Source organism: Scyliorhinus torazame, chromosome 19 (assembly GCF_047496885.1).
Source record: "Scyliorhinus torazame isolate Kashiwa2021f chromosome 19, sScyTor2.1, whole genome shotgun sequence".
NCBI classification, from domain to species: Eukaryota; Metazoa; Chordata; class Chondrichthyes; order Carcharhiniformes; family Scyliorhinidae; genus Scyliorhinus; species Scyliorhinus torazame.
Window position 1 is genome coordinate 84884897 of NC_092725.1, and position 288358 is coordinate 85173254.

The window sequence follows — 288358 nt, forward strand, 5'->3', positions numbered from 1 at the left end:
TTCGAGCGTGGCCCCTTCCAGCAATCGTTCTCGGATGCGGTCCGACGCAATCCCCGTCACGAAGGCATCGTGCATGAGGAGATTTGCGTGTTCGGCGGCATTGATGGCCTGGCAGTCACAGTCCCAGACGAGTGGAATTAGGGCCCGCCAGAAGTCTTCGATGGACTCACCAGGTAGTTGCGAGCGGGTGGCAAGTACATGCCTGGCGAAGAGCGTGTTCGCCTTCTGCGTGTAGTGTTCTTTGAGGAGTTCCATTGCTTTTGTGTAAGTCGTGGCGTCTTGGATCAACGGGAACACGCTGGAGCTCAGTCTGGAGTACAGGACGTTGATCCTCTGAGCCTCCGTTGGCTCGGGATCCGCAGCCTTGATGTAGCCTCGAAACATGCTAGCCAGTGAGTAAAGTCTTTCCTGGCGTCGGGCGAGTGAGGATCCAGCTGCAGGCGATCGGGCTTAATTCTGATATCCATTCTGTGGAAAATCTGACTGGAATAATTTGATGCACGATCAATTGCACAAAGACTAAAGTTGGGTACAACTGTGGCTTTATTACAGTCAGATGTGTGGCCTCCTGCTGCAGCTGGCGAAATGGCAGGGCACTGGAGGTCATACATATTTATACAGTTCTCCGTGGACGGAGCCAGCCGGCAGGAGCTACCGGCGAACCTGTAGTGCAGGTCCTACCTTACATCTCCTATTACAGTGGTTCACCACAGGCCATCCTTTAAAATCACACCATCGTGTGTGGTGATTGCATTTTTAAACTTGTCGTACGGGGCTGGGAAGGTTCCTTTTAAAACTTCCCTGAGTTTCTCGTCCTCTTTCTGGGCCTTCGCTAAATCCTGAATGTTGGTCTGTGAGACCTGAACTGCGTGTACTGGGGTGCTTTCGGGGGGGTTCCAGAAATAACTGTCATGATATTCAGGTAAACATCATAGCACTAACATACATACACACTGATGGACAGATCAATGGACCAATCAACACATACACAACACCACAGCCAATCACAGGCAAGAGCATACACAGCACAAAACAGGGAACACAACACTTCCTGGGCATTCCAGCAGGAGACAGCTCAGGGCACAGAGCTCATAGCAAGCCACTCAGACATCCACCATGTGCTGAGTGCCACTACAAGATAGTGTTAGGGATAGGTCCACAGATTCTAGGGTTATGATCGAACCTCAGTAACCAGTTTACCACTGTAAATAAATGTTAGTAATAAAACTGAGTTGTACCATTCACAACCGTGTTGGTTTGTCTGTGTAGCAGAGTACCCAACACATCATAGTACCAGGAGTAAGCCTGCCTTCGCTAGGGCGTCTGCTTTAACGTTACATGGGGGGGAAGAACGATGATGACTGCGAACCTTAATTATACCTTATTTCTTATCCTTCGCTGTCTCTAAGATATGGCGGAGTAATGGGGCTGAGAGTAGGGGTTTACCGTCCACGGAAACAAATCCTCTTGTTTCCCAGAGTGGTAGGAACTCTGTCAAACTATTGCAGGCATACCAGCTGTCTGAGTAGATGTCTGCTGGGGTCGGGAACGCGTCTGGGTGGTCTACAATATATGCAATCGCTGCCAGCTATGCTGCCTGCGAGCCTAAGTATCCTGGCAACTTCAAGGAAATTTCATTTAGGGCGCGTCCCTGCGTGCCCTCTACATATATACCGCAACCGGTAATTCTCTCTTTCTTTAACACTGTGGATGAGCCATCCACATATATCTTCAGGGGTGCGCACGTGTCTGTGGGCTGGGGTCTCTGGGGTGTACTAACTGTTTTCCTGGGGGGTGTTTTGGGAATAAATGGGCCTGTGTTCTGTTTAGTGGTGATGATCTCACATTCGTGAGGGGTGCCTGCATACTACAAATTATCGGCAAGGAAGGTGTGGGTTTCGGTTCTCTTTACTGTGATGTCCCGTCCCTGTAAAAGAAGGGTCCAACGGGCTGCGCGAATTTGGCTGACTGTGCCATCTTTAAGTCGGCCGTCTAACAATAGCCGTGTCGGTGTGTGTTCTGTGAGGATGGTGATGGGGTTGAGTCCTGAAATGTAGGCGAAGTATTGTACTGCCCAAAAAATTGCGAGAAGGTGCCTTTCACAGGCAGAAAATCCATGCTCTATGGGGACTAACATGCGTGAGGCGTATGCTATGGGGCGTAACTGGTCGTGGTGTTCATGGAGGAGCACAGCCGAAAGGATTTGGTCGGTGCTTGCTACCTCGATAGCGTACGGGGAATGAGGATCTGGGACCTGTAGTGCGGGGGCTATGCTGAGTGCTCTTTTTAAAGCATCCACGGCATCTGTATGCTGTGGAAGCCATTCCCAAGGTGCCTGCTTCTTGAGAAGTTCGGAAAGGGGCGCTGCTTTAGTGGCGAAACCGTCAATATGGTTTGGCAGTAACCAACCAGTCCTAAAAATGACCGGAGGGCTGAGACATTGTGGGGAAGGGGCAATTTGACGATCGAGTCAATTCTCTTGTGCTCGATCTCGCGTTTACCATGAGTAATCACTGTTCCCAAGTAAATCACTTTTTCTTTCAGAATCTGGGCCTTCTTGGGGTTGACTTTACAACCAATTTCTTTTAGGAGTGCTAGGAGCTCGGCGAGAAGCAAAATGTGCTCTCCCTTTGTGTCTGTCTGTAGTAACAAGTCGTCTACATACTGGACCAGACAATCGGGGCGGGAAAATTTTGCGAATGGGAAAATGGAGGGGGAGTTGTGGAAGCCTTGTGGAAGGCACGTCCACGTGTACTGTTGCCCTTGGAATGTAAAGGCAAATTTGTACTGGCACGCTTTAGCCAATGGAATGGACCAGGAGCCATTACTAATGTCCAAAACCGAATTTTTTTTTGACTGGACTCCCTGTTTGAGCATGGTCTCGGGACTCGTGGCCACAGTGGGGGCTGCTGCTGGGGTTACTTTGTTCAGTTCCCGGTAATCAATGGTCAGTCGCCATGATCCATCTGGTTTCCTGACGGGCCAAATCGGTGCGTTGTTTGTGGAGGCTACTGATCTGAGTACGCCTTGATCCAACAAACTCTCTATTACTTTGGAGATTTCTCCCTCTGCTTCCTGGGGAAATCCGTACTGCTTCTGGGGTTTAGGGTCGGGACCTGTAATGTTCACAAAGCCAGCCAAACTGCCACAGTCGTGCTTGTGCTGTGCAAATGCTGCTTTATGTTGCTGCAGGACTCCCCTAACCTGTTTGTCTGCACTAATGGCTCGAGGGTCAAACCAGAAGTCTCCTACTGAGCTAATCCTATTTACGTATTCTCCCACTGTGAGCGTGGAGGGGAGTCGTGCTGCCTTTGCCATTTTCCATACACACTTGTTAACTGGATCAAAAGAGAGGTTATGGGAGCTCATGAAATCGATCCCAAGGGTATGTTCTGCTGTCTGGGGCAGATCAAATAAAACTACGGGGTGCTTGGTTGCAATGTTCTCTATCTGTATTGCTATAGGGGCTGTGCTGTGTCCCTGTTGTAAATGGCCTGTAAAGCTGAGTGTAATGGTGTCTGTTGTGGGCCATCTGTCTCGCTGGAACATCGTGCAGGAATTGAGTGTGGTGCGGGACCCTCCTGTGTCCCAAAGAAATTCCACGGGTTGGCCCCGAACTTTGCCTGCTACTACCGGTCTACAAGGGTGTCGCAGACCCAGGTTGGGGAGCCCGAACACCGTCAGTCGGTGCCGTTCATGTCTGTACTCTCTGAACGGGCGCTAACGCTATGGATCGGCTTTGCCCTATTCTTGTTTAGGGTGCCAGTCTGTTGGTTTCTCTGCTGCTTCTGGGGTGCGTTGCACTCACGTGCAAAGTGTCCTAGCTGTCCACAATTATAACATTCTTGAGGTTTTGGCTGGGGTTGGCTGTCCCTGCCCTCATTTACCCATGCGGGGTTCTGGTGTGCTTTAACTGGGTTCATTTCTGCCTGCTCTTCATCGGGTGTTATAAATACGGTTTTGCCTGCAATTGATTGCTCCCAAGCGCGGGACCCAGTTTTCATTGTGGGCCTCATCTGAGGGGTCATAAAGTGCGCAAGCTTTTTGCCCTGCTTCTATGGCGTAGAAGACTACAATTCGGGTCCATTTGGCCATATGATCTTGGGACAAATGGGCACAGGCTAACTCTCCAAAAACTGTGGTAAAGTGAATCCACAAACGTCCAGCAAACGCTGTGGGGTGCTCTGTCTTCTTTTGCCTACACTTATTTAGGCCTTCTACGGGGTCTCCTCTGTTAAAGCCGGTTGCATCAAGGATCGCTGTGTGCATCCCTTGGAGCGTGCCTCCTTCTGTGGGTCAGGAAGGGCTGCTACGACTGAAGGGTCGAGGCTTAAAACTGTGAGCTTCATTTGCTCCTTTTTGTCCAGGCCGTACATGGTTGTCTGTTGTCTGACTTTTGCGTAAAATTGGTGGGGGTCTGAAGTGGGAAGGAACGGTGTAATTTTTCCACACGCGTCCCGTAATTGGGTCACGGTTAACGGGGTTGTGTAAAGGAAATCTGCTTCTCCTCCTGCGGCCCTGCGGTGTGTGGTCACAGGATTCATGGGGGTGTGTTCTGCCTGTTCGGTTGGGGGTTGGGGCGCTTTTCTTTTCTGGGGTTTTTCCTGCGTACATGTCCCATGTACGTATCTATGGGCAGTCTCGTTCAATTCCTGCCAATCGGGGCCGTTTTCTTGATCTAATTGGGGTCCGAATGTACTCTGAAATCCATTTTGCACGGACAGCAGAGATTGCAATTCTGCAATTTGCTTCCTGCACTTTGCATGGTCTACTGAGCTCGGCCTTTGTTCCGTCATGGAAGTATGGAGTTCTCGTAGGGCTGCTTTTAAATCATTGCACTGTTTCTGCAATTTCTCAACTTGCTGTTCTGTTTCTTGTCTTACCAAGACCACATGTTGCGTGTCCTGGTAGGCCTTATTGTATTGTGTCTGAAACTGTTCAAATGCGCGAGACAAGACTGATGTGCCCACTTGGCATCATCCACCTCTCTGTCCCTTGCTGCTAACTGCTCTTTCATATCTCGATTCTCTTTCTCTACCTCACTCACGTCTACCTCACTGGTTCTGTCCCTCTCTTCTATCTCTCTACGGAGCGTCCTAACGACCTCTTCTGTGCCTCGCAATTGTGCCAAACAGGACACGATTGCCCTCGGCTTGCAAGCTTTTCCCAAGCTCTTCTTGTGGATCTCTGACAGGTTCTCCAACCAAGTATGTCCTACACTCCCGGGTCCTGTTTCCTCATTATCACAGAATTCACTCGAAAGGGGCCATCCTTTCCCTTTGAGATATTTCCTGATCACATCTTCCCAAACGGGACACTGTCCTACTCTACTGCTGGTCGTTGCGACCTCGAATTCCTGGGGGTTCATAAGGCGTTCCATTGCCTTCATTGCCATTCTCTCTACTAGGATCTCTACCGAATTTGGAACAGGTGGTGATAAAGTGGTGATGTAAACATGGGTACGGCTTACGCTAATTTCCGGCCTACAAAACTCCCGACAGTTTTTCGCAACAAAATCTCTCAGGTTTACCTTATATCCCTGTTCGTACGCATGCATTAACACACTTCCGAATCTCAGAGGCTTGATCATTACTATTTTGACGCTTGTGATTTTTCTGTTCCCAATTGGATTCTCAATTCAAATTTTCGGTTCTCTCGGAGTGGTTAGGCCACTTCTAAATCGAGTCCCATCAGATGTCACCAGTAAATGTTGCTAACTTTTGGTTGGTTCTTAATTTGGCTCTATTTGATCACGTTTGCTCAAGAGTCACCAGGCATCTTTAGACACCGCCACAATGTTCAGAACCGAATACTGACCAATGACTCGATACACCAGTTAGTACGTTCAAAAGAAATGCTCATTTATTTACACACAGTCAAATCTACTCATGCATAAACTCTACAAACTAAACTGCCGCTATTACTGAAGCCTATACTTAGCTTCGGGCGCCCACTCAGTCAGAGGAACAATGGCCGTTGCTCGGTTCTGAGGCTGCTGGGTTGAGCTGTTTACAGGGTAGCAACTAGGAGCATCTATCTCGTAGCGTGCGTTGACTTGGGACTTACTTGGTCTGGTGCAGCTGCTAGGCTGGTCTCTCTCTTCGGTGAGAGCCAAAGCCAAAGGAGGAAGATTCTCCCTTGGGTGATACCTCTTATACTGCAAAGGGCTTCGCGCTCTTTTGGGCGGGCCTTGAATTTGGCCTCAAATAACTGGGTCTTTCCCAATCATCTGTATCGATTTTCCTGCAATAGAGCGGTGGTTCCCTGATCGCTGGGCATGTCCTGGTGACTGTCAGTCTGCTTTGTCTTAGCTTCTTCTGGCACCGGGGATCGGTCCTAACATTGTGATTCTAAATGTTTCCCTTTTGTCCCCGGAGATGGCTCATTAGTATGTAAATCGTTTGGTAGTTTCTGTCCTGTCTGAGCGTTTAAGGTTCTAATCAACAGACAGAGCTTGCACCTGCTTGTTTCTTAGTATTGTCCAATTTTCCCGGCATTCTTTGCAGGTGTCCATTTTGTAATCGGGACGTGGCTATCCCAGATGGCTACACCTGGCCAATCCCACAGGTGGAGCGAGGCTGATGGAGGGAGCTTCTGGTGCTCTTGGCAAGCTGTACATGGCTGCACCAATTGTTCAATGTCACCGTCGAGCCTTGGCCACCACACGTAACTCCTGGCGAGCATCTTCATTTCAGAAACCCCCCAGGCGTCCGCTATGCAAGTCCTGCAAACTGGTTCACTGACCTGACCGCAGACAACCACACAGGGTCCCCACAGGATGATGCTGTCCTCCACGCTGAGCTCTTGCTGTTTTTGCTGCATAGACCCGCAGTTCGCCTGGGAGTTTCCCCTACAATCGGCATGTAGGATGACGTGGTGTAGTTTTGCCAATGTAGGGTCCTTTTGGGTCCATAGGCAGATTTGTGCAGCTGTGACGGGTAATGTGTCCATGAAATTTAATGCCAAAACGACATTGCCTGCTACTGGTGGAGACGGGGGTGGGGGGGCTTACAAGCAGTGAGAGTCGGCTAAGGGCGCAATCTGTGCGCTTGGATGATTGTTGAATGTGTAGTTGTACGCTGCCAACGGCAAAGCCCACTATTGGATCCTGGCCAAAGCTAGGGGCGGTATCAATTTATCCGCCTTGAATAGGCCAAATACGGGCTTATAGTCCGTTATTACAGTAAGATGACACCCATACTGATGAAATTTTCTAACTGCCAAAACATGCCCAGACCTCCCTTTTTAATCTGCACACAGCGGTGCTCCGCATCATAAGAACAGAAGAACTAGGAGCAGGAGTAGGCCATCTGGCCCCTCGAGCCTGCTCCACCATTCAATGAGATCATGGCTGATCTTTTGTGGACTCAGCTCCACTTTCCGGCCCGAACACCATAACCCTTAATCCCTTTATTCTTCAAAAAACTATCTATCTTTATCTTAAAAACATTTAATGAAGGAGGCTTTCCTGCTTCACTGGGCAAGGAATTCCATAGATTCACAACCCTTTGGGTGAAGAAGTTCCTCCTAAACTCAGTCCTAAATCTACTTCCCCTTATTTTGAGGCTATGCCCCCTAGTTCTGCTTTCACCCGCCAGTGGAAACAACCTGCCCGCATCTATCCTATCTATTCCCTTCATAATCTTAAATGTTTCTATAAGATCCCCCCTCATCCTTCTCAATTCCAACGAGTATAGTCCCAGTCTACTCAACCTCTCCTCGTAATCCAACCCCTTCAGATCTGGGATTAACCTGGTGAATCTCCTCTGCACACCCTCCAGTGCCAGTACGTCCTTCCTCAAGTAAGGAGACCAAAACTGACCACAATACTCCAGGTGTGGCCTCACTAACACCTTATACAATTGCAGCATAACCTCCCTAGTCTTAAACTCCATCCCTCTAGCAATGAAGGACAAAATTCCATTTGCCTTCTTAATCACCTGTTGCACCTGTAAACCAACTTTTTGTGACTCATGCACTAGCACACCCAGGTCTCTCTGCACAGCAGCATGTTTTAATATTTTTTCATTTAAATAATAATCCCTTTTGCTGTTATTCCTACCAAAATGGATAACCTCACATTTGTCAACATTGTATTCAATCTGCCAGACCCTAGCCCATTCACTTAGCCTATCCAAATCCCGCTGCAGACTTCCAGTATCCTCTGCACTTTTTGCTTTACCACTTATCTTAGTGTTGTCTGCAAACTTGGACACATTGCCCTTGGTCCCCAACTCCAAATCATCTATGTAAATTGTGAATAGTTGTGGGCCCAACACTGATCCCTGAGGGACACCACTAGCTACTGATTGCCAACCAGAGAAACACCCATTAATCTCCACTCTTTGCTTTCTATTAATTTTTAAAAATATATATTTTATTGAAATTTTTTCTCCCTGAGCAACATTTTTCCCGCTTACAAAACAAACGAAACGATAACAATAACAGAACAGAAATTTTTAACTTTTTAACAATAATAATAATAATAATAATATACAAGTAACAAAACCTCGTACTCTATTGACCTATACTCAACTAAGCCTCCTCCCCCCCCCCCCCCCCCCCCCCCGGGTTGCTGCTGCTGGTCATCTGTCTTCCCTCTAACGTTCCCCTAGGTAGTCGAGAAATGGCTGCCACCGCCTGGTGAACCCTTGAGCCGATCCTCTCAGGGCAAACTTTATCTGCTCCAGTTTAATAAACCCCGCCATATCGTTTACCCAGGCCTCCAGTCCGGGGGGTTTCGCCTCCTTCCACATGAGTAGGATCCTGCGCCGGGCTACGAGGGACGCAAAGGCCACGACATCGGCCTCTTTCACCTCCTGCACTCCCGGCTCTTCCGCAACTCCAAATAGAGCTAACCCCCAGCCTGGTTTGACCCGGGCCTTCACCACCTGCGAAATCACTCCCGTCACTCCCTTCCAATACCCTTCCAGTGCCGGGCACGCCCAAAACATATGTGCGTGGTTTGCCGGGCTCCCGCCACACCTCCCACATTTGTCCTCCACTCCAAAGAACCTGCTCAATCTTGCCCCCGTTATGTGTGCTCTATGTAGCACCTTAAATTGAATCAGGCGAAGCCTGGCGCATGAGGAAGAGGAATTTACCCTGCTTAGGGCATCAGCCCACATACCCTCCTCTATCTCCTCCCCTAATTCTTCTTCCCACTTTCTTTTTAGTTCGCCCACCGACTCCTCCCCCTCTTCCCTCATCTCTCTATAAATCTCTGACACCTTGCCCTCTGTCCTGTATCCCCTGTGTCGGGAGCCGCGGAAATTCCCTCACCTGTTGTCTAGTAAACGCCCTCACCTGCATATATCTCAAGAAATTCCCCCGGGGTAACTTATACTTTTCCTCCAGTGCTCCCAAGCTCGCAAAAGTCCCATCTATGAATAAATCTCCCACCTTCCTAATTTCCAACTGGTACCAGCTCTGAAATCCTCCATCCATTCTTCCTGGGGCGAACCTATGGTTGTTCCTGATAGGGGACCCCACCAGGGCTCCCCGCACCCCTCTCTGTCGCCTCCACTGTCCCCATATGTTTAGTGTTGCCGCCACGACCGGGTTCGTGTTGTACTTTTTCGGTGAGAACGGTAGCGGCGCCGTCACCAGTGCCTCTAGACTCGTCCCTTTACAGGACCTTCTCTCCAGCCTTTTCCACGCCGCTCCCTCACCCTCCATCATCCATCTACGCATCGTTGCCACATTGGCGGCCCAATAATAATCCCCCAAGTTCGGTAGTGCCAGTCCTCCTCTGTCCCTACTGCGCTGAAGGAACCCCCCTCCTTACTCTCGGAACTTTCCCTGCCCACACAAAGCTCGTAATGCTTTTTATCTATTTTATTAAAAAAGGTCCTGGTGATTAAAATAGGGAGACATTGAAATACAAATAAGAACCTCGGGAGGACCATCATCGTAATTGCTTGCACCCTGCCCGCCAGCGATAAAGGCTGCATGTCCCACCTCTTAAAGTCCTCCTCCATTTGTTCTACCAGCCGTGTCAGATTAAGTTTGTGCAAGGTTCCCCAGCTCCTAGCGATCTGAATCCCCAAGTATCGGAAGTTTCTTTCCACTTTCCTTAGCGGTAAGCCTTCTATCTCTCTACTCTGGTCCCCTGGATGTATCACATATAATTCACTCTTCCCCATGTTTAACCTATACCCCGAAAATTCCCCGAACCTCCTCAAGATTCGCATAACCTCTATCATCCCCCCCGCTGGGTCCGACACGTATAGCAATAGGTCATCCGCGTATAACGAGACTCGGTGTTCTTCTCCCCCTCTAATCACCCCTCTCCATTTCCTGGAGTCTCTCAACGCCATGGCCTGAGGTTCAATTGCCAACGCAAACAACAATGGAAACAGCGGGCATCCCTGTCTTGTTCCCCTATATAATCGGAAATACTCCGATCTATGTCGACCTGTAACTACGCTTGCCGTTGGTGCCCCATAAAGTAGTCTAACCCAGCGAATAAACCCGTTCCCAAACCCAAACCTCCTTAACACTTCCCATAAATACTCCCACTGCACCCTATCAAATGCCTTCTCTGCATCCATTGCCGCCACTATTTCTGCCTCCCCCTCCACTGAGGGCATCATTATCACCCCTAATAGCCGTCGCACGTTAACATTCAATTGTCTCCCTTTTACGAACCCTGTCTGGTCTTCGTGCACCACCCCCGGGACACAGTCCTCTATCCTCGATGCCAGCACCTTTGCTAGCAGTTTGGCGTCCACGTTCAATAGTGAAATAGGTCTATAAGACCCACACTGCATCGGATCTTTGTCCCTCTTCAAAATTAGCGATATCGTCGCCTCCGCCATTGTCGGGGGTAGTGTCCCCCCTTCCCTGGCCTCATTGAACGTCCTTGCCAACAACGGGACCAACAAGTCCACATATTTTCTGTAGAATTCCACCGGGAACCCGTCCGGCCCCGGGGCCTTCCCTGCTTGCATGCGTCCCAGTCCCTTAATAACCTCGTCCACCTCAATCGGTGCCCCAAGGCCTGCCACCGCCTGCTCCTCCACTTTCGGGAACCTCAATTGGTCCAGGAACTGCCGCATCCCCTCCTCTCCCTCTGGGGGCTGAGACCTATACAGTTCTTCATAAAAGGTCTTAAACACCTCATTTATCTTTCCTGCCCTTCGCACAGTGTCTCCCCTTTCATCCCTAATTCCTCCTATCTCCCTCGCTGCTGCCCTCTTTCGCAGTTGGTGCGCCAACAGGCGACTAGCCTTTTCCCCGTATTCATACCTCCTCCCTGTGCCTTCCTCCACAGTACTTCCGCCTTTCTGGTGGTCAGAAGGTCAAACTCGGACTGGAGTCGTCTCCTCTCCCTGTACAGCTCCTCCTCCGGGGTCTCTGCAAATTCCCTGTCCACCCTTAAAATCTCCCCCAGTAATCTATCCCTTTCCTTGGCCTCTGTTTTCCTTTTGTGGGCCCCAATAGAAATCAGCTCTCCTCTGACCACCGCTTTTAGTGCTTCCCAGACCACTCCCACAGGGACCTCACCGTTGTCATTGACCTCCAGGTAGCTCTCGATACACCCCCTCACTCTTGCACACACTCCCTCATCCGCCATCAGTCCCACATCTAAATGCCAGAGTGTTCTCTGCTCCCTGTCCTCTCCTACTTCCAGGTCCACCCAATGTGGGGCATGATCCGAAACCGCTATGGCTGAGTATTCAGCTTCTTCCACCCTAGAGATCAACGACCTTCCTAAAACAAAAAAATCTATCCGGGAGCACACTTTATGGACGTGGGAGAAGAAGGAATACTCCCTAGCCCTGGGTCTAAGAAATCGCCATGGATCCACTCCCCCCATTTGGTCCATAAACCCCTTAAGTACCTTGGCCGCTGCCGGCCTTCTTCCAGTCCTTGAGCTGGATCTATCTAGCCCCGGGTCCAGCACCGTATTGAAGTCCCCTCCTAAAATCAAATTTCCTGCCTCCAGGTCCGGAATACGCCCCAGCATCCGTCTCATGAACCCCGCATCGTCCCAATTTGGGGCATACACATTAGCCAACACGACCTCCATTCCCTCCAGCCTACCACTCACCATTACATATCTACCTCCACTATCTGCTACGATGGTCTTTGCTTCAAATGCTACCTGTTTCCCCACCAAAATGGCCACCCCTCTGTTCTTTGGGTCCAGTCCTGAGTGGAACACCTGTCCCACCCATCCTTTCCTTAGCCTAACTTGGTCCGCCACCTTTAGGTGCGTCTCTTGGAGCATAACCACGTCTGCCCTTAGTCCTTTCAAATGCGCGAGCGCTCGGGCCCTTTTTATCGGTCCATTCAGGCCTCTCACGTTCCACGTGATCAGCCTCACTGGGGGGCTACCTGCCCCCCTCCCGTGTCGACTAGCCATTACCTTCTCTAGGCCAGTCCCATATCCCGCCTCCGCGCTCCCGCTCGCTCCCCCAGCGTCGCATTCCGCCCCCGACCACCCTCTCTTTAGCCATTTCCTTTTGGATTGCCGCAGCAGCAACCCAGTTGTCCCCCCCCCCCCCCCCCCTAGATCCCTATCTAGCTTGATTGCTCCCCCCATATCACTTCCGTAAGTCAGCTGACTTCAACTGACCCCGGCTACTCCTGCTCGCTCCTCGACCCCCCCCGGTGTGAGGGAACTCCCATCCGCCTTGCGCCTGTTTTCCCGCCTTATTCTTTCTGGCACGGGAACATCCCTTTACCTGACCCGCCTCTTATGGCGCAGCTCCCTTTCCCCTCCCCCTCTCCTTCCCCATTCTACGACTATGTCCCGCCTCTCCCCCCTCACCGGCGCCCACATTTCCCCAGTGTCCCCCCCTTCCCTGTTTACTTCTCGATTAACTTTCACCATCCCATTAACAAAAACAATAATAACAACAATAACAGTTCCCTGCAGCATCAGTCCCTCAGTTCCGGTCCAGTTTCTCTTCATTGATGAAGGACCATGCTTCCTCCGCCGTCTCGAAATAATAGTGTCTCTCCTGATGCGTGACCCATAGTCTTGCCGGCTGCAGCATCCCAAACTTCACCTTCCTTTTGTGCAAAACCTCTTTGGCTCGGTTGAAGCTCGCCCTCCTTCTCGCCACCTCCGCACTCCAATCCTGGTAGATCCTTACCACAGCATTCTCCCATCTGCTACTCCGCACCTTTTTAGCCCATCTCAGGACCTCGTCTCTGTCCTTGAGGCGGTAGAATCGCATGATTATCGCCCTCGGTGGTTCTCCCGCTTTTGGTCTTCTCGCCGGGATCCGATTTGCCCACTCCACCTCCATGGGGCCCGCAGGGGCCTCAGCACCCATCAGTGAGCTCAGCATCTTACTTGCGTACGCTCCACAGTCCACTCCTTCCACACCCTCCGGGAGACCTAGTATCCTAAGGTTCTTCCTTCGCGCTCCATTTTCAAGGGCCTCAATCCTGTCAGCACACTTTTTATGAAGTGCCTCATGCGTCTGAGTCTTGACCGCCAGGCCCAGGACCTCGTCCTCAATACCTGACACCTTCTGCTCCACCACGCGAAGTTCAGTCTCCTGGGTCTTTAAAGTCTCCTTAAGCCCCTCAATTGCCTGTAACAACGGGGTCATTACCTCCTTCTTCAGCAGGTCCACGCACCGTCTCACAACCTCGTCCTGCTCAGGCCCCCATGTCACCTGCGATCCCTCCGCCGCCATTTTGTTCCACTCCCTCTAACCTTCTGATTGCAGATTCTTCGGGCTGCAGCCGCCGGCGCCGGTTTTTCCCTCCGTCGTTCGGGGGGGACTCCCTTCCCTCGCGCCTCGCACTGGGTTTTTCGGCCGGCAAAGTCCCCGTTGGGGCTCTTAAAAGAGCCCGAAGTTCCGTCGGAGCTGGAGCCGCCGAAACGTGCGGCTAGCTCATCCCTGCCGCAACCGGAAGTCCGCTTTCTATTAATTGACCAATCCTCTATCCATGCTACTATTTTCCCCTTAATGCCATGTATCTTTATCTTATGCAGCAACCTTTTGTGTGGCACCTTGTCAAAGGCTTTCTGGAAATCCAGACATACCACATCCATTGACTCCCCGTTATCTACTGCACTGTTAATGCCCTCAAAAAATTCCACTAAATTAGTTAGGCACGACCTGCCCTTTATGAACCCATGCTGCGTCTGCCCAATGGGACAATTTCCGTCCAGATGCCTCGCTATTTCTTCCTTGATGATAGATTCCAGCATCTTCCCTACTACCGAAGTTAAGATCACTGGCCTATAATTACCCGCTTTCTGCCTACCTCCTTTTTTAAACAGTGGTGTCACATTTGCTAATTTCCAATCCGCCAGGACCACACCAGAGTCTAGTGAATTTTGGTAAATTATCACTAGTGCATTTGCAATTTCCCTAGCCATCTCTTTTAGCACTCTGGGATGCATTCCATCAGGTCCAGGAGACTTGTCTACCTTTAGCCCCATTAGCTTGCCCATCACTTCCTCCTTGGTGATAACAATCCTCTCAAGGTCCTCACCTGTCATAGCCTCATTTCCATCAGTCACTGGCATGTTATTTGTGTCTTCCACTGTGAAGACCGACCCAAAAAACCTGTTCAGTTCCTCAGCCATTTCCTCATCTCCCATTATTAAATCTCCCTTCTCATCCTCTAAAGGACCAATATTTACCTTAGCCACTCTTTTTGTTTTATATATTTGTAGAAACTTTTACTGTCTGTTTTTATATTCTGAGCAAGTTTACTCTCATAATCTATCTTACTCTTCTTTATAGCTTTTTTAGTAGCTTTCTGTTGCCCCCTAAAGATTTTCCAGTCCTCTAGTCTCCCACTGATCTTTGCTACTTTGTATGTTTTTTCCTTCAATTTGATACTCTCCCTTATTTCCTTAGATATCCACGGTCGATTTTCCCTCTTTTTACTGTCCTTCCTTTTTGTTGGTATAAACCTTTGCTGAGCACTGTGAAAAATCACTTGGAAGGTTCTCCATTGTTCCTCAACTGTTTCACCATAAAGTCTTTGCTCCCAGTCTACCTTAGCTAGTTCTTCTCTCATCCCATTGTAATCTCCTTTGTTTAAGCACAAAATACTAGTGCTTGATTTTACCTTCTCACCCTCCATCTGTATTTTAAATTCCACCATATTGTGATCGCTCCTTCCGAGAGGATCCCTAACTATGAGATCCTGAATCAATCCTGTCTCATTACACAGGACCTGATCTAGGACCGCTTGTTCCCTCGTAGGTTCCATTACATACTGTTCTAGGAAACTATCGCGGATACATTCTATAAACTCCTCCTCAAGGCTGCCTTGACCGACCTGGTTAAACCAATCGACATGTAGATCAAAGTCCCCCATGATAACTGCTGTACCATTTCTACATGCATCAGTTATTTCTTTATTTATTGCCTGCCCCACCATAATGTTATTATTTAACCTTTCTCCTAATTTTCCTTGTCATTGAACCCATATCTTCATGTAACAACCTGCCGCGTCGCTCACCATTAATGTTTTCACTTCCCGTTTTATTCCTTTTAGTATTCCTGGTCCTATTCACTGAGCTCCCCTCAGTCACTGTACCTTGTACTGTCGCCCTTTTTGATTTTTGACTATGGCTTCTCTGCCTTACACTTTCCCCCTTAATGCCTTTTGTTTCTGTCCCTGTTTTACTACCTTCCAACTTCCTGCATCGGTTCCCATCCCCCTGCCACATTAGTTTAAACTCCCCCCAACAGCTCAAGCAAACACCCTCCCTAGGACATCGGTTCCAGTCCTGCCCAGGTGCAGACCGTCCAGTTTGTACTGGTCCCACCTCCCCCAGAACCGGTTCCAATGTCCCAGGAATTTGAATCCCTCCCTCTTGCACCATCTCTCAAGCCACGCATTCATCCTCTCTATCCTGACATTCCTACTCTGACTAGCTCGTGGCACTGGTAGCAATCCTGAGATTACTACCTCTGAGGTGCTACTTTTTAGTTTAACTCCTAACTCCCTAAATTCAGCTTGTAGGACCTTGTCCCGTTTTTTACCTATATCGTTGGTATCTATGTGCACCGCGACAGCTGGCTGTTCACCCTTCCCCCCCAGAATGTCCTGCAGCCGCTCAGAGACATCCTTGACCCTTGCACCTGGGAGGCAACATACCATCCTGGAGTCTCGATTGCATCCGCAGAACCGCCTGTCTATTCCCCTTACAATTGAGTCCCCTATCATTATAGCCCTGCCATTCTTCTTCCTGCCCAGCTGTGCAGCAGAGCCAGCCATGGTGCCATGAACCTGGCTGCTGCTGCCTTCCCCTGGTGAGCCATCTCCCTCAACAGTATCCAAAGCGGTATATCTGTTTTGCAGGGAGATGACCGCAGAGGATACCTGCGCTGCCTTCCTACTCTTGCTCTGTCTTTTGGTCACCCATTTTCTATCTCCCTCAGTACCTTTCACCTGCGGTGTGACCAACTTGCTAAACGTGCTATCCACGATGTCCTCAGCATCGCGGATGCTCCAAAGTGAGTCCATCCGCAGCTCCAGAGCAGTCAAGCGGTCTAACAGGAGCTGCAACTGGACACTCTTCTTGCACGTGAAGGAGCCAGGGACAGTGGACGTGTCCCTGAGCTCCCACATCGCACACGAGGAGCATGACACGGGTCTGAGAACTCCTGCCATGTCTTAAACCTTTGGTTAACTTCAACAATTACAATTCCCCCCCCCCCCCCAAATTAAATAAATAAATAAACAACGAAGAAAAAAATAAATAAACATACGAATGAAAAGAAAAAGAAAAACAGAAACACTGCTTACCGGTCACTTACCAGGGATAAAAAGCACTTCCTCCCCACCCAGCTTCGAATTCCCACCTAGATTCAAATTCCCAAACTCACTCTTGGTTCTGTCTCACTCTGGCTGTGTCTTCTCTGGCTCACTGGGAAAACTCACTCAGCCAGACTCCTGGACGCGTAGTTTATTGGCCCTTCCGCCCCATTGTCCCACTGCTGGGACAACACTGCCCCAATGCCTATGCAAAGCTATATGAGGACAGGTAGCTTTGACGGGTCGTAATGTGTCAACTTGAGGTGCTCTCCACACCCATTTCTGGTTCCTTTTTAGGAGCGTTTGTAGAGGTTCAACAAGGTAGCCAGGTTTGGGATGGACTTCCCATGCTAGTTGGCGAGTCTTAGGAATGTCCTCAGCTCTGTCATATTCTCAGGTGTCGGAGTTCCTTTAATGGCCTGGATATTTTTATCCACCCGGTGCAACACGTCCTTGTCGACACGGTATCCCAGATATCTGACTTCTCTCAGGTGGACACCCGCATCAGGAAACCGTTTAAGGACATCTTCTAGGTTGCCCAGGTGTTCCTTCTTGATGGCTCCTGTAATAAGTACATTGACCAGGAAGACAATCCTGGGGAGCCCTTGGAGGATATTTTCCATCAGCCGCTGGAAAATTGTACACTCGTTGGGCTCATGTCCAGTTTCGTGAAGGATTGGTTCCCATGAATGGATACCTGTCCAGGCAGGAGGGCTTGTTGACAGTCATTTTATAGTTGCCACACAGGCGAACATACTTGTCTGGCTTCAGCACCAGGGCCACTGGCACTACGCACTCTGCAAACTGGACCGGGTGTATGATGCCCAGGTTCTCCAGCTGGCTCAGCTTGACATTCACCTTCAACAGCAGGATGTATGGCACTGGACTGACCCTATAATATTTGGGCTGGGCCTCTTTGTCTTTCCAAGGCCGTCCTAGAAAACATATGGATATTTTCCAAGGACTTTGTGCAAACTGCCAGTACCCATCTAGAAGATATATGCCAGTCCAAGCGGAGTCATTGTAGCAAGTCTTGGAAACATAGAAACAATGAAAATAGGTGCAGAAGCAGGCCATTTGGCCCTTTGAGCCTGTACCACCATTCAATATGATTATGGCTGATCATGCAAATTCAGTTTCCCACTCCCATTTTCTCTCCACACCCCTTGATCCCTTTAGCTGCACGGGCCATGTCCAGCTCCTTCTTGAATATATCCAACAAAGTGGCCCCAACAGCTTTCTGTGGTAGAGAATTCAACAAGATAGCAACTCTCTGAGAAAAGAGGTTCTTCCTCATCTCAGTCCTGAATGGCTTACCCCTTATCTTTATGCTGTGACCCTTAGTTCTGGACACCCCCAACATTGGGAACATCCTTTCTGCATCTAGCCTGCCCAGTTCCATCAGGATTTATATGTTTCTATGAGATCCCTCTTATTCTTCTAAACCCCAGTGAGTACAAACCCAGTTGATCCAGTCTTTCTTCAGATGTCAGTCCTGCCACCCCAGGAATTAGTCTGGTGAACCTTCGCTCGTCACCCTCAATAGCAAAAATGTCCTTCATCAAACTAGGAGACCAAAACTGCATACAATACTTGAGGTTTGGCCTCACGAACGCATCCCAACATCTATACTCAAATCCTCTCGCGATAAAGGCCAGCATATCATTAGCTTTCCTCTTTTAAAAAACATTTAGCGTACCCAATTATTTTTTTGTCCAATTAAGGGGCAATTTAGTGTGGCCAATCTACCTACCCTACACGTATTTCAGTTGTTGGGGTAAGACCCAAGGGCATGTCACCAGGGGCTTAGCAGTGTCTTGGGCACCAACAATGTGAGGCTCTTTCCTCAAATGTGGTGAAACATCGGAGCTCGTGTGTCACTCCAAATAGCTCCGCACGCTCACGCCTGTTATGGGTGAGTTTGTCCTGCAGAGAGACAGATGGGGACTGTATAGGCGGGTGTCCTGCCTGTTTAGATGGTCATGAGGAGTGGCATGCATGGGACTGAAGTGGGTGCAGGGATGTGAGGAGCAGAGTAGATACTCGAGGAGACCATGGGGTTGGGGGGGAGGGGGGGGTGAAAGAGGGCCTTGTGACAGGCAGTGGCATCCTGCAAGCTGGCTAAACAAGAAATCACCTTGGAGGTGTGAGGAATGTGTGACGGGGTATTGCGTGAAACTGGAGATGGCAGACTTACCCTGTTCATTTGAAGAAGACGCGGCACTGCTGCTCCACCCTCTTCTATAGTGAGCAGGCACTGACAAAGGTGGGGGTGGTCACCTTGCTGGATGGATGCTGGTGGGAATGCAGGCATAGGAGGTCCTACCTCTGCAGCACTCCATCCAGGTGTATGGTCAGGGCTCCCTCAGAGAAACAGGGTGCTGGCTTCCTGGCAGCCATCCGCTCAAATGGATCTGGAACAAATACTGGGGAGTCCTGGGAAGGTTTTATATGGAGCTCCCCACTAATTGCAGTGATTAAGTTGCCCCATGGCAAGAAAGCAGCGGGAAGCTCCCATGAGTGCAGCACAATTCATAGAATCAAAGAATCATAGAACCCCTACAGTGCAGAAGGAGGCCATTCGGTCCATCGAGTCTGTACTGACCATTTGAAAGACCACCCTTCACAGGCCCAATGCCCGCCCTATCCCTGTAACCTCACCTAACCTTATGGACACTAAAGGGCAATTGATCATGGCCAATCCAGCTAACCTTCACATCCTTGGAGGAAACCACAGCACCTGGGGGAAACCTAGGCAGACATGGAGGGAATGTGCAAACTCCACACAGACAGTCACCGAGGTCGGAATTGATGTCCCTGGTGCTGTGAGGCAGCAGTGCTAACCGCTGTGCCACCGTGCCAAATGGCGGATATGTGGGAAAAAATCTTTGTTTAAGAGGCTGAAAATTTCACGAAATTTCCCACCGCCGGCAATCACGGGATTTGCACCGTTTTTCTTATTGAAATTATCACTGTACCATTTTTTGGTAAAATTCCACCCAGTATTTTTAGTAATCAGTGTGGCTGAGTGTGGTAAGTATTATTAATACTCTGTGTGGTTGAGTGTGATTAGTATTTTTAGTACTCAGTGTGGCTGAGTATGATCAGTACTTTTAATACTCTGTGTGGTTGAGTGTGATCAGCATTTTTAGTACTCAGTGTGGCTGAGTATGATCAGTATTTTTAATACTCAGTGTGGTTCAGTGTGATCAGTATTTTTAGCACTCAGTGTGATCAGTATTTTTAATACTCAGCATGGTTTAGTGTGATCAGTATTTTTAGTACTCTGTGTTTGAGTGTGATCAGTGTTTTTAGTACTCAGTGTGGTTCAATGCAGTATTTTTAGTACTCAGTGTGGTTAAGCATTTGTAATACTCAGTGTGATTCAGTACTTTTAGTACTGTGTGATTCAGTTTGATCAATGTGGTTCAATGTGGTCAGTATTTTAATACTCATTGTGATTCAGTATTTTAGTAGAGAGTGTGGTTGAATATTTTTAATACTTAGTGTGGTTTTGAATTTGTGGTTGAGTATTTTTAGTACTCAGTTGTGGTTCAGTATTTTTTGGTACTCAGTATGGTTGGGTATTTTAATACTGTGTTGTTGCGTATGATCAGTGTGGTTCAATGTGATCAGTATTTTTAGTACTGTGTAGTTGAGTGTGATCAATGTGGTTCAGTGAGATCAGTATTTTACTACTGTGTGGTTGAGTGTGATCAATATTTTTAATACTGTGTGATTGAGTGTGATCAGTGTGGTTCAGTGTGATCTATATTTTTAATACTGTGTGGTTGAATGTGATCAGCATTTTTAGTACTGTGTGGTTAAGTATTTTTAGTACTCAGCACATTTGAGTATTGTAGTACTCTGTGTTTGAATATTTTTAGTACTCAGTGTGGTTGGGTATTTGTGGTTTAGTATTTTAGTACTCAGGGGGCGCGATTCTCCGCTCCCGCGCCGGTTGGGAGAATCGCCTGGGTCGCCAGAATTTCCCGCGACGCCAGTCCGACGTCCTCCCGCGATTCACGGAAGCGGCCAGATTGGCACAATCGCGTTTTGCGCGGCGCGTGAATCGCCCGAGACAGCCAAAATGGCGATTCACCTGTACCTCCACGATTCTCCGGCCCAGATGGGCCGAGCGGCCTGCCGAAAACAGCGGGTTCCCCACAGCGTCATCCACACCTGGTCGCTGCCGGTGGGAACAGCGCGGGAACGATGGGGGGGCGGCCTGCGGGGGGGCGAGGGGGGATCCTGCACCGGGAGGGGGGCCTGAAATGGGGTCTGACCCGCGATCGGTGCCCACCGATCGTCGGGCCGGCCTTTCTGAAGGAGGACCTCCTTTCTTCTGCAGCCCCGCAAGATCCGTCAGACATCTTCTTGCGGGGCGGACTCGGAGAGGACGGCAACCATGCATGCGCGGGTGACGCCAGTTATGCAGCGCCGGCCGCGTCATGTATGCGGCGCAGCCTTTACACGGAGCCAAGGCCCAGTGCGCGTAAATGACGCGGCGCCGCTCCTAGCCCATTATCAGGCCCTGAATCGGTCGGGATAGGGGCCGCTTCGCGCCGTCGTGAACCTCGCCGGCGTTCACGACGGCGCAACACTCTGCCTCCATTTCGGAGAATCCCGCCCAAGGTGTTTGAGTACTTTTAGTTCAGTGTGTTTGAGTATTTTAGTACTCAGTGTGTTTGAGTATTTTAGTACTCAGCATGTTTGAGTATTTTTAGCACTGTGTTTGAATATTTTTAGTACTCAGTGTGGTTGGGTGTTTGTGGTTTAGTATTTTTAGTACTCTGTGTATTTTAGTACTCCGTGTAGTTCGGTATTTGTGGTTTTGTATTTTAGTACTTGGTGTGGTTCAGTATTTTTAGTGTGGTTGGATATTTGAGTTTATATTTTTAATACTCAGTGTGTTTGAGTATTTTAGTATCGGTGTGGTTGGATATTTATGGTTAAGTATTTTTAGTACTCAGTGTATTTGAGTATTTCTAGTCGTCAGTGTGGTTGGGTATTTGGGGTTGAGTATTTTTAGTACTTGGTATGGTTCAGTAATTTAGTACTCAGTAGAGTAGGGTTTTTGTGGTTGAGTATTCTTTGTGCTTGGTCTGGTTCAGTCTGATTTAGACTCTGCTCCTCCCAACTGCTGCCTCTGCCCCGGAAGTGCTGAGGGCTCCAGCCGCTGCCACTTGTTCCTGTGTAAGATGTCGGAGCCAGGCAAGCAGGAGATCGGCTCCATCTTCAAGCGGCTGCGATCGGTCGCCAGCAACAAGGTGAGGCCCGACAGCGGGCGGCCGGAGGGTGCCGCGGGGCCGGGGGTTGCGGTGCCCTGCTGGAGACCGGCTATCGGCGGGCTGTGCGCTGCTTCGGACCGGGGCTGGAGTGACACGTCGCACAGCGGGGCTGGCTCGGGGCTTGCGGCCTGGCCACTGGGCAGTAGAGTGGGGGGGGACTGTGACTGGAATTAATTGAGATGAGAATCAGTAAGTGAGCAGTGCTGACTGACGGGCATTGACACCCAGTACGTGGCAAGGTTTAGTGTCGCTGATCCTCTGCTCTAGCAGCTGTTGTGAATTATGAAGGGGTGGTTGTGAAATTGAGGGAAAACCTGCACAAGCTACCGTGATAAACATTACTGATCATTCCTAAAGTCCCGGTTGTTACAATATGTGTGTGATACTTGGTTATTGGACTGAAATTTGTATTGTGTATTTTTATCGGTTAGAAAATAAACAAAAAATATGATACAGCAATTGTCCAGATGCTTTCGCTTAGTCTGTACAGACACCCCAACAAATGTTTTCTGAATTGCTTCTACTGTGTTGGCATTTACTCTTTCAAAGATATTTAATGCTTTATTTCCCTGGTGCTGTCTGATGGTAAAGGAATATTTTGCTGTATATTTTGAACTCAATTGCTGTATTTGTGATCTTAAAGTAGTGTGTCCTTGTTTGCGATTGGAAGCTCCATGTAGAAATCTACTTAATAAATACAATACAATCTTGATGAAAATCTGTTTAAATTTGTGTGTGTTGTAGTCGCAATATTGACAATTCCAATGGATATTGGGTCACCTGTTCCTCTAATCTTTTGGATACAACTGGATGGGACTGAGAAAAGGCATGTTTCCCATTGCATAACCTAGAAGCCATGAAAACTATGGAGAACCAAGTTTCCCTTCCAGTTAGGGCAATCCCTGAGGCTCCTGGTTCAGGGTGGGAAAGAAACCAGTTCACTGACTTTTAAAAATATTTTTTATTCTCCTCCTTTCTCACATTTTCTCCCAAATTTGCACCCAACAATAAACAATAATCAGTAACGAATGTAATGTCAATCCCCATATCAATAACAACGATCCCATCCTCCCACCAAACCCCAGACATTAGCCTGCATGTTAACATAAACAAATGACAAAAAGGAATCAGGAATCACCCATTAGTCGCCATTAACACATCAGTCCCTCTCCCTCCAAACCTTCTAGCCCCCCCCCCCCATAGTGTTTGATGTGATCCAATTCTCGAAAGTGCATAATGAATAACACCCATGAATTGTAGGACCCCCCCCCATCCTTCCCCTCAGTCCAAATTTGACCTTTTCAAGCATCAAGAATTCCAGCAGGTCCCCCCGCCACACCAGGGCCTAACAGCACCTGCCTTCGGGCGATCAACGAGGTGAAGGCTACAACATCTGCCTCCGCGCCTGTTTCTGCCTGGCTGATCCGACACCCCGAATATGGCCTCCCGAGGGCCCAGGTCCAGTTTCACGTGCACCACTTTCAAGATTACCCTAAACACATCCTTCCAGTAATCCTCCAGCTTTGGACAGGATCAAAACATATGAACGTAGTTTGCGGGACCCCCCCCCCGCAACGTTAGTTCACTAACTTCTAATGGAAAACGTCTGGTGGACATCAGGCACAAATAAACGTATGCGTATCCTTGATGCGTTCGTCTAATCAACATCTGCAAGCACAGTTTACTGTCGAAACTCTAATAAATACAAGGAATGGCTCATTTGGACAAAATAGTGGAGGATTGCCAGCACCTTGGAGTCATATGCCAACGTCTTTATTAGAAAGGAAATGGGTAAGTGTGGATGGGGATGAAGAAGTCTGGTTGTGTCTGTGAACGCAAGATTGATAAAAAATATGGATTTGTATCAGCTTGGATGTTTTAATGTATTACATTGAACGTATTACTAGAATATCAGGTTAATTTAATTGCCCCTCCGCGCCAATGAAATGTGAATTTCCCTAAATTATAATTTAAGTCAAATGAGTCTTTCTTGAACTTTAATTTCCATCAGTCAATCATGTGGAACAGAAATTTAAAAGCAGCGAGGAGCTGAATGCAAAACAGTCTGGGCTGGACAACCCTCATAATCAGTGGAACGAAAAAGGTTTGAAAGATGATTTGTTGAACAAAATGAGCTGCTTTCATGTTTGAAAATGTAAGCGTGAGAATGCGATTTTCTTTTTGAGGGCAGCCCCTGGCCTCAATCAGGAGGCACTTGAAAGCCAGTTGTTTTCTTCAGAATCTGGTGTTTTGGAATTAGGGTGGAGAATGTTGGATCTAAAGAGTAAAAATCTACATAAGGTCCAATGTGGGATTTAAAAAGTACCATTGTTTCAAGAATCAGTAGCGTGCAACAGTTTAACCTTCAAAAAGATAATCTCACGTTGCAATTTAAGTGTGTCAATTAAGTAAATTTCCATTCCCATATTTGTTGCCATGGACCAGGATCCGAAGAAGCCATTTTTGACTTGACGTTAACTCTGTTTCTCTCCAGAGATGCTGCCAGACCTGCTGAGCTTTCCCCAACATGTTCTGCTTTTATTTCCAATCTCCAGCATCCATAATATTTTGTTTTTATTTTGGATAAATACAGGTTTGATTTCCCCACTTTTGAGTTTCTGATCTTGGGTGTAGTCTCTCCATGGATTTGCCAGTCTATTGAGTATTTCCAGCATTTTCTGATTTCAAATTTTCACCATCTGTAAAATTTTGCTTTTGTTTTTATGTAATGCTTTTGTAGTTGCTGAGCAGAAGCTGAGTAGTTCCCTGAGGAAGGAGGGAGAGTCATTGGGCTATAACCACAGGCTTGGAAAATTCTGGCTCAGCTTGGCGAGCACTTGGTTTTTGATTGCATGTGGCTTGAAGAGAACAAAAAGAGAAACTTTTATCCAAATGAACAAGTTTGAGTACAAATTGCAAGGATTTAGTGTGATCACTATTTTCGAGTTATTCTGTAATATATTCCTACAGAGAAATTAGCTTGAGGTCTGTATAACATAGTTGCATGGCATATTTTTATATACCTATGTTGGGATGGTTATGAAGTTTTGATTCGAGATGCTACAAATGGCTTAAACAAATGAAGATGTCAGCAGAAGTGGGCAGTTGGAATTTGACCACTTTAGCTTTGTGCCACTGGGATGCCAATGAATGCATTTCAAACTTTATGACTGTTATCTTGCTGAACATGATAAAGGTGAACTGGTTTAGGTGAACAAACAACAAAGGTAGTGATGTTGGCAGTATGTGCCCCTTTTAACTATTTAAATTTGAGCTATAGGATTATTTGAGTTTATTAAGTATATTGAGAAATAATCGGTTGATTGCCAGTACCTTATGTCCAGTGTATGTTTATCACATTGAATCTAAAGTGTTTAAATATTTCCATGTATTTTGTAGTTTTGATATCTTAACTGGAGATCACCTTTGCAGCGGCACAGTGCTGCCTCACAGCCAGTGACCTGTGTTCAATTCCAGCCTTGGGTCAGTCTGTGTGGAGTTTGCACTTTCTCCCCGTGTCTATGTGGGTTTCCTACGGGTGCTCCGGTGGTTTCCTCCCACAGTCCAAAGATCGGCAAGTTAGGTGAATTGGCCATACTAAATTGCCCCTTAGTGTCCAGGGACATGCAGGTTAGGTTGCAGAGATAGGATGGGTTGGGCGGGGAAGTGGACCTGAGTAGAGTGCTTTTCCAGAGGATCGGGCAGACGTGATGGGCCAAATGGTCTCTTTCTGCACTGTAGGGATTGTATGTATGTATGAGTGCAATATGTTTTAAAAAATTTTATAACATTAGAGTACCCAATTCTTTTAATTTTTCCAATTAAGGGGCAATTTAGCATGGCCAACCTACCCACCCTGCACATTTTGTGGGTTGTGGGGGTGAGACCCACAGAAACATTTGGGAGAATGTGCAAACTTTACACGGTCAGTGACCTGGGGCCGGGATCGAACCAGGGTTCTTGGTGCCGAAAGACAGCAGTGCCAACCACTGCGCCACCGTGCTGCCCCTGCAATATCGTTTCTTAACATTGGCCAAGCCTCACTTTCCATGTTTAAAATCCCACAGAATATCAGTTGCAAAATTGGATTAGATTCAATTTATTGAGGCAATCGTTCGCGAACCACGCCGGCCGACGTTCGCGGCCCACGCCGGCCGACGTTCGCGGCCGACGTTCGCGACCCACGCCGGCCGACGTTCGCGGCCCACGCCGGCCGACGTTCGCGGCCCACGCCGGCCGACGTTCGCGGCCGACGTTCGCGACCCACGCCGGCCGACGTTCGCGGCCCACGCCGGCCGACGTTCGCGGCCCACGCCGGCCGACGTTCGCGGCCCACGCCGGCCGACGTTCGCGGCCCACGCCGGCCGACGTTCGCGGCCCACGCCGGCCGACGTTCGCGGCCCACGCCGGCCGACCTGCGCGGCCCACCATTTTCTCTTGCCTTGTTTGTTGCTGACAAAAATGGACAAAATGGTTTTGGGTCCCTTTGGCCCCAATGATCCCTTTGGTCCCTTTGGCCCCCCGAACTTGGAAAAAAAAAGGCTGCGACCATATAAAAAAAAATGTGGCTGCACTGCGCATGCACACCGATGATCAGGCATGCATGCGCAGTGCGGCCAAATTTTTAAAATCTGTTCCTGGCCATGCTGAAGGCCGCTCGCAGCCGGCATTATTAAAAGCCGGCTGTTGCGCGCGGATTTGCGCAATCGGGACCGCTGCGATGGACGGCTCCACGACCCTCCCGGGACCCACCTTCAGGTCGCGCCCCCGAGTTTGACAATACCTGTATTAGGGAATTTGGACATTCTAAATTCTCCCTCCGTGTACCCGAACAGGTGCCTCAATGTGGAGACTAGGGGCTTTTCACAGTAACTTCATTGCAGTGTTAATGTAAACTTACTTGTGACAATAAAGATTATTATCATGTAAAGAAAGTACGGGGGGGGGGGGGAGGGGCTGGCTCCTGCCCACTCAGCACTGTGTGTAGCACTTGTCCATGCTCTCTTGCCACCCTAAATTGGTTTCTCCCTTTCTAACAGAAACCATTTGTATTACCTAGATTTCTAAATTAATCATGAGCAATTTCTGTTCTGCATGCCTAATATTCAGTTTTCACTAGTGTATGCATTTAACTCAGTCCAAAGTTAGAAAGGAGGGAGCTTGATTGCATTGTACCCACCCACATACCTTTGGTTACAACAACAGCAACAACTCAGACTTGCGTAGTGCCTGTGACGTAATAAGATATTCCAAGCTACTTCACAGGAGCTTTTAAAGGACGGAATGGCACCCAACTTCATATTGCTACAGATAACCAAAAGCTTGGTCTACGAGATAGGTTTTAAGGGAAGTAAAAAAGGTCAAGAGGCGGGGAGGTGTAGGGAGGGTATTTCAGAAGTTGAGGCCTAGGCAGCTGAAGTCACAGCCACCAATGGGGCTCTGTGGTACATTTAAAATCAGGGGCTCCCAAGAGGCCAGAATTTAAGGAGTGCAGATATCTCAGTCAAGAGGGTTGTGCTACTGGGGAAGAAGGAGGTGGGAGGCCATGGAGGGATTTGAAACTAAGGACGAGAAAAATAAAGTAAGAAGTCTTTCAACATCAGGTTTGTTTTGAATCACTAGCTTTCGGAGCACTGCTCCTTCCTACGGTGAAATCATTTCACCAGAGGAAGGAGCAGTGCTCCGAAAGCTAGTGATTTTAAACAAACTTGTTGGACTTTAACCTGGTGTTGTAAGACTTCTTACTGTGCTCACCCCAGTCCAAAGCCGGCATCACCACATCGAGAAAAATAAAGGCATTGCTTGACTAGGGGCCAATGTAGGTCAACGAGCACAGGGATGATAGGGGAATAAGACTTGATGTAAGTTAAGACGCGGGCAGAGTTCTGGATGACTTCAAGTTTACGGAGGGTAAAATGTGGGGCACCAGCCAGTTTATGTCAAAATAGTCAAGTCTAGAAGTATCAATGGCATGATTGAGGATTACATAGAACATAGAAAATACAGCACAGAACAGGCCCTTCGGCCCACGATGTTGTGCCGAACCTTTGTCCTCGATTAATCAGAGATTATCATTGAATTTACAGTGATAATCTCTGATTAATCGAGGACAAAGGTTCGGCACAACATCGTGGGCCGATGACAGCAGCAGATGAACTGAGACGGGTGAAGTTCAGTGATGTTACGGAGGTGGAAATAGATGGTCTTAGTGATGGCACAAATCAGTGGTCGGAAAAGCGTCTCGGGGGCGATGTGCCACCAAGGTCAAGAACAGACTGCAGGGAGAGGGGTGGAGTCAGTGGCTAGGGAATGGAATTTGTAGCAGAGATCAAAAACAATGGCTTCAATCGTCCCAATACTTAATTGAAGGTAAGCCAGAAAGCAACATTGCAAGAGAATAAGTGGGAATAATTGCCCAAGACTAGAGAGATGACACATTCTTTTATTTGGTATACTTTAATTGGTGAAAGACAATCTTTAACTCCATAACTCAGTGTCAAAAAGAAAGATTAAATTCCTGATTTTATTAGTTATGTGGTTAACATTTCCTGGGGGTGTTAAATGTATGGAATGATCTGCATTATTGCACAAAGGACAAATTTTCAGTTAGTTACAAATATTGCACTGTGAATGCAGAAATGAGCTGGGACTCCATATTTGTTTTGGAATAACCATAATAATGAACTTGGTTCCACCTCTGGGTCTGTACATATGGCAGTCTACTGCCTTTTGCTGAGAATTGAGTCAGCTCACCTAACAAACTGGGTGATATTTAAAAGGCGTTCTGGCTAAACAATTTATATCATAGTCTTGTTTACATGTCTAAAAGATAATTACATCTGTTATATACCCTCCTTGTTTTTGTGACCAGTTTCTTTTAAAACTGGATACTGAAAGATGAGTTGAAGATGATGGTCATGTTGTGGAATAGCCACATGGTGATCGGATCACATGCTGCCCACAGGGTGAGAATCAGTATTGGCTTGTGCCATTCCAAAACACCAATGACAGAGACTACCCACTCAGCCAGAAATGTCACAAAGCAATTTAAGAAATGGGAAGGAGACAATACCATGGGGGGGGGGGGGAAAGAGTCTAGACTCAACAGTCTGGCCATTAATTCTCAGTGTCCTGTATTACATGTGATAGTATACAAGGTATCATGGTGAATGTTATTTAGATACAACAAGGCAGCTGCTCGAAATAGAGACCAGCAGCTGCTGAAAAGCACACCAGTATGTGATATATCATAGTTACCATTAAAATAGAATGTTACTACACCAGAAGGAGACTGTTTGGCTCGTTCCGTCATGTTAGCTCTCTGAACGAGCTGTCCACTTAGTCCAATTTCCGTGTATCCAGAAACAATTTTCTTTCTCAAACATTGGTCCACTATTTTCTCAAAATCTATTCTGCTTTCACTGCAACTTGCATTTATATAAGCACCTGTAACATAATAAACACTGCACAGGAACATTATGAAGCAAAGTTTGGCACCGAACCACATTAGACGATATTAGGGCAGATGGATAAAAGCCTGGTCAAAGAAGTTGATTTTAAAGTGTCTTAAATGGAGAAAGAGTGGTTTAGGGTGGAATTCCAGAGCTTGGGCAACCAAAGGCACGGCCACTAATGGTGGAGCAATTACATTTGGGGATGCTCAAGAGGCCAGAATTAGATGGGTGGAGGTATCTCTGGGCTTTGGGGCCAGAGGAGATTAAAGAGGAGAGATGAGGCCACAGAGGGATTTGGAAAAAAATATGCAAATTTCAAAATCTGAGACAATGGAAGCCACCGTAGGTCAGTGAGCACAGAGGTGATGGGTAAATGGAATTTGGGGCAAATAAGGCAATAGGCCCCAGAGTTTTGGATAACCAGTTTGCAGAGGGTAGAATATGGGACACCAGCCAGGAGAGCATTGGAATAGTAAAGTCTAGAGATAACAGAATGTATGGATGAGGGTTTCAATGGTCGAGACAGGGGTGGAGTCGGCCAGCCAGCCAATGTTACAAAGTGGGAACAGGCAGTCTTGGTAGAGAAATGTGCTGAGAAGACCATCTTGTTCTGATATAACACCAAGGTTGTGAACACTGGCTGCAATATTCTAACTGGTCTAACCAATGCTTAGATCCATTTAGGATTACTCCTTTTGGGTCCTTTGCCCCTTTTTATAAAGCCTAGGATCCCAAAGACTTTCTTTGAACAGCTTTTTAAAATTGCTTTCTTTTAAAGGTTTGTTAATCAGAACCTGTAAGTCTGTTAGCATCTTTACTCCTTTTATAATGTTATCATGTAGTATGCCTGCCCTCTTATTCTCCTTCTCAAAATGTATTTTCTCGTATTTCTTCACATTAAATTTCACCTCATATCCATCTGACCAATCTCCTAACCCCCCAGGTTTGGGCGTTTTTCTAACATAATATGCCTGTAAATACTTACATATACCAACCATAGTGGTGACAAAAGGGGTTCACTCCTACAGTTTTACTCAGAACAAAACCATAGACAATCAGTATAAGGTTTGAAAGAGAGGACTGAATTTGTCAGCTGTTCCCGCAGGTGGGATCTTCCAGTCTGCCAATGGAGACCCCCCCCCCCAATTGGTGGGTGCCCCAGTGGCACTGGAGTCAAACAATACGAAACACCATTAAATGCTAACATATTAAACTAAGCAACAAGGTAGCAGTGGAGAACTTGAAGGACTGCCTTCAGAGTCCTGGGTGTAGGGGGAGAGGAAGAGGACATGTCAATGCACTCCATTGGATTGTCACATTCCTTGACGGATGAGTGTTCAGCCAAACAATAGTCTTGATTTTCATAACTGTTTGCAAATACGACACATGAAGTCAGTGTTATGGGTGGATGGAAGCATTTTTGCATTGGCCTCACTTGTCCTGAAAGCATGGACTCTGATCTCAAATGTCAAAATCGCTTGTAAGCTTTTTCGATGGTCTGGTATCTAAGTTTGGGACATTCTGTGGTGTAGGTTCCTCCTACAGTTGGCTGTAGGTATGCAGGAACCCTGCATGCAAACACATAACTGACCCAGTGAGACTGAGCTCTGATGAACATGCTCTTGATGCCAGGTATGTAGCACTCTGCACGAACCTCGGTGTGGCGGATCTTTGGCCCACCACCTGAAATTGCAAATAGATGTCAGACAACAGAGCTGAAATGCCTCTAGTTGTTTTATGTGATGCCAGTAGTAAGTTTTCCAAGTCTCACACTCCTAAAGAAGTGATGTAATAACCACTGCCAGGTAGTTTTTGATCTTTGTTCTGAGATAAACTCCATACTGTTTCCGCCTGCCAAACACTGAACTTGCTTTTTCCAAACTATGGTTGACTTAATCACCCAGCACAGTGTTATTCGAGAGAATACTCCCAAGATAGCAAAACCTCTGTACAAAATGGGTGTGTGTGTTACTGATAGTGATGTCGAGCCTTGGAGCGTGGGACCAAGGGTGGTTTGATACAAAATCTCTGTTGTCTTATTGTCAGGCCAAAGTGTTACGAGGATATGCATAGGGCAAAGCAATAAACAAGCAGCTGTATGTCTTCTGGAATAGGTGCTAGGAGAGAGCAATCGTCCGCAAACAGGTTCATTCAGTAGTTGCTCAGTAACATTTGCCTTTGCAATTGAAGAGGTTGCCATCTCTCCTGATTTGAATGTGTTCTCCTGTGTTAAGATCTTTGCGTGCGTGGCTGAGAAGTAAGCTGAGCTGGAGCCAATAATTGGCCTTGCTTGGTGCTGTTGTGACAAGAAAGGCATCCGATGATCCACTTTGCATCACAATGGCCATCGTGGCATTGTAAAATGAGTGAATGACTGATTACCTTTTTAGGGTAGCCATATTTCTACTGTTTCTACATCACATTCCACAGGTTTCTCTATTTACTGTATCAAAAACTGGTCAGGTCCTTATTCTGTTCGTGGGACTTTTCTTGAATTTGACATACTACAGCGATCATGTCCGTCATTCCCTTTACTGAACAAAAGCCACACTGTGATTCTGTGTATACAGAGTCGATGCGATGAGTGACAATCCGATTAAGAATAACCTTTTGCAAGAGTATTTCCTTCTGTGGAATGAAGTGATACTCTACAATGATTGTCACAGATGGACTTGCTCCCTTTCCATTTGTAGAGATGAGTTACAGTAACATCCTTGTAGCCCTGGTTCCAGATAGGCAGAAGAGATTAGTGAGCTTCCTAACCATGTACTTGAATACTTCAAGGATGCCATCAGTTCTTGAAGACTTGTAACCTTCATGACTTCTGCTTGAGAAGGGTGGAGAGCAAGCTGTTCCAGAGGTGCTGTGAAAGTGACTCAATGGTATCATTCATTGCACATTGGATTGTTGGTTGAGGTGATTATTGGAAGTACTCTGCCCATTGAGAGAGAATCTTATGTCTATTAGGAGCTGATTGTCATCTGCTGAGAGGAGGAGTGACAGACTGTTGGGTTTTGGAGCCGTAGACTGATTGCACATTTTGTAGAGCCTTCAGATAGTTTTTATCAGCAGCTGCTTGAAGCGCAGCAGCCTTATTTTCCCACCATTGACTCTTCATCTCTTAGTTTTGTCTGCAACAGGCGATTATCACGATGGTATCGCATTATTTTACTGCTGATTTCTTGTCAGATACATAAGATCTGTGAGTATCGTGCACTTTGTCTAGAAGTCTTGGTACTTCAGTTTAACAAAATCTAGGACGTCTGAAGCCATGCTGCTGTGAGGGTCAAGTGGGGCTGGACCTGACCGCACTCTAGCCCAGAGTGTCATAACATTGCAAGAAACATACTTTAACTTTTCCCAAGGATCTTCAATTGCTATATTGTCCGCTGGGGTGTCAGGAATTCTTGTGGCTAGTTCCAATTCTTGTCTTTTGGCTCTATCTTTAAAACAGTTACTCCAAGCTTCCTTTGTGGCTTGACTCTGTGCTGAAGCACCTTGGATGTTATCTTGAAAGACATAATATTCCTGACAATCCACTGGTCAGACCAGCATTCTATGTCTCTTAAGGAAGTGAGTAGATTGCACATCCTTGCAATCTCCGTCATAAAATAATGGTAGCACAATGGTTAGCACTGGTGCTTCACAGCGCCAGGTTCGATTCCCGGCTTGGGTCACTATCTGTGCAGTCTGCAAGTTCTCTCCGTGTCTGCGTGGGTTTCCTCCGGGTGTTCTGGTTTCCTCCCACAAGTCTCGAAAGATGTGCTTGTTAGGTGAATCGGACATTCTGAATTCTCCCTCGGTGTACCCGAACAGGCGCTGGAGTGTGGCGACTAGGAGATTTTCACAGTAACTTCATTGGAGTGTTAATGTAAGCCTATTTGTGACATTAATAAAGATTATTATTATAAAATAATGTCCAACATGTGCCAGTATTTGGATCTGAGGGGCATTCATGTTGTTCTGAGTTTGTCTACTTGCTGGAAGATTATGTTTGTGATGATTAGGTCAAACTCACTGCACTTATGGAGCTGGCCATTGGGGTTTGCTCTGCCAATACCGTGGTATTCTCGCATTCCTCTGTATTGCAGTCTGTGCCCACTCAGGCATTGAAATCACCAAGAGTAATGAGTTTGCCCTGTGGATTACTCCTCTGATTATCTTGTTGAAGTCACCATGGAATAGTTGTTTAGCGGGACAGGATTTGAATATTGCTGAAAAAAAGAGTCATGCTTTTTAGGATTTTTGTCTAGCATTCCCCAGGAAAGATTGCAAGATTACCAAGAATAAAGAGAACAACCTATACTGCATGAGAAGAGAGTGCTGATCGTTTGGTAAGTGTACTCTTTGATAGCGGTTTTGCCATGGAGAATGCAGCAAGGAACAGTAAAAAGTCAAGATTAATGCTGAAATAGGGTACTTCAAAGGCATCCTGTGGGATAATAGCTACCCTGATCAGATCATTAACACTATATTGTGTAAACTCATGAATGGACCTAAGGTGTTTGGTCCTGAGCAGTGCCCAGCCTACCTCAGATTAGGTAAAGTGTCTCAGAAATTTTGAGCTACAGGAGAAACATCTGATACTATGCAGCAACAACATGAGTGGTATTCTCCACCAGCAGGATGCGGCTGTCAAGCCAAAATAAATTCTGATATAGATGATTTTTAAAAAAAAATCCAATTAAAGGGCAATTTAGCATGGCTAATCCACTTACCCTACACATCTTTGGGGTTGTGGAGGTGTCACCCACGCAGGCACGGGGAAAATGTGCAAACTCCACATGGACAGTGACCCATGGTCGGGATTGAACCTGAGACCTCGGAGCCGTGAGGCAGCAGTGCTAACCACTGCGCCACCCTGCCGCCCTACAAAGAAAATTCTGCCTATCAACAAATGACTGATGTGGTATATGAATTTCAGTGCCAGTGTGATGCCAGGTTTGTAGACCATAAGTCCCAAGAAGTGGCGAGTTGCATCAAACAGTATGTAGCTTTATCTGTTTGCAATAGACAAAGTACTGATTGTACTCAACCAGCCTGTGCTTGCAAAACTCAAAACATAGTGTCCAACCTTAGATGTAATTCTGTGATATTACAACATTAGCTAAACAATCTTGATTATACTAAGCATTACACTGAAAACCAACTTAAAATGATCATTTGGGCTCAAAGCATATCTCATTTATATATGCTGGAAGCCATGCATATTCACACACAGGCCTCTTCTTTGCAGGCAGAAAGAGAATGTCCACACATTGCAACTTTTTCAATGAAACCAAAAGCTCATGGGCAGCCATTCCCCGTGGCAATGCGTTAACGGATCAGAGTCGACCTTCCTGGTTTGAATTTGAACAACAGCTTGGCATTAAACTGCTCTCTGCTGCATTCTCCATGACAAATAAGAGCCCACTTGCCAACCAATCAGCACTCTCTTAGCAGTATAAATTGTTGTTTTCTTCACTGCTGGTAATCTTGCAATCTGTCTGATGTGTGCAAGACGAAAAGCTTAGAGAGTATGTCTCTTTTTCTTTTAAAATTTCTTTCCAATTAAGGGGCAGGTTAGTCTGGCCAGTCCACCTATCCTGCACATCTTTGTGTTGTGGGGGTGAGACCCACGCAGTAATGGGGAGAAAGTGCAAATTCCATATGGACAGTGACTCGGGGCCGGGATTGAACCCAGGTTCTCGGGGCCGGGATTGAACCCAGGTTCTCGGGGCCGGGATTGAACCCAGGTTCTCGGGGCCGGGATTGAACCCAGGTTCTCGGCGCCGTGAGACAGCAGTGCTAACCACTGCACCATCGTGCTGTCCTGCGCGTCTCTCTTTCAACATGGACTGTTTCTTTGATCTCATCTGTATGTGTCATTGTTAGAGCAAAGGTGCTATTGAGTGTTAGGTGCTGGTTACGGGCAAGACTTGAACAAAGAGTCATGGGCTGATCTCCAATCCCCAGAGGAAGTGAGTCAAGGTTGCGTGTTCAGATCAAAACCCATACCTGACTGTTGGGGCTGGCCCTTGGACTTGCCAATCCAGCAGAATGTGTAGCCTGCATCAACCACTTGAGACTCGTCAACAAACCCCTTGTTTTGCTTAGGTTGCCTATGTTGATGCTGTACATGTCCAGCATTCTGGCTATGAGGCTGTACTGTGCTCCGGTCTCGTTTGGTGGTCTGGAAGTATCTGACACTCCACGAACCGAGTGTCAAGAACTAGTCATCTTGTGCTTTTCATTTTGACTGCAGTAAATAATGACCAGCCAGGAGTAGTATCCCTCGCTCTCTGTCTCCCTGCCCTGTGGCCACAGGGCTGAGTAAGCCTGATGTTTTGGTTGATTACTTTTTGAGCAACCTGCACGTTGAGTATAGTTAAGTGGGTGGAGTTTGTGCAAAGCCCCTCCCATTCCCTCGTCCAAACAGCTGATAATACATTTAATGCAATGCATGCAACAAATATAGCAGCTGAAAAGGATACAGGTTTACTTTTGGAGTTGCCTTTCTCCTAGATGAGCCCTTGATATGGATGTCCAAGCCATTAGCATTATTTGGGATCGTCCACATTGTCAGCTGATATGTATTTTACTAGTTAATCCATAGCTGGGGACTTTGAAGTCAGAATTAACTTCTCTTAGGTAGCCTGCCAAGTAAGGGTACCAACCTGGAGCTGTCTGCTTTAGAGCTGCCGGACACTCGCCTTCATATCTCTACCCACAGTTCTATAAAGAGATTGGCACATGAAGCCAGGCAGTTGGACTTTGTGTATGAGAGGCTATTTGGGATATATGGGACTTTATGTGCATGAGGAGCATCTGAACTCTGTTCGCCATCCCAGTCCTTCCCAAGCTTTTGAACCGCGTTGATGCATACATAAAGGGAATAGACAGATACAGGAGACAGGATGGGAAAAGCTAATTCAGAATGGGATTTGTAATTGTTGCTGTAGGACCCATATTGGATTCAGAATTGCTGGTGGTGGAGGGATTGAATCTTTGTGGAAGGGGTAGCAATCAGGCGGGCTGCTTTGTTCTGGATGGTGTCGAGCATCTTGAGTGTTGTTGGAGCTGCACTCATCCAGGCACGTGGAGAGTATTCCATTACCTGCTGCAGGATTCCTAGCCTTTGACCTGCCCTTGTAGCTACATTATTTATATGGCTAGTCCAGTTCAGTCTCTGGTCAATGGTAGCTCCCCCTCCCACCCCCTCTCCAGGATGTTGATAATGGGGGATTCAGTGATGGTAATGCTGTTAAGGGGAGATGGTTAAATTCTTTATTGTTGGAGATGGTCGTTGTCTAGCACTTATGTGTTGCGAATGTTACTTGCCGCTTGCCAGCCCAAGTCTGGATATTGTCCAGATCTTGCTGCATTTGGACATGATTCCTCAGATACTGAAGCAGTTTGTGAATGGTTCTGAAGATGCACAGTCATCTGCGAACATCCCCACTTCTGATCTTATGATGGAAGGGAGGTCATTGATGAAGCAGCTAAAGATGGTTGGACCTAAGAGACTACCCTGAGGAACTCTTGCAGTGATAACCTGGAACTGAGATGTTTGACCTCCGATTACCACAACTATCTTTCTTTGCACCAGATATGACTCCAACCAGTGGAGAGCTTTCCCATTGATTCCAGTTTTGCTAGGGCTCCTTGATGCCATACTCTGTCAAATGCTGCCTTGATGTCAAGGGCAGCCATTCTCACCTCCCGTCTGAAGTTCAGCTCTTTTGTCCATGTTGACAACCTTAGTGTCAAACTGAATCTGGAGATCAGCTTCAAACCACATTATTGTGTCATCACGAAGACCACCTATTGCCACCCATTGTCCATGTTTGAATCAAGGTTGTGTCGCCACCTCTGCTGGGTCTGTACTGCCTGTGAGACAGGACACACTACAATACTACTGTGCCACCGCAATAATAAAGGATTCAATGTGGGTTTCAGCAGCAAATTAACTGAAACAGTGCAAAGTTGGGTGATGTAATGGGGGTGGCAATCGGTGGCCTTAGTGATGATACAATAATGTGGTTTGAAGCTCATCTCACGGTTCAGTGTGACACCAAGGTTGTGAACAGACTGGTTTAAACTCACTGTTTCCAGGCAGAGAGACTGAATCAATCGCTGGCTAGGGAACAAAATTTGGAGCAGGCAAAAAAAAATCTCAATATTTAATTGGAAGGAAATTTCTGCTAATCTAGTTTTGGATGTCAGATGAGCAGTCTGATCATTTATCAACAGTGGAGGAGCTGAGAGGAGGTGATGAGGTAATAAAAATATTAACCAGTTCACTCTCATTTTACCATCCCCCATTTCAATTTAGTTTGATTTGTAATTGTAATGTCAAACAAATCATTGCCACCCACTCCGGGTTCTCTTCAAAACATTCAGTAATCTCTGTAATACTATGTGTACAAGATAGTGGACGTCCTGGTAAAACAGGATATGTAGAGCAGGCCTGTTCCTGCTAGTTTCCTTTTGAAACACCCTTCTCATGTCGTGTGATGTGTCAAACCATATCAAAGGTGTTGGCAAAAGTGAATGTTTTTAATAACTGGGAAATGAAAATCCTGACTCAACTGCATTCTCTTCATTGCCTCTGATTTGTAAAGCTGCTTGGCCAACATCCATTACTGAATGAACAGAACTCCTCTCGAATTAACTAATGGGAAGAATAAAGCCATTGTTCATAGCTCTTTGACAACCCCATTCCCTTTGACACCAATTTCAGCCCCCTTACCTGGCTGTTGTCTGACACTGAATCCGGCTGTTTATTTATAACCATGGCATTCTATTTGAACCTGAGCTGCGCTTCCAAGACGCTTGTGGGAGACTCTAGGACCAGAGGGCATATCTCAGATTAAGGGGTCACCCATTTAAGACCGAGATTAGGAGGAATTTCTTCTCTGAGGGTAATGAATCTGTGGAATACTTTTCTGCAGATGCCTTGGAGGCTGGGTCATTAACTATGTTCAAGGCTGAGATAGACAGATTTTTTAATCAGTAAGGGAATCGAGGGTTATGGGGGTGAGGTGGGAATGTGTGGTTGAGGATTATCATATCAGATCAGTCATGATCTCATTGAATGGCAGAGCAGACTCAATAGGCTGAATGGCTGCCTTCTGCTCCTCCGTCTTATGGCCTTGTATCATCATCTTCACCAATACTGCCGACTTCCACTTGTCCTGAACCCCATCTCAGCACATCTGCTGCTGCAACCTTCATCCATGATTTTGTTACCTCCAGACTTGACTGGCTGGTCTTCCATCTTCCACCCTTTAAAATTCATCTGAAATTCCACTGCCCATACCCGAACTCGCACCAAGCCCTGTTCATCCACCCACCCCTTTGCTTTCTGACCTACATTTCCTGCCAGTCCAGCAGCGCCTGTAGGCACCTAAAGTGGCCAACTCCCGATTTAAAATGGCGAACGGCAAAGGCTGATGGGAAAGTCGGCCAACAAGACAAAAACCAGCAGCTGCAGGTTTGCTGTGTATTTATCTCTGCAAAAACCAGACAACATCGATACCAGCGGCCATCAGCATAACAAAGTGAACAGCCACCTGCATACTGATGAGCAATCCCCGCGAACAATAAGTAACATTTTGACACACAAAGCAAAGCCAGACTCTGCGCCAGCAGGAGCCAAAACAAAGGAGGTGAATGAGCACCTCAAGACCGCCCAGCAATCAGGGAACTGCTCCAGTATTGGAAAAAATCGAACCAAGCGATTGGGACAAAGTCCAATCAAGAACAAAGAACAAAGAAATGTACAGCACAGGAACAGGCCCTTCGGCCCTCCAAGCCCGTGCCGACCATGCTGCCCGACTAAACTACAATCTTCTACACTTCCTGGGTCCGTATCCCTCTATTCCCATCCTATTCATGTATTTGTCAAGATGCTCCTTAAATGTCACTATCGTCCCTGCTTCCACCACCTCCTCCGGTAGCGAGTTCCAGGCACCCACTACCCTCTGCGTAAAAAACTTGCCTCGTACATCTACTCTAAACCTTGTCCCTCTCACCTTAAACCTATGCCCCCTAGTAATTGACCCCTCTACCCCGGGGAAAAGCCTCTGACTATCCACTCTGTCTATGCCCCTCATAATTTTGTAGACCTCTATCAGGTCTCCCCTCAACCTCCTTCGTTCCAGTGAGAACAAACCGGGCTTATTCAACCGCTCCTCATAGCTAATGCCCTCCATACCAGGCAACATTCTGGTAAATCTCTTCTGCACCCTCTCTAAAGCCTCCACATCCTTCTGGTCGTGTGGCGACCAGAATTGAACACTATACTCCAAGTGTGGCCTAACTAAGTTTCTATACAGCTGCAACATGACTTGCCAATTCTTGTACTCAATGCCCCGGCCAATGAAGGCAAGCATGCCGTATGCCTTCTTGATTACCTTCTCCACCTGTGTTGCCCCTTTCAATGACCTGTGGACCTGTACTCCTAGATCTCTTTGACTTTCAATACTCTTGAGGACCAGGTACAGGGTCCACCCCGAAAGGCGGGAAGCCCCTGGGGACTATAAGAATTGAGCCCCAAGTTCAAATCGCTCTCTTCTTCACTCTTCTTCACTCTTCACTCTTCTTCACCTCTTCGCTCTCTTCACGCTCTTCTTCCTGCCCGGGTCACCAAGCAACAACGAACCAACATTGACCGTGACCGGTGCAGTGACTCCAGTGATCATCTAAATCGTATGTCTTATACTCAACGCTCGCTACGAGATAGGCGCTCCTAGCTACCAATCCGTACTGGGGCTGATTTAGCACACTTAGCTAAATCGCTGGCTTTTAAAGCAGACCAAGGCAGGCCAGCAGCACGGTTCAATTTCCGTACCAGCCTCCCCGAACAGACGCCGGAATGTGGCGACTAGGGGCTTTTCACAGTAACTTCATTGAAGCCTACTTGTGACAATAAGCGATTTTCAATTTTCAATTTCAACTTCGAATCCCGCAGACTCAGAACCCGAACGAAAGGCCATTTGTTCCCCTGACCTGGTGGGCCAGTCCGAAGTTAAGTATAGGCCTGTTAGTTGTAGAAGTAACTTAGACGTAGAATTTGTGCATGAGTAGCAATTACTATGTATAATAAATGTGCGTTGATTTAAATCTTACTAATCGGTGTATTGGATTATTGATCATTACTCGGACTTGAACCTCGTGGCGGTATCATAAAGATACCTGGCGACTCGAGAGCAAAGGTAATAAAACAGAGCAATTGAACCAAGGAGAAAATTAGCAACATGCCTCAAATTTGACATGCCATTCTTTGTATTCAGATCTCTACAGGACTTTGCCTCTTCTATCTCTTTAATCTCCTCAAGCCCTACAACCCTCAGTGAACTGTACTCCTTCAATTCTGGGCTCTTGTGCATCTCTGATTTCCATTACTCCAACTTTGGCCACTCCTTCAGCCGTCTAAACTCTAGCCTCTGGGACTTCCTCCCTAAATTACTCTGCCGTCATTCTTACCACCTCCTTCAAGGCATTCCTTGAAACTTAACCTCTTTCACTAAATTTTTCCTATCTGTCCTAATTTTGAAATCGGAAGAAACTCTGCATTCTTTGGGTAGAGAAATGTGAAATGTGCTAACACAGAGTGGGTGGAGCGAATATTTTTTAAGCTGGAATTAGGTTTAAAATTTGACCAGACTATGAACTCTGCAAGAACTCTGCAAGTGTGACAATTCTTTGCTCTCATTACTCAGTGAAGAATCTCTCAATAAATTGAAGGAAATTGCCAGCTGCTGTATGTAAGTTACAGAATAATCAGTTCAGCAGTGATTACAAAACAATCATCTCATCAAGGGCTTCATATTAAACTCCAATTGTGAAAGCAAAGCTTGAGCGTTGACTTTAAATTACAGTCAACTCCTGCTGTTCATGATCTCCTCTATCGCAACTTTGTTGTAAATGTGGTTAGAAACTTAGAAAGTAGGTGCATGAGTAGGCCATACGGCCCTTCTAGCCTGCACCACCATTCAATATGATCATGGCGGATCATGCAAATTCAGTATCCCACTCCTGCTTTCTCCCCATACCCCTTGATCCTTTTTTCCGTAAGGGGCACATCCAGCTTCCTCTTGATTATATCCAACAAACTGGCCCCAACAGCTTTCTGTGGTAGAAATTCCACAAGTTCACAACTCTCTCAGAGAAGAAGTTCTTCCTCATCTGAATCCTGAATGGCTTACCCCTTATTAAAGACCTGTGACCCCTATTCTGGACGTCCCCAACATTGGGAACATCTTTCCCGCATCTAGCCTGTCCAGTCCCATCAGGATTGTATATGTTTCTTTGAGATTCCCTCTCATTCTTCTAAACTCCAGTGAGTATAAGTCCAGTTGATCCAGTCTTTCTTCATATAACAGCCCTGCCATTCCGGGAATTAGTCTGGTGAACCTTCGATGGACACCATCAATAGCAACAATGTCCTTCGTCAAACTAGGAGACCAAAACTGCACACAATACTCGAGGTGTGGTGTCACCAAGACCCTGTGTAACTGCAGCAAGACATCCCTACTCCTATACTCAAACCATATAATCGTGGTTCACAGTCCCGAACCTTCAATCATCCGCGATTTAGAATGTTAAAGTTCCCATGTAGAAACGCGCACTGTGCATGTGCCGACTTGGTACATGTGCAAGTTCACCATTTGCGAGATTTCATGGGGATGAAACCCTAGCGGGAGTTGACGGGGCTCCACACACGGTTCTGGGTTCAAGTCCCATTCCAGGCCTTGAGCAAAAAATAAAGGTTTGACACTTCAGTGCCGTACTTGAGGGAATGTTGCCTCTTTGGGATGAGATGTTAAACTGAGGCACCATCTGCTTGCACGTGTGAATATAAAATATCCCTTGTCACTCTTTCAAAGAAGAACAGGGTAGTTATCCCTAATGTCCTGGCCAATATTTACCCTCAATCGGCATCATGAAACACAGATTATCTGGTCATTATCACGATGCTGGTTTTGGGAGTTTGCTAAGTATGCTTAGCTGCCGTGTTTGTTGCATAATAGTGGCTACTCTTCAAAAAGTCCTTAATTGGTTGTAAAGCGGTTTGTCACATTTGGTCATTCACTCTCCTCCCTCCACCTTCCTTTCGCCCTTGTAAAATTAGAGTTCCCGAAGGCTGAGCTTAATTCCGTTCTCTTGCGGTGTTATTTTGCTTTTTTTACTCGGCATGTAAAACTTACTTTGGTATTGTGGTGGCTTAATCTGTTTCCAAGCAAATATATTGTGTTGCGCAATGGTAAAATTCAGGTTTGTTGGTTTTCTCAAAAAGCAGGAGTACAAATAAATCTGCCATGTTCTTGTGAGCGTCCTCGAAGATTATTATAAAGTTGCACTGGCCTTGGAGGGGCTGATTAAAATAAATACTAATCTGATGAATCTAATGTTGAGTGTTTTAAATTTAATTTTGCAGGCTTGCTTTGACTGTTCAGCCAAGAACCCTAGCTGGGCCAGTATAACCTATGGCGTCTTTCTCTGTATTGACTGTTCAGGGACACATCGATCGCTTGGCGTTCACTTGAGTTTTATCAGGTATGGTACCTTTCAGGACTAGCATTGTGAAGGCTGGAAGAAATATAAAGAATGAACTTAACCTTGTAATGAATCTTCAAGTTGATTTTCTGCATTCACGCGAATATATTAATTACTTAACCAAATATTTCTTTAAAAGTCTGTTTTAGGATATGTTCAGTTAGCATAAAGTTGACAATCTCACTTTGAGATCAGGAGGACAGCTGTGCAAAGTGGAAATGTTATGCAGTTATAGACAATATACCTTTTGATTTTGGGATGGAGGCACATTGGAGTAAAGCTGTACCCAATGATTCTTTTACTGGTGCCCATCGACCCTGTGGGTCTGCAGAGACCTTCCAGCAGAGCTGGTCCATGGGTGGACAGCGTGGTCAAGTGTTAGCAATGAGTGGTAACTGGTGGTGTGCTCTGCTCCTGGCTTTTGCCGAGGATAAAACAGACTTTGCAGCGAGTAAGCAGGAACACCCACCTTGATAATGTTTGTAAGTAAATACATGTTTTCCTGAAATAAATGTTTTTTAAAAAGGTATTTTGTTCCCCCAGTTCACCTCAAATATAGTCATAAATGGTCTCCATCGTACCTTGAAGCCCTCCTCTGACCCACTCGGGACGAATTCGATTTTCTCCAACCTGAGAAACTCTTACAAGTTGCCTAACCATGCCATGTCCCCCAGTGGAGTGGCCGACCACCAATTCAAAAGTATCCATCACTGGGCAATCAGAGAGGAGAAGGCCATGACATCGGCTCCTTTCCCCTCCAGCAACCCCAGCACCTCCAACACCCCAAAGGTCGCCACCATAGGGTCCGGCTTCATCTACAATCCGCAGTAGGTTCCTAAATACCGCCTCCCAAAAGTTCTCCAATGCCTCACACCCTCAAAATATATGGACATGTTTCGCTGGCCCCCCTCCCACACCTCTCGCATCGGTCCACTACCTCCGTGGAAAAACCTACCTATCCGTGCCCGAGTCATGAGGATCCTCACATTAAACTGTATAAGATTCATCCTTGCGCAGGAGGAGGGTGAGTTCACTTGCATTACTTTGCACCAAAGTCCCCACCACCTCCTCCCAGTTCCGCTTGATCCTTTTCACCAAGGTTGTGCCATTCTCTTCCAGCCACCCATATATGTCCCCAATCCGTGCCACCAGAAAGGTTGGAAAAACCTTTTTTTGCTAAATCCTGCACCTGTATGTACCTGAAACCCTCCCCGCATGTGACATCAAACTTTAACCCCAACTCCTCCAAACTTGCAAGCCCCCCTTCCAAAAGCAAGTTCTTGATCTCCATCACTCCTCACTGTTCCCATCCCTCAAATCCATAGTTCCCTCGGATCAGCACCAACTTCAACCCCGTCCCCAACCTAAAGTGCTGCTGAAATTGCCTCCATATTCTCAGCATGGCCACTACCACTGGACTTCCCTGGGGCAAACGGGAGTGCCGCCATTGCCAGCGTCCGCAACCCCGACCGCTTGCAAGTGCCCGCCTCCACCCTCATCACAAAACCGCCATCTCCCTGCTCCAACCCCGCACCTTCATGTGCCCCAGTTTAAAGTGCCTCAGCTGGTTCCAGATTTTTATAGGCCAATAGTAATGCAGCAAATGTGGGAGCGCCAATTCCCCTTCCCGCCTCTGCCTTTGCAGCAGAGTCCTACTAAACCTTGGAATTTGTGGCAGGGAGGGGGCCCATCTACCTTCTGAAAAATGCCCTTGGGTCAGGAAATTGTGGGGTGGTGGGGGGGGTTACTGGGACTGGGACTGAAAAACAAACCGGAATCATGGCAGTATGTTCATCTTTACCACCTGTACCCTCCCCGCCAATGTCAAATGCAGAGTATCCCACCATTTAAGGCCCCCCTTAACCTCGTCCACCAACCCAGTTAGGCTCCACCTATGCCTTGTGGCCACTCGTGCGTTACCTGGATCCCCAAATACCGGAACCTATCCCTTGCCACCTTAAACAGCAGAGTACCCCCGGAAAGTTTGCGAACCAATGCTTTACTCAGTGTATAATGGAGATCGCTGGAGAGTCTCAACCCCCAAGTGGTAACAGAGTGAACTAGAGTTGGATGGTGGAGGAGGATGGTATTGAGGAGGTGAAAGAAAGTGTCCTGGAGTCAGATCAGGTGTGTTGGAAGAAGCAGTGTTTGTGGGCTACCAATGTGCCATGTCTCCTGGACCTCGAGATGAAGCCTGTATTTAAATTTGATTTCTTTAAAGAAGCAGGCTAAACTATTAAGTTCATAAACTTGTGTATTTTAAAATGCGCATCAATTTTATATTTTGTTTAAAATGAAAAATCTTTGAAATAGAGTGGGAATGAAGGTTTAAGAAGAGAACCGCATGAAATATTCGTACAATGATCTGGAATCTGTTTAAAAGAAAATCAGGAGATGTTTTGATGGTAATCGACCATTGAGGTGATTATGATGTGAAGAAGTGCAGAAGAAGTTAAAGAAACTGAGAATGTGGGGATAGTTGAGGTGGCAGATGGTAAATCAGATCCAAAATTGAAATGAAAGCTGGCCGAGAGAGGAAAAGGCAGCAGTACAAACTCCCCCACCATTACTCAGCAAGGTTATATCTGAAGCATTAACTTATCTGACCATAGGTGCTGCATGTCTCCAGCATTTTCTATTTTGTTTGCTTTCTATCATTTGTAATGTTTTGATTTTTACACGAGTGCTGAATTCTGTTTGATGTTTTATGATATTTGCGCTGATGTCTTTATAATATATAACCATACACTTCAGAATAGAATGTTTACAATCCGTATTCTAAATATTAAAAATGCAGTGATGGTGGTTGTTGATTTTAAGAAATCATAATGGGAAAGCCTCTTCTCAGCAATGTTGGCTGCCTTCCTTAATGCATATTTTATTTCCTTTGGGTTATTTGATTTTCCAGATCGACAGAACTGGATTCGAATTGGTCCTGGTTTCAGCTGAGATGTATGCAACTTGGTGGAAATGCAAATGCTGTAAGTACAAAGTCCTGTCAGCGCTTTCAAAATTTTGTGTTATAATTGGTCAACTACCAGTTAGTGAATGTATTGTGAATATTTCTATTCTGTGCTTTAGGAGGCTTGTGTTTTACAAACGTTAGCAGAAACCCATATAAAGATTGACTATTCTGCTGTAGTGAGGCTGTAGCAACCTTGTGTGAAATAAGGTATCTGAGGTATCTTGGCCAGAGCATTTCATACTACTATAATTAAATCAGTCCTCGAACCACCATGGAAACATTAAATCCAAAATTCTGATAGAGTAGATGGCAAAGATCTTACATTACATTTCTTTGGTCATGGCTTGTCATAGAGTCATACAGCACAGAAAAGGCCTTTCGGCCCATCGCGGCTGGACCGGCCAAAAAAACTTATTGTTCTAACCCCATTTTCAAGCACTTGGCCCATAGCCTTGTATGCCTTGGGTTTACAAGTGCACATCTAAATAAATGTTATGAGGGTCTCTGCCTCCACCATCGTTTCAGGCAGTGAGCACCAGACTCCCACCACCCTCTGGGTAAAAAAAGTGTTTTTCCTCACATCCCCTCTAAATCTCCTGCCCCTTCCCTGGCAATTGGTCCTTCCACCAAGGGGAAATGTTTCTTCCTGTCTACTCAATCTATGCTCCCATAATTTTAAACATCTCAATCATGTCACCTCTTAGTCTCCTCTGCTCCAAGGAAAATAATCCAAGTCTATCCAATCTCCCTTCATTAAACTCTCCAGTCCAGATTACATCCCAGTAAATCTCCTCCGCACCCTTTCCAGTGCTATCACAACCCTCCTATAATGTGGATTCCAGAACTGCACACAGTACTCTAGTTGTGGCCTAACTAATGTTTTATACAGTTCCAGCACACCCTCCCTGCTCTTAAACTCTAAGACTCAGCTAATAAAGGCAAGTATATCATATGCTTTCTTAATCACCGTATCCACCTACTATGCTACCTTACTGGACCTGTGTACATGCATGCCAAGGTCCCTCGGTACTTCTCAGGATCCTGACATTTATCATATATTCCCTTGCCTTGTTCGTCCTGTCCAAATGAATCACCTCACACTTATCGGGATTGAATTCTATTTGCCACTGATCAGCCCATCTGACCAGTCGTCTATATTCTCCTGTAATTTATGGCTATACTCACTATTTACCACCCCACCAATTTTCGTACCATCCACAAACTTCCTGATCAGCCCTCATACCTAAATCATATCTAAATTGTTTATATAAACCACAAACAGCTGATCTCTGTGGGACCCCACGGGGCACAGGCTTCCAGTCAGAAAAACACCCCTCGACCATCACCCTCTGCTTCCTGCCACTCAGGCACTTTTGGATCCAATTTGCCAAATTTCCTTGGATTCCATGGGTCTCCCATGTGGGACCTTATCACAAGCCTTGCTGAAGTCCAAGTAGACTACATCAAGTGCATTGACCTCATCTACACACCTGGTCACCTCATCGAAAATTCAATAAATTGGTCAGATGTGACACCCCCTAAACAAAACTATGCCGATTGTTCTTGATTTATCAATTCTCTCCAAATGCACATTAATTCTGTCTCTCAGAATTTCTTCCAATAGTTTCCCCATTACTGAGGTTAGACTGACTGGCCTGTAGTTTCCTGGTTTATCCCTTCCTCCCTTCTTGAATAATGGCACCAGATTGGCTATCCTCCAGAACTCCGGCACCTCTCCTGTGGCCAGAGAGGAATTGAATATTATTGCCAGCGCCCCTGCTATTTCCTCCCTTGCCTCACTCAACATCCTGGGATATGAGTCTGCACGTTCTTCCTGTGTCTGCGTGGGTTTCATCAGGGTGCTCTGGTTTCCTCCCATAAGTCCCGAGAGTCGTGCTGCTAGGTGAATTGGACACTCTGAATTCTCCCTCGGTGTACCCGATGTCGGAGTGTGGCGACCAGGGGCTTTTCACAGTAACTTCATTGCAGTGTTAATATAAGCCTACTTGTGACAATAAAGATTATTATTATATTATGTTTCATCTGGCCTTGGAGATTTGTCTACTTTTAAGCCTGCCAGACCACTCAGAACTTCCTCTCTATCTATGTTGATCTTTTTAATTTTATTACAGTCCTTCTCTTTGATTTCTATATCCACACTGTCCTTCTCACAAGTGAACACTGACACAAAGTATTCATTTAAAACTCTACCTACATCATCCGGCTCCACACACAAATGACTGTGGTCTTTAAAGGGCCTTACTCTTTCCCTAGTTATCCTTTTACCCTTAATATATTTGTAAAACAATTTAGGATTTTCCTTTAATTTACCAGTATCCTTTCAACCCCCTTTTCACCCTCCTAATTTCCTATTTAAGTTCCCTCTTGCACATTCTGTACAACTCTAGGGCTTCTGCTGTTTTGAGCCCTGAATATCTCCTGACCAATGCTGTATATCCCTCGATATCCAGGGTTCACTGGATTTGTAAAAAATTGGAACGGTTTTAAAAATAAATACAAATGTGTAGGTTATTCCATTTGATGATTTTCTGAAGACTGATTGATATGGAAGGTTAAAAAAAGTCAATATCGCATTGCGTACAATATTTACTTTCACAATTAACATTGTTGTCATGTAATTGTTTAATTTATTGCTACCAAAATGCTGTAGGGAGGGGAAAATTGATACTTGAGGCAATATGTTATATGGTTCTTGTGTGATGTTGCTAATTGAAAATGCTCTCTCTGCTATTGCTCATGACAGATTCCTAACCAACACTTGACCCAAGTGTTTTACAGCTGGAAATAATCTCTAGATGCAAATTAAGAAATAACAAAATCTTGGCCTTTCTACAGGATGTTTAATATGCAGATTTCACCCACCCTTCATTATACTCCAGTGAAATGCAAATGATAGCACTGTATTCTGCAATTGTGACTGTTGCTTGAACAAATAAATGGCAAAATCAATAGAAAAGTCAATGGTAGGGAATTAAAATATTGTGTTGTACTTAATCAGTAATTTTATAATGGAATCTTTTTCATAATCTGTGAACATTCTAATCACATCGTTCACTGAAAGGCCACCAGTCCTTAGTAAATGCAGTAAGCCTCTAGTTAGCTTGATACCACTGTGTCTTTACAAGCTTGGCATGTAATTTTTTCTTACTGGACAATGGTAGTGATATGTCCACAAGATGCACTGGAAAATAAAGTCCATGCTTTGCTTTACTTTGCTGCATCTTTATGTATAGTTCAAGAGCAGATAAAGGTAACTTTATTTTGATTTTTATAGAATGCTTTCTTCAGTCAACATGGTTGCAACACCAGCGACACTAATGCAAAATACAACAGCCGTGCGGCGCAGCTTTATAGGGAGAAGCTCCGATCACTGGCAGTTGCTGCGACTAGAAAATATGGGACTGAGGTAAGCATAATTTATTGCGAAAATGACCGACTAGAGTTCACTGCACAATGTACTTGAGTTTGGGAACATTCAGGGCTGACCAGGACTAGGGTGACCAGATTTTCAAAAGTCAAAGCTGGAACACATTGAAAAAGGCATTGGGAAGGTGGGGGGTTCCATGATGACTGAGATGTTGGGTGACCAATGGCAGGAGTCTGGTGGAGGGCCAATTGAAGGTAGGAGGTCATGTGATGACATCCCAGAATATATCCAACAGAGATGGGAGCCCTGTTCTGTAGATCTTGAATGACCGAGAATTGCTTTGTCAATTTAATTTTAACCCAATATCTCTTACCCTGCAACACACTTAAGACTTCAACAGACTATTTCAATACTATATCAGTGTGCTGTAATTTTACATATTGCATGCTACTCCTGTATAAACATCAATATGCAGTTAAATTATAGTAATTATGAATGAGTAACTCAGATCAGCATTGTCAGCAACACAACCCATTAGCTGAAGTTGAACACATGAGCAAACTGTGTTAGCATGTGACAGGAGGATTGTATTTATGAACATTTATCAATTCTAATTGAATATAATTTCTGCAAATATATATGCATTTGTACCTGGTACAGTAAGCCCTCTCGAGTTATCATTGCATTCTTGAAAATCACAATTTTAAGTGAATCATAGCTTCTTAGAGGAATCAGTGTTAAAGCCACACTGATTCGGACATTTCTCGCCCAATGAAAAACAATATAGGAGGTGAAATACCTGTATCATGTACATGCAGCACTGTGCATTTCTAGTTGAATTAACTTGCATACAAAAATGCATCACAAAATATAAAAGCAATGCAACATGGAATGCAGTTATTTTCTTTACAACTGTCCTCATCTCAGCTGGGCTACATCTAGTGGCAGAAGTTGTTTAGTTCAGGCAGCAGTTGGAAGTCCTGACTACCTGCACCAATCAACTTCTGCCACTTGATGGAGCCGAGGACTTGTGGCTTTGCTTCTGAATTTGCACTGGAGTGAAGCCAGCAGCAGGAGCCAGATGTTGGGAGCTGCTGAAGAAACGATCCTGAGGACTGACTAAAGAACAGGGCCGGGAGTCAGGGGGACCGGAAGAGGGACTGAGGGAAAGCATGGAAGCACTGGGAAAAGTGATATGAACTGACAGGCCACTGAAGAGGAAATCGCAAACGACGTTAAAGTGAAACTGGCATCGTTAAACGGATATACCAACACTATCTTCTTAAATATGTTAAAGTGAACGTGTTGCTCTGCCACTGTAGAAGCCAGACGGATCGGTGGGACAGGATCTTCCTACCTTTTGCCAAAAGTCATGACTTCACACTTGTGTGAGTTAGATTGTATCTAATATTTGTCTGCCCATTCTGCTTGTCTATACCTGCCCTTTTGTGTGAATTAGATTCCATCTAATATTTGTCTGCCCATTCTGCTTGTCTACACATGCTCTTTTGCAGCCGGTCGGTATCATCCTTACTGTTCTTTTTTGAAAAATATTTTTATTCTCCATTTTCACATTTTCTTCAGGATTTACCCCCCACCAACAAACAGTAAACGGTAACGAATACAATGTCAATCCCCCTACCAACAGCAATGATCCCATCCCCCCCCCCCCCCCCCCCCCCCAAACTAACCCTCCCAAGGAGGAAAAAAGAAAAAGGAATCGCCCCGGGCATGGTTAACATATATAGTCCACCTGCCCCCAAACCCCTCCTAATATTCGATGCCATCCAATCCCCGAAAGAGTACCGTGAATGGCAGCCATGAATTGTAGATACTCCCCCACCCCCCCTCCCAAACTCCTCCCCTCCACTTCCTCTTGTAAACTCCTCCCCCCAATCTCAGTTCCTTACCCCTACTTTTCACCCTGGCTAGACTCACCGAAACCTGTTCTTCCAGGCTCCGATGACCACAGCCCCTCCCCCACCTCACTCCTGTTCAACAGCCGGCTTAAACCGGCCAGCGTGGAGGCCCCCGTCCGGGTCTCCTTCGCCCTTGCCCGATCCCAGGAAAACCAAGAATTCTCCTTTAGCACACAACCTCCGCATACACACCCAAGCCCCAAAGAACCATCATTGCAAATGAAAGTTCCAACTCTTCCCTTGCCCAAATATGCAGCGTCAACTCATTTAGTGCATACACCAACATGCAGTGAAAAAATAAAGTTACATGAGGCTACATTGGTCCACGGCCCTTTCCCAGCCCCATTTCTCAATTCTGCCACAGTCCATCTGCCTTCGGAAACTCTTCCGCCGTCCCAAAATAAAAGTCCTTGGATTTGTAGGTCACCCTCAACTTAGCTGGATATACTATGCCACACTGCACCTTGCTGATGTACAGTGCCGCCTTCACCCGGCTGAAGGCAGCCCGCCTCCTCGCCAGCTCCACCGTAAAGTCCTGGTATATGCGTATACCAGCGCACTGCACTACTCGCTTCTGCTTTGCCCAGCACAGGACCTTCTCCTTCACGCTATACCTACGGAAATACACAGTTACTACTCTTGGCGGCTCACTCGCCTTTGGTATAGGTCTCCACGACCGATGAGCCCGATCCAGTTCGTATCAAGAGTGATCGTCCCCCTCCCCCAATAGCTCCGCCAACATCGTGGCAAAATACTCCGTCGGCCTCGGGCCTTCCACCCCTTCGGGCAGACCCACGATCCTCAGATTCTGCCACCTGGATTTGTTTTCCAGGTTTTCCATTTTGGCTCGCAGACTCTTGTTGGTCTCTTTCTCCTTCCGCAACTCCTTCCCCATCGAGGTGAGTTGATCACTGTGCTGCGATAATACCTTTTCCACTTCCTTCAGTGTCTCACCTTGCTCCCGCACCTCCGCCGCTGCGCTTTATACCGCCGCCCTCACCGGGGCAATTGCCTCCTCCACCAGCATTTTCAATACCGCCCCCATCACCTTCTTCATCGCTTCCATGTCTTTGTGAACTGTTTTTCATGTTCCACAACCATCACTTTGGTCATTTCTTCTGCTGTGAGCGATGCGGTTGGCCTCGAGTGGTTGGCCTCCAGTGTGCGGCTGCCTCTCTTCCCCCCCCCCCCCCCCCCCCCCCCCCCCCCCCCCCCCCCCCCCCCCCCCCCGCTGTCATTGACAAAGTTTGCTGTGTATTTCAATATCAAAGTCATTTTTACGCCAAATAAAGCAGTGGTCCTCACACTGACCCTTAAGGAATGCCATTGCTACTATCTTGCATTCTGAAAAAGAACCACTTACCACAGCTTGTTTTCTGTCTTGAAGCCAATTTAAAAAAAACCAGTCGACCTTTCTATGCCATGCCCTCAATTTTATTAATCAGCCTTTCGCGTCTCCTGAGATACTGAAGGAGGCAGTGTTCAAATGCAGCAAGACCGTGACAATATCCAGGCTGGGCTGGCAAGTGGTAAGTGACATTTGTGCCCCACAAGTGCCAGGCAATGTCCATCTCCAACAAGAGAGACTATCACCGCTTGACATTTGATGGAATTGCCATTGTTGACTCCCCCAGTATCAACATCCTGGGGTTACCATTGACCAGAAGCTGAACTGAACTGGCCGTATAAATTATGTGGCTACCAAAGAAGATCAGAGACTCTAACCCTGACTCCCCAAAACCCTTTCACTATCTATGTGACTCAAGTCAGGAGCATGATGGAATACTCTCCACTTGCCTGGATGAGTGCAGCTCCAAAACTCAAGAAGCTTGTAACCATCAAGGACAAGCAGCCCGGTTGATTGACACCCATCCACAAACAGTCATTCCCTCCACCACCAATACACTGTAGCAATTGTGTACCATCTACGAGATGCATTGCAGGAACTCACCAAGGCTCCCTAGGCAGCACCTCCCAAACCCACGACCACTAACGTCTAGAAGGAACACATGGGAATCTGGAAATTCCCCTTCAAGTCACTCACCATCCTGAGTTGGAAATGTATTGCCGTTCGTTCACTGGGTCAAATTCCTGGAACTCCCTCCCTAACAATACAATGGATGCACCTACACCACATGGACTCAAGCGGTTCAAGAAGGTAGCTCACCACCAGCTTCTCAAGGGCAATTATGGATGGGCAATAAATGCTAGCCTAGCCAGCGATGGCCGCATTCTATAAAAATTAATTTTTAAAAATGTAGTTCTTTTAACCATTCCAAACAATGGTGGTGATGCACATAGCTTGAAATTATTTGTAGAACAGCAGTTCTAAAGTAAAGTAAACTCTAAAAGCGGATGTTGGAATTTAATGAATTGGTGTTGTTCATGCTGGTGACGGGAGCATTCATATTGTCTCTTAACAAAAGAGCTGTGGCTGAAATGTGGATTCCTGACCGACTGAAGGTGTTTATATTGCTGACTCCTGCCAGACTGAAATGTAACTGTCCTCTTTATGTTCCCAAAAGTAAGAAAGTTAAATTAATAGAAAGTGGACATGGAGGATTTGTTTCTTAAGCATTTAAATTGCAAGGCCGGGGGCCAGGGAATTTTCATTCTTCTCACATGTCCATAAGGCTTATTCTCGAATCGACTTTTTCATTTTGAGTAGGGCGCTGATAGCGAGAGTAGAGGATACCGAGTATTTGGCAATAGCCATTTTGGACCACGCCCCGCATTAGGTGGACTTGGAGATGGGGGAGGAGAGGGACCAGCGCCCGCTGTGGCGCTTGGAGGTGGGGCTGTTGGCGGACGAGGAGGCGAGCGAGCGGGTCCGAGGAAGTATAGAGAGGTACTTGGAGACCAACGACAACGGGAAGGTCCGAGTGGGGATGGTATGGGAGGCACTGAAGGCGGTGGTGAGCGGAGAGCTGATCTCCATTAGGGCCCACAAGGAGCGGAGGGAGCGGGGGGAGAGGCTGGTGGGGGAGATGGTGAGGGTAGACAGGAGGTATGCGGAAGAGCCTGAGGAAGGATTGTTGAGGAAGAAGCGCAACCTCCAGGCCGAATTCGACCTGGTGACCACCAGGAAGGCGGAGGTGCAGTGGAGGAAGGCCCAGGGGACAGTCTACGAGTATGGGGAAAAGGCAAGCCGGATGCTGGCGCATCAGCTTCGGAAGCGAGACGCAGCTAGGGAGATCGGGGGAGTTAAGGACAGGGGAGGGAGCGTGGTGCAGAGTGGGGTTGGCATCAATGGGGTCTTCAGGGACTTCTACGAGGAATTGTACCGATCCGAGCCCCCACGGGAGGAGGGAGGGATGGGCCGTTTCCTGGACCAATTGAGGTTTCCAAAGGTGGAAGAGGGACTGGTGGCAGGACTGGGGGCTTCGATTGGGCTGGAGGAGCTGATCAAAGGGATAGGAAGCATGCAGGCGGGGAAGGCACTGGGGCCGGACGGTTTCCCGGTCGAATTCTATAAAAAATATTTGGACCTGTTGGGCCTGCTGTTAATTAGGACCTTTAATGAGGCAAGGGAGGGGAGGGCTTTGCCCCCGACGATGTCCCGGGCACTGATCTCCTTGATCCTGAAGTGGGACAAGGATCCCCTGCAATGTGGGTCTTACAGACCGATTTCCTTGCTAAATGTAGATGCCAAGGTGCTGGCGAAGGTCTTAGCCACGAGGATTGAGGATTGTGTGCCGTAGATCATCCATGAAGACCAGACGGGGTTTGTGAAGGGGAGAAAGTTGAACACTAATGTGCGGAGGCTTTTGAACGTTTTCATGATGCCGGCGAGGGATGGGGAGGCGGAGATAGTGGTGGCGATGGACGCTGAGAAAGCCTTCGATAGGGTAGAGTGGGGGTACCTGTGGGAGGTGCTGAAGAGATTTGGGTTTGCGGAGGGGTTTGTCAGGTGGGTTAGGCTGTTGTATGAGGTCCCGATCGCGAGTGTGGCCACAAATAGGAGGAGGTCCGAGTACTTTCGGTTGCACCGAGGGACGAGACAGGGGTGTCCCCTGTCCCCCCTGCTCTTCGCACTGGCGATTGAACCCCTGGCTATGGCACTGAGAGAGTCGAGGAACTGGAAGGGGTTGGTGCGGGGTGGGGAGGAGCATAGGGTGTCGCTTTATGCGGACGACCTGCTGCTGTATGTGGCGGACCCGGTGGGAGGAATGCCAGAGGTAATGAGGATCCTTAGGGAATTCGGGGACTTTTCGGGGTACAAGCTCAATATGGGGAAGAGCGAGCTGTTCGTAGTTCAGCTAGGGGATCAGGAGAGGGGGATTGGCGAGCTCCCACTAAAAAGGGCGGAGAGGAGCTTCAGATATTTGGGGGTCCAGGTGGCCAGGAGCTGGGGGGCCGCTGTCCTTGGCGGGTAGGGTGCAGTCAGTCAAAATGACGGTGCTCCCAAGGTTTTTGTGCCTGTTCCAGTGCCTCCCCGTGTTTATCCCGAAGGCTTTTTTCAGGCGGGTTAACAGGAGTATAATGGGGTTTGTGTGGGCGCGAGGGACTCCGCGTGTGTGAAGGGTGTTCCTGGAGCGGAGTAGAGATAGGGGGGGGGGGGCTGGCGCTGCCCAATCTCTGTGGGTACTACTGGGCCGCCAATGCGACATGGTGCGCAAGTGGGTGATGAAGGGGAGGGGGCTGCATGGAAGAGGCTGGAGATGGCGTCCTGTGTGGGTACGAATCTGGGGGCGCTGGCAACGGCGCCGCTGCCGCTCCCTCCAAGGAGGTATACCACAAGCCCGGTGGTGGTGGCGGACTTCAAAATCTGGGGGCAGTGGAGGGGGCATAAGGGGGAAGTTGGGGCCTCGGCGTGGACCCCATTACGGGTGAACCACCGGTTCGCCCCAGGAAGAACAGGTGGAGGGTTTTCGGGGTGGCACAGGGCAGGGATACGAATGTTGGGGGACCTGTTTGTGGACGGGAAGTTCTTGAGCTTGGCTGAGCTGGAGGAGAAGTACAGGCTCCCCCCGGGGAACACCTTCAGGTACTTACAGGTAAGGGCGTTTGCCAGACGGCAGGTGGTGGAATTCCCGCGGCTACTGCCACACACCGTACAGGACAGGGTGCTCTCGGGGGGGTGGGTGGGAGTGGGGAAGATCTCGGGAACTTACCAGGTGATGCAGGAGGAAGAGGAGGCCTCGGTGGTGGAGTTGAAAGGTAAGTGGGAGGAGGAGTTGGGAGAGGAGATCGAAGAGGGGACGTGGGCAGATGCCCTAGGGAGGGTGAATTCTTCCTCTTCGTGCGCGAGGCTCAGCCTCATGCAGTTTAAGGTGCTGCACAGGGCACACATGACTGGGACAAGGATGAGCCGGTTCTTTGGGGGTGAGGACAGGTGTGTTAGGTGCTCAGGGAGCCCAGCAAATCACACCCATATGTTCTGGGCATGCCCTGCGCTGGAGGAATTTTGGAAGGGCGTAGTGAGGACTGTGTCGAGGGTGGTAGGATCCAGGGTCAGACCGGGCTAGGGGCTTGCAATATTTGGGATGGCAGAGGAGCCGGGAGTGCAGGAGGCGAAAGGGGCCGGAATTCTGGCCTTTGCGTCCCTGGTAGCCCGGCGAAGGATTCTCCTTCAGTGGAAAGATACGAGGCCCCCAAGCGTGGAATCCTGGATCAGCGATATGGCGGGGTTTATTAAATTGGAGAGAGTGAAATTCGCCTTGAGAGGGTCAGTACAAGGGTTCTTTAGGCGGTGGCAACCGTTCTTAGACTTTCTGGCAGAACAATAGACATTGGTCAATGGCAGCAGCAGCTCGGGGTGGGGGGGGTTTACTTTATTTTTGTTTATGTTATTTACACTGGAGGGTCTGAGGGGGTGTATACACCTGTTGTGTTAAGTCGGGGTGTTAATGTTAATTTATTATTTATGTACAGCGGGGGAGGGGTTTGGGGGGTTGCTTTTTTAGGTTGTGTTTGTACTTAACCCTGTTGGGTTCTTTTTTCTTTCTCATTTTGTTATTGATATTTTATGAAAACCTTTAATAAAATTTTTTTTTTAAAAAAAGCATTTGAATTGAGATCAGGTAGTTTAGAAAGTGAGTTTCAGTGGATTCCTTGGGCACTTGGTAAACAAGACTTGGAAACACAGGATTTACACTCCCAGCGCGTCTCCACTTCACTCTGGGATCAGGCCCAACTCATGAATTACATTGGCCCTAAACTAACAGTGTAAATGTAACTTATGGAAATTAGGAATGCATCATCGTACTGATTTTCCATACCATTTGTTCTCTATTAATTAGCTTGCAGGTTATTTAATGTAAGTTGTTCTTTTGTGTACGTTTTTTTTACCCAAATGCTTGTTCCTTTTCCAGTCTTCAGTATTCATGAAGGATCAACATAAGGAATGCTGTAATTTTTCTTTTCCGTCACAATGGGTGTTCGCTTTCCAGAATTTTCTGTATTTATTTTTAAATTGATCACAGCTTTCTAAAGATTTCTGAAGAAGTGTGATACTGGACTCGAAACATTAACTCTTGTTTCTCCCTCCACAGATGCTGCCAGACCTGCTGAGTTTTTCCATCGTTTTCTGTTTCTAGTTTAGAGTTCAAACTGGAATGGAGAGAAACTCCAAACACGAATAAAAGCAAATGTTTGTCTTGAACATCAAAAGTAAAATTTGATGTGTTGCATGTTTTATTTTTAATTTTTTTTTAATATTGTTCAGCTGTGGGTCGATGATTCAGGAAATCCGCCCTTGTCACCTCAGAGTAAAGATGAAGACTTCTTTGCCTCACATACTACAGTAAGTGTTTAATTTGTTTCATAATTTATCAGAATGTGTTTTGTTGTTGAACGATTTCAGTTAGTTGAATGTACAAATTTGCTTTTCAGTATGAACCTAGGGGCTGGTTTGCTCTGGTGTGTGGTTTAAATCCTGTTCTGCTGTGAGGTAGGCTTGGGACTTGCCTCCTTTCCTGGCCCCTAGAATGTGTTTTGGTGGGCGCATCAAGGGAAATAATATTAAGATTCTTCAGGCTAAATGTTACATCCTCGAACTGCTACTACAAAGCTAGAAATCGGCTGATGAAAATGATTTTAGGGCATTTGACCAGCTGAACCTAGAAATGGATTAGAGGTTGATTAATCTGCTGAAAACAGTAGGCATTTGTTCGTAGAATTATGTTTGGGGTGGGAGAAAGTATTGAGTGGAGTGTCTTTGGGATTTGTTATTAAGTTTACTACAGAAACTACAGTTTCTAACATGTATTGAATTATTTGGATCCAAGAATTTAATCCAATTGATCAAATTCAGTTGACTAAGGGGGGTTAAACTCGACCCAAGGATCAGCTTGGAATCTACAGAAAGAGCTAGGCAACATATTTAATAGAAAATGAATGTATTATTAGTGCACAATAAACAAAAAATATGGAAGACACATGCACTCTATTGTATAAAGAAGACTGCAGAGACTCCTTGCTGATTGAATATATTGGATAATCAACAAAGCAGATGGAATAGTGAACGACATAACCAAAACAGTAGAGCACAGGTCAAAGCTGAGGCACCCAGGAGACATCTAAAGCATGAGAAGGAATGCAGGGAAGATTCACAACTCTGATCCATCGTGTCAAAGGCACAAACATGAACTTTTCATCCTTGCAAGCAGGTAACCTTGCAGAGGTCTGAAAGATGATGGAAGGTAAATCTGGAAAGCAGTTCAAACTAAATCCAATATCTTTCTTGGATGCTAGTTTTCTGGGACACAAGTCCATACTCATTCATGTGTGCTCTGCCTGATGGTGCTTCATCCAGTTGCTTACTGGTTAGTTTTTTGTCGGTGGTGGTTTGTCATTACCAGTCATTCACTTTCTAGGGGCTGGGAGAGGAGGCAGGTCCCAAGCCTACCTCACAGCAGAACAGGATTTAAACCTGTGCTGTTGCTGTTATCCTGAACCACACACACGAGAAAACCAGCCCCTAGGCTCATACTGAAAAGCAAATTTGTACATTCAACTAACTGAAATCATTCAACACATTTTAAGTGATGAATCCCCAAAATGACTGTTAGTACAGACACTATGGGTGGGAGAATCGGCGGGTCGCTGCGCGAGTCGCATCACGCCGCCCCGACACCTGCACACGATTCTCTCCCCCCCCCCCCCCCCCGACACCAGCGGCATGATCGCGCTGGGCCGCTCAGAGAATCGCCGCAAATGGCGAGCGGTGATTCTCCGGCCAGGATGGGCCGAGCGGCCGGCGAAAAAAATGACAGTCCCACCGGCGCCGTTCATCCCTGGTCGTTGCCGGCGGTAACTCTGCGGGAACGCTGGGGGGACAGCCTGTGGGGGGGTGGGGCCTCCGATGGGGTCTGGCCCGCGATCGGGGCCCACCGATCGGTGGGCTGCCCCCCCCCCCCCCCCCCACAGGCCTACTTCCTGGCGCGGCTGGCCCCTGAACACCGACCCCATGTTGGGCCAGGGACGGCGCGCGTAAGAAGTTTCCCGTGCATGCGCAGCATTGAGCTGCCCCAACTGCACATGCGCGGGTTGACGCGGCGCCCATTTGGCACCGCGTAAGGAGGCTGGATCAGCGTGAACCGCTTCAGCGCCGTGCTGGCCCAAATAGGTTGTGCCCGGGCCCTGTTCGCGCCGTCGTGAAACGCGACAGCGTTCACGACGGTGCGAACACTTGGCCTCAATATTGGAGAATCTCGTCCAGATAATCACCGTTTCTCCCCCCACAAATGTAATGTTAATTTTAGTTGAATGTACTTTTATGTTTGAAAAAGTTCCCCAAAAGCCTATCTCTGCTCTCCTTTCAGCTTTTAACATTTTGAAATGTATCTGTAGAATTTAAAATGCAATGTCAGAATATTGTTCCATACGATGATTAGTGATAGGTTTTTGTGCTGCATTCCTATATGAAGTGTTCCCACATTCAATAAAGTACACAGCACAGGCTCAGGTTTTTATAGGATTCATCGGACAAAAGTTAAGTCCTCTTGGGTGGGTTTGGCAGGGTGTTACTCGGCGGATGCAGCGCTGAGGTTCAGCCCACTATTCACCGGCATGTTGCTGGTTTTTTGGGTCTCGGGGAGTTTCTCCCCGCCGAGGCCACATCTGAGATTTCCTGCTGGTGAGGTGATCTTGTCAGCAGAAACAGCTCCTCGCAGATCAGAGTGTCATTTTTAACGGCAGCCCGAATGTCTCCACCTGCCCCCCTGCTTTCTGGACCACTCCCCTCCAATGGGCAAGTCCCCCGGGCCTGACCCCTGGCAGTGCCAACCCGGACCCAGGCAGTTCCACCCCAGCACCCTGGCAATTCCCAGGTGGCACTGCCAGGGTGCCCAGGCACCATGGTACCACCCTGCCCTGTCCCCAATCACCCAGGGGGTTTCTAAAGGTCTGCAAGACGGCCCGATGTGCCGTTATGCCTGATCCACGTTTGTAGAAACCAGTGCTAAACGGTGATATCTCGCAGGCACAACCGTTTACTCCTGGCGTCCATGTATTTAAATGAGGCTAATAGCTCATTTAAATATACATGTCTTCATCCAGCAAGTGCGAGATCCAGGTCGCAGCAAGCGGAGTGAGTCGGGGGACTTGATTGACCCAGATCCCCGCCGGGTACAACGCGGTAGCTGAATTGCACCCACAGTCTTTAAATACAGGTTGTTCCGCAGGTATTTCAAATTAAGATGACTTACTAATTAGAATTACAGAAAAGGTTTGTTGGTTCCTCTTCTGCAAATTGTTTTTCAGTGTTCAACAGTCAGTCTCGAGTAGAGGTAGTACGAGAGAGGCGTGTGAAGTCAGAATTATTTATTGGTGTATCAAGTCCTAGTGTTTGAACAACTATGAATATACTGGAATTCATTCCCCCTTGTCAACCCAAACTTAGCCTCCAGCGCCCTCAAGCTAGGGAAGCTCCCTTCAAGAACAAATCTCCCATCCGCTCAATCCCCGCTCTCCGCCATACCCGAAACCCCCCCGTCCAACCTCCCCGGGGCAAACCGATGGTTGTCACATATCGGGGACCAGACCAATGCTCCCGTTGCTCCCATGTGCCTCCTCCACTGTCCCCAGATCCGAAGGGCTGCCACCACTACAGGACTGGTGGAGAAGCGCGCCGGCGGGAACAGCAGAGGTGCCGTCACCAACACCCCCAGACTGGTACCCCTACATGAGGCTGCCTCCAACCGCTCCCAAGTCCACTCACCACCCACTTCCTTATCATGGCTATGTTAGCCGCCCAATAATAGCTGCTGAAATTCGGCAGTGCAAGCCCCCCTTCCCCCCCGGTTCCGCTCGAGCATCACCCTCTTCACTCGCGGGGACTTGCCCGCCCATACAAAAGGAATGTGGAATGAAAATGGGGGAGACACTGGAACACGAATAAGAACCTCGGGAGGACTGTCATTTTAACTGACTGTACTCTCCCAGCTAACGACAGCGGGAGCACATCCCACCTCCGGAACTCCCCTCACATTTGATCTACCAGCCGGGACAGTTTCACGACCCCAATCCCGCGCCACTTGTATTTCCAGGTGAACTGTTCCTATTTCTTATGGTCTTATGGAGGCTTTTAGGGAGGGAATCCTGCAGCTTTAGGCCGTGGCAGCTGAAACAATAACTTATCAGTTGCTGAGCAATTAAAAAGCGGATGCACAAGAAGCCAAAATGGGTGGACCACAGATATCACTGAAGATGCTCTGCCTGGAGTAGGTAACAGGGTTAGGAAGGTAGGGATTTGAAAAAAAGATCGAACTGAAGGGTTACTAATTGGGAGCCAATGTAGATTCAGTGAGCACATTAGAGAGATGATGGGTGAAGATAGAAAGGCAAGTTAGAAGTTGGGGAACAGAAGTTTGGATAACTTCAAGATATCAGAGGGTAGAATATAAAAAAAACATTCAGAAATTTATTGGAATAATAAAGTCGAGAGGTAACCGGTATGGATGAGTGTTTCAGCAGCTGAAGTGGGCAGAGGCGGGCAACATTATGGAGGTGAAAATAAGTGGTCATCTCGGTCAACTGCAACACTAAGGTTGCAAGCCGTCTGGTTCAGCTTCAGATGTTGCCATTGAGAAAGATGGGTTTGTGGCAGTCGTCAAAGACAACGGCTTCAGCCTTCCAATATTTAGTTTGAGGAAATATATTTATTTTTATTCTTACATGGCATGTGGGTGTTGCTGCATTTGTTGCCCATTCTTAATTGCCCTTGAACTGAGTGGCTTGCTAGGCCATAGCAGAGGGTAGTTACGAGTCAACTACATTTCTGGAGTGATATGTAGGTCAGACCATGTAAGGGTGGTAGATTTCCTTCCCCAAAGGACATTAGTGAACCAGATTGTTTTTTTATACCCCACGAAGATAGGTTTTATGGTCACCATTACTAAGACTAGGTTTCAGTTCCAGATTTTATTAGTTGAATTTAAATTCCACCAACTGCCCTTGTGGAATTTGATCCCATGTCCCCAGAGCATTAGCCTGACCTCTTGATTACTAATCCAGTGACATCACCACATCATCAAGTCCTCTAATTTCTGCTCATCGGTGTACAAATGTGAGGTTTTATAAGATTGTTGTGTTTTGAGGCTGTCTTTGTTTAGGGTAATATGGAGGAATGACAACAAGCTTGGGTGGCTTTGTTAAAGATTAGAAGAAGAGGAGGTAGGTGCAGGGATGGGGCAGGTCATCTTAATGGGAAATGGTGTAAGGTATTAATACTTTCAAACAATGACTGGAGCAGCTATACTGATGGTGGACAGACTGTTAGTCTCCAAGTCCCAGAGAGACAGAGCAGAGAGATGTAGTCAGCAAGTCTCTATTGATTGCCATACATAATGCAGCTGAGAGGTCAAGAGACCAAGGTTGAGAGGGTTTAACCAAAGCTGGAAGATTCACTTAGCTTTGGCTGGAGTATAAGTTTCTGATTGAAGTAGTGTTTGTTTTGTCAATGTTCTTTTAAGTTTGTGAGATACAATAAAAGCCGACTTTAAATCATCTTGTGTGATCCTAACACAATTAAAAAAAATATATATATATTTTATTGAAAATTGTTTCTAAACAACATTTTTCCCTCTTACAAACCAAACGGAACGATAACAAAAATAGAAATTTTTAACAATACACAAGTAACAAAACCCCATTATCTATTGACCTATACTAAACTAAACCCCCCCCCCCCCACTCTTCCCCCCCCCCCGGGTTGCTGCTGCTGGTCATCTGTCTTCCCTCTAACATTCCCTTAGGTAGTCGAGAAATGGCTGCCACCGCCTGGTGAACCCTTGAGCCGATCCTCTCAGGGCACACTTTCTCTGCTCCAGTTTAATAAACCCCGCCATATCGTTTACCCAGGCCTCCAGTCCAGGGAGTTTCGCCTCTTTCCACATAAGTAGGATCCTGCGCCGGGCTACTAGGGACGCAAAGGCCACGACATCGGCCTCTTTCGCCTCCTGCACTCCCGGCTCATCCGCAACTCCAAATAGAGCTAACCCCCAGCTTGGTTTGACCCGGGCATTCACCACCTGCGAGATCACTCCCGTCACTCCCTTCCAATATCCTTCCAGTGCCGGGCATGCCCAAAACATATGTGCGTGCTTTGCCGGGCTCCCGCCACACCTCCCACATCTGTTCTCCACTCCAAAGAACCTGCTCAATCTTGCCCCCGTTATGTGTGCTCTATGTAGCACCTTAAATTGAATCAGGCTAAGCCTGGCGCATGGGGAGGAGGAATTTACCCTGCTTAGGGCATCAGCCCACATACCCTCTTCTATCTCCTCCCCTAATTCTTCTTCCCACTTTCCCTTTAGTTCTCCCACCGACTCCTCCCCCTCTTCCCTCATCTCTCTGTAAATCTCTGACACCTTGCCCTCTCCGACCCACACCCCTGAAAGCACCCTGTCCTGTATCCCCTGTGTCGGGAGCAACGGAAATTCTCTCACCTGTTGTCTAGTAAACGCCCTCACCTGCATATATCTCAAGAAATTTCCCCGGGGTAACTTATACTTTTCCTCCAATGCTCCCAAGCTCGCAAAAGTCCCATCTATAAATAAATCTCCCACCTTCCTAATTCCCAACTGGTACCAGCTCTGAAATCCTCCATCCATTCTTCCTGGGGCGAACCTATGGTTGTTCCTGATAGGGGACCCCACCAGGGCTCCCCGCACCCCTCTCTGTCTCCTCCACTGTCCCCATATGTTCAGTGTTGCCGCCACCACCGGGTGCGTGGTATACTTTTTAGGTGAGAGCGGTAGCGGTGCCGTCACCAGCGCCTCTAAACTCGTCCCTTTACAGGACTTTCTCTCCAGTCTTTTCTACGCCGCTCCCTCCCCCTCCATCATCCATCTACGTATCATTGCCACATTGGCGGCCCAATAATAATCTCCCAAGTTCGGTAGTGCCAGTCCTCCTCTATCTCTACTACGCTGAAGGAACCCCCTCCTTACTCTCGGAACTTTCCCTGCCCACACAAAGCTCGTGATGCTCCTATCTATTTTATTAAAAAAGGTCCTGGTGATTAATATAGGGAGACATTGAAATACAAATAAGAACCTCGGGAGGACCATCATCTTAATTGCTTGCACCCTGCCCGCCAGCGATAAAGGCTGCATGTCCCACTAAAGGCTGCATGTCCCACCTCTTGAAGTCCTCCTCCATTTGTTCTACCAGCCGTGTCAAATTAAGTCTGTGCAAGGTTCCCCAGCTCCTAGCGATCTGAATCCCCAGGTATCGGAGGTTTCTTTCCACTTTCCTTAACGGTAAGCCTTCTATCTCTCTACTCTGGTCCCCTGGATGTATCACAAATAGTTCACTCTTCCCCATATTTAGCCTATACCCCGAGAATTCCCCGAACCTCCTCAAAATTCGCATAACCTCTGTCATCCCCCCCCGCTGGGTCCGACACGTATAACAATAGGTCATCCGCGTATAACGAGACTCGATGTTCTTCTCCCCCTCTAATCACCCCTCTCCATTTCCTGGAGTCTCTCAGCGCCATGGCCAGAGGTTCAATTGCCAACGCAAACAACAATGGAGACAGTGGGCATCCCTGTCTTGTTCCCCTATATAATCGGAAATACTCCGATCTATGTCGACCTGTAACTACGCTTGCCGTTGGTGCCCCATAAAGAAGTCTAACCCAACGAATAAACCCGTTCCCAAACCCAAACCTCCTTAACATTTCCCATAAATACTCCCACTCCACCCTATCAAATGCCTTCTCTGCGTCCATTGCTTCCACTATCTCTGCCTCCCCCTCCACTGGGGGCATCATTATCACCCCTAATAGTCGTCGCACGTTAACATTCAGTTGTCTCCCTTTTACGAACCCTGTCTGGTCTTTGTGCACCACCCCCGGGACACAGTCCTCTATCCTCGATGCCAGTACCTTTGCCAGCAACTTGGCGTCCACGTTCAATAGTGAAATAGGTCTATAGGACCTGCACTGCAACGGATCTTTGTCTCTCTTCAAAATTAGCGATATCGTCGCCTCCGACATCGTCGGGGGTAGAGTCCCCCCTTCCCTGGCCTCATTGAACGTCCTCGCCATCAACGGGGCCAACAAGTCCACATATTTTCTGTAGTATTCCACCGGGAACCCGTCCGGCCCCGGAGCCTTCCCTGCTTGCATGCTTCCCAGTCCCTTAATAACCTCATCCACCTCAATTGGCGCCCCCAGGCCTGCCACCTCCTGCTCCTCCACTTTCGGGAACCTCCATTGGTCCAGGAACTGCCGCATCCCCTCCTCTCCCTCTGGGGGCTGAGACCTATACAGTTCCTCATAAAAGGTCTTAAACACCTCATTTATCTTTCCTGGCCTTCGCACAGTGTCTCCCCTTTCATCCCTAATTCATCCTATCTCCCTCGTTGCTGCCCTCTTTCGCAGTTGGTGCGCCAACAGGCGACTAGCCTTTTCCCCATATTCGTACCTCCTCCCCTGTGCCTTCCTCCACAGTACCTCCACCTTTCCGGTGGTCAGAAGGTCAAACTCGGTCTGGAGTCGCCTCCTCTCCCTGTACAGCTCCTCCTCCGGGGTCTCTGCAAATTCCCTGTCCACCCTTAAAATTTCCCCCAGTAATCTATCCCTTTCCTTGGCCTCTGTTTTCCTTTTGTGGGCCCCAATGGAGATCAGCTCTCCTCTGACCACCGCTTTTAGTGCTTCCCAGGCCACTCCCACAGGGACCTCGCCGTTGTCATTGACCTCCAGGTATCTCTCAATACACCCCCTCACTCTTGCACACACTCCCTCATCCGCCATCAGTCCCACATCTAATCGCCAGAGTGTTCTCTGCTCCCTGTCCTCTCCTACTTCCAGGTCCACCCAATGTGGGGCATGATCCAAAACCGCTATGGCTGAGTATTCAGCTTCTTCCAACTTGGGGATCAACGACCTTCCTAAAACAAAAAAATCTATCCGGGAGTACACTTTATGGACATGGGAGAAGAAGGAATACTCCCTAGCCCTAGGTCTAAGCAATCGCCATGGATCCACTCCCCCCATTTGGTCCATAAACCCCTTAAGTACCTTGGCCGCTGCCGGCCTTCTTCCGGTCCTTGAGCTGGATCTATCTAGCCCCGGGTCCAGCACTGTATTGAAGTCCCCTCCTAAAATCAAATTTCCTGCCTCCAGGTCCGGAATACGCCCCAGCATCCGTCTCATGAACTCCGCATTGTCCCAATTTGGGGCATACACATTAACCAACACGACCTCCATTCCCTCCAGCCTACCACTCACCATTACATATCTACCTCCGCTATCTGCTACGATGTTCTTTGCTTCAAATGCTACCTGTTTCCCCACCAAAATGGCCACCCCTCTGTTCTTTGCGTCCAGTCCTGAGTGGAACACCTGTCCCACCCATCCTTTCTTTAGCCTAACTTGGTCTGCCACCTTTAGGTGCGTCTCTTGGAGCATAGCCACGTCTGCCCTTAGTCCTTTCAAATGCGCGAGCGCTCGGGCCCTTTTTATCGGCCCATTCAGGCCTCTCACGTTCCACGTGATCAGCCTCACTAGGGGGCTACCTGCCCCCTCCCGTGTCGACTAGCCATTACCTTCTCTAGGCCAGTCCCATATCCCGCCTCCGCGCTCCCGCTCGCTCCCCCAGCGTCGCACACCGTCCCCGACCACCCACTCTTTAGCCATTCCCTTTTGGAATTCCGCAGCAGCAACCCAGTTGTCCCCCCCCCCCCCCCCCCCCCCCCCCCGCTAGATCCCTATCTAGCATGATTGCTCCCACAATATCACTTCCGTAAGTCAGCTGACTTCAACTGATCCCGGCTACTCCTGCTCACTCCTTGAACCCCCCAGTGTGAGGGAACTCCCTTGCGCCTGTTTTCCCGCCTTATTCTTTCTGGCACGGGAACATCCCTTTACCTGACCCGCCTCTTCTGGCGCAGCTCCCTTTCCCCTCCCCCTCCCCTTCCCCATTCTCCGACTATGTCCCGTCTTTCCCCCCTCACCGGCGCCCACATTTCCCCAGTGTCCCCCCCCTTCCCTATTTACTTCTCGAGTAACTTTCACCATAACATTAACAAGAACAATAACAATTCCCTGCCGCATCAGTCCCTCAATTCCGGTCCAGTTTCTCTTCTTTAATAAAGGTCCATGCTTCCTCCGCCGTCTCGAAGTAATAGTGTCTCTCCTGATACGTGACCCATAGCCTTGCCGGCTGCAGTATCCCAAACTTCACCTTCGTTTTGTGCAAAACCTCTTTGGCTCAGTTGAAGCTCGCCCTCCTTCTCGCCACCTCCGCACTCCAGTCCTGGTATATCCGTACCACCGCATTCTCCCATCTGCTACTCCGCACCTTTTTAGCCCATCTCAGGACCACTTCTCTGTCCTTGAGGCGGTAGAATCGCACGATTATCGCCCTCGGTGGTTCTCCCGCTTTTGGTCTTCTCGCCGGGATCCGACCTGCCCACTCCACCTCCATGGGGCCCGCAGGGGACTCAGCACCCATCAGTGAGCTCAGCATCTTACTTGCGTACGCTCCACAGTCCACTCCTTCCACACCCTCAGGGAGACCTAGTATCCTAAGGTTCTTCCTTCGCGCTCCGTTTTCAAGGGCCTCGACCCTTTCAGCACACTTTTTATGAAGTGCCTCATGCGTCTGAGTCTGAATCGCCAGGCCCAGGACCTCGTCCTCAATACCTGACACCTTCGGCTCCACCACGCGGAGCTCAGTCTCCTGGGTCTTTAAAGTCTCCTTCAGCCCCTCAATTGCCTGTAGCATCGGGGTCAGTACCTGTTTCTTCAACAGGTCCACGCACCGTCTCACGACCTCGTCCTGCTCAGGCCCCCATGCCGCCTGCGATTTCTCCGCCGCCATTTTGTTCTCCTCTCCCTCTGACCTTATGGTTGAAGATTCTTCGGGCTGCAGCTGCCGCCGCCGGTTTTTTCCTCCGTCGTTCGGGGGGACTCCCTTCCCACACACCCCACACCGGGTTGCTCGGCCGAAAAAATTCCCGTTGGGGCTCTTAAAAGAGCCCGAAGGTCCGTCGGAGCTGGAGCCGCCGAAACGTGCGGCTAGCTCATCCTCGCCGCAACCGGAAGTCTGGATCCTAACACAATTGACTGGAAGTTGGAATTTTGTTGTAAAAGTTAGCAGTCTCTATGGGGATTGTTATTGTAACATAATTGGATGTCTGATAAACAACCATGACAGTTTAGGGACACTGGAGGGGAAGATCGAGATGGTAACGAGGTCACGTTACTGGGTGCTGTCAGATATCCTGTGGAAACTGATGTGTTTTGTATGCAATCTCTCCAAACAGGTTTTTATTCATCCTTGTATTTTTCCCAGTGAACCTCTTCTCCCTGTAGAATCTGGACTCCACTTTCCTCCCATCATTTCACTTCACTTTTGGCTTCTTTACTAAGCCATCATGATTCACAACTCCCTAGTTTTAGCCTAATGGTTTTAGTTGAACATTTATATCCTGAAACCTGACATTAAATCTTTAAAGGTGTTCCAGTAGCTGAACTGTGGGCAGTATTCTTCCCCCCCTCCCGGTGGGAGAATCGCTGGGGCGCCGCGCGAATCGCGCCATGCCGCCCTGACCCCCGCACGCGATTCCCCCCCCAGAAACCAGCGCCGCGAGAATCACCGCGAGCGGCGATTCTCCAGCCCGGATGGGCCGAGCGGCTGCGCGTAAACGGCCTAGTCCCGCCGGCGCCGTCCACACCTGGTCGCTGCCGGCGGGTACTCGTTGTGAAGGTTTGGGGGGGGGCGGCCTGTGGGGAAGGGAGGGGGGCTTTGTTCCCGGGGGGGGGGGGGGGCCTCCGGTGTGGCCTGGTACGCGATAGGGACCAACCGATCGGCATGCCGGCCTCCGTCGGCGAGCCTCCTTTCATCCGCCATGTTTGTGTGGCGCGGCCTGGGGGAGGACGGCCACCGCGCGTGCGCTAGTTGGCGCCGGCCCAACTGCGCATGCGCAGGACGCAAGACGCCGCGTCTCTGCCGCCGCGCTGAGGCCCCGCCCCTGTAAATCACACAACGCCCCTGCTAGCTCCACGGACGGGGGAGAATAGGGGTCTGGGAACGGGCGCCGAAGCAGGAGTAAAACACTCCGGTTTTTACTCCGGTGTCGGCACTTAGACTCCCGTTGGGAGAATCCCGCCCTATATCCAAAGAATTTAGTCTTGTTTGAATAAAAATCGGCTGTTTTATATACCTGGCTTATGGGTTTTTTCTGTGTGACCCAGCCCATTCATGGCTTCTGTTTCCCAATGGTACATTGTCTGGGGTCACTTAAGAATACAAGGTCAACTGAGCACTTCAGGGTTGAGAAATAGTTGTGCATTTATTTACTGTTTTTAAAAATAAATTTAGTGTACTCAGTTCATTTCTTTCCAATTAAGGGCAATTTAATGTTGCCAATTCACCTGCCCTGCATATCTTTGGGTTGAGGGGGTGAAAGCCATGCAGACACTGGGAGAATATGCAAACTCCACACAAACAGTGACCCGGAGCTGGGATCGAACCTGGGTCCTCAGCGCCGTGAGCAGCAGTGTTAACCACTGCACCACTGTGCCACCCTATGCATTTACTGACTCTAAACCACTTGAATTTTCCTAATTTTATATTAAGTTCGAGTCAACCATTTCCGGTTCCCACTCGGAGATGAGGAATATCAAAGTGCACTGAGAGTTTGACAGACAAATAGCACAAGGGAGGAAAAGAGTAATGTATGATTAGAGTAAGAGGGAATGCAATAGTGTCAAAATTCAGTTTCCTGTGAATGTGTGAAGTGTGTAAATAAGATTGTTGAATTGTAGGTGTGGATGTCTATGTGGAAATATGATGTGGCCACTAATGAGGATTTGTCTCAAAACAGAGCAGGCCTGGGATAGTTGGAAAATATGGGGAAGGAAAGAAAGGAGGCGAGGCGGCAGTATTGATTAAGCAGAACATGAGAGCGAGGATGTTCTTGCGCGGTCTAGGACAGAATCTATTTTGTTAAAGCTAGAAGAGATACCATTACACCAGTGGGTGTATTCTATAGCCAACTCGTGGGAAAGATAAGGAGGAACAAATCTGCAGGAAATTACAAGAGTTGCAAGAATAGTAGTTATAATGGGGGACTTTTTTTCATAATCTAGACTGGGATAGTCATAGCGGAAAAGACCGAAAGGGGCAAGAGTTTCTAGAGTATGTCTTAAGTTATAGTTAGCTATGGATAAGGATAAGGAGCAATCCAGAGAAAAAAATATTAATTTAGGAGTGCCAGCTTGAGTTCGAATCTGTCCCAGATAAATTGGAATCAAAGGGGCAGGGGGACTGGAAATTCTCTCCCAAAGTCAATGGACCTTTGGCTGCCTCACCAAATCTTTTGTCCTGCCCACACAGGCAGGATCAGAACGTTCTGGCAGACTAAACTGCAACTGAACAATGGGCTGTTTCAAAGAGGAGATAGTTTGTGTACAGTCAAGGTATATTCGCATGAAGGGGACGGGTAGAGCAAACAACCCTCACAATGAAAGAGATGGAGTAACATGAAATGAAAAAAGGTGTCCATGGTGGATGTCAGGTGGATAATATAATTGAGAACCAGGCTTGAATACACAAGGTTCAGAGGAGGAGTTTTAAAACAAAGGAGAGGGAAAGAGATAGTATGAGAAGAGATAGGATCTAGTATGAGTAGCTACCATAAAGGAAATTCCTAAATTTTCTATAGGCATTTAAATAGTAAGAGGGTGGCAAACGGAAGGATGGGGCCAATTTGAAACCAAAAATGGGGATTTATGCATGGTAGCAGGGGTGTGGATGAGGTGCTAAATAAGTACTTTGCCTATTCAAGGCTGCCCAAGTCATAGTGCAGGAGGAAGTAGTTGAGACCCTGAATGGGCTAAAATTTATAAAGAGAAGGTATCAGTTAGGCTGGCTGAACTTCAAATTGAAAAGTCACCAGGACTGAATGAGATATTCCCCTCATTGGTGGCGTGATAGCATAATGGGTAGCACTGGTGCTTCACAACGCCAGGGTGGTTACATAGAACATACAGCGCAGAAGGAGGCCATTCGACCCATCGAATCTGCACCGACCCATTTAAGCCTTCACTTCCACCCTATCCCCGTAACCCAATAACCCCTCCTAACCTTTTTTTGGTCACTAAGGGCAATTTATCATGGCCAATCCACCTAACCTGCACGTCTTTGGACTGTGGGAGGAAACCGGAGGACCCGGAGGAAACCCACGCAGACACTGGGAGAATGTGCAGACTCTGCACAGACAGTGACCCGGCGGGGAATTGAACCTGGGACCCTGGCGCTGTGAAGCCACAGTGCTATCCACTTGTGCTGCCCACAAAGGGCAGGTTCGATTTCCGGCTTGGGTCACTGTCTGTCTGCACGTTCTCCCTGTGTCTGCGTGGGTTTCCTCCGGGCGCTCCGGCTTCCTCCCACAAGTCCCAAAAGACATACTGTTAGGCAATTTGGACATTCTGAATTCTTCCTCCGTGTACCGAACAAGCGCTGGAATGTGGCAACTCAGGGCTTTTCACAGTAACTTCATTGCAGTGATAATGTAAGCCTCCTTGTGACAATAAAGATTATTATCATGTTTGGATGCAAGGGTGGAAATTGCAGAGACATTGACCATAATATTCCAATCCTCCTTGGATATAAGGGTAGTGCCATAGGTCAGGAAGGTTTAAGGATAAGTCAACACCTGGAGGCCAATCATTTTAACTGTGGTGCGAAAGCTTTTAGAATCAATAATCTGAGACAAAATTAACTTGTCACTTGAACAAATGTGAAGTAATTAAGGAAAGCCGGCATGGATTTGTTAAGGGAAAATTGAGTCGAAGTAGCTTCTTTGATGAAGTTGATGATCAATGTGGTGTACATGGATTCTAAAAAGGCATTTGATAAATTGCCACATTGTTGGCGTGTCAGCAGAGCTAGAGCCCGTGGCACAAAGGCAGGATGGATATAAAATTGGCAGCGTGACAGGAAACAATAGTTGTGAACAATTATTTTTTGAACTGGAAAAAGGTTGTAATATTGTTTCCCAGGGCTGGGTGCACGGACTCTGGCTTTTCTTGGTAACTATTAATGGTATGACAGTTGGGTGTTCAGGGCACAATTTCAAAATTGGTTTCTAGCACAAAACCTGGAAATATTGTGAACAGTGAGGAGCATAGTGAAAGACTTCGAGGGGGCATGGACTGGAGAAGTGGGCAGACAAGTAGCGGATGAAATTTAGTGCAGAGAAATGTGAAGTGATTCATTTTGGTGGGAATAAAGAGGAGAGACAATATAAGTTAAACGGTTCAAATTTAAAGTGGACTGAAGGAGCAGTGAGACCGAGGGGCATATGTGCACAAATCATTGAAAGTTATGGGGTGATTGAGAAGGGGGTTAATAAAACAAATATGATTGTTCGCTTTATGATAGGGGCATATGATAAACGTATATGATAACACTAGTTCAGATTCAACTAAAGTAATGTGTCCAGTGCTGGGACATGAAAGCATCAGAGATGGTACAAAATAGATTCACAAGAATGGTTCCAGGTATGAGGAGCTTCAGTTACATGGATAGTTTTGTGAAGCTGGGGCTGGTTTCCAGGGAGAAGAGATTAAGAGCATATTTGAGAGAGATGCTCAAAATCATGAACAGCCTGGGCAAAGTAAATAGGAAAAACCATTCCCATTGGTGGAATAATCAAGAACCGGAGGACACCCAAGTTAAGGTGCTTGGCAAAAGAAGCAATGGCAACATGAGGAAAAACTTTGTGAGTGGTCAGGAACTGGGATATACTGCCTAAGGGTATGGTGGAGCCAGGTTCAATTCAAAAGAGAAGAGAATAATAAGCTCAAGAGAAAGAAATAGGCCAATGGGCAGAAGGCGGGGGAATATAATGGAATTAGTTGCTCTTGCAGTAAACCAGTATGGAGATGATGGGCTGATGGCCTTTTGTGCTTTAATTACACCATGATTCTCACAAACCCTTCCTGTCTCACCATAACGTGAACTGCCTTTTTTTCTTGTTTATCTGGAAAGCTATCGCACAATGGTTAGCATGGTAGCATAGTGGTTAACACTGTTGCTTCACAGCTCTAGGGTCCCAGGTTTAATTCCCAGCTTGGGTCACTGTCTGTGCGGACTCTTGCACGTTCTCCCCATGTCTGCGTGGGTTTCCTCCGGGTGCTCCGGCTTCTTCCAACAGTCCAAAGATGTGCAGGTTCGGTAGATTGGCCATGCTAGATTGCCCCTTAGTGTCCAAAATTGTTGGGTGGGATTACTGGGTTACGGTGATAGGGTGGAGATGTGGGCTTAAATGGGGTGCTCTTTCCAGGGGCCGGTGCAGACTCGATGGGCCGAATGGCCTCCATCTGCACTGTAAAAAATAATAATAATAATTTGTCATTTTGTATTCTGTCCAACCAAAATAGCGAATTTTGTAACTTTTTATCACTTTTAGAAAGCACATCATTTAACCTGCACTTAATTTGCACATGACCGCCTTTTCTGTTCACCTTTTTTTGGTGAGGCGGCCAAGTATCTTTACGTAACCATTTTATTGATCATGTGCACCTTGGTTTGTTTTTGCATGTCCAAGTTATTCTATGAATATAAACTGCTATTATGCTATTTAATCATTTTGTTAAAAGTGAAACTCATTATTCAAAGCATTTAAAATTGTTTCAATGCACCGTTGATAATGAATTCATGTTGCATTCCAGTTATGGATTTTCATTAGAGTTTTATGTCTAATTCCAGTCAACCAGTGTGAAGTCACCAGATCAAAACTTTGATTCTGCCATTCTAGAGCTATCCTCATCTGAGAAAATGCAGCAAGAAGAAAATGATGGTAAGCTTTGGGGGATGTCTGTTGGGTAGAGATTTGAAATCAATTATTGGGTAGAGATTGAAATCAATTATTGGCAGTTCATTCAACGAGGCTCATGAAGTAAGCACAAAGAGGTATTTCAAAGCTATTTGTATGTGTGTCACAACCGTTCATTAACTCGTTGACAACAGCCGTATTTACAATTTGTGAATCATTTAGGGGTGTCCACTCAATAATTGTAAAGTTCCAAAGGCATGTGGAAAGAGTATTTTTTTTTCAACACTGAGCACAATGTATCCCAATCACAGTTGCATGTGCAAGCAAACCCCTTCATCCTCTTTCTCCTTGATCTATGATTGGTCACTCTCCTTGAAATTCTACCAACCACATGAGTTTGGCTTCGGATCAGGATCTCAAACACTATGGAATGGTAATCAAAGCATCAACGAGCAAAAACTGCAAGTTTAATATATTTATTTAGGAATCGCTGGGTTATCTATCCTCACCGTTATATTTCAGATTGTGAAGGTGTGCCAGCTGTTGCAACTAACAGGAAAGACACTGGTTTTTATGGCGATTTTGATCTTGTCACCTATTAGGTTTATGAATTGCAATTCACAACTTCTTTGTGCTTTTGAATGTGTTTCCTTTTTAGGTGTACCTGAACATGGGCCAAATGTCGATTGCCTCAGTGTGTCTCCTAAGGAAGCATTAGGTATGTTGTTTAATCTTTACATTGCTTTACTGTAAGAGTGCATTTCTGTACTTGCGTAGATGCATGGATCAATATACTGGCGTTTTATAAAATAACATAATTAATATTAAATATGTATTTGAAGTCGGTTTTCTTAATGGGAAATTAGGTGTGTGTAATATTCTTAAAAGTACACATGTATAATAGTTTCTTTATTACACTAAAAGGAGAAGATTCCTTAATGACATCAGTGCCATGACGGGAGATTTGCCTTGGATGTTCCTCTAGTATTTGTAGGATTTTGTAGAATTCTTTCTCCGCTTAAGCCAGGCATTTTAAGATAGATGTCCTGAGTTAGTGTGGGCTGGAACATGAGCATGAGTGTCTCATATATGGCTCAGCCTGAGCACCATTGTCCAAAACTAAAACTCAAATTATTTCAAGAAGTACAATAATACCAGACATGGGTGTGCGATTTTTGTAACCACTGTTAGAAATTGATGTTCAACCACTACTTTATAGTTTTCTCAATACATCATTAATTGGCAAATATTTTTGAGGAAAGCAAGGATAAAACTGTGGGACATAATTAAATTTCTGATTGCAAAAGAAGTTTCCATGTTTAGTTTGTGATGTAGAGCTTCACACTGCAAAATTAGGAGGGCACTGCTCAGAACATTTTGGCTATTTATTTTCATGGACTGAAAATGATGGACGCATGCTGAATCCTGAATCCCCAGCAGGGTGTCCAAAGCATGGTGCTGCTACCTGTGCTGAAGATTAAAATTTACCCTAATATGGCACAAATTTGGGAACAAATCACTAGGCTACACTTGGGACTACATTTCTTTGAATATTTTAAAAAGGGAGATGTAAAAATTGATTAAAACCAAAGAAAGCTTCCAGAATTAAGGTAACAGGTTTTGATGTAATGAAAATCGAATATTACTGAAAATCTGTACATCGCTCATGGATTGAAGCTAATAAAAGATATGTCATTTACATCAATATTCTTCTATCGGAATATTAGCGAGGTTTTGGGAAAACATGTTCAAAGACAGGTGTTCAGTTATGTTGAATTTTATTGTGCATCTTTTCCACTTCATTTTGAATTTTTAATGTGTAATTTGAAGTTGTAATTTCTGAAAAATGCCATAAGGTAGAAAATATGGAACATAGTACATGAGGTATCAAAATGTTTTTGGCTGTTACTCAGAAATTCTCATTTGTTTTTCCCTATTTTAGCTGACTCAATGAGTTTAGTTTCTGCAGGAATCACACCTAACAAAGGTGACTGTTAAGGTGTTTGTGATCTACCATTGGCTGCTTCGATTTTCAGAGCCAAAATGTACAGATGGACTTGGGCACAATTCCACGAATTGGGACGAGCAACTATTTAACACCACAAAAGATTTAATACATTAAATTAACTTTCCGTCTGCTTACTAGTTCTATTTTTTCAAAATAATCTTTTGGGTAAACTGGTTATTTTAACACTTTCCAGCTTGTGTTTTGTTCTGCCCTAATCATTTCAGCCATCACTTGTAGATTTTATTTATCCAAATGAATGAATCTCTCGCACAATAGCTTTCATTTTTCTTCTCTTTCTCCTCCCCCCTCCCCTCTCTTTTTTCTTTATTTCTTCATCTTTCTCTCTCTCTCCCTCTTTCTCCTCCACTCCCCTTGCTATATCTGCTTGCCTAGCTAAAATTGAAAATTATTTGGCAAAATTGATAAAAGAGTTCATTTGCCATTCCTTGATTTGTACGATATGATTTAACCTGACGCCCCGAGTAGAATTGCAGAAATGTGTAATATAAATCTATAATTAACACTTCTGTTATTTTCTATGCCTGTGTTTTATCAACTTTCAAAAAAACATTTCTATACATGTTAATGCTTGTAATTAACTTATCTGGATCATTACTGAAGCAAAGCTTCATTCATTTGCACAGCATAATGAGTAATGGTCCAGAATAGCATAATTACATGATCTCTGCTACCATTACAAGCTTGCTTTCTCATAGAGGCTGGAAAGAGTTAATTTAATTCACTTGTATCATTGTCCATACTGTTTTCCCACAAAACTAACTGGTGAAATGCTTTCTCTTTTACTTTTTTATCTGTAGTAATTTGCATTTCTTAATTTTCATGGCTTTAAGTGCTGTTCTTTTTATACTGTGCTGCTATTGCTTGTGCAAGAAGCTTGTACAGAAAACAAAATATTTTTATCAAGTCAATTTTATAATATGGTAAAATATATCTGAATCCATAATTCAGATGTTGTTCCCTGAATATTATGTGTAATATAGTAAAGTTGCTATTGCATGGAAATGCATTTTGGAATTGCGTAATTTGTAAAATCTGGCATAATCTGTTTCCTGTCAAGTGCATTATTTGCTCAAGGTAATGCCCGAGTGAGAAATATATTAACTCTTGATTTGGATTTATTGACAGATGTCAAGTCCTCTATCATAACAAAAAAGAAGCCTGCTGCAGCAAAGAAAATGGTGTGTATGTTGACTTATTTCTATTGTACAATTTTCGATTTTAAATGGCTTTGTGATTGATAGAGAAATTTTATATGCCTGTCTTAGAATTCTGTGTTTTTATTCTCCTTCACACAAAGCTGCCAATCACATATGCTCTTTATTGCAAAAATCACAGTGAGAACCCTGCGTTAGTTGCTGTAACCTTCTTATCTCTTCTGGATTTAAGTGTCACACATCTGACATGTCAAAAGGTTTCACAGAAAATAAGAAATTCATTAATTACATATCACATTGTTCTGACTTGGATCAAATAATATACTCCTCTCTGCCAATCTTCAAGTTTAACTCGTCAACAGTGTTTGGAGAAGTGCCTTTGTGTAATGTGGCCATGGGGGTTGCCATAATCATGTAACCTGTAGAATCATAGAATTTACAGTACAGAAGGAGGCCATTCGGCCCATCGAGTCTGCACCTGCCCTTGGAAAGAACGCCCCACACTTCCACCCTATCCCCGTAACCCCATAGCTCCACCTACCCTTTTTGGACACTAAAGGCAATTTAGCATGGTGAATCCACCTAACCTGCACATCTTTGGACTGTGGCAGGAAACCAGAGCACCCGGGGGAACCCACACCGACACGGGGTGAACGTGCAGACTCCGCACAGACAGTGGCCCAAGCCAGGAATCGATCCTGGGAACCTGGAGCTGTGAAGCGACTGTGCTACCGTGCTGCCCAATCATCCTGTCATCCTTGTAATGTCATCATTGGTGTATAAAGGCTTGCGAGCAGAAGCTATTTCATTCATCACTTGAAACATGGGGCGGGATTCTCCGAAATGGAGGCAGAGTGTTCGCGCCGTCGTGCACGCCGTCGAGCTTCACGAGGGCGCGAAACGGCCCCTATCCCGACCGATTCAGGGCCGGATAATGGGCTACGGGCGGGGCCGCGTCATTTACACGCGCCAGGCCTTGTCGCCGCGTAAACGTGGCGTCGCATACATGACGCGGCCGGCGCCGCATAACTGGCGTCACCCGCGCATTCTTGGTTGCCGTCCTCTCTGAGTCTGTCCCGCAAGAAGATGTCAGACGGATCTTGCGGGGCTGCGGAAGAAAGGAGGTCCTCCTTCAGAGAGGACGGCCCGACGATCGGTGGGCACCGATCGCGGGCGACACCCCATTTGAGGCCCCCGGTGTAGGAACCTCCCCCCCCCCCCCCCCCCCAGCGTTCCCGCGCTGTTCCCGCCGGCAGCAACCAGGTGTGGACGGCACCGGGGGGAACCCGCCGTTTTGGGCTGGCCGCTCGGCCCATCCAGGCCTGAGAATAGTGGGGGTGCCGGAGAATCGCTATTTTGGGTGTCTCGGGCGATTCTCCGGCCTGCACCGCGCGGAACTCGACGGGGCCGTTCTCGCCGCTTGGGAGAATCGCGGAAGGGCGTCGGACCGGCGTCGCGGGAAAATGTGGCGACCCACGCCGGTTGGGAGAATCGCGCCCATGGTGTCAGGAATGTGCAGCTGAAATGGAGTGGATTTTAGAACATAAGAAATAGGACTTCCGGTGGAGCTCTGTAGGGGGAAGACCTGCACTGATCAGCTCCCGCTAAAGGACTAAACTTTCAGTGGTTTTTTGTTTGTTTGTTTAGTCCCGGGGGTATTTTTATTTTTATTTTTATTTTTTTATATTTAAAAAAAAAAGAAAGAACCCGCGCAGCCTCCCCCGAAGGTACGAGCAGGAGGGGAAAAGCCGCAAGGGACTGGCCAACGGAAAGCTGAGGCCTGTGGGAGAAAAAAAAGTGTGCGAGAGGAGCTGGAGCCAGAGACTCAGAAGTGGCCGAGGAGAATCACGTCCCCGAATAGAACTAGCGCCTAAGCGTGCAAGCCTGTGAGCCTCCTCGACCGAGCAGCGGGGAAAGAGAGAGAGAGACAGACAGACAGACAGAAAGATGGCTGGAGGAAAGAAAAACACCAAAACGAAGGGACAGCGAGACGCAAGCAGCAGCGAGGGAAAGACGCATGACCGACGGATGCACAGGCAGGCGGCCCCACAAGACGAGACAGAGAGGTTAAGGCGAGCCTGAAAGGGAAACGATGGCGGACCAAGCAGCAGAGCGTGAGCAGGACGCAGCGACCAGCATAAAGGGAGCTCCAAGCAATGATGAAGGAGATGACGCACAAAATGCAAAAGAAAATCGAAGGCCTGGAAAGGAAAGTGGTGGCACAAAAAAAAACCAATTCTGGAGTTGGAGGGGGCCGCCTCGGGCCAGAGCGACAGGGTGATAACCCTAGAAGCCGAGGTCAAAAGGTTAGTAACGGCCCAGGGGAGCCTAAGAGGGAAAGTGGAGGACCAGGAAAATAGGTCCAGACGGCAGAACATGAAAATAGTGGGTCTGGCAGAGGGGACAGAGGGCAGAGACACAACAGGCTACATCACCCAAATGTTGGGCAAGCTAGTGGGAAAGGAGGTATTCCCAAACTCACCAGAAATAGACCCAAGCCCAAAGCCGGGGACCAGTCCAGAATGATTATTGCAAGGCTGCACCAGTTCCAAGACCGGGAGAAAATCCTAAAGTGGGCCCGGCAAATGAAACAGAGCACGTGGGAAGGGAAGACCAAAAGGGTGTATCAGGATATTGGGGCAGACCTGGCCAAAAAAAGGGCTGAATTGGACAAGGCGAAACCAGCTCTGCATAAAAGCGAGGTAAAATTTGGGATGTTATTCCTGGCCAAACTCTGGGTAACATCAGTGGCGGCTGATGTGTTTGTTAGAGCGAACAAACTGGAGGAGGAGCAGACGCAACCGCAATGAAAGACATGGGGATGGAAAAGGAAGGGGAAACCAGAACAAAGAGCGGAGGACAGACCGCAAACAAGGACAATGGACTCATGAACTGTGCACATGTGTTTTACGTCTTGCGCGGGACTGTGCTTCCTTGTTTCAGAGCTTGTCTCCTCTCTCAATGCAATGTGGGAGAGTGGAGCGAGGGAAATGAGGGTGAGAAAAGCAAACAGGAGGGCGAGACGAGGGCCAGCAGGCGGAAGGTAAAACAGGGCCAGAACTGGGCGAATACTGGAAGGAGGAGTCAGCGTACTAGCGAGGAGGGCCTGAACGGGCGGGCCGGAAGGAAGGAGGGCCGCGGCGCGCCTCTCGGGGAAGATGGAGCGCCTGCACGAGGAGGGAAGGGGAGGGGAGAACAAGGGGGACAACAAAGGGACTGGGGAGGAGGAGGAGGAGGAGTCTGGGGGAGAGCGCTGAACAAAAGAGAAGCGAAGGAAGGGTGAGATAGTGAAGCAGTACAGACATAGGCCGTAACAGCCTCCTCGAACAGGCACCGGAATGTGGCGACTAGGGACTTTTCACAGTAACTTCATTTGAAGGCTACTTGTGACAATAAGCGATCTTCATAGGCCTCGGCGGGCAAGGAGCAGGGTGAGGAACCAAGAGGGTGCCGCAAACAGCCACTCGAGAGGGCATCAGGCGAAGGAATATCCCGGAGCGCAGGGGCGCAACCGCGTGGCGTATACACACAGCTGGTGGCCACATTGGGTGCACCCTGGACAAAGGGAAACCCCTGACCGCTGGGGCCCGGCCCCATGGTGAGAGCGGCGACCCTGGCCATTTTGGACAGCCCCCTAGCAAAGGGAAACCCCGGAGTGCAGGGGTGCGTCCACCAGGTAAGTATGGGTGATCCCGCAGGACCGGGGGGTCAGAAACATCCCACCAGGATTGTTACCTGGAATGTAAGGGGACTCAGCGGCCCAGTGAAAAGATCCAGAGTCTTCGCCCACCTTAGAAGCCTAAAAGCAGACATAATCTACCTACAAGAGACGCACCTGAGGTAGAAGGATCGATTGCTGGTAAGGAAGGGCTGGGAGGGACAGGCGTACCATTAATGCTATGGGACGAGGGCTAGGGGGGGCTGGCAATATTAATTAGCAAAAGGACGAGGTTTACGGGAACCAAGACAGTTACGGACCCAGGGGGAATGTACGTCATGATCATCGGTGTCCTGGAAGGGGCACCGGTCGTACTGGTAAATGTGTACACTCCCAACTGGGACGACTCCGAATTCATAAAGAAGACTATGGCGGAATTCCCCGACCTTGACACACCCCGACTGATTATGGGGGGCGACTTTAACTGCGTGCTGGACCCACTGACCGACCGATCAAACCCCAGAATGGGGAAAACGTCTGGCATGGCTAGGGATCTAGGGGCCTTCATGGAACAGATGGGGGCGGTGGACCCATGGAGGCTCCTGCACCCGGGAGAAAAGGAGTTCTCATTCTTTTCACAGGTGCACAAGGTATACACCCGTATCGATTTCTTTGCAGTGGGGAAATTGGTGCTTCCAGGGTTCACGGGGACGGACTACACCACGATCGTTATCTCCGACCACGCTCCACATTATATAGATGTGAGGTTGGAGACAGGCCGGGTCCACATGGAGGCTGGATACGGACCTCCTGGCCGGCGAGGCTTTCTGCAAAAATTATCCCAGGCCATAGGCGATTACATTAGTAACAACCAAAACGGGGCGGTCTCACCCGCCACATTTTGGGAGGTACTGATCACCTGAAGGCCGTGATCAGAGAAGAGATCATAGCCAACAAGGCAAGCAGAGATTGGGAAGAGAGGGTGGCCAGGCAACAGCTAGTGGACTCCATTCTGGAAGTCGATAGAAAATACTCTGAGGCCCCGACCATAGGGCTGCTGGCGGAGAGGGAAAAGCCGGTAAAGTATAGCAGAGGCAAACTGGTAACAGAACCAAAGGAGGTCAATCGGGCATTTCAGACCTTCTACCGGGGACTACACCTCCGAGCCCCCCCGATGGGAATGCGGGAATGAAACAGTTCCGAGACAGACTGGAACCACCAGTGGTGGGGGAAGACAGACGGGGGAGCTGGAAGCACCAATCGACCTGGGAGAAATCATGAAGAGTATCAGCTCCATGCAGCCGGGTAGGCACCGGGACCCAGTCATTGCACCAGTCCTGGCCCCACACCAAGGAACATGTTCGCGGACTCACTGGCAGGGGGCACCCTGCCCCTCACGCTGGCGCAGACCACAATCTCACTGATAACCAAAAAAGATAAAGACCTGACGGAATGTGGATCATGCAGACCCATTTCACTGCTGAACGTGGATGTGAAAATACCCGCAACGGTCCTGGCCAAAAGGCTGGTGGGCTGCGTGCCAGAGGTGATCGCAGAGGACCAAACGGGCTTTGTCAAGGGTAGGCCGCTCACAGCGAACATCTCCCTGGACGCAGAAAAGGCCTCTGTCCGAGTCGAATGGAGCTACCTCCTCTAGGTACTGGAACGGTTTGGGCTAGGAGCGCGATTCACCGTCTGGGTGAGGCTCCTTTACAACGCTCCCAAAGCAAGTTTCCGAACTAACACCACCAGCTCTGAATACTTCCAGCTACAGCGAGGAACAAGACAGGGCTGCCCCCTGTCCCCACTCTTGTTTGAGCTAGCGATCGAACCCCTGGCGATGCAAAAAGCTGGAAGGGAATCCAGAGGGACCAAAGAGCGCAGAGTCTCACTCAATGCAGATGACCTGCTCCTCTATGTCTCAAAGCCACAGGAGGGACTGAAGGCAATACTGCAAATACTGAAAGAGTTTGGAACCTTCTCGGGCTACAAACCTAACCTGGGCAAAAGCAAGACATTCCGAGTGAACCCAAAATGAGGAGGGACAGAGCTGAAGGGGCTCCCGTTTAAAACGGCCCAGAACAGATTCCGTTACCTGGGGATCCAAATAGCCAGAGACTGGACACAGATCCACAAGTGGAACCTGACCCGCCTGGTGGAGGAAGTAAGAAAAGACCTTCAACGGTGGGGCTCACTCCCACTCTCCCTGGCGGGAAGAGTGCAGACGATCAAGATGAACGTACTGCCAAGGTTCCTCTTCCTGTTTAGATCCATCCTGATCTTCATCCCCAAGGCCTTTTTCCAAAACGTAGACCGTCTAATCATGGCGTTCGTGTGGGGGGGGCAAGAACCCGAGAATTCCCAAACCGCACTGCAAAGAGGGAAAATCAGAGGGGGCCTGGCTCTACCGATCCTACAACACTACCATTGGGCAGCAACGGCAGAAAAAGTGAGGGGATGGGTACAAGAACTCGACACAGATTGGGTACAAATGGAGAAGGCATCCTGTAAAGGAACAAACCTGCGGGCCCTGGCCACAGCAGCACTCCATCTTCAACAACGTACACAATGAGCCCAGTGGTAGCAGCCACGCTGAGAACATGGATCCAGTTGAGACAGCTTTCGGGATAACCAAAATGTCCCTTATGGCCCCGATCTGCAGCAAGTACAGATTCCCCCCAGCCATGCTAGATACCACCTTCAAAAGGTGGAGGTGGGACGGGGACACACTGATGGTCGGGGACTTCTAAGTAGGGCGCAGACTGGCAACACTGGACGAACTGACGAGGAAGTAGAAACTAGCAAAAGGACAGGAATTGAGACACCTCCAAATAAAACACTTCCTCTGCAAAGAGACAGTAGGGTACTCCGGAGCCCCAAAAAGCAAAATACTAGAAGACCTGATAGGCACAAGCAGCGAGAAGGAGAGGCTATGTGGGAAAATATACGGACAGCTACTGGACAGAGCCCGAACACCACTGGATGGGACCAGACAAAAATGGGAGGACGAACTGGAGACAGGGGTAGGATGGGGACTCTGGAGCGAAGCCCTGAGCAGGGTGAACTCCACCTCCTCCTGCGCAAGGCAAAGCCTAATGCAGCTCAAAGTGGTGCACAGAACGCACCTGACCAGCACCCGAATGAGCAGGTTCTTCCCGGAGGTGGAGGACAAATTGAACGGTGCCAGATGGGCCCGCCCAACCACACCCACATGTTTTGGGCTTGCCCCAAGCTGGCTGGGTTCTGGACAGCCTTCTCCGAGGCAATGTCCAAGGTTGTGGGAGTGAGGGTGAAGCCATGCCCAATAGTGGCAATGTTCGGGGTATTGGAGCAGCCAGAGCTACACATGGGGAAGAGGGCCAATGCCCTTGCTTTCGCTTCCCTAACCGCACGCCGGAGAATCCTGCTCGGCTGGCGATAGGCAGCACCGCCCAAAGCTGCAGACTGGCTCGCTGACCTCTCGGAATTTCTCCACCTAGAGAAGATTAAGTACGCCATCCGAGGGTCAGAGGAAGGCTTCCTGGATACTTGGGGGCAGTTCGTCGGCCTGTTCCAAAACCTGTTCGAGGCCAGAAACGAGGAGTAAGCCAGGGAAAAAAAAAAGATGAAGAACCAAAGGACTGCGCAACCCGGGGGGCGGGGGGTGGGGGGGGGTGGAGAATGCGGAAACCATAAGAGAAGAGGAAGGTTGCTGAAACCAATGGGGGGTGGAGGGGGGAGGAAGGGGGGATATCATAGACCGATTCAGAGGGCAGCAAAATATACGTACAGTTGTTAAATGAAAGACAAAACAAACCTCTCTGTAAGATAAATGTGAAAAGCCAATAGAAAGATTTTTTAAAAAGAAATAGGAGCAGGCGTATGCCATTCAGCCCTTTTCTGAGCCCCTTCCACCATTCAATAAGATCACAGCTGATCATATACTTTCACACTATATTTCTGCACTATTCCTGTATCTCTTGATGTTTTGATATGTATAAGCCTATTGATCTCAGTTCTTAACATATGTGATAGCTGAGCTTCCACAGCCCTCTCGGGCAAAGAATTTCAAAGGCTCAGCCCCTTCTAAGTGAAGAAGTTCCACCTCATTTCAGTCCTATGTGCCCTTTATTCTGAGACTATATTGCCTGGCTCAAGACATCCCAGTTTAGGGAAAGCATCCTTCCTGCATCTACCCTGTCAAGGTGGTGACCTGAAGATGAAGCCACCGGAGGTAAAGTTGAGGCTATCTAATGGAACAATGCTCACCCCAAGAGGGAAAACTAAGCTGAGAGCTCAATGCAATTTGAAGAAAGAAGATTTGCATTTCCAAATAGTAGACACTCCGTAAAATACACTCGTATCAGCTGAAATAAGTCAACGCTTTAGACTTTAGTACCCTCCATGTACTAGAAAAGGCGTGCAATGTATCGCATGGCACCAAGCAATTGACTGCTGAACAAATCCTAAAAAACTACAAGCGTATTTCCATGGGTCTTGGATGCCTTCCTGGTGAATATCAGCTTGAAGTAGATGAGAGTGCGACACCAACTCCGCATCGTCCGAGGAGTGTTTCAGCTGGTCTCGAGCCCAGCCTGAAAGACAAGATGATAGGAGCTTGAAAAGATGGGCGTAGTCAAGAAAGTGACAACTCTTATATACTAGATTGGCAGCATGGTAGCAGTGAAATAACCTGGAAAGCTAAGAGTGTGCATAGATCTGAAGGACCTATAAATAAAGCTTTATAGAGATCTCATTATTCCGTGCCAACCACTGAAGAAATTTGTCGCAATTTGCCAGGATAAAGGTCTATATTACCTTAGTTGCGAGGGATGGATACTGCTAAGTAAAGTTGGACAAAAGCAGCAGATTCCTGACTATGTTAATTTAATTCTTGGTTAATATGGGGATCAGGGGTTATGGGGAGAAGGCAGATTATCTTAGTCTATGGATGTGGAAATATAATGGATTAAGCCATCCCAAACTATGAACATCATCTAGTGAGATTGCTAGAGAGAGCACTTCAGGTGAACCTGAAGCTGAATAGAAGAAAGTCAAGTACAGGGAGATGTTCGCTGTGAGCGGCCTACCCTTGACAAAGCCCGTTTGGTCCTCTGCGATCACCTCTGGAATGTGGGAGGAAACCGGAGCAGACACGAGGAGAACGTGCAGACTCCACACAGACAATGACCCAAGCTGCGAGTCTAACCTGGGTCCCTGGAGCTGGGAAGCAACTGTGCTAACCACTATGCTACCGTGCTGCCCACGGTCATCAATGCAGCAGAAACATTGATTCTGACAGACAAACAGCTTGCTTAGATCAAGCAAACTATATAACGAGATGCAAATCTCCAGGTTCTACAGGAAGTAGTGATGAAAAGGTGGTTGTAAACTATCAAGGACACACTTATTGATATGCAAGAGTATTGGGCATTCAGGGATGACGTGATTGCCCAAGGTGGCATCTTGTGCAATGGTGTCATCATCCCCAAGGAGATAAAGAAAGAGATGCTGAAGCCACCCAGGAATTGTGTCTAGCCTGAGGAATTTGCTCTACTGGCTGAACATGAGCAATGAGATCAAGGATCATACCGTTCAGTGAAGTGCTTGTAATGAATATCAAGCTAAGCAACCAAAAGAGCCGTTCATGATTCATGCCATCCCAGACAGACCAGGGATTGGAATTGACTATCTCATCATCATCAATGACCTGTGAAATTGTAGAATGCCTGAAAGCACATTTTTTAGTCGTTATGGCATTCCTGACATTGTATTGAGTGACAATGGCCTTGAGTTCACGAGTGAAGAATTCAGGCACTTCATAAATTAATGGAGATGAATCAACACTTAAGTATCATCTCCGCACTGTTTATTATTGCTTAATGGGGGGTTTGTATATTGTGGGCATTAGTGAGGTAGTTGTAAGATGTTTATTTATGTGTTCTTTGTTTTTCTTTTTTCTGTAAAATATGTTAAAAAAATTGAATAAAATTATTTCTAAAAAAAAAAGTAAAATCTCCACTATTCCCAGTCAAATTGAAAGGCTGATGCAGCAATGAAAATTACCAAAGGGATATGAGTAGATCCAGCACAGCTGTGTACAAGGCAATCTTAGAGTGGAGAAGCTCTAAGCTTCTCAGGCATGGTGGCCTAGTGTTTGCACTGCTGCCTCACGGCACCAAGGACCCGGGTTCGATCCACTGTGTGGAGTTTGCACATTCTCCCCGTGTTTGCGTGGGTCTCGCCCGCACAACCCAAAGATGTTCAGGCTAGGTGGACTGGCCACGCTCTCCTTAATTGGAAAAAAATAATTGGGTACTCTAAAAAATTTTTTTTTTTTTTTTAAAGAAACGCGTCAGCTGAAAATGTGGAAAGTAGTCAAGCTCAACAGCAAATTTCATGCCGCATCCAAACTACTCTTCCAATAGCTCAAACACCACTGAAGCCGGAAGTAGTAATAGGAGTGAGTGACAAGATTAAAGTGAAATGACAGAGCTAAATTTTGTTTTGAGAAATATGCCAAATCATTGCCAGAACTGAGATTTGGATAGCCAGCCAGAGTGCAAACATTCAACGCACTCAACAAAAGTCAGTCTACTTGGCAACTTGGAACAGTGTAGAGAAATTGGCACTTTGATTGTACATAGTGAAAATGAACAACCAGACATATAATCCCAGATTAATCCCAGAGTTGAGGAGGTTGGATTACGAGGAGAGGTTGAGTAGACTGGGACTGTATCCGTTGGAATTTAGAAGGATGATGGGGGATCTTATAGAAACATATAAAATTATGAAGGGAATAGGTAGGATAGATGCGGGGAGGTTATTTCCACTGGCAGATGAAAGCAGAACTAGCTGGTATAGCATCAATATAAGGGGAAGTAGATTAGGACTGAGTTTAGGAGGAACTTCTTCACCCAAAGGGTTGTGAATCTATGGACTTCCCTGCCCAGTGAAGCAGTTGAGGCTCCTTCATTAAATGTTTTCAAGATAAAGATAGTTTTTTGAAGAATAAAGGAATAAAGGCATATGGTGTTCTGGTGGGAAAGTGGAGCTGAGTCCACAAAAGATCAGCCACGATCTCATTGAATGGCGGAGGAGGCTCAAAGGGCCAGATGGCCTACTCCTGCTCCTAGTTCTTATATTCTTATGTTCTTATATAGTTGTAGTCACAGATGCATAGTGCAACTGGAGAAGCTTCTTCCTCACAGACCACAGCTGGTGAGGAAGATGAGTTCACCGACAGCACAGGGCTCTGACCTTGGCGACTCCTCCACCGGCATTGGACCTCTTTTTTAAAAAATTGTGGGCCAGCTTGTCCTGCATGAAAATAGATGGAAATAGTGTGAGGAAGACCTATGTGAATACAGATGACGAGGATGCCTGGCATGAATGAGTGGAGCTCTGGACAGGATAAGGATGCAAGCACCAGAGGAGTTGAGGCCAGATGGAGATATGAGGGGCAGCACGGTGGCACAGTGGTTAGCACTGCTGCCTCACAGTGCCAGGGACCCAGGTTTGATCCCGACCTCGGGTGACTGTATGTGTGGAGTTTGCACTTTCTTACCCTGTCTGCGTAGGTTTCCTCCGGGTGCTCCGGTTTCCTCCTACAGTCCAAAGGTGTGCAGGTTAGGTGGATAGGTCATGATAAATTCCCCAAACGTTGGGTGGGGTTACGGGGATAGGGCAAGAGATTGAGCCCAGGTAGGGTGTTCTTTCTAAGGGTCAGTGCAGAATCGATGGGCCGAATGGCCTCCTGCTGCACTGTCGGGATTCTATAAATACCATAAGTTAACTGTTACCCAACAAAGGCAACGGATCAGCAGCAAAATTACCAGAATAGCAACACTTGCCACAACAGCGAAATTCCCCAGAGAGGCATCGCCACCACAGAAATAAACAAATACCAGATGACTAGCCAATAACAGACCAAATGTACACCATAAGAAGACCTGAAAGTTTTTAAAATGCGTACGTAAGGGCAGAAAAATGTAGGCCATACTAGAATGAGTAACTTTCTGAACAAAACGTGATTAATTTCATTGCAGACATGCATTTCTGACTTGCAACTGCAAATAATCGTGTATTCCAGTTGCGTGTTTTTTCATTTAATGAAAAGGGAGGTGGCTTGAGAGCAAAAGCCATTTCATCCACCGTTTGAAATAAACAGTGTTGAATTTTTCATTGACCTCAGGATACATATTTAATGGAATTAGACTCTGGTTTACTGTACCTGAATAACAAAATAATCTGTTATATGGTATATCTTTCATCAATATAAAACAGTGAGTACGCTATGAGTAATGTCTTGAGAAATCTATAAACTGCTGTATGTGTGCTTCATACTAATTTAAATAAATGCATGTTTTAATTTTTACATTGGGTGTCTGCAATCATGAGTGTAGCCGAATCAGTTAAGACGCAATCCTTTGTGTTAAACCTTTCATTTTTTTGCATGGTGCTTGTGTGAAATAAGCCCACATTATCTCAGTAATTGTCCTAATTCAAAGTTTTTGTGAGTCAACTCGACCAAAAGAAAGAAAAAGTTAATTGTGACTGTTCAGTTGTAAGAAGTTCTGCTGTTAAAAGAATAATCAGAATAAGTTAGTTGTGCTTTCTTCCCATTGGTAAACAGTTAGGTGCCAAGAAGACTGGCTTAGGGGCGCAGAAAGTGACTAGCCGCAGCTTCAATGAAATTGATAAACAGGCTCAAGCTGCTGATCGAATGAAAGAACAAGAGGATTTGCACAACAAGAAGAAATTTGAGAAGGATGAATCGATGTATGTAAATTTTCTTTCTGTGTGCAACTTATATATCAATGTGAATACAATCCAAAAGGCTTTTAAAATGCATTTACATAGTGCCTTTCATGATGGCAGGCCGTCTGCTAGTGTTTTGGGGAACGCTAATTTATGCACACACAGTAAACTCCCACAAACAGTAATGTGATGATGAGATTTACATGATTTTGATTGAGGGATAAATGTTGGCCAAGGTACCAGGGGTACCTCGCTGTTCTTCAAAACAGTGCCATAGGATCATTTATTTCCACCTGAGAGGGCAGACGGGGTCTTGGCATAGCGTCTCATCCAAAGGACAGCACCTCCAAAGTGCAACGTTCCTTCAATAATGTACTGCAGATTGAACAAAGATTTGAACATAGATTAAACATAAACATAGATTTAAAAGGTAAAATGGTAGAAAAACAGTGGCAGACATTTTAAGGACCTATTTAAAACTCTCAACATCTGTTACCCAGCCAATTTAGCTTCCAAAGGTAAAAAGATGAGCATGAAAGCAAGTTATGAGGAAGACACAAAGATTCTGTGAAGGGATAGAGGTTAATAGAATGGGCAAAGATTAAGCAGATGGAATATAATGTGTGAAAATGTGACTTTATCACATTGACAGGAAGAATAGAAACGCAGAATATTATTTAAGGGACTGCAGAATGCTGCAATGTAGAGGGATCTAGTGATTGACGCAGGCAGAGGTTATGGTCTAAAATTATTGAACTCAATGACTCCAGAAAACTGTAAAGTGCCTAATAGAAAGAAGAGGCACTGTTCGTTGAGTTTACATTGAACTTCACTGGAACAGTGCCATAGAATCAAAGAATCATAGAATTTACAGTGCAGAAGAAGGCCACCCGGCCTATCGAGTCTGCACCGGCCCTTTGGAAAGAACACCCTACCTAAGCCTATCCCCGCAATCCAGTAATCCTACCTAACCTTTTTTTTGGACACTAAGGGCAATTTAGCATGGCCAATCCACCTAACCGTACATCTTTGGACTGTGGGAAGAAACCGTAGCACCTGGAGGAAACCCACGCAGACCCGGGGGGGTGGGGGGGGGGGGTGGTGCAGACTGCGCACAGACAGTGATCTATCCGGGAATCGAACCTGGAACCCTGGAGCTGTGAAGCAACTGTGCTACCGTGCCGCCCATTATATAGGTCAAGGACAGAGATGTTTGCATGAGAGTAAGGTGGAGAATTAAAATGACAAGTGACTGGAAGCTGGAGATCATGCTTGCGGACTGTTTCACATAGCAGTCATCAATCTGCATTTGGTTGCGTAGGTAACATGCAAGCTGGAGCAGATTTGTCAGTAGCAGGAGGGCTGGGAGCGAAGAGAAATGCTGGGGAGTGGAAGAGGCCTCTCCAACATGGTGCTATTTGGATCCAGCAACACTACATCACATCCAGCCAACTGAGTTAACTGACCCCCTAATATATAGTAATGACCTCGCAAAGCTTTGAGAGACCAGTATGCCTTAGGATAAGTTGTTCTTGTACAATATTGGGTTGGATCAGAGGTTGTGTCTAACTGAAGCCACCTAAGACAGTTTTTGAAGAAATGAGATAACAAAGCCTTATTTTCGTTCATTGCTAAATGTTGCATGGTGTTTTGAAACGAAATAGCTTCCACATATTGGATAATTAATTGTGTTCATTTTTCCATTCTGGAATTTAACATAATGTGGGTTTTGTTGTTGTATTGAAAGAGATTCTCAAGTGTTCAGCTGGTTAAATATGTTTTCAAAGTAGAAAACGTAAGCAAAGACATTTTCTGTTACAGAGTTTCATCTCTTCGACTTGCATACCAAGACCTTGAAATACAAAGAAAAAAGGAAGATGAGCAATTGAAAAAATTGGAAGGCAAAAAGAAAGAGCAAGCAGAGCGATTGGGTATGGGCTTCAGCAGCAGAGCGTAAGCAACTTATAATGTTACAGTGCTTATTTGTGAGGCAGGAAATAAAGGGTAGTGTCATGTGAGAGTACCTTAAGAAATGGGTGTTTATAAATGGGTATGTATGTAAATATCTGTAGTGAGAGTACCTTTTAAGAAATGGGTATTTATTACTTCAGTGATGTCAGAAAGTGGGTGGAGCTGGGCTGTCTGTCAGCTTTTTACTTTCGTTTTAGGCTATTTGCTGCAGGGTGTGTTTTAGTTTCGTTTTCAGAGCTGGATAGCTGCAGTCACAGCCAGAAGGTGTATTAGAGTCTCTCTCTCTGTAATCTAAAGAATGTAAATCGAACCTTTGGTGATTTAAAACTAATAACTGCTCTTAGTAGTGACTTTAACCTGATGTGCTTCTGCTGAAAGTTTTTTTTAAAAAAAGTCTTCTGGATGTTAAAAGGACAGCTTAAGAATTACTTAGTGTTGTAATCTTTGGGGGTTGTATTTGAATTAATGGTTGCTAAGATAATTGGAACTGAAGGGAGGCAAAACTGTGATGGCTTTTAGGCTGAGTGGAGGACTGGGGAAACAAAAGGGAAGGTCGGGATGATTAGCGGGTGGAAGGGATTAAATAACCGATGTCGTGAGACAAAAGGCAAAGGGAGTGGTAATGGTTGTAGTAGAGAAATAAAGCATTGGTTATAGTAAAAAATAAAGCATTGGTCCAAAGTGAATGTCAGTGACCGAATACTGAACAGCTCTGTCTGAAAGCAAATAACGTCAATGCAGACTACAAACTGACACCTTTGGGGAGGTGGGGTGGTGTGGGGAATTGGGGCGGGGGGTTAGAATCAAAATGGAGGATAGAGTTCATGGTCTGAAGTTGCTGAACACGTGGTTCCATAAACTTGTACTGAGCTTCACTGTAACAGTGCAGCAGGTCAAGGACAGAAATTTGAGTGTGAGAGCAAGGTGGTGAATTAAAATGGCAAGCAACCAGAAGCTCAGAATCATGCTTGTCGACTGACGGAGGTGTTCCCAGTCTGTTTTTGGTCTCCCCAATATAGTGGGCATTGTGAGCAGTGTATACAGTACACTAAATTGGAAGAAGGACCAGTAAATTGCTACTTCACTTGGAAGGAGTGATTGGGGCCTTGGGACTGTGAAGAGAGAGGTTGCACCTTCTGCTATTGCATGGTAAGGAGTTGGGAGGCTGTGGTATAGTGGCATTGTCATTAAACTAGTAATCCAGAGACCCAAGGTAAGGATCAGGTTCGAATTCCGCCGTGGCAAATGGTGAAATTTGAGTTACAAAAATGTGGAATTAAAAGTCTAATGATGACCATGAAACCATTGTCGATTGTCGTAAAAAAAACATCTGGTTCATTGATTTCCTTTCCTAAAGGTCATTAGCCATCCTTACATGGTCTGGCCTGCATGTGACTCCAGATCCGCAGCAATGTGGTTGACTCTTCATGCCCAACCAGCGACGGCCACATCCCATGAACAAATTTTTAAAAAATAGGAGTGGACTTTTTGAAATGCTCACGGGAGGCGAAGGAAAAATGTATTTGGTGGTAGACATCATCTAGAGGTGGCAGATATGGGGGGAGGATGATCCTTTGTGAAGGCCAGTGAGGTAGGTAATGAGGACAACAGGAACCCTACCCCAGTTCTGGGAGGGGAATGAGGGCAGCACGGTAGCATTGTGGATAGCACAATTGCTTCACTGCTCCAGGGTCCCAGGTTCGATCCCGGCTTGGGTCACTGTCTGTGCGGAGTCTACACATCCTCCCCGTGTGTGCGTGGGTTTCCTCCGGGTGCTCCGGTTTCCTCCCACAGTCCAAAGATGTGCAGGTTAGGTGGATTGGCCATGATAAATTGCCCTTAGTGTCCAAAATTGCCCTTAGTGTTGGGCGGGGTTAGTGGGTTATGGGGATAGGGTGGAGGTGTTGACCTTGGGTAGGGTGCTCTTTCCAAGAGCCGGTGCAGACTCGATGGGCCGAATGGCCTCCTTCTGCACTGTAAATTCTATAATAATCTATGAGGTAAGAACCTGAGATCCAAGATTGGCAGAGAACTTTCTTTGTTCTAGACTTTCTTTGTGGTGGTTGAGGAGTACATTGAAATTTTGTTAATATCCTATGCCCTTATGGTAAAGGTGATAGAAGAAGGTTTCTTTGCAATGTATTTCAATGATGGTGCCAAAGGTTATGTGTCTGAATCTGGGTGCTAACATTTTTTAAACATTTTGAAATCGCCTATCAGTTCTTGTCAGTAAGGTGCTAAATGCAATAAAATAGAGCTTTATGTTGTGCCATCTTGTAATGTTCTGCCTTTTCTCACTTTTTTATTCCTTGTAGTGGAGTTTCCCATTCTGTATTATCAGATATGCAAACAATAGAACAAGAGTCACCCACGATTGCAAAATCTTCCAGGAGAAAATATGAAGATGACGAAGAACCAACATTTACTACTTCTCATTCCAGGTAATTGAGGTGTATTTCTATGTTTCATTCTGAAGTGTTACAATATATCATGTGGGGGGAAACCCATGTGACCAGAAAGATGAGATTTTAGAAATGTTTGGGGCTGCCATTGCTACTGGTTGTTTCCTCAACAAAACACGGAAGGATGCAAGAGCGTGAAGTACGAATTAGCTTTATCAGCAATGTAAGTCATTGAATGGGTCCAAAAGGTTTTCCTGATTAATTCATAATTTTGTAAATATTATTCCCCTTTGAGCATTGGAACATTTCCGTCATGGAGTAAACAAAAAAAACTCAGTTGCCTCGGGGGGTTACAAAAATGACTTTGGTTGAGAGAACATAGGGAAGTAACCTTGTGGCGATGTTTGCTCATGCTATTCTGAGAGAGGTTTTTCAACAGCACGGATAGGTTCTCCCTCTGGTGACGATTGTTCAGTTGCCTGACTCAGTAGTATACTGTTTCAAAGTGGTATTGATGCAAATGTCATGGGAGTATTCCTTTAAGAAATATTTTTGTCTTGTCACATGGCTTCAGTGGCATCATTGTGTGGATGAAATGAAATGAAAATCGCTTATTGTCACGAGTAGGCTTCAATGAAGTTACTGTGAAAAGCCACTAGTCGCCACATTCCGGCGCCTGTTCGGGCAGGCTGGTACGGGAATTGAACCGTGCTGCTGGCCTGCCTTGGTCTGCTTTAAAAGCCAGCGATTTAGCCCAGTGAGCTAAACCAGCCCCTGGTTTATGGAGCTGGGTTGTGGCTCTGGGAGTTGGCTTTACGTTTACTTTGGTTTGGGGCTGGTTTGTGGCTCTGAGTTTTTGCTTTCGTTTTCACATTTGACTGCTGTGCTCAGAAAGAGAAGTATCTTGACCTGGCTCTCTCTCTTTTTGTTCTGCTAGGGCTATTCGTTCTTTTTCCCTCATTTCGTATTCAAGCTGCTTTAATTCTTTTTCATGTTCAAGCTGCTTAATCTGTAATTGAATTCTTGCTATTTCCAATGATTCTGACTGTGTCTCAGGCAATTTTAAATGCTCAGCTACCGTCGTAATGACCTCTTCTTTTGGTATTCTGTCAGGCAATGTTAACTGCAATGTTTTTGCCAAATCAAAAAGCCTTTTTTTAGTCTCCGTTTGTAAGGTACTGCATGCGACCTTCTCCACCCCCAAAAACGTCTGAGCCTCTGAAAGAGCCATTGTCCAAAACACACTCCCTATTTAAAATGGAATACAACACTTGAAAAGCAAACACAAATATGCTCACCCCTCACTGTCTTTAAGTTCACTAAGCCAATCCAATCACGAAAGATAGACTTTTATCCGAGACAAGCCCCCAATTTGTTATGGGCCAGGGTTTAGAAAACTCCAAAGTATATCATGATCATGGAGTTCACCTGACCTACAACTGTTTATTAATTTTGGTTACGATGAACACAAGAGCCTGCCTTTCAGGTGTTATTGAACAGAGGTCTTAGGCGCTTTTAATTTAAAAAAAAAACTAGCTTTATTCTACAAATTTTGTTAACATTTCTATAACCACACACAAGCAACAATTTTTATCGGCTGCAGACATAAATACCCCACACAGCTACAGTAATCTATTTATAACCCTTAATGACTCCCCCTTAACTCTTCCAATTTAATAGCAAGATCCCATAAACCAAAAAAAGGCCTTTTCAAAGGTGTGGCCCAACACACGGCACTCTTACCGTCTTTAAGGCTTGATATGGATACTCGTGTTTCCTTTCTAAAACAGCAGGTTTGAATTCCTTCCAGAAAACAATGATCTCTTTTCAAGTCATCAAGTAGTCTGGAACCAGCTTTTAAAATTAAGATAGAGAGACAGGCCAAGATACTTCTCTTTCTGAGCACAGCAAACAAATGTAAAAACAAAACCTCAGAGCCACAAAGCAGCCCCAAACCAAAGCAAATGTAAAACCAACTCCCAGAGCCATAAGCTATGTGATAAGACAAAAAGGGACACTCCCATGACACAAACTAGGACTCAAGTGACCTGTCTGCATGCCTTATCTGTGCAGTTTGCGATGCAGGGACACTCGAGAAAGGGTTGAAACTAAAATGACTGAGTAGAATCATGCTGTATAGGAAACCAGCATTGAAAAACATTGACACTGTCTTCAATCAGCAGGCCAGTTGGTTTTATTGCACGTCATTCTGATAGTCTGCACCTTCTGATAACTCCCTGACCACTTTTCTCTCTTGTTGAAATCAGTACTTTAGTTGGAACTGTATGATTTATCACTAGATTTTGATTACAGTTGATATACTACTCTAATTACTTCTCAAAGAAATATTTTACAAAAAATAAAGAAAAGTACAGCACAGGAACAGGCCCTTTGGCCCTCCAAGCCTGTGCCGCCCATCTAAACTAAAATCTTCTACACTTCCTGGGTCCGTATCCCTCTATTCCCATCCTATTCATGTATTTGTCAACATGCCCCTTAAATGTCACTATCATAAAAGCAAAATAAAAACAGAAGATGCTGGAAATACTCAGCATGTCAGGCAGCATCAGCTTGTTTCAGGTTCACCAGACTTGAGGAAAGGTAAGAAATGGACTATATTTGAAGCGAGTGGAAAAGGGTGAGGAAGTAGGACCAAAGGGAAGGCCCGTGGAAGACTGGAGAGATTAAACAAGATTTGGTGGTGCAAGGCCAGAGGGAATGGTAATGGACCAGATCCTGGGCTTGGGGAATTCTGGAAGTGCGCAGTGATGGTTTGTGAATTTGCTTCTTTTCATGTAGGAAAACTGACATCTTGCATAGCTTGTTATAGCAAGACATTAGCAGAATTTGTAAATAACATAATAAAACGTGGCTTTTGAATTTGATGGGTTATTCCTCACCCACCATAAGAATTCTAGTGAAGTTTGGAGGGGATGGAGAGGGGCTGGGAGGGTTGGAGGGAGAGGGACTGTATGTGGTAATGGTGACCATGGGTGATTCCTGATTCCTTTTTGCCATTTGTTTATGTTAATATGCGGGCCAATGTCTGGGGTTTGGTGGGAGGATGGGATCGTTGTTATTGATATGGGTATTTTTTTTAATTTAAAAAAAAAATTTAGAGTACCCAATTCATTTTTTCCAATTAAGGGGCAATTTAGTGTGGCCAATCCACCTTGCCGGCACACCTTTGAGTTGTGAGGGCGAAACCCACGCAAACACAGGGAGAATGTGCAAACTCCACACAGACAGTGACCCAGAGCCAGGATCGAACCTGGGACCTCGGCGCAGTGAGGCTGCAGGGCTAACCCACTGCGCCACCGTGCTGCCCTTGATATGGGGATTGACATTACATTCGTTACTGATTATTGTTTATTGTTGGGTGTAAGTTTGGGAGAAAATGTGAAAAAGGAAGAGAATAAAAACTATTAAAAAAAAAAAAAAAGAATTTTACGATGCAGTACGACTGTGAACCACCATACTAACCAGAGAACTTGTATTAAAATATAATTGTTTTCTATAACTAAAGTGAATCTACACTAGTGAATTTATGCACAAATATACCAGCATTCAGCAACGTTTTACATAGCACCTTCATCATAATAAAATATCCTTAGGCAGTTCACAAAAGTGTTATAAAACAAAATATGACAACAAGCCAGATATGGAGATTTAAAAAATTCATTCATGAGATATGGCCAATGCTGGCTAGGCCGACATTTATTGCCCATCCCTAATTGCCCTTGAGAAGGTGGTGGTGAGCTGCCTTCTTAAACTGCTGCAGTCCATGTGGTGTAGGTACATCCACAGGGCTGCTAGAAACGGATTTTGACATGCTAATATAATTCCCAGTCAAGATGGTGAATGACTGTGGAGGGGAACTTTCAGGTTGTGGTGTTCCCATGTATCTGCTGCCCTTGGCCTTCTAGGTGGTAGAGGTTGTGAGTTTGGAAGATGCTATTGATGGAGCCTTGGTGAGGTGCTGTAGTCCATCTTGTAAATGGTACACACTGCTGCTACTGTTCATCGGTGGTGGAGAGGATGAATGTTTGTAGAAGGGGTGCTGGTCAAGAGGGGCTGCTTTTTCCTGTATCTACAGGACAGCATATCTACAGATGAGCCACATGTCTTTACATCATAAACTCAAGATGCTCTCTCCTTCAGATTTATCTTCAGTTCCTTGATTTGTAGAGTTTTTAAATGTTTCTGTCAAACCCCTACACTGCCCAGTTTCCATCGTCTGCCAGTGCTCAACCCCCCCCCCACACACACACGGACACCCACAGCACTTTCCCCCCCACCCCAGCAATCTTCCCTCCCCCGCCCACAACCACATGACCCTTCCCTTCCCCCCCCAACTACAGCACCCTTCCCTACCCCCCCCCCATAGCCCCCCCACACTTAACGCCCTTTTGCCCCATCGCCGCAACGCCCTATTGCCCCCATCGTCGCAATGCCCTTTTGCCCCATTGCCGCAACGCCCTTTTGCCCCCATCGTCGCAATGCCCTTTTGCCCCCATCGTCGCAATGCCCTTTTGCCCCCACCTCCGCAATGCCCTTTTGCCCCCACCTCCGCAAAGCCCTTTTGCTCCCACCACCGCAACGCCCTTTTGCCCCCACCGCCACAACGCCCTTTTGCCCCATCGCCACAACGCCCTATTGCCCCCATCGTCGCAACGCCCTATTGCCCCAATCGCCGCAACGCCCTTTTGCCACCATCGCCGCAACGCCCTTGTGCCCCCATCGGCGCAACGCCCTTTTGCCCCCATCGCCGCAATGCCCTTTTGCCCCATTGCCGCAACGCCCTTTTGCCCCCATCGTCGCAATGCCCTTTTGCCCCCACCTCCGCAATGCCCTTTTGCCCCCACCTCCGCAAAGCCCTTTTGCTCCCACCACCGCAACGCCCTTTTGCCCCCACCACCGCAACGCCCTTTTTCCCCCACCGCCACAACGCCCCTTTGCCCCCACCGCCGCAATGCCCTTTTGCCCCCACCGCCGGAATGCCCCATCGCTGAAATGCCCTTTTGCCCCCATCGTCGCAGTGCCCTTTTGCCCCCACCGCCGCAACGCCCTGTTGACCCCACATGCCTCCGTCTCCGTATCTCTCCTCCCCGTTGCCACATGTAAATGTTCACTAAACTCTCCCGACTCATCCTCACCCATTCCCCCTCACTCCATCTTCAACCTGAATATTGCTTAAATTCCTCATTGCCAGGGTGGGGTTGAGAGGGACTGAACATTGTTGAAGGCACTATCGAGACAGGGGGTGAGCATTGTATTTGGATTTGGATTTGTTTACTGTTGTGTGTATCGGAATACAGTGAAAGTATTGCTCAACGTGCAGCTCAGACAGATCATTCCGTACATCAAAAGAAAATACATAATAGGGCAACCATAAAATACACAATGTAAATACATAGACACAGGCATCAGGTGAAGCATACAGGAATGTAGTACTGAGCAGTGGAGAAGATGTGTGAAGAGATCAGACCAGTCCATAAGAGGATCGTTTAGGATTCTGGTAACAGCGGGGTAGAAGCTGTTTTTAAATCTGTTAGTGCGTGTTCTCAGACTTTTGTATCTCCTGCCCGATGGAAGAAGTTGGAAAATCAAGTAAGCCGGGTGGGAGGGGTCTTTGATTAGGCTGTCCGCTTTCCCAAAGGCAGCAGAGCCACTGGATGGGAGGCGGGTTTGTGTGATGGACTGGGCGGTGTTCTAGACTCTTTGTAGTTTCTTACGGTCTTGGGCTGAGCACTTGCCATACCAGGCTGTGATGCAGCCAGATGGGATGCTTTCTACGATGCATCTGTAAACATTGGTAAGAATCAATGTGGACCTGTCGAATTTCCTTTGTTTCTTGAGGAAGTATATGCAAATTGCAGTGGATCTAGGCATTCTGGGAGTATGGAGTTGCTGTACTCCATGACCAACCTCTCAAAGCACTTCATTACGATCGATGTCAAGGCCACTAGATTATAGTCATTGAGGTACGTTGCCTGGTTCTTTGGCACCAGTATGATGGTCGTCTTCTTGAAGCAGGTGGGGACCTCAGAACAGAGTAGGGAGAGGTTGAAGAAGTCCGTGAATACATCTGCCAACTGGTCTGGGCAAGATCTGAGTGCACGACCAGGGACCCCATCCGGATCCATCGGCTTCCGAGGTTTCACTTTCAAGAAGGCCGATCTGACTTTGAAAGCTGTGACGGTGGGTATGGGTGTATCCGGTGCTGCTGTCGCAGTTGACAGTGGTTTGAATGTTTCCTGCTCGAACTGAGCATAGAATGCATTGAGTTCATCGGGGAGGGTAGCGCTGCTGCCAAAGATTCTGCTTGGAGATTTTGTTGGGGCCTCCGGCACGAGTATTCTCGGTAGGGAATTGTCAGATTTGTTGAGTAGGGAGGGGGCAATGAGGGGTGGTGTTGGTGAGTATTCTGGAGTGTAGCTTTGAGGTGTGGGTTGTTTTGGAATGCAGAGCTGTTTTGAGTTAAGGATGCTGAGTTGTGTCAGAGGTATTGAAGTCTGTAGGGAATGGGGTGCGACTTGTGTCAGAGTTGTCATTGTGCTTTACTCCAGCTGACTTACTAAAAAAACATGGGTGCGATTCTCCGTTCCTGAGACACCGGGGTAGGATTTGTGGACTTCAACGACAGCAAAACTGGCACTGCACCTGGACCGATTCAGCGACCTTGGCTAGCACCGGCGCCACGTGGAACACAATTGATTCCAATGAGAAACGGTGTTGGATTCGCTGGATTCGCCGGATCCGTGATTGACACTCCGGAGGCTGACGAGCTGCAGCCGCATGCACACATTACACTCCCTACACACACACACACTCATCCCAGCCAACAAGATGGCACTTGTGCTGGAGCGCGCCCATCCCACTGATGGGTTGTCTGGGGCCAGAGGGCATCTTGGGTGCCCTGGGGAGACACACATACGACCTATGGCCCTAAGTTCACAGTGAGCAGTCAGCAGCGTGCGCAGCCATATGGCTGCCTTGCCAGCTGCGGCAATGGAGCTCTGTGCCCACCCACCTGACCTCCCAGCTCACCTCCTGGCCACCCTGCACAGCTCCTTCCCCCCCCCCCCCCCCCCCCCCCTTTCCCCTAGCAAAAGACACCCCCCACCCCCCTCTCCAGCCAGCGGCAGAACTGTCAGCAATCTATGGGGATGTTGGCCACTTTCCGTACCCTCCCTCTCTCCCTCAGCAGCCATGGCGCCTGTTTCACGATTTTTAAAAGCAGAAGTGAACCTCGCCGTCGGGAATTCACCCCAGTGGAGGCGGAGAATCGCAGAGGCCCCGGAGGATATCGGGTCAGGCCTGCTAATGATATGCCAACGATGTTTACTGTGTGTGCGTTCTGGAACACATTGACACTGCTGTCGAAGCACCAGAGAATTGCGATTTGCCAGCGCCCACCATGATTTCGGGGTCAAAACCGATTCTCTGCCCAATCGCATTTCCCGATTCCAGCATCCATTGACGGAGAATCCCACCCCATACCTTTCAACTAGACGGCGGAAACTTACCATATTTTTTCAAAGTGTCGGTTCTCTTGAGAAAATTGGGAAGAATCCCACCAGCAGCCGGAAACCTCGCCGAGTATTCAGCCACTTTATCAAAAAAAATGTTTCCACATGACTCACAGCGCACGCCTGACAATATGCCTCTGATTCGCTCACCCAGGAAAATAATCTCTGTAATCAGTGGGGCTCTCCTTTAAACACTCCCCAGCACTTGTTCCAAGACCAGTTGGGGAGGTGGCTGCGAGGAAGTCAGCACCATGTTTCACACAGGGACCCCTCCCCGAACTCCTGAATGGTGTAGAGCAGAGGCGTGACTCCTCTATCTGCGATCGACCAGACATCCATCAAGCAAGGTCACCAATCTCGCCTGGGAGGTAGAGCCATGGTAGTGAGTGGCAGCTCGCTCTTTGAGAGGACAGGGCAACAGTGTGAGAAGAAGATGAATGACCTCCTTTGCGCTGTCAGGATAGATCTGCACCCCTTAACACCTCCATGATGATCTCTCACCCAGCCACCTCATGGATTCCCAACACTTTGCGTGGCGGCCCACCCTCCCAGCAAATTAACTGCTCCTCATGTCCCACACATGCCAGACTTCATTACTATCTGTTCTGGCTGGACTCTCCCCATCTGTCTCATTGTATGACAAACTCTAGCACATCTGGTGTGAGCAGGCATAACCTGCCAGTGTCATACCCAAGATGACAAACCTAATGCCGTTTGAGGAGAGAGCCCTTGAGCTGGCCTGCGTGAAACAGTACTGCAATCCGTGCAGAGGGCAAGGTGAGGGCAGCAGACAAAAGTGAGAATCCTCAAGACATGATGCAAGCCTCGCGCGAGGTAACTTTCTCCCGTCAGTCTGCCCTGTGTGATGCACTAATGCCATCTCGCTTCCCTTGCAGGGCAATCAGTTGACCTGCCTGGATTATCCTCGCGCCCCCTGGAAACCACAGACCAGAGAAGCTCTAAGGGAGACGTCGAGCCGTCAAGCAACCATTACCTCCGGCAGCCCCTCGGTGGAATAAACTAGTAGACAGGCTTCTGGGTCACTCACTGGAGAGCACCTCAGAGCTGAAGATCCACAGCAGGCAGAGGCAGAGACACCCCAGGGATGTGGCATTCTGAGAGATGCCGGACACCCAGGACACTGCTGTGTCCCTGGCCGATTACGTGATCCTTCATCCAGCTGTCCCAGAGCATAATTCACTGAGGCAGGAAGTCCCAGCGATAGGGCTCGCTAATGATATTATGTATTAAAATAAGGTTCCCGGACTTCCATGGCACTTTTATTGTTACCCCATTGATGAGAGGCCTGGAAAACCGGAACAGGCAATCTCACCGGCGAGAATCAAGTTTTTCGATTCTCACCGAATTTTCTGCCTATGTCGCCGATGGCTGATGTGGGCTCAAAATCACCCCACTGTCTGAAATGTAGCTTCTTTTGTACCATAGTGCATTTTTGAAAAATGATATTTTGTTGTCATTATGTTGACTGTCTTTAATTTATAGCAGTTGCTGATGGTGACTGTATTAAGTTCAGATATGGAAGAATAATTGGGTGGTGCGATGTGGGTAAGGTTGACACAAACAGAAATATCAGTTAATGCATCAAAAATCCATTCTGTTTAAGTCTACAGTGGAAGATTTAATGTTTTGAGAGACTGTGACTTTTTTCTGTTTCCTCCTATCCCAACACTTTAGGTATTTCGATGATCCACTGGAGATGGGAGGTACATTTTCAAAATGGGATGATAATAGTGATTCCTTTTGGAAAATGGAAAGCAGCAGCAGCAGAGAGAAGGACATATTTACTTCAAAGATATCGTTAAATGACGGGTATAGTTTCTAATGAAAATATCCTATTTGCTGTTGTGTCTCATTGTTGAATATAACTGCTTGCTTTCAGTAAATGAAATAAACAAATCTTGTTTACTTTTGTTTTACATAAATCCATTTAAGGTTGACAAATGTACGTTAGAGTTAGCCCAAACGTAGCTCTTGTTTTCGCCTGTACATTTATTGGCGCCGGAATGTGGCGACTAGGGGCTTTTCACAGTAACTTCATTGAAGCCTACTTGTGACAAGTGATTATTATTATTATATTTCATAGTGTTATTCTTGACCAACATATTTACTAGCAAATTATTTGCCACTTTAATGTTTGATTTTAATTCTGTGCTGCATTAGCTTATACATTTGCAACGCTAAGGTGAATGCCAGAAATGTTTACACAAAAGCAGCTGTGATGGAAATTGATGTTAGTTTTAATGTTGCTGTCATCTTTCCAGGCCTGCTCGTCGTAAACCAGAATTAGATTATGTAGTTGTTTCTGAGGATGCGCAAAGGAAATTTGGCAATGTCAAAGCCATTTCTTCAGATATGTATTTTGGAAAACAGGATTCTGCAGAGGTGGGTGTTTCACCATTTTTATAAATACCTGCACATGTGATCGGTCTTGATGTGTTAGCTGTCTACTATCTGTTCAGATGCATTCAGCAATTCATACCAGCAACAAGAAAAAGTTACATTTCTCCGCTGAAGGAATGCCTGCCAACACCGATTTCAACAGTGCAGAACAAATCAAACCAATTAATCAATTTCTCAGTAATGAAATTGAGCTGTGAGACCTGATGTGAACTGTGTGCAGTGGTGTTTTAGGAAATATACTGGCATGAACAATGAGTGGCTATCTTGTTGAAATGCTGGAGTTTTCATATGCACCTTTACACCAAATAGAATACTTAATTGATTGCTGTACCTTGAATGGCAAATGTTATTGGTGCTAGTACAATATTAATAAATGAAACCTCCAATTACTTGAAATGTAATATTTATGTAAATGTATTACATAATGACATATAATTAAGTTCTTATGTCATTTGAAAAGGAAATTACATTATCTTTGGGAAATTGGGGTCACAGTCATTATTTTTCACACAAAGAGCTTGGGGTTTCCTCTCTGCCATATGCAAAGATGCTGTTGAAACAGCCCGATCCCATAATGCGCTCCCCCAGTAAAACCTACACTTAATTCATTACTCATTGGTACTAAATTTGTCGATCATACTCAGCAGCCATAAGGAGAACTATGGTAGCAAGCTGAGATGTTTCTTCGAAGGTTGAGGTTTTGGCTAGTTTATTGAGAGTTTATATTTTTGTCTAATCAAATGCCTCTTGCCAAAAGTACTTGATACTAAAACTGTCAAATATTTATGTAGTGGATCCATCTCCTCATTGGTCCTTGTTCAAGGGTTGGAGGGTAGGGAAATGACAACTTTTTTTTATAGTTAAAAGTCTATGGTGGCAAACAAACCCTTATACTACCCTATCTGGAAGACTTTCTTTGGAGAAACGACAATTATTTTAATATTTCACAAAGTTTTAATTAGGGATTTGTATCTCTAAAATATTCTGTAACTTTATCATTCAGCTTTAAGGCCAGAACTGGTATGAGGAGCCCTGTTTTAATAATTAATCATGTTCAGTGCCCCAAAAATGTCCTTATTTTAACTTTGCGATGCTTTGTCTGCAGTATGAAGCCAAAACTCGGCTGGAACGATTTTCAGGAAGTTCAGCAATCAGCTCATCTGATTTATTTGATGGTGAAAGGAAGCAAGCATCAGGTAAGAGGCCAGCAATGCATAAAGACTGGAGGAAAACTGAGTACGCATGTAAACTGCGGTGATTATTCTCTTATCTCTCCCACCAAAAAGATATCATACCTCATCTCTTTTTTTTTTTCTTATGAAAGATTTGTTTAGTTTCACTTTATTTTTTGTAGACGTATGGTTAAAGTCATAGAGTCTATACAGCACAGAAAATGCCCTTCGGCCCATCAAGTCTGCATCGGCCAAAAACAACCACCTAACTATTCTAATCCCGTTTTCCAGCACTTGGCTCATAGCCTTGTATGCCTTGAGATCACAAGTGCACGTCTAAATACTTCATAAATGTTATGAGGGTCCCTGCTTCCACCACCCTTTCAGGCAGCGAGTTCCAAACTCCCACCACCCTCTGGGTGAAATTGTTTTTCCTCACATCTCTTCTAAACCGCCTGCCCCTTACCAATCTCTGAAAGACTTTAACAAAGAAATCTAACTCTTTTCATCGAAAGGCCTTATTCAGCAAAGGTATCACGGATATGGTCCAAAGGTGTATAAAAGGATTTGGAGTGCAGATCAGCTAACTGAGTGGCAGAGCAATCTCAAACCACTGAATGGTCTACTCTTAACCCTAGAAAGAAAATCCCATCATGACAAAGTCTACAGATACCAATGGCAGGTGGTAGAATGTACCATCTGTAGTTAAGGAATTTCAAAATACTTGTTTTCAAAGAATCAACAATTCTCTTTCTCTATGTTTGAAGTTCCATGGCCAAAAATAATCAGACTTCAAGGCTTAATAAATGGTGCAAGCATCTACATGAATGGTTTGTCAATTACTCCACCCTATAATGTAAATGAGGCAGGTTCCCTGGCACTGTAATTCTCATTATATTGCAGAAATGATGCGTCACCAGATATTGACACATTTGAGGAAGATGTATCTGCTTATTCCACATCACAACACTGCACAATATTGAAGTGTTTGTTATTTGATTCCCATAATTTTGCATTGTTAACAACCCTGCTGATGTTAAATCTAAGGGTATCCCAAACCCCAGAAAGGTAATTTGGAACACCGGTTCTCAGTGGTGTATCTTTTCAAGTTGATATGCCGTGATAAAATTATGTGAACCAGGGAGGATTAGTCCAGTCATTGTGTGAACAATTAATAAGGAATATTTATTAACAAGACAAAAAAACACGACACGAAGGACTGCAACACTGAATTTCACGGGCTATACACACAGTATGACATGAAATTACCTCTTGCTTCCCAACTACCTATGTTTCCTGAACTCTGCAACACCCCTTTTTTCCCAAAATATATCCAATATTATATAACTCGAAGATAAATTCAGCAAATAATTACCCCACGCAGGTTATGGGCCACATTTGGGAAAACTGTCTTCACTTTCAGCGAAGGCAAAATCTGCTTGGTTCAAGTTTTGATCTTAACCGGCTGCCTGTTTAGCCATAGTTTGTTTTCAGGAGACTGTTTCTGCAGCTAATGTGGCTGATGGTAGCTGTATTTGTGTTTGTCTCCCTTTTCTCACAATAATAATAATCATTATTAGGCCGACGTTAACAATGCAGTGAAGTTACTGTGAAAATCCTCTAGTCGCCACAGTCCGGTGCCTGTTCGGGTATACTGAGGGAGAATTCAGAATGTCTAATGCACTTAACAACACGTCTTTTGGGACTTGTGGGAGGAAACCGGAGAACCCGGTGGAAATCCACAGGGAGAACGTGCAGACTCCGCACAGACAGCGATCCAAGCCGGGAATCGAACCCGGGTCGCTGACTCGGTGAAACAATAGTGCTAACCACTGTGCCACCATGCCGCTCTTTGCCCATTGTGCTATGGGTATACCATTTTCTCCATTGAGGCTATCCACCCTGTGGAGTCAGCTTTTGGCATGTAGGTGTCAATTTCCTTATCTGTCCACTTCAAAGTTACCTTTTTTATAACCCCATTGCTTTCCTTTCGTCATCTGAGTAAACACTTGCTTTCCACTGATGTGCTAATTCACATCTTAACATCTTTCAGACATCTCCCTGCTTTTCTTTCATCCAAATTTCATTTTTTAATCTTAATTTTCCCTAATTATTTACAGCATTCACTACCTTACTTGGAAAGACATTCTGAATGTTGATCCCCTTGCATGAAGAATTTCCTCCTGTCATGTGTTAAATTTGCCTTTTTCTTTAAACCTGATCCCTCCCCCTCCCATACTAGTATCACAACTTCAATGTTCTGGATGTGCTTTTTTCTATATGACATACAATTGTATGTTTGCAAGAGACCCCATCCTAGTTGGCTTTATCCAAAGTCAAAAAGCTGAGGTTTTTCTGGTGTTTTCTTCCAAATTAATGTCACAACCGTTGGCTTGAGTGTTACCCTGGTTTATTTTAACATGATTCTAAAATTTAAAACAATTTAAATGTAATAAAAACAGAAAATGCTGAGTAAACTCAGCAGGTCTGGCAGCATTTGTGGAGAGGGGCCTGCCAGACCTGCTGAGTTTTATCCAGCATTTTCTGGGGGGGGTTTCAGATTTCCAGCATCTGCAATATTTTGCTTTAATTTAAAAGTAATGTTCCTTAGCATTCTTGTAATGTGTTGATTATATTTTTCTCTGGTTGGCATATTCAGTTTCCAGCTCAAAGTCAATGCCGATTCTGCACAGGAAGTGTGAATGGTTGCAGGAGACTTGAGGAATAATAAATACCCCCCCCCACTAAAAATTCCATCTTATTCACTGGATAGAACAATATTTGCAAATATAAGTTTTAGGAATTCTCTTCATTGGTGAAACAAAAGCTATGGCAATGTCATTTCTACATGACTATTGTGTTGTTTTGGCGGCATGCATAGAGACCGCCAAACCATCCTGCACTCTAGCTAGCACAGAGAGAACGATTTTGAGGAAAGAAGATATTTTCAGCTAAGGAATCATCGTGAGAATAGCATTTCATGTTCTTATCTTGCTGGATTAAACTGGCTTTGAAAGTAGCATTGCCAACAAGCACACTGGGCTAAATCGCTGGCTTTTAAAGCAGACCAAGGCAGGCCAGCAACGTGGTTCAATTCCCGTACCAGCCTTCCCGAACAGCTGCTGGAATGTGGCGACTAGGGGCTTTTCACAATAACTTCATTGAAGCCTACTCGTGACAATAAGTGATTTGCATTCATTTCATTTTCAACATTTTAATCCATTTTTTTTAAAGGGAAATTCTACTCCCATGTGCACTTCCAGTTATACAAATTCACTAATTGGCACTTTGATGATAGGACCAAGAAACCTTATTTTTTTTGCTTTTGGACTTAATTCCGTCAATTTATTTTATATTGATTGCATTTTACTTGGAAGAGAATTATAACGTTGATCAAAATTCTATGTTCATGATTTGATTTGTTCCCTTAAGCAAACATGTCTCTGACCAACGTGCTGCCATCTGCTCCTGACATGGCACAGTTTAAGCAAGGTGTTAGATCTGTGGCCGGGAAGCTATCTGTTCTGGCCAATGGAGTGATGACTTCCATTCAGGTTGGTGTAATTTTCATAACAAATAGCCTTTTGGTACCTTTTGTCGTGTAGATTCTTGTGACCAAACTGTCTGTATAATTATTTTTGTTTTATGTGTAAAGGTTTTGCATTAGGCATATATGCAACATATAAAATGTTTAACGTCATTACAGCTACAACTGGATCAGAAAGCCATTGTTCTGGAGATTTTGGTTCAGAAGCAATATGCATTCAGCTGCAAAGCAGTTACAGTTATGCACAGGAAGTACTTAAAGGCATAGGTCAGGTAATCAGACCCCAGGTCATCAAGAGATGAGGATTAATCAACATTTATTTTTGAATCAAATTAAATATGTGCGTGAAAATGAACAATGTTTTACTCCTCTTGTAATTTGAGTTTGCAAAAATGCAAAGATTTTGAATTCATTCTTTCCATGTCTGTCATTATTTATATATAATCACATCGTTTTCCAATCTACCGTGGCAAACTCACTCTGAAATTCGATATAAAATTCATAGTATTGTAGTATTTACAGTGCAGAAGGAGGCCATTCAGCCCACTGAGTCTGCACTGGCCCTTACAAAGAGCACCCTACTGAAGCCCACATATCTACCCTATCCCCGTAACCCAGCAAATCCCACTTAACATTTTTTGGACACTTAAGGGCAATTTAGCATGGCCAATCCACCTAACCCGCACATCTTTGCACTGTGGGACGAAACCGGAGCACCAGGAAGAAACCCATGCAGACACGGGGAGAACGTGCAAACTCCGCACAGACAGTGACCCTGCCGGGAATCGAACCTGGGATCCTGGAGCTGTGAAGCAGCTGTGCTACCGTGCTACCCTATCATATTATGATCATTATTCCCTGGAGACTCCTTTACTACAAGATTATTCACGAGCCTCTTCTCATTGTCCAAAACCAGATCTAAAATAGACTGTTCCCTCTTTGCTTCCTTGACAGTCTGATTTTGAAAACTGTCTTTTATACATTCCATGACCTTGTCCTCCACATTATCACTGCAAATTTCTCTTTATAAAAATTGAAGCCCTCTATGATTACTTTGTTACATGCAGCACGAATTTCCGGATTTATACTCAGGCTGACAGTGCAGCTGCACCCACCCATTTTTTTTTTGACCCTTGTTGTTTCTGAGCTGCAACCAAACTGATTCTACATACTGTCTTTATCCCATTTTTAATTTCAGGACTACTCTCCAACTCCTTTTCCATTCTTCTATAAGTTAAGTAACCTAAAATATATAGTTCCCGACCTTAGCCACTGTACAAATACTGCAAATGCATTCGGATATAATGCATAAAAGGTACATCTTTTATCTATTTTCCCTTGATTTTACTTTGAAACCATTTGAAATTGAACACAATGCAGTTGTGGAAAGAACATTGATTATGACTTCGTACAGCATTGTAAACACAATTACACATCGTTCAAGAAGGTGCAACAGTTTTCAAGGGTTTTTACAGTAAGAATAATATATAAAATTGGGGGTTCATATAAAATCAGTTATTTCTAGTTGATTTCCATCTGCAAGGACTTCAATGACACACCTCATGGAGGAGAGGGAATCCTTGCAGCAAGATTTGGATTTCCACACTTAACTGCGCATGTACCAACACCAAAAGATGGCAGTTTCCAGAGTAATGATGACAAATGCTATTGTTGCAACTGCAAAATCTGCAATTTTGTTTTATTTATGCTGTTTATTAAAGCTCATTTAGTAGAATATTAGTTTAAAAAATGTCTCAAATGATGCATTATGTGAATGTTGGTCTCGGGTGCTCTTGTTAAAAGGAAAATAGAAATTCACATGAATGTGTTGTCTTCTAGATTAATCCAGAAACTTGGGCGACACAGTGGCTAGCACTGCCGCTTCGTGGCGCCAAGGACCCGGGTTCGATCCCGGCCCCGGAGGGTCACTGTCCATGTGGAGTTTGCACATTCTCCTATGTCTGCGTGGGTCTCACCCTCACAACCCAAAAAAGATGTGCAGGGTAGGTGGATTGGCCATACTAAATTGCCCCTTCATTGGAAAAAAAAGAATTGGGTACTCTAAATTTAAAAAAACAATCCAGAAACTGATTCACCATAGCAGAGAGGCATAGCACATGACTCTCCAACTATAGAATCAAGAGTTTTTGAGCTCTAGAATTTTTTGAGGCAATCTATTTTATTTTAATGTCGATAAAAGACTACTACATTCGCTTGTTATATTTCGACTACTTGTATTTGATAGCAATAAATTTATAATGGTGACAGAAACCTCTCTCTTCAGCAGCCCATTTACTTGTTTCTTGCAGGATCGATATGGCTCCTAACTGGACACACAATGAAATGAATGTGAAATCTTTCAGAAGCGATTTCATTTGGGTGCCTGGCACACCATTGATTACCAAAATGTTTTGAAGGATTGTTCAGTTAAGATGGAAATCTTTTGCCACAGTTTTGGTGCTTAAATTGCATCTGCTGACATCTAACTATCTGTGTTCCTATTTACTTGAGTTTTCCCAGTGTCAATCTGTCTCAGGTAATACTGTGCTTAAATAAAGAGGGCAAAAAACTCAAACCTAGAAGAAGGAAATTATTTTTCAGTCATTAGATTGTGATTTTTATTCTAGTTTAAACCAGGCGGAAAGGTATTAAATATCTAGACCTTTAGTTAGTATGGGAAAAGGGTGCAATATTCAATTTTAAAAAAAAATGCTATACAGATATACATTACAATATGGAGAAATCTGCAGCTTTAAATAAGTGCTCTTATAAATTGGGTTTTGTTTCCCGTTTAAAGAAACAGTGTTTGTATAATTAAAACACTACACTGAACTCCGAGAAAGTGAGTGTGCAGTTTCTTATATAGATTGTTTGTTTACTGGAACAGATCACTTTTTGGGGGTCTTAAGTAATTGTAAGATAGAGCTGTTTATTGGTACTTTGAACAGATGATTATATGCCAAAGCACTCTTGTTAACCTTTAGAAGTATATAGTTTGTAGGAAATTGAAATATTGATATTAATGGGAGGTTGCAAGGCACCGTGTTGGGAATTACAGGCAGTTGGAAGGTGATCATCAATCATTTCTGTTTATAAGCAGAAACCTGTACGGTGTGCTTTTTGGAAACCAATTATTTCTACTCATGGGACCAATTAAATAAATGTAAATGGTAATATGCTGTAGTTGTATATTGTAATGAATCTTAATTTTTGAATCATTATGTTTAAATTGCACACTTTATGGAGGCAAAAAGCTGGACTGGGTTATGTAAACACATGTATTTCTAATAAACAAAAAGACACATTTGCTTCATATAAGTGGGTCAATACTAAAATTGAGCTCAGTAGAAAACATAAGCAATAAATTAATGATTATGGTAAGATTTCAACAAATGGCTCTTGTATATGTATTATACTTTTCGAATGGAATACCAAAGTTCATTGTTTGGAGAGATATACACCATCAAGATTAGAGCACAGATATTTGAACAGTACAACAGATGCATTGCAAAATGCTGACTTCACAAAGTAGAATATAGCTTGTTGAAAATAAGGGAGAAAATGTTTTCCATTGTTAAAATAAAATTGTTTAAAGTGTTAACTTTAGTCAGAAGGCTGTAATCAGGGATACAAAGATAAAAACATACAGAAGTAGCATTTTTGCCAAGTTATTGTCTGCAGATTAACAGTTGCATCATATCACTGAGGTGAGAATCATACTGAATCTGGACTACCAGCTGAAGAATAAAGTATGTTGTTCATTCTTGTCTTCTAGTCCAGACCTGGTTCTTCCTTAACATATCTTTGGAATCTAATGTGAAACATTTCCCGATATTGTATTCAATTGTGTTTTAAAACTGTAGAAAATGATTTATTGACCCTGTAGATAACCTTGTAGATGACAGTGGAATATGTGACTGGGATTTACTGATGTATGACTGCACCTGAAGTCGAACATTGATACTTGTGGATATAATGTAATGTATGAATGAGAAGAGTCCCATAACATCTTTGGACCCTAATGATCTAGCTTCTTTCGGGGGTCAGTGGTTGCATAATGGTGCTGTCGCTGAATTGCTAATCCAGAGACCCAGGGTAATGCTCTGGGGACCGGATTCGAATCCCGCCATGGAAGATTGTGGAATTTGAATTCAATAAGAAGAAATCTGGAATTAAAAGTCTAATGATGACCATAAAACCATTGTTGATTGCTGTAAAAATCCCATCTGATTCACTAACGTCCTTTAGGGAAGGAAATCTGTTGTCCTTCCCTGGTTTAGCCTACATGACTCCAGACTCACAGCCATAGAACCATAGAATCCTAACCGTGCAGAAGGAGGCCATTCAGCTCATCAGGTCTGAGTACTCTACCTAGGCCCATTCCGCACCCTATCCCCATAGCCCCACCTAACCTGCACATCCCTGGACACTAAGGGGCAATTTTAGCATGGCCAATCCACCTAACCTGCACATCTTTGGATTGTTGGAAGAAACCCACACATACACATGGGGAGAACGTGCACGCTCCACACAGACAGTCACCCAAGGCTGAACCCAGATCCCTGGCACTTTGAAGCAGCGGTTCTAACCACTGTATCATCATTCCACAATGTGGTTAACTCTTAAATGCCCTCTGAAATGATTCAGCAAGCCACTCTGTTCGAGGTCAACAAATGCTAGTCCAGTTATGTAATTCTGCCATTATTGATACTCGATGCTCTGTGGTTTGTTTACTTTGATTTTATTTAACATCATATAAATTGAGAATTACGTGGAGCATTATAAGATAGTAAATTGATTTTAGAAGAAAAATCTGATCCAGGATGTTTGCAGAGAAAAAACCAGTTGAAATTTAGAAGTCCAACTCTAGGAAATATATATATATATATATTTACAAATTATTATTTAATGTGTCTCAGAAAATTCATGGACCTCTTTAAAGTTTGGAACTGCAATTCAACCAAGAAAATTTGTCATTTTAGTCCATAAGTTCCCTTGTTCCAAACATTTTTCCTTGTGAATGCATTTACACTGAGAAAATTATTGGCCATAATTCCTTTTTCCTCAATGGCCTCAAGAATGGGCCTCCAGGTTGAGCAGAAAATCTCAAGGCCCCCGGGAAGATTAAATAATTTTAATTAATGTGAAATACTCTGTTTCTATTATAGTGTTCACTATAATTGCACGATGCCCTTATAACCTTGAACTGTTGTGTTTATATTTTCCTACCTGTCTCCCATGACATTATGATGCTGCTCAATTCTACAACAGCCTGTAGCTTTGATGTAGACAAATGTCCAGAAACACATCGGACAAAAAATGAATGGTAGGCTAATGAAGGAGCTATGACCAAAGGCTTGCTAAAGAGGTGAATATTAAAGAGCAACTTGAAAGAAGGATGAAGAGGCAAAATGATTTAGGATGGGAAATCCAGAATATCTAACACCACCGTAAATAGTGGAGGAGAAAGGATTGAAGGATGCCAGAGTTATGCAAGGATTATAGAGCTGGAGAAACTTGTAGAGATAAGGAGGAGTGAAGCCATGATGATCTTTTAAACAATAGGATGAGAATTTAATTTTTAACATGTTGGAGGACTCTGAGCACAGGAGTGATGGGTAGGTGGGGGTTTGAGAGGGATAGAACATGGACTCCTGAGTTTTAGATTATCTGAAGTGTACGCAATAGGCGCAAGCCTTGAGAGCATTTGATCATGAGAGAAGGATGGACGGGGAGTTTCAGCAGCCGAGGCAGGGCAATTTTACGAAGTTTGAAGTGGGTGATCTTGTATTGGAGAGGTTAGAAAAACATGCATTCATAATGGGCCTGGGCCATAAAAGCTTGCTAGAATTGGAAGACTTTACTGTGCACTAGCCTGGTCATAAACTGCAATGAAACCTCTGACAGCCAGAGCTGCTTGATGCCTGTGTTGAAAGATTCCTCGCAGTGAGAGACTACAATAGTTAACAAGAAGTTTTATTTCTTACTTTTTTGGAGTAACTATTAGCATAACCCTGCAGAGCCATCAAAAGTTAGCGATTTAAATCACATTTTTGAATGGTTCCAATAAAGCACAATTTGCCCGGAAGCAATTAACACTTCTGGGCAATTGTCATTGTCGCGCAAACCCTTATCTATACAGGTCTGAGGCATTTCCCAGCGCATCTTTGCCTCAAATCCGGCCCTGTAGAGCTTAGAAGCTCCGGTCCATAGTGTCTTTCATGCATTGTTATGTTGCAAAGCACTTTACAGCCTTTGAAAGACAGGGATAATTTTTAAGGATAAATCTGCTGGAAGTTGTCTATGATTTCCAGGCTGTACCTGGAATAATGAGCAATATTGGCAGAGGAGAGTGAGGCTAATTATACTTGTTGTGGTTTAGCCATATCTTCTGATAAATGTCTGCCATATTCACTGAAATCTACAACATTTGGACTTGTAGGAGCTAAGATACAAACTATGCCAGGGGAAATAATTAGGGTGGCAGTGGGGGGAGAGAGAGAGTGATGGGGAAAAGGGCATCGACGGTGAAAGTGATTTGAGCAGATCCACAGCTGCAGAAGACAAAGCGAATGGATAGCCAAAGACTAGCCAGACAGGTGTTGAAAGTGGAAGTGTAATGACTGGGGTTAGGGCGAGTTTCATTTCAGGGTGTACTCAACAGGAAGTGGAATTTGAGCTGGAAGGATGTGGCTGGTGTACAAGCAGGGACAGTTCACATCAGAACTGACAACAAAAGAACTTTGAAGTGGACTACGTTCCTTTCTAAGGTGTCGGTCGGCCTCTGCAATCAGAGTTAGTGGAGCCTATGGCTTCACACTTTCAGTGTCAATGCACTGCAAGATTGGGTACAAGATGGAAAGGGAAGTAGGTAGGCTTAAAACAGAGGACTGTTCAGTTATGATACAGCTGCAGAACAATGGGAAAGATGTTGATATGAGTAAAATGGACACAAAACTGAGTTTGGAACAGAATAGATGGATAAACTGGATTTGTCAAATACATTCCCTCGTCTGCATTTATTTACACAGTATTTGCGTGATTGGTCAAGATTTGCAGAGTTTATGGTGATCCTAATTTCAAAGCAATGAAGTTTCTACTCCAATGTAATAATTCTGTTAAGATATTGCTGTCATCCACAATCCTCAACATGACCTTTTAAGTGGGTACGGGTGAGACAGCAGTTTCAGTTTTACTAATAGTGAAGCGTTGCTAGGGAGAACCAATTTTTTAAACAGACTAACATTGCATATTCTAACAATTTCCACAGAAATTTGTGCCATCCAGCATTAAATAGGCATCTTTATTTCAGGGAAGTAGCGAGGATGACTGATGGCGGTAACAGAAGTGTCAAAACACAGGCCTGTAGGAGATGTCCAGGGGACTAGGAAATCTGTCCTTTCATCTCTCTGCTCTTGGATGTGTGTTTCCACAGATTTGTTGCAAATCCCTGAGTAATGTGTTTGTGGCTCTGTTGCTGTCCATTGAGCAGATATGGTACTGGTCTGTTCTGGCAAGTAGCATGTTGGTGACATGATTAATGCAACTGCAGAGTGGACAGTATAGGTAATGTCCTCTGTAGCAGTCTGGAAGGAGCCTGAGATGAAACATCTGTGAGCCTGATGCTTTGCCTGGCTGGTTGATGCTTCATACCTTCACAAGAACCCAGGAAATAGGAGAAGTAGAAGACAGTAGCCCATCAAGCTTGCATCCCCATTCCATATGATCATGGCTGATCTTGGACTTCAAAATGCTGTCTGAAATGGAGGGCACCTAGGGACAGGCAATACATGTTGTCCCAGCAAGTGACGCTGAAGTCCTGTGTCATGAATTTTTTAAAAACATATTTTCCTACCTGATCCCCATAGCCCAGACTTGGACAGTACATCCCCAACTCTCTGGGGTAGAGATTTCCAAAGATTCACAACCCTTGGAAGTAATTTCACCCCATCTCAGCCCTAAGTGATTGGCCCCTTATCCTGAGTCTGTGTCCCTGTGGTTTTGATTCCGAAACCAATGGAAACAATCTCTCAGAATCCACCTTTTCAAACCTCTTCTAAGCTCGGAGAGTATTAAACCAAATTTACCCAGCCCCTCTTCACAGGATAACCTCTTCATCCCAGGAACCAATTTAATGAATCTTTGTTGTACCCCCTCCACTACAAGTATGTCTTTAAGTATGGAGCCCAAGACTGCACATACTACACCAGATGCAGTCTCACCAAAACTCTACAACAGCAGCAAAACTTCTTTGACTTGTACTCCAACCCCTTTGCAATAAAGGCCAACATGTCATTTTCCTTCCTAATTACTCGCTGTACCCGCATGCTAACTTTTTGTTCCTTGTAGTTATCATTCTTTCATGTTACAATAGAAATTAAAAATCAACCCCAGGGAATCATGAATGGAACACACAATTGTTTCTTGGCAACATCTGATGCAAAATTAATCTATTCAAAGAGTTTTGTTTGCCCTACTTTGTTTAAAATAGAGTCTCCTTATAAACTTCCGGAGTGTTCACTTCCACTCTTTCATCATCGGGGGGTTTTGGTTTAGGGCAGAAGGGGATATATCTCCTCCAGTCTCCAGTGCAACACTTGGTGCCAATACCGAAAGGTAAATTGTAGCAATCACTGTCGTTTGCTCCTTTGTAATCATCCTCAAAGACTGTTTCCTTCCAAGCAATCATCCCTCGTTCTTTCTCTGTACCTGTAAAACACCAGTAATCACTCCTGACACATGGTTTTTGCATGCCTATAAATTGTCTTATTTGTTGGAAAAGTCTTCACTCCGCTGTGTTTTCACTCACTTCACTGAGTGCTTAGCATAAAATCATTGAATGCAACATACTTTGGGTAGCGTTGCCAACCTTTCAGGACTGGTCTGGAGTCTCCAGGAATTGAAGATCAATCCCCCTGTGTACTGTTGTGCACAGCTATGGAGAAAAATCGTGACACTAAAAGATGGGTGTTTTTTTTGCCTATTTCTTTAAACATTTCTCTTTACCAGATATAAACATATTGAAAATGGGAAAATATGGCTGTTTGCCTGATAGTCAAGCATCATCCAATTGGGTAATGAGTCTTTGCTTAAGGATGGATGTGCTGGCCAACTAATGGCTGGAGGGTGGGAGGCAAGTCATCTGATGAAACCTCCAGGAATACATTTAATCACAGTTGGCAACCCTACTTTTGGAACATCTTTAGAGAGATAATAAGACATCATGTAAATGCATGTTATTGTTCTTTTCAATGGTAACTTGGGGCGAAATTCTCCCCCAACGGCGGGATGCCCGCCGACTGGCGCCAAAGCCGGCGCAAATCAGACGGGCATCGCGCCGGCAAAAAGGTGCGGAAGTCTCCGCATCTTTGGCGGCCTAGCCCCAACATTGAGGGGCTAGGCCGACGCCGGAGGGATTTCCGCCCCGCCAGCTGGCGGAAATGGCGTTTGTTGCCCCGCCAGCTGGCGCGGAAATGCGGCGCATGCGCGGGAGCGTCAGCGGCCGCCGAAAGTTTCCCGCGCATGCGCAGTGGGGAGAGTCTCTTCCGCCTCCGCCATGGTGGAGGCCGTAGCGGAGGCGGAAGGGAAAGAGTGCCCCCACGGCACAGGCCCGCCCGCGGATCGGTGGGCCCCGATCGCGGGCCAGGCCACCGTGGGGGCACCCCCCGGGGTCAGATCGCCCCGCGCCCCCCCCCCCCAGGACCCCGGAGCCCGCCCACGCCGCCTGGTCCCGCCGGTAAATACCAGGTTTGATTTACGTCGGCGGGACAGGCAGTTTCTGGGCGGGACTTCGGCCCATCCGGGCCGGAGAATCCAGCGGGGGGTCCCGCCAACCGGCGCGGCTGGATTCCCGCCCCCGCCCAATCTCCGGGAGCGGAGACTTCGGCGGGGGCGGGGGCGGGATTCACGGCGGCCAACGGCCATTCTCCGACCCGGCGGGGGGTCGGAGAATGACGCCCAAGAGTTCAAACCATTTGGGATTACACAGCAATCTCCCGAATGGAGCATGGATTTCCCAGCATTGCTGTTGAGTAGCCCGAGAGATATTTGTATTTTAACATTTTGTTGCAGCAGTTTTAGAGGGATGGAGCCTGTAGAAATTAGCATTGACTGGGGAACCTGATGTTTGTGCAAAGCTATGGAATTGAGTGTGTTATTACAGGATGAATGTTACAGGAGCACTACTAGTTTCAGTTGCACCTATTAACCACTTAAGTATGGACACGATGAGTTGTGTTACTGTTGATTCTGTGGGAAATCTGTATTTTGTCAGCATTATTATTAGGGGTTAGTGCAATTTTGTGAGTTATTTAATTACTGGAGGAATTCAAGTTCCTCCACCTCTTCCCCATTCAGCAATCTTAATGGTAACTATAGTGATGGAACATATAATAATGGTTTCTCTGACAATTCTGATTTGCATTTAATAGAGAATTATTGTTTATGCAGTAATATATTAAATAAAGGCAGTTGTAGTACTGATCTGTAAAGAACGCAGTTCATAATGTGAGATCTAAAAATGTATATAGTTTTGAAATTGACTCCTAGGGGTATGAAATTGAAAATGAGCAGGATCGTGAAACAAATGTAATTACATTTGTCACCCAATGAAAGATGTGCTAAACATTTGATACTACAATTCTGTTGAAGTCAATAGAACTAAATATTAATTGGAATGTACAACAGACACCTGATGTGATCCCACCTGTTTTCCCATGTCCAATTTCAACCATCATCCCAACCCATGATTTAATTATAATTTTGTAACAATGTTATAAAATAAATTCATTGCTTCCAAAGTAACAGAAGGGAAGGAAGCTTACCTGGTATAGTATTATCCAGGAAAAATCCCCAAAATCCCCCAACGAACATACTGGTGGTTAAAAGGACTTGAATGACTTGATCCAGTGGAAGTACTCCTGGAAAGCAGAATATTTCTTCAGTTGCCAGTGTTAAAGCTTTAATTTAAACCTAAGATGGAGTTGAACTTTGCTTTGGCATTGACTAGAAAATGGTTAAATGATGCAAAGGCAGGGGATAGGGATAGGATTGCACTTTGGTCACAAGACTGGAGTGTGGTCAAGCCATCAGAGGAATGAGGGTGAAGCCAAATGTTGAGATGAGTGCGTACTTGGTGTAAACAGTCATGAGCTTTCACTGTTGGAGCTTGGGTTCACATACAGCTGTTCATTGTAAAAGTTCCTACATTAATAAGTGGAGAGTTTTAATCTAGCTCCAACTGAATGGGGACCCATATCACCCCCTAAACTTGTGATATGAGAAATGAAAATGTTATACTAATGAAGTTCTGACGTTAGTTCAAGACATGTTGCTGGGACAGTGCTATTGCTCTGCAGATAGCTGGTTATTATACTACATGCTGAGGGAGTGCTTGACACAGCAGGAGAAAAGGAACAACTGAACATGTCTCAAGGCCAGGCACCGACATCTATTCCCTTGATGGGCCTATAAGTAATATAATATTTTGTATAATATAAAAGTGTCTTAAAAACATGAGATTCAAAGTTTAATGAAGCCTTGCATGTATCCCTTTCTTCTATGAATGGGCACAAAAATAAGGGAAAAATAATTAGTTTCAAGAAGAAGGAGGCAAAGACTGCAGCCGATGAATGTGTTCCAAACTCAAATCTACGTGGCCTGTAAAGCACCAACAACATACAGTATAATCATAGAATTTACAGTGCAGAAGGAGGCCATTTGGCCCATCAAGTCTGCACTGGCTCTTGGAAAGAGCACCCTACTTAAGCCCACACCTCCACCCTATCCCTGTAACCCAGTAACCCCACCTAGAGCACCCGGAAGAAACCCACGCAAACATGTGGAGGACATGCAGACTCCACACAGCCAGTGACCCAAGCCGGGAATCGAACCTGGGATCCTGGAGCTGTGAAGCAACTGTGCTAACCACTGTGCTACCGTGCTAATGTTAGATACATGTTGAAATACAAAAGGGTGGCACAGATAAGACTTCAGCCTTATTATCCTCACTGATATTTTTTCTACTATATTTTAGGTGATTAAGAATTGATCATTTCATCTGAATGGCAATGTTAAGAATACAGTTTCTTCAGTCTGCTCATATGATTATTTATTGATCTAGACTTGGGACTGTGTATATTTGCAGAAAGAATATAATTTTCTACCTGTTTGGATTGCAAGTGGGTTCTTAATCATCCAGTTAGGTATAACCATGCCAGAAAATATTGAAAATCCAAAAATAAAGATATTTCTTGATGAATTCATATCAACAAACTGAAAGGAGAGAAAATATAACTGCAATTAAACAGAAAAATGAAAAAATGTTTGGCCCTTTGCATCTGTACTACCAAACAAATATTCATCATTTGCTGTTCTGAATTTGCCGTGACTTTTAACTTCCATAAATGTGAATAACTAGAGGTAAAATTTCAAAGGAATACTTATTTTCTCTGCCCCCTTAAATGATGGAACTGAAACAACAAAACACTACAAAGATACAGCTCTGCAACCTATGGCCCAGAAATTCAACTGACGAGGGCCCATGTTTCCACTGCTAATCAGCTTCTTACCCTCCAATATGGTGAGCAGGAATTACGTGCCAGAAGTGCAGCACCTGCCACTTTGGTATGGTCAAAAAACTGACATGCAGTCACACATCTACGGTGCTATATAGACTCCTTATTAGCATTTGCAAATTGCCTAACACCTATTTAAGACACTGCAACATTAGTTTGCCCCTGGAGCAGCTGGCAGAGAAACCATGTATGGTCTGCATGGTCCTTAAAGACACTGTCTATTTGGCTTCAATCAACAGGGTGAATAAATAAGGGCTAAGGTTTTGGCCATGGGTCAAGATGTCCAAGGCCTGGGGCAATCTGTGTGGGTGGTGGCCAAGGCCTAGGACAGGGCTTCCCTATCACTGACAGTCATGTACCAGAGCCACCTGGACATTGCAGCAGTGGCCCAGTGATGGTGGGGCATGGCTGAGAGCGACGGCAGCAGCATTGCCCAGGTGCTGGCTGACATGGCACAGATCCAGAGGGAGGTAGCCCAGTCCCAGAGGGAGTGGACACAGTCATTGGCTGATGTGGCACTGACCCAGAAGATGGTGGCACAGTCCCAGACAGAGGTGGTCCACTCCAAGGATCTGTTTTGGGGCCACTGCTGTTTGTCATTTTTATAAATGACATGGAGGAGGGTGTAGAAGGATGGGTGAGTAAATTTGCAGATGACTCTGAAGTCGGTGGAGTTGTGGACAGTGCGGAAGGATGTTACAAGTTACAGAGGGACATAACTAAGCTGCAGCGCTGGGCTGAGAGGTGGCAAATGAAGTTTAATGCAGAAAAGTGAGGTGATTCATTTTGGAAGGAATAACAGGAAGACAGAGTACTGGGCTAATGGTAAGATTCTTGGCAGTGTGGATAAGCAGAGAGATCTCGGTGTCCATGTACATAGATCCCTGAAAGTTGCCACCCAGGTTGAGGGTTGTTAAGAAGGGGTACGGTGTATTAGCTTTTATTGGTGGAGGGATTGAGTTTCGGAGCCATGAGGTCATGTTGCAGCTATACAAAACTCTGGTGCGGCCACATTTGGAGTATTGCGTGCAATTCTGGTCGCCGCATTATAGGAAGGATATGGAAGCATTGGAAAGGGTGCAGAGGAGATTTACCAGAATGTTGCCTGGTATGGAGGGAAGATCTTATGAGGAAAGGCTGAGGGACTTGAGGCTGTTTTCATTAGAGAGAAGAAGGTTAAGAGGTGACTTAATTGAGGCATACAAGATGATCAGAGGATTGGATAAGGTGGACAGTGAGTGCCTTTTTCCTTGGGTGGTGATGTCTAGCACGAGGGGACATAGCTTTAAATTGAGGGGAGATAGATATAAGACAGATGTCAGAGGTAGGTTCTTTACTCAGAGAGTAGTAAGGGCGTGGAATGCCCTGCCTGCAACTAGTGGACTTGCCAACACTAAGGGCATTCAAATGGTCATTGCATAGACATACTGAGTTATGGGGATAGGGTGAAGGTATTGACCTTGGGTAGGGTGCTCTTTCCAAGAGCCGGTGCAGACTCGATGGACCGAATGGCCTCCTTCTGCACTGTAAATTCTATGATAATCCATGATACGATATGGACGATAAGGGAAGAGTGTAGATGGGCTTTAGAGTGGTTTCACAGGTCGGCGCAACATTGAGGGCTGAAGGGCCTGTACTGCGCTGTAATGTTCTATGTTCTATGGCCGCGAGCATGCAGACCCTAGTCAACAGGAGAGCAGGCCTCCAGAACTGGCAGGAGCAGGTGGTGGGGAGCCTCAGTGGTTAGTTGTGCTTGTAACCCCATCCCACGGAGTAATCCACGGCCACCAGGCACCCTGAGGGAGGAGGACCTGATGGGGTCTGTGCCGGTGACTTCCGCAGGGGAGGTGCCGGAACACCACAGCTCCTTGGACTCCCCCCCCCCCCCCCCACTCCCTGGCATACCTGGTAGGCAGCAGGCAGAACAGGATGGTACCATGCCACCTGGGACACCTGAGAAGCAGACGGGCCCATCCAAGCCTGGTTGCGCCAGGAGGTGACCATCAAAGGGGATATCGGTCATGATGGAAATCGCTGCAGGCGTCCTCCGCTCCTGATATACCGCTTGGTGATCCACCTTGATGTAGCGTTGGGGCCCGTAAGGCCAGAAAGGTAGACATCACTTAGGATGGCAGCACATAAGAGCGATAGGGGTTAGGGGACAATCCTGTGTGTATTATTCACAATGTTACAACCTGCCTCGATGCTGTCAGGTGGGTGTGAGAGATAGGCTGGTCTGGGCTGGCCAGAGCGGGTGAAGGGGGGAGAATGGGCGGACTTTGTGGGTGGACTTTGCCCAGGGACTGCAGTGCAGTCAGCGCTCACCACTTTGGTGTCCCCACCCCCACCTTCCTCACCTCCGCCACCCCAGGGATTCGATGGGATCGTGTGATGGAATGGCCAGCACACATGCAGGAATAACCCAGATGGACGATGGAAAGTGCGACCGTGGACAGGAGTCAGATGGAGCACCAGATCTTATCCCACTGCGAGTTGTCATCATCCTCCATCCATTGGCCAGACCCGCTGTTACTGCTAACCCAGGGCCTGCACCCCGCAATGAGGCAGGTAGAAATCATGGAGGAGGGGTGCAAGGGGGCGGGGCATTGGCAGCGCAGGGAGGGCGTTCTTGGGAGAGGGTGGTGCCTGGAAGGACCCCATTGCGAAGAGTTGAAGGCGACCATCACCTTGACGGCCACCGAGGGAGGGTGTCCTCCCCCATTCCCCCACGGTGCCAGGTGGGCCATGATCTGGCAGATATGTTGCACTGTCTCCCTTCTCAGCCGGAGTCTTAAACAGCGTGCCCGGTCCACCAGGCCCTCGAAGGACAGGCACCGCCGGTACACACGAGGCCTCATGCAGTGGCTCATTTGTACCTCCTCGGCCTGTTGTGCGGCTGGCTCTCATCCTCACCGGCTGCCTCCTGTTCCTCTGGAGCAGTCTCCGCTGCTACAGTGTCCTCCTCCTTGAGTAGTTCCAGCTCGTACAGCCGTAGGGCATCCCCCAGCGCAGCGGTCACTAGGAGGAAGGCCACCATTGCTGGTTTAATTCCAATATCCATTGTCTGCGTGGGGGGGGGGGGGGGGGGGGGGGGGGGGGAGGCTGACATGTTAGCATGGTGTTTACCCCCATGCCCAACGAAGTCCAACGAGGCCCTAGTTGGCACTGCGGACCCTGCCCCTGCATGTTTCCCTCTCCTCCCCCCCTACCCCATTTCTGCACTCCTGGCCCCATAGGTGCCCGGCACCATGGGGGCCTCTGGCTCTGGCCCCTGTCTCTGCTGCCAGGAGTACTGTCGGCTGTCCTTGCCAGCGGTACGCTCCACGGCCCCCATCCGGCACCCACCTGTGGGGCTACTGAGGTATTGCCCTTGGTTGTGCCGTGTGCTGCCCTGCCAGCGGGTGGCAGCTGGTTGGGAGGGGGCTGGGGTGAAGGGTTGTGGGGTGGATTTCAGCCACAATTCCAACCATATATTCACAAGCTAATGATGGATGACAAAGAGCATCTAACCCAGCTCACCTCATCCATCCAGAATGACATACAAACATAAGTATTAGAAACCGGACATTAGGCTAGGCCTCTGGATTACTAGTCCAATGATATTACATCCTTTGTCACAGTCTCCCCCTGCTTCAGACTCCTCCCAATATGCTTCACAGTGATTCTGACCTGCTGCATGCTCCTCCTGGCTGCCTTCAAAGTGACCCTGACCTGCTTCATTCTTCTCACGGTCTGATTCACAATGATCCTGACCTACTTCACTCTCCTCCCGGTCTGCTTCACAATGAACATGACCTGCTTCACCCTCCACACACCCCCCACCCCCGGTCTGCTTCACAATGATCCTGACCTGCTTCACAATGATCCCGACCTGCTTCACACTGATCCCGACCTGCTTCACTCTCCTCCCGGTCTGCTTCACAATGATCCTGACCTGCTTCACTCTCCTCCTGGTCTGCTTCACAATGATCCTGAGCGGCTTAACACCACTCCTGGTTTGCTTCATAATGATCCTGACCTGCTTCAATCTCCTCCCGGTCTGCTTCACAATGATCCTGACCTGCTTCACTCTCCTCCTGGTCTGCTTCACAATGATCCTGAGCGGCTTAACACCACTCCTGGTTTGCTTCATAATGATCCTGACCTGCTTCAATCTCCTTCCGGTCTGCTTCACAATGATCCTGACCTGCTTCACTCTCCTCCCGGTCTGCTGCACAATGATCCTGGCCTACTTCACTCTCCTCCCAGTCTGCTTCACAGTGATATTGACCTGCATCGCACCCCTCCTGGTTTGCTTCACAATGATCCTGACCTGCTTCACTGTCCTCCCGGTCTTCTTCACAATGATCTTGACCGGCTTAACACACATCCTGGTTTGCTTCACAATGATCCTGATCTGCTTCACTCCCTCCCAGTCTGCTTCAAAATGATCCTGACCTGCTTAACTCCCCTCCCAGTCTGTTCATATTGATCCTGACCTGCTTTATACACCCCTGGTCTGCTTATCAATGATCCTGACCTACTTCACGCTACTCCCGGTCTGCTTCACAATGATCCTGACCTGCTTCACTCTCCTCTCGGTCTGCTTCATAATGACCCTGACGGGCTGCACTCTCCTCACGGTCTGCTTCACAATGATCATGACCAGATTCACTCTCCTCCCGGCCTGCTTCATAATGATCCTGACCCGCTTCACTCTCCTCCCGGTCTGCTTCACATTGATCCTGACCTGATTAACACCCCTCCAAGTCTGCTTCACAGTGATACTGACCTGCTTCACAACCCTCACAGACTGCTTCACAATGATCCGGACCTGCTTCCCCTCCCCCCCCCCCTCCGTCTGCTTCACAGTAATACTGACCTGCTTCACCCTGATCCTGACCTGCTTCACTCTCCTCCCGGTCTCTTCACAGTGATCCTGACCTGCTTAACACCCCTCCTGGTTTGCTTCGCGATGATCCTGATCTGCTTCTCTCTCTTCCCCATCTGCTTCACAATGACCCTGACCTGCTTCACTCTCCTCCCAGTCTGCTTCAGTGATATTGGCCTGCTTCTCACCCCTCCTGGTTTGCCTCACAACCATCCTGACCGGCTTCACTGTCCTCCCGGTCTGCTTCACAATGACCCTGACCTGCTTCACTCCTCCCGGTCTGCTTCACAATGATCCTGATCTGCTTCACAACCCCCCCAATCTGCTTCACAGTGTTACTAACCTGCTTCACACCACTCCTGGTTTGTTCCACAGTGATACTGACTTCCTTCACTTCCTTCACACGCCTCCTGGTTTGCTTCACAATGATCCTGACCTGCTTAACACTCCCAGAAGTCTGCTTCACAATGATCCTGACCTGTTTCACACTCCTCCCGGTCTGCTTCACAATGATCCTGACCTGTTTCACTCTCCTCCCTGTCTCCTTCACAATGACCATGACCTGCTTCACTCTCCTCACGGACGTCTTCACAATGATTCTGACCTGCTTAACACCCATCCTGGTTTGCTTCACAATGATCCTGACCTGCTTCCCCCCGCCTTCCCACCCCCCCCCCCCCCCCTCCCCCCCCCTACCCCCAGGTCTGCATCTCTCCCTTCCTAGTCTGCTTCACAATGATCCTGACCTGCTTAACACCCCTCCTGGTTTGCTTCACAATGATGTTGACCTGCTTAACACCTCCCCCGGTCTGCTTCACTCTCTTCCCGGTCTGCTTCACAATGATCCTGGCCTGCTTCACTCTCTTCCCGGTCTGCTTCACAATGATCTTGACCTTCTTCACTCTCCTCCCGGTCTCTTCACAGTGATCCTGACCTGCTTAACACCCCTCCTGGTTTGCTTCACAATGATCCGAATCTGCTTCACACCTCTCCTGGTTTGCTTTGCAATGATCCTGACCTGCTTCTCTCTCTTCCCCATCTGCTTCACAATGATCCTGACCGGCTTCACTCTCCTCCCAGTCTGCTTCAGTGATATTGACCTGCTTCACACCCCTCCTGGTTTGCCTCACAATGATGCTGACCGGCTTCACTCTCCTCCCGGTCTGCTTCACAATGACCCTGACCTGCTTCACTCCTCCCGGTCTGCTTCACAATGATCCTGACCTGCTTCACAACCCTCCCAATCTGCTTCACAGTGTTACTGACCTGCTTCACACCACTCCTAGTTTGTTCCACAGTGATATTGACTTCCTTCACTTCCTTCACACCCCTCCTGGTTTGCTTCGCAATGATCCTGACCTGCTTAACACCCCTCCAAGTCTGCTTCACGTGGTATTGACCTTCATCACACCCCTCACAGTCTGATTCACAATGATCCTGATTTGTTTCACTCTCCTCCCTGCCTCCTTCACAATGACCTTGACCTGCTTCACTCTCCTCACGGTCTGCTTCACAATGATCCTGACCGGCTTAACACCCATCCTGGTTTGCTTCGCAATGACCCTGACATGCTTCACTCTCCTCCCGGTCTGCTTCACAATGATCCTGACCTGCTTAACTCCCCTCCCAATCTGCTTCATATTGATCCTGCCCTGCTTCATACACCTCCTGTCTGCTTCACAATGAGCCTGATCTACTTCACTCTACTCCCTGTCTGCTTCACAATGATCCTGACTTGCTTCACTCTCCTCTCGGTCTGCTTCACAATGATCCTGACCGTCTGCACTCTCCTCCCGGTCTGCTTCACAATGATCCTGACTTGCTTCACTCTCCTCTCGGTCTGCTTCACAATGATCCTGACCTGCTACGCACCTCACCCGGTCTGCTTCACTCTCTTCCCGGTGTGCTTCACAATGATCCTGACGTGCTTCACACCCCGCCCAATCTGCTTCACAGTGTTACTGACCTGCTTCACACCCCTCCCGGTCTGCTTCTTAATGATCCTGACCTGCTTCACTCTCTTCCCGGTCTGCTTGACAATGATCCTGACCTGCTTCAACGCCCCCCCCCCCCACCCCACCCACCCCCACCCTCACCCGGTCTGCTTCACAATGTTCCTGACCTACTAAACTTTCTTCCCAGTCTGCCTCACAACGATCCGGAACTGCTTAACACCTCTCCTGATTTGCTTCACAATGATGTTGACCTTCTTCACATCCTTCTCGGTCTGCTTCACAATGATCCTGACCTGCTTCTCATCTCCCCCAGTCTGCTTCACTCTCTTCCCGGTCTGCTTCACAGTGATACTGACCTGCTTCACACACCCCTTCCGGTCTGCTTCACAATGTTCCTGACCTGCTTCACTCTCTTCCCGGTCTGCTTCACAATGATCCTGACTTGCTTAACACCCCTCCTGGTTTGCTTCACAATGATCCTGACCTGCTTCACTCTCTTCCCGGTCTGCTTCACAATGATCCTGACCTGCTTATCACATCCCCGGTCTGCTTTACAATAATCCTGACCTGCTTCACTCTCCTCCCAATCTGCTTCAGTGATATTGACCAGCTTCACTCCTCCTGGTCTGCTTCACAATGATCCTGAAATGCTTCCCTCCCCCCCCCCCCCCCCAGGTCTGCATCTCTCCCTTCCTAGTCTGCTTCACAATGATCTGACCTGCTTCACTCTCCTCCCCATCTCTTCACAATGATCTGACCTGTTTCACACATCCCTGGTCTGCTTCTCAGTGATCCTGACCTGCTTCACTCTCCTCCCGGTCTGCTTCACAATGATCCTGACCTGCTTCACTCTCCTCCCGGTCTCTTGACAGTGATCCTGACCTGCTTAACACCTCTCCTGGTTTGCCTCACAATGATATTGACCTGCTTCACACCCTTCCCGGTCTGCTTCACAATGATCCTGACTTGCTTAACACCCCTCCTGGTTTGCTTCACAATGATCCTGACCTGCTTCACACCTCTCCCGGTCTGCTTCACTCTCTTCCCGGTCTGCTTCACAATGATCCTGACCTGCTTCACTCTCCTCCCAGTCTCTTCACAGTGATCCTGACCTACTTAACACCCCTCCTGGTTTGCTTCACAATGATCCAAATCTGCTTCACACCCCTCCTGGTTTGCTTTGCAATGATCCTGACCTGCTTCTCTCTCTTCCCCATCTGCTTCACAATGATCCTGACCTGCTTCACTCTCCTCCCAGTCTGCTTCAGTGATATTGACCTGCTTCACACCCCTCCTGGTTTGCCTCACAATGATCCTGACCGGCTTCACTCTCCTCCCGGTCTGCTTCACAATTACCCAGTCCTGCTTCACTCCTTCCGGTCTGCTTCACAATGATCCTGACCTGCTTCACAACCCTCCCAATCTGCTTCACAGTGTTACTGACCTGCTTCACACCACTCCTAGTTTGTTCCACAGTGATATTGACTTCCTTCACCCCCTCCTGGTTTGCTTCACAATGATCCTGACCTGCTTAACACCCCTCCAAGTCTGCTTCACGTGGTATTGACCTTCATCACACCCCTCACAGTCTGGTTCACAATGATCCTGATTTGTTTCACTCTCCTCCCTGCCTCCTTCACAATGACCTTGACCTGCTTCACTCTCCTCACGGTCTGCTTCACAATGATCCTGACCGGCTTAACACCCATCCTGGTTTGCTTCGCAATGACCCTGACATGCTTCAATCTGCTCCCGGTCTGCTTCACAATGATCCTGACCTGCTTAACTCCCCTCCCAATCTGCTTCATTTTGATCCTGCCCTGCTTCATACACCTCCTGTCTGCTTCACAATGAGCCTGATCTACTTCACTCTACTCCCTGTCTGCTTCACAATGATCCTGACTTGCTTCACTCTCCTCTCGGTCTGCTTCACAATGATCCTGACCGTCTGCACTCTCCTCCCGGTCTGCTTCACAATGATCCTGACTTGCTTCACTCTCCTCTCGGTCTGCTTCACAATGATCCTGACCTGCTACGCACCTCACCCGGTCTGCTTCACTCTCTTCCCGGTGTGCTTCACAATGATCCTGACGTGCTTCACACCCCGCCCAATCTGCTTCACAGTGTTACTGACCTGCTTCACTCTCCTCCCGGTCTGCTTCACAATGATCCTGACCTGTTTCACTCTCCTCCCGGTCTCTTGACAGTGATCCTGACCTGCTTAACACCTCTCCTGGTTTGCCTCACAATGATATTGACCTGCTTCACACCCTTCCCGGCCTGCTTCACAATGATCCTGACTTGCTTAACACCCCTCCTGGTTTGCTTCACAATGATCCTGACCTGCTTCACACCTCTCCCGGTCTGCTTCACTCTCTTCCCGGTCTGCTTCACAATGATCCTGACCTGCTTCACTCTCCTCCCAGTCTCTTCACAGTGATCCTGACCTACTTAACACCCCTCCTGGTTTGCTTCACAATGATCCAAATCTGCTTCACACCCCTCCTGGTTTGCTTTGCAATGATCCTGACCTGCTTCTCTCTCTTCCCCATCTGCTTCACAATGATCCTGACCTGCTTCACTCTCCTCCCAGTCTGCTTCAGTGATATTGACCTGCTTCACACCCCTCCTGGTTTGCCTCACAATGATCCTGACCGGCTTCACTCTCCTCCCGGTCTGCTTCACAATTACCCAGTCCTGCTTCACTCCTCCCGGTCTGCTTCACAATGATCCTGACCTGCTTCACAACCCTCCCAATCTGCTTCACAGTGTTACTGACCTGCTTCACACCACTCCTAGTTTGTTCCACAGTGATATTGACTTCTTTCACTTCCTTCACACCCCTCCTGGTTTGCTTCACAATGATCCTGACCTGCTTAACACCCCTCCAAGTCTGCTTCACGTGGTATTGACCTTCATCACACCCCTCACAGTCTGATTCACAATGATCCTGATTTGTTTCACTCTCCTCCCTGTCTCCTTCACAATGACCTTGACCTGCTTCACTCTCCTCACGGTCTGCTTCACAATGATCCTGACCGGCTTAACACCCGTCCTGGTTTGCTTTGCAATGACCCTGACATGCTTCACTCTCCTCCCGGTCTGCTTCACAATGATCCTGACCTGCTTAACTCCCCTCCCAATCTGCTTCATATTGATCCTGCCCTGCTTCATACACCTCCTGTCTGCTTCACAATGAGCCTGATCTACTTCACTTTACTCCCTGTCTGCTTCACAATGATCCTGACTTGCTTCACTCTCCTCTCGGTCTGCTTTACAATGATCCTGACTGTCTGCACTCTCCTCCCGGTCTGCTTCACAATGATCCTGATCAGATTCACTCCCCTCCCGTTCTGCTTCACAATGATCCTGACCTGCGTCACTCTCCTCCCAGTCTGCTTCTCAGTGATCCTGACCTGCTTCACTCACCTCCCGGTCTGCTTCACATTGATCCTGACCTATTTAACACCCCTGACAGTCTGCATCAGAATGATCCTGACCTGCTTCATCCCCCTCCCCCCACTCCCGGTCTGTTTCACAATGATCCTGACCTGCTTCACCATCCCCCCCCCTCCCCCGCGCCCCCCCCCCCCCCCTCCGCCAGGTCTGCTTCACTCACTTCCTGGTCTGCTTCACAATGATCTGACCTGCTTCACTCTCCTCCCGGTCTCTTCATAATGATCCTGACCTGCTTCACTCCCCCCCCCCCCGTCTGCTTCACATAGATCCTGACCTTCTTCACACCTCCCCCGGTCTGCTTCACTCTCTTCCCGGTCTACTTCGCAATGATCCTGACCTGCTTCACTCTCCTCCCCGTCTGCTTCACATAGATCCTGACCTGCTTTACACATCCCTGGTTTGCTTCACAATGATCCTGACCTCCTTCACTCCCTCCCAGTCTGCTTCACATTGATCTTGACCAGCTTCACACCACTTCTGGTTTGCTTCGCAATTATTCTGACCTGCTTCACTCTCCTCCCGGTCTGCTTCACAGTGATCCTGACCTTCTTCACACCCTTCCCGCTTGCTTCACAATGATCCTGACCTGCTTCACCCTCCTCCTGGCCTGCTTCTCTGTGATCCTGACCTGCTTCACTCTCCTCCTAGTCTGCTTCACAATGATGCTGACCTGCTTCACGCTCGTTCCGGTCTTGTACCTCTTGATAATCAGTGACTGCTGCTAAACAGGAGCAGGATTCTTTGCACGTGAATTAGAAAGAATATTTGAAGTGCACTGTGTATAAGGTATTGAGCACAAATGTTCACATACCAGCTTCAAATAATGAATGCCAATTTTGAGAATTGCAATGAAATTTATAGTAGAAAAGTAGCTTGGACAAGGAATCATTTTTTCTCATCTGATGGGTGGAATTTTGTATTCTGGAATACAAAGTCATTCAATGAATTGGAACAAGTAAAGGGAATTGACACTGCATGAACATACCTGTAGATTAGAAATTCCAGCAGTTATAATAACCCCAAACATCACCATCAACATTCCACCGATTATTGGCTGTGGGATGGTGCTTAAAATGGCTCCAACTTTTACAAACATTCCCACTAGGACCATTAGAATTCCACTGGAGATTATAACCATCCGACTTCCCACCTGAAATCAGAGAGAGTGTAAGGGATTGCACAAAACTCTCAATTTTCTGCTCCAGCCATTTTTTGCTGGGAATGCCTGTCACTGGTATCAATGTGTTGTTAGCTTTGAGCGGTTTTGTTGCAGATTTGGAACGAGGTTGAGACTGCTTCAAACTCATTTTATTTGTGGCCTCTACAGGGGCAGAAGGGGAGGCTTCATCTCAATGTGCTGGAACTCACTGTGCCACATTGTCTACCATACAATTCAAATTGTGCCCTGGACAAACTGAATTGAATGCCAAGGCTGATGAAAGGATAGTTTGAGGTGTGCCTGGGGGGTTGCAGTAGAAGTTCATGTTATTATATTTTAAAGTAGATGTGGATGGAATGAACCTGCTGGGCCTCAGTTTCTAACCTCAGACGTTTCTTATCCGTGGCAGAGCAGTCACTTGGTACACCCAAAATTGAATTAGATGAAGCAGAAGAATACCTTTGTATCGAGCACTTATCTGATATCTCCCACTTTAACTTGGCATCAATTGTTTTCCCCATGCATCTCTGTCAAGTGCCTTTAGACTTTCTTTCTATGTCAATGGTGCTATATAAATTCAAGTTGTTGCTGTGGTTACTTATTTCTAATCATTTTAATTATGCATTCCTGGCAAAGTCCCTGCTGCTGAGTTTCCAGTCAGAACCTGGCATTTCAAAAGGATACCGAGAAGAAGAAAAAATGAAGAGTTCCTGGGTTATTCCCTCATGCTGCTACCCAACTGCTTTCAATGCTCAACAGCGCAGAACTGGGACAGGCTCAGCTTCTGTAGTGATCTGTACATCTGTACATACATCTGCACATACACCAGGGACTGCAGACAGATGTAACAGCCACAGCATCACTAAAGGGCATAAGAGACGGGTATAAAGGGTCCAGCCCAAGGTAGGATCCGCCTCTTTCAGAAGCACAGGGCTAGTGAGCAGCAGCAGACAGAGACTGCTCAGCATAGGCAGTTTACCTTAGCTTCACTGGTCATACCTCTTGACTGTATTATATCTAGTTAAGCTCGGGAAACAGAACAAACCCATTGAATAAAGTATTTGTGTTAACTGGAAGTCTACAATCTTTATTCAGACTTAGAGAATAACATATGATACCAGGAGTGATTTCAGAAAGCTAGCTAGACACCAGCAAGAGAAGAAAATCTTAAACCGGATATTCGACTGTGGAAGACTTCGCAGCAAATGGATCCTCGCCGACTAACTGATTCAATGGAACTTGTTGGAACTCCATGGCAGCTGGAAACAACCGGTAATTTAAGCTATAACTGGAAAATGTTTGAACAGCTGGTCCAAATATTTATCGCAGCTAATGATTTAAGCCCTGCCTCTGTCACAACGAAAATAGCCCTACTACTCTCAACAGGAGGGCATGAAGCTAGATAAATCTATAATTGCTTTAATTACTTAGAAGGTGAGGACAACACCAAATTAGACGTAGTACTCAAAACATTTGATGAACACTGGAAGAGTCGCTCTGGTGAGATGCTGGAAAGATTTAACTCTTGTCAGAGAAACGGAGGGCCCATCTCTGATTTTATTACAAATCTCAAGTTAATACCACAAAGCTGTGATTATGCTGATTTCAGAGACACTGTGATAATGCATCAATTAATTTCTGGACTATCTGATAAAACTTTGAGGGAAGAACTTTCAGAAAATAAGTATCTAACTCAAGAAATCGCTAAACAAAAGTGTCTTGCTTATGAACAAAAACAAAATCAGTACTTTGAGTCTCTACAAACACAGAATCATCATTTAAGAAACAAAATCAGTAAAAATGGCGCGAACACTCACCACGAGGCGGAGGCAGGGTTGAATCGGCGAAAGACGGAGGTTCTGAGCAGCAGCCACCTTGCGAAAGGAGCCGCACATGCTCAGTTGCGAAAAGAGGACACTACAGGAAACTCAGAGAGCGCATGGGCAATCGAGTCCTACGCATGATGTCATGTGTGTCATGATGTCAGAGGACCAGGACCGCGCCCACTTAAAAGGGAAATGCACGAAAATGAACAAAAAGAAATTTAAAGCTGCAAAACCCAATTTTCTTGCCTCAAAAGATAGAACAATGCCCGAATTTACACCAACAGTTGAAAATAACTTTTACAACACCCTGGAACAAGCAGCTAGCACCACCCTAGAAGAAAATATGGTCCTTGTAGACTACGACTCAGATGAAGATTTCATCTTGGGAGATGGCTACCACAGTACCAAATCCGAACCGCAACTAGAGGTGTTGCACCGTGAAGACCCCGACGATGAGTTCTTCGGATTGGGGAATCTTCAGCCCAGCATATATGACATCCCGACTCGTGAGTGCAGGATTATGCTGCGGCCTGACGCCAAGAAACAGAGAGTGGTCCACGCACCACAAAGGGTCCACACAAGAAGATGCTTTGTTCATTGAACATGAAGAGAACGATCACAACTCCAAAACAAAAAGCGATGATTTGTCCATTGAGCAATGCACACAATATTACTCAGACATGGCTGAGTTATTCAGAGATCCTGATCACAGCATCAGCAACACGGTTGAAAAGTTCAATACGACTCTTCTCATGGTAGATGAATCCAATACCATGGTGACATGGCAGATCGTCGGTACATTGGATGACAGCAATACCCAAGACGAAGATGACGCCACACAGAGAGCACAGAACGACTCCGTTGAGAGAGCACAGATCGACTCAACAACGAGAACACTGCATGGCTCCACAAAGAGAGCGATGACAGACTCCACAGAGAGCGCGATAACAAACTCCACAGAGAGAGCGATGAAGGACTCCAAAGAGAGAACGATGACAAACTCCACAGAGAGAGCGGCGACAAACTCCACAGAGAGCACGATGAAGGACTCCACAGAGAGAGCGATGAAGGACTCCACAAAGAGAGCAATGACAGACTCCACAGAGAGAGCGATGAAGGACTCCACAAAGAGAGCGATGACAGATTCCACAGAGAGAGCGATGAAGGACTCCACAAAGAGAGCGACACAAGCCTCCACAAAGAGAGTGACGCAAGCCTCCACAGACAGCTCGGTGACGGACTCAAAAATGGCAGCAAGCAAACACTCCACAGCGAATGTCATGCACGTCAAGACCATTAAGATCTATCAAGCTTATTTGAGCCACCAGAAGAAGACACTGAATGTCTACCCACTGTATGTGAGACAAGTGACGAAGAAATCACAATTCCCATTCAGGATGTGCAGGATCACAGCGAGACTGACATATCTCAGCTCATCTGCACAGAAGCACTCAATAATCAGAGGACGGCCACCCAAGAGTCCAGAGAGACCACGTCAATAGAAATCCTGAAGATTTTGACTCCAGAAAAGGAGCACAAAGAGATCACAGATGATTCAAGTGACCCTGAAACGACCTGTACAACATGGTACAACTCTGCACATGCAGGACAATGCCACAGCACACTGAAAAACAATGACAAGACTACAAACATGTCATGGCATGATAAAGAATCTCACAAATTCACATGTGCTCCAGAACAAACAAGCAAAACAGCTTTCAGGAATGATAACATACAGGCTCAATACCACAAACACAGGAAAAAGTTGAGGTCAGACAACAGTGCGACACAGAATCGCTACCCACAATCAAATGGAACAGGGGAAAAAGGTGTCCACATCATTAAACGACTCATCAGCAAGGCAGCCGAGTCACGTTCCGACATCAACTTAGCTCTGTTATCGTACCGAGCAACCCCATTGAGCTCAGGACTGTCGCCAGCGCAAATGCTCTTTGGCAGAGACATCCGGACAACCCAATTCCGAGACCCCGGCAACGCACCGGTTCTCGACGACATGCGGGCACTATGCTCCAAACAAAAACTATACTATGATCAACATGCGATCCCACTCAAGCCACTGACAATAGGTGACACCATCAGAATCAGGACCCAGAAGAGGGATGGTCTGAATCAGCCACGGTGATCAGGCAGGAGGCACCGAGGTCCTACATTGTCAAATCGTCTGCGGGAGTACTTGTTCGCCATAACCGCCAGGATCTATTAGAGTTTCGACCTACAACGCCAGTATTTCCCACACTGGACTTGACCGAGTCCATTTGTCCACAGGACGTTCCTCGCCACACAATGCCAGACAGTACTCTTGATGACATCAAACCATCATCCCTACTACCACCGTTAAGACGCTCCAGCAGAAGCCGTAAGGCACCCGACCGGCTAGATTTGTAACGACACTTCAACACACGCACAAGACGAATATGGATATTTCTCACGATGGGCTCACAACACAGTTAATTGTTTCTGTATTACTTTTATCATTTTCACAGTGTGCAGATTTGCATATTCTCACCACTTGTTATGTACAGTTTTCTTGAGGCCAGTCTAGAAAACATGTCCAATAAAAGAGGGGGGGGGATGTCGTGATCTGTACATTTGTACATACATCTGCACATACGCCAGGGACTGCAGACAGATGTAACAGCCACAGCATCACTAGAGGGCATCAGAGACAGGTATAAAGGGTCCAGCCCAAGGTAGGATCCGTGTCTTTTAGAAGCACAGGGCTAGTGAGCAGCAGCAGAGAGAGACAGCTCAGCATAGGCAGTTTATCTTAGCTTCACTGGTCATGCCTGTTGACTGTATTATATCTAGTTAAGCTCTGGAAACAGAACAAACCCATTGAACAAAGTATTTGTGTTAACTGGAAGTCTACAATCTTTATTCAGACTTAGAGAACAACATAGCTTTCAGTCCCGTTCTCCAGTCTTCCAGGTTTGAGCTACATCAAATGATGAGCGAGTGTTTGAAGTCGCCTGTACAAGAAGCTTAGGAGTAGGCAACATGTCCATGTTCTCCATTCCACAAATCCGGGCAAGGGATGAAAATACCAAAAGGACTTAGTTTAACATCCTCACGATAAACACAATATTTTCTGATGGAGGAAACTCTCAATTCAGCATATTTTTGTTATGTTTGTGCATATTTAACAATTGATTATGGAACAGGTGAGTGGACATAATTAGCAGTGAATAGAAAAACAATGATTATCTTTCAAATATTAAAACAGTGGCACAATGGTTAGCACTGCTGCCTCCCAGCACCAGGGACCTGGGTTTAGTTCCTGCCTTGGGCGACTGTGTGGAGTTGGCATCTTGTCTGCGTGAGTTTCCTCCGGGGGGTCCGGTTTCCTCCCACAGTCCAAAGCTGTGCAGGTTAGGTGGATTGGCCATTCTAAATTGCCCCTTAGTGTCCAAAGGTTAGGTGAAGTTACGGGGATAAGACGGGAGAGTGGGCCTAGGCAGGTTGCTCTTTCGGAGGGTCAGTGCCGACTCAATCGGCCGAATAGCCACCTGCACTGTAGGGATTTTATGAAATATTTCTCTTTTTAAAAAAATGATCCACAGATTGAAGGAAACGGCTTTCCCATTGGAGAATTCAGTTTCTACCTTTGTGATACCCAGAGCACCGATATTCTCACTGTAGGAGGTCGTCCCATTGCCTGTTCCCCAGGCTCCAGCGATGAGGCAGCCGATTCCTTCGATGCCAATTCCTCGATTAATGGCGTCTTTAGGAGGAGCATGAGCACCACAGAGTCGGGCGCACGCATGATAGTCTCCAACAGACTCAATCATTGAGGAGATCACCCCAGCCATAATCCCAAAAATACCAGCAAGGCTGACTGTTGGTAAACCCCATTGCCCTGAGGACAGAAGAACAAATTCTTTCGTATTACAGAATATTATCATAGTCTTTGGTTCAATATTACAGTCTCCAGTGTTGTCAATGCGACATTTCAATGTCCGATCTCACAGCCTGATAGCACACTGCAATGTGACAGTGTGACATACTGATTTTAACTTTGGGTGGCAATCTTGCAGGCCGTGAATTATCCTGCCCCTCGGTAGCGTGAAGCCTGGGAGACTGAAATGGCAACCAGCTGAAGGCCAAGGGCAGGATGACAGGTGACAGGAGGCCACTGCGAGTGGCTGGAGGAACAGTCTCCCCAAGGTGGCGCTCCTTCTTGGGGAGAGTGTTCCTCCAGCCACTCGCAGTGGCGCACCCGTCCTGCTGTTGCCACAATGTAAATACTATTAAAGAAAGGTGAATTACTTTCATGGTTCACTTCAAGCCCTGAGCCCTCTTCCTACTCAGTCCGCCTAGGAGGAAAGCTTTTAGCAGCATTACTGCACAGGCCTCTGAATAAAATAGCAGAGAGGCCCCAGTGACATCATTGAAGCACGATCTGCGATTTAAATGATGAAGACTTCACCAATTTTCGTTTGGTGTCCTGTCTGTTCAGAAGAGCAGGTTAAAATCAGAACCTTCTGGAAGAGAGCAGGTCTCAGGTCGACTGTTCCTTTTAATAGTTTCGGCATCCAGCATTGGCGGGGCATGGACAGAGGGAGCAAATATCGTGAGGGGCTACCACCAGGTAAAATTAGTCTGCACTCTTGAAGCTAGCCTGAACCTCTTAAAAGAGGAGATGTAATTGTGGTGTTGGGTGCTCTGGTGCACAGATGAGCCAACACAGTTGTATGTGGTACAACTCTATTTTATTTTAACTCTTATATACAGTTCGTTCTGGATACTCTGCACGTGCTGTCTCCCTGAGTGTGTCGTGTAGCAGGTCTGTCCTTGTCCTCGTCTCCAGCTAATACTGTCCACCAGGTGTCGTGTTTGTGCTTTTATATGTTTCCTGTCTTTGTCTGTGATTGGTTGTGGTGTTGTGTGTTCTGATTTGTCTGTTGGTGTGTCTATCATGATGTGTGTGTTTGAATATCATGACACCCCCCCTTTTTACAAAGATATGTGCCTACGTGGTTATAAATATAATCGTGTTGTGAGTGCATCTAAGAGTGTGTGTTGTGTACAGCGTGTGTATATGACGTAACTATTTACATGGGGCGATGTCGGGTGCGTCACACTAACAAGGTTGTACCATAACAAAACATGAATGCGAGAAAAAAAAAATACTTGAACAGTGGTCCGGTCAGACGATATCTGGAACGATAAACAACAACAGGTTATAATACAGAAGTGTTTGACTTTTTGAACGTATGAACAGCATTATAAGTCCAGTCTAATGGGTGACCGCCTCAAGAATAGGCTGGTCCTCAAGCCGGTTCAGCTGTGGAGATTTGGGTTCACACTGGTTCACATTGGACTGTTGGAGGTGATGCTGTTGCCGAAGTCTCTACTTTTCCATTTGTTGTACTTCGTGCAGTGCTTGGTTTTTCATTCGTGCAAATGTAACATTCAACATCTTTGTTAGTGTTGCCTTGGCTGTGGTTTGGTTTACTAAGTTTTTTGCTGGCCAGGTGTATATTGTAGCGCGTTCTAACAGCCTGTAACACAGTTCCTTCGTGTATTTCTATGTGCTGAGATGTTACTGTAGTTAGTAAGGCCTTAATTATCTGCAACTGAACACCTTCGTCGGTTTGTGGTCCTTGAGAACAACCACATATTGTCTCTATAATTCTATCAATTAATTTCTGTAAACAGTCAGATGATGTGCTGACTATGCGGGGACATTTCGACTGGCATGCCAACTCAAAAGGGAGAAAATACTTGTCTGCTTCAATGAAGTTTGCCCTGGATTTGACAGGTGGCAAGGTCCCAGAAACAGCCTTAGCTTCTGCATGGGGAGGATTTTAGCTGCTGTGGCCTGGTCACAGGTGGCGATGGAAGGGGCATGATCCATGGCATCTCCACAAAGTCATCCTTGGGAACCAGTGGAGGATCCGGCATGTGCATACGGTTCAGTTGCGAGCGTGGAAGGCAAAGCTCGCTGATTGCGCCTACGCCCCAATCCATCCGCCCTGCATGCCAGGAACAAGGTGGAGTCTTTTTTCTTTTTATGTTTGTGGTGGACGGCATCTTGTAGCCGGTGGGTCGTTGCCATCGAAGAAGCACCATCACTAATATCATGCAAGGCGATGACTGTGCCAGATGTGGAAGTTGGCCGAGACCGTGCACGCTGGTTCCGGCCACCTGCTGTGCCGGAAGGGCGACTCCGCAGAGAAACGTCGAAGCATGTCGCCTTGGAGAGAGAATTGTTGCTCGCATCAACGTCTGGCGATGGCGCAAATTGGTGTGTCCGTCTTGGACCGCCGGTGCTGGTCGCCACTGCCGACCCAGTGGGACTGCCACGCGATCCATTCCCTGTCGCCGTGGCATCCGCCGTCACCCTGAGCGTGCCATCACCAAGGCCGCGACACCGCCCGTCCGGAGCAAGGTCTGGCGTGCGCGAATCAGAGTCGGTGCTTGGCTGCTCCCCATCTGGAGTACGGTCTGCCTTCCGTCGATGCTCCCCGTCCGGAGTCCCAACAGGTTCACTGGAGGCAGCCGAGATTCCCTGAAGCTGCACTTCTGGAGTCGGAACATGCAGGAATGCACCGACCAGTGGAGAGGCTCGAGCCATCGAGGGTGGAAGCGGTGCGCCGCCACCGCAGTCGTCAGTGGTCCCACCGTGATCGTCGAGTGCCTCGGTACGCACTAGGCGAGGTCTGTCACCTTGCACCTTTTGCATGGGAAGTGGGATGCTGTCGTCACTCGTCTCACATCCCGTGGATAGATCCTCATTAGCAGCTTGCTGTTCACTAGGGTTGGGTAAATTGTCAGAGTTTTCATCTGGTGGTGCACACCATGTCGGTGGACTGTCATTGTCTTGCCGTTGTCCTTCATTTGGGCTTTTCTTCTTTGGAATTTTAAATCTTCCCCCAGACATTGCAGAACCTTGTTTATTACCCCCAAATTCTCCCATATGTATGGTCTCGAATATAGGATCCAATGTTTCTATCGACATTGTACTATTTTCCAAAAAACATTCCGTTTCACTTTTCTTCTCAGGTACCTCATATGTATCTTTGTCTAATGTACATGCCTTCATGGTCTCTGGGTCTGATTTTGCTGGGACTGGCATTGTCACAGTCTCTCTTTTACTGTTCTCAATTGCCCACATTATACTCCCCATACATAACTGCTTAATCACTGGGGTTAGTGTGGTACAATGGATAATCGGGTCGACCTTATCTGCATCTTCACCATTAGTGGAAAGCTCACTTGGTTCACTTGAAACTGCTGCGGGTTTTAAATTCGTTATCTGGCTACTCGATGTCGGTGTCCTCGGGATTCTTGCTCCAATGTTCATAGATTATCATAGAATTTACAGTGCTGAAGGAGGCCATTCGGCCCATCGAGTCTGCACCGGCTCTTGCAAAGAGCACCCTACCCAAGGTCAACACCTCCACCCTATCCCCATAACCCAGTGATCCCACCCAACATTAAGGGCATATGTGGTTACTAAGGGCAATTTATCATGGCCAATCCACCTAACACGCACATCTTTGGACTGTGGGAGGAAACCGGAGCACCCGGAGGAAACCCACGCACACACGGGGAGGATGTGCAGACTCCGCACAGACAGTGACCCAAGCTGGAATCGAACCTGGGACCCTGGAGCTGTGAAGCAATTGTGCTATCCACTATGCTACCGTGCTGCCCCATGTTCTGCTCATTGATCAGTGGAGTGTGTTTAGATTCAATGCAGTTAATGTTCCCCTCAAGGTTTGAAGAGTCATTACTGACTAACTGCTGGTCTCCGAAGTTGGGACTCTGGGGTGTTGAGTTGAAGGGAGACATTTGTCCCTGCTGTAGGTATGATTCATGTTGTGTTATTTCCATTAACTGAGGATCAATGTCTTGTCCATTTTTTTTTCGTACTAAAACACTGGCAATTCTCAGTCTGCTCCTTGCAAGTTAAACATACAGGTAATTTCTTTAGCAAATCCTCAGTATCCTTCTGTGACCGTGCAGCATTATTAATCTCTGTTCGGCTACAATGATTCTGAAGGTCAGCGCATGAACCTTTTTCCTTCGGGCTTGGAAGAGGAGATTCCTTTGGCTTGTCTTCAGTTGGGCTTGAACAGTCATCAACGCTGTGCCCTTCATTGTAGCATGAGAGACCGTCATGGTCATGCTGCTGTGCAGTGGAGCATGGTAGGCTGTCATAGCCTTCGCGCTGTTCACGTGAGCATGGCAGACTTGCATCGTCTGCCGCTGGTTGGTCAGGAGAGGTTGCTAGACCCTCATGGTCTTGTTCCTGCAAGGACTGCGCATTGGAGTCAAGCGTTTTTTCTTTTGTGGAGTCTGTCCACGAGCTCTCTGTGGAGGCTTGTGACTCTGGAGTCACTTCTTGTTCACGCAAGGACTGCGCTCTGGAGTCTTGCGTTCCTTCTATCGTGGAGTCTGTTCCCAAGCTCGCTGTGGAGGCTTGTGACTCTGGAGTCACTTCTTGTTCATGCAAGGACTGCACTCTGGAGTCTTGCATGTCTTCTTTCATAGAGTCGGGAACGCTGAGCGGGACGTGGACCACGCTCTGTGTGGCAGCAGGGCGCTCTCCGTGTGCTTGCACCGCTCCCTGTCTGTTAATGTCAGGCTGCAGCATCATCCGGTACTGACAAGTTGGGACGTCATATCTGCTGGGCTGAAGATCCTCAAATCCGAAAAATGAATCCGCATCTGCGTCGGATTCAATGTGGGGGCCGCCAATGTGCAACACGAAAGGTTCGTCCGAGTCATAGTCGTATAGGACCACGGAGCTATCATTGGGCTCGCGAGGTCCCGAAACACTGTAAAGATCGTCATCGAAGTATTCGAGGTCGGAATCATTGGCTTGTGCGTAGGTAACTGCTTGTCGGAGGGTTCTTCGGAGGTCAAATTCATCTCCTGGGTCAATTTGCGGCAATGTGCTGTCATTCCAGGTGAGGGAAGGTTGTTTTACAGCTTTAACAGATTTTTGTTTTTTTGATTTGGGACGTTTCCCTTTTAAATTGGATTTGGGACGTTTCCCCTTTAAATTGGTGCGGTCTGGGGCCTCTGACATCCTGACGCTCGGTATGTAGCACGTAGGAAGCGATTGCGCATGCTGAAATCGCTGTTCCTTTACCGATGGCCGTTTTTTTGACTGCGCGTGCGCAGCATCTCGCGCATGCGCAAACGAAACTTCCGGTTCTGCGCACTGCTCGCGCAACTGTGCTAGCGTGATACCTTTAGCAAGATGGCCGCCGACCTCGACCCAACTCTCTCAGGCCCAGGATTTCGGCCTCTGGGAATTCGGGCTCCGGGATCCCAGCCACGAGGTGAGTACTGCCGCTTTTCTTACCTTTAATTGCCGATTGGATTGCGTTTTCGTCACAGTACTTGGAGAATTTGTCCAGGACTGCCTGGTAATCGTACCTTTGCTGCCTCCTGAAGAACCTGAACCTTGTGAATATTTCTCTTGCCCTTGCACCGCCGATGGTGAGGAGAAATTCAATTTTTTCGCTATCATCCAGGTCTTGGAGTTCAGCTGCCACCAGGAACAATTCGAACACTTGCCGGAATCGCCGCCAGTTTTCGCGGAGATCGCCGTGGCACTGGAGCGGTTGCGGAACCGGGAGCTGTAACATTTTGCCTGGGCACTGCTGGTTGTCTGTGTACACTGAGGTATGCCGGCAGGTATCGATCCACTCCTGTACCATGTGGTGTTGGGTGCTCTGGTGCACAGATGAGCCAACACAGTTGTATGTGGTACAACTCTATTTTATTTTAACTCTTATATACAGTTCGTTCTGGATACTCTGCACGTGCTGTCTCCCTGAGTGTGTCGTGTAGCAGGTCTGTCCTTGTCCTCGTCTCCAGCTAATACTGTCCACCAGGTGTCGTGTTTGTGCTTTTATATGTTTCCTGTCTTTGTCTGTGATTCGTTGTGGTGTTGTGTGTTCTGATTTGTCTGTTGGTGTGTCTATCATGATGTGTGTGTTTGAATATCATGACAGTAATGTGGCTGGAGTGCATGCTGTTAGTTGTGCAGGAAGTGACACTGACCTCGGAAATACTATAGCATGGCAGAACATGAGGAACATGGTAGAATATGGGAGAATATTGGAGAAAATAGCAGAACATGGGGGAACATGGCAGAATATGGGAGAACATGGGGGAACATGGGGGAACGTGGCAGAATATGAGAGAGCATGCACGTCTCTAATGCTGTAAGATATTCAATGACCTCACACAAGCCAACAAGGCCTATGAATGCATCTTGGAATCTGAATAACTGCACTAACATCAGGCACTCCTCAATTAATCACATTCCTATTATCACCTCATCCCTCCAATGTTCACTCACCTGATGAAGGAGCAGTGCTCCAAAAGCTCGTGATTCCAAGTAAACCTGTTGGACTTTAACCTGGTGTTGTAAGACTTCTTACTGTGCCCACCCCAGTCCAACGCCGGCATCTCCACATCACAACTCATACTTGAATTCGTAGCTTCCTGTCTTCCTGTTTTACTTACCAGGATATGGGATACGAAACCAATTAGACTCTACGATAACATCACGCTTTAAGTCAGTTCTTGCATAATATCCGTAAGCATCAGGGTCATCAGTAAAGGCATTAAAATGTGTCAGTAGAAAGCTAATAATCCACGAAACTACAATCCCTAGAAGCACCTGTGCATAAAATAAAAACACACACACATGGAATAATCGGACTGTTTCCATAAAGTTACACATCTCTGATCTAATTGAGATCTGAAAACAATGGACGATTTTAATCATCGGAGAAAGATTATGTCCGCTGATTGGGGAATTGGGGTATCATCAAATTAAATGTGCCACTAAGAAAATGAGGAAAGAATCAGAGAATCTATGGCACGGAGACAGGCCCTTCGGATCAAACTGGTCCATGCCAACCAAAAAGCCCATCTAAGCTAACCCCATTTGCCCACAGAATCTATGGCAATCTTGTAATGGGTTTAGTTTGAGGGATATGGTGAAAGCAGCGTTGCCAATGGCTCCGGTAAGGTATTCAAGGAGCCCGGTGGTGCAGTCCACAGTGAAGATATGGAATCAGTTGAGGAGGCATTTTAGGGTGGAAGGGATGTCGGTGCTAACGCCGCAGTGCGAGAATCATGGGTTTGAGCCGGGGGGGGATGGATAGTGTATACAGGAGGTGGAGGGAAGTGGGGCTGGTCAAGGTGATGGATCTGTATTTGGAGGAAGGGTTCGCCAGTCAGGAGGAGCTAAGGGAGAGGATAGAGCTGCCGAGGGGGAGCAAGTTCAGGTATCTGCAGGTTAGGGACTTTGCGCGAAAGGTCCGGAGGGGATTCCCTAGGTTGCTGGGATACACCCTGCTGGAGCGACTGCTGCTTCCGGATGTGGAAGGGGAGGGAAGAATTGGGGATATATACAAGTGTCTGGGGGAGCAGGGAAGCGAGCGGGTGGTGAAGATCAAGGAGAAATGGGAAGCAGAGTTGCGAGGGGAGATCAATTGGGGAGTATGGAGTGTAGCACTGCTTAGGGTAAACGGGACCTTCTCTTGTGCAAGGATGAGCCTGATACAGTTTAAGGTGGCGCACAGGGTGCAAATGACTCGGCGAGAATGAGTGGGTTCTTTCAGGGGGTAGCCGATGAGTGTGAGAGGTGTGGACGGGGGCCAGTGAATCACGCGCACATGTTTTGGGGTTGCGAAAAATTGGGAAGATTCTGGGCGGGAGTGTTCGCGGTCTTAGCCAGGGTAGTGGAGGAGGAGGTGGACCCGGACCCTTTGGTGGCGATATTTGGGGTTTCAGAGAAGCCGGAGCTCATGGAGAGGAGGAAGGCCGATGTCTTGGCCTTCGCCTCTCTGATTGCACAGCAGCGAATTTTGCTGGAGTGGCGATCGGCATCGCCACCGGGGGTAGCAGCATGGTTGGGTGACCTGTACGGCTTCCTGCAATTAGAGAAGATAAAGTATGAGCTAAGGGCTCTTCAGGGGGTTTGAGGAAAGGTGGGGGATGTTTGTGACCGTGTTTGAGGGGCTGTTCGTCGCGGGGAGGGGTGGGTGAAGAAAGGGAAAAATCTGGACAGACTGTATAGTCGATTGCTGGGAAGTATGTTTCCCGGGGTGTATATTCGCTGTAACCTCTTTTGATACATGTTTGTAATAAAATATATTTTTAAAAATAGAATCTATGGCACAGAGAAAGGCCCTTCTAAGTTAAGAGAAATCTCATTATGCAGTGGGTTGGTGCAGCATAGGACTCCCAGCCAAAGCAGAGTCACTGTACCTTTGAAGGGAAACTTGGATCAACATTTGAAACAGAGGAAGGTACAAGACTGCAGGGAGACAACTATCTTGTGTCTTTGTGAGATGTAAGAGCCCTTTGTGAAATGAGTTGAACTTATGTCAAATTAATTTCCAGTGGCATTGAGGCCACAGTATTAACTTGTCGCAATGTAATATAAAAAGACAAGGAACTGCAAATCTCATTCAGAAAAGTTATAGGATTCCTAGTGAGGGAAGTAAAAGATAATCACATTGGTCAGGTAATGGATGTTTTTCTCAGGTTGGAGATCAGGGTGTTATTTGTTTAGAGTAGTTGCATCTAATTGTGTTCCTGCTCTGGGACTGCTTAATGGGGATGTGAATGCCTAAGAAGGAAAGTATTACAAATCCCAGTACCAATATCCCTCGCTTATGAGCACAAAGTTAATCAAAAGCATAAGGGGTGGGCTTCTCCTACCCCCCGGCCGGGTCGGAGAATCGCCGGGGGGCGGCGTGAATCCCGCCCCCACCGGCCGCCGAATTCTCCGGCACCGAAAATTCGGCGGGGGCGGGAATCGGGCTGCGCCAGTCGGCGGGCCTCCCCCCGGCGATTCTCCGGCCCGCGATGGGCCGAAGTCCCGCTGCTGTAATGCCGGTCCCGCCGGCACAAATCAAACCACCTACCTTAACGGTGGGACTGGCGGCGCGGGCGGGTTCCGGGGTCCTTGTGGGGGTCGCGGGGCGTCTGGCCCTGGGGGGTGCCCCCAAGGTGGCCTGGCCCGCGATCGGGGCCCACCGATCTGCGGGCGGGCCTGTGCCGTGGGGGCACTCTTTTCTTTCCGCCTCGGCCATAGCCTCCATGATGGCCGAGGCGGAAGTGACCCCCCCTGCGCGTGCGCGGGGATGACGTCAGCAGCCGCTGACGCTCCCGCGCATGCGCGGACTTCCGCCGGCCGGCGAAGTCCCTTCGGCCCCGGCTGGCGTGGCGCCAAAGGCCTTTCCCGCCGGCCGGCGGCGCGCCAACCACTCCTAGCCCCTCAAGCTGAGGGCTTGACCCCTAAAGGTGCTGAGAGATCCGGACCTTTGGGGCGGCCCGACGCCGGAGTGGTTCCCGCCACTCCATCCCGCCGGGAGTTCCTTACATTCACATATTGCAGTTTGTTTATGGCAATGGTGTTCATTATTTAGAATCAGAGAATCCTTGCAAACGGGGACCTTCCAAAAGAGCACTCTACCTAGGCCCAATCCTCCGCCCTATCCCCGTAACCCCACCTACCCTTTGGACATTTAGGGGCAGTTTAACATAGCCAATCCACCTAAATTTAATATTTATAAGATTTAAATTTTACTCATAAATACTAATACATACCGGGAATAATTGGAATATATTGATCCAATAAATGTGGCACTTCTTGCTCCTGCTAAAAGTAGGAAAAGGTACTGGCACATTTCGCAAATACTGGGAGAATATTATGATGAGGCCGGCAGTCCTGAAATATAATAACAGTTAACAAGAAATGTCAAGATTTGAATATATTTGAAACATTTCTTAAAGCACTTGTATTAATCCTGATCTGAGTAATTGGAGATTTGTTGCCTGGGTTTGACGAGATGTTGTCCAGTGCCCAGTATTCATTCCAGGTGGGTGCTGTCACAGTGAGGCCCTTATGAATGGCAAATTCAACATTCAGTTTTGTTACTGGGTTGGTATTTTGGAAAAACAGGAAACCTAGCTGCTGTGAATTTTGAGCTCTGGAATCACCACTTTATCCATTCAGCCATAGATGGGGGAAATGGGGTGCTAAAAGTAGATATTGTCTACATCTCCTTTCCGTGTCGCTAGTTATTTTGGAAAGTATCTTTCTAAATATTCTGAAGAGACCTCCTTGGCAGAGCATAAATATCACACCTGGCTTTATATTTATTTGTATTGTAAAAATCTTGCTACTTCCTGGTGTCATGATTTTTAGTTACTTTCCCTCTGAACTTGTTATGTTTGTGTAATAATGTAAGAAATGAACCAGTGTATGACAGAACAAGACTAGTTATTTAATTTTGTATAAACTGTGCATAGTCTAAACTATTGCTAACCAAACTGTGGAGCTTCTGACCATGTTACGAACAGCTCCTGTGTTATATGTACTGTTCTATACACCGTTGCTGCATATCATCACATCCCCTTTCCTTGCGATTTTTAAAACATACTACACATCATTTCTGTAAACAATACACATGATATGAGTAACAATGGACTTTACACAATTCACAAATGTTATTGTCCAATCACAGATTCAGCCGCTCTGGTTTCTTTCTCTTCCATGTCGATCTTCTCAGCCTCGGTATGCTTGGTGAACCTGTGTTACTACTTTGAACATCCGTCAGTGTATCTGATGAGGTTGTGTCACTGTTTTGAAAGTTGTCCTGTATCGTCAAGTCTGACTCTTCCAATGTTTGTGTTGGTTCAGGTTGATAGAAGTCTTCACTAACACCATTGTCTTGTTGTTCTTGAGCAAGTTCTTTTGTTTTCAATAGTGGTCGACGATTTCTTCTCAAAATCTGTCCTTGTTCTGTCATTACCGTGTATGATCTTGGACCTGCCTCTTGTAGTACAGTAGCTTTTCTAGACCATCCATCAGGAACCTCAATCCTTACAACACTGCTTGGCAACAAAGGTTTAAAAGACTCCTGGTTGTTCTAGCATAGTATGCATTCTGTTTTTGCTTCTGAGATTCCAGCTTACGTCAGTGGTAGGGAAGCTGCTGGAGAAGATACTGAGGGATAGGATCTATTCCCATTTGGAAGAAAATGGGCTTATCAGTGATAGGCAACATGGTTTTGTGCAGGGAAGGTCATGTCTTACCAACTTAATAGAATTCTTTGAGGAAGTGACAAAGTTGATTGATGAGGGAAGGGCTGTAGATGTCATATACATGGACTTCAGTAAGGCATTTGATAAGGTTCCCCATGGTAGGCTGATGGAGAAAGTGAAGCCTCATGGGGTCCAGGGTGTACTAGCTAGATGGATAAGGAACTGGCTGGGCAACAGGAGACAGAGAGAAGTAGTGGAAGGGAGTTTCTCAAAATGGAGAACTGTGACCAGTGGTGTTCCACAGGGATCCGTGCTGGGACCACTGTTGTTTGTGATATACATAAATGATCTGGAGGAAGGTATAGGTGGTCTGATTAGCAAGTTTGCAGATGACACTAAGATTGGTGGAGTAGCAGATAGTGAAGGGGACTGTCAGAGAATACAGCAGAATATAGATAGATTGGAGAGTTGGGCGGAGAAATGGCAGATGGCGATCAATCCGGGCAGATGCGAGGTGATGCATTTTGGAAGATCCAATTATGGTACGGTACGGAACTATACGGTAAATGAAAAAGCCCTGGGGAAAATTGATGTACAGAGAGATCTGGGTGTTCAGGTCCATTGTACCCTGAAGGTGGCTGCGCAGGTCGATAGAGTGGTCAAGAAGGCATACGGCATGCTTTCCTTCAGCGGAAGGGGTATTGAGTACAAGAGTTGGTAGGTCATGTTACAGTTGTATAAGACTTTGGTTCGGCCACATTTTGAATACTGCGTACAGTTCTGGTCGCCACATTACCAAAAGAATGTGGATGCTTTGGAGAAGGTGCAGAGGAGGTTCACCAGCATGTTGCCTGGTATGGAGGGCGCTAGCTATGAAGAGAGGTTGAGTAGATTAGGATTATTTTCATTAGAAAGTCGGAGGTTGAGGGGGGACCTCATTGAGGTCTACAAAATCATGAGAGGTATAGACAGGGTGGATAGCAAGAAGCTTTTTCCCCAGAGTGGGGGACTCAATTACTAGGGGTCACGAGTTCAAGGTGAGAGGGGAAAAGTTTAAGGGAGACATGCGTGGAAAGTTCTTTACGCAGAGGGTGGTGGGTGCCTGGAACGCATTGCCGGCGGAGGTGGTAGAGGCGGGCATGATAGTGTCATTTAAGAGGTATCTAGACAGATACATGAATGGGAAGGGAGCAGAGGGATACAGATCCTTAGAAAATAGGCGACAGTTTAGATAGGGGATCTGGATTGGCGCAGGCTTGGAGGGCCGAAGGGCCTGTTCCTGTGCTGTAATTTTTCTTTGTTCTTTGTTCTTTTCATTTTGCCTTGTCTTTGTGTGGACTGCCAATGTGGTACGTAGCTTGCAATTCATCAGTAACTCTGCAGGTGACAAACCACAGCTTAAAGGTGAAGTTCTATAACTCAGTAGAGCTGGATATGGATCGGTTTTGCTGTCCATAGCCTCATTTAATGTGTTCAAAATCATATTGCATTGCAAACTCTTGTCATTCTTTGCCATTAAAACATGGACCATTATCACTCTCTACAGTTTTAGGTATGCCATGTCTGACAAACGTTGATTTTGTGTGTAATATCTCACAACTTGCCGAGGAGCTTGACAGAAGGGCTATTTCTGGAAAATTCAAATAATAGTCAACAACAATCAAATATTCCATTGAAGTAGAATAAATCCATTCCAACTTTTTGCCATGGAGCTGATAGTATTTCAGCTATATTCATTGGTTCTTTCGCTTGCTGGTTCTTTCGCTAGCCGGTGTTGGTATTTTTGACACGTTTCACATTTTTCTATCATGTCTTGTATATCCTTGTTTATACCAGGCCAATACACAATATCTCTGGCTCTCTGCTTACACGTCTCAATCCCGAGGTGACCCTCATGAATTTGTTTTAGCATATCGCTATGTAGAGACTGCGGAATCACAATTCTTTCTCGTCTTCATAGAATTTTTTTTTCATAGAATTTACAGTGCAGAAGGAGGCCATTCGGCCCATCGAGTCTGCACCGGCTCTTGGAAAGAGCACCCTACCCAAGGTCAACACCTCCACCTTATCCCCATAACCCAGTAACCCCACCCAACACTAAGGGCAATTTGGACACTAAGGGCAATTTATCATGGCCAATCCACCTAACCTGCACGTCTTTGGACTGTGGGAGGAAACCGGAGCACCCGGAGGAAACCCACGTACACACGGGGAGGATGTGCAGACTCCGCACAGACAGTGACCCAAGTCGGAATCGAACCTGGGACCCTGGAGCTGTGAAGCAATTGTGCTATCCACAATGCTACCGTGCTGCCCCTTAGTCTTAATAGTAGCCCATGTACTACACTTAGAACAGATCTGATTTCATGATATTTTATGCATGAACCTTTAGGCCAGCCATTGTTAAGGTTTTGTATTACCATCTACAACACCTTATCTTTTGCTGTCTCTTCAACAATTCGTTTCGACTTTGCATCTGATACTGGCAGTGCATCAGTGATTATGTCTACGTGAGCCTGTACATCTTCTCCAGTAGAGCTGACATTGTGTGCTGTTGGAGCTCTGGATAACACATCTGCTACCTAAAGGTTCGTGCACAAAATATCATGAAATCAGATCTGTTCTAAGTGTAGTAAGTTTTTGCCAGGTGTGTATATCAACTCAAAGTCATATCTTTGAAGCTTCACCATGAGATGTTGTGTTCGTGGAGACATGTCGTTAAGATTCTTTTTAATGATTGTAACCAGTGGTCGATGATTCGTCTCAACGGTAAATGTGGGTAAGCCATATATATCATAGACTCATAGAATTTACAGCGCAGAAGGAAGCCACTTGGCCCATCGAGTCTGCACTGGCTCTTGGAAAGAGCACACTACTTTAGCACATGCCTCCACCCTATCCCTGTAATCCAGTAACCCCACACAGCTTTCATAGGGGTATCGAGTATAAAAGCTCAAAAATTATGTTACAGTGATATAGAACGTTGGTTAGGCCACATTTGGAATTCTGTGTCCAATTCTGGTCACCCACTACCAGAAGGACGTGGAGGCTTTGGAGAAAAGGTTTACCAGGATGTTGCCTAGTATGGAGGGTATCAGCTATGAGGAGAGATTGAATAAACTGGGTTTGTTCTCCCTAGAGAGATGGAGGCTGAGGGGCGACCTGATAGAAGTTTATAAAATTATTCGGGGTATAGATAGGGTGAACAGCTGGAGGCTTTTTCCCAGGGCAGAATTGAAAATCACAAGATGGCACAAGTTCTTGGTGAGGGGGGACAGGTTCAGCAGGGAAAGTTTTATACACAGAGGGTGGTGGTGGCCTGGAATGCACTGCCAAGTGAGGTGGTTGAGGCAGCGACCTTTAAGACTTATCTGGATAGGCACATCAACAGACGGGGTATAGAAGGATACAGGTGGTTGGTCAATGTACACAAACATAACATGGTACCAGGCGTGATACCCTAAGTGACACGTGATCGGCGCAGGCTTGGATGGCCAAAGGGCCTGTTCCTATGTTGTATTGTTCTTGACTGATAATCAAAGGTACAATCCATTTGTCCCTTGTTACTGCTGCAATATCACTTTCAGCACTCCTTATACTTGTGACTGCCATTTTATTCGGTATGTCTTAATTTGCTGTGTCTTCATCCGACACCAGGCCAACGGAAAATGTGTCACTTAGGGTATTACGCCTGGTACCATGTTATGTTTGTGTACATTGATCATAAATTAATCAGTGTACACCAGAACATCTATTCAAGACTAGTTATTTAATGTTGAATAAACTGTGGGTAGACTAAACTACTGCTAATCAAATTGTGGAGCTTCCAACCATGCTACTAACAGCTCCTGTAACTCTGATCAAGACTGGCTTTGTCCGGTTCCAGTGTCCTGTGCTTCTTACATGACACCTAATTGTCGGAGGCTATATACACTTGATATATACACTGTTACTGCATATCATTACAAAACAGAACACTGTAAATTACAATGTTCATAATTCTGGTTCAGATTTTCTATGACAGCTGTTGCGATGTGTTTCCAGGTTCCCGCCTCTTTGTGGAGAAAGTTCTGAAGTTTGGATTCTGTCACAATCTTGCATAAGTAAAGCTTACTGACTTTGGGTAATGCCACAGGTTATTCACTATGATAATAAGAGTTATCCAGTTATCAACCATTTGATCCTTTCCCTTAAGACCACAAGACCATAAGACATAGGAGTGTAAGTAAGGCCATTCGGCCCATTGAGTCCACTCCACCGTTCAATCATGGCTGATTTCAACTCCATTTACCCGCTCTCTCTCCATAGCCCTTAATTCCTCGAGAAATCAAGCATTTATCAACTTCTGTCTTAAAGACACTCAACGTCCCGGCCTCCACCGCCCTCTGTGGCAATGAATTCCACAGACCCACCACTCTCTGGCTGAAGAAATTTCTCCTCATCTCTGTTCTAAAGTGACTCCCTTTTATTCTAAGGCTGTGCCCCCGGGTCCTAGTCTCCCCTGCTAATGGAAACAACTTCCCCACGTCACCCTATCTAAGCCATTCATTATCTTGTAGGTTTCTATTAGATCTCCCCTCAACCTCCCAAACTCCAATGAATATAATCCCAGGATCCTCAGACTTTCATCGGTTGTTAGGCCTACCATTCCTGGGATCATCCGTGTGAATCTCCGCTGGACCCGCTCCAGTGCCAATATGTCCTTCCTGAGGTGTGGGGCCCAAAATTGCTCACAGTATTAAACTTGTGTTCAGTTAGCTCCTGAAACAGCCACTGGATATTCACAAGCTTGGTTCATCCTCCATTTTCTTCAGTAAGAATATAAGCAATAAGAGCAGTAGTAGCTCTTAGCGCCTGCTCTGCCATCCAGTAAGGCTATAACTGATCTTCTACTTCAATCCTACTCCTTCCATATCCCTTCTTAACTCTTCTTGTACCCAAAAATCTATCAACCTCTATCTTGAATATTCTCAACTACTTAATGTGGTGTTGGGTGCTCTGGTGCACAGATGAGCCAACACAGTTGTATGTGGTACAACTCTATTTTATTTTAACTCTTGTATACAGTTCGTTCTGGATACTCTGCACGTGCTGTCTCCCTGAGTGTGTCGTGTAGCAGGTCTGTCCTTGTCCTTGTCTCCAGCTAATACTGACCACCAGGTGTCGTGTTTGTGCTTTTATATCTTTCTGTGATTGGTTGTGGTGTTGTGTGTTCTGATTTGTCTGTTGGTGTGTCTATCATGATGTGTGTGTTTGAATATCATGACATCCCCCCTTTTTACAAAGATATGTGCCTACGTGGTTATAAATATGATCGTGTTGTGAGTGCATCTAAGAGTGTGTGTGTGTGTGTTGTGTACAGCGTGTGTATATGACGTAACTATTTACATGGGGCGATGTCGGGTGCGTCACACTAACAAGGTTGTACCATAACAAAACATGAATGCGAGAAAAAAAAACAACTTGAACAGTGGTCCGGTCAGACGATATCTGGAACGATAAACAACAACAGGTTATAATACAGAAGTGTTTGACTTTTTTGAAAGTATGAACAGCGTTATAAGTCAAGTCTAATGGGTGACCGCTTCAAGAATAGGCTGGTCCTCAAGCCGGTTCAGCTGTGGAGATTTGGGTTCACACTGGTTCACATAGGACTGTTGGAGGTGATGCTGTTGCCGAAGTCTCTACTTTTCCATTTGTTGTACTTCGTGCAGTGCTTGGTTTTTCATTCGTGCAAATATAACATTCAACATCTTTGTTAGTGTTGCCTTGGCTGTGGTTTGGTTTACTAAGTTTTTTTGCTGGCCAGGTGTATATTGTAGCACGTTCTAACAGCCTGTAACACAGTTCCTTCGTGTATTTCTATGTGCTGAGATGTTACTGTAGTTAGTAAGGCCTTAATTATCTGCAACTGAACACCTTCGTCGGTTTGTGGTCCTTGAGAACAACCACATATTGTCTCTATAATTCTATCAATTAATTTCTGTAAACAGTCAGATGATGTGCTGACTATGCGGGGACATTTCGACTGGCATGCCAACTCAAAATGGAGAAAATACTTTTCTGCTTCAATAAAGTTTGCCCTGGATTTGACAGGTGGCAAGGTCCCAGAAACAGCCTTAGCTTCTGCATGGGGAGGATTTTAGCTGCTGTGGCCTGGTCACGGGTGGCGATGGAAGGGGCATGATCCATGGCATCTCCACGAAGTCATCCTTGGGAACCAGTGGAGGATCCGGCATGTGCATACGGTTCAGTTGCGAGCGTGGAAGGCAAAGCTCGCTGATTGTGCCTACGCCCCAATCCATCCGCCCTGCATGCCAGGAACAAGGTGGAGTCTTTTTTCTTTTTATGTTTGTGGTGGACGGCATCTTGTAGCCGGTGGGTCGTTGCCATCGAAGAAGCACCATCACTAATATCATGCAAGGCGATGACTGTGCCAGATGTGGAAGTTGGCCGAGACCGTGCACGCTGGTTCCGGCCACCTGCTGTGCCGGAAGGGCGACTCCGCAGAGAAACGTCGAAGCATGTCGCCTTGGAGAGAGAATTGTTGCTCGCATCAACGTCTGGCGATGGCGCGAATTGGTGTGTCCGTCTTGGACCGCCGGTGCTGGTCGCCACTGCCGACCCAGTGGGACTGCCACGCGATCCATTCCCTGTCGCCGTGGCATCCGCCGTCACCCTGAGCGTGCCATCACCAAGGCCGCGACACCGCCCGTCCGGAGCAAGGTCTGGCGTGCACGAATCAGAGTCGGCGCTTGGCTGCTCCCCATCTGGAGTACGGTCTGCCTTCCGTCGATGCCCCCCGTCCGGAGTCCCAACAGGTTCACTGGAGGCAGCCGAGATTCCCTGAAGCTGCACTTCTGGAGTCGGAACATGCAGGAATGCACCAACCAGTGGAGAGGCTCGAGCCATCGAGGGTGGAAGCGGTGCGCCGCCACTGCAGTCGTCAGTGGTCCCACCGTGATCGTCGAGTGCCTCGGTACGCACTAGGCGAGGTCTGTCACCTTGCACCTTTTGCATGGGAAGTGGGATGCTGTCGTCACTCGTCTCACATCCCGTGGATAGATCCTCATTAGCAGCTTGCTGTTCACTAGGGTTGGGTAAATTGTCAGAGTTTTCATCTGGTGGTGCACACCATGTCGGTGGACTGTCATTGTCTTGCCGTTGTCCTTCATTTGGGCTTTTCTTCTTTGGAATTTTAAATCTTCCCCCAGACATTGCAGAACCTTGTTTATTACCCCCAAATTCTCCCATATGTATGGTCTCGAATATAGGATCCAATGTTTCTATCGACATTGTACTATTTTCCAAAAAACATTCCGTTTCACTTTTCTTCTCAGGTACCTCATATGTATCTTTGTCTAATGTACATGCCTTCATGGTCTCTGGGTCTGATTTTGCTGGGACTGGCATGGTCACAGTCTCTCTTTTACTGTTCTCAATTGCCCACATTATACTCCCCATACATAACTGCTTAATCACTGGGGTTAGTGTGGTTAAACATACAGGTAATTTCTTTAGCAAATCCTCAGTATCCTTCTGTGACCGTGCAGCATTATTAATCTCTGTTCGGCTACAATGATTCTTAAGGTCAGTGCATGAACCTTTTTCCTTCGGGCTTGGAAGAGGAGATTCCTTTGGCTTGTCTTCAGTTGGGCTTGAACAGTCATCAGCGCTGTGCCCTTCATTGTAGCATGAGAGACCGTCATGGTCATGCTGCTGTGCAGTGGAGCATGGTAGGCTGTCATAGCCTTTGCGCTGTTCACGTGAGCCTGGCAGGCTTGCATCATCTGCCACTGGTTGGTCAGGAGAGGTTGCTAGACCCTCATGGTCTTGTTCCTGCAAGGACTGCGCATCGGAGTCAGGCGTTTCTGCAATTGTGGATTCTGTCCACGAGCTTGCTGTGGAGGCTTGTGACTGTGGAGTCACTTCTTGTTCATGCAAGGACTGCGCGCTGGAGTCTTGCATTTCTCCAATTGTGGAGTCTTTCCACGAGCTTGCTGTGGAGGCTTGTGACTCTGGAGTCACTTCTTGTTCACGCAAGGACTGCGCTCTGGAGTCTTGCGTTCCTTCTATCGTGGAGTCTGTTCCCAAGCTCGCTGTGGAGGCTTGTGACTCTGGAGTCACTTCTTGTTCATGCAAGGACTGCGCTCTGGAGTCTTGCATGTCTTCTTTCATAGAGTCAGGAACGCTGAGCGGGACGTGGACCACGCTCTGTGTGGCAGCAGGGCGCTCTCTGTGGGCTTGCACCGCTCCCTGTCTGTTAATGTCAGGCTGCAGCATCATCCGGTACTGATAAGTTGGGACGTCATATCTGCTGGATTGAAGATCCTCAAATCCGAAAAATGAATCCGCATCTGCGTCGGATTCAATGTGGGGGCCGCCAATGTGCAACACGAAAGGTTCGTCCGAGTCATAGTCGTATAGGACCACGGAGCTATCATTGGGCTCGCGAGGTCCCGAAACACTGTAAAGATCGTCATCGAAGTATTCGAGGTCGGAATCATCGGCTTGTGCGTAGGTAACTGCTTGTCGGAGGGTTCTTCAGAGGTCAAATTCATCTCCTGGGTCAATTTGCGGCAATGTGCTGTCATTCCAGGTGAGGGAAGGTTGTTTTACAGCTTTAACAGATTTTTGTTTTTTTGATTTGGGACGTTTCCCTTTTAAATTGGATTTGGGACGTTTCCCCTTTAAATTGGTGCGGTCTGGGGCCTCTGACATCCTGACGCTCGGTATGTAGCATGTAGGAAGCGACTGCGCATGCGCAGATCGCTGTTCCTTTACCGATGGCCGGTTTTTTGACTGCGCGTGCGCAGCATCTTGCGCATGCGTAAACGAAACTTCCGGTTCTGCGCACTGCTCGCGCAACTGTGCTAGCGTGATACCTTTAGCAAGATGGCCACCGACCTCGACCCAGCCCTCTCTCAGGCCCGGGATTTCGGCCTCTGGGAATTCGGGCTCCGGGATCCCGGCCACGAGGTGAGTACTGCCGCTTTTCTTACCTTTACTTGCCGATTGGATTGCTTTTTCTTCACTGTACTTGGAGAATTTGTCCAGGACTGCCTGGTAATCGTACCTTTGCTGCCTCCTGAAGAACCTGAACCTTGTGAATATTTCTCTTGCCCTTGCACCGCCGATGGTGAGGAGAAATTCAATTTTTTCGCTATCATCCAGGTCTTGGAGTTCAGCTGCCACCAGGAACAATTCGAACACTTGCCGGAATCGCCGCCAGTTTTCGCGGAGATCGCCGTGGCACTGGAGCGCCTGCGGAACCGGGAGCTCTATCATTTTGCCTGGGCACTGCTGGTTGTCTGTGTACACTGAGGTATGCCGGCAGGTATCGATCCACTCCTGCACCATGTGGTGTTGGGTGCTCTGGTGCACAGATGAGCCAACACAGTTGTATGTGGTACAACTCTATTTTATTTTAACTCTTGTATACAGTTCGTTCTGGATACTCTGCACGTGCTGTCTCCCTGAGTGTGTCGTGTAGCAGGTCTGTCCTTGTCCTTGTCTCCAGCTAATACTGACCACCAGGTGTCGTGTTTGTGCTTTTATATCTTTCTGTGATTGGTTGTGGTGTTGTGTGTTCTGATTTGTCTGTTGGTGTGTCTATCATGATGTGTGTGTTTGAATATCATGACACTTAACATGCACAGTTCTATGAAGTTGTGAATTCCAATTTAATTCAGAATGCTTTGAGTGAAGGAATTTCTCCTCAACATAGACCTAAATGACCAACTCGTTATTCTGAGACTGTAACCCTTTGTTCTAGGACTCCTAGCCAGGATAAACTCTTTTTCAGTATCTACCCTATCAAAATGTTATATGTTTCAATCAGATCACTTTTCATATTCTTCTAAAACCCAGAGTATACAGACCTAGTCTTCTCGTTCCCCCTCAGAAGTTGAATCCCTCATTCCAGGTCGAATCCCTCATTCCAGGAAACAGTCTAGTGAACTTTTGTTACACTCCCTCTAGGTCAAGTCTGTCATTCCTTATAGGTAAGGAGACCAAAACCGCTCACAGTATTTCAGGCATGGCTTAAGCAATCACCGGTATAATAGTAATAAGACCTCTTTACTCTTATGTTCCTATTCATTTGTAACTAAAGCTAACTGACCATTAGCCTTCCTAATTGCTCGCTGTATCTGCATGTTAACTCTCTGTGATTCATGTAGAAGGACATCCAGTTAACTGAATGCAAACATTTTACAGTCTCTCACCATTCAAAATATATTCTGTGTTTTTATATTTTCTATAAAAGTGGATGGCTTCACGATTTGTCATATTGTATTCTCATCTAACTGACCTATATTCCCTCTATAGCTTCTTGAAAAGAAATGAAAATCACTTATTGTCACAAGTAGGCTTCAAATGAAGTTACTGTGAAAAGCCCCTAGTCGTCACATTCCGGCGCCTGTTCGGGGAGGCTGGTACGGGAGGCTGGCGGCCTTCTTATCGATTACATTTCTTCCTAACTTCAAATTGTCAGCAAACTTGTAGACATTACATTTAATCCCCTCATCATCTAAGTCATTAATATAGATTAGAAATAGCTAAACCCCAAGACTGATCCTTGTGATACTCACTACTCATGTCCTATCAATCTGAAGATATATTGTTTATTCCTAATCTCCATTTTCGGTCAATTAATCGATCCTTTATCCATGCTAATATATTATTCCCCAATCCCATGAAGACTAATTTTATGTAGTAACCTTGGGTGGGATTCTCCGACCCACCGCCGGGTCGGAGAATCGCCGGGGGCTGGCGTGAATCCCGCCCCCGCCGGTTGCCGAATTCTCCGGCACAGGATATTCAGCGGGGGTGGGAATCGCGCCACGCCGGTTGGCGGGCCCCCCGGCGATTCTCCGGCCCGCGATGGGCTGAAGTCCCGCTGCTGGAATGCCTGTCCCGCCAGCGAGAATCAAACCACCTCTCTTACCGGCGGGACAAGGCCGCACGGGCGGGCTCCGGGGTCCTGGGGGGGTGCACGGTGCGATCTGGCCCCGGGGGGTGCCCCCACGGTGGCCTGGCCCACGATCGGGCCTGTGCCGTGGGGGCACTCTTTTCCTTCCGCCTTCGCCATGGTCTCCACTATGGCGGAGGCAGAAGACACCCCCTCCACTGCGCATGCGTGGGGATGCCGTGAGCAGCCGCTGACGCTCCCGCGCATGCGCCGCACGGCAAAGTCATTTCCGCGCCAGCTGGCGGGGTACCAAAGGCCTTTCCCGCCAGCTGGCGGGGCGGAAATCAGTCCGGCGCGGGCCTAGCCCCTCAAGGTGAGGGCTCAGCCCCTCAAGATGCGGAGAATTCAGCACCTTTGGGGCGGCGCGATGCCGGACATCGCGCCGATTGCGGAGAATTCCGCCCCTGATGTGGCAACTTATCAAATGCTCTTTTGAAAATCCCAAAGCATCCGCTCATTTCCCATACTCCATCGTTCGAATTGCAGACTCAAAAACTTTCAACAGGTTTGTCAAACCCTGTTTAATCAGAGTTACGATTTTCTAAATGATCTGCTAACATGTTCCTAATGAGAGATTCTAGCACTTTGTCCCTGACTGGGCTTATTTATAGTTCTCTGCTTTCTCACTTTCTCTTTTTTCTCTTTTTTCAATAGCAGGGTTATGTTTGCTACCTTCCAATCTTTATTGTAGAAGCTAAGGGGTTCTGGAAGATCAAAACCACTGCATCTATAATCCATTTTGGGGTGGAAGCCCGGGGAATTTGTTGTCACATGGTCCCATTAATTTCTCAGTACTATTCGAAGCACCGAGTGCATTCCGATGCATTCCAGCGTGTGATTGCAATGCACTGATCTCCCTTTGATGTGGTCAATGTTTGTAAGCATTAGGTTTTCAGCACTTAGAGTCACTGATCCATGAAAGGAGATGAATGGCTGCAGCTGTTTGGTGGAAGCTGTCAATCACAGCCCGCTACTAGAAAGGAATGAATGGCTTGCATAAGTAAAATAAATACATCAACTTTTCTGTTTAAAAACTCAAGGAAACCTGCAATTGGGTGTCTTTTACAACAGCTCTTGAACAGTTAAAAACTGCCAAAATAAATTGTAAACTTATCGTTAAAAATAACTGTTGAGGTCAAACAAGGAGTGGGAAATGAGAAGAGCTGTATTATCTCTCCTCACCTGATTGTAACAATATAAATGTCTCAGATTTTAGGACACCAATTAAATTTTCCAAATTTGCTGATGATATCAAACTTGGAGATGTGGTTTTAATGACTCAGAGGAAGCTGGTGGTAAATAAACATAAACATAAAACATAAAAGCATACAAAATTATGAAGGTTTGGATAAGATAGATAAGGAGAAACCCTTCCCATTAGCTGATGGTACAATAACTTGGGGGGAGGGGGGCATTCCTCGGCAAATTCATCAAGAATACTATTTTAATTAATAACCTTTATTGTCACAAATAGGCTTACATTAACACTGAAATGAAGTTACTGTGAAAAGCCCCTAGTCACCACATTCCAGCACCTGTTCGGGCACACGGAGGGAGAATTCAAAATGTCCAATTCACATAACAGCACATCTTTCGGGACTTGTGGGAGGAAACTGGAGCACCCGGGGGAAACCCACGCAGACACGGGAGAATGTGCAGACTCCGCACAGACAGTGACCCAAGCCAGGAATCGAACCTGGGACCCTGGAGCTGTGAAGCAACAGTGTTACCCACCGTGCTACCATACTATCTTGTAAACATTCCATGAACCTGTCCTACACATTATTACTGTCAATTTGGTTTGCACAACTTATATGAAGATTAAAATCCTCCATGATTACTTTATCACTCATTACATATACCTTGAATTTCTTCATTAAATGCTGTCCTATTCTACAACTACTGTAAACAACTCCGAACAATGATTTCTTCCCCTCGCTCTTTCTGAGTTCCACCCAAGCTGTTCCTACTTGATTTTATGAGCTAAGATGGAAATACTGTCTCTCCATGTTTTTAAACTTTAAAGTCAAAAAGATTCCCTCGGCACTGGGCCACCATCATGGAGGGAGCCCATATATACAGCAGCCATGGCCACAATGTTCTGGAGCACTGTTTCCACTCCCCCCCCCCCCCCCCCACCCAACCCACCTCCACATTTGCCACCAAAGGCCATGTCCATGCAGCTGGCTTGGCTCCAATGCCACCTGTAACAGTAAGTTCTAATTGGCCTTCAACTATCATGACACGGTTACCTGCTGCTTGCCTTTGGGTAGCCCAGCCATCTCCAACCCTGCCTCCATGAAAATGGCCGTTAGAATGGACCTGCAAACGTGCATGCCAGCCAGCCTATTTTCACACCTATCTGCCTTTGTGTTCATACCCCTAAGGGACCGAAAACCCTGCCTCCTGTCTCCATAATGGCTATTGCATCAAACTTATTCATTTCTACCTGTGCTATTAAGTCATTTAACTTGTTGCACATACTTTGCACTTTCGGATTTAGTGCCTGTGAATTTGACCTTTTTAAATTTTCCCTGATCTCACTTTGCCAACTAATGTGCTATTACATTTGTTACTCTCAATCCCGCTTCCTGACACATTCTGCGTAATTTAACCTAGAATGCTGATCCTCACTCGAGCCTTGATATTTCCTTAGCTACTTTTGAATTTACACTTTATTTTGAAAACTCCCACCCTCTTTAATAAGATTAAAACCTATGATGGATGTAGAAATTGATATATATTTTATTTCATATTTGTAGGAGTAATGGTATTTAAAACCCTGGTTTAAAATACATACAGGAGGTGTGTCTACTAAAGCTGCAATTAAACAGTCATTAACAGTGATGTAATCATTGATTCCAACCACTAACTTGCAGAGAAAGAGCAAACGCAATCGTGTTTTAATTGCTGGACATTCCATGGAGTGTACATAATTTATCAGGGAGTGGTGTTTAGTCCTAACTAAACAGGTCATTGAACCTAGTGGGATATAGATGATGTAATTAATGGGAGGAGCCAGATCTGTCTGTAGTTTGGCAGTCTGCTAGGATATTATAAGTTCAACAGCAGTTTGCCATAGGATTTGAGTCAGGCAAGAGAGAGGTGTACTGGATATGCTCTAAAAAGGGTCTCTCTCAAAGCGTAGCGACACAGAAGACCACAAGTAAACCTGTTGTGGTGGCACGGTGGTTAGCACTGCTGCCTCACGACACCGAGGACCTGGGCCTAATCGTGGCCCTGGGTTGCTATCCAAGTCGAGTTTACACATTCTCCCCATGGTTGCCCTTCACAACCCAAAGATGTGCAGGGTAGGTGGATTGGCCATGCCTTTAATTGAAAAAGAAAGTAAACTTTATTTATAAGTAGTATTTGAACTGTATTGGGTTGCTTAATTGGAATTAGTGGCAGATGCAGATAGTAAGTTTAGGTTTTTCCTATTTGCCTGATAATTGTAAAGCTATCTCTTTGATGTTAATGTGGTTAATCCTGTGTTTAAAGTAAAGTTTGTTTCAACATAAACAATGCCTATTGGTCAGAGTCATCACAAATGGATGCAGTATCTTTTCCTCACAGTTTTACAAATAGAAAACTTGTTTAGCATTCTTGTCCAGTAGCCTAACAAAGGTTGGGGTTAGTTCCAGTATCTTAACAAAATTGGGGCTCTTTACCAGGATTAAAAAGTATAATTCCTTGTTTGGCTTGGGATTAGTTAACAATAAGTGTGATGGCTGGTGCGTTCTTTCAGGTGTTGATATTCTTGCCAGTTTAAATAGAGACTCTTAGAGGCTGGTAAAATGGCTCTTTCAGTAGCTAAGAGTTTCATGGGTGTTAAAGCAGTCACTTTGGGTGGCGTAGAAAGGGTGGTTAAGACAAAGCTTTTGGCTCTGTCTCTCTATCTATCTCTCTCTCTTTGTCTCTCTCTCACTCACTCACTCTCTCTCACTCTAACTCATTCTCTCTCTCACACTCTCTCTGTCTGTCTCTCTCTCTCACTCTCTCTGTCTCTCTCTCTCACTCACTCTCTCTGTCACTCACTCTCTCTGTCTCTCTCTCTCTCACTCACTCACTCTCCTGTCTCTCTCTCTATACTCTCTCTCACCCTCTCTGTCTCTCTCTCCCTCTCCCTCTGCCTCTCTCTATACTCTCTCACCCTCTATCCCACTCACTCACTCTCTCTCTCTCTGTCTCTCACTCACTCTCTCTCTCTCGTTATCTTTCTGTCTCTCTCTTAATCTCTCCCTCTCTACTCTCCCTCTACCTCTACTCTCGCTCTACACTCTCATCCTCTCTCTCTCTCTCTACTCTCTCCCTCATTCTCTCTCTCTCTTGCTCACACACACTGGGCGCGATTCTCCGCTCCAGCGCCAGTTGGGAGAATCGCCTGAGTCGCCAAATTTTCCCGCGACGCCGGTACGACGCCCTCCCATGATTCATGGAAGCGGCCAGATCGGCACAATCGCGTTTTGCGCAGCGCGGTACAATGAATCGCCCGAGACAGCCAAAAAGGCGATTCACCGGTACCCCCGCGATTCTCCGGCCCGGATGGACCGAGCGGCCTGCCCAAAACGGCGGGTTCCCCCCGGCTCCGTCCACACCTGGTCGCTGCCGGCGGGAACAGCGCGGGAACGATGGGGGGGCGGCCTGTGGGGTGGCGAGGAGGGATCCTGCACCATGGGGGGCCTCAAATGGGGTCTGGCCTGCGATTGGTGCCCACCAATCGTCGGGCCGGCCTCTCTGAAGGAGGACCTCCTTTCTTCCGCAGCCCCGCAAGATCCGTCAGACATCTTCTTGCGGGGCGGACTCGGAGAGGATGGCAACCACGCATGCACGGGTTGGCGCCGGCCAACCCGCGCATGCGCGGGTGACGCCAGTTATACGGATCTTGCGCCGGCCACGTCATGTATGCGGCGCCGCCTTTACGCGGCGCCAAGGCCTGGCACATGTAAATGACGCGGCGCCACTCCTAGCCCATTATCGGGCCCTGAATCAGTCGGGATAGGGGCTGTTTCGCGCCATCGTGAACCTCGACGGCGTTCACGACGGCGCGAACACTCTGCCTCCATTTCGGAGAATCCCGCCCACTCTCTCTGTCTCTCTCTCTCTCTGTCTCTGTCTCTCACTTTCACTTTGTCTCTCTCTCACTCTCTCTCTCTCTCTCCTCTCACTCTCGCCCCCTCTCACTCTCTAAAAAAAAGACAAAGTTTTGGATTTGGTGGTCAAACTGCAATTGACTTTACCTGAAGAGGTGAGGAAGATGGAGATAATTAAAGTGATATCTCAGCATTTAAATTTGTCAGAGACGTAGTCTGAATCATTGGAATTAGCTAAAATTCAATTACAAATGAAACAATTAGAAATGCAGGTAAAAGAAGGAACTTCCAAAAGGAAATTGAAGTAAGGAACCTTGGTGAGGAAATGGATAGATTAGCAAGGGATGAAAAGAAAAGGAAAAGGAGAGCATGGCAATGATAGAGGAAAAAAACAAAGAGAGAAATTTTGAACTTTGGAAAATGGAACTGCAAAGAGATTATAAATTTAAAAGGTTGCAGTTAAATGCAGATGTTGAGGAAAGTCTTGAGGAAGGAGTAACCCCTCTTAGTAAAACGCCTAGTGGGAATATGTTAAAAAATATTCAAGCACTGCCAAGGTTTGACGAGAAAGGTGTGAAAGCCTTTTTTTGTGTAATTTGAGAAAGTAGCTAAACAATTGAATTAGCCAAAAACGATGTGGGTATTGTTGGTTCAAATGAAGTTGAAAGCTTGAGTTAGTGAAGCGTTTGCATCACTATCAGAGGAGATATCATGGATTATGATGAGGTGAGCAAAGCTATTTTAAATGCATATGAACTAGTGCTAGCAGCCTACAGACAGAAGTTTAGAAATCTAAGGAAATAACCAGATTGGGCATATATAAAATTTGAAGTAACTAAACAAAATAATTTTGATGGGTGGATAAGAGCAGTAAAAATAGACTTAATGTGTCAAGCTCTTGGGGAAATGGTTATCGGAATTTAAAGATTTATATCCTGCAGTAGTGAGAACTCATTTGGAAGAGAAAAGGGTAAGAACTGCTAGACTGGTAGCAGAAATGGCAGATGATTTTGAATTAGTTCATAGATCAAGGTTTTGTTTTCGACATCAATATCAACCTGTGAATGAAAGAAACTAGGAAAATGAGAAATCCACAGGTAGTCAATGCAAAGGGGGTATGGTTGGAGATATTGCCTCAGGTTAAAAAAGAAACTTATTAGGGTGGAAGAGAGATAAGACAATAAGGTTGGACATACAAAGTCACCATGTTGATGGCTTAACTCCTCAAACTCTCAGTGGAAAATCTTCCTATCATGTCAATGGTTCCTACCTGGTCTGCAACAATTAAATCTTCTGCCTCCCATGTTCTTCTCTAGCCGGGACAATGCTGGCAAAAGACAGGGTTGACCCAGATACAACGTTGGGAACTCCCAGTCATTGCTTTACTAACTAGCTTCCATTTCCCAAAGCAGCCTATGGTTCTCTGGGACTGTGGCAACATTTTATTACTGTGACCTATCACCATCACATTTGTTTATACTCCCCCTGCTTGAATGGCCTCCTGCTCATGTCAGTTTTGTCCATCTGCCTTGCAGTCCTTGTTTGCCCCTACATAGATAGAAAATACTTTGTACTTGTTGGCCACAATCTTGGGCCAAGTCTCCTTCATCATATCCTGGATTCCCTTACCTGCCTGACTTGTAGTGATACCCCTTCCTGCCCTTGAACATTACCAACTCTAAAGTTATACTTAATGTAAAGGTTGTGACTTCCTTCTGGAACAAAGCATCCAGGTAACCCTGAAACCTCACAATATCTGCATTTTGGGCTTCAAAAACTCTGAACAAATTTCCTCGGGTTTTAGACACTTACCACAGGTAGGACCATCCAGGATCGCAAACTCCCTTCTGCTGCAATTATGGCACACCATCTGATTTTATTTGTTTATTTATTTGAATAGGTAATTAGTTAATTAATTTTTTTTAAATTGAATGTATTTTGTGGTTAGCTAATTTGTTGATCCAGTTTAAATTACTAATTTAGTAAAGGAAGACCAAGGTACTCTATCCTCACAGTGAGAAGAAAGCAAAGCAAACATCGGCAACTCAAGGCTGAGTCAAAGGCCGGCAAATCAAGGTTAACCCCTCCCCTACCTGCACCTTTAAATTCCCAACTTCGTTAATGAAATACTCTTTCACAGGTTATAACTTGTAACTTTATGTTCCTGTTGGTGGTGAATATATGCAGCCCTGACTTTTTTTTGCATTTTTTCCGTATTCGTTTTCAATAGTTAATTCCTGTATTTACATTTAAGTGTGTATCGTACAGGAGCCTATCTATCTTAGCATTCCTGCAAGCTCTATGTTGCATACCTTTTCTGAAAAGCTACAGTAGCTGTTCAATTTGCAGCCGTGAGTACATGTAATTATGTACTGTTTATTATTAGTTTTAAGTAATTTAAGCACACAGGGAGGCAGCGGGCTTCATGGTATTGTTGCTGGACTCGTAATCCAGAGACCCAGAATCATACTCTGGGGACCCACATTCGAATCCTGCGATTGCAGAATGTGAAATTTGAATTCAATAAAAATCTGGAATTAAAAGGTTAGCCGTCAATTGTTGTAAAAACCCATCTGGTTCACTAATATCCTTTAGGGAAGGAAATCTGCTGTCTTTACCTGGTATGTCCTACATGTGGCTCCAGATTCACAGCAATGTGGCTGACTCTTAAGTGCCCTCAGGGACGGGCAATAAATGCTGGTGCCCACATTCATGAATGCATTTTAAAGAATCATGAATCCTTTTCTTATGACTCGTTTTCACAATTTACAACAATCATTGTCCCTATTGGTAGAAATGAATATCTATAGCCCCTCAATTGGATACTGATTTTCACAAGTAACATTTTTTTATGCAGCGTTAACATTAAGTACTTACAACCATTCTACTTAATAGTAGCTATGGGTACTTACATTCCTGAAATTCCCCAGTGGATGCCTGCATCGTTCCCAACTGAATCAAACAAGGCCAGTCCAATCAGAGAGATGGTTGGAGCAATTGTTAAAGGCCCAATATACCGCATTAAAAATCCAATTAAACCAGAAAATCCCACAACTATTTGGAAACAGGCTGCCACCATAATTGCTCCTTGGACCTGCAAACAAGAAGATTATCAGGTTTTCATGCCTCGATTTGTTTTGTGCCATTAAAGTAATAAGAAATTACAAGATAAATGAAATAGCAGCATTCTGAAAATCATTGATTACATCTTGATTAAAAGCTCAGTTAGGCTTTGCCTCTGAAATACTCTGATTCAATTCGCACTCCAGGGCTTGAGCACAATAATTAAGGCCAACACTCTAGTGCAATACTAAGGGTCAGATACTGTCAGATTGCCTTTGGATAAGACATGAAACTAAGGCCCGTCCGCCTATTTAGGTAGACATAAAAGGTCCATAGCACTATTTTTAAGGAGAGCGGGCCAGTGGTTGTTTAATCAACATCATAAATACAGATTTTCTGGTCATTATCATGTTATTGTTTATGGGACCTTATTGTGTACAAATTAACCACCACATTTTCATCATTCCAACAGTGACTTCAAAAAGTACATCCTTGGCTGTAAGGCTCATTAAGGCATCAGGCAGTCATGAAAATAATTATATAAATGCAAGACTCACATTTTATTAACTGCAAGAATGGAATGGGTCACACAGGCCTGGATTCTCTATCCTGGAGCCTAAGTGTTCCCACCAGCGCAGAATCGCTAGTGGTCTCCACTGGCACTAGGGGCAGGCCCAGTATGCAAGTCTCTCTCCTGTTCCATGTTGATTTATGCATGGGGGAGAGCTCACCGGATTCAGTCAGAATCCCAGTTTCGAGCCACCATTTTGAGCTGGAGGCCCGATCCCGATGTTTGGTGGTGGTCCCCCCTCCATCCCAAAATACAAATCCTGCCCCCCTCCTCTGCTGACCAGTAGGGGCATCATACCCCCCCCCCCCCACCGCACCCCACCACCACCACAGGGATAACAGGTCAACCCCCTTGCACAATTCCTTTATGTTGGTAATTAGGAATACAAATATTTATTTTAAAAGTTACTGAACTCTGGAGGATAATAACATCATTCACTGACTGAAATTCCAAATTTAATGTTCTACTAGAAGCTGAGACCTATTGGGAACAAGGTTAAATCTGTCAAATTCCTTATGCAGAGAACCCTTGCTACATGAGCAGTCTTTCAGCTCATCAGTCTGGACTAGAAATCAAGCCCATGCCCCTAAGATGAAAGGTCATTAATCCACTGTGTCAACCAGTCTCCTGAAAAATAGATTTCTGGGGCGAGATTCTCCGACCCCCCGCTGGGTCAGAGAATCGCCGGGGGCTGGCGTGAATCCTGCCCCCGCCGGTTGCCGAATTCTCCGGCACCGGAGATTTGGTTGGGGCGGGAATCGCGCCGCGCTGGTTGGCGGGCCCCCCCCCGCGATTCTCCGGCCCGGATGGGCCGAAGTCCTGCTGCTAGAATGCCTGTCCCGCCGGCGTGGATTAAACCACCTACCTTACTGGCGGGACAAGGTGGCGCGGGCGGGCTCCGGGGTCCTGTGGGGGGGCGCGGGGCAATCTGGCCCCGGGGGGTGCCCCCACGGTGGCCTGGCCCGCGATCCGGGCCCACCGATCCGCGGGTGGGCCTGTGCCGTGGGGGCACTCTTTTCCTTCCGCCTTAGCCACAGTCTCCACCATGGCAGAGGCAGAAGAGATCCCACAGCGCATGCACGGGGATGCCGTGAGCGGCCCCCGCGCTTGCGCCGCCCAGCAATGTCATTTCCGCGCCAGCTGGCGGGGCACTTCCTCCAGCTGGCGGGACGGAAATCAGTCCGGCGCAGGCCGAGCCCCTCAAGGTTAGGGCTCGGCCCCCCAAGATGTGGCGGATTCTGCACCTTTGGGGCGGCGCGATGCCCGACTGATTTGCGCCGTTTTTGGCGCTGGTTGGCGGACATCGCGCCGATACCAGAGAATTTTGCCCCTGTTTTTTAAATAAAGTACCTCTCGTATGCGTGTCTGCCAAACTTCAATAAAGATCGGATCACTGACGTTGACGAGTGTCTTGTTGTGCGTCCATTCTGGACATTTATACTGGGGCAAAGATAGCATTGCCACAGTAGGAGTTAGGAAAGTAAATGTTCCTCCTTGGAGAATTGGTAACCTGAAACATAGTAAATTGGTCAATCCTCCTTGTTAATAATAATAACTTTTATTAGTGTCACAAGTAGGCTTACATTAACACTGCAATGAAGTTACTACTGTGAAAATCCCCTAGTCACCAAACTCAGGCACCTGTTCGGGTACACTGAGGGAGAATTCAGAATGTCCAATTCACCTCACAAGCAATTCCTCCCACAAGTCTTTCGGGTCTTGTGGGAGGAAACCGGAGCACCCGGAGGAAACTAACGCAGACACGGGGGGAATGTGCAGACTCTGCACAGACAGTGACCCAAGCCGGGAATCGAACAGAGTCCCTGGCGCTGTGAAGCAATAGTGCTAACCGCTGTGCTACCATGCCGTCAGATACTACAAATTCATGCAATTTTGTGGGTAGTTAATTTCATTCAAGGGCCTGAAATATTTTGATCTCGGCATATTGGTTCTTGGGCGACATCTATTGCTGACCCCACCCTACTATCTGGGAATCTGGAAGAAATGTGAAGTCCAGCGGTGAGACCTCTTAAAACTGAATAGTTAGGATGCCACTCGAGTAGTTTTACATAAGTTAGTTTATTAAGGATTGAGATTAATTATAGAAAGTGTACTGAGTAATCATTATTAACCATTAAACATGGATCTTTAGAACATAACAGTATTAAGTAATCAAACTCTGGCTACAAGCAGTGGCCGCAATGAATGGTGGGATTTAGGCTAGCTAACTTGACCATGCTTTTGAGGCACAGGAGATGTGTGATCAGCAAATTACTAGTAAACACAAGTTTTTATCTCCGATATCCTCTGGAAGTGAAAAGGAAGTCACTTTTGATATCCTGGCTTTCTGAAACAATCCATGGAGTAAAGAGGATGCCAGTTCTGCCATCCTGGCCCTCATAAACAATGGGTGAGCAGGATGCTGAGATGGGGGAAAAACAATTTAGGATGCTATGATTGACATCAAGCATTTTTGTAAACACAGCAAACAGGGTGAAGTTCATTAAGGGTTGATCGCAATTTTATTGGATAAGGTTTAAACATGACAGCTTCAGGGGTTGCATCGAGTACAACTGGGGTGGGCTATTGATTTTTGGAAATTGTATACTTGATGTGTTTTTATCAGTGTTGATAGATAGATCTTGGCATTATCCAGATCTCATCTCCGTCTACACGTAACCAAGCTTGGATTAATAAATAAGTCACCTTATCCAGATTGCTGATGTGTCTTTTGCTCTCTGTACTGAGTTGAGCCACAGGTAAGAGTCCCACTTGGAAGCTGACTCAATATCAAGGTCTTGAAACCGCTCCTACAGGAAGGTCCTTATTTTATTTAAAATTAGCAAGTGACCTATTGGTACACCACTTGTTCCCACCAGAACTGGGGGGGGGATACCGACATCTACAAATTTCAAAATCAATCAAACATCAGCACATTTCCCAAGCTCAAGCTTATCAAACATTCCCACTGCAATTTCAGTGTAAATTAGATGTACAGTAAACACTCTCATGCCACCTATAGAATGGGCTTGGTCTAACTGTGGGCTAGGTCCAACATTGTTTGTACTGTACTTGATGATTGACTGGAAATGATTGACATTAATATTGTGAGTCATGAGAAAAAATATTGAACATACCAAAACTAATGGAAAAAAAAACACTAAATCGCTTTGCATTGTATATTGTAAATGTGTTCCCAACTAATCTTGACAAAGGTCAGAACAGTTTTAAACCTGTTTTAATAATAATAATCTTTATTGTCACAAATAGGATTACATTAACACTGCAATGAAGTTACTGTGAAAGGCCCCTCGTCGCCACATTCTTGCGCATGTTCGGGTACACAGAGGGAGAATTTAGAATGTCCAAATCACAATTCAATGAGATTTTGGCTGATCTGTTCATTCTTCACTCCATTTACCTGCCTTGGATCAATATCCTGAATAACCTTTGTTTAGTGAAATTCCATGAATCTCAGATTTTAAATTATTAATTGAGCTGGTACCTACTGCTTTTTGCGGCAGACAGCTCCGTACTCCTGACATTCTTTCCATGAAATCATGTTTCCAAACTTCTCCGCTCAAACGCTGGTTCTAATTTTTAGAAAATGCCCCCTACATCTAGACTAATTTTACAATGAAAATAGTTTTTTCTCTACATTATCCTTGGATGACTTGAAATGACTCTTAACCATTTACATTTCAGGAAATCCAACCCTGCTTTGTCTAATCTCTCCTTGTAATCTAAAGCTTGGAGTATAATTCTAGAAAACCTTCGCTTCCAAAGCCAATGCACACAATCCTAAGGTGTGATTTCCAGAACTGAACTCACTGTTCAGGTTTGTATTGATCTAGCATAACTTATTATCTTTTTGTGTTCTAGAATGTCTAAGATATTAAGGCTAACGTTCTAATTCTAAGACTGAATGGCGCTCTGCCAAGTTTTAGAGAAATTGTGTTTACGAAATAGACAAAGGTTAGTTTCGATAGTTTGACAGGTTAAAGATTACAATACGTTGCTGTCTTACCTGACCCCGAAAAAAACCTGAAGGAGTGTACACATTCCCGACACAAAGAAAATGGTGCTGATAAGGTAGCTTTGGGTGACGTGGTCATGTTGTAAGCAGAGCTCCCGTGACAAAAGGAGAGGGATGGCGATAGTACCGCCCAACGCAGTCAGATAATGCTGGGGAAAATATAATTACAAATAGAATTTTAATCAGACGCAAAATACCTGGAAATAAAAACAGAACATGCTGGAAATACTCAAAAAAATCAGGAAGCGCCTGCAGAGAGAACAGTCAAAGATCTAAGTTAATGATCTTTGAGAAAGTTCGAGATGTGACAGGCTTGAAACAAGTGCTTGGGGAGGGGTAATGGGAGGAAAGAACAAAAGGGAAAGTTCGAGAGGGTGTTAGGCAGGAGACTAAACAACAAAAAGGATGATGGCGAAAGCCAGAGAAAGATGGTAATATAACAAGTAAAGAAATTAAAGAATGGTTCTAAGGGAGGTGTAACTGGGAAAGCAAAATCATCGCAGACTGTTGCTACTCAAATAGAAAGAATTTAAAACAGGCCCGTTCACGAGTTTCTTAAAAATGTTCCTTATCCACTACCTACCAACTCTTCATGCAAAGTGGAGAATTTCCATGGAGTTCTCCGATTGTCTAACAATAGCTTACATGAAAGACTGGTGGAAGATTTGGAGAAACGGTTGTTCGTGGTATTTTTGTAGTTTCCACTAAGCCTCCGCCAAAGAGTAAGATTGGGGGGAATCGCGCCGAAAATCTAGATGTGTGTGTTTAAAATTAAGTAGGAGCGGAATAGATTTGGTCATTGATGCCCCTGTAACTGGAAAGCCAGCCGATATTGTCTCTCCTTTGTATTTTCTTTCTTTCTCTTTTTGTGTTTTCCTCTCTTTGTTTTTTACTCTTTCAGAGTTCCACTATGGACTTATGCACATCGTTGAATTGAAACTAGTAATTCAGTGCAATATTGAAGGACTGGTGCATTACTCAAGAATGTTTAAATGGAACTACAATATCTGGTGACATTACTCAAAAAGCAGACAATGTCTTAGCCAACTGTTATCCCTCAACAGAAACGGGAAAAAAACATTAGTTGACCATTACCCATTTGGGGGGATTTAGCTATGGATAAATTAGGTTGCTGTGTTTACCTCGACAACAAGTAATTTACGTCAAAAGTAATTCATTGGTAGTGAAGTGCTTTGCGATGTTCATTTTTAAATTAATTCTTGAAATGTGGACATTGCTGGCAAGCCTGCTACTGATTGTTAACACCTAGGAGCTCCAGAAAAGCTGGTGGTGAACTGCCTTCTTCAGCCCCTGCAGTCAGTCTGGTGTCAATACACCCACCGGGCTGTGAGGGAAGGAGTGCCAGGATTTTAAACCCAGCGACATTGATAGAATGGTAATAAAAGCCCAAGTCAGGATGGTGCGTGACCAGAGGGGGGGACTTAGAGGTTATGGTTTTCCCTTTCACCTGACGCTTTTGTCAGAGGTAGCAGAGGTTATGGGTTTGGGGGCGGGGGGGGGGGGATTCCAAGCTGGAGGGGTGCCAGCAGAAGAGCCTCGGCAGATTGCTGCAGTACATCCTAGCGACGGTACACATGCACCACAATCACAATAAGCCTTAGGACATGGAAGGTAAAGAACATTTTTCTCCATGGTTTGGCTCTCTTGTCGTCTCCCTCTGTTTCTTACCTGAGTGCCAAGAAGTATGCACAAATACCAGGGAGGAACATCAGTGACATAGTATGTCATTTTGTTTATGTTCTTCTTGGTTGAAGAAAGCTCGTTGTCCTCCATATTAATTGATGCGCTGGTGTTATGAGTGCCTCCAACTTCATTCTAAATAACAAATCAAAAATGAATGCTCCTGCAGAACAACTGAGATTATTTTAAAAGTGCGCAACATTATAATACTTGTCTCACATTCTTTTTCAGCTGTATTTAAGCATTCACCATTTACGTCAATCAGGAAATAAATTGAATAAGATGCAAAAGATTGAATCAGTTGGGTAATGTAATGAGTCACTGGGTGTATCACAGTTCGGTCTGGGGCACAGTAGAAGTTCCAACTCAGAAGGGAAAAATAGTACAGACCCAGAATTCCTATTTCCCCGTTTCACTATTTTTCCCTTCTGAGTTGGAACTTCTACAGTACCCCAGACCGAATTGGGATACACTCAGTGACTCAGTACATTACCCAACTGATTCAGTCTTTTGCATCTTATTCAATTTATTTCCTGATAGACATAAATGGTGAATGCTTAAATACAGCTGAAAAAGAATGTGAGACAACTGAATTACGATGCAGTGCATCGTAATTATATTTAAAATTAAATACTTCCCACAAGGTAAAAATAGTACGGACCAGAATTCCTATTTCCCCGTTTCACTATTTTTCCCTTCTGGGAAGTATTTAATTTAAAATATAATTCAGTTACGATGCACCGCAAACCTCATTTTTGCAAAACAGGTCTGCCACCTATTTGAATTGATTTCTGGCAATGTCCCTCCCCACATTTTCTACCCTGCTCTCCTGAAGGTGATGATCCACACTGGGACACAGCTTCACAGCTGTCCTTAGTATCTTGCCTAGGAAGTAATTCTCATGCTTGAATCACAGCAATCAGGGTGATTGGGCTTTCAGATGGCAGAGGGCAACAAAGCCCAGTCCTTTCTCACACTACACAGGCAGTCATTAGCTGGCACTCATGAGCAGTAGTTCTGCCTTTCTTTACCACTTGCAGCCTATGACACTGAAACCACCTCCGGCATCTCTATGCGGCCCTAGCTGAGGTGATGAGACTCAAAGATGCAGGAGGCTGCCAGGTCTCACTGATCAATATGGCGAGTACAATGAAAACAAAAAGTGCTGGAAATCCTCTCCAGGCAGGCTCTAGATGTGGAGAGAAACAGAGGATGCAACTTTCCACTCTGTGCATTAAGAACTGGCTGAGTTGAGAAAATTAGCATGTAGCTCTCCAGCTGAACTGCCGAGTTTTCTCTCCAGATTCCCTCGCATTCTGCGCTCAGAGAAATGTGGGGACGGGGCTTTCACCATCAGCTGGGCGGGGCCAGAAAGAGCCAACAACGCCAGCTCCACAGAGACTGTGGTGCCCCTTTAAAGCGATCTGCATGAAGACAATTCTCCCCACTTCCCCCAACGGAGAAGGGGAAACCCTCCCTTCCCTAAAACACTGGGAAATCCCTCCCCAACAAGCAAACACTGAGGCAATGTCTCCCCCCCCCCCCCCCCCCCCCACCGCACACAAGTACTGTGGCAATGACCCACCCATACATGTAAGGGGAACCCCGTCCAATGCAGCTCTCCAGATGTTCCGCCTCTGGCAATGGGAACTTTATTATGTTACTGTCAATGGGGCGGGAATATCAGAGACCAAGGGGCTGGATTCTCCGCACCCCCGCACCAGAATCACGATCGGCATGGGGCGGAGAATGGGCGTTTACGCCGAAATCCAGTCTAATGCCGCTCCCGCGATTCTCCGGTCCCAAATCGTGCGCTTGCGCGAACTATGCGGCGCAGGTAGGGGGTCATTAACAGAGGCCCCCCCCCCCCCCCCCCCCGATTCTCCGAGGAAAACTGGCTGAGCTCCCGACGACGTGTTTCTAACCACCTATCAGCCGTCGGGAACGGACGGTGGCGGCTGAGGACTCAGAGTCCGCAGCCGCCCTGGTGGGAGGATCGATCACCGGGGGGGGGTCCTCATGGACGGCCAGGATCGGGCGTCACGGACCCGCCCGCGAGCGTTCGTGATCTCGAGAGGGCCTACATTTCTGGCGCCACTCCGAGTCCTCCATGTCCCACGGGGCAGCCGCTGCAGGCCGCCATGCGCATGCGCAGACTCCCGACCGGAAGTGCAGGGCCCCGTATCTGCAGCCAGAGCTGCAAGAAGCACTCCGTGGCCCTGCCAGCCCCCTACCGGTAGGAGAATCACTATGGACTTTTTTAAGGAAAGTCCAGAGTGATTCACCAGCGTGTTTACGCTGGCCTGGGGACATAGCCCTATTATTGGAGAATCCCGCCCAAGATCTTGTCACCAAGTTTCTCATTCCAACAGGCTCACGAGATTTTCCGAAGGCCTCGCCATAAAAAACAGGTTTCACGCTAGCATCAAACCCATTGCGACTCTCCAAACCCACCCCACTGGCCCCGACAAGTTTCCTGCCCAGACCCGGCAAGAACATGCAAACACCTCACTAAACCCAATTCTAATATCATTAGTGGGCAGGACGCCCAATTCACCTTACTCCTTGGTTGCTTCAGCCCCCTCCAGCTGGGAGACAGGCTGGCATTTATTGGTGCAAGTCCTGAGAAATGGGGGAGGGGGGTGTGTACCCACTCTACACTTGTCTCCAGAGTGCCGAGGGGGGTCTTTCATGGGAGATGAGGGTCGGCAGGGGGGGCTTGGGCTATACTAGAGGGGCTCAGGTTGGGGGCTTTTCCCAGAATATGGATTGTTTGGCTGGTCTTCCCATCTGCAGCATTTAAACCTTTTAAACTTCCTGTTAGCATGTGAAGTTCAAAAATCTGTGAGATGAAGGTAAAAGTATTCCCTTTAACAAGGTTGGAAACCTTGAAGTGCTTTTCACAGTCAATTTAATTGCCCTATAACTTATTGAAGCCTCTCTCCAAGCTTAGAAGCCTAAAAGCTTTGATCTGCGTTCTCCCGGGATTGCGGGACTCTTTTTTTTCCCTTTAAATTGCGCCCGATGTCTGTTTGTTCTGAAGAGCTTCCTAGAAAGACCAGGTGCTCTGTCTGAGTGCTGCCCCACATCTGGCCGGAGCATTTAGTCTTCAAACAGAGAAGGTCTAACCATCACCCCTTGACATTCAATGGCATTACCATCGCTGAATCCCCCACAATCAACATCCCGGGGCTTACCATTGATCAGAAACTGAACTGATCTAGCCACATTAATACTATGGCTACCAAGGCAGATCAAAGGCTGGGAATCCCTCGGTGAGTAACTTACCTCCTGACCTCCAAAGCCTGTCCACCATCTACAAGGTACAAGTCAGGAGTGTAATGGACTACTCTCCACTTGCCTGGATGAGTGCCGCTCCAACATCACTCAAGAATCTTGACACCATCCAGGACAAAGCAGCCCACTTGATTGCTCCGCCTTCCACAGACATTCAAACTCTCCACAACGGGGCAACATCCTGGAATTCCCTCTCGAACAGCACAGTGGGTGTACCTACACCTGAAGGACTGCACCGGTTCAAGAAGGTAACTCACCATCTCCTTCTGAAGGGTAACTAGCAATAAATGCTGGCCTAACCAGCAATCCTGTAAATGTTTTTTTTTAAAAATAGGCTTTTATCTCGACCTGAAGCAACACAGTTTCTTTCCACAGATACTGTCTGATCAGTTTTTTTCTTCAGATTTTCAGCACCAGTATTTTGCTTTAGTGTGGCTGAGTAAAGTAAAGTCACAATAGTCCCAGTAACCCATAGGCTGCCCTTTGAGGGGGAGAGCTGACTGGTGGTGGTCTAACCTGAGGATTACCACACCCCAAGTGGGGGGCAAGTTTGCAAAGGTGGGGCCTTCATTAATAACCTCAGCCGGTACAGGAATTGAACCTGCGTTGTTGGCCCTGCTCTGCATCACAAACCAGCTGTCTAACCCACTGAGCCAAACCAGCCCCAGGGCTGAGGGAAACTTGACAAATACACTTTTAAGCTGATCCTCTGAGGGAGTTGAAAGAAAATCCCTCCAGGAGAGAAGGGGCAGAAGATTGCTCCGCATCTTTGGGGGCCAAGCCCCAACTATAAGGGGCTAGGTCGGCGCCGGACGAATTTCCGCCCCGCCAGCTGGCGGAAAAGGCCTTTGGTGCCCCGCCAGCTGGCGCGGAAATGACATCTCCGGGCAGCGCATGCGCGGGAGCGTCAGCGGCCGCTGACGGCACCCCCGCGCATGCGCTGTGGAGGGAGTCTCTTCCGCCTCCGCCATGGTGGAGACCGTGGCGGAGGCGGAAGGGAAAGTGTGCACCCATGGCACAGGCTCGCCCGCGGATCGGTGGGCCCCGATCGTGGGCCAGGACACCGTGGGGGCACCCCCCGGGGCCAGATCGCCCCGCGCCCCGCCCAGGACCCCGGAGCCCGCCCGTGCCACCTTGTCCCGCCGGTAAGGTAGGTGGTTTAATCTACGCCGGCGGGACAGGCATTTTAGCGGCGGGACTTCGGCCCATCCGGGCCGGAGAATCGCGCGGAGGGGCCAGCCAACCGGCGCGGCGCGATTCCCGCCCCCGCCGAATCTCCGGTGCCGGAGACTTCAGCAACCGGCAGGGGCGGGATTCACGCCAGCCCCCGGTGATTCTCCAACCCGGCGGGGGGTCGGAGAATCTCGCCCCTGGTTCTGATTGAAAACCGGCCTGTTTCTCCCCTGAAACACAACCAGATTTTCACTCCTGTCTTCTGACATTTTGTCAAAAAAGAGTAGGGGAGGTGGGGCGTGCTTTGCACCATTACTCTTTGTGGCATGGGGCCTGATAGAACCAGCAAGCAAGCTCAGCTTTATAGAGATTGGAGCACCATATTTTTAAAACATATTTTTTGTTGAAATTTTCAAAATCTTCACAAATATTGCAACAAAACAAGAAAAAAGAGCAAAAAGACAGAGGTACCAATGCAAAACAGGTACAGCAAATAGTAGGACTCATTACAGACATCCTAAACATGTTCCTTTCACGGATACAAGACCCACCTCCACCAAACACCTCCAGCAAGTTACATCATACCCATCACTTAAAAAAACTGAGGAGAACAAAACCCACAAGAGGCCCAGTGCTAAGGGGGAATTACACTTGGCTGGATTCTCCGCTGCATTGGGAACTTCGCTACTACCGGCAGAGAATCCAGCGCCATGCGACAATCTAGGCCCGATGATTGAGGTTCATGCCCTGAGCCAGTGGGAGGATGCAAATAGGTCATTAAGACCCATTTACATCCTATTAACAGCTGGGCATCATATTCTCCAGGCCCTCGTGATTCTCCAGTCCTCTAGGCCGGAATCACATAGGTGAGAATTGGTGCATAAGACCATCATAAGACAAAAGACAGAGGAGCGGAATTAGGCCACTCAGCCATCGAGTCTGCTCCCCCATTGAATCATGGCAGATGTTTTTCTCATCGCCATTCTCCTGCCTTCTCCCCATAATGCCTTATCAATCAAGAACCTATCTATCTCTGTCTTAAAGGCACTCAGTGATTTGGCCTCCACAGCCTTCTGCGGCAAAGAGTTCCACAGATTCACCACCCTCTGGCTGAAGAAATTCCTCCTCATCTCCGTTTTAAAGGATCGTCCCTTCAATCTGAGATTGTGTCCTCCGGTTCTAGTTTTTCCTACAAGTGGAAACATCCTCTCCACATCCACTCTATCCAGGCCTCACAAATCCTGTAAGTTTCAATAAGATCCCTCCTCATTCTTCTAAACTCCAACGAGTACAGACCCAGAATCCTCAATCATTCCTTATATGACAAACTCTTCATTCCATGGATCATTCTTGTGAACCTCCTCTGGACCATTTTCAATGCCATCACATCCTTCCTTAGATACGGGGCCCAAAACTGCTCACATTACTCCAAATGGGGTCTGACCAGAGCCTTATACAGTCTCAGAAGTACATTCCTGCTCTTGTATTCTGGCCCTCTCGACATCAATGCTAACATTTGCCTTCCTAACTGCCGACTGAACCTGCACATTAATCTTAAGAGAATCTAGAACAAGAACTCCCAAGTTCCTTTGTGCTTCTGATTTCTTAAGCATTTCCCCATTTAAAAAATAGTCTAAGACTCCATTCCTCCTTCCAAAGTGCATTACCTCACACTTTTCCACATTGTATTCCATCTGCCACTTCTTTGCCCAACTCTCCTAGTCTGTCCAAGTCCTTCTGCAGCTCCGCTGCTTCATCAACATATCCCTCTACAGATCTTTGTATCACCTGCAAACTTAGCAACAGCACCTTCAGTTCCTTCCTCCAGATCATTAATGTATGTTGTGTAAAGTTGTGGTCCCAGCACCGACCCCTGAGGCGCACCAAATTAGGGTTAGGGTTAGGGTTAGTCACCAGTCACCAGCTGCCATCCTGAAAAAAAACACCTTTATCCCCACTCTTCTGCCAATCAGCCAATCCTTTATTCATGCCAGTATCTGGGCTGTTAACATATTTAACAGTCTCCTATGTGGCACCTTGTCAAATCTAAATAAATCACATTCACTGGTTCTCCTTTGTCTAACTTCCTTGTTACCTCCTCAAAGAACTCCAACAGATTTGTCAGACATGACCTCCCCTTGATGAAGCTGTGCTGACTCAGTCCTATTTTATCATGCACTTCCATGTACTCCGCGATCTCATCTTTAATAATGGACTCTAAAACCTTACCAATGACCAAAGTCAGGCTAACCAGCCTATAATTTCCCGTCTTCTGCCTCCCTCCCTTCTTAAACAGCAGTGTTACATTAGCCACTTTCCAGTCCTCTGGTACCCTCCCTGTCTCCAGTGATTCCTGGAAGGTCACCACCAATGCCTCCACAATCTCCTCAGGTATTGACAAATGTGGCCCTGATGAGGTGGATCTCAAGGTAGGCCAAGGGGATAACTTTTTAAAGGAGTTACCCCCAAAGTCCATTGGAGGGCCACCCTCCTCCCTACAATGCAATTCCTGTCCCCCATCGCTCCCCCACCACTGCTCCCCCCATCAAAGACCTCCTAATTAAAGGTACCCCCACCAGAGACACCCTAATTAAAGGGACCCCCACCAGAGACTTGCTAATTAGAGAGACTCGTACCAGAGAACCCACCCATAAAAGAGGCTCCTGTCTGGAAGACTCCAGAAGAGAGCCCACTGCCTGGAAGACCCCCAGAAGAGAGACCCCAGGCTTTGGTTAGGGGATGACTTGACAGTATTGGCCACCTCCAGCCCGTCACGACCAACATCTGGAGCAGGACAACACAAGACCAGTGGTCGGAAGGCCAAACTCACCCCAAGCCTCGAAGACAAAATTAAATGTGCTGCTTCTAAATCCAGTGGGCTCCCACCAGTGACAGTGCTGTCTCCACTGCAAGAACCTCCTCGTATGCCTCCATCTGCTCCAGATCCCACTCCTTTCATCCACCACAAACAAGTGAGAATCCAAGCATTCTGTCTCACTCCAACATGCAGAAATATCAGCCAAGAATTCTTGGGACATGGTATCAATCACGTACACCAAGGAAAGCCCAAAAGGCAATGTGCACAAGTATGAAAAGATGAAAAGGGTTAAAAGATGAGTAGAGGTTGTTTTGTTATGCTCTTGACGTAGCATAAGCTGCTTCCTTGATGTGCACTCTGACAAAGGAAGGTTCAGACTTGGAGATAGCTTCAACACGTTTATTAAACTATGAACAATTCTCTTACTTGGATTCGACTCTCCTGTTAATCCTGCTTTAGCTACTCAGACTAACTAACCAGTCTGCCACAATCCACGTGGTGGGTGTGATGTGTTTCAATCAACCCTGTCTGTACTCACTAAGCGTCTCCACTGGAAAGAGACTGAGCATGTGTGCTGTGTCCTTTTATATGGGTTCGTGTAATGCCCCCTTGTGGTAGTGTAACGTCTGGGTGTCTTGATGTCTCTGGTGCTCCCTCTATTGTCTAGCTGGGTGTAGTAAATGTACATTAACCCCGTGTGTATTTACAGTGATGCATATCACCACATCCCCCCTTTTTTCATGTTACATATTTTCTGTACTGTGTTAAACAAAATTGAACAAAAACACGTAGATAAGTGATGCAATGTACAAGTTATGATGACTGTGATGACTATACAATAGTATACAAGACCAAATAATAGTTGTGAGGACTTTGAGGATAAGACAATACAAAATAAAAGTTATGAGTCCAAAGTTCATGTATTTATATGGTCTGGCATGAAAGTGTCAATGGTGACGTTGTCATTCCCTTGTGAACGCCGTCAGTGTCTTGATGTTTGGTCATCAGGAGGTGTTCAAGTGTTCAAATCACTTCATTGACTGATTTGGAGTCTGTTTCTTTTCTTTTTTTCGATGCTTATGGTAGCAATTCTTGATGGCATCTGTCCTGAAAGCCAGGTTGCCTGTTGGTAGTGCAGCAACCGTGAATTGGTAAGATGCATCATCCTGCCATGGTATGTCATTGTAGTGAGCTGGGCAGTAACAGTGTCCCTCATTTGCAGAGTTGTACCATGTCGTACCAGTCGTAGTCCCATTGTTGTTGTTTTTGTCGTGCTTGTTGTTGATGTTGTTGCCGCTGGTATGCTTCTTGTTGTTGTCTTTGATGTTGTTGTTGTGGTTGGTTTTGTTGCCGTGTTTGCTGCGCTCAAGGACCACACTCTGTGGATAATACGACTCCTTCACACAGTTAGTCGTGTCAGCTTCCTTTGTGGCATCTGCTGTTTCCTTGAGCGTGCCGTCACTGAGTTTGCGGTGCTCCCCGTCTGGAGTCATGTCCGGCTTACTTGAATCAGCTTTGGCTTGTCGATGCTCCCCGTCTGGAGTCTGGGCTGTTTCACCTGAGTCAGTTTAGGTCTGTCGATGCTCCCCGTCTGGAGCCCTTTCTGGTTCACCTGAATCAGCTTTGGTTTCTTGACGCTCCCTATCTGGAGTCACTGCAGGTTCACTTGAGTCAGCTGAGGTTTCTTGATGCTCCCCGTCCGGAGTCATTTCAGGCTCACTTGAATCTTCTGAGGTTTCGTGATGATCCCCGTCCAGAGTCAAAACAGTCAGGAATGCATTTGGTTGTGGAGAGGCTCGAGCGGATGAGGTTTGAAGTAACGTGGTGTCACCGGAGTCACCAGTAGTCTCACTGTGATTGTCGAGTGGCTCTGTACATTCTAGCTGAGGTCTGTCACGTTGCACATCTGGTATGGGAAGTGGGATGCTGTCGTCACTTGTTGCACATACCGTGGGTAGAGCCTCAGTGTCTTCTTGTCGTTCACTTGAGCTGGGTAGACTGTCAGAGTCTTCTTCTGGTGGCTCAATTTATCTGGGTGGACTGTCATCGTCGCTTTGTTGTTCACGTGAGCGTGGTAGACTGTCATTATCTTCTTGCTGTGCACTTGAGCGTGGCAGACTGTCATAGTCTTTCTGTTGTTCACTTAAGTGTGGCAGACTTGCATTGTCTGCTGCTGGTTGCTCAGAGGAGGTTGCTACACCCTCATGGTCTTGTTTATGCAAGGACTGCGCTCTGGAGTCTTGCGTTCCTTCCAACGTGGAGTCTGCAGTGGAGGCTTGTGCCACTCCCTCTGTGGAGTCTTGCAGCATTCCCTGTGTGGAATTGTGCATTGGTCTCGCTGTGGAGACTATCATCACTTCTTGTTCATGCAAGGACTGCGCTCTGGAGTCTTGCGTTCCTTCCAACGTGGAGTCTGCAGTGGAGGCTTGTGCCACTCCCTCTGTGGAGTCTTGCAGCATTCCCTGTGTGGAATTGTGCATTGGTCTCGCTGTGGAGACTATCATCACTTCTTGTTCATGCAAGGACTGCGCTCTGGAGTCTTGCTTCTAACATGGAGGCTGTCCACGAGCTCGCTGTGGAGGCTTGTGTCACTGGAGTCACTTTCTGTGTGGAGGCTGGGACCCTTTGCGGTGCGTGGACCACTCTCTGTGGGCTTCTACCGCTCTCTGTCTCTTGGCGTCAGGCCGCAGCATAGTCCTGCACTCACGAGTCGGGATGTCATATATGCTGGGCTGAGTATTCCCCAATCCGAAGAACTCGTCGTCGGGGTCTTCAATGTACAACACCTCTAGTTGCGGTTCGGATTTGGTCCTGGGGTAGCCACCTCCCAAGATGAAATCTTCATCTGAGTCGTTGTCTTCCAAGACCATATCATCTTCTAGGGCGGTGCTTACTGCATGTTGCAGGGTTCTGTGGAAGTTACTTTCAGCTACTGGTCGAATTTCAGGCATTGTGCTGTCGTTCCAGGTGAAAGAATCGGGTTTTACGGCTTTAAAACCTTTTTTTCGTGTTTTGGGACATTTCCCCTTTAAGTGGGCGTGGTCTGGGGGCCTCTGACGACATGACGCCTGTGATGTAGAGCATAGGAATGGACTGCGCATGCGCAGATCGCTGGTCCTTTACTTTGCGCCATTCTCTCAACTGCGCATGTGCGGCACCTTTTCCAAGATGACCGCCAATCAAAACTGCCGTTTTCTGTAATGGAAAGCCTACCTTCGCCTCGTGGTCAGTACTGGCACCTCTTTTACTGCTTTTTCTTGTATGTTCCTCGCAGAATTCTTGGAATTTGTCCAGGACTACCTGGAAGTCACTCTTGTTTTGCCCCTTTGAGTATTTGAAGGTCTCGAAGATTTCTGCTGCTTTTTTACCCACGATGGTAAGTAGAAGCTTTATTTTCTCTGCATCCGCCACGCCATCTATGTTGGATGCTACCAGGTAGATCTTGAATCTCTGCCTGAATGCACGCCAGTTTTCACTGAGATTGCCGTGGTACCTGAGCTGCTGTGGAACCGGAATCTCGAACATCATCTTGCCTGGGTGCTGTTGCTGGTTGTCACGGTTTGTTGAGTAGAAACTATATGGATTTTAACAGTCACTGACTGGTACCATGTTTTGCTATGCTCTTGACGTAGCATAAGCTGCTTCCTTGATGTGCACTCTGACAAAGGAAGGTTCAGACTTGGAGATAGCTTTAACACATTTATTAAACTGTTAATGATTCTCCTACTTGGATTTGACTCTCCTGTTAATCCTGCTATAGCTACTCAGACTAACTAACCAGTCTGCTACAATCCACGTGGTGGGTGTGATTGTTTCAATCAACCCTGTCTGTACTCACTAAGCGTCTCTACTGGAAAGAGACTGAGCATGTGTGCTGTGTCCTTTTATATGGGTTCGTGTAATGCCCCCCTGTGGTAGTGTCACGTCTGGGTGTCTTGATGTCTCTAGACCCTCTAGTGTCTAGCTGGGTGTAGTGTATGTACATTAACCCCTTGTGTATTTACAGTGATGCCTATCACCACAGAGGTGACCCCCCAGGCCCCATTTCTAAAATGTGCCCCAATCGCAAAGGCCGCCCACGCACTCTCCCAGACATTGGGGCCCCCTACAGACAAGGTAACACCCCCCACAACTCGACACAGAGGGCCACACCTCCCCTGCGCCACTCAATGGTCATCCCCCCCCCCCCCACACCACACAGGCATCAGGGTGACCTGAACCATTTTCCCCCATCTTCGGCAGCATCGAGGAAACTCCCATTCTTACTTAACGCCCCCACACGTCCATGCAGGCACAACCCTCCTGCATCCTTTGCAACCCCCCCTCCCCGCACATAATGGGCACATCCCCGCTGGGGTTCCCTAGAATCCCTACGGTTGGCACTGTCCCACCAATCTGGCAGTGCCAACTTGATGATGCTAACCTGGCAGTGTCAGGCTGGCAGGGCCTGGGTGCGTGGGGACAATGCTCAGCCTCAGCCCTCAAACCCCTGGGCCTCCAGGCATCGTCAGACCCCTGGGATGGTCACCACGACTGGTTTCCTTTTTTGGAAACCAGTAGTGATTCCCGTTGGCGTTACATCTGGTGTGCGGGGTGGGGGGGGATCTAATAATCCTGGAAGATACAGCGTTAGCACATTAACTGAGATTTAAATACATTTAAATTCATGGTAATCAAGTTCACGCCTGTCACCAGCGGTGGGGGCAGGGGCGATCTCGCTGCTGCAAACCCCGTTATGGTCCTCTCGCGAGGGTTAGGGGCCATATTGGGATTTACGCCCACGCGAAAGGGCCCTTAACATTGTGGCCAAAGACTATACCTTTGAACAACATAGGAACTGCCATCTGATAAATGTAGGACATGGCACCGAAAGAGCTTTGTGAACAGAAACTTGAGTCCAGATCTCCGGAACAATAACCTCTTTGATCATTTCCACTATTTCAAAACAAAAGGCCTGTGATAGGTAAACTTTTGCCAGACATTTAGCTAAAGAGGGAAAACAATCTCCTCTTGTGTGCCTGTAGTTGCAAGACGACTTGACTGCTGGTATGTGAATGATGTCCTCGTGGCTGGATTTAGCTACGAATATCCACTCATTTATTTCATAAATTGATTAGGATTAAGATGGATGAAAGGATTGGTACATACTAGGAAATCTTCCTGCTTTCTTAACCATGCTGAGCACATTTGGGTCAGGCTCATTGAGAAAGAGACGAGGAGGACAGACTTTCGAATGTATGGATTCTCACACTAACAGCAAAGGAGAGTTGAATGAATAACCCTAACAACGAGCATTGAAATTACGTTTCAGCATGAATGAGCCATGATTATACATATCGCATCGGTTAGTACACAAATTTTTGTTACTTTTTGCATTAGCAATATCAAAAACTAACTAGTTATCTCAGAAAATAATTGATACTTACAGTATCCATAATTATCGAGACTTCTTTCTCTGGCGACAGAGCAATTCAGCTGCAATCGAATATGCCCATTCAAGAGGACAGGCAGCACATAGTTAATCCTAGGTAATCTCACGGAGTCATAGCAAAATGGACTAAAGTTTCTGTGCTAAAGCTTCTTTTTTATAAAAATTGTTCCACATCAAGAGTTACCTGCTCACAATAAGGTTACTCTCTATAGTTCTCCAAGTAAATACCATCATTGCTGTGAGAGTGCAGAATAGTGAGAGGACTGCCTAGAATTTACAGTATTTGCTGAAAAAGCACAGCCCAAAAACAGCAAACAAATCCTGACTATACAGTCTGATGAAACATTGAATCTCACTGATTTGAACAGAGCTGCAGCTCATAAGTACCCAGCTCACTGTAATAGATTAAACCTGCTAAGCAACAACATGCAGCCACTCCCATTTTTCATATTACAAAACAAAAATGAAAAGCGAATTGCACAGGACAGTTTAGTGATAACATTCCAATCGCAAGCGAAATTCCTGAGACTAGGTGCTGACACATGCGCAGGATTCATGGAGTTCCACAACAGCAAAACTGGCACCCCACCTGGACAGATTCAGTGACTGTGGAGGGGCTAGCACTGGCACCACATGGAACACAATCGATTCCAATGAGAGACGGACCCGGATTCGCCGGATTTGCGATTGACCCTCAGTAGGTTGACAAGTTGCAGTCGCGTATACACACTGCACTCCCACACACAACATCCCAGCCAACAAGATGACAGCAAGGAAAGCAACTGCATGATTTACAGACGCCGAGCTGGAGACCTTCCTGGACTCCAGGGAGGAGAGGTGGGCGACCCGGAAGGAAGCTACCAGCCGGCGCCGTTCGCCATGCCTGGGCGCAGGTGGCAGAGGCGGTCAGTGCCATGGACAACACCATCCGGAATGGCCTACAGTGCAGAAAGAAACTGCACAACCTCCTCAGGCAGCGAGGGTGAGTAGGCAACACTAACCCTTGTCCCACATGCCTGCTATTCCACCCCACCACTTGGATGGCGGCCGAAATCCCAGCCTGCAAGACATGTCGGCACCCATACTGGCTGCCAAGGCTGGGTGCCCTGGTCACTGGGGCCACCAGCTATCCACCCCCTGGGCTGCTTGCATCGGACTGTCTAACCCCATTGTTTTCTGTTCCCCACCACCCCTCCGCCCGTCCAGGAGAAGGGCGCCCATAACCTCCGGGAGCAGGAGAAGATTGGAGGGGGACCGGCGGACCTGCAGCCCCTCACCGTGGGTGAGCAGAGGGCCCTGGGTGTGGTCTGCGGTCCGGAGGAAAGGGAGGTCACCGAGGTGGAGGTTGGCCTCTGGTGGGGAAGTCAGATCCCGCTTAGTTGCGGTTCCCCATGACACCTGTGTCAACCCCCCCACTCATACCACCATATTCACGCCCTTCCCACCCCCCCACCACTGACACCCAACCCCCCCCCCCCGACACGCGGTCTAATTATGCATCTTGTCTTGTGTCTTGCAGGACCTGCTGGGAATGGGGTGGGTCCAAATGGCAGCCGCTGCCTCCAGCCAGTGCCACAGCCGGAGCCCCCCCAGTGAGCTGGGCAGTGGGAGGAGAGCAGCTAGCACAGCAGCCCTCCTCCTGAGAATCAGGAGACCCCGGAGTTGGGGTCGGAGGGTGACACTAACTTCCCGTCACAGCTATCTCCAAAACCTCCAGCATCCCAGAGACACTCACCTTGGTTGGGCATGTTAGTGTAGAGTCTCCTGGGACACTCTCTGGTGCACGCCACACAGCTGATCTGGTGACAGCTGGTGGAGGTAGGAACACCCGAGCGGGCGGACGGTCGGCGGGCAGAGAAATTTCGGGCTTCTGGAACAAACAGTCCTATCGATCGTGGAGATGCATGGACTACGTGAGGGATTGTCAGCAAGCATTGAGTACCTGCAGGTGCAGTTGGAGGAGTCCAACCACGTGCAGCAGCAGGAGATGGTACTGACCATGCGTACCACTCAGGCCAACACCGCACGGATATTGTCCGCGATGGAGGTACTGGGGGCGACGGTTCTGGCTGTGGAGCAGCATGTCTGGGGCTTGGGGCATTCTGTGCAGGGTGAGGCCCAGGACAGGGTTGCCAACTCACAGGCGACCATGTCCCAGAGCCACCTGGGAATTGCAGCGGCGCCCCTGAGCATGGCCCAGCCACAGCAGGCCATGGAGGCCATGGCGAGAACGTCAGCAGCATTGCCCAAGCGCTGGCCAATGTGGCGCAGACACAAGGGAGGTGGCTCTGTCCCAGAGGGAGATGGCGCAGTGACTGGCTGATGTGACACAGATACAGAAGATGGTGGCAGAGTCAGTGGGTGGTGTGGTGTGGTGGAGTCCCAGATGGGGATGGTCCACTCCCTGTGCTCCGTGGCTGTGAACATGCAGACCCTGGTCGAGACCAGAGTGGGCCTCCAGGACTGGCAGATTCAGGTAGTGGGGGAGCCTCAGGGGATAGCTCCGCTTGCACCCCCATCCCATGAGTAGTCCGGAGACCAACGGGCACCCCAAGGGAGGAGGTGGTGATGGGGCCCATGCCGGTGATCCCCACAGGGGTGGTGTTGAAACACCGCAGCACCTCGGACGCCCCCTCCTGACCCTGGTGCATCTGGTGAAGAGCGGGCAGAACAGAGCGGCATCAAGCCACCTGGGGCACCCGAGCAGCAACCAGGCCCATCCAGGGCCCGTCGCCCCAGAAGATGCCCACCTGTTGCAGGGCGGGAATCACAACAGGCCACCTCCACTCCTGATGTACCGTCTGGGGACCACCTAGACGTAGCGTAAGGGCCCTTAAGATCAGGAAGTTAGACACCAGTTAAGTTGGCACGGATGCAGGACACAGGGTTAGTGCAGATTCGATGGGCCGAACGGCCTCCTTCTGCACTACAGGAATTCTAAGGATTCTATAGAGTGGAGCCCCTTTTGGTTTGTCATCTGCAGGTGCTCATAGAGCGACATGCATCCCGTTGATCACCCCTGGACCTGAGGCATCCCGTCAATGGCAGTGGACCCTGCTGCCCGGCCATCCTGGTGGGCTTGGTCCACAATTAAATGGATGTATTGTGTCGACTGGGCATGCAGGGCGTCTGTGACAGCGCAGATGTACCTGTGCACTGAGTTCTGTCCACTCGGCGCCTGGAAGGACCATGTGGCATAGAAGTTCGGGCGACCATCACCTTGACGGCCACCGAGAGCGGGTGTTCTCCCCTATTCCCCCGCGGTGCCAGATACACCATGTTCTGGCAGATATGTTGCACTGTTTCCCTGCTCAGCTGGAGTCTTTGACGGCATGCCCACTCCTGCAGGTCCTCGAATGTCAGGCGCTGCCGGTACACTCGATGCCTCATACAACACTTCCTTGGCACGTCTCCTCCTGCTCAGCCTGTTGGGCGGCTTGCTCTCCATCCTCAACAGCTGCCTCCTGTTCCTCTGGGGCAGGCTCCACTGCTGCAGATTCCTGTTCCTCGAGCAGCTCCAGCTCGTACAGCCTCAGTGCATCCCCCAGGGCTGCGGCGATTAGGAATTGTTGGTTGAATTCCAATATCCATTGTGTGCAGGGTGGGAAAGGATGACATGTTAGCATGGTACAAACCCCCGTGTCCAACCAGGTCCAACGGGCTACACGGTGACCTGGTTGGCACTGCAGAACCTGCCCCCTCATGCCTCTCCCCAACCCTCACCCCCACCATCCCCGCAACCCTGGCTCCATCGGTGGCCTGCACCTTCAGGGCTTCTGGTCCTGCTGTCCATCCCTGATGTCAGGGGTACCATCAGATGCCGCTGCCTTGCCAGCAGTAGGCTCCGCGGCCCCACCTGGCACCCCCATAGGGGCTACTGTGGGAGTTGCCCTTGAGTGGGCCGCCTGATGCCTCGTCGGTGGGGGGCAGGCGGTTGGGTGGTGGGGGGGTGTAGCGTGGGGTGGGGTGTGAGGGTGGGGTCTGGGGTGCGGGTTGGGGATGGGAGGGCGTTGCCACTCTGCAGAACCAGGGGACCTCTCCATGTCTACCTCCTCTCCCACCCTCAGCAGCCACAACACCAGTTTCACAAATTTTAAAAGCACAAGTTAACAGCGCCGTCGGGAACTCAGCCCATCGGAGACAGCAAATCACGGCGACCCCGGAGGATACCGGGCCAGACCCGTTAATGATATGCAAACGTATACTGTACTTGCATTCTGTAATACATTGGCGCCACTGTCGAGGCGACGGAGAATTGCGATTTCGCGTCAAATCAGCGCCCTCTGCAATTTCCACGTTGGAACAGACTTTTCGCCCAATTGAGTTAACCGATTTCGGCGTCGGACGACGGAGAATCCCACCCATCGAGCGTGAAGCTTAGCAGAAATTCTAATCGAGAGGTTGTTAGGAAAACAAAGGGAGTTTCAAAGGATTTATCTTTGATTTGGTAAATATTAGAAATAAGGGGCTGGATTCTCCAATCCGCGACGCCAAAGTAGCGACGGGGCGGAGAATCCCCGATGATGATGAAATCGGGGGCGGCGCCGCTTTGCTGATGCTCCGCCCCCTGAAAAGCTGCGTACTCTAGGAATACGCCGCACGCCGTATCCACGGCCTCAGGCCATTTCCTGAGGTCAGCCCTGCGATGCTCCGTCCCCGACCAGCCGAGTTCCTGACGGCTGGGCCACAACTGGTCTCATCCGTCGGAAACTCAGCCCAATGGCTGCGGACTTATTCCAGCGCCGCCACAGTTGGGGGAGAGCCGATCTGTGAGCAGGGAGGGCATTATTCGGGGGTGGGGGCACTGTGGGGGGGGGGGGGGGGGGGCGGGGGGCGGTCCGGGGCGCATGAGCCAGCTGAAAGGGGGAGAATAATTTTACGGTGCTGCCTCCGCCATGAAGCATGGCACAGGCCACCGCCACGCGCACGCATGGCCACGGACCCGGCAATGCTCCGGGCCGTATCGGCAGCTAGAGCTGGAAGCTCTAAGCTGCCTGGCTGCTCGTCCCCCCCCTGGGAGCAGGTAATCGGTGGCCGTTTTGCGCTGGTTTTCCGGTGGTAAAACACCACCGTTTTAATGCCAGCATGGGGACTTGGTCTCCGAAACGGAGAATCCAATCCCTGTGGAGCGATTCACCCAAAACATTTTGTTAGATCACAGGAGAGTCCAAAATTGGAAACCACGGCGTGCACCAATCGGCTTGCGATCTCACCAGCCCGCCCCTGTTGACAAAATTAGGATCCTGCCGTGGTGTGGCGAGAAACCAATATCACCAATTAATGCCAATCGCCATACCATTAATGGGAACGACCCCCTATCAAATGACGTCCCGTGGTCTAACCGCACCCCAGCAAGTGGTCATGCAGGCACCGATTAGTACATCTTTTTAAAAACATGAAGCTGGGGGTGTAGCTGCTGTGGGGATCCGAGGAGGTGAGTAGCCATTGCCGTCAGGCTACCAGCCCGGGGGCACTGGAGTTGCTGGCACAGTACTCAGGGGGGTAGCCCGCCATCGGGTGGACAGTCAACTGGGGGAATTCTGAGGAGGCATCCACACACCTTCACTTGGGGTTCAGAGTGGAGAGTTTATTTGCCCACAGTCATCTTTCGTGTTTAAAAAAGGGACTTTGGGCGGGGTTCTTTAGGCTGCCAGCCGTGGGTTTCTCAGCCGCACCCCATTCACTGGCGACAGGATTCTCGCATCTCGCCGCATTTCCACGCCACAAGGAAACCCCTGGCCTGTGGGGCGGGGGGGGCGGGGGGGGGGGGGGGGGGGTGGGGGGCGGGGGGGCGGCACTGCCAGCAGGAAATGAGAATCCCGATGAGCAGAGAATCCCGGCCTTTGTGTTAATGAGACCATTGTAGCTTAAAATGTACTTTATAATCCGTGTTATTCCTGAAACCTGTCTGTAATTGTTAATGAAAGGGGCGAGTAAAGAAATATTGTGTCATAATCCAATTATTTCATGTTTAATAAATGTTATTTCCTCCTTGTTAACACTAGGGCAGCACGGTGGCACAAGTGGCTGGCACTGTGGCTTCACAGCGCCAGGGTCCCAGGTTCGATTCCCCGCCGGGTCACTGTCTGTGCGGAGTGTGCACGTTCTCACCGTGTCTGCGTGGGTTTCCTCCCGGTGCTCCGGTTTCCTCCCACAGTCCAAAGAAGTGCAGGCTCGGTGGATTAGCCATGATAAACTGCCCTGAGCGACCAGAAAGGTTAGGTGGGGTTACGGGGATAGGGTGGAAATGAGGGCTTAAATGGGTCGGTGCAGACTCAATGGGCCGAATGTCCGTCTGCACTGTATGTTCTATGTTCTAATTAGCCGTCCTGTGACTCTGTTCCTCCAGGTTGGTACTCCTGGACTGTCATTCTGGGATTTTCCCGTCCTGTTATAACATCAACTGGGATCGTTATAAGGATCAGAGAAAACAGGGAGGATTTTCAACGCTAGTGGAAATGAAAGTTTTCCTGCTTTTTTAGTTGGAAGCGAACTCACAACTCCAATTCTATACCTGAGAAAACCTTGGTTGAAAACCTACCCCAGTATACCAGCGGCATAGGTTCAGGCATGGCATTTGTACAAAACTCTCTCTGTACTCCAGTTCCTGTTAATGCCCTTGCTAACCCCCCTCCTGGCTGTGCATCTATGAAACTCAAGAATCTCAACAAGCAGTTTAACTATATCACCGGACAAAGTATGATAAAATTGTGCTCAGAATCCGTATCTGCTCCTGGAGTAAAGGTCCGTACATATGAATGCATGGACAATCATATATTACTTTGTTAACCTGGGACCTTAGACTTTGAATCACTAGTCATTCTGAGTGAAGCATTAATATTTCACTGCAAAATGATTCTGTGCCAAGTCAGGGAGAAGTTGGCTCAATGATGTTTTCTCTCAGTAAACAGTTATTACATTCAAACAGGAAAATCATAACGTAATAGTTGCTTGGCATAAAAGGTTCAGGAGCAGCAAAAGAGTGATTTACTTTGAGTCTTTAAAAAAATATATATATTTTGAATTCTCCACTAGATTGCCAATGATTCCGTTCTCATTACAGAGTCTAGGATGGCCTGCTCTGTAGTTGGTTCCTCAAAATATTGGTCAGGAAAACTATCCCGTATATACTCCAGGAATTCCTCCTCTGCGGTATTGTAACTAATTTGATTTTAATCTACATGCAGATTAAAATCACCCATAATTACAGATGTTCCTTTATCGCATTCATCTCTAATTTCCTCTTTTTAAAAAATATTTTTTTATTCTCCTCCTTTTTCACATTTTCTCCCAAATTTACACCCAATAATAAACAATAATCAGTAACGAATGTAAAGTTGATCCCCATATCAATAACAACGATCCCATCCTCCCACCAAACCCCAAACATTAACCCGCATGTTCACATAAACAAATGACAAAAAGGAATCAGGAATTGCCCATAGTCACCATTAACACACACCACCCTCTCCCCCAAACCCTCACACCCACCCCACCCCAACTAATGTTCGATGTTATCCAGTTCTTGAAAGTGCATGATGAATAATGCCCATGAATTGTAGAACCCCTCCATCCTTCCCCTCAGTTCAAACTTAACCTTCTCAAGAGTCAAGAATTCCAGCAGGTCCCCCCACCACGCCAGGGCACAGGGTGGGGAGGTTGCTCTCCAACCCATCAGGATCCGCCTTCGGGTGATCAACAAGGCGAAGGCTACAACATCTGCCTCCGCACCCGTTTCCAACCCTGGCTGGTCCGACACCCCGAATATGGCCTCCCAGGGACCCGGGTCCAGTTTCACGTGCACCACTTTAGAAATTACCCTAAAGACCTCCTGTCAGTAATCCTCTAGCTTTGGACAGGACCAAAATATATGAACGTGATTAGCGCCCCCCCCCCCCCCCCCCCCCGGCAAGGCTCACACTCATCTTCTACTCTTTCAAAGAATGGGCTCATCCTCACCCTCGTGAGGTGTGCTCTGTATACCACCTTCAGTTGTATCAGCCCCAACCTCGTGGTGGAGGCGTTCACTCTCCGGAGCACCTCACACCAGAACCCCTCCTCCATATCCTCTCCCAACTCTTCCTCCCACTTTGCGTTGATCCCTTCCAGTGGTGCCTTCTCCTCTTCCAAAATAGCTCCGTAAACCGCTGACACTACCCCCTTCTCCAGTCCCCCTGTCGTCAGCACCTCCTCCAGCAATGTGGAGGCCGGCTCCATCGGGAAGCCCTGTATCTCCTTCCTGGCACAATCTCGAACCTGCATGTATCTAAACATTTCCCCCTGTTCCAGCCTATACTTCGCTTCCAGCTCCTTCAGACCTGCAAACCGACCCCTAAGAAACAAGTCTTTTAGTGTCTTAATCCCCTTCTCCTCCCATTTCCGAAAATTTCCACCCACCGCCCTGGCTCAAATCTGTGGTTCCCCTGAATCGGCATTTCCCTTGACCCTGCCCCCAACCCGAAGTGTTGGCAAAACTGCCTCCAAATTCTCAATGAAGCTATTATTACCGGACTCCCGGAGTATTTCCCCGGGGCTATCGGGAGCGGCGCTGTTGCTCGTGCTTTCAATCCCGACCCACTGCACAAACTCTCCTCCATTCTGACCCACTTGGAATCAACCCCTCTGACCCAGCTCCGCACTTTCTCCACATTCGCCGCCCAGTAGTAATACATCAGATTCGGAAGACTGAGCCCCCCTGCCTGCCTTCCCCTCTGTAGCAGCACCTTTCTAACTCTGGCCACCTTCCCTCCCCATATGAACAAAGTAATCCTTCCCTCAATCTCTCTGAAAAAAGCCTTTGGCAGGAAAATCGTCAGGCATTGAAAAATAAACAGAAATCGCGGCAACACGTTCATTTTAACCGCCTGTACCCGACCCGCCAGTGACAGAGGGAGACCATCCCACCTTGCCAGATCAGCTTTCACTCTCCCCACCAAACTAGAAATGTTGTACCTGCGGAGCACCGCCCCCCCCGCCCCCCGCCACTCCCAGGCAATCTGCACCCCCAGGTACCTAAAGTGAGTCCCTGCCCTACGGAATGGCAGCCCCCCCCCCCCCCGCCCCCTCCCCACCCCCTGGCCGAGACATTGTTGTCTTTTTCCCTTTTCCTGTGGCTCTGTTCCAACTATGCCCCCATCTAGTAAAAATTTGCTCGGTTAAGATCTTTGCCGTGGCCCTGGCTGTATTTGTCCTTGAGGGGAAAGCTTTGACCCATTTTGTAAATGTGTCGATTACCACCAACACATATTTGTATCCACTTCTGCAGGGGGGAGGGGACCAATATAACCTAACTGAAGGTTTGTCCACGGGCCATTTACAGGGCGGGTATGTCGTAGCTGGGCTTTTTTCGCATATCTGTCCGGGTTGTTCTGTGCACAAATCAAGCAATTTTCGACGTAATGGGATACGTCGGTTTTCAAATCAGGCCACCAGCAGAGAGGTCTGAGGTGGGCAAGGGTGGATTCAATCCCTTGGTGTCCATGTCCGTCATGGAATTTACAAATGATTTCATTCCTGTCCTGGGTGGGGACTACATAAATGCCATTTTTAAAAATGATTCCCTCATGACTCGTTAAAGAATTCCTAAACTTTTTGTAGGGAGCTGGGAAGATTCCTTTTAAAATTTCCTTCAAAATCCCGTCTTCCTCCTGTGCCTGGGCTAAGTCTTGGATGTTGGTTTGTGAGACCTGAACTGCGTGTACTGGGGCACTCTCGGCAGGTTGCCAAAAGTGGCCATATCGTGAGCCTGCCTTCGCTAGGACGTCAGTTTTCATGTTACTGGGTGGGGAGTAACTTCTTACTTTAACTATGCCATATTTTCTGCCTTTCGCTGTCTGGAGAATATGTTTGAGTAATGGGGCTGAGGGTAGGGGTTTTCCGTCGGCGAAAATAAATCCTCTAGATTCCCACAGGGGTAGGAATTCTGTCAGGTTGTTGCAAACAAACTGTCTGAATATATGTCTGCTGGGGTCGGGAATGAATCGGGGTGCTGGAAAATGTAAGCGATGGCTGCTAACTCGGCTGCCTGAGAACCTAAGTGTCCAGGCAACTTTAAAGCTACCCCTTCCAAAGCATGTCCCTGTGCGTCCACTACATAAATTACACATCCTGTGATCCTTTTTCCATCAAGGACTGTGGAGGAGACATCTACATAAATTCTCAAAGCTTTGTCTGTGGGCTGGGTCGCCTGTGGTCAGATGCCTGTCTTTTTCGGTCCCGACTTAGGATCAAAGGGGCCTGTGCTGTGCTTGGGGGCTATGATCTCGCACTCATGTGGGGTTCCTGCATAGTGCAAATTGTCGGCCAGAAACGCGTGTGTTTTTGTCCGTTTTACGGTAATGTTGCGTCCTTGTAGGAGTAGGTTCCATCGCGCTGCTCGAATTTGGCTTACTGTGTCGCCTTTTAGTCTGCCGTCCAATAAAAGCTGTGTCGGGGTGTGCTCAGTCAAAATGGTTCCTGGGTTGAGTCCGGTTATGTACGAGAATGTACGAAAACTGCTAGCAGGTGCCTTTCGCAGGCTGAAAATCCCTGCTCGACTGGATCTAAAACTCGTGAGGCATAGGCTAGGGGTCCTAAACGATCGTGCCTTTCCTGCAGGAGTACGGCCGAAAGGGTTCGGTCAGTGGTCGCTACGTCTATCGTGTATGGGGAGTGTGGATCTGTGGCCTGCAAAGCGGGGGCTGTGCTCAGGGCGCATTTCAATGCATCCACAGCATCCGTGTGCTGTGGAAACGATTTCCATGGGGCCTGTTTCTTTAGGAGCTCGGAAAGTGGGGCTGCTTTTGCGGCGAAACCGTCTATGTGGTTTCTACAATATCCAACCAGTCCTAAAAATGACCAGAGTGCTGTAACGTTTTGGGGCAAGGGCAATTTTACAATGGAATCTTTGCGTCTATGTCCTATTTCACGCTTCCCATGCGTGATGACCGTATCTAAATATGTGACTTTTTCCTGGAGGATTTGGGCTTTCTTGGGGTTAATTTTGCATCCAATTGTTGTGAGTAGTTTTAATAATTCCGAAAGAAGTGAAATGTGCTCTTCCTTGGTGTCAGTCTGTAGGAGCAAGTCGTCCACAGACTGAACAAGGCATTCAGGGTGGGAAAATTTAAATAAGCCGTTTGCCAATTGTCTGTGAAAGATGGAGGGGGAGTTGTGGAAGCCTTGTGGAAGGCACGTCCATGTGTACCGCTGTCCCTGGAAAGTGAACGCAAATTTATACTGGCATGCTTTGTCCAGTGGTATGGACCAAAAGCCATTGCTGATGTTCAGTACCGTGAAAAGTTTCGACTGGAGTCCCTGTTTTAACATGGTCTCGGGACTCATGGCAATGGTGGGGGCTGCTAGTGGAGTCACTTTGTTCAATTCCCTGTAGTTGATGGTCAGTCGCCATGAACCATCTGGTTTTCTTACTGGCCAAATCGGGGCATTATTCATCGGTGCTATGGGTCGAATCACTCCTTGATTCAATAAACTTTGGATTACTTTGGCTATCTCTCCCTCGGCTTGCTGGGGGAAGCCGTATTGTTTCTGGGGCTTAGGATCGGGACCTGTAATGTTAACCACTCCCGGGATTTTGCCACAGTCGTGCCTGTGCTGGGACCAACGATGCTTTATGTCTTTTCAAGACCTCTCTTACCGCTTTGTCTATGGTAATGGTTTGTGGATCAAACCAGTCCTCTCCTACTGAGCTGATTCTGTGTGCATAATCTCCTACTGTGAGCGTGGCGGGGGCTCATGCTGCTCTAGCCATTCTCCATATACATCCATTCACTGGGTCGAACGAAAGGTTGTATGCACTCATGAAATCTATGCCTAGGATGTGTTCTGCTGCCTGGGGTAAATCTACTAAAACGACTGAGTGTTTTGTTTGAATATTGCCAATCTGTACATCCACAGGGGCTGTGATGTGTCCCTGCTGGAGGTGACCTGTAAAGCCACTAAGGGTAATGGTGTCCGTAGTGGGCCATATTCTCTCTGGCACATGATGGAGGAGTATAACGTGGTTCGGGACCCGCCAGTGTCCCAAAGGAACTCTACTGGGTGTCCCCGGACTGTGCTTGCAACTACCGGTCTTCCGGACTTATCCCAAAGGGTATCGCAGACCCAAGTTGGGGAGCCCGAACACCGTCAATTGGTGCCGTTCATGGCCAAATTATCTGCTCGAGCACTAACACTGTGGATGGGTCTGGCATTGTTTCTAGGGGGGGGGGGCATTTGTGTGCTGATTCCATTGCTGTTTTGGGGGGCTTGACATTCTCGTGCGTAATGTCCTTTCTGTTCGCAATTATAACATTCCTGTGCTTTAGGGTGCTGTGCTGTACTTCTGCCTTAATTTATCCATGCGGGGTCTTGGTGTGCCCTTACTGGATTCATTGTGGCATCTACTCTCTCCTGCTCTGTCTTTCTATGTATGGACTGTTCCCAAGCTCTCGACAAGCGTTTCAGTACCCACATTTCATTGTGTGCCGGGTCTGAGGGGTCGTAACTGGCGCATGCCTTCTGTCCTGCCTCGGTGGCATGAGATACTAGTGTATGGGTCCATTTGGCCGTATTGTCTGCTGATAAACGGGTGCGGGCTAATTCACCAAATACATCAGTAAAATGGATCCAAAGGCGTCCAGCGAATGCTGTTGGATGCTCTCCCTTTTTCTGTCGGCACCGGTTGAGTCCTACCGGATCTCATCTATTATAGCCAATGGCGTCTAAAATGGCTGTTTTCATCTCTTGGAGGCTACCTCCTCCTACATTTTGTGGGTCGGGAAGGGCTGAACTAACTGACGGGTCAAGGCATATAACTATGAGCTTTACCTCTTCCTGTTCGTCTAAACCGTACATGAGGGTCTATTGCTTCAGTAGTTCGAAAAAGTGGTGTGGGTCTGATGTGGGGTGGAAAGTCTCTAACTTATCGCGGGCATCTCTTAACTGGGTGATAGTTAATGGGGTGGTGTACACAAAATCGGGTTGGCCTTCCGTGGTAACCCTGCGCTGCGTAGTGAGGGGGTTCATTGGGTTGGATGCTGCCTGTGCAGTCGGTGGTGCGGGTGCGTTTCTTTTCGGGGCCTGGGGGGCTATATTTTGATTCTCGGTCTCACTTACGTACCGTTGGGCCATTTCACTGAGTTCCTGCCAATTGGGGCCATCTTCCTGATCTAGCTGTGGGCCAAAGGTGTCTCTAAACCCATTTTGAACAGATAGCAGAGATTGCAATGATCCACAAAACTCTGCCTCTGTTCCGTGGTGGAACTGTGGAGTGCCCGGAGGGCTGCCTTCAAATCATCGTATTGTTTCCTTAACTGTCCTACTTGGTTCTCTGTTTCTTCTCTTACCATTATAGCACGTTGCGTGTCCTGATAGGCCTTATCAAACTGAATCTAGAAGCTGCTAAGGTGGGCGAGACAAGATTGATGTGCCCTCTTGACATCATCCATTTCCTTATCCCTCACTGCTAACTGCTCCCGGAGCTGCACATTTAATCTCTCACTTTCACTAACATCTCCCTCTCTACTTCTCTCCTTCTCCTCAAGCTGTCTACGAAGCGTCCTCACAACCTCCTCTGTGCCTCGCAATTGTGCCAGACAGGACACGATTGCCATCGGCTTACGAACCTTACTTGAACTTTTCTTGTGGATCTCGGTCAGGCTGTCCCACCAAGTCTGTCCTATGCTGCCAGGACCTGTTTCCTCATTTGCCCAAAATTCCGACCAGGGGGCCATCCTTTCCCCTTTAGGTATCTCCTAAGCTCTTCTTCCCATATGGAACACTGTTCTGAACTGTTGGTCGCTGCGACCTCGGGCTCTTGTGGATGCATAAGGCGTTCCATTGCCTTCATGGCCATCCCTACAATTATTTCTGTCTTTACCAGAAATTTGGAACAAGGGGGAATAAAGCGGTGGTGCAAACACGGGTACGGCTCAAGCTATTTTCCGGTTTACGCAACTCCTGAAAGTTTTACGCAACAAAATCTATCGAGGTTACCTTGTATCCCTTTGTTAGTACGCATGCAAATTACACACTTCCGAATTCTGGAGGTTTGATCAATATTGGTTTCGCTTGTGGTTTCTTTTACTTTGCCAATTTGGAGTCACTTCTGGGTTGAGTCCCGTCAGATGTCGCCAATAACTGTTGCCTTTTTCCCTTTTCCTGTGGCTCTGTTCCAACTATGGCAATCAGTGAGTTTGCTCTCATTTTTTTTGATATCTATGTTCTAATGCTCAGAGTCGCCAGGTATCAAATGATACAACCACGAGGTTCAACCGGCTATCGATCAAAAAGCCAAACACCAGTTAGTTAGTTCAAGGTCAAGGGTACATTATTTACACACAATTAGCCATGCAACATAAACACTGCTAGTTAAACTGCACCTATCGACTAAGACAACCTGCACTTAACTTCAGGCACCCGGCTTAGGTCAGAGGAACAGTGGCCGCTGTTCGATTCTGGATCTATCGGGTCTGGAGAAGTAACTGCTGCTCAGCTGGGCTCATCCGTCTGGTAGTGGGCGTTGAACTTGGACTTGCTTTTGGTGTTGCTGCGATTGGAGATGGTCGTTGCCGGGGCGCCAGGTCCAAAAGAGGGCGAACACATGGTGGACTCTCTTCTTACGCTTGGGGGTTTTCGCGCTCTTTCGGGCGGTCCTTCAGTTTGGACCCCACTGATTGGGTGATCCCTGATCACTATGTTCGATTTCTAACCAATAAATGGGCGTGGATGGCTGAGCGTGGATGGCTGGGCGTGGATGGCTGGGCGTGGATGGCTGGGCGTGTCCCAAGCGGTCACTAACCCTGTTGTTTACGCTTCCCTAGAACATGGATTGGCGCTGAAATGTCTGGGACTGTACCGGTCGCTCGAGTACCAGTCCTTTGTTTTGGTGGAGATGGGCCATCAAATGCTAATCGGTCCATCAAAATGCTAATTGATTGGAGTTTCGATACCGTCTGGACTCCTTGTTTGCAAATAAACATTTCAGGCTCTGCGCCTGCCTGAGTCTTGCTTTGTCCATTTTACCCGCTAGGCTTTGAGAGTTTCTCTGTCCCAGGTTGTAAGTGGCCATCCCAGATGCCTACAACACCACAAAATACTCACTCTTATCTAGATTTAGTTTGTACCCCGCAAAAGACCCAAACACTCGAAGCAGCTCCCATATTCCCCCTATCGACACACTCGGTTCCGACACGTATAACAGCAAGTCATCGGCATATAAGGACGCCCTATGACCTGTCCCCCCTGCACTATTCCTTTCCATACCCCCGAACTTCTTAATGCGATGGCCAACAACTCAATCGCGAGTGCAAACAGCAGGGGGGATATAGGACATCCCTGCCTAGTCCCACGGTGGAGAGAAAGGTATCTTGAGCTGATATTGTTTGTGCGGACACTCACCCTCGGCTCCTTATATAGTAGCTTTACCCAGTTCACAAATCTTGGTCCAATCCCAAACCCCTCCAGAACTGCCATCAAGTACCCCCATTCTACCCGGTCAAACGCCTTCTCAGCGTCCAATGCCACAACCACCTCTGTTTCCTTCGCCTCTGCCGGCGCCATAACAGCTGCCTCCCTCTCACGGACCCCGTCTGATCTTCACCTATCACTTTCAGGAGGCCCTCCTCCAGCCTAACCGCCAGGACCTTCGCCAATACATTTGCGTCCACATTCAGAAGTGATATGGGCCTATACGACCCGCATTCCGCCGGATCCTTATCTTTTTTTAGCAGCAGGGAAATCGATGCCTGCCCCAAAGTTTGTGGCAACACCCCCTTCCCGATCGCCTCGTCAAACATCCCCACCAGCAGGGGTACCAGCTTATCCTTGAATTTTTTATAATATTCCACCGGAAACCCATCTGGTCCTGCCACCTTCCCCGACTGCATCCTCCCAATCGCTTCCTTTATCTCCTACTCCACTATCGCTCCTTCTAATGTAGCCCTGTCCCCCTCCCCTAACGTCGGGTACTCCAACCCATCTAGAAATTCCTGCATCTCACGGTCTCCCCCAGGTGGCTCTGACCTGTACAACCTCTCATAAAATTCCTCAAAAACCTTTTTTTTAAAAAAAAATATTTTTATTCTCCTCCTTTTTCACATTTTCTCCCACATTTACACCCATCAACAATAAACAATAATCAGCAAGATTGTCAATCCCCATAATAACAACGATCCCATCCGCCCACCAACCCCCAAACCTCAGCCCACATGTTTACATAAACAAATGACAAAAAGGAATCAGGGATTACCCATAGTCACCCTTAATCTACACAGCCCCCCCTCCCCCCCACCCCCCACCCCACACCCACCCCCCCAACTAATGTTCGATGTTATCCAGTTCTTGAAAGTGCATAAAAAATAGTGCCCATAACTTATAGAACCCCTCCGAGCTTCCCCTCAGTTCGAACTTAACCTTCTCAAGGGTCAAATATTCCAACAGGTCCCCCCGCCACGCCAGGGCACTGGGTGGAGAGGCTGCTCTCCATCCCAGCAGGATCCTCCTTCGGGCGATCAACGAGGCGAAGGCTATGATATCTGCCTCCGCTCCCGTTTCCAACCCTGGCTGGTCCGACACCCCGAATATGGCCTCCTGGGGACCCGGGTCCAGTTTCACACGCAGCACCTTGGAAATGACCTGAAACACCTCCTTCCAGTACTCCCCTAGCTTTGGACAGGACCAAAACATATGAACGTGATTCGCAGGCCCTCCCCCCCCCGCAACGCTCACACACATCCTCTACTCCTTCAAAAAATCGGCTCATCCTCGCCCTCGCGAGGTGCGCTCTATATACCACCTTCAGCTGTATCAGCCCCAACCTCGCACATGAGGTGGAGGCATTCACTCTCCGGAGCACCTCACACCAGACCCCCTCCTCTATAACCTCTCACAGCTCTTCCTCCCACTTTGCTTTGATCCCTTCCAGTGGTGCCTTATCCTCTCCCAGAATAGCTCCGTACACCGCTGACACTGCCCCCTTCTCCAGTCCCCTTGTCGTCAACACCTCCTCCTGCAATGTGAAGGCCGGTTCCTCTGGGAAGCTCTGTATCTCCTGCCTGGCAAAATCCCGAACCTGCATGTACCTAAACCCTTCTCCCTGCTCTAGCCCATACTTCGCTTCCAGCTCCCTCAATCCTGCAAACCAACCCCGAAGAAATAAATCTTTTAGCGTCTTAATCCCCTTCTCTTCCCATTTCCGAAAACTTCCATCCCACCTCCCTGGCTCAAATCTGTGGTTCCCCCGAATCGGCATTTCCCTTGACCCTAAACCCAACCCGAAGTGTTGGCGAAACTGCCTCCAGGTTTTCAATGAAGCTATTATTACTGGACTCCCGGAATATTTCCCCGGAGCTATCGGGAGCGGCGCTGTTGCAAGTGCCTTCAGCCCCGACCCCCTGCACAAACTCTCCTCCATTCTGACCCATTGAGAATCAACCCCTCTGACCCAGCTCCGCACTTTCTCCACGTTCGCCGCCCAGTAGTAGTACAACAGGTTCGGGAGACCCAAACCCCCTGCCTACCTTCCCCTCAGTAGCAGCACCTTTCTCACACTGGCCACCTTCCCTCCCCATATGAATGAGGTAATCCTTCCCTCAATCTCCCTGAAAAAAGTATTTGGCAGGAAAATCGGTAGGCATTGAAAGATAAACAGGAATCGCGGCAACACATTCATATTTAACCGCCTGTACCCGACCCGCCAGTGACGGAGGAAGGCCATCCCACCTTGCCAGATCGGCTTTCACTCTCCCCACCAAACTAGTGATGTTGTACCTACGAAGCCTCCCCCACTCCCGGGCAACCTGCACCCCCAGAGACCTAAAATGAGTCCCTGCTCTACGGAATGGCAGCCCCCCCCAGCCACCCCTGCCCCCACCCCTGGCCGAGACACCACAAAATACTCACTCTTGTCCAGGTTCAACTTGTACCCCGAGAAAGACCCAAATACCCGCAGTAGCCCCAATATTCCTCCTATCAACGCACTCGGCTCCGACACATACAGCAGCAAGTCGTCGGCATATAAGGACACCCTATGCTCTATCCCCCCCACCACCACCCCCCACCCACCCACCCCCCCGCCCCCCCGCCCCCCCCCCCCCCCCCCGCATTATTCCTTTCCATGCTCCCGAACTTCTCAATGCGATGGCCAACGGCTCAACCGTAAGTGCAAACAGCAGGGGGGACATAGGACATCCCTGTCTAGTCCCACGGTGGAGAGAGAAATATCTCGAACTGATATTATTTGTGTGGACACTCGCCTTCGGTTCCTTATATAATAGCTTTACCCAGTTCACAAACCTTGGTCCAATCCCAAACCGTTCCAGCACTGCCATCAGGTACCCCCATTCGACCCGATCAAATGCCTTCTCGGCGTCCAATGCCACAACTACCTCTGTTTCCTTTCTTTCTGCCGGTGCCATAACAACGTTCAAAACCGTCCTAATGTTCGAAAACAGCTGTCTCCCTTTCACGAACCCCGTCTGATCCTCCCCTATTACCTTCGGAAGGCACTCCTCCAGCCTACCCGCCAGTACCTTCGCCGATACTTTTGCGTCCACATTCAGAAGTGATATGGGCCGATACGACCCACACTCCATTGGATCCTTATCTTTTTTTAGTAACAGGGAAATCGATGCCTGCCCAAGGTTTGCGGCAACACCCCCTTCCCTATCGCCTCCTCAAACATCCCCACCATCAGGGGTGCCAACCTATCCTTAAATTTTTTATAATATTCCACCGGAAACCCACCCGGCCCTACCACCTTCCCCGACTGCATCCTCCCAATCGCATCCTTTATCGCCTGCTCCACTATTGCGCCTTCTAATGTAGCCCTGTCCCCCTCCCCTAGCCTCAGGTACTCAAACCCATCGAGAAATTCCTGCATCTCACGGTCTCCTCCGAGTGGCTCTGACTTGTACAACCTCTCATAAAACTCCTCAAAAACCTTGTTAATCAACACTGGGGCCACCACCAACTTCCCTGCCCTATCCTTCACCTGAAGAATTTCCCTTGCCGCTGCCTCCCTCCGGAGCTGACCTGCTAACATACCATGTTATCTCCATGTTCATAAACTGCACCCCTTGCTCGTCTCAGTTGGCGCACCGCCTTCCTGGTGGACAGTCGGTCGAAGCTCGCCTGTAGCTCCTTCCTCTTTTCCAGCTTTGCCGGGTCCCCATCCTCTGCATACCTCCTATCTACCTCCAACATCTCATCTATTACCCTCTGCCGCTCCAACCTCTCCTCCTTATCCACCCTAGCCTTAAACAAAATTACCTCACCACCGCCTTTAGAGCCTCCCAGACGGCTGCCTTCAACACCTCACCCGTACAATTGAAACCTACATATTCCTTAATTACCTTTTCAATTTTCTCACAGAATACTTGGTTCCCCAAAAGCCCCACATCCAGCTTCCACCCCGGTCTCTGCGCTGCCCCCTTCTCTAGCACCATATCCACCCAATGTGGAGCGTGATCTGACACTGCAATTGCAGAGTATTCCGACCCCTTGACTCCAGCCAGCAAAGCCTTCCCCACCACAAAAAAGTCGATCCGCGAGTATACCTTATGGACCGCTGAGAAAAGCGAATATTCCCGTTCCCTTGGGTGCAGGAACCTCCAAGGGTCCACCCCTCCCATTTCCACCATTAGCCCAGCCAGCGCCTTCGACCCCCCTGATGGGACCAGCGAGCGCGGCCGTGATCTGTCCAACCTTCGCTCCTGCACCAAGTTCCAGTCCCCCCCCACAATCAGCTCATGCGTGTCTAAGTCGGGAATAGCCCCAACCACCTTCCTCGCGAATCCCACATCGTCCCAATTGGGACTGTATACACTTAACAGCGCCACTAATCTCCCCTCCAGTGCCCCTGTCACAATCACATATCTACCCCCCTGATCTGCCACCACCTTCTCCATCTGGAAGCGTACCCTTTTGCTGACCAGCATCGCTACCCCTTGAGCCCTTCCATCAAATCCGGAGTGAAACACTTGGCTAACCCAGCCCTTTTTAAGTCTCACCTGGTCCTTCACCCTCAAGTGAGTCTCCTGCAGCATTGCTACATCGGCTTTCAAACTTTTAAGATGTGCAAGCGCCCTTGACCTCTTGACCGGACCTCCTAGTCCTCTCACGTTCCACGTGACTATCCTTACTGGGGGTCTCTCACCCCCCCCCCTTTCTTATCCACCTTCAACATACCACCGGGCCCTGCCCCATAAGCCTGACCCGCCCCTGTCCATTGTTTTTTTGAAAAAATATATATTTTATTCAAGTTTTTTGGCCAAACATAACAATACGTCTTTTACACAACAATAAAGCAATATAAATAACCATGGCCAGTTTTAAACAAATAAATAAGTAATACATAAACAAAAACTAAAAACAACAAAACTAAATGGCAACTGCCTTGTCCAAAATAAATACTCTCCAAAAACACAATCCAACAATCCAGTATACAGATACATATACCAAATACCTATACATATACAATAACATCCCTGAGAGTCCGTCCGATTCCTCCCCCCCCCGCCCTCCCCCCCCCCCCACCCCCCCCACCCCCCCCCCCCCCCCCCCCACCCTGGGTTGCTGCTGTTGTCTACTTCTTTTCCATTCCCTCTATCTTTCTGTGAGGAAGTCGACGAACGGTTGCCATCGCCTGGTGAACCCCTGAGCCGAACCCCTTAACACGAACTTAATCCGTTCTGACTTTATAAACCCTGCCATATCGTTTATCCAGGTCTCCACACCCGGGGGTTTGGCTTCCTTCCACATTAACAATATCCTGCGCCGGGCTACAAGGGACGCAAAGACCACAACGTCAGCCTCTTTCGCCTCCTGCACTCCCGGCTCTTCTGCAACCCAAATATAGCCAACCCCCAGCTTGGTTCGACCCGGACCCCCACCACCTTCGAAAGCACCTTTGCCACCCCCACCCAGAACCCCTGTCATGCCGGGCATGACCAGAACATGTGGGCGTGATTCGCTGGGCCTCTCGAGCATCTCGCACACCTATCCTCTACCCAAAAAAATTTACTAAGCCGTGCTCCAGTCATATGCGCCCTGTGTAGCAACTTAAATTGTATCAGGCTTAGCCTGGCACACGAGGACGATGAGTTTACCCTACGTAGGGCATCCGCCCACAGCCCCTCCTCAATCTCCTCCCCCAGCTCTTCTTCCCATTTCCATTTCAGCTCATCTACCATGATCTCCCCCTCGTCCCTCATCTCCCTATATATGTCCGCCACCTTACCGTCCCCCACCCATGTCTCTGAGATCACTCGATCCTGCACTTCCTGCGTCGGGAGCTGCGGGAATTCCCTCACCTGTTGCCTCGCAAAAGCCCTCAATTGCATATACCAAAATGCATTCCCTTGGGGCAACCCATATTTCTCCGTCAGCGCTCCCAAACTCGCAAACGTCCCATCTACAAATAGATCTCTTAGTTGTACTACCCCAGCTCTTTGCCATGCTCCAAATCCCCCATCCATTCACCCCGGAACGAACCTATAATTGTTTCTTATCGGGGACCGCACCGAAGCTCCCGTCCCTCCCCTATGCCGTCTCCACTGCCCCCAAATTTTCAATGTAGCCACCACCACCGGGCTTGTGGTGTATTTCTTTGGTGAGAACGGCAACGGCGCCGTCACCATTGCTTGCAGGCTAGTCCCCCTGCAGGACGCCCTCTCCAATCTCTTCCACGCCGTTCCCTCCCCTTCTCCCATCCACTTACACACCATTGAAACATTGGCGGCCCAGTAGTACTCACTTAGGCTCGGTAGTGCCAGCCCCCCCCTGTCCCTACTACGCTGCAAGAATCCCCGCCTCACTCTCGGGGTCTTCCCAGCCCACACAAAACTCATAATGCTCTTCTCAATTCTTTTTAAAAAAGCCTTCGTGATCACCACCGGGAGGCACTGGAACACAAAAGGGAATCTCGGGAGGACCACCATTTTAACCGCCTGCACCCTACCTGCCAATGACAGGGACACCATGTCCCATCTCTTGAAATCCTCCTCCATCTGTTCCACCAACCGTGTTAAATTAAGCCTATGTAATGTACCCCAATTCTTGGCTATCTGGATCCCCAGGTACCGGAAGTCCCTTGTTACCTTCCTCAACGGTAAATCCTCTATCTCTCTGCTCTGCTCCCCCGGATGCACCACAAATAACTCACTTTTCCCCATGTTCAGTTTATACCCTGAAAAATCCCCAAACTCCCCTAGTATCCGCATTATCTCTGGCATCCCCTCCGCCGGGTCCGCCACATATAGCAACAAATCATCCGCATACAGAGATACCCGGTGTTCTTCTCCCCCCCTAAGTACTCCCCTCCACTTCCTGGAACCCCTCAGTGCTATGGCCAGGGGTTCAATCGCCAATGCAAACAATAACGGGGACAGAGGACATCCCTGCCTCGTCCCTCTATGGAGCCGAAAATAGTCAGACCCCCATCCATTCGTGACCACGCTCGCCATCGGGGCCCTATACAGCAACTGTACCCACCTGATATACCCGTCCCCAAAGCCAAATCTCCTCAACACCTCCCACAAATAATCCCACTCCACTCTATCAAATGCTTTCTCGGCATCCATCGCCACCACTATCTCCGCTTCCCCCTCTGGTGGGGGCATCATCATTACCCCTAGCAGCCTCCGTATATTTGTATTTAGCTGTCTCCCCTTCACAAACCCAGTTTGGTCCTCATGAACCACCCCCGGGACACAATCCTCTATCCTCATTGCCATTACCTTGGCCAGAATCTTAGCGTCCACATTCAGGAGGGAAATGGGCCTGTAGGACCCGCATTGCAGCGGGTCTTTTTCCTTCTTTAGGAGGAGCGATATCGTTGCCTCTGACATAGTCGGGGGCAGCTGCCCCCTTTCCCTCGCCTCATTAAAGGTTCTCATCAGTAGCGGGGCCAGCAAGTCCAAATATTTCTTATAGAATTCAACTGGGAATCCGTCTGGTCCCGGGGCCTTCCCCGCCTCCATGCTCCCAATCTCTTTCACTACTTCCTCCGTCTCAATCTATGCTCCCAGCCCCACTCTCTCCTGCTCCTCCACCTTAGGAAATTCCAGCTGATCCAGAAAGCACATCATTCTCTCCTTCCCGTCCGGGGGCTGCGCTTCATATAATCTTTCATAAAATGCCTTGAACACTCCATTCACTCTCTCCGCTCCCCGCTCCATCTCTCCCTCCTCATCTCTCACCCCCCCCCCCCATCTCCCTCGCTGCTCCCCTTTTCCTCAGTTGGTGGGCCAACAACCTACTCGCCTTCTCCCCATATTCGTACTGTACACCCTGTGCCTTCCTCCATTGTGCCTCTGCATTACCCGTAGTCAACAAGTCAAATTCTACATGTAGCCTTTGCCTTTCCCTGTACAGTCCCTCTTCCGGTGCCTCCGCGTATTGTCTGTCCACCCTCAGAAGTTCTTTCAACAACCGTTCCCTTTCCCTACCCTCCTGCTTTCCTTTGTGTGCCCTAATAGATATCAGCTCTCCTCTAACCACTGCCTTCAGTGCCTCCCAGACCACTCCCACCTGTACCTCCCCATTATCATTAAGTTCCAAGTACCTTCAATACACCCCCTCACCCTTAAACACACCCCCTCATCTGCCAATAATCCCATGTCCATTCTCCAGGGTGGAAGCTGTTGTTTTTCTTCCCCTATCTCCAGGTCCACCCAGTGTGGAGCATGATCCGAAATGGCTATAGCTGTGTACTCCGTCCCCGTCACCTTTGGGATCAGTGCCCTTCCCAAAACAAAAAAATCTATTCGTGAAAATACTTTGTGTACATAGGAGAAAAACGAAAACTCCTTACTCCTAGGTCTACTAAATCTCCAGGTATCTACTCCTCCCATCTGCTCCATAAAATCCTTAAGCACCCTAGCTGCAGCCGGCCTCCTTCCGGTCCTGGACCTCGATCTGTCCAGCCCCGGGTCCAGCACCGTATTAAAGTCTCCACCCATTACCAACTTCCCCACTTCTAGGTCCGGGATTCGTCCTAACATACGCCTCATAAAATTGGCATCATCCCAGTTCGGGGCATACACGTTCACTAATACCACCGCCTCCCCTTGCAGTTTGCCACTCACCATCACGTATCTGCCCCCACTATCCGCCACTATAGCCTTTGCCTCAAACATTACTCGCTTCCCCACTAGTATGGCCACCCCCCTGTTTTTTGCATCTAGCCCCGAATGAAACACCTGCCCCACCCATCCTTTGCGAAGTCTAACCTGATCTATCAGCTTCAGATGCGTCTCCTGAAGCATAACCACATCTGCCTTAAGTTTCTTTAGGTGTGCGAGTACCCGTGCCCTCTTAATCGGCCCGTTCAGCCCTCTCACATTCCACGTGATCAACCGGGTTGGGGGGCTCTTTACCCCCCCCCCCCCCCCCCCCCCCCCTTGACGACTAGCCATTTCCTTTTTCAATCCGGCTCCTCACCCGGTTCCCACGTAGCTGTATCCCCCCCAGGCGGCGCCCCCCCGCCCCAACCCCCCCCCTCCCATACCAGCTCCCCCTTCTCCCCAGCAGCAGCAATCCAGTTAACACCCCCCCCCCCGCTAGATCCCAAGCTAGCGTAATTGCACCCCCCATGTTGCTCCCAGAAGTCAGCAAACTCTGGCCGACCTCGGCTTCCCCCCGTGACCTCGGCTCACACTGTGCGAGGCCCCCTCTTTCCTGCTTCCCTGTTCCCGCCATGATTACCATAGCGCGGGAACAAAGCCCGCGCTTCCCTTTTGGCCCCGCCCCCAATGGGCGGCGCCCTCAGCTCCTCATCCTCCCTCACTCCCTCCCCCACGACATGGGGAAGAGAGAGAAGTTACAGGGTCGCAGGTTTAACAACTTGGGAAGTCCTCTCTTCCCCCTTTTCCCCCCTTCATCCCACAAATTCACCCCCCCACTTTTGTCCCAAACGTTCTTTTTCTGGCCCACTCACTCCAGCTTCTCCTCGACAATAAATGTCCACGCCTCATCTGCCGTTTCGAAGTAGTGGTGTTTCCCTAGATGTGTGACCCACAGTCTTGCCGGTTGCAGCATTCCGAATTTGACCTTCCTTTTATGCAACACCGCCTTGGACCGATTAAAGCTTGCCCCCCTCCTCGCCACCTCCGCACTCCAATCTTGATATACGCGGATCACCGCATTCTCCCACCTACTGCTCCGAGTTTTCTTTGCCCATCTGAGGACCATCTCTCTGTTCTTATATCGGAGAAATCTCACCACTATTGCTCGAGGAATTTCTCCAGCCCTCGGTCTTCGCGCCATAACCCGATAGGCTCCCTCCACCTCCAGCGGACCCGTCGGGGCCTCCGATCCCATTAACGAGTGCAGCATCGTGCTCACATATGCCCCGACGTCCGCCCCTTCTGCACCTTCGGGAAGACCAAGAATCCTTAGCTTCTTCCTCCTCGCATTATTCTCCAGCACCTCCAGCCTTTCCACACATCTTTTGTGTTGTGCCTCGTGGATCTCCGTTTTCACCACCAGGCCCTGTATGTCGTCCTCATTCTCAGCAGCCTTTGCCTTCACAACCCGAAGCTCCTGTTCCTAGGTCTTTTGCTCCTCCTTTAGCCCCTCAATCGCTTGTAATATCGGGGCCAACAGCTCCTTCTTCATCTCCTTTTTGAGTTCATCTACGCAACGCCGCAGGAACTCTTGTTGGTCAGGGCCCCATATTAAACTGCCTCCTTCCGACGCCATCTTGCTTTGTGCCTGCCTTCCTGGCCGCTGCTCTAGAGGATCCACCGCAATCCGGCTACTTTCCTCTCTTTTTTCCATCCGTGTCCAGGGGAGATTCCCTTCTGGATTACCGCACAGTGTTATTTGCCGTTAAAATTGCCGATGGGGCTCCTATTACGAGCCCAAAAGTCCGTTCCACCGGGAGCTGCCGAAACGTGCGACTCAGCTGGTCATCGCCGCACCCGGAAGTCCGCCCCTGTCCATTGTTAACATCGAACCCCTTCCCCCCTCCCAAGAACCCCCCCTACAAAAACATCCCCCAACATCCCTCCCTCCACCCCCTCTTGCTCGCCTCGTAGGCCCATTGAAGCCTGCTATCCAGGCTCCAACGTCCGCAGTCCTCCTCTCACCTCACCCCCGTTCACTAACTGTCTCTAGCTAGCTAGCGCGGGTGGCTCCCCCCCGCCAATACCTCTCACCCCCTTCCGCCCAGTCCCAGAGAAAGAAACACCAAAACAAACCCAACAATCCAACCCCTACAATCACTAACATAACATTTAACCGTCGCAACACAGAACGCCATTAACTTGAACTCTGCAACAACGCAAAGAGAAGTAAATTTCAAATTTCAATACAAATCAGTAAAAAGAAAGTTGTAACATTTGTACATTTGTACATTTTCCAGCCGCTCAAACACAGTCCACAGTCTTTCTTCCCCTTCCGCTCTTCACGTCTGTCCCAAGCCTTCTGCCCTCACGAACGCCCCAGCCGCCTCCGCTGTCTCAAAATAAAAGTCTTTGGCTTTATATGTTACTCTCAACTTCGCCGGGTACACCACACCAAATTGCACCCCCTTCTTGTACAAAGCCGCCTTCACTCGCCCAAACGCCGCTCGTCTTTTTGCCATCTCCACCGTCCAGTCCTGGTAGATCCGAACCGCAGTACCATCCCACAGCACCTCACGCTCCTGCTTCGCCCAGCTTAATACTTTCTCCTTCATGCAAAACTTATGGAAGCAGATAATTACTGCCCTTGGCGGCTCGTTCACTTTGGGCTTCGGCCTTAATGACCGATGAGCTCGGTCTAGCTCGTACAGGGTGGGGCTCTCACCCTCCCCCATCAGCTCCGCCAACTTCTTAGCGAAGTATTGCGTTGGCCTTGGGCCCTCTGTCCCTTCGGGCAAGCCCACAATTCTCAAATTGTGCCGCCTTGAGCGGTTTTCCAAGTCTTCCAGCTTTGCTCGGAGCCCTCTGTTAACCTCCACCACCCTCCGCAGCTCGTCCCCCATCGAGGTGACCTGGTCGCTGTGCCGTGTCACGGCCTCCTCCACCTCCTTCATCTTCTCGCCCTGCTCTCTCACCTCGGCCAATGCCTTTGCCACCTCCACCCTGATCGGGCCGATTGCCTCCTCCAACAATGACCTCACCACGACCGCCATCTCTTTCCTCAGGATCTCCATGTGCCTCACCAAACGTTTTTCCAGCTCCACCACCATCACCTCGGTCATCTTCTCCACCGTACGTAGTGCGGCCCCGCCTTGCAGTTCGGCTTCCGCCATCCTGTCAACGCTTTTGCTTTTGCTCGTCTTCTCCTTCGGCGGGGAACCCGCGTTTCCTCCTTTCTTTGACGCTGCTTTTCGCATCTTTTAGCGGCTTATTGTATTTTATTTTCTTTCCTTTTTCCTCTCTTCCCCCTTCACCCTCCTGCCCTTCATCAATCTGACATTCTTCTTTTTTGAGAAAAAAAAACTTTTACCAAACTTCCATGAATCTTCTTTCTTTCTCCTCTACATTCACCTGGGACCAGGCTTCAAACCTTCTTCTTCCTAGGTGGGAGCCATCCGACGTGGAGCACCCTCCCTACATGGCGCTCGGGCCTGCTGCCTTGACCTCTTTGTAGCTCCGCCCCCGCTGCTCCGACCTGCGGGGCCCGGCGCCTCAGCCTCCGCCGCCCGACACCCGCGCGGGGTTCTTCGCCAGCTTTTAAACCTGGCTGCTCGTGGCGGCCTCAAAGGCCGATGATAGTCGGGGGGTGCGTGGGGTCTCGGGGATTTCCCTGAAATCGCTGCAAATCGCGGCCAGCGGCGGGAGCTTTTTTTTGCGGCTGCCCTGCTCACCCACCCCACCGGAAGCCCTCAAAAACCTTGTTAATCAGAACCGAATGCCACCGCCAGCTTCCCCACCCTATCCCTCACCTGAACAATTTCCCTTGCTGCTGCTTCCCTCCGGAGCTGACCTGCTAACATACTCCACCTTATCTCCATGTTCGTGAACTGCACCCCTTGCTCGTCTCAGTTGGCGCACCGCCTTCCTGGTAGATAGTCGGTCAAAGCTCTCCTGTAGTTCCTTCCTCTTTTCCAGCTTCACTGGGTCCCCATCTTCAGAATAACTCCTATCTACCTCCAACATCTCATCTATTACTCTCTACTACTCCAACCTCTCCTCTTTGTCCACCCTGGCCTTAAACAAAATCACCTCACCCCTCACCACCACCTTTAGAGCCTCCCAGTCAACTGCCGTCGAGACCTCACCCGTACAGTTGAAACCTACATATTCCTTAATTACCTTTTCAATTTTGACACAGAACACTTGGTTCCCCAAAAGTCCCACATCTAATTTCCACCCCAGCCTCTGTGCTACCCCCTTCTCCCATACCATATCCACCCAATGCGGAGCATGATCTGACACTACACTTGCTGAGTATTCCGACCCCTTAACCCCATGCAGCAAAGCCTTCCCCACCACGAAAAAGTCGATCCGCGAGTATACCTTATGGACTGCTGAGAAAAACGAATATTCCCGTTCCCTCGGGTGCAGAAACCTCCAAGGGTCCACCCCTCCCATTTCCACCATTAGCCCAGCCAACGCCTTTGCGCCCCCTGATGGGACCAGCGAGCGTGGCCGTGACCTGTCAAACTTTGGCTCCTGCACCAAGTTCCAGTCCCCCCCCACTATCAGTTTGTGTGTGTCCAAGTCAGGGATGGCCTCAACCACCTTCTTTGTGAATCCCACATCGTCCCAATTGGGACCCTATACACTTAAGAGCGCCACTAACCTCCCCTCCAGCGCCCCTGTCACAATCACATGTCTACTCCCTGATCTGCCACCACCTTCTCCATCTGGAAGCGTACCCTTTTGCTGACCAACACCGCTACCCCTCGAGCCCTTCCGTCAAATCCAGAGTGAAACACCTGACTAACCCAGCACTTTTTAAGTCTCACCTGGTCCTTCACCATCATGTGAGTCTCCTGCAGCATTGCTACATCGGCTTTCAAACTTTTAAGATGTGCAAGCATCCTTGACCTCTTGACCGGACCTCCTAACAATTTACTTTGTCTTGCAAATATCGTGTTCCTATCAAATAACATTAATCTCAAGAGACCAATTGCGAAACCAGATGGTTATTTTTGTCTAAATTGTTCCCTACGCAGAGCTGTGAAAAATGTGTAGCATCTTATTTTAGCGAGGTTAAGTTTTGTTTCTGTGTTGGTGCTTCAAGGTGTGAAGTACCTAATACATGCGGTGCTACCATGTATGTTGATCAGTTTTCCATTGATCAATCGGTACTCAGTGATGACCATCAATTCAGTCGAGATAGTTTCTACCAAAGAACAGTGGCTTTAATCAACTAGATGTGTGCCAACCTGTAGCTTCTCCCGCACTGAGAGCCTGTCTCAGATCGGCCGGTTATATACCTCCTCAGAGGGGCGGACTACAGGCGGAGCCAACAGCAGCATCAACACAACAATTCAACAGCAACAGTAACAGCAACAACAGTAAGTATATACAATAGTGGATGTCGATGACAATAGTAATAATAGAATAACAGTGAGTAAATACAATAGCCATACGTGGCTCACCACACTCAGATCCAGGAGTCAGCACAAGTACGGATCCACTTTCATGAAGACGTCCTCTCTCCTGGTTGGAACCTTGTGCTACCTTTGGAACCAGTCTCTCCAGATGCCTGATGTTTCATAGAATTTACAGTGCAGAAGGAGGCCATTCGGCCCATTGAGTCTGCACCGGCTCTTGGAAAGAGCACCCTACCCAAGGTCAACACCTCCACCCTATCCCCATAACCCAGTAACCCCACCCAACACTAAGGGCAATTTTGGACACTAAGGGCGATTTATCATGGCCAATCCACCTAACCTGCACATCTTTGGACTGTGGGAGGAAACTGGAGCACCCGGAGAAAACCCACGCACACACGGGGAGGATGTGCAGACTCCGCACAGACAGTGACCCAGCGGGGAATCGAACCTGGGACCCTGGAGCTGTGAAGCAATTGTGCTATCCACAATGCTACCGTGCTGCCCAAAAAGACAGCCATCTTGGTCGCCATCTTGGTGGCAGGACCTGACTGCTCACGCATCTTCTGTGGTGTTAGAGCCTGTCAAGGAGTTCTCTCTGGACTTACAAGCCCTGTGATACCACAGTACAGACCACTGGTGCCCCTGACACTCTAGGGCAGCTTTAGGTTAACGTTAAGAACAGTATAGAAAGGTACTGGAGTAGATAGAAGGACCATTTTTGAAATCCAGTGTTATGAAGAAAGTCTGTTCCTTTTTTTGGAGTGAATTTGCAACGGGGAACAAAGTTCCTGCTGCACTTCTTTACTGAACCCCTGCCCTGACATGCAGACCTTCTTCTGTTACATCACCGGGAAGCAGTGAGATCTGGGTGGTCTGGGGGAAAGGTACCTTCTTGGTGGCCTCCCTCTCCTTCAGTGCAATCTTATCCTCTGGATTCCCCTTCCTCCTGTTCATGTTCTGCAACTACCTTAAGGATACTTACGGGATTGTCCCAAATGAACTCATGCTAAAAGCTCCACAACAGAAGGCAGGACACAAAATATTTCCCTGCCTGAAATGTAACTTGTAGACTCATTTCCTGACGTTGCAGTGCTGAGGTTTTTCTAATTACATCAGGCAAAGTGTGCGGACAGTCAAAGTTGTGAACTCACCCAAATGATGAATTGATAGGTGGTGGCGGTAACTCCCTCCTCTCTTCCACAAGCAGGACTTAACTCAGTGGTAATTTTGGTGTAAGTGCAGCATTTGTGGGACAGCAGAATGAAACGGTGAATGACAGTACAATATGGACCTATCGGAAATCAGCAGCCCATTTCACACCAAAACTGATCTTTGTTTCTTTTCCTGGACGTATGATGCTGAGGAGGCTGGTTTAGCACAGTGCGCTAAACAGCTGGCTTGTAAAGCAGACCAAGCCAGCAGTGCGGGGTCAATTCCTGTACCAGCCTCCCCAAACAGGTGCCGGAATGTGGCCACTAGGGGCTTTTCACATTAACTTCGTTTTGAAGCCTACTTGTGACAATAAGTGATTTTCATTTCAAGTTTATTCAAGTGTCAGAACTGAAATAAAATTGTGAATGTGCGTCAGAGGCTGTTGTGGACAAAGATCTCAGCTGAACTACCATGTTGGCTAATGATATTGGCTAAAATGGTCCTCACTTTTGATTTGGTTCATCATTGTGATTTCATGCCTGTGCAGACAATTAAATAAACTGTTAAGTAATGGGCTGAAAATGTAAGTTGTTGTTGTTGATCCAGGTACTTCTTTCCTCTTCACCCCCTATTTTATTCATCTACACTATTCAAACTTTTATTCTTCATGTGATGTTTGCTCAGATGTCGACAATGATAGGTGATATAAACGTCCCTCACAGTTGTCAGGATATGCACTCATGCACATAATGAGATACAGACAGGCAGTGACAGACACCCAGTACAGCCAATCAGCACACAGGACAGAACACAACCAATCACCAGGCAGTACACTAGAAGGTGGTCTCCCACTATAAAACACACAAGGCCTCAACACTCTGCCTCTTTTCACTGGTGACAACTGTAGTGACAGTCAGGGTGTATATATCAGTTAGCACCTTCTACACGTGGCTCAGAGCTAGTCTGGTCTAGTTAGTTATAGTAAGCACACTTAGATTAGTAGAGTGTCAAACCCACAGCGAACTGTGTGCACTGCCTTAACTAATTCAATAAAGCGTATTGAACTAACATCAACGTTTGGAGTCTACTTTCAAGTACAACTGCACCCAGTTGCAGTCCGTGTTACCCCAGGGTGATTAACACGACATGGTACCAGTAATCTACTTTCTCTCAGTGGTTTACCTCGAGTGATTCCATGACGACCAGTAAGTGCCTTCCAGCGGCATGGAGAAGATCCAGGCCCCTCCACAGCTATGGATCTCCGGCAATCTCGGCGCCAACTGGCGGGTCTTCAAGCAAAGGTTCCTTCTCTACATTGAGGCGTCAGACCTCGAGGATGTGTCCAATGCCAGAAAAATTGCGCTGCTCCTATCAACTGCGGGGGAACCAAGCCATCCAGATTTTCAACTCGCTTAATTTTACCGACGGCCAGGACAAGACCAAATACAAGACTGTTTTGGAGAAGTTCGACAGTCACTGTGAAGTCGAAACAAACGAGAGCTTTGAGCGCTATATCTTCCAGCAACGCCTTCAGGGTAAGGATGAACCTTTCCAATCCTTTCTAACTCATCTCCGTATATTAGCGCAGTGCTGCAATTATGGTGACACCGCTGATTCCATCATCAGGGATCAGATCGTGTTTGGGGTGCACTCCGATTCCTTGCGGGAGCAACTCCTCAAAACATGATCCTGCCAGTCGCAATCGAGACGTATATAGTTCATGAGCATGTGAGAAAACGGTACACCCGTTTCAAGTCTGCAGAATACGGAAAACTTGCCTCCCACGAGGCAGAGAGTGTACAGGCCATCGCCGGGATGTAGCGCCTCAGTAGCGATGAAAGCGGCCATTTTGTGCGCTTTTCCTGGGGCCCCACGCATGCGCAACACGAACGGGAGAACGAAGCGGCCGAAAACCAAACTGCGCAGGTGCAAACGTCGGCTGACCGCACTGCACATGTGCGACGACGCACGGAGCGTAACGACGTCAACGTCATGACGTGCCCGAACTGCGGCACCACCCACTTAAAGCGGCAATGCCCTGCAAAAGACAGCTGATGTTTAAATTGTGGGAAGCCTGGACATTAGACAGCCTTGTGCAGGTCTGCACCACCAGTCAAGGGCCAGCGATCCCAACTCCAACGCAAGCACGTTCGATGTGTACAGCAAGGTTTACTGGATTCTGATCCTGGTAGCACTACGGATCCAGAGGACGACTGCCTGGAGTCCCCCTATCGTGTGGGCATCATCACTACATGTGAGTATGCCTCCTCAGATTCAGCAAGACGCCTATCTATCCTCAATGTGGATTCCGCGGACGAATGGCGTGCTGTCATACAAGTTAATCAATGCAGTATCCAGTTCAAGCTGGACACTGGTGCTTCTGCCAATCTCATCTCTCAAGCTGATTTTGACCGCATTAAAAAGCAACCCAAAATTCTTCCGCTAGCCTGCCAGCTCCTCGATTATAATGGCAATGCCATAACTGCACTAGTCATTGGATAGACATATGGACGATAAGGGAATAGTGTAGATGGGCTTTAGAGTGGTTTCACAGGTCGGCGCAACATCGAGGGCCGAAGGGCCTGTACTGCGCTGTAATGTTCTATGTTCTAGGATCTTGTCATCTATTCGTCTCCAACAAGACCATCAATGTCACACTACGATTTGAAATCGCCAAGCCTGATAAGGCATCCCTGCTCGGTGCCCATGCATACCAGCTACTCAACCTCGTACAGCGAGTCCATGCCATGTCTTCTTCCAATGTGGATCTTCAGGCTGACATTGATGACATTCTTGCTCAATATCTGGATGTGTTTGATGGAATTGGCACTCTGCCATACTGCTACAAGATCCTACTCAGGCCTGATGCCATGCCTGTAATCCATGCACCATGCCGGGTGCCAGCTCCTCTGAAGGAACATTTAAAGACACAGCTACAGGAGCTCCAAGACCAGGGCATCATCTCCAAAGTGACAGAACCAACTGACTGGGTCAGCTCGATGGTCTGTGTGAAGAAGCCCTCAGGAGAGTTGTGGATATGCATAGATCCAAAGATCTTAACCAGAACATAATGCAGGAACACTACCCGATCCCGAAGCGGGAGGAACTAACCAGTGAGATGGCACACGCCAAATTCTTCATGAAGCTAGATGCATCGCGTGGTTTCTGGCAGATACAACTGGACGAGTCCAGCAGGAAGCTCTGCACGTTCAACACACCATTTGGCAGGTATTGTTATAACCGGATGCCGTTCGGCATTGTCTCAGCCTCTGAAATCTTCCACAGGATCATGGAGCAGATGAGTGAGGGCATTGAGGGTGTACGTGTCTACGCAGATGATGTAATCATATGGTCCACGAGCCCCGAGGAACACATATCTCATCTCAAACAAGTCTTTCGACGTGTCCATGCAAACGGCGTCAAGCTGAACAAAGCCAAGGCTCCTTTGGCATGTCATCCATCAAGTTCTTGGACGACCAACTATCCCAGCAGTGTGTGCGACCAGATTCGGACAAGCTCAAGGCCATTAACGCCATGAAGACCCCGGAAGACAAAAAGGTGGTACTATGCTTCCTCGGAATGGTGAACTTCTTGGGAAAATTCATTCCCAACATGGTCTCACACACCATGGCTCTCAGGCATCTGGTGAAGAAGTCCACTGCATTCCAGTGGCTACCCACACATCAAGCAGAGTGGCTCGAGCTCAAATCAAAGCTCACCACTGCTGCGATACTAGCGCTTTTTGACCCGGAGAGGGAAACAAAAATATCCACGGACGCAAGCCAGGATGACATTGGTGCGGTGCTCCTCCAGAGGGATGACTCCTCATCCTGGGCTCCAGTTTCTTATGCGTCAAGGGCCATGACTTCTATTGAACAGAGGTATGCCCAAATAGAAAAAGAGTGCCTGGGCCTCCTAACCGGCATTGTAAAGTTCCATGACTACGTCTATGGTCTACCAACATTCACAGTGGAGACTGACCACATACCTTGGTCCATATCATTCATAAGGACTTGAATGACATGACGCCCAGGCTTCAGCGCATTCTCCTTCGACTCCGTGATGCACGATCAATTGAACAAAGACTAGAGTTGTATACAACTGAGGCTTTATTGCTCTAAGATGTGTGGCCTCCCACAGCAGCTGGCGAAATGGCTGCTGAATGGAGGACACGCATATTTATACTCCGCCTACTGGGTGGAGCCAGCAGGCAGGGACTACCGGCGAACCTGTAGTACAGGTCCTACCTTATATCACCTAATATAGGTGCAACAGTGGTTTACCACATTCACCCCCTGTCAAAATTGAGTCCGGCAGGGGTGGTGGAGAACTATATACAGCAATGAATCTATATTTACAGTATTTGAGCAGACAAAAATGTCTTTTGAAGTCCGGCGGACCAGTTAGATGTTTAACCGGTCTGGTGCCTTGATGTTCCACTGGGAGCGACGTCGTGGTGACGGCGATGTCGATGCTGGCCCGATGTTCGGTGACTCCGGGAGCATGCCAAAATCCTCTTCATCCTCGGGCGTGGGCAGGGGAAGGACGGATGGTCCCAGGGGGGTTCCTGCTGGGAGCGCCGGGGGAGGGTAGGGTGGCGCCGGGTCGGAGGGGTGTGTGTGTGTGTGACCTGCTGGTGCCAGGTCCCTGAGGGAGACAGTATCCTGGCGGCCGTCGGGGTATGCCACGTAGGCATACTGGGGGTTTGCATGGAGCAATTGCACCCTTTCCACCAACGGGTCCGCCTTGTGGAGTCGGACGTGCCTACGGAGCAGGACTAGTCCTGGAGCCGCGAGCCAAGTCAGGAGCGACACCCCCGATGTGGACTTCCTGGGGAAGGCAAAAAGACGTTCATGGGGTGTGTTGTTAGTGGCGGTGCACTCAGTGACTGAATGGAGTGGAGTGCAACAGGGAGGACCTCCTGCCAGCGAGAGGCTGGGAGGTTCCTGGACCCTAGGGTCAGTTGGACGGCCCTCCATACCGTCCCGTTCTCCCTCTCTACCTGCCCATTTCCCCGGGAGGGTTATAGCTGGTCATCCTGCTGGAGGCGATACCCCTGCTGAGCAGGAACTGACGCAGCTCATCACTCATGAATGAGGATCCCCTGTCACTGTGGATGTAGGCGGGGAAACCGAACAGAACGAAGATAGTGTTTAGGGCTTTGATGACGGTGGCAGACGTCATATCGGGGTATGGGATGGCGAAGGGGAATCTGGAGTACTCATCGACCACACTGAGAATATACGTGTTTCGGTCGGTGGAGGGGAGGGGGCCCTTTGAAATCCACGCTGAGGCATTTAAACGGGCGGGAGGCCTTCACCAGGAGCGCACGGTCCGGCCGGTAGAAGTGCGGCTTGCACTCTGCACAGACCTGGCAGTCCCTGGTGATTGTCCATTAATCCTCAACGGAGTAGAGCAGATTGCGAGCCTTGACAAAATGGTACAACCGTATGACTCCCGGGTGGCAAAGGCTGTCGTGCAGGGCCCGGAGTCGGTCTACTTGTGCACTGGCACATATACCTCGGGATAGGGCGTCTGGGGGCTCGTTGAGTTTGCCGGGGCGATACAAAATCTCGTAATTATAGGTGGCGAGCTCGATTCTCCACCTCAAGGTTTTATCGTTTTTGATCTTGCCCCACTGTGTGTTATTGAACATGAAGGCTACCGACCGTTGGTCAGTGAGGAGGGTGAATCTCCTGCTGGCCAGGTAATGCCTCGAATGCCGCACAGCCTCAACGATAGCTTGGGCCTCTTTTTCGACGGATGAGTGCCGTATTTCTGAGGCATGAAATGTGCGGGAGAAGAATGCCACGGGTCTGCCTGCCTGATTGAGGGTGGCGGCTAGGGTGACGTCCGATGCGTCGCTTTCTACTTGAAAGGGCAGTGTCTCCTCGACTGTGTGCATCCCGGCCTTGACGATATCGGCTCTGATACGGGTGAAGGCCTGTTAGCCTCAGCCGCCAGGGGAAGGTGTGTGGACTGTATGAGTGGGCGGGCCTTGTGCGCATAGTTTGGGACCCACTGGGCGTAGTATGAGAAGAACCCCAGGCAGTGTTTGAGGGCCATGGGGCAGTGGGGAAGGGGGAGCTCCATGAGAGGGCGCATGCGGTCGGAATCGTGCCCCAGAACTCCGTTCTGGACCACATAGCCAAGTATGGCTAAGCGGGTCGTGCTAAACACGCACTTCTCCTTGTTGTAGGTGAGGTTGAGGAGAGTGGCGGTGTGGAGAAATTTGGCAAGGTTGGCATCGTGGTCCTGCTGGTCATGGCCGCAGATGGTGACGGTCGACCATTCGGTCATTCTCCTTTTGGAAGACCAAAACCCTGTTAGTGACGCCGAAGGGAACCCTGAGGAAGCGATAGAGACGACTGTCTGCCTCGAAGGCAGTGTATGGACGGTCCGATTTACGAATGGGGAGCTGGTGGTAGGCGGATTTGAGGTCTACCGTTGAGAAGACCCTGTACTGTGCAATCTGATTGACCATATCAGATATGCATGGGAGGGGGTACGCGTCGAGCTGCGTGCGTGTACCGATTGATGGTCTGGCTGTGTGCTCCCCATTCGTAAATCGGACCGTCCATACATTGCTTTCGAGGCGGACGGTCGTCTCTATCACTTCCTCAGGGTTCCGTTCGGCGTCACTAACGGGGTTTTGTGCGTGTACCGATTGATTTATTATTAACACTAAGAAGGTAAGTAAGTGATTTTTACTCATTTTTACTTTTGTACCTTTTTCAAATTGTGTGTGTGTCGGGGGGAAACTGAAGTGACATCACAGAAAAGCTGTGGCCTGAGTGGCTGGTTGGGATTCTACTCTAAATTTTAAAAAATTGAGCATTGGTAACTAATTAAACATAATTACTTAATTATAATTTAGAGGGATATCTAAGCCAGAGATCGGAGAGTACTATATTTAGCTTTCGCATTTCTATTAGAAATCTAGTGCTAGGAAACAGATAGTCAACAGTAACTTTGAAATTTAAAAAAAAAACATTCAAAAAAAATAAAAATAATTTTAATTTTAATTTTAATTAATTGACGCAATGTCAGTTAGAGGGGTGCTGTGCTCTGACTGTGAGATGTGGCAGGTCCGGGAGGCTTCCAGCGTCCCGGATGGCTTCATCTGCAGAAAGTGCACCCAACTGGAGCTCCTCACAGACCGCATGGTTTGGTTGGAGCAGCAATTGGATGCACTTAGGAGCATGCAGTTGGCGGAAAGCGTCATAGATCGCAGTTATGTAAATGTGGTCACACCCAAGGTGCAGGCAGAGAAATGGGTGACCACCAGAAAGGGCAGGAATCCCCTGTGGTTGTCCCCCTCTCGAACAGATATACCCCTTTGGATACTGTCGGGGGGGATAGCCTATCAGGGGAAAACAGCAGTAGCCAGAGCAGTGGCACCACGGCTGGCTCTGATGTTCAGAAGGGAGGGTCAAAGCGCAGAAGAGTAATAGTAATAGGGGACTCTATAGTCAGGGGCACAGATAGGCGCTTCTGTGGACGTGAAAGAGACTCCAGGATGGTATGTTGCCTCCCTGGTGCCAGGGTCCAGGATGTCTCCGAACGGGTAGAGGGCATCCTGAAGGGGGAGGGCAAACAGGCAGAGGTCATTGTACATATTGGTACTAACGACATAGGCAGGAAGGGGCATGAGGTCCTGCAGCAGGAGTTCAGGGAGCTAGGCAGAAAGTTAAAAGACAGGACCTCGAGGGTTGTAATCTCGGGATTACTCCCTGTGCCACGTGCCAGTGAGGCTAGAAATAGGAAGATAGAGCAGCTAAACACGTGGCTAAACAGCTGGTGTAGGAGGGAGGGTTTCCATTATCTGGACCATTGGGAGCTCTTCCGGGGCAGGTGTGACCTGTATAAGAAGGACGGGTTGCATCTAAACCGGAGAGGCATAAATATCCTGGCCGCGAGGTTTGCTCGTGTCACACGGGAGGGTTTAAACTAGTATGGCAGGGGGGTGGGCACGGGAGCAATAGGTCAGAAGGTGAGAGCATTGAGGGAGAACTAGGGAATAGGGACAGTGTGGCTCTGAGGCAGAGCAGACAGGGAGAAGTTGCTGAACACAGCGGGTCTGGTGGCCTGAAGTGCATATGTTTTAATGCAAGAAGTATTACGGTTAAGGCAGATGAACTTAGAGCTTGGATTAGTACTTGGAACTATGATGTTGTTGCCATTACAGAGACCTGGTTGAGGGAAGGGCAGGATTGGCAGCTAAATGTTCCAAGATTTAGATGTTTCAGGCGGGATAGAGGGGGATGTAAAAGGGGAGGCGGAGTTGCGCTACTGGTTCGGGAGAATATCACAGCTGTACTGCGAGAGGACACCTCAGAGGGCAGTGAGGCTATATGGGTAGAGATCAGGAATAAGAAGGGTGCAGTCACAATGTTGGGGGTTTACTACAGGCCTCCCAACAGCCAGCGGGAGATAGAGGAGCAGATAGGTAGACAGATTTTGGAAAAGAGTAAAAACAACAGGGTTGTGGTGATGGGAGACTTCAACTTCCCCAATATTGACTGGGACTCACTTAGTGCCAGGGGCTTAGACGGGGCGGAGTTTGTAAGGAGCATCTAGGAGGGCTTCTTAAAACAATATGTAGACAGTCCAACTAGGGAAGGGGCGGTACTGGACCTGGTATTGGGGAATGAGCCCGGCCAGGTGGTAGATGTTTCAGTAGGGGAGCATTTCGGTAACAGTGACCACAATTCAGTAAGTTTTAAAGTACTGGTGGACAAGGATAAGAGTGGTCCTAGGATGAATGTGCTAAATTGGGGGAAGGCTAATTATAACAATATTAGGTGGGAACTGAAGAACATAGATTGGGGGCGGATGTTTGAGGGCAAATCAACATCTGACATGTGGGAGGCTTTCAAGTGGCAGTTGAAAGGAATTCAGGACCGGCATGTTCCTGTGAGGAAGAAGGATAAAAACGGCAATTTTCAGGAACCTTGGATGACGAGAGATATTGTAGGCCTCGTCAAAAAGAAAAAGGAGGCATTTGTCAGGGCTAAAAGGCTGGGAACAGACGAAGCCTGCGAGGAATATAAGGAAAGTAGGAAGGAACTTAAGCAAGGAGTCAGGAGGGCTAGAAGGGGTCACGAAAAGTCATTGGCAAATAGGGTTAAGGAAAATCCCAAGGCTTTTTACACGTACATAAAAAGCAAGAGGGTAGCCAGGGAAAGGGTTGGCCCACTGAAGGATAGGCAAGGGAATCTATGTGTGGAGCCAGAGGAAATGGGCGAGGTACTAAATGAATACTTTGCATCAGTATTCACCAAAGAGAAGAAATTGGTAGATGTTGAGTCTGGAGAAGGGTGTGTAGATAGCCTGGGTCACATTGAGATCCAAAAAGACGAGGTGTTGGGTGTCTTAAAAAACATTAAGGTAGATAAGTCCCCAGGGCCTGATGGGATCTACCCCAGAATACTGAAGGAGGCTGGAGAGGAAATTGCTGAGGCCTTGACAGAAATCTTTGGATCCTCGCTGTCTTCGGGGATGTCCCGGAGGACTGGAGAATAGCCAATGTTGTTCCTCTGTTTAAGAAGGGTAGCAAGGATAACCCTGGGAACTACAGGCCGGTGAGCCTTACTTCAGTGGTAGGGAAATTACTGGAGAGAATTCTTCGAGACAGGATCTACTCCCATTTGGAAGCAAATGGACGTATTAGTGAGAGGCAGCACGGTTTTGTGAAGGGGAGGTCGTGTCTCACTAACTTGATAGAGTTTTTCGAGGAGGTCACTAAGATGATTGATGCAGGTAGGGCAGTGGATGTTGTCTATATGGACTTCAGTAAGGCCTTTGACAAGGTCCCTCATGGTAGACTAGTACAAAAGGTGAAGTCACACGGGATCAGGGGTGAGCTGGCAAGGTGGATACAGAACTGGCTAGGCCATAGAAGGCAGAGAGTAGCAATGGAAGGATGCTTTTCTCATTGGAGGGCTGTGACCAGTGGTGTTCCACAGGGATCAGTGCTGGGACCTTTGCTCTTTGTAGTATATATAAATGATTTGGAGGAAAATGTAACTGGTCTGATTAGTAAGTTTGCAGACGACACAAAGATTGGTGGAATTGCGGATAGCGATGAGGACTGTCGGAGGATACAGCAGGATTTAGATTGTTTGGAGACTTGGGCGGAGAGATGGCAGATGGAGTTTAATCCGGACAAATGTGAGGTAATGCATTTTGGAAGGTCTAATGCAGGTAGAGAATATACAGTGAATGGTAGAACCCTCAAGAGTATTGAAAGTCAATGAGATCTAGGAGTACAGGTCCACAGGTCATTGAAAGGGGCAACACAGGTGGAGAAGGTAGTCAAGAAGGCATACGGCATGCTTGCCTTCATTGGCCGGGGCACTGAGTATAAGAATTGGCAAGTCATGTTGCAGCTGTATAGAACCTTAGTTAGGCCACACTTGGAGTATAGTGTTCAATTCTGGTCGCCACACTACCAGAAGGATGTGGAGGCTTTAGAGAGGGTGCAGAAGAGATTTACCAGAATGTTGCCTGGTATGGAGGGCATAAGCTATGAGGAGCGGTTGAATAAACTCGGTTTGTTCTCACTGGAACGAAGGAGGTTGAGGGGAGGCCTGATGGAGGTATACAAAATTATGAGGGGCATAGACAGAGTGGATAGTCAGAGGCTTTTCCCCAGGGTAGAGGGGTCAATTACTAGGGGGCATAGGTTTAAGGTGAGAGGGGCAAGGTTTAGAGTAAATGTACGAGGCAAGTTTTTTACGCAGAGGGTAGTGGGTGCCTGGAACTCGCTACCGGAGGAGTTGGTGGAAGCAGGGACGATAGTGACATTTAAGGGGCATCTTGACAAATACATGAATAGGATGGGAATAGAGGGATACGGACCCAGGGAGTGTAGAAGATTGTAGTTTAGTCGGGCAGCATGGTCGGCACGGGCTTGGAGGGCCGAAGGGCCTGTTCCTGTGCTGTACATTTCTTTGTTCCTTGTTCTTGTTTGTTCTTTGATGGTCTGGCTGTAGTCCACGACCATTCTGTGTTTCTCCCCAGTTTTAACGACTACCACTTGGGCTCTCCAGGGGCTGTTGCTGGCCTCGATGATGCCTTCCCGAAGCAGCCACTGGACCTCGGACCTGATGAAAGTCCTGTCCTGGGTGCTGTATCGTCTGCTCCTGGTGGCGACGGGTTTGCAATCCGGGGTTAGATTTGCGATGAGAGAAGGTGGATTGACCATTAGGGTCACGAGGCCGCACACAGTGAGGGGTGGTAGGGGCCCGCCGAATTTGTGGTTTAGGCTCTGGAGATTGCACTGGAAGTCCAGGCCTAGTAGTAGGGCAGCGCAGAGGTTAGGGAGGACGTGGAGGCGTAAGCCGCTGAATTCTACGCCCTGGACCGTGAGTGTGACAGTACAGTATCCCCGGATCGCGACGGAATGGGATCCGGAGGCCAGGGTGATTCTTTGGTTGGCAGGGTGTACAAGGGAGCAGCGCCTTACCGTATCCGGGTGTATGAAGCTTTTGGTGCTCCCGGAGTCCAGCAGGCAAGAGGTCACGTGGCCGTTGATTTTCACGCTGGTCAATGAGGTGGCCAGGTTGTGCGGACGAGACTGGTCGATCGTCACTGAGGCGCGTTGTGGTCGATGTCCATGTCCCGTGGGGGAGACAAGATGGTGGAGCCTGAAAATTCTGCGGGGGACAAAAGGGCGGCGTCCATGGGCCACACGTTACAAGGGGACATAAATTTAAGGTGAATGGTAGAAGATATAGGGGGGGGATGTCAGAGGTAGGTTCTTTACCCAGAGAGTAGTGGGGGCATGGAATGCACTGCCTGTGGAAGTAGTTGAGTCGGAAACATTAGGGACCTTCAAGCAGCTATTGGATAGGCACATGGATTACGGTAGAATGCTATAGTGTAGATTAATTTGTTCTTAAGGGCAGCATGGTAGCATTGTGGATAGGGTCCCAGGTTCGATTCCGGCTTGGGTCACTGTCTGTGCGGAGTCTGCACATTCTCCCCGTGTCTGCGTGGGTTTCCTCCGGGTGCTCCGGTTTCCTCCCACAGTCCAAAGATGTGCAGGTTATGTGGATTGGCCATGTTAAATTGCCCTTAGTGTCCAAAATTGCCCTTAGTGTTGGGTGGAGGTGTTGACCTTGGGTGGGGTGCTCTTTCCAAGAGCCGGTGCAGACTCGATGGGCCGAATGGCGTCCTTCTGCACTGTAAATTCTATGATAATCTATGATTAATCTAGGACAAAGGTTCGGCACAACATCGTGGGCCGAAGGGCCTGTTCTCTGCTGTATTGTTCTATGTTCTATGACAGTCGTCGAGGGGACCTCCTCAAGCTAGATCGTATCGTTATCCCTCACAATCTGCAGAGCTTAGTGCTCAAACAAATCAACGAGGGACACCTAGGTGTCGAAAAGTATAGGCGCAGGGCCCGGCAGGCTGTCTATTGGCCTGGAATCAGCCAGGACATATCCAACATATCCAAATTGTGCGACCTGCCAGTGTTTCCAGCCTGCTCAAACAAAAGAAACACTCCAGCAACACGAGATCGTGACCTCTCCGTGGTCCAAGGTGGGAATCGACCTTTTCACACTAATGGGCGCGACTATGTGCTCATCATAGATTACTTCTCAAATTACCCGGAGGTTGTGAAGTTGTCAGACCTCACATCAAGGGCAGTCATCAAGGCCTGCAAGGAGACATTTGCCAGGCTTGGTATTCCACTCACTGTCATGAGTGACAATGGACCCTGCTTCCACAGCCAAGAGTGGTCCAATTTCGCCAAGTCATACCAATTCAACCACATTACCTCAAGCCCACATTACCCGCAGTCCAACGGGAAGGTCGAGAAAGGGATCCATATAGTGAAGCAACTGCTCTGCAAGGCTGCAGACTCTGCTTCTGACTTCAACCTTGCGCTGTTGGCGTACAGAGCAACCCCGCTGTCCACCGGTATGTCTCCGGCTCAATTCCTCATGAATAGAGACCTGCGGATGACTGTTCCGGCCATACACTTACCAGACCTGGATCACCTCCCAGTGCTGCAAAAGGTGCAGCAACTCAGGAACCGGCAAAAGCTGACGTACGATGTTCATGCTACCGATTTGCCTGTGCTCTCTCCAGAAGATGCTGTTCAGATCAAGCTACCTGATGGAGGTTGGTCAGCTCCAGCTGTTGTTTTTCGACAGGCTGCTCCCAGATCGTTTGTAGTTCGTATGGCTGATAGCTCCATTGTCAGGCGCAGCATAAGGGTATTGCACAAAGTTGCCTGCCCACCACCAGATCTTACTTTTCCAGATGTTGTTATGCCTCCTCCGGACACCTTGCACCACGAGGCCACCAATCTGGCAGCAATCCCGCCTGTCAAGGCGCCGTCGTCCCCACCTCCACCTCTCAGGCGGTCGACAAGAATCAGACGCAAGCCCCAAAGATTGGACTTGTAGACATTTGCACGCTAGACACCTCTTATGTATATATTCATCCACCCGCCATTTAATGTAAATAGTTATACATGTTAATACAGTCGCATATGCTCCAAGCAACCAACATTTTTTTTAAAAAGGGAGATGTCATGATATGCACTCATGCACATAATGATACAGACAGGTGGTGACAGACACCCAGTACAGCCAATTAACACACAGGACAGAACACAACCAATCACCAGGCAGAATACTAGAAGGTGGTCTCGCACTATAAAACACACAAGGCATCAACACTCTGCCTCTTTCCACTGGTGACAACTGTAGTGACAGTCAGGGTGTATATATCAGTTAGCACCTTCTACACGTGGCTGAGCTAATCTGGTCTAGTTAGTTATAGTAAGCACGCTTAGATTAGTAGAGTGTCAAACCCACAGCGAACTGTGTGCACTGCTCAGCAAGTTCAATAAAGCGTATTGAACTCGCATCAATGTTTGGAGTCTACTTTCAAGTACAACTGCATCCAGTTGCAGTCCGTGTTACCCCAGGGTGATTAACACAACAACAGTGAGGATCTGGTGGGAAACCTGGCTGGAACAAAGGTTTCTCAAATGCATGTGGCAGAAAGATTTTCACCACTGGGCTCTGTCAACCCACGTGGAAAGTCTGCATGTGCGTGCAAAAGGTGTGGTGATTGCCCTTTTAAGGGCAGCACAGAAGAAGAGGGTCACCTGGCCTGGGGTACGAATTGGGAACAAGAGTGGGTAATCACTCCAGGAGGGGGTAGTCCTCTCTTGTGCAGAAGACATGCAGAAGTAATGTAAGGGACTGGGGCAGCCGGTGGGCGACTGGCCTTCGTACAGTTTTTCTTATTAATAAATTCATTTTGTGCTTCTTTTTTTAGAAAATATTTTATTGAAGAATTTGTCATTTTCAGTTTAACAAATTTAACAAATTAACATTCCAAACAACCTAGTGGCCCGACGCACGCAACCACATCACAATAACATACCCAACTAGCCTCCCGCCTTAGCTACTAACCACATCACAATAACATACCCAACTGCCCTGCTGCCTTAGCTCCTAACCACATCAGAATAACATATCCAACTGCCCTGCCACCTTAGCTCCTAACCACATCAGAATAACATATCCAACTGCCCTGCCACCTTAGCTCCTAACCACTTCACAATAACATACCCAACTACCCTGCCGCCTTAGCTCCAAACCACATCACAATAACATACCCAATACCCTGCCGCCTTAGCTCCTAACCACATCACAATAACATACCCAACTACCCTGCCGCCTTAGCTACTAACCACATCACAATAACATACCCAACTACCCTGCCGCCTTAGCTCCAAACCACATCAGAATAACATACCCAACTACCCTGCCGCCTTAGCTCCTAACCACATCACAATAACATACCCAACTACCCTGCCGCCTCAGCTCCTAACCACATCACAATAACATACCCAACTGCCCTGCCGCCTTAGCTCCAAACCACATCAGAATAACATACCCAATACCCTGCCGCCTTAGCTCCTAACCACATCACAATAACATACCCAACTACCCTGCCGCCTTAGCTCCTAACCACATCACAATAACATACCCAACTGCCCTGCCACCTTAGCTCCTAACCACATCACAATAACATACCCAATACCCTGCCGCCTTAACTCCTAACCGCATCACAATAACATACCCAATACCCTGCCGCCTTAGCTCCTAACCACTTCACAATAACATACACAACTACCCTGCCGCCTTAGCTCCTAACCGCATCACAATAACATACCCAACTGCCCTGCCGCCTTAACTCCTAACCGCATCACAATAACATACCCAATACCCTGCCGCCTTAGCTCCTAACCACATCACAATAACATACCCAACTGCCCTGCCGCCTTAGCTCCTAACCGCATCACAATAACATACCCAACTACCCTGCCGCCTTAGCTCCTAACCACATCACAATAACATACCCAACTACCCTGCCGCCTTAGCTCCTAACCACATCAGAATAACATACCCAACTACCCTGCCGCCTTAGCTCCTAACCGCATCACAATAACATACCCAACTACCCTGCCGCCTTAGCTCCAAACCACATCACAATAACATACCCAAGACCCTGCCGCCTTAGCTCCTAACCACATCACAATAACATACCCAACTGCCCTGCCACCTTAGCTCCTAACCACATCACAATAACATACCCAATACCCTGCCGCCTTAGCTCCAAACCACATCACAATAACATACCCAAGACCCTGCCGCCTTAGCTCCTAACCACATCACAATAACATACCCAACTACCCTGCCGCCTTAGTTCCTAACCACATCAGAATAACATACCCAACTACCCTGCCGCCTTAGCTCCTAACCACATCAGAATAACATACCCAACTACCCTGCCGCCTTAGCTCCAAACCACATCACAATAACATACCCAATGCCCTGCCGCCTTAGCTCCTAACCACATCACAATAACATACCCAATGCCCTGCCGCCTTAGCTCCTAACCGCATCACAATAACATGCCCAACTACCCTGTCGCCTTAGCTCCTAACCACATCACAATAACATACCCAACTACCCTGCCGCCTTAGCTCCTAACCACATCACAATAACATACCCAATGCCCTGCCGCCTTAGCTCCTAACCACATCACAATAACATACCCAATGCCCTGCCGCCTTAGCTCCTAACCGCATCACAATAACATACCCAACTACCCTGCCGCCTTAGCTCCTAACCACATCACAATAACATACCCAACTACCCTGCCGCCTTAGCTCCTAACCACATCACAATAACATACCCAATACCCTGCCGCCTTAGCTCCAAACCACATCACAATAACATACCCAATACCCTGCCGCCTTAGCTCCTAACCGCATCACAATAACATACCCAACTGCCCTGCCGCCTTAGCTCCTAACCACCTCACAATAACATACCCAACTGCCCTGCTGCCTTAGCTCCTAACCGCATCACAATAACATACCCAACTGCCCTGCCGCCTTAGCTCCAAACCACAGCACAATAACATACCCAACTGCCCTGCCGCCTTAGCTCCTAACCACATCACAATAACATACCCAACTACCCTGCCGCCTTAGCTCCTAACCGCATCACAATAACATACCCAACTGCCCTGCCGCCTTAGCTCCTAACCACATCACAATAACATACCCAATACCCTGCCGCCTTAGCTCCTAACCGCATCACAATAGCATACCCAACTACCCTGCCGCCTTAGCTCCTAACCACATCACAATAACATACCCAATACCCTGCCGCCTTAGCTCCTAACCACATCACAATAACATACCCAACTACCCTGCCGCCTTAGCTCCTAACCACATCACAATAACATACCCAACTACCCTGCCGCCTTAGCTCCAAACCACATCACAATAACATACCCAATACCCTGCCGCCTTAGCTCCTAACCACATCAGAATAACATACCAAACTGCCCTGCCGCCTTAGCTCCTAACCACATCACAATAACATACCCAACTACCCTGCCGCCTTAGCTCCTAACCACATCACAATAACATACCCAACTACCCTGCCGCCTTAGCTCCTAACCACATCACAATAACCTACCCAAATATCCTGCCGCCTTAGCTCCTAACCACATTAAAATTAACATACCCAACTACCCTGCCGCCTTAGCTCCTAACCGCATCACAATAACATACCCAATACCCTGCCGCCTTAGCTCCTAACCACATCAGAATAACATACCCAACTACCCTGCCGCCTTAGCTCCTAACCACATCACAATAACATACCCAATACCCTGCCGCCTTAGCTCCTAACCACATCAGAATAACATACCCAACTGCCCTGCCGCCTTAGCTCCTAACCACATCACAATAACATACCCAACTACCGTGCCGCCTTAGCTCCTAACCACATCACAATAACATACCCAACTACCCTGCCGCCTTAGCTCCTAACCACATCACAATAACATACCCAACTACCCTGCCGCCTTAGCTCCTAACCTCATCACAATATCATACCCATCTACCCTGCCGCCTTAGCTCCAAACCACATCACAATAACATACCCAATACCCTGTCGCCTTAGCTCCTAACCACATCACAATAACATACCCAACTACCCTGCCGCCTTAGCTCCTAACCACATCAGAATAACATACCCAACTACCCTGCCGCCTTAGCTCCTAACCACATCACAATAACATACCCATCTACCCTGCCGCCTTAGCTACTAACCACATCACAATAACATACCCAACTACCCTGCCGCCTTAGCTCCTAACCACATCACAATAACGTACCCAACTACCCTGCCGCCTTAGCTCCTAACCACATCACAATAACCTACCCAAATATCCTGCCGCCTTAGCTCCTAACCACATTAAAATTAACATACCCAACTACCCTGCCGCCTTAGCTCCTAACCGCATCACAATAACATACCCAATACCCTGCCGCCTTAGCTCCTAACCACATCAGAATAACATACCCAACTACCCTGCCGCCTTAGCTCCTAACCACATCACAATAACATACCCAATACCCTGCCGCCTTAGCTCCTAACCACATCAGAATAACATACCCAACTGCCCTGCCGCCTTAGCTCCTAACCACATCACAATAACATACCCAACTACCGTGCCGCCTTAGCTCCTAACCACATCACAATAACATACCCAACTACCCTGCCGCCTTAGCTCCTAACCACATCACAATAACATACCCAACTACCCTGCCGCCTTAGCTCCTAACCTCATCACAATATCATACCCATCTACCCTGCCGCCTTAGCTCCAAACCACATCACAATAACATACCCAATACCCTGTCGCCTTAGCTCCTAACCACATCACAATAACATACCCAACTACCCTGCCGCCTTAGCTCCTAACCACATCAGAATAACATACCCAACTACCCTGCCGCCTTAGCTCCTAACCACATCACAATAACATACCCATCTACCCTGCCGCCTTAGCTACTAACCACATCACAATAACATACCCAACTACCCTGCCGCCTTAGCTCCTAACCACATCACAATAACGTACCCAACTACCCTGCCGCCTTAGTTCCTAACCACATCACAATAACATACCCAACTACCCTGCCGCCTTAGCTCCAAACCACATCACAATAACATACCCAACTACCCTGCCGCCTTAGCTCCTAACCACATCACAATAACATACCCAACTACCCTGCCGCCTTAGCTCCTAACCACATCACAATAACATACCCAACTACCCTGCCGCCTTAGCTCCTAACCACATCACAATAACATACCCAATACCCTGCCGCCTTAGCTCCTAACCACATCAGAATAACATACCCAACTACCCTGCCGCCTTAGCTCCTAACCACATCACAATAATATACCCAACTACCCTGCCGCCTTAGCTCCTAACCACATGACAATAACATACCCAATACCCTGCTGCCTTAGCTCCTAACCGCATCACAATAATATACCCAACTACCCTGCCGCCTTAGCTCCTAACCACATCACAATAACATACCCAACTACCCTGCCGCCTTAGCTCCTAACCACATCAGAATAACATACCCAACTACCCTGCCGCCTTAGCTCCTAACCACTTCACAATAACATACCCAACTACCCTGCCGCCTTAGCTCCTAACCACATCAGAATAACATACCCAACTACCCTGCCGCCTTAGCTCCAAACCACATCACAATAACATACCCAATGCCCTGCCGCCTTAGCTCCTAACCACATCACAATAACGTACCCAACTACCCTGCCGCCTTAGCTCCTAACCTCATCACAATAACATACCCAATACCCTGCCGCCTTAGCTCCTAACCACATCAGAATAACATACCCAACTACCCTGCCGCCTTAGCTCCTAACCACATCACAATAACATACCCAATACCCTGCCGCCTTAGCTCCTAACCACATCAGAATAACATACCCAACTGCCCTGCCGCCTTAGCTCCTAACCACATCACAATAACGTACCCAACTACCCTGCCGCCTTAGCTCCTAACCTCATCACAATAACATACCCAATACCCTGCCGCCTTAGCTCCTAACCACATCAGAATAACATACCCAACTACCCTGCCGCCTTAGCTCCTAACCACATCACAATAACGTACCCAACTACCCTGCCGCCTTAGCTCCTAACCTCATCACAATAACATACCCAATACCCTGCCGCCTTAGCTCCTAACCACATCAGAATAACATACCCAACTACCCTGCCGCCTTAGCTCCTAACCACATCAGAATAACATACCCAACTACCCTGCCGCCTTAGCTCCTAACCACATCACAATAACATACCCAACTGCCCTGCCGCCTTAGCTCCTAACCACATCACAATAACATACCCAACTGCCCTGCCGCGTTAGCTCCTAACCACATCACAATAACATACCCAACTACCCTGCCGCCTTAGCTCCTAACCACATCACAATAACATACCCAACTACCCTGCCGCCTTAGCTCCTAACCGCATCACAATAACATACCCAACTACCCTGCCGCCTTAGCACCTAACCACATCACAATAACCTACCCAACTATCCTGCCGCCTTAGCTCCTAACCACATCACAATAACATACCCAACTACCCTGCCGCCTTAGCTCCTAACCAAATCACAATAACATACCCAACTGCCCTGCCGCCTTAGCTCCACACCACATCACAATAACATACCCAACTGCCCTGCCGCCTTAGCTCCTAACCACATCAGAATAACATACCCAACTACCGTGCCGCCTTAGCTCCTAACCACATCACAATAACATACCCAACTACCCTGCCGCCTTAGCTCCTAACCACATCACAATAACATACCCAACTACCCTGCCGCCTTAGCTCCAAACCACATCACAATAACATACCCAATACCCTGCCGCCTTAGCTCCTAACCACATCACAATAACATACCCAACTACCCTGCCGCCTTAGCTACTAACCACATCACAATAACATACCCAACTACCCTGCCGCCTGAGCTCCTAACCACATCACAATAACATACCCAACTACCCTGCCGCCTTAGTTCCTAACCACATCACAATAACATACCCAACTACCCTGCCGCCTTAGCTCCTAACCACATCACAATAACATACCCAACTACCCTGCCGCCTTAGCTCCAAACCACATCACAATAACATACCCAACTACCCTGCCGCCTTAGCTCCTAACCACATCACAATAACATACCCAATACCCTGCCGCCTTAGCTCCTAACCACATCACAATAACATACCCAACTGCCCTGCCGCCTTAGCTCCTAACCACATCACAATAACATACCCAACTACCCTGCCGCCTTAGCTCCTAACCACATCACAATAACATACCCAACTACCCTGCCGCCTTAGCTCCTAACCACATCACAATAACATACCCAATACCCTGCCGCCTTAGCTCCTAACCACATCAGAATAACATACCCAACTACCCTGCCGCCTTAGCTCCTAACCACATCACAATAATATACCCAACTACCCTGCCGCCTTAGCTCCTAACCACATCACAATAACATACCCAATACCCTGCCGCCTTCGCTCCTAACCACATCAGAATAACATACCCAACTACCCTGCCGCCTTAGCTCCTAACCACATCACAATAACATACCCAATACCCTGCCGCCTTAGCTCCTAACCACATCAGAATAACATACCCAACTACCCTGCCGCCTTAGCTCCTAACCACATCACAATAACATACCCAACTACCCTGCCGCCTTAGCTCCTAACCACATCAGAATAACATACCCAACTACCCTGCCGCCTTAGCTCCTAACCGCATCACAATAACATACCCAACTACCCTGCCGCCTTAGCTCCTAACCACATCACAATAACATACCCAATACCCTGCCGCCTTCGCTCCTAACCACATCAGAATAACATACCCAACTACCCTGCCGCCTTAGCTCCTAACCACATCACAATAACATACCCAATACCCTGCCGCCTTAGCTCCTAACCACATCACAATAACATACCCAACTACCCTGCCGCCTTAGCTCCTAACCACATCACAATAACATACCCAACTACCCTGCCGCCTTAGCTCCTAACCACATCACAATAACATACCCAATACCCTGCCGCCTTAGCTCCTAACCACATCACAATAACATACCCAATACCCTGCCGCCTTAGCTACTAACCACATCACAATAACATACCCAACTACCCTGCCGCCTTAGCTCCTAACCACATCACAATAACATACCCAATACCCTGCCGCCTTAGCTCCTAACCACATCAGAATAACATACCCAACTACCCTGCCGCCTTAGCTCCTAACCACATCAGAATAACATACCCAACTACCCTGCCGCCTTAGCTCCTAACCACTTCACAATAACATACCCAATACCCTGCCGCCTTAGCTCCTAACCACATCACAATAACCTACCCAACTACCCTGCCGCCTTAGCTCCTAACCACATCAGAATAACATACCCAACTACCCTGCCGCCTTAGCTCCTAACCACATCAGAATAACATACCCAACTACCCTGCCGCCTTAGCTCCTAACCACATCACAATAACATACCCAATACCCTGCCGCCTTAGCTCCTAACCACATCAGAATAACATACCCAACTACCCTGCCGCCTTAGCTCCTAACCACATCAGAATAACATACCCAACTACCCTGCCGCCTTAGCTCCTAACCACATCACAATAACATACCCAACTACCCTGCCGCCTTAGCACCTAACCACATCACAATAACATACCCAACTGCCCTGCCGCCTTAGCACCTAACCACATCACAATAACATACCCAACTACCCTGCCGCCTTAGCTCCTAACCACATCACAATAACATACCCAACTACCCTGCCTCCTTAGCTCCTAACCACATCACAATAACATACCCAACTGCCCTGCCGCCTTAGCACCTAACCACATCACAATAACATACCCAATACCCTGCCGCCTTAACTCCTAACCACATCACAATAACATACCCAACTACCCTGCCGCCTTAGCTCCTAACCACATCACAATAACATACCCAATACCCTGCCGCCTTAACTCCTAACCGCATCACAATAACATACCCAACTACCCTGCCGCCTTAACTCCTAACCGCATCACAATAACATACCCAACTGCCCTGCCGCCTTAGCTCCTAACCACATCACAATAACATACCCTACTGCCCTGCCGCCTTAGCTCCTAACCACATCACAATAACATACCCAACTACCCTGCCGCCTTAGCTCCTAGCCGCATCACAATAACATACCCAACTGCCCTGCCGCCTTAGCTCCTAACCACATCACAATAACATACCCAATACCCTGCCGCCTTAACTCCTAACCACATCACAATAACATACCCAACTACCCTGCCGCCTTAGCTCCTAACCACATCACAATAACATACCCAATACCCTGCCGCCTTAACTCCTAACCGCATCACAATAACATGCCCAAATACCCTGCCGCCTTAGCTCCTAACCGCATCACAATAACATACCCAATACCCTGCCGCCTTAACTCCTAACCGCATCACAATAACATACCCAACTACCCTGCCGCCTTAGCTCCTAACCACATCACAATAACATACCCAACTACCCTGCCGCCTTAGCTCCTAACCACATCACAATAACATACCCAACTACCCTGCCGCCTTAGCTCCTAACCACATCACAATAACATACCCAATTACCCTGCCGCCTTAGCTCCTAACCACATCACAATAACATACCCAACTACCCTGCCGCCTTAGCTCCTAACCACATCACAATAACATACCGAATACCCTGCCGCCTTAACTCCTAACCGCATCACAATAACATACCCAACTACCCTGCTGCCTTAGCTCCTAACCAAATCACAATAACATACCCAACTACCCTGCCGCCTTAGCTCCTAAGCACATCACAATAACATACCCAACTACCCTGCCGCCTTAGCTCCTAACCTCATCACAATAACATACCCAACTACCCTGCCGCCTTAGCTCCTAACCACATCACAATAACATACCCAATACCCTGCCGCCTTAGCTCCTAAGCACATCACAATAACATACCCAACTACCCTGCCGCCTTAGCTCCTAACCGCATCACAATAACATACCCAACTACCCTGCCGCCTTAGCTCCTAACCAAATCACAATAACATACCCAACTACCCTGCCGCCTTAGCTCCTAACCACATCACAATAACATACCCAACTACCCTGCCGCCTTAGCTCCTAACCACTTCACAATAACATACCCAACTACCCTGCCGCCTTAGCTCCTAACCACATCACAATAACATACCCAACTACCGTGCCGCCTTAGCTCCTAACCTCATCACAATAACATACCCAACTACCCTGCCGCCTTAGCTCCTAACCACATCACAATAACATACCCAACTACCCTGCCGCCTTAGCTCCTAACCACATCACAATAACATACCCTACTACCCTGCCGCCTTAGCTCCTAACCACATCACAATAACATACCCTACTACCCTGCCGCCTTAGCTCCTAACCGCATCACAATAACATACCCAACTACCGTGCCGCCTTAGCTCCTAACCACATCACAATAACATACCCAACTACCCTGCCGCCTTAGCTCCTAACCACATCACAATAACATACCCAACTACCCTGCCGCCTTAGCTCCTAACCAAATCACAATAACATCCCCAACTACCCTGCCGCCTTAGCTCCTAACCAAATCACAATAACATACCCAATACCCTGCTGCCTTAGCTCCTAACCACATCACAATAACATACCCAACTACCCTGCTGCCTTAGCTCCTAACCGCATCACAATAACATACCCAACTACCCTGCCGCCTTAGCTCCTAACCACATCACAATAACATACCCAACTACCCTGCCGCCTTAGCTCCTAACCACATCACAATAACATACCCAACTACCCTGCTGCCTTAGCTCCTAACCGCATCACAATAACATACCCAACTACCCTGCCGCCTTAGTTCCTAACCACTTCACAATAACATACCCAACTACCCTGCCGCCTTAGCTCCTAACCACATCACAATAACATACCCAATACCCTGCCGCCTTAGCTCCTAATGACCCGTATATTAGAATCCCTGTCCTTATTTTACAGTACCATGCCTCCCACTTTCTCCCCCCCTTTTCCCCTCCCCCCATTTTCTGCTGAAGTTCAGTTTTCCTTGAAGGATGCGATGAACGGCAACCACCTCCGAGCAAACTCCTGAACCTCTCAAGGCGAGTTTAATCTTTTTCTGCCTGCGAGACCCTGCCATGTCACTCACCCACACTCCTGACTTTGGAGACTCCAAGTCCCTCCGTCCCAGCAAAATCCGTCTCTGGGCCACCAGGGAGGAGAAGGCCAGAACATCAGCTTCCCACCCCCCCTGGGTCCCCGGATCGTCCGATACATCAAATATTGCCATTTCTGGACTCGGAGTCACCCTCCCTTCCTGGACCTCTGACACAATATCCGTAAATCCCTGCCAGAATCCCCACAACTTCGGACATGCCCAGAACATAGGCACATGATCCGCCGGGCTTCCCCCACACCACCCACACCTGTCCTCCTCGAAAACCTGCTCATCCGGGCTGCCGTCATGTGGGCCCTGTGAACCACCTTGAACTGGATCAGGCTATGCCTGGCACACGACGCTCTTCAAGGCCTTTTCTCATAGTCCAACTTCCGGTTCCCCTCCCGACTCTTCCTCCCACTTCCTCTTCACCTCACTGATAGGGGCCCCTTCCCACTCCATCAATTCCTTGTATATCTCTGAGACCCTCCCCTCCCCTCCCCCGTTTTTGACATTACCTTATCCTGTAGTCCCCTCAGGTGGGTGGCGAGGAAAGCTTGGAAACTGCCTCCGGACAAAGTCCCGTACCTGTAGGTACCGAAATCCCCCCCCCCCGCCGACAACTCAAACTCCTCCTCTAATGCGTCTCGGCTCGGGAAACCCTCCTGAATGAAGAGATCCCCAAATTTCTCAATCCCTGCCCGCTGCCACCTCCTAAAGCCCCCATCCAGGAACAAAATGGTGATTGTCACAGATCGGTGACCACACTGACGCCCCCTCCAATCTCACGTGCTGTCTCCATTGTCCCCACACCCTCAGGACTGCCACTCCCACTGGGCTTCTGGAGTACCGAGCCGGCGAGAACAGCAAGGGCGCCATTAGCAAAGCTTCCAAATTCGTACCCTTGAAAGATGCTGCCTCTACTCGCTCCCACACCGACCCCTCCCCCACTACCCACTTCCTAACCATCGAAATGTTGGCCGCCCAGTAATAGTTCATAAAATTCGGAAGGGCTAAGCTCCCTATCCGTGCCCCCGTTCCAAAAGCACTTTCTTCACCCTCGGGGTCTTACCATCCCAAACAAAACCCGCATTCATCTTCCTGAAAAAAACTTTCGGGATAAAAATTGGAAGACATTGAAAAACGAACAGCAACCTCAAGAGGACTGTCATCTTCACAGTCAGTACCCTCCCCGCCAATGACAACGGGAGCATGTCCCATGTGTGGAAGTCTCTTTTCATAAGCACGACTGCCCTGCCCAGATTAACTTATAGAGCTGAACCCAGTCCCTAGCCACCTGAATCCCCAGGTACCTAAAACCCCTACCCCCCACTTTGAACGGTAACTCCCTCAGTCTCCTCTCCTGCCCCCGTGCCTGGATCGCGAACACCTTGCTCTTAACCATATTTAACTTGTAGCCTGACCAACTTCTTCCAGTATCTCCATAATTCCGGCCACCCCCCCAGCAGGTTTGTTATGTACAGGAGCAAATCGTCTGCGTAGTGCAAGACCCTATGTTCACCCCCTCTCTCACTATCCCCCGCCAAACATTTGATGACCTAAGTGTTGTGTTGGATGCTCTGGATCCGTGGAGCCCATACAGGTCACCAACACTTGAAATAGTGCAACACTATTTTATTGAGTTATTAGCAGTTTAACATACTCTCACTGTGGGTAAACACGATACTAGCTTTAACTAAAGACCTTTGCCTTGTCCTAACCAGTCAATGCACTCAGCACATGGTGAATGTCTGTACTGCAGGCTGTGAGCTCTGTCCTACTAGGAAGCTGCAGCTCGAATGAGCGGGAACTCTGATGCCCCCTGTCTTTATAGTGCGTGTGCTCTAACTGGTGATTGGCTGCGGTGTGTTGTGTGTGTTGATTGGTCCCACTGTGTGTCCATCAGTGTGTGTGTCTGCACCATGATATACTGGTGTATATTATGACATCCCCCCTTTTATAGAAGAATGTACATGTGTGGCAATAAATAATGTATGGTGAGAATGTCCCGAACTACGTGTGTGCGAAATACATATTTACAGGACTATGTACATCAGAACTAAGCTATTTACATGGGAAGGTGCCTGGTGCAGAAAAACGGTATGCAACAAGAATAACGAGATGAACACTTTCTACAAACCACTTGAACGATCAAACGGAAGAACAGAACAATTCAGAAAGTCTATAAGTCCACAAAGTTCACAAATTAAGTCTCTGAGGTGGGCGACGAATTCTGGTTGACCGCCTCAAGGGTGGGTCGGGAGCCGCCGGCTGAGGAGCGGGCTGGACTGCGTCAGAGTGAGGAGGATGCAGAGTGACAGTGATCTCTGCTTGTCCATGGCAGGGTCAGCAGGAGGGCGAGGCGACAGTGGAGGATCACGTAGTGAGCGTGGAACGAGATGAAGGGCGCGTCGAATGCGGCGCAGAATGGAGCCATCCGGTAGACAAACCAGGAACGAGCGGTGGGCCACCTGCCGAAGGACAACAGCGGTCGCAGACCAGCACCATCCGAAAGATGGATGCGGACGTTGCCATCTGGAGCCAGAGCAGGGAGATCAGCTGCACGGGAGTCATGAGCCGCCTTGTGCTGTGCACGAGACAGCTGCATCCGTCGAAGGACCGGAACGTGGTTGAGGTCTTTGCCTGGGGTGTATACTAGCTGGAAGTCATATCGCCGGAGCTTGAGAGGAATACGCTGGAGGCGAGGCGTCATGTCGTTCAAGTCTTTCTGTATTATATTGACCAGCGGGCGATGGTCGGTCTCGACGGTGAATTGAGGAAGTCCATACACATAATCGTGAAACTTAACCACACCAGTCAGAAGGCCCAGGCACTCCTTTTCTATCTGTGCGTAGCGCTGCTCCGTGGGGGTCATGGCGCGTGACGCATATGCAACGGGGGCCCATGATGAGGCCTCATCACGTTGCAGGAGCACTGCCCCAGTGCCGGATTGACTGGCATCGGTCGAAATTTTGGTCTCTTTTGCTGGATCAAAGAAAGCTAAGACCGGGGGCCGTGGTGAGTTTGGTTTTGAGTTCTCTCCATTCGCGCTCATGGGCAGGGAGCCATTGGAAGTCTGTCGTCTTCCTGACCAGGTTCCTGAGAGCCGTGGTATGAGAGATGAGGTTAGGGATGAACTTCCCTAAAAAGTTGACCATGCCCAGAAATCGGAGGAACGCCTTCTTGTCCTCTGGCGTTTTCATGGCTGTGATAGCAGCCACCTTGTCCGCATCCGGCCGCACACCCAACTGGGAGATGTGTTCCCCGAGGAACTTGAGTTCCGTCTGACCAAAAGAGCATTTGGCCCTGTTGAGGCGGAGGCCCTGCTCACGTATATGTTTGAATACACGCTGGAGGCGACTGACATGCTCCTGCGGGGTGGTGAACCAAATGATTATGTCGTCGACATAGACGCGAACACCTTCAATGCCTTCCACCATTTGTTCCATAATCCTATGGAACACTTCTGAAGCAGATATGATCCCAAACGGCATCCTGTTGTAACAATATCAGCCAAAGGGGGTATTAAATGTACACAGTTTCCTGCTGGATTTGTCGAGCTGGATTTGCCAGAATCCTTTTGAGGCGTCGAGTTTGGTGAAGAGCTTGGAACGAGCCATCTCGCATGTGATCTCTTTGCACTTGTGAATTGGATAATGCTCCCTCATGATATTGCGATTTCGATCCTTGGGATCAATGCAAATTCTCAATTCGCCGGAAGGCTTTTTTACACATACCATGGAACTGACCCAGTCGGTCGGTTCCGTGACTCTGGAAATCACTCCTTGGTCCTGGAGGTCCTGCAGCTGCTGCTTGAGGCGGTCCTTGAGGGGTGCTGGGACCCTGCGAGGTGCGTGCACCACAGGCGTGGCATTCTGTTTCAATAAGATCTTGTAGGTGTATGGGAGCGTGCCCATGCCTTCAAAGACGTCGTGGTGCTGTTTGATGATGGCGTCAAGCTGCGCCCTGAAGTCAGTGTCCTGAAAGGCAGACGCGTCAGCAGGAGAGAGAGAGTGAACTCTCTGAACTCGGTTCAACAACTTGCATGGCTACGCATCAAGCAGGGAATCTTTCGAGGAGCCCACGATTTCAAAAGGAAGGATGGCTTTGCGTGACCTATGCGTCACTTCAAGTTGGCACGAGCCGTTGGCATCAATGGCATTGCCATTGTAGTCCAATAGCTGGCAGGCTGATGGAAGGATGGCTGGTTTGACACGAAGGCTTTGGAAGTCAGACCGCGCAATGAGATTGGCGGAGGCACCAGTGTCCAGGCGGAATCGTATTTGGGACCAGTTGACCGTCAGGGTGGCACACCACTCATCGTCTGGATCGATGCTGTATACCGACAGCGGCTGGTGTCTTTGCTTCGGGGACACCCTGTGTTTTGTCACGATACCGACTCGAAAAGGCGCCTTCGGGTCCTCGGTGTCACTGCTGTGTGGGAGGTCCGCATCGGACTCGGTGACCGTGGGTTGAATTGCCCGGACATTCCTGCGAGACTGGCTGAAGCGATATGAGTTGGCAGGCTGAGCTGCTCGGCATAAGGCAGCATAGTGGCCAAGTCTGCCACATCTTAGGCATTGTCAAGATTTGGCAGGTCATTGCCCTTTTAAATGGGCAGAGCCATAGTTGCCGCACTTCGTAGCGTCAGCACGTTCGCTGCACCACCGTGGTGCGTGCCTGCGCATTATGTTCTTCGACGGCGCCGTCCCCTCGTTTGGTGCGCACAAGCAAAGCGAAAAGCACGCAAAATGGCCGCCCTCATCCAGGCTGAGGCCCTGGAGTTGCTCAATTGCTTGGACCCGTTCCGCCTCGTGGGGACCTTGCCGCGCCATTTCAGCCGCTTGGATGTGGGAATACCAACTCGTGGCGTTTTCGTGTAGGACGGTGGCATTGTAGGGCAGCACGGTAGCATTGTGGATAGCACAAATGCTTCACAGCTCCAGGGTTCCAGGTTCGATTCCGGCTTGGGTCACTGTCTGTGCGGAGTCTGCATATCCTCCCCGTGTGTGCGTGGGTTTCCTCCGGGTGCTCCGGTTTCCTCCCACAGTCCAAAGATGTGCAGGTTAGGTGGATTGGCCATGATAAATTGCCCTTAGTGTCCAGAATTGGCCTTAGTGTTGGGTGGGGTTGCTGGGTTATGGGGATAGGGTGGAGGTGTTGACCTTGGGCCGGGTGCTCTTTCCAAGAGCCGGTGCAGACTTGATGGGCCAAATGGCCTCCTTCTGCACTGTAAATTCTATGATTCTATGACACAGGTCTCAATGGCAGTCGCTAGGGTGAGCTGCTTTACTTTGAGGAGCTGCTGTCGTAGGGGGTCCGACTGAACACCGAAAACTATCTGGTCGCGTATCATGGAGTTGGAGGTGGGCCCGTAGCTGCAAGACTGCGCAAGAATGCGGAGGTGAGTGAAAGGATTGGAAAGGTTCATCCTTACCCTGCAAACACTGTTGGAACACGTAGTGCTCGAAACTTTCATTCACCTCTACGCTGCAGTGAGTGTCAAACTTGAGGAGGACCGTCTTGAACTTTGTTTTATCTTCATCATTCGCAAAGGTGAGAGAATTGAAAATGTGGATGGCATGGTCTCCGGCCGTGGAGAGGAGGAGAGCAATTTTCCTGGTATCCGAGGCATCCTCCCTGTCTGTGGCCTCAAGGAAGAGCTGGAAGCGCTGTTTGAATATCTTCCAGTTGGCCCCTAGGTTGCCGGTGCTGTGGAGCGGCGGCGGCGGGCAGATGTTGTCCATGTTGCAGGATGACGGAATGCTGGCGGTAGGCAGATCACTTGCAGGTAGGTCTAAGAAGTGCTAATATCCCTCAACTCCTGGTATCATGTTGTGTTGGGCGCTCTGGATCTGTGGAACCCATACAGGTCACCAACACTTGGAATAGTGCAACGCTATTTTATTGAGTCATTAACAGTTTAACATACTCTCACTGTGGGTTAACACGATATTAGCTTTAACTAAAGACCTTTGCCTTGTCCTAACCAGTCGATGCACTCTGCACATGGGGAATGTCTGTGCTGCAGGCTGTGAGCTCTGTCCTACTAGGAAGCTGCAGCTCGAATAAACGGGAACTCTGATGCCCCCTGTCTTTACAGTGCGTGTGCTCTCACTGGTGATTGGCTGCAGTGTTGTGTATGCTGATTGGTCCCACTGTGTGTCCATCAGTGTGTCTGTCTGCATCATGATATACTGGTGTATATTATGACACTAAGGGCCATTGCCAACGGCTCTATAGCCAGAGCAAACGGTAGTGGGGAGAGCGGACACCCCTGTCTTGTCCCCCTACACAAATTAAAGTATTCTGACCGGACCCGGTTGGTCCTTACATTCGCCACCGGTGCCTGGTACAGCAACTGGACCAGTGCATAAATCCCTGTCTGAACCCAAACCTTCCTAGGATATCCCACAAGTACTTCCACTCCACCCGGTCAAAGACCTTTTCTGCATCCATGGCTACTACCACCTCTACCTCGCGCCCCTCTGCTGGCACCATTATCATATTTAGGAGCCGTTTAATGTTGGGCGTCAAGTACCGTCCCTTCACAAACCCCGTCTGGTTCTCCCCTATTAACTCTGGGACACAGTCCTCCAAACGTGTAGCCAGGATCTTTGCCAGCAACTTTGCATCTACATTCAAAAGAGAGATCGGCCTATACGATCCACAGCTCTCTGGATCCTTACCCCGCTTCAAAATAAGTGAAATCAATGCCTGTGATAACGTTGGGGGGAGCACTCTCAGCTCCTTGGACTCATTAAAGGCCTTTACTAAGAGTGGCCCCAGTAACTCAGAAAACTTTTTGTAAAACTCCACCGGGTATCCGTCAGGTCCCGGAGTCTTACCTGATTGCATTGCCCCCAGTCCGTCGATCACCTCCCCAAGCCCGTTTGGGCCTCCCAAGCCTTCCACCAACTCCTCGTCTGCCCTTGGGAACTCCAGCCCCCCCCAAGAATCTATTCATACCCTCCTCCCCGGCTGGGGGTTCCGATTTATAAAGTCGGCTATAAAATTCCCAAAACACATCATTCACCCCCCCCCCCCCCCCAACCCCCCCACCCCCCCGGGTCCACGACCACCTTCCCCCTTATATCCTTTACTTTCCCAATTTCTCTCGCTGCCACCTGTTTCCTTAGCTGATGCGCCAACATCCTGCTGGCTTTTTCTCCCTATTCATACACCGCCCCCTTCACCCTCCTCAGCTGTCCCTCCACCTTACCTGTGGACAGGATCCAAATTCCATTTGCAGTCTCTGACGCTCCTTCAGGAGCCCCTCATCCGAAGACTCCGCATATCTCCTGTCCACCTGTAAAATTTCACCTACCAGCCTGTCCAACTCCGCCCGTTTAGTCTTCTCTAAGCGAGCCTGAATCTTACTTCTTACTCCTTGGCCTCCCGTATCTCCACGGATCCACCCCTCCCATGCACTCCATAAACTCCCACAGCTCTTTCGCCATTGCTGACACCTTTCCAGACCTGGGACTCGACCGGTCCAGTCTCGGATGCAGGACTGCATTGAAATCCCCCCCAGGGGAGTCGGTGCGAGTCCAGGTCTGGAATCTTCCCTAGCACCCTCCTAACGAACTCAAATCATCCCAGTTTGGGGCCGATATATAACCAGCACTACGGTCATTCTCTCCAGCTTCCCGCTAACCATGATGAATCTATACCCCTGTGTCTGCCTCTATCTTCCCCACCTCGAATGCCACCTTTTTGTTGACCAGAATTGCCATCCTCTTTGTTTTAAAGTCCAATCCCGAGTGAAATATCTGCCCGACCCATCCCTTCCTCAATCTAACCTGGTCTCCCAACTTTAAGTGTGTCTCCTGCAGCATGGCCACGTCCGCCTTCTGTTGCCTCAAGTGTGTGGACACACAGGCTCTTTCAAGCGGCCCATTCAGTCCACAAACATTCCACGTGATCAACATGGTCGGGGGGCACTCTACCCCCCTCCCCTAGTCGATCAGCCATAGCCTCCCCTAGGCCAGCCCTTGGTCCATGCCCCGCACCTCAACTGGCCCGCCCTCTGGCAGCTACCGCCATCAGCTCTTCTCCTGCACCACCCTAAAAGTGCCTCCCCATCAGCAGTCTACCCCTCCCACCCCCACCCCCCTCCCCCTCCCATCCCACCCTACGTTGGTCTTCAGCTCACCCTCCACTATACTTCCGTGAACTAGCCCTCCAGCTAGTCTGGCAGCCCCCGCCCCTGGCCACCCCTCCTCCCTTAACAAAGTATTATCTGGTCAACTAACCTCAAACAGAACCAAATGAAAAACAGAAAAAGAAAATATATATACAGAGCCTCAAACGTCGTTCCAAACATCGCAAATTAAACATTGAAGGTTTAAAGTTTTTACAAAACATAGTTCATAGCTCAGTTCCCCACAGTCAGAGTTCAAGGTTTTCATTCTCCCGTCAGTTTATTGTCTGTTATAAAGTCCACTACTTCCTTCGGCGAACCAAAGTACAGCTCCCGACCCTCACAGATTACCCATAGACGGGCTGGGTAAAGCAGACCAAACTTTATTCCTTTCCCTTATAGGGCCAACTTGACTTGTTGAAACTCACCCTCCACTTTGCGAGTTCTTCTCCCACGTCCGGTATACCTGATCTCGGCATCTTCCCACACACATCGCTTTGTCTGCCTGGCCCATCTCATAATACGTTCCTTGTCTAGGAACCAATGTAGTCATACCACCATCGCCCTCGGGGGTGGGGGGGGGGGGGGGTCACGCCCCTGGGGCTTACGTAGAAGTGCCCTGTGGGCCCGGTCCACCTCCAATGGCTTGTCGAACGCACCTTCCCCCATCAGCTTCTCCAGCATCTTCCCCACATACGCATCAGCATCCGATCCTTCCCTCCGGCAGACCCACGATCCGGATGTTCTGCCTCCGAGAACGGTTCTCCAGGTCCTCCACTTTCTCCAATAGTCACTTCTACTGGTCCTGCAACATCCCGATCTCCACTGCTATCGAGGTGGACTACTCCTCTTGCTCCCCTGCCTGCTCCTCCAACCTCTGGATCGCCTGTCCCTGGTTTGTCAGTCTCACCTCCACGCGGTCAACCACCGCCCTAATCAAGTCCACCGCCCGGACCTAGTCCTCCGCACACTCTCTTACATTGTTGGGAGAACTTCTCATTTAGGAAGCTCACCAGCTGGTCCATCGACCACTAAGCTGGCGGGGCCAATCCCTGCGCAACCGCCATTTCCACACTCGGTATCTGGTCCTCACTCGCCACCAACTTCCTCATTTTCCGATTTTTCCTGGGGCGCAGCTCCATAAACTAGGGGTCCCCTCCTTCTGTTCCCGCTTCTACACCCTTACTTCACAAAATCCCTGCAACAATCCGGCGTAAAAGCCACACCATGAATGGGAGCTGCTAAATGTGTGACCTTTCACTCCATGACCACCACCGCAAGTCACATTTCGTGCTTCTAATGAAGTATGTGAATTTGCATCATTACAGGTGGGAAAACCCTGATAGCTAGTGAAATTAAGCAGCCCGGCTGTCGTCGGGTTAAGTGTGAGGCCTGGCATTGCTGCAGCATCTTATGATTTGGGAGGAGTGAGGAGCTGGGACAAGTGAAGGTCCAAACTTTACAAGTGGGGCTTGAATGAAGACCCCTGCATCTCCTGGTGGCACAAATAAACAAACCTCAATTGGCCTTTTATGCTTTCAATCCTATCACAGGGCTTCCCTGGTGGAAAAGTCCCATTGGCCCCCTGGTCAGGCTAGGGGTTCAAATTATATCCAAGTGTAGAGTTGTGGTTACAGTCAGATCAGCCATGATCTTATTGAATGGCGGAGCAGGTTCGAGGTACCTACTCCTGTTCCTAATTTATATGTTCACATGTCACTGAATATTTAAATAACAATCCTGTCAATTTATCCGAACTTGCAGAAATGCTGGCAAAAATAGATAGCTGCTTCCTCACCTGGTGTCGGCTGGGTGAGTATAGTTAAAATCTATCCTTATATATTCAGTACATTGATACCTTGCATTATACACAAGAGGTTAAAAAGTGTACAAAAATCCCTGAATCAAACGAGCATTAGAATAATAATCGCTAACAATGGACAGGGGCGGGTCAGGCTTATGGGGCAGGGCCCGGTGGTATGATGATGGTGGATAAGAAGGGTGGGGGGGGTGAGAGACCCCCAGTTAGGATAGTCACTGGAGCGTGAGAGGGCTAGGAGGTCCGGTCAAGAGGTCAAGGGTGTTTGCGCATCTTAAACGTTTGAAAGCCGATGTGGCAATGCTGCAGGAGACTCACTTGAGGGCGAAAGACCAAGTGAGACTTAAAAAGGGCTGGGTTAGCCAAGTGTTTCACTCCAGATTTGACGGAAGGGCTCGAGGGGTAGCGGTAATGATCAGCAAAAGAGTACGGTTCCAGATGGAGAAGCTGGTGGCAGATCAGGGGGGTATATATGTGATTGTGACAGGGTCGCTGGAAGGGAGGTTAGTGGCGCTGCTAAATGTATATGGCCCCAATTGGGACGATGTGGGATTCGCAAAGAAGGTGTTTGGGGCCATCCCCGACTTGGACACACACAAACTGATTGTGGGGAGGGACTGGAACTTGGTGCAGGAGCCAAGGTTGGACAGATCACGGCCGCGCTCGCTGGTCCCTACATGGGGGGGCGAAGGCGTTGGTTGGGCTAATGGTTGAAATGGGAGGGGTGGACCCTTGGGCACCCAAGGGAACGGGAGTACTTGTTTTTCTCAGCAGCCCAAAACGTATACTGCGGATTGACTTTTTGGTGGGGAAGGCTTTGCTGCATGGGGTTAAGGGGTCGGAATACTCTGCAATTGCAGTATCAGATCATGCTTCGCATTGGGTGGATATGGTACTGGAGAAGGGGGCAGCACAAAGGCCGGGGTGAAAACTGGATATGGGGCTTTTGGGGAACCAAGTGTTATGTGAGAAAATTGAAAAGGTAATTAAGGAATATATAGGTTTCAACTGTACGGGTGAGGTCTCGAAGGCAGTTGTCTGGGAGGTTCTCAAGGCGGTGGTGAGGGGTGAGGTAATTTTGTTTAAGGCCAGGGTGGACAAAGAGGAGAGGTTGGAGCGGCAGAGGATAATAGATGAGATGTTGGAGGTAGATAGGAGTTATGCAGAAGATGGGGACCCGGCGAAGCTGGACAAGAGGAAGGAACTACAGGCGAGCTTCGACCGACTGTCTACCGGGAGGGCGGTGCGCCAACTGAGACGAGCAAGGGGTGCAGTTTATGAACATGGAGATAAGGTGGGACGTACGTTAGCAGGTCAGCTCCGGAGGGAAGCAGCGGCAAGGGAAATTCTTCAAGTGAGGCATAGGGCAGGGAGGTTGGTGGTGGCTCCGGAGCTGATTAACAAGGTTTTTGAGGAGTTTTATGAGAGGTTGTACAGGTCAGAGACACCTGGGGGAGACCGTGAGATGCAGGAATTTCTAGATGGGTTGGAGTACCCAAGGCTAGGGGAGGGGGACAGGGCTACATTAGAAGGAGCAATAGTGGAGCAGGAGATAAAGGATGCGATTGGGAACATGCAGTCGGGGAAGGTGGCAGGGCCGGATGGGTTTCCGTTGGAATATTATAAAAAATTCAAGGATAAGCTGGCACCCCTGATGGTGGGGATGTTTAAAGAGGTGATAGGGAACGGGGTGTTGTCACAAACCTTGGGGCAGGCATCGATTTCCCTGTTACTAGAAAAAGATAAGGATCCGACGGAGTGTGGGTTGTATAGACCCATATCGCTTCTGAATGTGGACGCAAAAGTATTGGCGAAGGTACTGGCGGGTAGGCTGGAGGAGTGCCTTCCAAAGGTGATAGGTGAAGATCAGACGGGGTTTGTGAGAGGGAGGCAGCTCTTTTTGAACATTAGGAGGGTTTTGAACGTTGTGATGGCACCGGTGGAAGGGAAGAAAACAGGTGGTTCTGGCATTGGACGCCGAGAAGGCGTTTGATCGGGTAGAATGGGGAAACTTGATGGCAGTTCTGGAGCGGTTTGGGATTGGACCAAGATTTGTGAACTGGGTAAAGCTACTATATAAGGAGCCGAGGGTGAGTGTCCGCACAAACAACATCAGCTCGAGATACTTTTCTCTTCACCGTGGGACAAGGTAGGGATGTCCTATGTCCCCCCTGCTATTTGCACTTGCGATTGAACCGTTGGCCATCGCATTAAGAAGTTCGGGAGCATAGAAACGAATAGTGCGGGGGAGATAGAGCATAGGGTGTCCTTATATGTCGACGACTTGCTGTTATATGTGTCGGAATCGAATGTGTCGATAGGGGGAATATTGGAGCTACTGCGGGCATTTGGGTCTTTCTCGGGGTACAAGCTGAACCGAGACAAGAGTGAGTATTTTGTGGTGTCTCGGCTGGGGTCAGGGATGGGGGGCTGCCATTCCGTAGAGCAGGGACTCACTTTAGGTATCTGGAGGTGCAGGTTGCCCGGGAGTGGGGGAGGCTTCGCAGGTACAACATCTCTAGTTTGGTGGGGAGCGTGAAAGCCGATCTGGCAAGGTGAGTCCACCTTCCTCTGTCACTGGCGGGTCGGGTACAGGCGGTTAAAATGAATGTGTTGCCGCGATTTCTGTTTATTTTTCAATGCCTACCGATTTTCCTGCCAAAGGCTTTTTTCATGGAAATTGAGGGAAGGATTACCTCATTCATATGGGGAGGGAAGGTGGCCAGAGTTAGAAAGGTGCTGCTACAGAGGGGAAGGGTTTGGGTCTCCCGAACCTGTTGTACTACTACTAGACGGCGAATGTGGAGAAGGTGCGGAGCTGGGTCAGAGGGGTTGATTCCCAGTGGGTCAGAATGGAGGAGAGTTTGTGCAGGGGGTCGGGGCTGAAGGCACTAGCAACAGCGCCGCTCCCGATAGCTCCGGGGAAATACTCAGGGAGTCCGGTAATAATAGCTTCATTGAAAATCTGGAGGCAGTTTCGCCAACACTTCGGGTTGGGGCAGGGTCAAGGGAAATGCCGATTCGGGGGAACCACAGATTTGAGCCAGTGAGGTGGGATGGAAATTTTCTGGAAATGGGAAGAGAAGGGGATTAAGACGCTAAAAGATTTGTTTCTTAGGGGTCGGTTTGCAGGATTGAAGGAGCTGGAAGTGAAGTATGGGCTGGAGCAGTGAGAAATGTTTAGATACATGCAGGTTCGAGATTTTGCCAGAAAGGAGATACAGAGCTTCCTGGAGGAACCGTCCTCCACATTGCTGGAGGAGGTGCTGACGACTAGGGGGCTGGAGAAGGGGGCAGTGTCAGCGGTGTACGGAGCTATTTTGGAAGAGGATAAGCTCCACTGGAAGGGATCAAAGCAAAGTGGGAGGAAGAGTTGGGGGAAGTCATAGAGGAGGGGGTCTGGTGTGAGATGCTCCGGAGAGTAAATGCCTCCACCTCATGTGCGAGGTTGGGGCTGATACAGCTGAAGGTGTATAGAGTGCACCTCGTGAGGGCGAGGATGAGCCGATTCTTTGAAGGAGTAGAAGATGTGTGTGAGCGTTGCGGGGTGGGGGGGGGGGGGGGGGGGGGGGGGCTAATAACGTTCATATGTTTTGGTCCTGTCCAAAGCTAGAGGATTACTGGAAGGAGGTTTTTCGGGTAATTTCCAAGGTGGTGCACGTGAAACTGGACCCGGGTCCCCCGGGAGGCCATATTCGGGGTGTCGGACCAGCCAGGGTTGGAAACGGGTGCGGAGGCAGATATCATAGCCTTCGCCTCGTTGATCGCCCGAAGGCAGATCCTGATGGGATGGAGAGCAGCCTCTCCACCCTGTGCCCTGGCGTGGCGGGGGGACCTGTTGGGATTCTTGACTCTTGAGAAAGTTAAGTTTGAACTGAGGGGAAGGATGGAGGGGTTCTACAAGTCATGGGCATTATTCATTATGCACTTTCAAGAACTGGATAACATTGAACATTAGTTGGGGGGATGGGTGGGTGGGGGAAGGGGGACGGTGTGTGTTGATGGTGACCATGGGTGATTCCTGATTCCTTTTTGTCATTTGTTTATGTGAACATGCGGACTAATGTTTGGGGTTTGGTTGGAGGATGGGATCGTTGTTATTGATATGAGGATTGACATATTTGTTACTGATTATTGTTTATTGTTGGTGGGTGTAAATTTGGGAGCAAATGTGAAAAAGGAGGAGAATAAAAATATTTTTAAAATAAAGAATAATAATCGCTGGAAGATCTCAAATAAAAGTACATTTATTATTCATTTTATTGAAGGAAAAACCTTTGTGTCCTTGTTCCTGATTGTTGCTAACTTGTGGTGGGCCACAGGAAGCGAGCTGAAGAAGTTATAACGCGAGTCAGATGTACTGAACATGTGCATGTACATACATAAGAACATTCATTACCAATCAGCTCACTGAGTCAGCTGAGAGGAAGATTTATTCAATTAGGATGGAGATAAAGAACACACAACCAATTTCCCTACATCAAATCGTTCCTTCCAGTCTATTTTTAAATTTGGCCGTCAATGCTCCCATCCCATTTAGTTGGAATTTCTTAAACTAAATGCAGCATTTATATTTTGTTTAATGATTGAATTCTGTGCTACACACTACAACTGATGCCTATATTCTCCATTCAAATGCAGCTCCACAATTACCGTTGTTCATTTAATGTCTAAGCATTAAGAAGTTGGGCTGAATTTTCCGTTTCTGAGACTGTTTTTTTCTAATAAACAATTTTATTGAGGTATTTTTGGCATATAAAACAATGACATTGTATAGTACTGTACAAAACGAAAAGCAAATAACGCATAGTACAAACCACAACTTCATTCTCGCAAGCACCTGCCTAAACCACCCCCCACTCTACTCTACCCTAGCCCCCCCCCCCGACGATTAATTTTCCGCGAAGAAGTCAATGAATGGCTGCCACCTCCGGGCGAACCCCGAGAGTGAACCTCTCAAGGCAAACTTAATTTTCTCTAGACAGAGAAAGCTCGCCATGTCCGATAGCCATACTTCGGTCTTCGGGGGCCTCGAGTCCCTCCAAGCCAACAGTGTTCGTCGCCGGGCTACCAGGGAAGCAAAGGCCAAGACGTCGGCCTCCTTCTCTTCCTTGACTCCCGGGTCCTCCGACACCCCAAAGATTGCCACCTCAGGACTCATTACCACCCCAGGTTTCAAAACCCGGGACATGATGTCCGCGAATCCCTGCCAGTACCCCCTGAGTTTAGGGCACGACCAGAACATGTACACGTGATTAGCCGGCCCACCGGCGCATCTGGCACACTTGTCCTCCAGCCCGAAGAATTTACTCATCCAGGTCACCGTCATGTGGGCCTGTGTACGACCTTAAACTGGATCAGGCTGAGTCTGGCGCATGTTGCGGTCGTGTTTACTCTGCTCAGAGCTTCTGCCCAAATACCGTCCTCCATCTCCCCCCGAGCTCCTCCTCCCACTTAAGGGGCGGGATTCTCTGCAAACGGCGCAATGTCCGATACACGGCGCAAAAAATGGAGCGTATCAGTCTGGCGTCGGGCCGCCCCGAAGGTGCGGAATTCTCCGCACCTTTAGGGGCCAAGCCCTCACCTTGAGGGGCTAGGCCCGCGCCGGAGCGGTTTCCGCTCCGCCGGCTGGCGGGAAAGGCCTTTGGCGCCACACCAGCCGGCGCCGAAAGGACTTCGCCGGGCGACGCATGCGCGGGAGCGTCAGCGGACGCTCAAGGCATCCCCGCGCATGCGGAGGGGAGGGGGTTTCTTCTGCCTCCGCCATAGTGAAGACCATGGTGAAGGCAGAAGAAAAAGAGTGCCCCCACGGCACAGGCCCGCCCGCAGATCGGTGGGCCCCGATCGCGGGCCAGGCCACCGTGGGGGCACCCCGTGGGGCCAGACCGCCCCGTGCCCCCCCCCAGGACTCCGGAGCCTGCATGCGCTGCCTTGTCCCGCCGTTGAAAAGGAGGTCTAATCCACGCCGGCTGGCAAGGGTTGACAGCGGCGGGACTTCGGCCCATCGCTGGCCGGAGAATCGCCAGGGGTGGCCCTGCGCCCTGCCGACCGGCGCGATTCCCGCCGACCGGCGCGGCGCGATTCCCGCCCCCGCTGAATCTCTGGTGGCAGAGAATTCGGGACACGGCGGAGGCGGGATTCACGCCTGCCCCCGGCGATTCTCCGACCCGGTGGGGGTCGGAGAATCGCGCCAAGGTTCAGGTCCTCAATCTGTGTATCCTCTGCTCCCGTTAGTTCTTTGTAAATATCTGAGACTCTACCCTCACCTACCTGTCCCCCCAATACTACCCTGTCCTGCCTCCCCTTTGGTGGGAGGCGTGGGAAGGACGGCACCAGTCTGCGCACGAAATCCCGCACCTGTAAGTATCTAAAGTCATTCCCTCCTGCCAGCTCAAACTTCTCCTCCAACGCCCTCATACTCGAGAAGCTCCCGTCCAAGAACAGATCACCCACCCTCGCAATCCCCGCCCTCCGCCACAGTCTATATCCGCTGTCCATGTTCCCCGGGGCAATTCGGTGATTGCTGCAGATTGGGATCCACACTGATGCTCTCACTTCCCCTGTATGCCTCCTCCACTGGCCCCAGATCCGACGAGCCGCTACCACTATAGGGCTGGTGGAGTACCGCGCCGGCGGGAGTGGCAGAGGTGCCGTAACCAGGGCTGCCAAAGTGGTGCCCCTGCACGAAGCAGCCTCCATCTGCTCCCAAACCGACCCCGTGCCCACCATCCATTTCCTTACCATAGCTATGTTGGTGGCCCAGTAGTAGTTGCTGAAGTTTGGCAACGCCAGCTCCCCTTCCCCTCTGTTCCTTTCGAGCATCACGTTCCTCACCCGCAGGGACATCCCCGCCCAGACAAATCCCAGGATAATTTTATTCAGCCTCTTAAAGAAGGACCTCAGGATGAAAATAGGGAGACACTGAAATATGAACAAGAACCTCGGGAGAATCGTCATCTTAACAGTCTGCACCCTCCCCGCTAGTGACAGCGGGAGCGCATCCCAGCTCCGAACCTCCTCCCTCACTCATTCCACCAGTCGGGACAGGTTGAGCTTATGCAACTTGCCCCAGTCCTGTGCCACCTGTATCCCCAAGTATCTGAAGCTTTCTCCTACCAGCCTGAACGGCAACCCCTTCAGCCGACTCTCCTGCCCCCTCGCCTGAATTACGAACAACTCGCTCTTAGCCATGTTCAATTTATATCCTGAAAACCGGCCAAATTCCCTCAGGGTTTCCATGATACCGTCCATCCCCGCCATTGGGTCCGATACGTATAACAGCAGGTCACCCGCGTATAACGAGACTTTATGTTCCACTCCTTTCCAGTCCCTTGAAGCTCTCAGAGCAATTGCCAGGGGCTCTATGGCCAGTGTGAACAGCAGTGGGGAGAGAGGGCAACCCTGTCTTGTCCCATGGTGCAGTCTAAAGTAATCTGATGTCGTCCTGTTCGTCCTTACACTAGCCTCTGGGGCCTGATATAACAGCCTAACACAGTCAATGAACCCCTCCCCGAACCCAAACCGTCTCAGCACCTCCCACATATAGTCCCACTCGACCCAATCAAAAGCCTTTTCCGCATCCATAGCTACCACTATCTCTGCCTCCCTGCTCTCAGGGGCATCATAATCACATTAAGCAGCCTTCTTAGATTGGCCACCAGTTGCCTACCCTTTACGAACCCGGTTTGGTCCTCCGCAATTACGTCCGGTACACTGTCCTCAATTCTAGTCGCCAAGATCTTAGCGTCTACGTTTAGAGCATAGAGCATAGAACAGTACAGCACAGAACAGGCCCTTCGGCCCTCGATGTTGTGCCGAGCATTGTCCGAAACCAAGATCAAGCTATCCCACGTTGATCAAGGAGATCGGCCTGTAAGACCCACAAGCCTCCGGGTCTTTACCCCGTTTCAGAATAAGCGAAATAGTGGCCAGCGACATCGTCGGGGGTAGAACCCCTCTGTCTCTTGCCTCGTTAAAAACCCTGACCAGCACTGGCCCCACTATCTCGGCAAACTTTTTATAAAACTCCAACGGATACCCATTCGGCCCCAGGGCTTTACCCAACTGCATGACCTTCAGGCCCCCCAATACTCTTCCATCCTGACCAGGGCCCCCAGTCCATCTACCAACCCCCTGCCCACTCTTGGGAAGGTCAGTCCATCCAGGAATCGCCTCATCCCCTCCGGTCCCCTGGGAGGTTCCGAAGTGTACAGCTTACTATAAAAGTCCCTAAACACCTTGTTCAGCCCTGCCGGGTCCCCCACTAGATTTCCCTCCCCGTCCGCTATCCTTCCTATCTCCCTAGCCGCTTCTCTCTTCCTTAGTTATTGCGCGAACATTCTGCTGGCCTTCTCTCTCATATATCGCGCCTTTTGCCTTTCTAAGCTGCTCTGCGGCCTTGCCTGTAGTCAGCACCCCGAACTCGGCCTGCAGCCTGTCGTTTCCTGAGTAACTCTGACCTCGGGGACCCCGCGTAGCTCCTGTCCATCCGTAAAATTTCCTTAACCAGTCGGTCCGTTTCTGCCCTATCTGTCCTGTCCCTATGAGCCCGGATTGAGATCAGCTCCCCTCTCACCACTGCCTTCAGCGCCTCCCGAGCACCGCTGCTGAGACGTCATAGAATTTACAGCGCAGAAGGAGGCCATTCGGCCCATCGAGTCTGCACCAGCTCCTGGAAAGAGCACCCTACCCAAGGTCAACACCTCCACCCTATCCCCATAACCCAGCAACCCCACCCAACACTAAGGGCAATTTTGGACACTGAGGGCAATTTAGCATGGCCAATCCACCTAACCCGCACATCTTTGGACTGTGGGAGGAAACCGGAGCACCCGGAGGAAACCCACGCACACACGGGGAGGATGTGCAGACTACGCACAGACAGTGACCCAAGCTGGAATCGAACCTGGGACCCTGGGGCTGTGAAGCAATTGTACTATCCACATTGCCCACTTCTCTGGTACATTTACCTGCAGGTAATTCTGCATGCATCATCTGAGTCTCTCACACATCGCCTCGTCCGCTAGCAATCCAACTTCCAGCCTCCATTGTGGGCGTTGAAAGCTATCCTTACAAATCTGTAGATCTACCCAGTGCGGAGCATGGTCCGATATGGCAATTGCCGAATATTCTGCCCCCACCATCCCAGCCAGCAAGTCCCTACTCATGACAAAGAAATCAATTTGGGAATACACCTTGTGTACGTGGGAGTAGTACGAGAACTCCCTCGCCGTCGGCCGGCTAAATCTCCACGGATCTGCTCCCCCCATTTGCTCCATGAACCCTCTCAGTTCCTTTGCCATCGCTGGCAACCTGCCTGTTTTTGAACACGACTGATCCAGGCTCGGGTCCAGGAGTGTGTTCAAGTCCCCACCCATGATCAGTTTGCGCGAGTCCAAGTTGGGGATCTTCCCTAGCGTCCTCCTAATAAAATCAGCATCGTCCCAATTAGGGGCATACACACTAACCAAGACTACTCTCACCCCTTCGAGCTTACCCTTATCCATGACAAATCTGCCACCCCCATCCGCAACTGTACCCTCCGCCTCAAATTGAACACTTTTATTAATCGGGATCGCAACCCCCCCTAGTCTTAGTGTCCAGCCCCGAATGAAAGACCTGACTAACCCAGCCCTTGCTTAGCCTAACCTGGTCTGCCACTTTCAGGTGCGTCTCCTGCAGCATGACTACGTCCGCCTTCAGAACCCGCAAATGCGCGAACACATGCGCCCTCTTCACTGGCCCGTTTAGCCCTCTAACATTCCAGGTGATCAGCCTGGTTGGGGGGCACGTCGCCCTCCCTTTGCCGATCAGCCATCCCCTTTCCTTGGCCAGCCCCCCAGCCATGTATCGTGCATCCTCTGGCCCGCCCCCTGGCGTCTCCACCCTTGACCTCCTCACTGTTGCCATGTCCAATTTCCATCCTCGTCAGTAGATCAACTCCCCCCCCCTCCCCCTCCTCCCCTCCCCCCTAGCAACACCATCCTACCACCTAACCCCTGCTCTAATCTAACTATATGAAAACCCCCCACCTGGCTTCCATTGACTAGCCCACCCAGCTAGCCTGGTGGCTCCCAGCTTCGGCGCCAGCGAGTCTCTCACCCATTGTTCCCTGGCTCCCCTCGCCCCGGCCCATCCATACCACTTCCCCAAACCAGCCCTGCTTAAGCACACACTCTATACAAGTCAGACACATCCCCAACAATAGTGTAATTTAAATCAAACAGATAGAGGTAAGAAGTACCAGGCTCTCTCAGCCCTACCCCTCCACACACAGAAGAAGTTTGCAAAACAAATTCCCCCGAAACCCCCATCATAACCACACCTTTTTAGCTATTTTCTTTTTTATTCTCCCCCTACCAAACCTCCAACCAAACAAGAAACCCATAAAGGAAACATTCCAGGAAACCCCCAAAAAGAACAAGAAAAACACATCACAACAAAATACACCAACCTAAATAGGTCGAAAAAAGCCGAAAAGAACAGACCCAAGCGTGCAGGCATCTCTCACAGCGAGAGAGAAACAAAATAGACTTAAACGTTCTACCATGAGTCCAAGAGCCCTCAGCTCAGAGCCAGCCCTTGCTTCTTAACAAAGTCCATCGCCTCCTCGGGTTCCTCGAAATAGTGGTGCTGGCTCTCATACGTAACCCACAGTCGCGCCGGAAAAAGAAGCCCGAACTTCACCTTGTTCTTATACAAAATCTCCTTCACCTGCCTGTGGCCTCCCCTCCTCCTGGCCACCTCAGTACTCAGGTCTTGGTAAACACACAGGGTACTATTGTCCCAAGTACCTTCTGCACTGTAAATTCTATGATAATCTATGATAGTACAGCTTTGTGTGCTCTTGGCCCATTGCAGAACCCACTCCTTGTCCAGGTACCTGTGGAACCGGACCACCATTGCTCGTGCGGGACCCCCTCGTCGCGGCTACCTCACCTGCACTCTGTGTGCCCTGTCCACCACCGGCGGGCGAGGGAACACCTCGTTCCCCAACAGCTTTGAGACATATCCTCCACATACACGGCAGCATCCAGCCCCTCAGCCCCCTCCGGGAGGCCAACATTCTACCGGCGAGATCTGTTGTCCAGGTCCTCCAGCCTTTCCAGGAGCATCTTTTGCTGATCCCTCAACCTCCGAATCTCCACGTCCGCCACCGTTTGAAAGTCGGCCTGCTCCTCCACCGTCTTCTCCAGCTTCTGGAGCTTCTCAGCCTGATCATCCAGCCTTTTTTCGGTCAATCGACTTCTGGAGCGGCTCCAAATTATCACGCTTAAGAGCTAAAAAGCCCTCCTGCATGGCCTGTAGCAGCTGCTCCATTGTCGGCTGGCTGTCGGCACCTTGCTCTGGACACCGGCCATATTGGTCTCTCTCACAGCCTCCACTGTGCCCTTGCTTGACCACTTCTTCTGCTGTTTACGGCCCCTCCGGCTTCTTAAGTCCGTACAACTCTGTATGGATTCAGTGCCTGAGTAATATTGCTTTCCAGTTCCCCGTTCAAAAGTGCAAAATAGTCGGGGAAAAGGTCCAAAAGTCCGACCGAAACGGGAGCCACCAAATGTGCAACCTACTCCCTCATAGCCGCCACCGGAAGTCTTCTGAGAATGTGTTGACGCCAATGCAGAATCCGTGGACTTTTAAGACAGAAAAATTGGCACCGCACCTAGACTGATTCCGCTACCATTGAGGGGCCCGCACCGTTGCCATGTGGAACACACTCAATTCCACTGAAAAATGGTGCGGGATTCGCCCGGTCCGTGATCGACACTCGAGAGACTGACAAGCTGCAGTCGCACATACACATTACACTCCCTCCACACACTTTTTCCCAACCAAAAAGATGGTACTGGTTGTGCTGGAGCGCGCCCATGCAGCTGCTGGGTCAGTTATGGCCAGTGGGCACACAGGGAGGTGCCCTGGGGGTCACCTATATGACCCGTGGCACCAGGGCTGTTAGCGGTGTGCCCAGCTGCATGGTTGCCTTGCCAGCTGCGGCAATGGTGCATCGTGTCCATTCACCCTGACCCCACAGCCCACCTCCTGGCCAGCACCCCGCCCCCCCACTGCTCCCCCCAGCCCTGGCAGAAGCCCCCCCGGCCAGCGGCACAATTGTTAGCAAACTATGGCCATGGCGGACACTTTCTGTACCTCTTCTCTCTCCCTCGGCAGCTGCCATGCCGGTTTCACGACTTTTAAAAGCACAAGTGAACCACACCGTGGGGAACTCGGCCATCGGGGAGGCGGAGAAACCAGTGCCGTAGCTGATGAAGGAGAGAGAGAGCAGATAGGATATAGAGAGGAGCGACTGTGGGCTGCTGGACCGGATACTGGCCAGGCTGGCTGGGATGGGGAGGCGGGGGCCTGCCAGGGCTAGGGAAGGGGGGGGATGGGTGATGGGGAAATGGGCTGAGTGGCCCTGGTGACCACCCCCCCTCCCCCCACGGGACTGCGGCGATGTCGAGTCACTGACCGCCATTGCCGTGGCCTGCAAGACAGCCAATTTGCTGCGTACCCACTGACCACCCAGCTTGGCCACAGAGTGACACTAGCTGCATGGGTGTACCCAATCCCTCACCCAACCTTAAACCATACCCCCAGACCATGGTAGCCCTTAAAGGGGTGCTGGGTGGAAGCCGTGGAGCATACCGCTGGCAAGGGCAGTGCCAGCCAATGGCACCCCTGGCATCAAGGACAGGCGCCAGGGCCAGAGGTCCCACCAGTGCCGTGCATCGACCGGGCCAGGCGTGCGGGGACGGGGAGGGAATATGCGGGGCAGAATCCTCAGTGCCAAACGGTGCCATCGTGTAGTCCGTTGGATCTGGTTGGGCACGGGGTTATGCACCATGCTAACATGTCGGCCTTTCACCCCCTTCTGAAAATTGGTATTGGAATTCAACCAGCAATGGTGGCCTCCCTGCTAGTCACCGCAGCCCTGGGGGATGCTCTGTGGCTGTACAAGCTGCCTCTGTTCATGGAGGAAGAGTGTGGTAAACCACTGTTGCATCTGTATTAGGTGATGTACGGTATGACCTGTACGACAGGTTCGCCGGTAGTCCCTGCCTGCTGGCTCCGCCCAGGAGGCGAGGTATAAATATGCATGTTCTCCAGCCAGCAGCCATTTCGTCAGCTGCTGTGGGAGGCCACACATCTGATAGCAATAAAGTCTCAGTTGGATTCAACTATCGTCTTTGTCCAATTGATCGTGCCTCAATCTATTGCTATCAGTTTCTAAGGATGGACCTCCGTATCAAACCGGATGGCCTGCAACTAGATCCTCACTCAAGCGACTCCAGAAAGGACTTCCAGCACTGGCTGGCTTGCTTCGATGCGTATATCAACACGGCACCAACCCCTGTTCCGGAGGTTCAGAAGATTCAGATTTTATATTCCAAGTTGAGCTCCAAAGTCTTTCCGTTAATCCAGGACGCGCCGAACTACGCCGAAGCCATGACTTTGCTCAAGGACAACTACGCACAGAAAACAAACATGCTCTTCGCCAGGCACGCACTCGCCACTCGCTCTCAACTCCCTGGTGAGTCCATAGAAGACTTCTGGCGGGCCCTAATCCCACTAGTCCGGGACTGTGACTGTCAGGCCATTGCGGCCACGGAACACTCAGACCTCCTTATGCGGGACGCTTTTGTGACTGGAATTGGGTCAGATCTCATACGCCAGCGACTCCTAGAAGGGGCCACGCGCGACCTCGCAGAGACTAAAACGCTAGTGCTCTCCATGACGGTTGCCCTGCGCAATGTCCAGTCCTACACCCCCAGCCGCGCGGCCCACCCCTCCTACGCTTCGTGGACCCCATAGACAGCCGCCCCAGCGGGGGCGCTGCCCACCCAATACGCCTGCGCTGCACACCAGCCAGCGAACCCCGGGGCCCCCGATGCTATTTTTGGGGCCAACAGAAGCACCCCCGCCAACGCTGCCCGGCCCGCGCTGCCCTTTGTAAAGCCTGTGGGAAGAAGGGCCACTTCACCGCGGTGTGCCAGGCCCGCTCAGTAGCCGCTATCGCCCCCACCCCCTCGGTCATGGACAATGGGCGCCGCCATCCCCCCCTCAGACTACGTGCGGCCAGTGGGCACCGCCATCTTCCCCTCCGCGCAACACGTGCATTCCATGGGCGCCGCCATCTCGATCCACCCTCGCAACGTGTGTTCCATGGGCGCCGCCATCTTGTCTACCCCTCAGCACATGGGCACCACCAGCGTTCCAGGAACAGGGCTCACCAGCCGCCCCATTACCCGACAACCAACCAAGGCTCGCCTCCATGTCAATCGACCAGTCTCGTCCGCATAACCTGACCAACGCATCCACCAGCGTGAAAGTCGACGGACATGTAACGTCCTGCCTGCTAGACTCCGGGAGCACCAAAAGCTTCATACACCCGGATTCGGTAAGGTGCTGCTCCCTCACTATATACCCCGCCAACCAAAAAATCTCCCTGGCCTCCGGATCCCATTGCGTAGCGATCCGGGGGTACTGTACGGTCATGCTCACGGTCCAGGGCGTAGAAGTCAGCGGCTTCCGCCTCTACATCCTCCCTAACCTCTGCGCTGCATTAATCCTCGGCCTGGACTTCCAGTGCAACCTCCAGAGCCTAACTCTGAAATTCGGCGGGCCCTTACCACCCCTTACTGTGTGCAGCCTCGCGACCCTAAAGGTCGACCCACCTTCCCTCTTTGCCAATCTAACGCCAGATTGCAAACCCGTCGCCACCAGGAGCAGACGGTACAGCACCCAGGACAAGACCTTCATCAGGTCCGAAGTCCAGCGGTTGCTTCGGGAAGTCATCATCGAGGCCAGCAACAGCCCCTGGAGAGCTCAAGTGGTAGTAGTTAAAACTGGGGAGAAACATCGAATGGTCGTGGACGACAGCCAGATCATCAAGCGGTACACGCAGCTCGACGCGTACCCCCTCCCACGCATATCAGACATGGTTAACCAGATTGCGCAATACCGGGTCTTCTCAACAGTAGACCTGAAATCCACCTTCCACCAGCTCTCCATCCGTAAATCGGACCGTCCGTACACCGCCTTCGAGGCAGACGGCCACCGATACCACTTCCCTAGGGTCCCCTTCGACGTCACAAATGGGGTCTCTGTGTTCCAAAGGGAGATGGACCGAAGCTTGTGCTTCCTTCTCGACCGAGGAGTGTCGGATTTCGGAAGCGTGGAGGGTCCTAGAGAAGAATGCTACTGGCCTGCCCGCCTGGTTGAGGGTGGCGGCCAGGGCGACCTCTGACGCATCTTCTCTAGGACCCTCCACGCTTCCGAAATCCGACACTCCTCGGTCGAGAAGGAAGCACAAGCCATAGTGGAACCCGTGCGGCACTGGAGGCACTACCTAGCCGGTAGGAGGTTCACCCTCGTCACCGACCAGCGGTCGGTCGCCTTCATGTTTGACAACGCACAACGTGGCAAAATCAAAAATGACAAAATCCTGAGGTGGAGGATCCACAAGGACCTCTGTCACCCGGGGGTCACCCAGCCAGGGCGACCTCTGACGCATCACTCTCTACCTGATAGGGGATGGACTCATCCACCGCGTGCATCGCGGCCTTGGTGATGTCGGCCTTGATGCGGCTGAAGGTCGAGCGGGCCTCATCCGTCAGGGGAAAACTGGTGTTTTGAATAAGTGGGCGGGCTTTGTCCGCGTAGTTGGGGACCCAATAGGTGTAGTATGAGAACAGCCCCAGGCATCGTTTAAGGGCCTTGAGGCTGTGGGGAGGGGGGAGTTCTGTGAGGGGGCGCATACGGTCGGGGTTGGGCCCTAATACTCCATTCTCCATAGCCGAGGATGGCCAGTCGGGTTATACGGAAGACACACTTTTCTTTGTTGTATGTAAGGTTGAGGGATTGGGCGGCCTGGAGGAACCTCTGAAGGTTGGCGACATGGTCCTGCTGATCATGGCCGCAGATGGTCACATTGTCCAAGTACGGGTATGTAGCCCGCAAACCGTACTGGTCCACCATTTGGTCCATCGTTCTCTGAAAGACCGAGACCCCGTTAGTGACACCGAAGGGGACTCTGAGGAAGTGGAAGAGTCGGTCGGCTGCTTCGAAGGCAGTGTAGTGGCGCTCTTCCGGACGGATTGGGAGCTGGTGATAGGCCGACTTCAGATCGACCGTTGAGAGCACAAGGTACTGCACGATCTGGTTGACCATCTCCGCTATGCGGGGGAGGGGGTACGCATCCAGTTGCGTGAACCGGTTAATTGTCTGGCGGTAGTCCACAACCATCCGGTTCTTTTCTCCGGTCCTGGCGACCACCACTTGCGCTCTCCAGGGGCTGTTGCTGGCCTCGATGATCCCTTCACTCAACAGTCGCTGGACCTCCGACTTGATAAACGCCATGTCTAGCGAGCTGTACCGCCTGCTTCTGGTGGCAATGGGCTTACAGTCAGGAGTGAGTTTCGCAAAGAGTGAAGGGGGGAGACCCCCTAGCGAGGCTGCATACCGTGAGGGGGGAAAAGGGTCCACCGAACTGTAGGGTCAGGCTTCGGTGGTTACACTGAAAATCCAATCCGAGCAGTAGGGGGGGCGCAGAGGTGGGGGAGGACGTAGAGCTTAAAACGAGCGTACTCTGCGCCCTGCATCACGAGATTGGCGATACAGTACCCCCGGATCTGAACCGAATGGGATCTGGAGGCAAGGGAGATTGTTTGGGAGGCGGGGTAGGTGTGGAGGGAGCAGCGCCTTACCATGTTGGGGTGGACAAAGCTTTCCGTGCTCCCGGAGTCGAAAAGGCAGGGGGTCTCGTGCCTGTTGACCCGGACGACCATCATGGAGTTCTTCGGCTGTTTCGGCTGCAATTGGTCGAGGGTCACTGCGGCCAGCTGTGGGTAGCCTGCGTGGTCGGCTGAGTCACAAGATGGCGGCCCCCAGGAGTCGCACGTGTCAGGCTGGATCGAAGATGGCGACCAAGATGGCCGCCCCCATCAGTCGCACGTGTCGGTCGGTGTTGGGGCTGGCGGCCAAGATGGCGGCCCCATCGATTCGCACAATGCCGATGACGCATCTGGAGGGGGCGTTCCGGGCAGGCATGCAGCCACATTGCGGGGTCTGCGGGGCTGCGAGTCCATGGGTCGGGCCTGGTGCATTTTTGATTTCTGGGCCTTAGGTCGGCCCAGACAGACTCTTGCATAGTGCCCCTTTTCCCACAGTCACTGCACGTCGCTGTGCGGGCTGGGCAATGCTGCCCTGGCTGCAGAAGTAGCATTGCGGTTCCCCGGGCTGGGTTTGCAGATACGCGGCGCAGGCCTGCGACGTAGTCGGGTCCGACGGGGACCGCGGCGAGGGTGTCCACGAGGGGTTCGCCAGTCCCGCGGGGAACGGACTGAGGTTCTGGTAGGCCACCTCTAGCGAGATAGCTAGCTTTACCGTGTCCCGCAGGTCAGTGGTCCCGTTTTCCAGCAGGCACTGCCTGATGTAGTTCGAGCGGACCCCCGACATGTAGGTGTCCCGGATCTGTGAGTTCATATGTTCCTCCACCGTCACATCTTGATAGCTCCAGTACCTCGCGAGTAGAGTCAGGGTTTCCAGATACTCGTCCAGCGATTCTCCGCCACGATGACAGCGAGTAGTGAGGAGGTGCCTGGCGAACACCCCGTTTACGGGCTTCACGAAGTGTGCCTTGATGTTTGCAACCGCCGCTTCGTACGTGGCTGCTTTCTCGATCATTACTGAGATTGGATGGCTCACCCGAGCGTGGAGGAGTCACAGCGTGAGGGTCTCCATGGGAGGCATTGTGGAGGAGTCGAGGTAGGCCTCGAAGCATCAAAGCCAATGTTCGAATATTTCCTTGGCTTCGGACGCGCGGGCATCAAGTTTGAGTCTGTCTGGCTTTAGAGCGGCTTCCATGGTGCTGTCTACGATTAATAAATTGATATACCTTCAATTCACTGAGAGGCAGAGAGAGCGAGTGAACATTAGGCTTTATGAATCGTGAACTTGCCTAGCCAGAGTCGGTTGTACAGATGAGTGTTACCCACAGGTGGCAGATCTATATATAGCCCCAGTGAGGGCGGAGCCCACCGGGGTTACAGTACAGTACCTGGAAGCAGCTCGTATCACCACTTCCAGGTCATAGGTTACAGTATCCTGCATTAGGTGAATACATTCACCACAATATGGTTCAGGTGTCTGGACCACTCTGGAGGGGCCCTCCAGTATGATGCTGAGATGGTCACCCGCATTGTGGCGGCCTGCTGCGTCCTCCACATCATCGCACAGCAGAGGGGCGACTAGGGGCTTTTCATAGTAACTTCATTGAAACCTACTTGTGACAATAAGCGATTATTATTATTATTGAGGGTGGAGGTGGTATAGGGTGATGGGTGGTGTACAGTGAGGGTGGTGTGGGGTGAGTGTGGCGTAGGGTGAGGGTGATGTTGTTAAGTAATGGGTTAAGAGACATTGCACTTAGTTGTCTCATTTATGTTAAGTATCCATTAATTGACACAAATGTAAAGGGGCTTCAGGTGGCCTCTGTCAGGTGATGTATAGTTAGAGTTTTGTGCAAAGTCTGTTGGAATGAAATAAATGTGTGTTGGTGAAAAAGGAACAGAACTTTAGACTCTTTATATCACAGCAACTAAAACGTCTAACAATTGGTAGCAGAGGATGGTTGCTGTGTAAATGTGAAGGGTTGAAAGATACAACTTTTCCAGATCAAACCAAGGAGTGAGTGAGAAAACAAAAAAAGGGATATATGGCTGAACCGAGGATAAAGATGGCTGTCCTCCCTTATTTTCTGAAAGGGAATCGTACGACCAATGGAGAAGTTCAATAGTTATGTGGACTAAGGTAACTGCTTTGGGAAAGAGAAAACAAGGTATGGCATTGGCTCTTTCTCTACCATATGGCAGTAAAATCCGAAACAAAGTGCTTTCTGAGCCGGAATTGGAAGAGTTAGACTCAGAAGAAGGTCTGGAGACTTTATTACATTAAATGGATAAGATTTATAAGAAATATGACTTGTTAAGTGCGTATGAAGCATGGTCGGATTTTGATAAGTTCTAGAAAATGGAGGATATCTCCATGGAAGACTACGTAATGGAATTTGGCAGACTACATAAAAGGCTGCAGAAACACAATCTGGAATTTCCACAGTCTGTGTTGGCCTTTAAATTACTTGACTGTGCTAGAGTGAGCAACATGGATAGGCTCCTGGTTTTGACAGGAGTTCAGTTTACTGATAAGGATACCTTATTCGAACAGATGACAAAAGCTTTACAAAAGTTTGGATTGGATTGGATTTGTTTATTGTCACGTGTACCGAGGTACAGTGAAAAGTATTTTTCTGCGAGCAGCTCAACAGATCATTAAGTACATGAGAAGAAAAGGGAATAAAAGAAAATACATAATAGTGTAACACAACATATACAATGTAACTACATAAGCACTGGCATCGGATGAAGCATACAGGGTGTAGTGTTAACGAAGTTAGTCCATAAGAGGGTCATTTAGGAGTCTGGTAACAGTGGGGGGGAAGCTGTTTTTGAGTCTGTTCGTGCGTGTTCTCAGACTTCTGTATCTCCTGCCCGATGGAAGAAGTTGGAAGAGTGAGTAAGCCGGGTGGGAGGGATCTTTGATTATACTGCCTGCTTTCCCCAGGCAGCGGGAGGTGTAGATGGAGTCAATGGATGGGAGGCAGGTTCGTGTGATGGACTGGGCGGTGTTCACGACTCTCTGAAGTTTCTTGCGGTCCTGGGCCGAGCAGTTGCCATACCAGGCTGTGATGCAGCCCGATAGGATGCTTTCTATGGTTTCTGGGGAAACATTCAATTCCGATGGCTCTGATGACCCAAATAGGTCAGCCTGCAATAAGGCAGAATATGGAAGATACACTAGTAACAGGATGGCAAAATCGTATGGCTACGAACAGGGCTCAAGACTATAGAAGGAGACCGAAAAAAGGAAATTATGAAGACAGAAACCCAGTTAGAACCTACAATGGGAAGATGAACCCCAGAAATGCACGGGGCATGATAAATCGATGTTTTCGATGTGACTCTCAATACCATTATGCTTTCAACTGTCCAACTCGTGTTTGAATGTTTGAATTGAATGTTTGCATAGAGTGTTTGAAGCGTCACATGACACGGAAGAGTCAGAAGAGGAAAAAGATAGTGACCAGAAAGAAGGCATTGTCCTATTGACAAGCATTTTTACGCCGGTAATGAGGGTGTTGGTTGCAGAATCTTTCAACTATGCTGTATTGGACAGTGGCTGCACATCTACTGTGTGTGGAATTGACTGGTTAAAATGTTATCTGGACTCCTTGAATGCTGAAAATCGTAACAAGGTTAAGGAATTTAAAAGATCCACAAGTTTCAGGTTTGGGGCTGATAATACTCTGAAGTCGCTGTAAAGAGTGGTGATCCCTTGCAATATTGCCGGAGTGAATCATTTCATTAGCACGGATCAAGTGAGATACCTTTGCTTCTGAGCAGACCGTCGATGAAGAAAGCGCACATGAAACTGGATATGGAACAGGATAAGGCAACAGTTTTTGGAAAGACGGTGGACTTACAATTTACACAGTCGGGACACTATTGTATTCCATTGCTGACAAATAATATTTCAAGTAGAGTGGTTAAGGATGTGTTAATGGCAGTTGAAAATGGGACTTTAGCTGATAAAAAGCTTGTGGTATTAAAACTGCAAAGGCAATTTGCACATCCGTTTCCTCGGAGGCTGAAAATTTTATTAAAGGGTGCAGGGGTAAGGGATGACGACTATATTAAACTGATAGAACAGGTTAGTGACCGCTGTGAAGTTTGTAGGAAGTACAAAAGGACACCAGCACGGCCGATAGTAACCCTACCTTTGGCCAGGGATTTTAACGACATTGTGGCCATGGACCTTAAGATCTGGGATAAAGCAAATAATATTTTTATTTTGCATTTTGTAGATTTAGCAACCAGATTTAGTCAATCAACGATTGTATGAAGTAAAGAAAAGAGAGTAATTCTGGATCAAATCGTGGAAAAATGGATAGGGACAGGAATGGGTCCACTGGCAAAATTCCTTACGGACAATGGGGGAGAATTTGCTAATGTGAGTTTAGGGATATGTGTGAAAACGTGAATATCAGAGTTATGAATACAGCTGCAGAAAGCCCATTTAGTAATGGTGTCTGTGAAAGAAATCATGCTGTCATCGATGACATGCTTCGGAAAATTTTGGCAGATAGACCAAATTGCAGGCTAAATTCAGCTTTAGCATGGGTGGTACATGCAAAGAATTCATTGCAGATAGTTGGGGGCTATAGTCCTTATCAATTAGTGTTTGGTAAAATTCCATCCATTTTGGATGACCAGCCTCCAGCTTGGGAGGGGACTACAATTAGCTCTGGTGTTGCTGAACATTTAAATGCATTACATAGCAGTAGAAAAGCTTTTTGGAAGCAGAAGTCTCTGAAAGAATTCGCAGAGCTTTAAGACAAAACGTACGGCCATCAGATGCCGTTTTTCAGCAAGGAGGCATGGTATATTATAAGAGAGACAATTCTAATGAATGGAAAGGACCAGGGAAGATCATAGGCATAGATGGCAAAACAATTATTTTGCAACATGGTAATCAAACTGTTAGGGTACATTCATCAAGGATAATGGGTACAGATTACAAATTTTCAAATTTAGACAGAGCAGACAGATATGACGAGGAACCAGAGTCATCTGGTACGCATGTGTTACAGAACTATGAGGACCAGTGAACTGATATACAAGGTTTCTGTAGAGGAACACAACACTTCTGATGAATTTGAACAGGCCATTTTTCCAAAAGGGCAACTGCCAAAAGTTGGTACAAAAGTGACATACTTGCCTGAAGGGTCTAGTCAATGGAAGGATGCAACTGTTATTAGTAGAGCAGGGAAGGCCATTGGAAAGTATAAACATTGGTTGAATGTACAGCATTCAGGGGAAGGAGTCAAGACAATGGATTGGGAAAACAAAGTTCAAAAATGGAGGGCACAGAAACGCAGCGCCAGTTCAGATAGTACATTGGATAGTGAACAGGTCTGCAGGAAAAGGTTGAAAACTATTGAAAGGAAATCCCACAGCAGAAGGGAAAGATCAAGCAGTAGCAGTACAGAACGAGATACCAGGCGGGAGAGAGGACGTAGTTTATCAAGATCTCGGAACATGAGTAAGACTACGAATACTAATAGGAGTAGAAGCCCACGTGTTTGTGAGATTTTGGTGGCTTCAAATAAATTAGATGAAAAAGTTATCAAGGATGCTGAACAGCAATAATTGCATAGTTGGAGTGAATTTGGGGTATACACGAAAGTACCGGATAGGGGACAAAGAGCTCTATCCCACAGATGGATTTGCACGGAAAAGGTTCTTCTGGATGGAACTTAAAAGGCAAAGGCCAGGCTTGTGGCAAGGGGATTTGAAGAAAACTTAGAAGATCAGGATTTAAGGGTAGATTCACCTACAGCAGGAAAGGTTATTTTAAAGATCTTCTTGGCTCTATTAGCCACAAAGGCATGGGAATGCAAATCTATAGATATAAAAGCTGCCTTTTTGCAGGGGCATCAGCTCCAGAGAGACATTTTTCTCCATCCTCCTAAAGAAGCAGCTAACACAGAAGGGGTACTCTGGAAGTTGAACAAAAGTGTGTATGGATTAAATGATGCATCTAGAGTCTGGTATTTTTTGGTAAGGTCAGTTTTGTTAAAGCTAGGCTGTTGCCTGTTGAAAGCAGATTCTGCAATGTTTTACTGGCACTATAAAGGAAATCTTTCTGGCATCTTTATGATGCATGTCGATGATTTTTTGTGGGGTGGGACTAGTGATTTTGAAGCTATTGTAATCTGGTTGGAAGTCAGGCTTCTGGTGCATTTAAATATACTGGACTGGAAATTGGACAGACTTTACGTCAGCAATCTTATTTGGAAAGCATCAGCCCAATAGCAATTAGGCGTGGCCGAGTTTCACAAAAAGACGCAATGGTTTCAAAGATAGAAAAAGAGAAACTGCAACGTTTAATTGGGCAACTGAACTGGTTAGGTAGACAGACTAGACCGGACATGAGTTTTGATGTCTTAGAGTTAAGTACAAAAATAAATGATCCCAAAGTGGACGACATAATAAGAGCAAATAAAGCGTTGGCCAAACTAAAAATGCAGGAGTGTGTTTTGTAGTTCCTGGTTTTAGGTGACCTTAGGCACATGAAACTCATAGTTTATAGTGACGCGTCCTACGCAAATTTATGTGATGGGGTTTCAAGCGCAGGAGGTTTTATAATTTTCCTTTTGGGGAACAATATTGCCCGCTTGTGTGGGAAACAAAGAAAATAAGGAGAGTGGTAAAAATCACTTTGGCTGCTGAGACGTTAAGCCTTGTAGAGGCAGTGGATATGGCCTTTTATATAAGTCAGATATTGACAGAAATTTTGGGATTCGGGGATTTGGGTAATATACCTATTGACTGTCACATTGACAATAAATCCCTGTGGGAAAATGTGCACTCTACAAAAAGTGTCAATGAAAAGAGGTTACGGATAGACATCGCAAGTTTGAAGCAGATGTTGGACAGAGGAGAAATAACAAAAATTAAATGGGTCGACAGTAGCTATCAACTGTCAGACTGTTTTACGAAAAGAGGGGCGAGTTCACATAAACTTTTGGATATTGTTAATGAAGGGCGCTTGTTTCTGTGACTGTTTTTCTTTTCTCGTCCAAACAAAAAAAACTGAAAAAAAAAGAGTGGGGTGGGGGGGAATCATGTGTGTGTTTGAGTTTCTTGAAATTTTGTTTTCACCTAATTATTTTTTTTTCTCCAAGGAAGGAGAAACTGTTAAGTAATGGGTTAAGAGACTGATGCACGATCAATGACCACTAAAGCGAGGTGGTAGTCCAACTGAAGGCTTTAATAAGCTAGATGTTTTCCCCAGCAGCTCAGGTACAGAATGAAGGCTGCTGGGGCGGCACGGGCTCTTAAACCCCGCCTAGCAGGGCGGAGCTACCATACATCCTAACCAATAGAAAGCATACAATTTCCACCAGTGGTACTCCAGCCTATCAGGTACCGTAATACGTCTAATACCACATTCACCCCCTGTTAAAAAAAGTCCGGCCGTGGTGGTGGCCTGATACTACAAACATGGCAACGTGGTAGAATTAGTTGTGGAGGTACTGTAATACCTCCGTACAGCGTTTTGGAACTATTTACAATTCTGATAGCTATTTACAATTGATGATTTACATTTACAGTTTACAATTTAAAATTAAGCAATCAGTCGATCGGGGGCCCTGGTTGTCGTCTGTGATCGTCGGAGATTCGGTGATGACTCCGGTGGAGGCTCGGGCGTCTGTGACTCTGGGAGCGTGGCTTTTATCTCCATGGCAGCTTCGGCACCCCTAGACGGCACTGGTGGGGAAAACGGTTGACCTGGGAAGGGAGCGCCTGCGGGGTGCGTCGGTGGGTGGAGGGGCATAGACGGGGCCGGCGGAAGAACCGATCCTCCTGTAAGGTGCACTGGTGCGTAGGGCTCCGGCGGGCGCCAGGTCTCAGAGGGAGACCGTATCTTGTCGGCCGTCGGGGTACGCCACGTAGGCGTACTGGGGGTTAGCATGGAGCAGATGGACCCTCTCGACCAACGGGTCCGACTTGTGCGCCCGCACGTGTTTTCGGAGTAGGATGGGTCTGGGTGCTGCCAGCCAGGTCGGGGGCGAGGTCCCAGAGGAGGACTTCCTGTGGAACACAAGGAGACGTTCGTGAGGTGTCTGGTTGGTGGTGGTACAAAGTAGTGACCGGATGGAGTGGAGGGCATCCAGGAGGACTTCCTGCCTGCGGGAGACTGGGAGTTCCTGGACCGTAGGGCCAGTAAGACGGTCTTCCAGACCGTTCCGTTCTCCCTCTCTACCTGTCCATTACCCCGGGGGTTGTAACTGGTCGTCCTGCTCGAGGCGATGCCCTTGCTGAGCAGGAATTGACGCAGATCGTCGCTCAGAAAGGAGGACCCCCTATCACTGTGTATGTAAGCAGGGAACCCGAACAGTGCCAAGATGCTATGGAGGGCCTTGATGACAGTGGTTGCGGTCATGTCGGGGCAGGGGATGGCGAAGGGGAACCGGGAGTACTCATAAATCACGTTCAAGAAGTACGTGTTGCGGTCGGGGAAGGGAGGGGGCCTCTGAAGACCATGCTGAGGCGTTCAAAGGGACGGGAAGCCTTTATCAGGTGCGCCCTCTCTGGCCGGTAGAAATGGGTTTGCACTCCGTGCAGATTTGGCAGTCCCTGGTGGCTGTCCTGACCTCCTCGATGGAGTAGGGCAGGTTGTGGGTCTTGATAAAGTGGAAAAAGCGAGTGACCTCCGGGTGGCAGAGGTCCTCGTGGAGGGCTCGGAGGCGGTCCACTTGTGCGGTGGCACATGTGCCGCGGGACAGGGCGTCAGGAGGCTCGTTTAGCTTCCCGGGACGATACAAGGTCTCGTAGTTGTAGGTGGAGAGTTTGATCCACCATCGCAGGATCTTGTCGTTTTTTATCTTGCCCCACTGCGCATTATCAAACATGAAAGCAACCGACCGTTGGTCAGTGAGGAGAGTGAATCTCCTGCTGGCCAGGTAATGCCTCCAATGTCGCACAGCTTCTACTATGGCCTGGGCCTCCTTTCGACTGAGGACTGGCGGTTTCGGAAGCATGGAGGGTACGTGGGAAGAAGACCACTGGTCTGCCCGCTTGGGTGAGGGTGGCCGCCAGAGCTACGTCAGACGCATCGCTCTCGACCTGGAAGGGGAAGTACTCGTCGATGGCGTGCATCATGGCCTTTGCAATGTCTGCTTTGATGCGGCTGAAGGCCTGGCGGACCTCTATCGACAGGGGAAAAACTGTAGATTGGATCAGGGGACGTGCCTTGTGCGCATAGTTGGGAACCCACTGGGCGTAGTAACTGAAAAATCCTAGACACCGCTTCAGGGCCTTGGAGCAGTGAGGGAGGGGGAACTCCATAAGGGGACGCATGCGTTCAGGGTCGGGGCCTATAACTTCATTTCGCACTACGTAGCCGAGAATGGCTAGACGGTCGGTGCTAAACACGCATTTATCCTTGTTATACGTAAGGTTAAGGATTTTTGCGGTCTGGAGGAATTTCCGGAGGTTGGTGTCGTGGTCCTGCTGGTCGTGGCCGCAGATGGTGACATTATCGACATACGGGAATGTTGCCCGTAAACCGTACCGGTCAACCATTCGGTCCATCTCGCGCTGGAAGACCGAGACCTCGTTGGTGACACCGAAGGGAACCCTTAAGAAGTGATAGAGCCGCCCATCTGCCTCGAAGGCAGTGTATTTGCGGTCACTAGTGCGGATGGGGAGCTGGTGGTAGGCGGACTTGAGATCCACTGTGGAGAAGACCTTATAATGCGCGATCCTGTTTACCAGGTCGGATATGCGGGGGAGAGGGTACGCGTCCAGCTGTGTGAACCTGTTGATGGTCTGACTGTAGTCGATGACCATCCTATGCTTCTCCCCAGTCTTTAACACCACGACTTGAGCTCTCCAGGGACTGTTACTGGCTTCAATTACCCCTTCCCTCAGTAGCCTTTGGACCTCTAACTTAATGAAGATCCGGTTCTGGGCACTGTACCGTCTGCTCCTGGTGGCGGCAGGTTTGCAACCCGGGGTGAGGTTCGCAAACAGGGAAGGCGGGTCGACCTTAAGGGTCGCGAGGCCGCAGACAGTAAGGGGGGTATAGGGCCGCCAAATATGAAGGTTAGACTTTGGAGGTTACACTGGAAGTCTAAACCCAGGAGTGTAGCCGCGCAGAGGTGGGGAAGGACGTAGAGGCGGAAATTTTTTTACTCCCTTCCCTGGACTGTGAGGTTTGTTACACAAAACCCCTTTATCTTCACTGAGTGTGAACTTGGAGCAGTGAGGGAGGGGGAACCAGGGAGATTTTTTGGTTAACGGAGTGGATGAGGAGAGAACAGCGCCATACCGTATCTGGGTGTATGAAGCTCTCTGTGCTCCCAGAGTCGATTAGGCAGGACGTCTCGTGCCCTTGATGAATACGGTCGTTGTCACAGTTGAGAGTGTTCGAGGCCGAGACTGATCCAGGGTCACCGAGGCTAATCGCAGCAGTTGAGAGTTCTCTTCGGGCAGTGCATTGTCAGCCGAGCTGGGGTCATGGGGGTTCATCCAAGATGGCGGCTCCCATTGGTCGCACATGGCTGGGGATGCACAAAATAGCGGCGCCCATCCCTCTAACGTGGCGTCCGCGGAACAAGATGGCGGCGCCCGGGGTCCGCACGTGGCCCTGGAATAGGAAGATGGCTGCGACCGCTGGCCGCACGGGGACAGTGGAGAGGTTTGTGGTTGCTGTCCGCATTCGCCGCCGGAGACCGCGGCAATCGCACGGGCCTGACATACCCCCACGAAATGGCCCTTTTTGCCGCATCCCTTGCAGGTGGATGCGCAGGCTGGGCAGCGCTGGCGGGGGTGCTTGGCCTTCCCGCAAAAGTAGCAGTGGGGCCCCCCGGGGTTGCCAGATTGCCTTGCAGCGCAGACTTGTGGGGGGATGGGGGAAGTCTCGGGGTCGGCTGCTGAGGGGTTCCACGCTGCCCAGGGGGCTGCCGCGCGGTCGGGAATGTAAGCACGGGCATTCCTGGAGGCCTGCAGTGAGCCTGCAAGGGCCTGTGGCTCCTTGAGACCCAGAGTGTCTTTTTCTAGCAGTCACTGGCGGATTTGTGAGGATAGCATACCTGCCACGAAAGCGTCCCGCACCAAGAGTTTAGTGTGTTCGCTCGCCGAAACTTGCGGGCAGCTGCAGTTTCTCCCCAACACCAGGAGTGCACGGTAGAATTCTTCCAGCGATTCCCCAGGGGTTTGTCGCCTTGTTGCAAGCAGGTGCCGGGCATAGACCTGGTTTACCGGGCGAATATAGTGTCCTTTTAGCAGCTCTATTGCTGCATCAAAGTCTTTTGCTTCCTCGATGAGGGTGTAAATCTCCGGGCTCACCCTTGAGTGCAGGACTTGCAGTTTCTGCTCTCCCGTGGGTGTGTTTTCTGCCGTCCCGAGATACCCTTTAAAACACGCCAGCCAGTGCTTGAAGATTGCCGCTCAGTTCGCCACGTGGGGGCTGAGTTGCAGACACTCCAGCTTGATTCGGAGTTCCATCCTTTCTTCTTAAAAAAAAATAGCTTATTAAATTGATGCAATGACCACTAAAGCGAGGTTGTAGTCCAACTGAAGGCTTTAATAAGCTAGATGTTTCCCCCAGCAGCTCAGGTACAGAATGAAGGCTGCTGTGGCGGCACGGGCTCTTATACCCTGCCAGGCAGGGCGGAGCTACCATACACCCTAACCAATAGAAAGCATACAGTTTCCACCAATGGTGCTCCAGCCTAACAGGCACCGTAATACCTCAAATACCACAGACACATTGCATTTAGTTGTCTCATTTATGTTAAGTATCCATTAATTGACACTGATATGTAAAGGGGCTTCAGGTGGCCTCTGTGAGGTGATGTGTAGTTAGAGTTTTGTGCAACGTCTGTTGGAATGAAATAAATGCGTGTTGGTGAAAAAGGAACAGAACTTTAGACTCTTCATAAACACAGCAACTAAAACGTCTCACAATGTGGGGGTGGTGTGGGGGTGAGTGTGATGTGCGGGTGAGGGTGGGGGTGGTGTACAGTGAGGGTGGTGTACGGGTGAGTGTGATGTGGGAGTGAGGCTGGTGTGGGGGTGGGGCTGGTGTAGAATGACAGGTGGTGTACGGTGAGTGTGGTGTGGGGGTGAGTCTGGTGTGGGGGTGAGTGTGGTGTGGGGGTGAGTGTGGTGTGGGTGTGGTGTAGGCGTGGTGTTGGTGAGGGGGTTGACACATGTGTCACAGAGAACCGCAACTAAGCAGGGACTCACTTCCTTGCCCGCAGCCGAACTCCTCCTTGGCGACCTCCTTTTCCTCTGCTCTGCCACTGTCCGTCAGTCCCCCTCCTGTCTTCTCCCACTCCCGGGTGTAGTGCGCGGCCTTCTCCAGCTGGCTGGGGACGGGGGGGAAACAGAAGACTACAGCGTTAGTCAGTCTGATGCATGCAGCCCAGGGGGTAGGTAGTTGATGACCTCAGTTGCCAGGGAACCCAGCCATGGTGACCTGAAGCTGCACACTGAAGATTGGGAGATGTGGGTGTTGTCTCTTCTTGCAGTGAAGGAGGAGCCCGAGCTGTCCTGGGTTATCCGATAGTTCTTGTGGCCTCGGTAAGGCTTTCTATGAGCAGCTCCCTTCATAATATGCTCTAACTAACAGAAGTGTTGCCCTTTCTATTTGCTGAGGCTACTTCAGTGCCATTGCTTTTCGTCCAACTGTTCCTCCATCTAGAACGCAGAAGTAAAAATAGGATCCGTGCAAAATCTTAATAAGGAAAACGCAAACAATAAAATCAATCTCCAAGGCATTTCCAACGCGGTAACAAGCAAAACAAAAAACAGAATCATTTTCATTGACAGAGGTAGGTGCCCCTTTACATTGTCCCGTGGCTCATGTGACTCCTTTTCTGATGCCAATCCCGCACAGTTAAAATTACATCATTGGACCCAAAATAAATGACATAACTAATGGGATTTAGGCTGGAGTCCGAGAACCTCTCAGACAAAAACTGCAATGAAGAGGGTGATGCACTATCAATTACGACGAGACGAGAGGAGAATGTAATCGAGGCTTTATTACACAGAGATGTGTGGCCTCCTACAGCAGCTGACAAAATGGCTGCTGTTCGGAGAGCACGCACATTTATGCTCCGCCAACAGTGGGGACTACCACAGAGGGTCAAAGGAACAAGGTGCCACACTCAAATCCTCGCAGGCTCTCTGTGTCGGTAGGCCTTCAGCACCTGCCCGAATGTGTAAATTACCCCATTCCTGGTCTTGGGTGAAGTAACTGAGAGGTCAGAGCAGTGAATGAAAGTTTCATTCCACCAAATATATCTCTAGTATTTCTATATTTTGAGTTTCAAAAGCTAAAAGGTTAATGCTTTTTATTTACACATTGCAAATGGACTTGTCTCAGCTGCAAACAAACCAATTATTAAAACATTTTTGTTGGTAGATGTGGGAAACCCAATTGCTGAATAACAAACAGCCAAAATAACGCATTCAACTTTATCAACAGTTTAAAGGTAACTTTCACTAGTGACAAGTTACCAAAACATGTTCAATGTGAAAAAGTAAGGAAAAGATTGCAATTGGGAAAGTTGGGATTTATAGGCTTGTACTGCATTCCTGTGTGTATTACCCTCTGGCATTTGGAAACTGGACAATAGAACCTCTTTGAGATTTAAATGGATCAAAAGCTACCTAGGATGCGATTCTCCGGAAAGATTTCTATGTATGATAGCGAGCGCGAACTGCCACGAGTTTCCTGGCGCAATTCACGTTTACTGGCGCAAATGAAGGCTTGCCAGCTGATTCGCCGGCACCCACGTGGAGATTGGCAGAAGCCGCAGAGCGGAGGAACCACCAGACACCGCCCAGCGGACCTGTCAAACGTGAGTTGTTATTGCCTGACTGACTGGCCCATCCCTCCCACTGACCACATGTCCATTCTACCGCAAGTTCTCCTACCAACGGCGCAGGCCTATCCCAGGTGGCTTCCTCTCCAGCCTCCCAGGAGACCACTACAGAGGGGAGCTCCGAGGAAGACACGATCGAGGCATCACAGCTGTCACCCCCACTTCCACCAGCACAGAAACACGCACCTTGGTGGAAACCATTCGTGGTCAGGCTGCTGGGGCACAATCTGGTGAGCACCACACAGCTGCTGATATACATCCAGTGGTGACAGGAACCCCCAGGTGAGACAGCAGTCGGAGCTCTGCTGGATCCCAGGACTCAGCTGGGTCCCAACCTGATGCTGAGCCTCTGGAAATGGGTTACCCGGAGCTGAAGGAGACGTTAGGGAACAGCCGGGACATTCAGAGGGAGATGTCAGCATCACTCCAGCAGGTCCATAGTGGATTGGAGGATCCCAAAGGTCACGGGCGCTGGAGATGTCGCTGGCAATGCGATGTACCAAGGCTAACACCATTAGGGTGACGACCACAGTGGAGAGCCAGGTGCACGACGTCGGCACCATTAGTGAAGGTGTCCAAGGCGACGCGCAGCCGGTGACGGACATGGCTGAAGGTCTCGGCAGAATGTCCGCCTTGCTGGAGGATGTCACCCAATATCAGGCTGACCTTGATGAGGTTCTGCGGGACATGTCCCACTCTCCGATGGGAATGACCGAGGCGCTGCGGAACTTGTCCCAGTTGGAGGTGAGCATCGCTGAGGCACTGCAGAGCATGCTGAGGAGCATCGCCGAGGGTGTCGACATGACGGTGCAGACATCGGTGAGCCGCCAGGGCCGGCAGAGCCAGATGATTCAGGGGCAGCAGGGGCTCGAACCAATTGCCCCTCCTTCCCAAGGTGAACCACAAGGCCCTATGGGCACCAACCGGGAGGAGGGGGCACTGGAAGGGAACCCGGACCCGTCCCATGGAGTGGCGATGATGGCCACCAGCTCTCCCGTGTTCCACCCCTCTGATGAGGTCAGGTCACGCAGCCAACGCCTGGAAAAGGGCGGCATGGCTGAGCACGTGCTGCTAACAAGTCTGCCAGGGCCCTCCGGTCCCAGAGCCGCCAGAGTTCGCCTGCCAGAAGCATCAAGGGTAGGTAGGGGTTGAGAGGGAGAGGGAGGAGCTGGGGGGGCAGCACCATCGGGAGAGTGGGAATCGTACTACACAATTGTGTACAACCAGTATGACTCCTCTGTCACTTTCTTCCGCAATGCGGATCGACGTCAGACCCCTTGGCCCATCTCCCCAGGCATCTCCCCCTTCACCCCACTGGGAACACCGCGTACAGCTGATGGTCGTGAGCGAGCACTTAGCAGACAGGCAGTGGTCAAACTATGGCATAGATTGAGGAGCACTGGTGCTCAGCTGTCTGCAGGTTATCATCACCCCCCATCGACAGTGAGCCGCTGATGATGCTGACACTGTCCCAGGGAGGGTGGGAAATGGGGGTGGTGGTGGGTAAGGTAGCGATGATGGACCAGGCCACGTTCTAAGTGAATCGGGTGAGTTTGAGGGCCTCCCTGGCCCTCCAGACTTGCCCGACCCTCGTCCCTACCGCCTGTCCTGCAAATTCCGGCTGGTACTCCCTGGCCTCGTCCTACTGCCGCTGGTGATCCGGAGCTGCCTCACCATCCTCGTCCTCCTCCTCGGAGGTGGCCACAACTTCCTCATAACCAACATCCATCTCGTTGCCCCGCTGCTGTGCGAGGTTGCCCCTAGCCAAGCTGTTCCAGTACAGCTACAACATGGCTATCTACCCAGCAATGTGGAAATTGCCCAGGTATGTCCTGCCCACAAAAAGCAGGACAAATCCAACCCGGACAATTACTGCTCCATCAGTCTCAACAAAGCTACATCGGATATTTTACTGCAAATGCTCGCAGGCCATTATCAATCGCCTGCCTGTTTTTTACGAATGACTGATTACATGTAGCTAAGTTCAGAAATTCCATATCAAGCTCATTTATCTTTTACCTTTCGTGATAAAGACGCACATCATCAGGAGGCAACACCTCAATAAGTAACTTAATAAACCATTGCAAAACTCGTTGCTGGTACAGAACTAGCTCAGAGATCCTGATTTACTGATCTCTTTGTGCTGTTTATCCCCCTGTAGATTGTTCTGAGTCAGTAGTTTCTGGTTTCATGTCAGGTACTCTGTCAATAGAAACCAATTCTTAAAGTCATCTAAGCAAATCGAGGAGCAGTTGGTCTGGTTTTGTACGTGTTTCTGAAGAAGTCAAATCAAGTCTCATTGAACCTTTATCACATCCAAATTACTTGAATGAGGCTTGTAGAATGTGTATTCATATATATATATATTACCACGACCTGTAGAAAGGAAGTGACGTGTCGGTAACGCGGGAGTTTTCAGCAGTGTGGCTAAAGGCATGGTGTGTAAGAATGGTGAAAGATCTTATAGCAAACTATTTAAGTTGTAGTCCTTTGTCGTCAGTCGTACACAACCTAGTAACTTTACATGGTATCAGGCGCTAGCCGACATGACCCAAGGGCTTTGGTGCATCTATCAACTCATCTTCAATGAGAACATTGGCACCAGTTGGAAAAAGTTTGCAAAGGAATGGGGCACATACTGCCATGCCGATCTCTCCAATAAATCAAAGAAAGTACAAGCATAGATTGTTTAACCTAACAGGCCTGGAAGCGGTTGAAAAAGGGGGGAGTGTGGTAATTTTAAAGGACAGGCTTCCAGGTCACAAAGATACAAACAAACAAGAGCTTTATTGGAAAGGTGTGTTCTCTGCAGGCTGCTAGATTAGACTGTTAGCCCACCCAAACAGCTGATGATGTCACCAATACATCATGTGATTGGACTTTTAAAATGACCTTGTTCCAACTAGGAACAAACATGAAAACATAACACTTTCCTCCCCACAGGGGAGGGGAGCAAGAGACCCCCCCCCCTCCCCCTCCCGACCAGACTGGTTATGTGGAATGTTCGTGGACTGAATGGGCCGATCAAAAGGGCCCGTGTGTTTGCACACTTGAGACAGCTAAAAGCAGATGTGGCCATGTTACAGGAAACACACTTGAAGCTGGGAGAGCAGGTTAGACTGAAGAAGGGATGGGTCGGACAGGTATTCCATTCGGAACTGGATATTAAAACAAGTGGGTTGGACATCTGGATTAACAGAAGGGTAGCATTTGAGGTAGGGAAGATAGAGGCAGACCCGGGAGGCAGATTTATTATGGTTAGCGGGAAACTGGAGGGAATGGCAGTGGTGTTGGTAAATGTATATGCCCCCAACTGGGATGATGTCGCGTTTGTCAGGAAGGTGCTGGGAAAGATCCCGGACCTTGACTCGCACCGGTTGGTTATAGGGGGTGACTTCAACATGGTCCTGGTTCCGAGAATGGTCCGTTCGAGTTCTAGGCCAGGTAAGGTATCAGCAATGGCGAAAGAACTACGGGGTTTATGGAGCACATGGGAGGGGTTGATCCATTGAGATTCGGGAGGCCAAGGAGCAAGGAATAGTCATTCTACTTCCATGTACACAAGGTATAGAACATAGAACATGGAACATAGAACATTACAGCGCAGTACAGGCCCTTCGGCCCTCGATGTTGCGCCGACCTGTGAAACCACTCTAAAGCCCATCTACACTATTCCCTTATCGTCCATATGTCTATCCAATGACCATTTGAATGTCCTTAGTGTTGGCGAGTCCACTACTGTTGCAGGCAGGGCATTCCACGCCCTTACTACTCTCTGAGTAAAGAACCTACCTCTGACATCTGTCCTATATCTATCGCCCCTCAATTTAAAGCTATGTCCCCTCGTGCTAGACATCACCATCCGAGGAAAAAGGCTCTCACTGTCCACCCTATCCAATCCTCTGATCATCTTGTATGCCTCAATTAAGTCACCTCTTAACCTTCTTCTCTCTAACGAAAACAGCCTCAAGTCCCTCAGCCTTTCCTCATAAGATCTTCCCTCCATACCAGGTAACATTCTGGTAAATCTCCTCTGCACCCTTTCCAATGTTCCACATCCTTCCTATAATGCGGCGACCAGAATTGCACGCAATACTCCAAATGCGGCCACACCAGAGTTTTGTACAGCTGCAACATGACCTCATGGCTCCGAAACTCAATCCCTCTACCAATAATAGCTAACACACCGTACGCCTTCTTAACAACCCTCTCAACCTGGGTGGCAACTTTCAGGGATCTATGTACATGGACACCGAGATCTCTCTACTCATCCACACTGCCAAGAATCTTACCATTAGCCCAGT

General features: G+C 48.3%; 2 protein-coding genes across 4 annotated transcripts; one reads left to right on the forward strand and one right to left on the reverse strand.

Moving 5' to 3' along the window:
- The first annotated feature begins 21864 nt into the window (after nt 1-21864).
- On the forward strand, nt 21865-112941 carry LOC140396271 (ADP-ribosylation factor GTPase-activating protein 3-like). Of its 3 annotated transcripts, none has more exons than XM_072484656.1 (17): nt 21865-22019; nt 42918-43036; nt 45945-46017; nt 49297-49428; nt 57976-58053; nt 74483-74573; nt 75208-75267; nt 76492-76536; nt 77704-77756; nt 90005-90150; nt 91951-92082; nt 94416-94541; nt 103730-103864; nt 104317-104437; nt 105561-105651; nt 109060-109181; nt 111484-112941. In XM_072484656.1, exons 1-17 carry the CDS (start codon nt 21951-21953, stop codon nt 111499-111501), a joined length of 1611 nt encoding a protein of 536 aa, XP_072340757.1. In that variant the 5' UTR covers nt 21865-21950; the 3' UTR covers nt 111502-112941. The 3 variants fall into 3 exon arrangements, with proteins under 3 accessions (XP_072340757.1, XP_072340759.1, XP_072340758.1); XM_072484657.1 differs by lacking the exon at nt 21865-22019 and adding an exon at nt 37678-37752; XM_072484658.1 differs by lacking the exon at nt 76492-76536.
- slc23a4 (solute carrier family 23 member 4) lies at nt 112067-188588 on the reverse strand. Its single transcript, XM_072484655.1, has 12 exons — nt 188223-188588; nt 175497-175643; nt 173799-173956; nt 171122-171281; nt 169050-169231; nt 148633-148753; nt 145531-145687; nt 138642-138895; nt 133019-133183; nt 121339-121447; nt 119998-120093; nt 112067-117883 (listed from the first exon to the last, which is right to left on the reverse strand). The coding sequence occupies exons 1-12, from the start codon at nt 188229-188231 to the stop codon at nt 117657-117659; spliced, it is 1785 nt and encodes a 594-aa protein (XP_072340756.1). The 5' UTR covers nt 188232-188588; the 3' UTR covers nt 112067-117656.
- Nucleotides 188589-288358: the final 99770 nt, after the last annotated feature.

What these genes read in the sequence shown, in the direction of transcription:
- LOC140396271 (XM_072484656.1), top strand. Translation starts at nt 21,951, where the DNA reads ATGTCGGAGCCAGGCAAGCAGGAGATCGGCTCCATCTTCAAGCGGCTG. An exon ending in ATGGGCTTCAGCAGCAGAGC is followed by an intron (nt 92,083 to 94,415) that starts GTAAGCAACTTA and finishes TATTCCTTGTAG; the next exon opens with TGGAGTTTCCCATTCTGTAT. An exon ending in TTTACTACTTCTCATTCCAG is followed by an intron (nt 94,542 to 103,729) that starts GTAATTGAGGTG and finishes CCAACACTTTAG; the next exon opens with GTATTTCGATGATCCACTGG.
- slc23a4 (XM_072484655.1), bottom strand. An exon ending in CAGGTTTTTTTCGGGGTCAG is followed by an intron (nt 171,282 to 173,798) that starts GTAAGACAGCAA and finishes ACTATGTTTCAG; the next exon opens with GTTACCAATTCTCCAAGGAG. An exon ending in CTGGAATTTCTAATCTACAG is followed by an intron (nt 121,448 to 133,018) that starts GTATGTTCATGC and finishes CTCTCCTTTCAG; the next exon opens with TTTGTTGATATGAATTCATC.